Source organism: Trachypithecus francoisi, unplaced genomic scaffold (genome assembly GCF_009764315.1).
Source record: "Trachypithecus francoisi isolate TF-2019V2 unplaced genomic scaffold, Tfra_2.0 Lachesis_group9, whole genome shotgun sequence".
In the NCBI taxonomy this organism is placed as follows: domain Eukaryota; kingdom Metazoa; phylum Chordata; class Mammalia; order Primates; family Cercopithecidae; genus Trachypithecus; species Trachypithecus francoisi.
This window is the reverse complement of record NW_022681474.1, coordinates 78092486-78380843: the sequence shown is the minus strand read 5'-3', so window position 1 is coordinate 78380843 and position 288358 is coordinate 78092486.

Below are 288358 nucleotides of genomic sequence, written 5' to 3'. Positions count from 1 at the left end.
GAGATATTCAGATTAATGAAAATGCTAATTGTAAGAGATTCTCAGGTCCTAGCCCAAGGTTTTGTATATTAGGATCTCTTGAGATCTAGGTTATTTAAAGGTAATAGACAATCAGTATTAATGAATTTGTTTTCTTTTTCTACCTGGTGGTTCTTAACGTTTGTTCCATATCAAAATCAAGTGGTTTGCTTACTTGCTTCATTTTGTCCTTGCTTTTAATAGCACTGCCTCAATGATACCTTCAAAAATTCTAATTTGATAACCTGAACATCAGGATTTTTGGAGGGGGAGGGGACAGGGTCTCACTCTGTCACCTGGACTAGTGTACAGTGGCATGATCATAGTTCACTGCAGCCTCGAACTCCTGGACTTGAGGGATCCTTCTGCCTCAGCCACTCATGTAGCTTGAATTACAGGTGTGAGCCACCATGCCTGGTGACATTGGGATTTTAATGGGTCGCTGGATGAGTCTAATATAAAGCCAAGTTTAGGAATCACCGACAAGCTCCAGAAGCCTGGAAAAATGTGTACATGAAGATAGAGGTTACTGTTACTCTCTCCTTGGAAGAAAACACCTGAAAAGATTTATTTATTTATTTATTTATTTATTTGGAAACAACATTGGAAGCAGTTTCTGCTCTGCCTCTTTAATCCCTTGGCTAATACAATGTTGAGTTCTGTGCAGTCTCTCTATTAAGTCTTGTAGGGTGAATACATCTTTACTTCAATTTTCATCCACTTTATCTTCATCTCAGAGAATTATTATTTGAAAAAAGTTCTCAATATCAAACTAATTAAGTAAAACACATATAATACATTGTAATAATTCAGCAAATATTGTTTGTGGTGTCGTACTTACTTTACACTTGTGAGAAATTTAAGGAAAATTTTAAAATAGTTTTACATTATTTTCATAGAAGAATCACAGTAAAGTAAGAACTCTGCAAGTCCACATTTTACTACATTGCATTATTTGAAAAGAAAACTAATTTTGAAGTATCTGATTATTTCAAAAGACAGTTCACTATTATTTAGTGAAAGGAGTTGCATGCGAAGATTTGAAATAGAATTTTTAACATTGACTTAGATACTTTCCCTAAATGTATTAGACATAAAAGTAAATGGTATTTATATATTATTTTATAAGATGTTATAATTTTAAATTTAAAAGTCTATGTAGCTTTTTCTGAAGGAAGCTGTTCTACCATTGCAGAAGCAATTTGGGGGCATTTCTCTTACTCGATTGACTCTTTTCTTATCCAGATGCTATCCATTTCAAGATTGCACAAACTCCACTTCTATAAGGAAACTCAGCCCACAAGGCTCTCATGTACATCAGTAACATCTATATCTTTATTGTACCACATATGCCTTGCCCTATCAGATGAAATTGTATACCACAAAGTCAGGATCATATCTCAACTCTTCTGTAAACTCCACAATGCATAGCATAGTGTTACCCATGGAGAAAATCAAATACTTGTGATTGAAATGGGTTAACAATCTTCTCACATTAAGGAACATACTTCTTTTATTGTACCTGTTGTTATGCAGGGTGTAAGATGTATTCTTTTCTCCAGAGTTGATATCAATGGCTAAAAAAAAATGAAAATTGAAGATAAATTGGGAAACAATGTATGAAAGTCAGAACTATGAAGTAAATTTCATTTCATGGTTATTTGGTAGAAATACTAGGTTGGAGGGTATGGTTTACATTTGAGACCAAATTAAATATTATTTAATAGATTGCTTTCATATGTAGTTGAAGGGAAGCGTGCAATAAAAACCTAGCTTGACCAAAAATCTGACTTGCACTTGGCAAAAATTGTGATGGACAGAGAGAGAGAAAGAGAGAGAGAGAGAGAATGAAGAAAGAGAAAGAATAACCTGTACCCTGTGGGAAAGTCTTTCCATTCCAAATGACACAAGTAGAGAATCTGATGAATCTGAGCCTAGGAAAGTCAAAAAGGAAGCAGACTGGTATCCAGTCATTGAAGACAATAAACCTGAGCACTAAGAAGACATGACTAAATAAATGTCAGGTTCTGAACAATTAAACTGGTTACTTCTCTTACCCTGAAGTAAAGAGAGACTGAAAATTTCTTCCTCAACTCTCCCTATCAACTTAATACCTTGGAGTCTAACATAGTTTTCCAAATAAAAAGATAATGAGGCAGAAGATGACACCTTGTTTATTAAATTTTCTAGTTCATATTGAATAGTTCCATCTGAACTTGAAAGCCAAGGTCTCAGGGAACCATTTTTAATGTGCTTTTCAAAGAGCTCATATTAAAATAATTATTTTATATGTAGTTAGCAAATAATTAGATATGAGGCTCACAAATGAAATATTTATGTTCATACAATATGGCTAATGTATGGTAACAAGAGTATTAAATTTATAGATCTATGATGGGAGAATTACTAAAAAAAAAATAGTAGGTCTCCTAATCCATGAGCATTGAATGATTTTCCATTTGCTTAGATTATTAGTTTTCAGCACACCAATCTTACACACATTTTGCTAAATTTACTTCCAAGGGTTTATTTTTATAGTATTGTGAATATAATTATTTTATTAATTTTTTTTAAGAGAGAAAGTGTCTTGCTCTATCTACCAGGCTGGAGTGCAATCATGTCTTGCAATCATAGCTCACTGCAACCTTGAACTCCTGGGCTCAAGCAATTCTCCTGCCTCAATCTTCTGAGTACCTAGGACTGAGAGGTGAATGCCACCATGCCTGGCTAATTACAAAAATAAATAAATTTGTAAAGAAGAAGATCTCTCTTTGTTTCCCAAGCTAGTTCTGAACTCTCAGCCTCAAGTAATCCTCCTAACTTGACCTCCCAAGGCACAGGGATTACAGGCCTGAGCTATTAAGCCTGGCCACTTCCATTTCCTGATGGCTTTATCAATGTTTTCTTCATTGTGTTGACTATAACTTCCAGTGCAATATCGGATAGAATTAGTGAGAGTGAACATTATAGATATTTTTGGCATGTCACCAGTTTTGAGGGGATGACATGCAGTCTTTCACCATTAGATGTGCTGTAAAATATAGTGTTTTTGGTGGTTGTTGTTGTTGATGTCCTCTATCAGGTTGAAGAATTTCTATTATATTTTTAAAATTAATTCATGTTAGAGTCTATCAAATCCTTTTCCTGCATCATTGAGATAATCATTTCATTTCAGTTCCTTATTTTATAAGATAGCATATTACATTAGTTACTTTTTAAATACAAAAACAAACTTGCATTTCTGGGATTAATTTCACTTAGTCATGGAGTGTAATCATTTTTATATATGGTTGAATTAGTTTGATAATATTTTATTGGAGATTTTTGTGTCTATATTTGTGAGGTATATTGATCTGTAATTTTATTTTTATTTTTTTCTTAAAAAATTTTTTTTTTCCTTTCTTTCTTTTTTCATTTTTGCTTTTGAATATAGGCCTTATAACATGAATTGTGAAGTTTCTCTCTTTTTCTATTTTCCGAATTGTGGGTATCATTTTTTTCATTGAATGTGTGAAATAACTTACCAGTGAAGTCATGTAGTCCTATATATTCCCTTATGGAAGACTTTTAATTGCTAATTAAACATATTTATTCAGATTTTCAATTCATTTTTGTTTCAGCTGTGGTACTTTATATAGTTTTAAGACTTTGTATCTTAAATATAAGTTGTATACTTTGTGGTCACAAAGTGTTTTATAGTATTTCCCTTATAATTCATATATTTGGATGGGGTGGGGGAGGGTTGGTAGTAGTAATCTTTGTTCCTGATTTTGGTAATCAACGTGTTATCTCTTTTTTCTTTTCTTTCTTTCTCTCTTTTTTTTTTTTTCTTTTTTAAGACAAAGTTTCGCTGTTGTCACCCAGGCTGCAATGAAATGGCAGGATCTGGGTTCACTGTAACCTCCACCTCCCAAGTCCAAGTGATTCTCCTGCCTCAGCCTCCTGAGTAACTGGGATTACAGGCGCCCACCAACACGCCTGGCTAATTTTTGTATTTTTAGTAGAGATAGAGTTTCACCATGTTTGTCAGGCTAGTCACGAACTCCTGGCCTCGAGTGACCCACTCACCTCGGCCTCCCAAAATGCTAGGATTTTAGGCGTGAGCCACTGCGCCCAGCCTTTTTTATTATTTATCATGTAAATATTTCTCAATTTTGTTTATCTTTTCAAAGATTCAAACTTTGGATCATTAAACTTCTTTATTGTTTTTTATTTCATTTTCTATTTGATTGATTTCTGCTCTAATCTGTATTATTCTTCATTTTTCTTGCTTTGTGCTTACTTTAGTCTTCCTTTTCTAATTTCTAAAGTTGGGAGAATGAATTATTAATTCAAGAACTCTCTTTTTAAAATAACCTTTAAATTTTGATATAATTGTAGATTTACTTGCAGTTGTAAGAAATAATATAGAGAGATGTCTTGTAACCTTATCTCAGTTCTCCCAATGGTAACATCTTGCAAAACTATAGTACAATATCATAACCAATATATGGAGATCGATTTAGTCAACATACAGAATATTTCCATTACCATGGAAACCCTCATGTTGTTCTTTCCTAACCACATCCATTTTCCTCTTTTTCACCTCATCTTTAACCCTTGACAACCACTAATCTTTCCTCCATTCTCATAATTTTGTCACTTCAGTAATGTTATATAAGGTAAATTCCACATTGCATGATCTTTTGTGATTAGATTTATTTACTCAGCATAATTCTCTGAAGATTTATGGAGGTTGTTGCCTATACCAATAACTCATTTATTTTAGTTGCTAAGTAGTGCTTCATTGCATGAATATAATACATTTTGTTTAAACTTACTCACTCCTTCAAAAATGTCTGGGCTGTTTCCAGTTTGGGATTATTAAAAATAAAGCTGCTCTGAATATTTGTGTAAAGTTTTTGAATTAACATGGTTTTTAAAAATTACTCTGCTGTAAATGCCCAGGAGTGAAATTACTGAGTCATAATGTCATTGCCTGGTAAACTGTTTGTTTGCTTTTTAAAGGAAATATCAAATTGTTATAGAGAATGACTTTGTTATTTTACATTCCCATCAACCATGCAGCAGTTATGTAGTTTCTTTGCAGCCTTGCTAGCACTCAGGGTTGTCATTATTTTTTATTTTAACTATTCCCTTGGGTATATATTGAAATCCCACTGGGGTTTTAATTTTTCATTTCCCTAATGGCTAATGATGTTGATATCTTTTCATGCTCTGATTTTCCAAACATACGCTCTTTTCAGTGAAATGTATATTCATGTCTTTTGCCCACTTTCTAATTTAACTTTGTTCACTCTTAAGTTTTGGAGTTCTTTATATATTCTTGATACTAGTCTTTTTCAGACACATGGCAGCAAAAGGGGAAGGAAGGATCACCTTTTTATTGTCAAGTTGAGATGAAGATCAAGGTTCCCCATTTGGCCTCCTTTGCCACACAAAAGTACATACTCTGTGTTTTTAAGATAAAGTAATGAATGCCAAGAAAGAGTCAAATTTATTTATGTACTTATCATAAAAATGAACTATATTATTTAGATAATCAGAAAAAAATAGACAACTTAAAACAAGGCAGAGTGAAGGAGACTGCAACTGTGGTTCTGCTGTCTTCAACTCTCATTGCTAATTGTATTCCTGAAATAAAAATCATGACCAAGTAAACCAGGACAGTAATGTTTTACCCCATTTTAAATTACTGAATGGGAGTCGTATTGGTGGCAATCTTTGTTTTGGTTAAGTTGCTTTGTTACCTAAGGGGGTTTCATAAGAGATTTATTTCACAAAATATACATGTTTAAAAGACTGCCATTTGGGGCACAAGAATAACCAAAATAATCCCTTCCAAAATGTGTTTTCTTTTGAAACTCTTGATCTTGTGTATATCTAGGGTTGGGAAATGAAATGGATGGTACTTAAAGATAATGTATAGCTGGGACATAGTTGTCACATTTTTCTTATTTGTGCTTGACCCATATCGAGCTCTGTGTATGAATGGATCAATACTAGCCATTATTTGTTGTGCCAATAAGCAGTGGCAATTTTGTGGTGGTGATACTATCACAGTGGGCTAAAGAAGGATGTCAGGTTTGGGGTTTGTTTGTTTTCTCTCTTTTTTGCTTTATCTTATAGGTTTTGTGTTTTTTTTTTTTTTTTCTCTCTTACCAAAAGCTGGTCCTCCATTGAAAATGGCTTCTTTTACCTTTCACTTATATTCTCTGAAGTGATACTGGACCTAATTTTTTTCAAACTTATACTAACATTTATAACAATTATCTAGAGAAGCAATATGGTATGATGGTTATAAGATAGCTCTGATTTCAGAGAGCTTATCTTTGAATACCTACAATGGATCCATTTGAATCACACAATGGATCCATATAGTAACTGTTAAAATGTTCTCTGCCTGAGTTTCATCTTTCATAAAATAAAAATAATAGTGTCTTACTTGTAAGCTTCTCATGATAATTAAATTGCTAATAGATATATGTCACCAGAATACTATGCCTTCAATAAATGATAACAATTATTATTATTGTATTAGAAAAGTTCCTTCTTCTTGTCACTCACCTGCCATTAACCTATAGTGCCTTTTCTGTAGCTCACACACAGTTCTCTGTACAGCCATCATGAGCAGCTATATTATATTCATTTCATTAACTGTATTTGTTCAAATCATTGCAGGGCTCCTACTAACCTATGTAATCCTTAGAGCTCCAAACAATATTTTCGTATCATTATCTTTCTACCGTTTAAAATTCCCTTGACTTTAGCCTTAATTTTCTCTTTGTCTGCTCTAACCTGTACTGTTATTTTTATTAGATTATTTAAAACATTTTTTCTTCAAGAAAGCCTTCCCAATTTATCAGTATCTGACTCAGAACTGTTTTAACTCAGGCCCTCTTACCATTATTTGATATACATTTATTTATAATGAATGGTATATTTTAATACATTTTCTCTGTTTTTTTAACTAAATAAGAATGTTCTTGAGAAAAGATATTTATTCCTTCCATATTTTCCTATAAACTCAAAAGTCTATTAAACTGTTAACTACATAGAAAATACATAGTATATGCTGGAGACAAACTTATTTATAATAAAAATATCTTAGTATCTTTATATGTGGATGATATTAACAAAATTTTTCTCTTTAGTGATATTACAATTGCCTTTTAAAAGGTCTTGTTATTCATTAATGTCTCCAAGTGCTTTCCAATAATAACTGAGAAAAATATATGAGTGAACCTTGAGAGTTTCACAGGCTTATTCTACTTCTGAGGTGAGATGAGAAGCCATAGACTATCTCTCAACTGTGATTGTGATCATAATTGATCTCAGAATTAAAAGAGGAGTTCTGCTTTCCTAGGTCTTAAGCTTATTGTTCTTTATTACCCATTATTTCACACTTTGCAAATGACTGGGCATTTTGCCAGCAATCACAATGAATAAAATGTGGCTTCAGTGGCCTATTATTGTGCTGAATGTCTTTGCAAGTTGCTGGCAAACATGGTTTTATTTTACATACTGTTATATGAAGTACTTTTTTAAAATTTATAGTTTGCCAATTTATTCATACATTTCTTAATATCTCATTTTCATTATTAACACATTTATATACAGTGCTTCACACTTATCTGTAAAATAGTGAATTCTACATCAAAAATATTTACCAAGAGCACTAGTGGATAAAGTGACTATACTTCCAAAGCAAAAATCATCCCTCTTTAATTTATCAGTTTAGATGGAAAATATTTAATGTTACTTGTAAATAATGGACCAACAAAAATCCACCAACGCTACCTTTTGAATTTTTATATGCAAAATAGAGTTGTGTTAGACTGTCTGGAAACTGATGGATCTGCTCTATGTAAAGGCATGAGGTGATCAGGAATACTATATTCTAAGGATATGGGAGTTTTGAAAATTCTCCCATACGATATGAATGGGGAATGCATGTGTACTTGTTTTTATATATATTCTATGCATGTGTACACATTCATTAACTACTTTCTGTGTTAGCCTGCCACAGTGGCATGAATGCTGGGAGAAGATACTGGACCCCTGGTTCATAGACAAGGCCTTTATTTCTCAAGGCACAGCAATGGGCATGAGTTCCTCATTCTTATTGTTCCTTTTAACCCAAAAGTCTAACAAGACAAAGTAGAGGAACTTGGGTTTACATCAGAGCTGAGTTACTCTAGGCAGAAGGAGCCCAATCATTTTATCATGAGCTATAAACAAACCTGCCCAGGATTTGCCTTGGAGGGAGACATCTTTATTACCAATAGGTAAGAAAATCTATTCTTGCTTTAGGGGGAAATACTTAGTCTTTCAAAGTTGTTCTCTATGCAAAGATCCTTTAAAAGATAGCCTAGTGCAGAACAATATTGTGCAGAAATGCAAAAGACACTTGGAAGACTGTCTCCTAACACCTATCAAGTGCAGAGTACTGCACTAGGTATCAGGGAAAGAAAGATGAAATTATTTGGGCTTCATTGAAATTAGCAGCTCACTTAAAAGAAGCATGAGTGGAAAGTTAATTATGGTAACACAGGAGAGGAAATGTTACCATAATGTTTACAAGTCTAGGAGGTCAAGGAATACTTCTCAAAATTAATACCTGATAAGAGTTTTGTTGTAAACGTTCTCAAAACACTTCTATGTACATGTGTCTTTCTTACTCTCTTAGGGGTTCTGGGTTATACAAAAGTCAAGAATTTCAGGGCTTTGTATTAAAAATTGCTCAACATATATTTCTAAGATTTGTTTGCTGTCAGTATCCTCCTGTAGCCAAAATTTCTTAAGGTTTCAAGATTATATAAAGATAATGAAAACTAATCGGATTTAGACACTTTGCTTAACTAGTAGGATCTTGGAAATTATCTTGAAAAATATAAGAAGATTTTAATAATAATTTTATTTGCAAACTCTTGCCCATGGCAATAATGTTTTATAATTTTATCTCCTTCTATTCTCACTTGAATATACAATGTTCAACTAAAATCACTTATAAAAGAAGTAGGAATATAGGAATGAACTATTTGACCTTTGGGGAATCTTATTTCTTATCTTGTTGCCTATGGCCTCCAAAGAGGAATTTGTAGATTTCTATTTCCCTGCAAGATGATCTATTATGGTGAATTATAACTTCTATGTCTCATTTTATCTCATAATGGATAAAGAAAACGTAGAACATATACACCATGGAATATTATGCAGTCATAAAAAAGGATGAGTTCATGTCCTTTTCAGGGACATGGATGAAGCTGGAGTTCATCATTCTCAGCAAACTAATGCAGGAACAGAAAACCAAATACCACATGTTCTCACTCATAAATGGGACTTGAACAATGAGAACACATGGACACAGGGAGGGAAATGTCACATACTGTAGCCTATTTGGGGTTATGGGACTAGGGTACTAGGAGAAATATCTAATGTAGATGATGAGTTGATGGGTGCAGCAAACCCACATGGCTCATGTAAACATATGTAACAAACCTGCACGTTCTGTAAATGTATCCCTGAAATTAAAGTATAAAAAAATTCCGGCCGGGCGCGGTGGCTCAAGCCTGTAATCCCAGCACTTTGGGAGGCCGAGACGGGCGGATCACGAGGTCAGGAGATCGAGACCATCCTGGCTAACCCGGTGAAACCCCGTCTCTACTAAAAAATACAAAAAAACTAGCCGGGCGAGGTGGTGGGCGCCTGTAGTCCCAGCTTCTCGGGAGGCTGAGGCAGGAGAATGGCGTAAACCCGGGAGGCGGAGCTTGCAGTGAGCTGAGATCCGGCCACTGCACTCCAGCCTGGGCGACAGAGCGAGACTCCGTCTCAAAAAAAAAAAATTCCATATTTGTATATTTTGATGTACATATTATATCAGTATAGCTAGATATGTAAAAATTTTAAGAGTAAATATATATAAAACATATGTTAGTCTTTGATCAGAATTGTATTTCCAATATAAATAAAAATATCATTTAGAATATAAAATTCCTGACTCTTCAAATGATTTAATATTTATCAATATTAATGATAATTATTTAAATGCTCTCTGGCTGCCCATCACCATAGTAATAATAGGAATAATGGCAGCTAATTTTAGTTGATTACTTCCTAACTATGGCCCAGTTACAGTGAAATAAACACTATTAGATACACCCCATCAATTTATTACAGCAAGCCTGTAAAACATACTGTATTACTAAGTCAGTATGATATATGAAAAACTCACGGGAAGGATATGTATAAAACTTGCTCAAAGTTATCCAGCTAATAAAAGGCTAGGACAAGATTAAACACCTATGTAGTTTTCTTTCCTGAGCTGAAGTTCCTAAATCCTTGGCTGCATGGTCCCTCATTCAAGAGTCCTAAATTGGCTAAAATGTATATGACAGAAAATTCACAGAATCCTTTCCTTTTACTTTTCCACTACGAGGGCTGTTAATGGTCCCGAGCAAAAGGACAAATTTTTTTCTACTTGAGATAAGAAAAATATAGAGTGTGACAAAAGGTATTCTACTAATATAAAAACACTTTACCAGGAAAACTGAGAAGGGGGCTGTTAACCTTTGGGGAAATGTAGGTCTTCAGTGGATTCTTGTTAGAAACATCAAGACGTAGAGAGAAGGTTTTCATTTAAAAGCCTCCTCCATTCAGCAAAGTATATTCTGATTCCATTGTAGTATTAGGCTCCTATATAGTTATAAGTAACCCCATGTGGTTTTAGAATTCTTAAATATTCACACACATAATCATCTGAAGAATGAATAAATCCATGAATGACTAAACAAAGTTTGTTCCTATATCATTTTCAATATCCTTAAATTATGCTTACATCTGTAAATCTGTTGCCTCATTCTCAAAGCACATAGTCTGCAACTCATAAAAATAAACCCCTGTCAGCCAGGCACGGGTGGCTCACGCCTGCAATCCCAGCACTTCGGGAGGCCGAGGTGGGCGTATCACCTGAGGTCAGGAGATCAAGACCAACCTGACCAACATGGAGAAACCCGCATCTCTACTAAAAACACAAAATTAGCTGAGCGTGATGGCGCATGCCTATAATCCCAGCTACTCGGGAGGATGAGGCAGGAGAATAGCTTGAACCCGGGAGACGGAGGTTGCGGTGAGCCGAGATCACGCCTTTGCACTCCTCCTGAGCAACAAGAGCGAAATTCCGTCTCAATAAATAATTAAATAAATAAACCCGTCTTCCTAGTGCTTTATGTCTACAGTCCAGAAATGTTTTACCTACCTCATCATGTATCACTTGTTGTGACCTGTTCCTGTTCTTCATTGCGTCTAGCCTCCTAAATCATCTTCCTAGTTTTGGACTAACTTAATCCCGTAATCCCATAAAGTCGTTGCTAAAGTTTCAACTTTGAGTAAGTTCCTCTTTTCAGCACCATGTATTGAACCCTTCTATTAATTATGCTGTCTTTAATATATCTTCCTTGCTTTGAACAGACTTCTGTACCATTCTACCTATAGGTCGTTCTAGCCAAATTCCACCTAAAACGTTCTAAATAGGCCGGGCATGGTGGCTCACGCCTGTAATTCCAGCACTTTGGGAGGTCGAGGCGGGCGGATCACTTGAGGTTGGGAGTTCACTATCAGCCTGACCACCATGGAGAAACCCCATCCCTACCAAAAATACAAAACATTAGCCGAGCACAGTGGTGCATGCCTGCAATCCCAGCTGCTCGAGAGGCTGAGGTAGGAGAATCACTTGAAATCAGGAGACAGAGGTTGCGGTGAGCCGAGATCGCACCAACCTGGGTAACAAAAGCAAAACTCAGTCTCAAGAAAAAAAAAAAAAAAGTCCCAACTAATTAATTTAATATGGGAGAATGTGAGAAACAGAAAGTAAAAAAAAAAAAAAAAAAAAAAAAAAAAAAAAAAATTAGAAAGACCAGAAATAATCTCACTTTTTCGTGAATTTGTTAGCTTTTTCTGAGCTCCACTTACAGTGACTTTCCCATTCTTCCCTGCACACTGTCAACACATAAGGACTCAAATTAAAACGATGTATATGTTTACAGTCCAAAATTTTTAAAGAGAAAGGAGAGAGAGAGAAGAAAATGAAAGAAAAGAAAGCCAAAAAGGAAAATATAGCTAAGGTGAACTGGTGAGTTTCTACTCAGAATCCTTATTATTGAGCATGATGTATTTTGTTTTCTTAATTTATGTATAATGAAAATGGAAGGGAAGAATTAGAAAAGATTACTTTAGCTGATATCATTAGATGAGAAAGCTGGTACCTGTAATTGTGCATAAATCCCCAACCAGAAGCAGACACCCTGTAACTTATATCACAGTTGCTGCTGTCGTCCTTTGCAGCTTCCTCATAGTTGCAATAATGCCCCCCAATGAGGTTTATTGACTGCTGCATATGAAATCAATTCTGTTAAATGCAGATAATGAACACTTCTCTTACTAATTGCTTGCTCCAATTCATCATTTCTTAACAAGCATCAGGAGCCAAGATAAAGCACTGCTAGATGATGTTGAATGGCACCTAAACTACTGAGGGCAGGGCTCAGCCCCACCTCACACAGTTCTTTTGCCATGGATCCCAAATTAAACGCTTTCCTGATCAAAGAACACACATTACTCCCTTATCCATCCATCATCATTTAACTACAAATGCCACTGTACATGTCTCTGAGCTCTTTCCCTCATGGTGGAAGAAAAATGACATGAACAATTAGAAAATACCACCTGCTCAGTGCTTAATGCAGAGAAAAAAAACATGAACGTAGAGTTTGAAATTAAAAAATCCATTAGCCTGTGCTCTGTACATTGCTGATATAGTAAATTAATAAGCTTTCTGTACTATGGTGTAGCTCTTTAATTCTAAGAATAAAAAAGATTCCGTTATGTCACAGGACATCTATCGGGATGGTTAAAAAAGTCCAATCATGGCCGGGCGCGGTGGCTCAAGCCTGTAATCCCAGCACTTTGGGAGGCCGAGACGGGCGGATCACGAGGTCAGGAGATCGAGACCATCCTGGCGAACACGGTGAAACCCCGTCTCTACTAAAAAATACAAAAAACTAGCCGGGCGAGGTGGTGGGCGCCTGTAGTCCCAGCTACTCGGGAGGCTGAGGCAGGAGAATGGTGTAAACCCGGGAGGCGGAGCTTGCAGTGAGCTGAGATCCGGCCACTGCACTCCAGCCTGGGTGACAGAGCGAGACTCTGTCTCAAAAAAAAAAAAAAAAAAAAGTCCAATCATATATAACTGAAGAAAATATAGGTATTTTAGTGGAATAAGAATGTGATAAATGAAAACAGAAAAATAATTAAATATCTTCAATGTTACTTAAGTAAATAGAACTAACAAATATGTATCATGGAAGAGAAGGTAGTTCTGTAAAAACACATAAAATAACTTTCTAAGATGAAAATTTTACATACGTAAAAGCATTTGTCAAAGAAAGTAATAATAATTCCATTCATGCACTTGTTCACGTATAACCAGTAACTTACTTGTGATGTCACAAAAAAAATTCAATCATCAAATGGAAAAGCAAATTTTAATAGGTAAGAAACTAGTAGCCTTTAAGCTGACAATATGTTTGTTTGAATAAAAAATATTATTACTTTAAAATAATCAATTTAGCAAAATACAAAAAAGAAAAGAACATTTCACATGAACATCTTAATTTTTCGTATGTGTTTAAATATCAGGACATCTACTCATGTTCTTCATAAATGGAGTCATAAGTTTTAGTAGATGCTGCCATATTTAGGCAGGTTGTCTTCTCTAATTATCCTCAGTCCCCACCATTCCAAAATGTCCCCAGTAGAGATACTACTGACATTTGTCATTTATTGCCATATTTAGCTGTTTCACAGTCAGCTTGCCTTCTTTACTTTAATTTTTATATACCGTGTAGGTATCTCAGTGTTTCACCCTTGCTGTGAGACAGCCATAGATCCCTTTTCACCTAGTTTTTTATTCTCTTTCTTTTTCAAACTTATTTTCCCTAAAAGAAGAGAACCTATAAAACTCCAAATAGTGTATTTAAACTCAATCACATCTAGAAAACAATGCTAAACTATTCAGAAAGAATGAAGAGAATAAATGAATTCTTCAAACTGAGAGCTAATGAATGCCAGCTCTGAAAACAAAGTTCTTGATTCCTGACATCTGGCCTACTGTGCCTAGGAAGTATAATCAGTCACTCTGACTCAGTCATTTTAATAGCTGAAGTAAATTACTTAACAGTTAAACATTATATACTTAAAATACTTAAAGTAACTTAAATATAATCAAATAATTTCACTTTTCAATTCCAAATAATGAAGTGTTTTGTTGTAGGATATTAGATCTTTCATGAAAGAAAGTAGTCTCGTAAGTCTAAGTACAAATTTCGAATGTAAAATAAAACTGATCAAGTCAGGGACCAGGTTTGGCAAAAAGTATTACATGATATGACTTGTAAAATGTCAGTTATTGTGAGCAATTTTAATAAGACCTCATCAGAGCGTATTGCATGTACTCGTAACGGGGAAAAGAAGTACGTATATCAGCATGTATTGACTACTTTATACCCATTATACATCAGGCTTTTTAGATTCATTTTACCATTTAATTTTCATGGACTTGCTGGGGATAGGGTATTGTTATCATCCCTATTCTTTAGTGAGAACTGAGATTTACAAAAGAATAAGTAAATTTTCAAAAATTACTTACTAACAATGTATACACAGACCATTTCCAAATTCATGAGGTAACTGCTGTTTTAGTTACTTTGGGCTGTTAAAATGAATTACTGTAGACGGGTGACTTAATCAGAAAATGCTTGTTCTCACAGTTCTGGAGGCTGGAAAATTTAAGATAAAGGTGCTTCCACATCCAGTGACTGATGAGGGCCTGTTTCTTTGTTTGCACATGGCCATTTTCTCATTATATACCGTCATGGCAGAGACTGAGAGAAATAAATGATCTCTTTGGTGTCTCTTGTTATAAGAGTACTAATCTCATTCACCCACTAATTACCTCCCAAGGGTCCACCACTGAATATTATCACATCTGGGGACTAGGGTTTCACCATATGAATTTTGAAGGTATATAGACATTCAGTTTTAGCAATTGCTAACAATATTACACTTACACAACCATTTTTCTCACTTAAATATTTTCAATCAATTATTTAATAAATGGAAGCAGTGGGATTACTTCGTTATAACTGTAAGAATTTATCTGGGAGATAACTATGTGTGTGCGTGTGTGTGTGTGTATGTTTATCATGGGGGAGAATTTTGTGAAGTAGATGCAGTGGATTGAGAATCTGGATAATAATAAAATATTCTACTGATGCTGATGATTTTAATGTAACATAGGAATTGCCTGTCTGCTGATTCAATCAGTGAGTATTTCAGTATGAGGCATACTTGGTGACTAAGCTTTCACTTGGTAATCTGAGGTTAATATTGACATAGAATTAGAGTTGTAACTCACATAAATTCACACAGAAACATTTTTACATCGCGTACAGAATTTTATACATATATCCAAGAAATTAAGTATATGGTGTTCACCTTTCTCCAGGGATTTATAGGATAATTAGACAAACTCTTCTGACAATTATAAAAATAAAAAATGAAATAACAAGTGCATATTCTGAATTATAAAAATCACTCAAAGTAGCAAAAAGTTTATATCTTTGATCCAATAACCTATTTTAATTTTCTTTTTAAAATAAAAGCGTTAGAAGCAAAAAAATAAAAATAAAAATAAAATAAAAGCCATAACTAAACCAAGTATAGATAAAGGAAATAGGAATGAGAAAGAGTGTATGTGTGTATGTATGTGTGGGCATGCCTATAGGCACAGTTGTGTGTGAATTTAAGTGAACACATTTGCTAATTGAATAAAGCCATTAAGTGTTTCTATGTGTATATGCATGTTTGTGTTGTGTTTTGGAGTTGTTACTCGGCTTTTACAGAATATTCAAATAGAAAACCAAATATGATTGTCACCTATATTGCATAAATAACCAGAGAAAAGTCACTTAAATAGCCATAAAAGAAATGTTGAAAATAAATGCAGAGAATAATATTTAGAGTAAGAATGCCCAAATGTATTACAGTCCCCAAAAAGCAATTAAACAGAAGAAATTGTTTAAAGGTTGGAGGCCGGGTGCGGTGGCTCAAGCCTGTAATCCCAGCACTTTGGGAGGCCGAGGCGGGCGGATCACGAGGTCAGGAGATCGAGACCCTCCTGGCTAACACGGTGAAACCCCATCTCTACTAAAAATACAAAAAAACTAGCCGGGCACGGTGGCGGGCGCCTGTAGTCCCAGCTACTCGGAGGCTGAGGCGGGAGAATGGCGGGAACCCGGGAGGCGGAGCTTGCAGTGAGCCGAGATCGCGCCACTGCACTCCAGCCTGGGCGACACAGCGAGACTCCGTCTCAAAAAAATAAATAAATAAATAAATAAATAAAAATAAAAAAATAAAGATTGGAAAGATTTAAAGAGTTACCATTAAAATTTGAGTTGGATGTTACTCCATGAAGAGAATGTATACTTAAACACTGCTACCCTGTGCATCAGAACATACTCACTTTGTGGACAAAGATATAAAGGCTCCGATATTGGACCTGTTGCTGGTTAGAAATGCCTTGATAAATGGGATCTAATTAAACTAAAGAGCTTCTGCACAGCAAAATAAACTATAATCAGAGTGATAGGCAATCTACAGAATGGGAGAGAATTTTTGCAATCTGTCTGACAAAGGGCTAATATCCAGAATCTATAAATAACTTAAACAAATTTACAAGAAACAAACATTCCCATCAAAAATTGTGCAAAGGATAGGAACAGGCGCTTTTCAAAAAAAGACATTTATGTGGCCAAAAAAACTTGAAAAAAAACTCATCATCACTGCTCATTAGAGAAATGCAAATCAAAACCACAATGAGATGCCATCTCATGCCAATTTGAATGGCAATCAATAAAAAGTCAGAAAACAACAGATGCTGGAGAGGATGTGCAGAAATAGGAATGCTTTTACACTGTTGGTGGGAGTGTAAATTAGTTCAACCACTGTGGAAGACAATGTGGTGATTCCTCAAGGATCTAGAACTAGAAATATCATTTGACCCAGCAATCCCATTACTGGGTATATATCCAAAGTATTATAAATCATTCTACTATAAAGACAAATGCACACATATGTTTATTGTGGCACTATTCACAATAGCAAGGACTTTTGAACCAACCAAAATGTCCATCAATGATAGACTGTATAAAGAAAATGTGACACACATACAGCACGGAATACTATGCAGCCATAAAAACAAATGATTTCAGGTCCTTTGCAGGGACATGGATGAAGATGGAATCCATCATTCTCAGCAAACTAACACAGGAAGAGAAAACCAAACACTGCATGTTCTTACTGATAAATAGGACTTGAACAATGAGAACATATGGGCACAGGGAGGGAAACATAACACACTGGGACCTGTCGGGGGTGGGGGGCAAGAGGAGGGATAGCTTTAGGAGACATACTTAATGTACAGGACAGGTTGTTGGGTGCAGCAAACCACCGTGGCTGATGTATACCTATGTAACAAACCTGCATGTTCTACACATGTATCCCAGAAGTTAAGTATAATAATTTTTTAAAAACGAAATGTCTTTGTTAATATTTCCCCCTTTTTCTTGATATAAATTTAATTTTCAGCCTGGTGGGGCATGGTGGCTCACACCTGTAATCCCAGAACTTTGGGAGACCGAGGTGGGAGAATCACCTGAGGTCAGGAGCTCAAGACCAGCCTTTCCAACATGATGAAACCCTGTCTCTGCTAAAAATAAAAAAAATTACTACTCGGGAGACTGAGGTAGGACAATCTCTTGAACGCAGGAGGCAGTGGTTTCAGTGAGCCAAGATTGTGCCACTGCACTGCAACCTGAGCGATAGAGTGCGGCTCCGTTTAAAAAAAAAAAAGATAATAATAATAATAATTCACAGTTGTAAGCAGCCTAAATTTAAAATATTTCTTAAGAAAGATTGAGACTTTATGTTTTAAATAATTGTATTTTATGACAGAATACCTACACACACACACACACGCACACACACACACCCCAACAAACTAAAGAACATTTTCTGTTATATATCAAATTATAATTTTATTATTGTGGTTAATTTTATTTTGTCTTTCTCTATCTCATCAATTTATCTATTACCTATCTCTTAATCCATCCATTCATCCTTCCATTCAATCTTTTATTACTTTTAATATTTTTAAATAAACTGCCTTGTTGCTTTGATTTTTATTAATGTAGACTGGCAAAACATGAAATGACAGAAAGACTTTTATTTGCATGGAGTCTCCTGAAATCAGCTAATAATTCACTATGGACTCTATTTACTCAGATTAATAACTGTGCAGAAATGTCATTATCTGAAGAGCACAAATCTGAGGACAGACAGAATTTTAATCATGGGCTCTGTCATTGACTGACTGTGTGATTTCAGTTGCTTAAATAATCCAGACTCTAGTCTCCTCAATTATAAAACAGGAATAATAATGGACTTAACTTTATTATATGTTAAGCTACATAAATTGCTCTGGGTATTCAAAGAAGATAATTAATTGCCATGGATTAGGAATCTGAAATAGAAGTTGAATTCCCAGGAGTGAAACAAATTTAGTAATACTTGCATGACTGTTGGAGAACCAGGCCACTTAACAGGTATACATATGCCCCTCTGACTACCTCCTAGATGTTTTCTGCCATGTCAGCAGTAGGCAGAGGACAAGCTGGCTTAGTGTCTATATTGTTTACATGCAACAACTCAATGTGATGTGAACTATGGAGGGAGACACTTCACACTTAACATCTGTTCTTCAGTTTCCCCAACAGGATGCCTCCAAATGTGCAATGAAACTCATCAATAACAAGCTGAGGAATGAGTCTAAACGAATGACATTTTGGAATAACATCTTTGACATTTGTGAGTTCCACCAGTTGTGGCTTAATCAAGAAAGCCAGTAGATATCCATGGAATTCATCTCTTAGGCATACACATCTAAAAACACATCCATTTGTCTTATGTTAAATCCATGTTTTAATTTCCAAAGTATTATTTCAATGGGATATTTCGCCACACAATTATGCTACTTTTTACCATTTTCTTCCCTAGTGTGTAAAAGAACAAGAGAATACAAATTTCTTGGCCTGTCAGTTATTTAGTCATTTCAAATTTTGATATTCCCAGAAGTCATAAGAGGATTCTTCTCTCACAGATGTGATTATAAAACACATTTGATTTACCAACTTTTAGTCTTCTATTTTCTACAAACTAGCTCTCTTGTGCAAATGGAGAAATAGTATATGTATTTGGTACTAAATTTCCCGCATAATTGTCAGAACCTCACCATTTATTGTTTTGTAGGAACTGGGCTTTTAAAAAAATCAGACCACATGATAATTTTGATATTAACGCTCTTCTGAAAGACTCAGTGAATGAACTAGTCATCTATATTCACTGAATACAAACAAAATAAGACAAACTTATTCCATAGTATAGTACTTTTGGTTTGCTAATTTAAAAAATTAGTTTACAAATACTATTTCTGAGGGACAATAGCATTTCTCTAGGATACATCTACTTACTTACAACTGAAGAAAATAGCTTTTATATTTACTTTATCTCTTGTAGGAGTTGTATAGCTATGTAAGAGTATCGTAATGCAAGAGGTACATCATAAAAACTGTTTTGTTATATGTTGTGTACATGTGTATTTGTGTATTTACATATACAGTGTACTCACTGTTGTTTAGTAGCACATTTTATGATAAATGATGGAACCAGTACAAATTAAGTGTGAATTTGACTTATGAACTCTTCACATGCACTACCTCATAAACATTACAAGCTAGAGAATGTAGGGACTTGAATCCACAAACCACAGATGTCAAGATTAATACATTACATTTTGATTACTTGAAACTGCCTGTACAACTGAATTTGCAGTTGTTTTTTAAAAAAGAAAATAGAACTGAGAAGAAGTGCTACAGCAATCATACGCTGTGATTTAAAAGAAAATAAATACCACTAGTTCATGGCCAGAAAAAATAAAAAATAAAAATAAAAAACTATGGGAACTTTACTACCCTTATCTATACTCTCTCACCCGCAAGGAAAAAAAAAATTGTCTCTCCTCACAATGAATAACACTAGGTAGAGGAAATATCTCTGCTTAGTTTTAGAAGAAAGAGAAAAACATCATTGCAAAACATTCATATGCAAATAAGAATCAGAAGGAAAAGGCAATGTGGAGGATAGGGCATTCATCACTGGGAGGGAGATGTAGCCTGGCAGGTGCACAGCTACTTTTTCATAGTCAGAGTCATCTACTCAAAGGTAGAAACCAAAGCAAGTCTAAATCAGAAAAATGATTGTCAGTATATAACATTTAATGTCAAAACATACTTTGTAGAATATATCAACTGCAATCTCATTTTGAAAGCTAACCTAGAATTATGATTATATTTGGAAGCCTGATTCTGTTTGCCTCATTTGGTCCATTTGGTTGTACATTAAGGCTTGAACATAAGGTTTGTGATATAAAGCTGTCTTTAAATAGGCTCCATAACATTTAAAGTTATCTGCTGGGAAATAATCAACTTTTTCAAATTCATAATAGCCTTGCTTTGGGGAAATTAGTTTTGATTTGATGAGCAAATAGATCACTAAGGATCACTGAGGTGGGGAGTAGTGATGGGAAGCAGTCATAGAAACCACTGGTTAACATATGTCATGGGTAATAATATCAGGTGTTTTGATGCTAGTGTCAATGAGATCCTGCATGCCAGTTAATTTCAAACAAAATAAACAACAAACACTTTGATTGTGTTACACAACCTGCAGTCATTATTTTTATTAGCTGTTATCTACCTACCTGTCCGTTTATCCATTGATTATTTCATCAGTGTGTGTATGTGTGTGTGCATTTCAGAATGGACTGAGTGATGAAAATTATATTATTTCATGCATAGATATTTGTAGAGGGCCTGCTGTGTGCCAGATATTAAGCAACTGCAATTGATTAAAATAGTATTTAAACACTACTCACTGCCTTCAAGGAGCACAGTGCCTAACTAGGGAACTCAGACAAGTAAACAGGCAATTACAGTGTAGGATAGTTCTGGGGATCAGAAAACAAAACCCCCAAATGAAAGCCTCAGCAGCAGACTCAGAAACAAACGTTTTTCTCTGACCTTCTCCCGTCGTCTTGTCTCTCAGTTCTGTTCTCCAATAAGGCTAGCCATAGAAACTAGACTCTCTCTTCCACAATGGTGGGTCATAGTAAACAGAACCCCTTTTCTTCAAAGCCAGCCATAAAACCTAAATATGTTACTCTAATTTTTCCTCCACCTTATCTGTGTAAAAACTGGCCATAAAGAAATTATCTGACTTACTTTGTTTGACTGAACATCTTAAGACCCCCAGTCCAAAGATGGTGATGCCCCGTACCCAGAAGAAGAAAAAAATACATGAAATGACAAGAAAAATCTAGACTGACAGACCTTGCTGGGTTTCCCCATCCAGTCTGTTAGCATTATCAGATCACATACCTTTCTTCCAATAGTATTTCTACACAGCTGTCCATACTTTGTTAATTTCCCCTGTATCTTAGGGTCTGCATTTGGAATGCTGCTGTGTATATTCATTAAATGAATTTCTAAGCCTTTTTCTCCTAATCTGCCTTTTGCAACTAGATTTTTAGTAAAATCTCAGTGGGACAAGGGCCTTGGCATCCACAATAGCAAGTCTTATAATACAAGGTTAAGTACAGAATGAACCCACAATGAGGAACATAAAATTTGAGGAACTTCATATAAATTATGGAATTTGCCAATAATTTCCCAATGAAAACAATAACATACAGCACATATTTTTTCTGAAGCAGAGATAATACATTCTTACACATTAATTTTATCACTGATAAAATGATTAATTTTAAAGTGAAACACAATGGTCATTACTTGCCCAAGCTTAAGAAGCTAATTATTTTTATTTATTTATTTATTTATTCATTTATTTTGAGACGGAGTCTTGCTCTGTGGCCCAGACTGGGGTGCAGTGGCCGGATCTCAGCTCACTGCAAGCTCCGCCTCCTGGGTTTACGCCATTCTCTGGCCTCAGCCTCCCGAGTAGCTGGGACTACAGGTGCCCGCCACCTCACTCGGCTAGTTTTTTGTATTTTTTAGTAGAGACGGGGTTTCACCGTGTTCGCCAGGATGGTCTCGATCTCCTGACCTTGTGATCCGCCTGTCTCGGCCTCCCAAAGTGCTGGGATTACAGGCTTGAGCCACCGCGCCCGGCAAGAAGCTAATTATTAGGCCGGGTGCAGTGGCTCATGCCTGTAATCCTAGCACTTTGGGAGGCTGAGGCGAGCAAATCACGAGGTCAGGAGATCGAGACCATCTTGGCCAACATGGCGAAACTCCATCTCTACTAAAATACAAAAAAAAAAAAAATTAGCCAGGCATGGTGGCATGCACCTGTTGTCTGAGCTACTCGGGAGTCTGAGGCAGGGGAATCGCTTGAATCCAGGAGGAGGAGGATGCAGTGAGGGGAGATCATGCCATGGTTCTCCAGCCTGGCAACAGAGTGAGACTCTGTCAAAAAAAAAAAAAAAAAAGAAAGAAAAGAAAGAAAGAAGAAGAGGAAGAAACTAATTATTATCAGAGTTGTGAGTAAAATCCAGGACTCCAAATATGAATCCAATGCTTTTTGCATAAGTTATGCTGCTTCAATTTAAATTTCTTTTATAAAACAGCAGAAATTAGTGGAAATGAAACATTTGTAAAGCTAACTCTTCTTGCTTGTTTTTGCTTTATTTTTTTCTCCGTTTTGCAGCAAAATCAGTATAACAAATAAAAAATACAAATACATAAATAATCAAATTAATGGCTTACAACTGAAGAGTAACATCATATAAATGTTACTACTGATCTGAGAAGTCCCATCCATTTCAATGGAAGCTATATTTGGGAATTCTACATCTCAGTCTGCTCTTAGTAGGGATGAAGGAAATTGTTTCTGTATCTGGCCTAACTAATACGGAGTTTGGGATACATTCTGTTAAATTCTCTACTTTGATATGATGTAATACAATCCAAAATAATACAGTTATGCTACATACAATGTTTCATTAGAGATTTAATGAACAAACACTCTGATCCTCCTCTGTGATACTATTTTAAAAAGAGGCTCATTATTATGATTAAATATAACTGCAGGTGTAGGCTGTCTAGGTTAATAAAGACCAGAAAAATGAATTGGCCATTCTAGAATTTTGTTCTCAGCTGGAGGAAAAGCGATAACATCAATAACATTGTAGGCTCATTCTTGGCTCTAATTGACACTCTGTATAATAGGACTGAATACTAAAGCTCATCTCAACCAAATCGAATTGGCAATAATGCCTTTATATCCACAATTGATTTACAGGTTAACTGTAAGCCCAGTGCCTTTGTTATGGAGGCAGATCAATTTTATCCAAAATGTGTGTTTAAACTGATTAGCATTTTCGCTCTGGAATCAGTGAAGCCTGTGAATCTGTTCCAACATTCACTAGCTTGCTGAGACTGAACATTTCTGAGATGCTCTGAGTTCTAGTATTTTATAACCATAAACAGATGTAAAATTTCAGGAAAGAGATCAAGAATTTTTGGTATATACAAAGTGCTAAGTAATAAATGTAGATTCATTAAATGTGAAGGTAAAATATAAAAACAAAGTGGCTATAAAGGAAGCTATCTATTAGAAATTTGTGAAATCTGGACTTCACCAGTCTAGAGCAGAGGTCAGAAAATGTTTTTTCAATGGGCCAGATAATAAGTGCTTTAGTTTTTCGTAGGGTATATAATCTTGGTTGAACTCAACTCACTGTAGCAAAACAGCAGCTGCAGAGTATATGTAAATAAATTTAAATGGTTGTATTCTCATACACACACATGAAGTTTACTAAAACAGATGGGAGTGGGTGACATAAGCAAGATGGTGCATTTGGCAACTCCAAGCTTCTGTCCCTCTGTAGAAATACTGAAAAAATGAGCAGAAGCCATCAGAATCAACATTGTCAGAACACTGGAAAACAGACAGGTTTATACCAATCCAGTGAACACTAAAGCAATAAAAAGTCAATGTAAAAATAATTTAAAAATCATTGTGACAGTTTTACCTTCCCTTTCTGTAACCACTCCCCAGTTGAAGAGCAGTCTTGCAGACAGCAGCCCATGTTCCCAATGTGAGAGAAAAGTCCCTGTTTCCAGAGGTAGAAGAGACAACTTTATTTGCAAATTATTTTGGCCCATTTTAACCTATATGGGGGCTACCTGAGGGAATGATGTAAGGTACTTTCATCTGTTTTGTCTATTGCACAGCATATCCAAGAGGTAAAAGTGGTAGGAATTGCTTAAACATGTTATTGAACTCCTAAGAAATCTAAGCTTGAGGCAAAAAACATTTAAGATATATAAACGAACATCCAAGGCCTGGAAACACAATAAGAACAGAGATTTTCCTTGGAAAATTAGGGTAATAAAAAACACCCATGAGTTAGGAGAGATTTGAAAAGCCTCATACATGCCAATTATACAGTGCATGTTCAAAAAAGACCTAAGAAGTCCCTAAGTTTTATAGTGTTTTGTAGCTTTGTTTTGTCTGATACTGATCCCTAGCCTATTTTTTCAACCTTTATTTTAAGTTCTGGGGTACATGTGCAGATGTGCAGGTTTGTTACATAGGTAAATGTGTGCTGTGATAGTTTGTTGCACAGATCAAGTCATCATCTAGTTATTAACCCCAGCCTCTATTAGCTATTCTTCCTGAAGCTTTCACTCCTGCCACCCCCTATCACCTTCAACAGGCCTCAGCATGCGTTGTTTCCCCCCATGTGTTCATGTGTTCATGTGTTCTCATTGTTTGGCTCCCACCTGTAAGCGAGACCATGCAGTGTTTGGTTTTCTGTTCCTGCATTAGTTTGCTGAGAATAATGGCTTCCAGCTCCATCCATATCGCTGCAAATGACATAATCTTGTTGCTTTTTATGGCTACATAATATTCCGTGGTATATAGGTGCCACATATTCTTTATTTAGTCTGCAGATCCCTAACCTTAATTCATGTCTGGATAAGTGTTTAAAGAGGTACTCAGGACAGAGCCAAACAGTAAAGGCAGAGAGAAGTTGGTTGGTTGGTTGTTGTTTTTTTAGTTCCTGGTGTTCAAGAAAACTCTGTCAAACACTAGCTGAACAAAAGCTAAAAAACAGAAACTTTATTCACAATATATGCAACAAATATATTTGCTGAAAAACAGTAGAGAAAAGTCACTATACCAACAGTTTACTACAGCTTTCAATAATTAAAAACCTTGAGAAGCAGGAACATTTGATTTCCAGAATCACATTGTACCATTCGTGTCCATTTCTTAACAAAAAAATCACAAGGCATACAAAGAAACAGGAAATAAGACCTATTTAATGGAACAAAATAAGTTAACAAATACCATCCCTAAAAATTTCTGGATATTGTAATTAACAGAAAAATATTATTTTAAAAAATTATCTTAAACATATTCAAATAATAGAAGGAAAAAAAGAACAACCAAATAAGAAAAATCAGAAAAATAATAAGTGAACAAAACAAAAATATCAACGAAGAAAAATTATCAAAGGAACCAAAAATTTTGGAATTTTAAAGTATAAAAACTGAAATAAAAAAATTAAATAGAGAAACTCAACACAAATTTTACCATCCAAAAGGCAAAATCAGGAAATTGATAATAAAGTGATAGATATTATCTATTCTAGCTATCAAGTCTGAGAAGTAGGAAAAAAATGATAAAGAAAAGTAAATGGCATATAAGGGGCTTGTGAGATGCCATCAAGAGGACCAACATATGAAGGAGAATCCCAGAGAAAGCAGAGAGAAATTGCAGGACAGATATTTGAAGAAATAATGGTTGAAAACTTTCCATATTTGATGAAAGATATAAAAATACAAATTCAAGAAACATGAATAAACATCAAGTAAGACAAAGAGATCCACACTGAGACATACAGTTGTCAAATTATTGAAAGCTAAAGACAGACGATTTTGCAAGGAGCTAGGGAAAATCAATTTATTACGCACAAGGGATTTTCAATAAGATTAAGAGCTGATTTCTCATGATAGAGATCAGAAGATAGTGCAATAACATGCTTTAGTCCTGAAAGAAAGACAAAAAAAAAAAAAAAACCAAAAAAAAAACTGCTTACTGAGAATTCTATATCTAGCAAAACATTCTATCATAAACGAGTAAAAAATTAAGAGATTTACAGACAAAGAAAAGATGAGGGAGTTTATAACTTGCAGACCTGTCCTATGAAAAATGCCAAAGAGATTCCTTCAAGTCAAAATGAAAACACACTGGACAATAACTTAAAGGTGAATGAAGAAATAAAGGTTTCCTGGAAAAAGTAAGTCCATGGGCAATTATAAAACTTAGAATTATTTCATTTTTAGTTTATAACTCCATTTTTATTTTCTATATGTGTTGAAAAATTCATAAAAAATAATTATATATTTATGTTATATGGCACAGAATATATATGAATATAATTTGTGAAACAGTATGAAATGGGTAAGGGGACTGCACAGACACAGAGTGCTTTATGATATTGAAGTTATGTTGGAATTAATTAAAACATAGATGATTATAAATTTAAGATGATAAACACAATCCTTATGGCAGTTAGAGATAATATTTCTAAAATACACACATAAGAAAATGACAAAGTTTTTAAGACATTTCACTATAAAAAACTAATCACAAAAATGTATTAAGGGAAGAAATGAACAAAAAATTATAAGTCAGGTAGAAAGCAAAATGCAAAATGGCAGAAGTAATCCTCATCAATAATTTCTACAAATGTCAATGAAGTAAAATTTCCAATCGAAAGGCAAAAGTTAGTGCAATGGATTTTAAAAATCATACAACTACATATTTTTTATAAGTGACTCATTTTAGATCCAAGCCACAAATAAATTGAAAGTGAAAAACAGAAAAATATATTCTACACAAATGGTAACCAAAAGAGAGGTTGTGTGGCTCTACTAATATGACATGAATTGACTTTAATTTAAACACTGTTACGCTTGAAAAAGGGGCATTAAACACTAATAAAAGGATAAATTTTTCAAGAAGATATAACAATTATAAATATGCATGCACCAAACAACAGAGCTCCCCAAAATGTACAAAGCAAACATTGGCAAAATTAAGTGGAAGAATAGGTAGTTCTGCAATAATAGTTGGAGACACCAATAGACCACTTCACATTCTTGATAGAAAATCTGCAACAAGGAAATAGAGGAATTAAACAAATAGTATTTATATAAATCAACTATACCTAACAGACACACATAGAACATTCCACCCAACAACAGCAGAATACATTTTCCCTCTAACAGACCATATGTTAGGCAACAAAAAAGTCTTCAATAAATTTTAAAAACATTAAACTTATACAAAGCATCTTCGCAGAACACAATGGAATGGAACTTTAAATCAACAACCAGAGAAAACTGGAAAATACACTAATATATGACAATTAAACCATGGGCACCTTTTCAAGCAATGAGTCAAAGAAGGAAAATTACAAATACCTTAAGATAAGTAATAACAACACAACATACTAAACTTATGAGATGAAGCAAAAGCAGTGCTTAGATGAAAATGTATAGTTGTAAGAGTCTACATTAAAAAATGTACAAAAGATCTCAAATCAATAACATAACTTCAGACTTTTATGAGCCAGAGAAGAGAGGAAATAATAATAATTAAAATGGAAATAAATAAAATACAGGACAAGAATTATAGATAAAGAAATAATAAAACCAAAAGCTGATTCTATTTAAAAAATTGACAAAATTGACAAATTAAGCTATACTGATAAAGAATAAAAGTGATAATAAATAACTGAAATCAGAAATAAAATTAGGGTTATTACTACTGACCTTATAGAAATAAAAATGATTATAAAAATATGACCAAATTAGGCCACAAACTAGATAATCCCGATGAAATTGATGAATTTTCTGGAAGCACACAAATTGCCTAAGCTCACTCAACAAGAAATAAAAAATGTATGTCAACAGACCAATAACATGTAAAGAAACTGAATTTGTAGTAACAAACCTCCCAATCAAGAACATTCTAATACCAGATGGTTTACTAGTGACTTCTAGGATACATTTAGAGAAGAACTGGCAACAACTGTTTGACACACTTTCCAAAATCAGAAATGGAGATATTACTTATTAATTCATTCTATGAGGCAAGTATTTCCCTTTGTGTGAATTCAGATGAAGAGATCACAAGTAAAGAAAATTACAGGAGATTATTCTTTACACATATAGATGCAAAAACCTTTACCAAATACTAGCAAACCAAATTGCTAAACAGAATTATGCCCTATGACCAAGAAGAATTTATCTCATAAGTGTAAGTGTAGTTCAACATAAAATCAATCAATGTAAAGCAGCACATTGACATTACCGATGTAATACAGTGAAGAAGAAAAAAAGAGATCAACTCATTTGACACAGAAATAGCATTTGACGGCCGGGCGCGGTGGCTCAAGCCTGTAATCCCAGCACTTTGGGAGGCCGAGACGGGCGGATCATGAGGTCAGGAGATCGAGACCATCCTGGCTAACACGGTGAAACCCCGTCTCTACTAAAAATACAAAAAAACTAGCCGGGCGAGGTGGCGGGCGCCTGTAGTCCCAGCTACTCGGGAGGCTGAGGCAGGAGAATGGCGTAAACCCGGGAGGCGGAGCTTGCAGTGAGCTGAGATCCGGCCACTGCACTCCAGTCTGGGCGACAGAGCGAGACTCCGCCTCAAAAAAAAAAAAAAAAAAAAAAAAAAGAAATAGCATTTGACAAAATTCTATATATCTGCAAGATAAAAGTCACTGAGTATATGGAAGGAAATTTCCTTAACCTAATAAAGGACATTTATAAAATACCCTCAGCTAACAATGTATTCAGTGGCGAAAGACTGAACACTTTCCTTTAACATTATGAAGAAGACAAGGATGTCTGCTGAAATCACTAGTGAACATTGCAACTTCTAGCAGAGCAATTAGCAAGAAAGACAAATAAGAGGCATCCAAACTGTAAAGAAAGGAATAAACTGTTTCTCTTTTCAGATTATGTGATTCTATATATAGAAAATATGAAAATTCTATCAGACATCTACTAGATCTAATAAAAAACTCAACAAATTATATGGTCAAAACACAAGATTCATTTGTGTCTCTATATGCTAAAAGCAAATAATCCAAAAACAAAATTAGGAAACAAATTCCATTTCTGATAGTATCTAAAAGAACAAAATACCTAAGAATAAATTTAATAAAGAATGTGAAAACTTGTACACTGAAAACAGCAAAGTATCACTGAAAGAAATCAAAGAAGTTCTAAACAAATTGAAAGCAACCCGATGTTTATGGATTTGAAGAAAAATTAATTGTGCTAAAACAGCAGAACTACCAAAGCTATCTGAAGAGTCAATACAATATTTAGCAAAATTCCAACAGACATTTTACTGAAACAGAAATGAGAGTTCTCAAATTCCTGGAATTGTACATGGAAATCCTAAAAAACAAAAAAGACAAAGTTGGTGGATTCACACTCTGCTATTTCAAAACTTACCAAAAAGCTACAGTAATTAAAACAGTGTGGAATTGGCATAGGGATAGACATACAGATAAGTGGAATAGAATTGAATCCATAAATAAACCCATATGTTTACGGCAAATTTATTTTCAACAAACCTGCCAAGTCTATTCAACAGACAATGAAATATCTTCAACAAATCATGTTAGAACAACTGGATTTCCACATGCAAATTAAGGTTAGACTTCATCCCATGTACAAAAATTAACTCCCACCACATATAAAATATTTACTCATATTATATACAAAAATTCATTCAAAATGAATCAACGACTCAGATATGAGAGCCAAAACCATGATACTCTTAGAGATAAATCTTTATGAACTGGGATTTGGCAATAGATTATTAAATATGACACCAAAAATACTACAACAACAACAAAAAATAAGTTGAACTTTATCAAAATTAAAAACATTGGTTCATCAAAGGACATTATGAAGAAACTGAAAGATCGCCTATGGAATGGAAGAAAATATTTGTGAATCATATATCTCATAAGGATTTAATATACAAAATATATAAAGCATGTTCATAACTCAACAACAGAAGACAAAGAGATTATTTTTTAATTTCCAAAGTTTATTGGGGAACAGGTGGTATTTGGTTAGACGAGTAAGTTCTTTAGTGGTGATTTGTGAAATTTTGGTGCACTCATCACCCGGACAGTATACACAACATGTTACTTATAGTCTTTTATTCCTCACCCACCCCCAACTCTTTTCCTGAATCCCCAAAGTCCAGTGTGTCATTCTTATGCCTTTGTATCCTCATAGCTTAGCTTCTACTTATGAGTGAAAACATACGATCTTTGGTTTTCCATTCCTGAGTTACTTCACTCAGAATAATAGTCTTCACTCTCATCCAGGTTGCTGTGAATGCCACGAATTCATTCCTTTTTATGGCTGCAAAGTATTCCATTGTGTGTGTGTGTGTGTGTGTATACACACATATACAATAAATATATATCACAGTTTCTTAATCCATTCATTGATTGATGGGCACTTGGGTTGGTTCCACGTTTTTGCAATTGCAAAATTGTGCTGCTATAAACATGCGTGTGCAAGTATTTTTTTGTATAACGACTTCTTTTCCTCTGGGTAGATACTCAGTAGTGAGATTGCTGGATCAAATAGTAGTCCTACTTTTAGTTCTTTAAGAAATCTCCACACTGTTATCCATAGTGATTGTACTAGTTTACATTCCCACCAGCAGTGTAGAAGTGTTCCCTTTTCACCACAGCCATGCCAATATCTGCTTTTATTTTTTTTTTGCAGGAGTAAGGTGGTATGGCATTGTGGTTTTGATTTGTATTTCCCTGATCATTAGTGATGTTGAGCATTTTTTATATGTTTGTTGGCCATTTGTATATCTTCTTTTGAGAATTGTCTGTTCATGCCTTTAGTCCACCTTTTGATGGGATTGTTTTTTCTTGTTGATTTGTTTGAGTTCATTGTAGATTCTGGATATTAATCCTTTGTCAGATGTATACACTGTGAATATTTTTTCTCACTCTGTGGACTGTCTGTTCACTCTGCTGACTGTTCCTTTTGCCTTGCAAAAGCTCTGGTATAAAAATAGGCATTTAAACCAATGGAACAGAATAGAGAACCAAGAAATAAACCAAAATACAATACCAACTATTCTTCAACAAAGTACACAAAAACATAAAGTGGGGAAAGGACACCCTCTTCAATAAATAGTGCTGGGATAATTGGCTAGCCACATGTAGGAGAATGAAATTGGATCTCCCTCTCTCAACTTATAGAAAAATCAACTCAAGATGGATTAAACACTTAAATCTAAGACCTGAAACTGTAAAAATTCTAGGAGACACCATTGGAAAAACCCTTCTAGACACTGGCTTAGGCAAGGATTTCATGACCAAGAACCTAAAAGCAAATGCAATATAAAGATAAATTGCTAGGAATTAATTAAACTAAAACACCTATTTTTAAAATGGGCAAACAACTGGTATAGACATTTTCAAAGAAAATGTACAAATAGCCAACAAGTGCATAAAAAGTTAGTTAACATCATTAGTCTTCAAGAAATACAAATCAAAACCATAGTGAGATACTGTTTCACTACTTTACAATATATTTTTTTTTTTTTTTTTTTTTTTAGATAGGGTCTCACTCTGTCACTCAGGCTGGAATGCAGTGGCATGATATCGGCTTACTGCAGCCGCCTCCTCCTGGATTCAAACAATTCTCCTGCCTCAGCCTCCCAAGTAACTAGGACTACAGGCACACACTACTGCAACTGGGCGTTTTTTTGTTTTGTTTTGTTTTGTTTTTGTTTTTGTATTTTTGGTAGAGATGGGATTTCACCATGTTGGCCAGGCTGGTCTCAAACTTCTGATCTCAGGTGATCCGCCCACCCCAGCCTCCCAAAGTGCTGGTAGTACAGGTATGAGCCACCATGCCCAGCCTTCTTTGCAACTATTAGGATGACTATAATGAAAAAAAAAGAGAAAGAGAGAGAGAAAGAGGGCAGGGGGAGGAGCAAGGGTTGGCCAAGATGTGGATAAAGTTAGACACTTACATTCGTGATGGGACTATCAAATTGCACACTTACTGTGGAAATCAATTTGGAGGTTTCTCAAAAAGCTAAAATAGAATAATTCCACTTCTTGGTACATACCCAAAATAATTCAAGAGTGACTCAAACAGATCCTCGTACACCAGTGTTTACCGCAGCATTGTTTTACGATAGTCATAACATAGAAAAACCCTAACAGATGAATCCTTAATCGATTAATAGATGAACAAAATGTTGTACATAAATACAAAGGATTATTTTTCAGCCATACAACAGAATGAGTTTTGATACATGCTACAGCAGTGTGAACCTTGAAAACATTTTCTAAGTGAAATAAGCCAGACTCAAAAGGACAAATATTGTATGATTTCAAATATATGAAATATTTAGAATGGACAGATTCATAGAGACAGAAAGTTATTAGTGATTAGTAGGATGTGAGGGGAGTGTTAAATAGGTGTTATTGTTTTATGAGTATAGTTTTGTTTGGAGTGATGAACTAATTTTAGAAACAGATAGTTCTGATGGTTATACATTTTGCATGTAATTACTACTACAGACTTACCCAGTTAAAATTTTTTAAATGATGTATGTATATCATATTAAAATTTAAAAAGCAAACGAATAGGAGGTGCCTAAACTTGACTCATGTTCACTAATTTGCTGACCCCTTGATTGTGGCAGTGGTTAATATATTTTAGAATTTAAAATTCCCTTAAAAGACATGTTAAAACACAGATTGCTGTTTCCTTAGTAACCAAGAATTTGCATTTCTAATACGTTTGTGTATAATGTGGATGCTGTTGGTCTGTTGATCACACTTAAAAAACTGCTAGACTACATTATGCCTAAAACAGCTCCTTTCTCTCATCAATGCAGTTGTTTAATTGATTTGTTTTGTTTTTCATCAAGTAAAGTGATTAAGTTATTCTAATCTAATAATGTGCTAGTATAATTTGGCTCAGTCAGGCAAAATCAATCATACAAATGAAATCATGATCAGCTGAAAAGAAATAGAGACAAAATTGGGATGAGATTAAATGTGAGAGCTGATGTCAGATCTCCTAGATCAAATAAAATCCGTTTCATCACCTTTCTCCTCTGTAACATTGGAACAGGTAATGAACTTCCCTGAGATTTATATTCTCTTGCCTATAAAAGAGAATAAATAACAAAAAGTCCTCATAGAGTATTTTGAGGATTATGTGGAACACTGCTTATAAAGTTATTAGCAAAATATCTGGCACATAACAAGTCCTAATAACAATTACAAATGAAAAAAAGGAGAGAGAATGACATTCATGATAAATCAATCTGAAAAATGTTGATGTAAAAAATTCTAGAACTCTCAGGGTATCTTCATAAAGTCAGTGTATTAAAATAAATATGGCATAAACCCTCCAATCTGAGCCTTATAAAAAGAGGAGATTTGCTTATCACAAAAATGGGAAAGAGTGGAGGGTGTATGAAGTAATTATTAATAACATTAATTTTATGAAATATGAGCACATTTTATTAAGTGTGTATCAGCAACCTCAAGCTGGCATTGTTAACTGAACTTGGGAGAACATTTGAACTCATGAACTATTTACATTATTCTAAATCTGAGCTAAGTAAAAAATGTGATAAAGGAGTAAGTGCAGAAGCTAGTTAAAATGTGTTTTCCTTTCTGCTCTTCCTTTATATATACATTTTTTTAAAGCCAAATATAGGGTGAATTAAATATACATCTTCCTGTTTGCAGTGATGGTTCTGGCTTACCATTACAGATGTCTTGATTTCTCCTATAGAAGTAACATGTTTTCCTACTTTTGAAGACAGATTGTTATGTTGATTCTATTGTTGTTAAGGGAAAAATTTCAACTGAATTAAATTTAAAGTAGTTTGAGTAATGAATGATTGGAAAATCATAATCAAACACAGTTTGATTATGTTTCATTTAGCACAAGTGACTCCATTTTTGTTTGGTTTGGTCTGTTGGGGCCTAGTGCATGAGCTCAGTCCAACACAATGGCCTCCCATCATTTTGTTTAAAAGAATCCCCCTTTTTTTGGTCAGGTTCTCACTTAGGTGAGGGTGTGACCAAAACTTAGGGCCTTAGCACCACTCCCAGTTACCATCATTTTGGGTTTCTGGTCTCATCGTGTCATTCATAAGTTATGGTGTCCTCATGGCTGCACATTTCTTTCAGCTCTTGTCATTCTAGTTGGAGAGATTATTTGACATTTTAGAGGTGGCTACATGCAAACATTTACAACTTTTGAGAGAACACAGCACACCAGGGGGACTATTATTATAACTATCGGGAGGATAATACCAAGAGTTTGGAGTATGCTCCTTACTGGGGTGCCCATGAACCAAATCACCTAAAATTAAAAAGGTCAAAGAATGAGCTACATAAAGAGTCTACTCACTTAACTAAGAAGTCTCTTCATTAATCCCCTACAACAGAATCTCTATAATACGTGACATTTTCTCCATAGGACATAAGTGCCAGCAGCTGTACAGATACTTCTGTTTAGCCAGTAACTAATCCAGAGAAATTCTATTATTTAGCATTACTTTCACAAGAGAATTTACAGTCTGTTGTGTAACCAAAGCCTTTACAATAGAATCTGCCTTAGAGCCTATCATGAGGGAGACATTTTTAATCATTGCCTCTTTTATTCCAAACCACAGAAAAAGGACCTAACAAATGATGCCCTTTTAGAAGAATGAAAGCCTCTCAGCAATGTTCTCCTTAATCCATGATGTGAGTTAAGAGGAGTAAATCAATGTTTTGTTTCTGACTGATTATGAGGCCACATATGTACCATTAATGTTTCTTATCTACATTGGACCTTCATTTTTGTCTATTAAGGTATGAGGTTATCTATGTATAAGGCTGGCTGTAAAATTATTCACAAATAAAATTATACCCCATAAGCACACACAAGAGGACCCCTTTCACTTATATTGTTTATAGAAGCATAAGCAAGGGAAAAATAATCAAAGATAAGAGTCTCATGATAGTAGAGAAGTCTTGATCCGTGATCTTGGGAAAACCTCTTCACATCAAGGGTGCCATCTTCTTCTGGGGAGAAACTCCCCTGGTTAGCTTTACCCTAAGGATTCCAATGGGTGTACAGTTCTAAGAGTGTAAAGGGAGCCTTCTCAGTTATGAGATTATGAACCCAAGGTTCAAGGTCCTGAAGTTTTGCTGTAATGTAAATGAGAATGACAGTCTTCCTTTGATGTTCTGAGAAAATCCATCTTCAGGTTGTAGTTTGTGAAGGGGTTGATTATTCTCAGTGAACCATAAAAACCTTACTTTACCTGGTAAAAATACAGTGTAGTATAATAATCTACTGTTATAATGATGGCAGCAGTCCCCCTTCTGGAGCAGCCACTGCCATCACATCAGCTACAGCAGAGAAACATGGCCAGGAGCTGGAGACAAGTGGGAACCATGCCCCTTCTGAGTTGGTGGAGTTGGAGTTTCCTGGGAACAGCTGCAGCAGCCCAAGTAGTGGCTATTGAACTGGGCCTCCCACTCCATGGAGCAGGCAGGAGACCTGTCCTTCAAGGTGCAGCTACAGATGCCCAAGCCATGGCTTCAGAGCCAGGCATCTCTACAATCTTGGGGCCACAGTAAAAACCCCCAGGAACTTGAAAGCTTGGAGGTATCTTCTGCTCCCACTGCCTGGCTCCTGCCCACTCTTGACACCTGCTCTGACCTTGGAGCAAGGTTGGGGGTAGGCCCAGGTGCTATTGCAGGTGCTGTTGCAGCCTGGTGGGTGTGCACATGCTTGGGGCAGCGCTGACACACTAGTATCGTGCTGCCTCTGGCCCCTGCCCAGACTTTGGGCACTGATGAGCATGGGAGGGAAGCCGAGGAGTTGCTGAGTGCAGCTTGGCACTGGCCTTCAGGCTTTCCTTGGTACATATATCCTGGGTGCCATGCAGTAGGAGATAGGCTCCCACACAGAAGCAGGTGGGTCCTTGGTGAGGCCCTACCTTCAGGCCAGAGAGGGCATGAAGGCTGGGGTCTGGGCTGCTAGTCCCATGGACCAGAGTGTAAACTTGTGATGCCTTTTCTGGGGCCACCCATGGCCTCTCATGGACCAATCACTGTGCAATTTCCCTCCTTCTGAGACCCATAAAATCCCCAGACTCAGCCAGAACTGAGCAGACATTGGGACAAGCAACTACCCACTCCAGGGCCTCGTCACTTCTGAGAGATGCAGATGTCGGGATGCCCAGCTGCAGAATGGAGGTACTCACTCCAGGACATCCTCTGAGTTGTTCTGTCACTCAGTATTGCTCCTCTTTACTCACCCTCCAGTTGTCTGTATACCTCATTCTTCCTGGAGGCCAAGAACTTCTTGGAGGACCAAGAACTTGGGACCTGCCAAATAGCAGGGCTAAAAATGCTGTAACACAAACAGGGCTGAAACACACCCCTTGCTCACCATGTTGTGGGTGACAACAAGAGAGAAGAAAAACAAGAGCTGTGACTCTATGGGAACCCAGACCTGGGAGCTCCCCAGGCCAGAGCTGTGACTCCTGCTATGGGACCCTGTGGTTCCTGGAGTCTGCAAGCTTCCAGGCACAACTTTATTCCCTTGTACCAGCCGTGGAAGCTGCTTGTGATGTGTCTGGTCCAGCCAAAGCCTTAGAGTGAGCTAACATGCATGCTGGCATCTGGAGCTGCCTGTCCCAGCTGCAGCAGCTGGTGTGCCTAACTGTGTGCAGTGGCCAGACCCCACACTCACTGGCTTACACACCCCGCACTACTCCACTCCGGTCTCTTTGGAAGCATGGAATCCAGGCTAGTGGTGGGAGCTGAGCAGACCCAGTGGGCCTAGGCAAACTGGGGCAAAGGCACCACCAGCCACAGAGGTTTCCAGCCAGAAAAGCAATATCCCCCAGGATCCCATAACAATAACGTTAGCTCTCTTGCATGGGAAAGCTTTTATACAACCAGAAAAAAATGCACTGGAAGTGACAATTGAATGAAATTCCTCTATAAATGTTTTAATGGTGCATCAGGTAGCAAAATATACCTGAAGCTTTAATTATTTTCTCAAAAATATGAGTTTGATAAAGCAAATGTTGGTCATTAAATATTTTAGCAACTTATAAGTTACCACCCAACATATATTTAATTTGGATTATTTTATCTTTTCTATGATGAGTCATGGGATGCAGAACCTTTCATAACAAAAGCTTTAAGAACTCAAGAAGGACAAGGCAGTATCCCAGTTCTCCATAAGTCCATGCTTAGCACTGGACTTATGCCCTCCCGAATACCAGACGTTTTTCTAACTTAGGTACATAGCACTCATAACTGATGGGTTATCATAAGTAATTTGACTTAGACCATAGAGTTTATTCAAATGGTATATCAAAACAAATATTCTAGGATTTTATGTGTGTGTGAAGTTTTCAGGAACTGCATCACCATTAAGCAATTAACTGTAGAAATGACTTTAAAATTGTGTAGTTAAGGACATAATTGGCAAGGAAATTTGGTTATTTCTTTGGTCAATAATAACTACATTGTAGCCATAATTATAATTAATGGCATATACTTAGACATATTAGAATTTTAGAAATTCCATACAATTTTGGAACATCAATTAGTATTATTCACTAAAATATAACCTGCAGAAGGTTAAGCATTATCTTTTATTTTGACAATGCTTCCCATGTAACAAAATGTGCCAAATAATCCTGTTTACCTCTCTTTTGGATGCTTCAGGGTTCTCTGTAGCATCCCAAAATTAAAGGTCAGAAAATATGATTTTGAAGTGAAATTTGATTTTTGGAAGCTTATCAAATATGATAAGGGTGAAAAACACTTAATATTATTATGAAATAGAATTCCAGGTCATCATAAGGTATTCACTTAGCCAAAAAGTTGACTCAAAAATATTTAAAAAGGGAGAAACCTTTACGCATTGATAGAGGGAAGACTTAGCTTTCCAAACAATTACCTCTTGTATTTCTCCCTTTTCTTCTGTAGTTTATTCAAAAAGCAAACAAAAATCTTTTATTATTCTTTAATATTACATGAAAATCTTGTTTGAGACTGAAAGCCAATCTTCACCTTTGCATTAGTGTATTATTTATGTCAACCCCAGTTCTAATAAAACTTTATAAACAACTTGATTAAATCTTAATCAGTTTTACCATAAAGTGAGATTCTCATAACCCTTTTATAACCCTTTACAAATTTTTCTTAGGAAGCAAATCAGTGCTCGAAGAAAATCCTGTTGTGCTTTTATTTCAATGTTCAATTCATGGAAAATCTGAGTAATGTACCTTAAAATTTGGTCAATATCTTCACTTGCAAAATTTCTTTTACAGGATTAATATTTTACAAACCTTCCACAATTTGTTTAAACATTTAGCTTTATCTTATCTAATTTAAAACAGTCCTTTAACGCTCTAAACTAGGCAAATGCCTCGTTTATAATATTTTAAAATGCCTTCTTATAATATTTAACTAAAATCATATTTTATTTTCCTTACACACCTTCCATGTAAGACTGTTCTTTTTTTCAATAGTCTCAATTACATGTGATGATGGTAACTTTTAGCAATTTTAAATTTTGGTGAAAGATTTAATAAGTTATTTTAATTATGTAGTAGTTGTGGACCCTAGGGCACCCAACAGAAGTTCAGATAGATAGATAGATAAGGTCCAACTCTATCCAACATAGTTAGGAGTGTGGCTAACTCCACATATCCCCAGTCCTTACCTAGCTGTAAACCAGGCAAGTTTAACAATTTTCAAAAGCCAAAGTAACAGTTTATATCCTTAAAGCATTTAGCAAATGTAACATCTGACCTGCTTAATTTAGACCAATGTCTTTATTTTGCCAATAATCTTAAAATTTTATTTCCCAAAGATTATTGACATCACGTGAACTAAAAGGCATTATAGCTTTTTTTCAAAATACTCTAAGTGCTTATTTTTTAAAGCCAACTAATTAGAGTTATTCATGTAAACATCATACACTAGTACATATATAACTACACAGATGGACGGAAGAAGATCCAGAAGTTGTAGGATTTTTCATTTGCCAGTTTTTAAGTTTCTTAATTGGACTACTGGTTTTAGGGTGGAGTCCTTGGAGGAACAGGAGCAGGAAAACATGTAGTTTCTAGGGACTAACAAGCAGGCACAGCTAGAAGGCAAAAACAGGTCTCCAAAATTATGAGTCCCATTTTAATATCTGATCTTAGATTTAAAAAAAAAACAGGGAAATGATAAGGGAGAAGACAGTACAATGCTTTTACTGTGCTTTTGCTGCAAGGAAACCCAAAGCCAATCAGCCTATTCTGTAACTCTCCTGTGGGAATCTCATCTCTCAGTGCAGGGTGGTGACATTGTCATACCTTACAAATGACTAAGAGCATCCGTAAGTTTTTTAGTCCAAACATGCAAAGAGCTGAGTATCCCTCAATAACTGCCATTTGCCATCCCTAAAAGTATATTTAGCTTTGGATTTTGAGAGGGATCTATCCACCTCCCAGTTCTAGGGTTTCTTGAGGGAAACAGATGTTTTTCTCAAAACAGGGTCTGTGGTGCCTCCTCTGTTTTTCTGAAAGAATCCCAAGCTGTTAGAGCTTGAATACCTGCTTTCAGTTAAGCTGACATTTAACCATAGTGCACTTTTTAAAAAATTATTTTAAATCTCTTACTACCTGACTATTGTCATACCAAGTGGCCAATATTTCTGGCCTTTAAACTTTACCAAAAGTAACCTCACAGGTGAAACCAACAAGTCGCAACGGCTTACCACCTCTTTGAAATACCTTGCACATTCTTGGAAAGTAGAAAGAGGGGAAACAAGCTTTCTTTTGCCTCTTACAATCCCACTCATGAGTACTCTAACCTCAGGACCTAATCATCTCCCAAAGGACCCACCTCCTAAAATGATCATAGGGAGATTAAGATTTCAACATGTTAGTTTGAGGGGGATGCAGAGATTCAGTCCATAACAAAAGACTATTTTGTCTGATGATAGTATTATATATACATTTCAGCCTTCTTATGTAATCACATAATATAACCTTTTTATTCCTTTATTCTCAATCTATTTGCATTTTTAAATCTAAAGTTTCTCCTGCCAGCAGAATATAGTTCGACCTGTTTTTTATTTTTGTTTTGCATTCAGTCCAATAATTTTTTAATGATAGGATTATTTGATCCATTCATATTTAGATTTTATTTATATAATTGAATTATGTCTGCCATTCTAACTTGTTTTCTGTCTTATAGTATTCTTCTCTCTAAAGCTTCTTGCTGCTTTTTTTGTGTGTAATTACTTTTTTCTAATATGACATCTTATAGTCTATTTTCACTATATTTTTAGTTATTTTATAAATTATTGTTTATTATAATTATATTTATATAATTATAAATATATAAATTATATTATATTTATATATATAATCATATATAAATATAAAATTATATTATATTTATATATAATTATATATAAATATAAAATTATATTATATTTATATAATTATAATATTATAAATATAATATAATTATAAATTATTGCTTATATATCCATCTTAAATACTACATGTGTGTGCACAAGTACACAAACACATATACACACAGTATTTGTTATGTCAAACTTTTTATTTCTTATTTCTCTGCATTGTTCTTGTGGATAGGAATTAGCACTCCAAGTTATTTCCTCAGCCCATATAGCTTTGCTTTCATCTATGTACATTGTGCTGGCATTGCTAAGTGTATTGCATTTCTTGATGTTATATAACCTGGAATATAGTTTGCTTTTTTTTTTTTTTTTTTAATGATGCTTTCTTGTCCCAGTTTACAAGTCTGTCAGTTCACCCTTTTGAGCATCTGGTAAAATCCATACCCTAGCAGTGTCCCTTATTGGTATCTCATATTCAAGGGTCACTAGGCACCCATCATCATTGCCCCAGTGCCAGGGACTAGACAATACGGGATAGTCCCTATGCCTCAGAGTCCACCAAAATTATTTCAATTAGCCAATCTACAAGAAGCCTGTGAAACCTAGCTAATCCCACCCAATTTGCCACACACAAGCTACCTGTTAAATCTACAGCTTGCTGTTATCCTGTCCCTGTATGGTTCTGCCTAACAGCTTTCTCACTTGGCATCACAAGCAACCGTGAATTTTGCCTTTCATCTTCCTGAGTGTCAGTGTGTTGTGTTCCCCCATCAAAAAAATCTTCATATCACATAAAACAATTGGTGCTGAGAGTGGGAGGGCTGTGTCATCCCTATTGACTACTGAATAACTTCTTCGGGGAATTGCTCATGCCTTATTAATTGGCTTCAAACATCTTCTGGTGCAGCACAGGACAGAAACACTGCTTGTTGGCAAAATTATACTTAGCACATTATGCTTGCTGTTGTGTTTGCTGTTATTTCCTTATCTTAACCTTACCCAAATGCTTTGGTGACATAAATCCCACAGTAATAACAATACATATGGCATAGTTTTATTGAATGATTTTCTGAGAGTAGAAGGTCCCAGGTGTGAGCACCCTCTTAAGAAACAGAAGCCAAAGCCTGAGCCATATCCCCTAGGATGAAGACTTCTGTGTTTCTGCGTCTGCCATATGGTTTTGTCCTATTTTAAACTGTAAATGTTTATCTCCAGTTTGTCTCTGGTGGTTATGCATCAAGGGGACACAAGTATGACTCTAAAATTGAGAGAGATAATCACTTCCTGATATATGATTTTGCGTTGCTCATATAAAGGCTGTGTCATTACCCATCTTCTCTGAGGGCAAATCTTACAACCATCACTAGAAAACTTCATACTCCTTACACATTCAAAGATATCTTGGGTTGCACTCTTGGAAGCCAGTAGCTCAAAGTTTAATCCAATAGAACTTCTGCACAAAGATGAATGTCTCATCTGATCCTGCAAAGCACCTATGCCCTACACCGCCCCCACCCCACCACCAACAACTTATTAAGTTAAGCAGATGCTTAGGTAATTCAAGATCTCTAGCCAGTGTGCTTGAGCGTTAGTGAGTACCACCACATATCGTTGATATAGCTCTGATGAGTGGAGGAACACCAGGGTCCTTAGCCTCGTGCCAAATTGGATAAAATAACATGGACACACGTGTAGTGGTTTTAAGTAACAGAGAGTTTAACAGGCAAGAAAGAAGGAAGGGAAAAGAAAACAGCTCCCTCATACAGAGACGGGGGCAGGGGAGGGGGAGTGTTGGGATTAGAACAAAAAGAAAACCCTGTGTGTGGCGGAAAAGTGGCTTCTTGTTAAAGGAGATGAGGGGGCTGGAGGAGTTGGCGTCTGATTTGCATAGTGCTCAGGGTATTTGACCAGGCATGTCATTCATGTAGCCCACCAAAAACTGGCCCTCCCACCCTAGCCTTTTAATATGCAAATACAAGGCACGATGTTGTTCTATAAACGTGGGGATATGTGGGGGCAGCCATGTACAGGAACATGTAGGGGCAAGGGCAAGAAGAAGAAGGCAGGAATCACCATGTTTAAGTGGACCCAGTTTCTAATGGCTTGTATTTGCATATCAAAGCTTGCCCTCCCCACTCTAAGAGCCAGAGTTTTCCTGCTAGAGAAGAAACATTTCTGGATCGCCTTTAAATAAAAAACAAAAACTTTCCAAGGACCCCTTTTCCTCTCTATCTGCCTATGTCTACAGATTACAGACATTGTATAGAAATGCACTGTGAAAATACCTATCCTGTTTTGTTCCAATCTAAGTACTGGTGCATGCAGTCCCTAGTTACGTACCCCCTGCTTGCTCAATCAATCACGACCCCCTCATATGCACTCCCTTAGAGTTGTGAGCCCTTAAAAGGGACAGGAATTGCTCACTCAGGGGGTTCGGTTCTTGAGACAGGAGTCTTGCCAATGCCCCTGGCCAAATAAACCCCCAATCCTTCTTCAACTCGGTGTCTGAGGAGTTGTGTCTGCGGCTTGTCCTGCTATACTATAACTTAGGGGAATAACTAAATATTAGATAGAAAAAAGGAGCTATGCCTCGCATTACCTGTAGTTCTTCCTAAATTTACCATAATCATATTACCTTTTGCCCCCAAAATACCACATAATAGGCATACGCTGATACAACAAGTAATAAATTAAAATTAAATTGCCTTTGGTACTTAGAAATTGGCTTGATAAAATGGGACTCCATGAGCTCCCAATTAAAAATAGTTAAAATGGCAAAATATAAGTTAAAACAGGGACTTCCTTCAAGGATTAAAACGTGTTATTTTAGACATAATAAACAGGTGATTATTCTCACTACTACTTCATTTGACAGCCCAATTTTGCCTCTTGGGAAACCCGAAATGAAGAAATTGCATCTCATCGTGGATTAATGCAACCTAAAGCCATGGTGCCATCTATTAAACCCTCATGTCCAATGCCCAACATCATTAAAATCATTAATTTCATTCTATCAGCAACTGGTAAAGATTTGACGTTTTAGATTTAGCTAATGTGTTCTATTAAGTGCCTTTTTCAGCAGCCTCTCAGCCACAGTTTTCCTTCATCTCCAAAGAGACATGACACACTTTGCTGGATTATCCAGGAGGGACCTCAACTGCTTTGCCATCACACACCATCTTTGCAGACAGTATCTTAATTATATCCCCTTTCTCTAGGAACATAGGTATGAGATTACACTGAAGACGTCCTCCTCTGAGGAGATTCGTTTGACACGCTTATTAAGGACCTACAAAGATAACATCTTTTGGCCCTATTTGAGTACTGGAGGCAACGTAGTACTCATAGAAATTTTACTTAATCTCACTGATACTACTAAGTTCCTAATCAGTACACCTTAACTAGAGCCCCTTCCAAAAACAGGTCTAGAGTCTGTCCAAATTAAAATCAATAGGTACTTTTGTTAGTGCCCTTAGAGACTCCTTCACCGTACAGGTTCTAATGACTTCCTCTCATGCTGTAACTGAGTACCACCATTTTTCTAAGAAATAGTGTTTTGTTTGTTTGTTTGTTTTTTAATAATTTCTCTCCTTTTTTACATTCTTTTCCTCTGGTTTCCCACTTCGTACTTAGTCTTTAGAAATGCAAATATAGCCTTTGACCTCCCTTCCAGCAGACTATCCCTACAGGGCAAATTCAACTAACTATGTGCTCCAAGAACAGAGGTAACAGTTGATTTACAAGCCAAAGCATGCTGCTACATAAATTTCACCCTCCAGGGAGTTGTCTCCAGAGATAACAGCTTGCCCAGGAAGGCACCAGAAGTCTGCAGCTGGATCAGATAGTAGATACAGCATCAGAGCTAGCATGCACCCTCTGCTCCCTTCCCCTGCCCCCTGTATTGCTCATTTCCTCCATTGCCTTGTTTTTTTGTTTTGCTTTGTTTTTGAGATGGAGTCTCTGTCACCCAGGCTTGAGTGCAGTGCTGCAACTTGTGCCTCCTGGGTTCAAGAGATTATCCTGCTTCAACCACCTGAGTAGTTGGGACTACCGGCATGTGCCACCACGCCCAGCTAATTTTTGTATTTTTAGTAGAGACGGGGTTTCCATGTTGGCCAGGCTGGTCTTGAACTCCTGACCTTAGGTGATCCACCTACCTTGGCCTCCCAAAGTGCTCCCTTGCCTGCATCTGCTCCAAAAGTGAAGCTGTAAGGTAAGATATTTATGCCTCTTCCCCTAAGCTAGCTCCAGAATCAATCAATTTTTTTTATGTCAGACCTAGTTCTAGTTAATCAGACTCTGCATGTGGTGAGCAATTAAACTTTTGTTTGGTTACAGTGCCTCCTGGAGGCTCTGGACCAACTATGATGGTCAAGAGTTGCCCATGAGGTTCTCTGTCAGGCCTTTGAGCCTAAGCTAAGCCATCATATCCCCTGTGACCTGCACGTATATACGTCCAGATGGCCCGAAGCAAGTGAAGAATCACGAAAGAAGTGAAAATGGCCTGTTTCTGCCTTAACTGATGACATTACCTTGTGGAATTCCTTCTCCTGGCTCATCCTGGCTCAAAGGCTCCTCCACTGAGCACCTTGTGACCCCCACCCCTTCCCACCAGAGAACAACCCCCTTTGACTGTAATTTTCCTTTACCTACCCATATCCTACAAAACGGCCCCACCCCATCTCCCTTCGCTGACTCTTTTCAGAATCAGTCTGCCTACACCCAGGTGAAATAAACAGCCTTGTTGCTGACACAAAGCCTGTTTGGTGGTCTCTTCACATGGACACATGTGACATTCTGTTATAAAAATGTCCTTCTCAGTCCCATATTATACACCATTAGAATAAAGTTTCTGGACACATTACGTTATCCTGGTTATAAAGCCCCTAACAGCCCCTTAGCTTGTGAACCCCCATACTTAGCTTCCTGTTATGCTCAGGTGATGAAAGCAGCTCCCCACAAGTTCCACACAGCTACTGAGGCTCCCTGCATACAGGTTTGACCCAAATCTGGGCCCTCTGGCATATTCAACATGCGAGGGTGGGTGACCCCTTTTCTCACTTCCTTTACAGATGCCACAATATTAGAGGATAGAGGAGATTATCAGGCCTCTGAGCCCAAGTCTGGATGTATATATACATCCAGATGACCTGAAGAAACTGAAAAATCACAAAAGACATGAAAATGGCCAGTTCCTTCCTTAACAGATGACATTCCACCATTGTGATTGGTTCCTGCCCCACCTTAGCTGATCCATTAACTTTGTGAAATTCCTTCTCCTGGACAATAAGTTTCCGAAGCTCCCCCACTTAGCACCTTGTAACCTCCGCCCCCTGCCCACGAGAGAAAAACCCCTTTTGACTGTAATTTTTTACTACTCACCCAAATCCTATAAAACTGCCACACCCCTATCTCCCTTCGCTGACTCTCTTTTCGGACTCAGCCCACTTGCACCTGGGTGATTAAAAAGCTTTATTGCTGACACAAAGCCTGTTTGGTGGTCTCTTCACACGGACATGTGTGACAGAGATGACCCCTTTTCTAGATCCCTTGGCTACCTGAGGAGCACCTTCTGAATAAATTAGTGAATAACAATGAAAGTTCATAGACTGTATAGATGACATTGCTGCCATTATAACTGGTAGTGGTCAGTAGAATGTTTCTTCTTTCTCTATTCCTTAACTAGGATTTCACTGATAAAGGACAGGCCAAAGGGTCAGCACAATTAGCTTTCTTATCACTGGATGCCCTAGCTGATAAATGGCCCAATTTGAACTTTTTTTTTTTTTTTTTTAACAAAATCTTGGTCTGCTGTCTAAGGCTTATTCCTTTTATCCTTGTCTTTCCAGAATAAAGAATTCTATAGATCTCTTGCCTCATAGATACCTAAAATACAAATTAAAGTCCCATTTTTTTCTACATATACTAAGGTCACAATACAGAGCTTCAGCAAGAGATGCCTTACCCTCTTTATCCCTAGTGTAACCACGGTACACATTTCAAGTCTCAAAATACACAGTGCTGGGCTTTTGAAAAAGACATTCAATACAACTTTTAGGCAGATGGTTTAATTAAAACTGTAGTAGTCTTAAACAATTCCCTTTTAACGTTAGTCCAGCAGATAGACCCATCAATAGGTCTCTATCTTGTCTATCAGGCTTTAATTTCTCTTAATTCAAGGTTCCTTGACTATTCACACCTCACACCAATTTAAAAAACAAAAGCAAAAACTAAACACTTAACCATCTTCCTTTTCTATGTTTAAAGTTGGATATGTCTCACCTCTAGGTATATGAAAACTCATTATGTATGAGACCCTTTAATAATGTCTCCTTATTTATTATTAATAGATTTTTCAATCATGCCTCTGTTCTTTAGGGCTGAAGGCCAGAGCAACTGTGAATATTCTCTTGAGACCTGCTAACCATAGATTGTCCAATGGGCCAGGAACCTGTCCATTTAAAATGGGACCCGTTTGAACTTCAACTTCTACCACTCAAAATCCTTTGATGTTTAGATCATAAGGGTTGGATCATTCATCTAGCTCTCCTTCAGGAAATTAAAATTAGTTCTCTAGAACCATTCCTACGAGTCATATAGACTACCCAGAAGAGAGAAAAATACAAACAAACAAAAAACAATACTTAGTAAATGAATATCACATTCAGAGATAATAATGGAATCAGTATTGTATGCCATAATAAAACCTGAAAATTCCTCCTGGTAATAATACATGCTGGATAAAATTAATATCAGACAACAAAAGCCAGTCAAGTCCATCTGCACACAAGTGTGTTGACTGTTGGCTTTATTATTATTATGGGTGTTTTTACTGGTTTGCAATCTAGATGTCCAAACTCTCCATGGAAGATGTTGTTTTAACCAAACATAGCAAATACTGAAGCCTATGTGCCATCAACTTTAGCTAACACAAACCCTGAAACCCAAATACGCTGCTGGCTTGCCTGTCATCAACTGAACCAACAAGTGAGGTAAAAGACCCATAATAACTGGCCAAAGTAGAGGCCCTGCCTAGTGGCTAATTCTGGACTTCCAATTTCTAGCCTCAGATATTTTTATTGGCAACAACCTGACACCTATGGACAACATTCACCAAAATTAGGCCATGTAACTTAAATCTTATTCCCAGAAGAGTCTCTCATCACTCATCTGGATAAATCCTTTCACCATTGAACAATTTTAGATTTGTGTATCCTTAATTGGGCTTTAATTGTGCCAGTCAGGTTCTGGCACTTTGGCCCATTATAAGAGTATCATGGATGCCATCATCACCTTTGCCAGTTGTGCCCATGGAAGTTCTTGACTTAAAATATTTTGTCAGTTGAGCTCCCAGGGCTTACTTTCAAATTCTACAATCAGTTAATCTTCATTTCAATATCATGGAGCCAAAAAAACATACAACCCATATCAACCCTGCTGGATATCTGCATGAGAAGGGTATTTCAGTCCTTCATATTAGATGACATCATCCTGGCCCAAGAGCTTTTCAGAGATCACATTTCCCTGGCATAATACCTTGATATTGGAAATAACTTTGATCCTACACAGGACATAACTTCAACCAGGATACTAGACTACAGTCTCAGAAATGCCCATAGGCTGCCTCCCCTAATGCACTTACAAATGGGACACTGAATAAAGCATTTATTGCGTTCTATCTTTAGTATTAGAGATTATGTTTCCTGAATTAGGTCTATAATCTTGGTGTATGCTGCTTTCTGCCAAGTGTACATCCTTGCATTACCATGCCTAAAGGGCAATCTTGTAGAGGTTACTAATATCTGTGCCATTCTACAAAATAAGGCAAATTGCTTTTCCAAGGAGGCAAGTGTTGATTCTACTACCTACTTAGGCATCATGTGATCTTGAAGAATTTACTGATGTTTGCATGACACAGTTTTCTCATCTATAAAATGGAAATGTGAATGATTTCTACTGTAAAGGTATGAGGATAAGAGGAGTTAATATATTTAAAGTGATTATAACAAGTGACTAGAATTCATGAGTACTCAATAAATGTGAGCTATTATCATTGAGAACTACAAAGATAAGAACATAAAGAGCAAAATATATGTAAAGGCAACTGCTTAAGTTATTTAAAATAAGATACAAGAAAAAAATCAAGTCATAAAACAATAAGTTATCATTTATCAACTGTCACATAAAATGTTTTTAACACCTACCTAAAGTTACATAGGTAGGAGTTCACGTAGACAAACCCAAATGTTTGCTCATACATAATGTTATTAAAAGGGAAGAGCAACAGCCGTTTTTACTCATTTCTAGTGGGGGTAAGAGCAACTTAGTTTCTGTGGAAAACAAATTGGTAATTTGTCAGCATTAAAGTGCACACATCCTTCCACTTAGCAATCCTTCTACTATGAATTAACCTTGTAAATGCAGAAACAAAAGTGTCTCAAATGGAAACACCCTCATATACACACTTTTCCCTTTAGGCAATCATACAAAAATATTTAGTGAATAGCTGTGGGTTAAGAAATTAGGAAGAGACACCTCCACCTTTTATTTTGTAATATTAGACACAGTAATAATATATACATTGTGAATATATACACACATAGGCATACACACATGTGTCTAATGTGTAATAATAATTATTATTATTTAGATTGGCGAATGTTATCTGGGCAGGAAAATTATGTTTACTTTATTACAGTTCACTTCATTTGAAAATTAAAATGTAAAACTTTTTATTTTTAAAATATTGAAATGTTGAAGTTGGAATCATCATGACAGAAATTTAAAGTAGTCAAAATTGGGTAAGAAATGTTGATACATTGTAAAATAGTGAAAAGGAATATATTTACATTGTATAAAAAGTGCACACACACACACATATCCTAACCAAAAATAAAGCTGGGATCAATGATAAACATACAGTTATTTCATATATTTCCTGGTATATAGTCAGTGCTCTCTATTACTCTCTTAGTTGTTGCTAATACAATTGAGTGTTTGTATTGATTTTGGAATATGAGGTAAATAAGGCAGAAAACTGGATGTGTTTTCAGAAAATAAACTTAGTTTTAACACAGACAAAATTTTCAATAATGATGAGGTCTTTAAAATATCTTTGATTGAAAGTCTGAGATTATGAAAATCTAAAAGATGATTATGCCAGTCAGAAGCCTTTACAAATAAGATTTCTCTTGCTTTGACAGAGACAATGAGTTTGCCTGTGGGTTCTTCAGAAAAAAAAAAAAAATCTGTGACCCATAAGGAATATTTTGAGAAAATACAGAATTATAAAGTCCACAGGGTCAGTTAATTTTTATAATAAATCCATGTCCTCCCTGTGAGAGAGAGATATATACACACACACACACACATATATATATCACATATAATACACACATACACACATGCACACATAGGATTTAAAGTCAACATAGACAAATCCAAAGCAGAAGTTCAAAGTGGACATTTCCCAAGGAAGTGAGGTGGAGAGATATCCTTTTTCAGGAATTAAGTTATTTTAGAAAGAAATGAACCATATGAGCAGCAGGTGTGTATGCTAATAGAATGACTCCACATTTTAATTAAGCAGCGTTTCCCCACAGAATAATTACATATGTTGTTTATTCAACTATTTTTTAAAGGTCATTAACACTTCTGTAATGTGCTAATGTACTTTCTTTCCAGGCTAGAAGTTAGAAGCTTTAGGAACATTTGCTTTCATTATACAGAATAGGAACTCTGTTTATTGCAAATAATTGTTCCCTATAAAATAGTGCATCCAGAAATTAAAACAAACATATTACTAGTCTTCCTTTCATAGTTTAAATTTATAAAATCTTTCATAGCTTTATTGTAAGAAATTATGCCTTGAAATATATAGAAGAGTAAAATTTTTTGAGATATCTTCAAATAAATATTACTCCATCAAATGGGAAATTCTACAGCTGCCATTAACTCTCATAGTTGCTGTGGGGAAGTTCATTGGGGGACTGTCACTGCATGCCAGCCAGAAAATCACCCTGTTTTATCTTTTGAACTACATAGTTGTCAAATGAATTTAAATCTTCCACACTGAAACACCCAGAATAGAAGCCATTGCTTCTTTGAAAGAGTCTCTGGAGAAATCACCATAGAATTATCTTATAAACAGAAGAAATCTTATACATGTTAAAGGCTTATAGAGGACTTGACAGTTGGTAAAGTATAATTTTCTTACTTGGAATATCATAAATCTACAGAAATTTTGAAAAAGAGATTCAATGGTGCTGAGCTTCTCAACAGAGAAAATTAGCTAATTGAATTCTCTGAAAGATGAGCTCATAAAAAGTGACATGAAAGATGCCTATAATATTATCTCTCAAAATTTTGAATTTAGCTTCTAAGGTGTCCATATTCTAGCTTCAGATTTTGATTCTTTATGCTGGGATAGCGAAATCGTTTGAAGTAGGCTCAATATATTCATTGTCAGCAAAGGAATCCTAAGAAGAAAAAATGCTTTATTAAATTTAATTAGGGGTTTGAAAAGAGAGATAGTCTTCTTTTTTATCTCTATGTGTCAATTTTATAAATTATTGTCAAAATACTTGTAGACATGGGTGGAATAAAATGCTTGACAATGAGCATTTTTGATAGAAATAATTCTGAACAAATTGTACTGATACAAATAATTCTGAACAAATTGTACTGTTTTTCTCAGAAAGCAATAAATGTGAATGACTGTTGAATGGAAATATCATGGTTGGCTAAATTCAGGTATCTTTCTTGAAATAAAAAAGCCCCTGAGGCTACTGAAGTAAGATAACCAAAGAACATAGCTTTACACCATACAAATAGATATTAATTCAAGATGCATTTTAAATGCTTGTGTCAACCATAGCAATATGCATTATACACACTTTATTTTGTTTACACCAACCACGTTCTGAAGGATATATGCCTGGTTCCTTAGAAGTGAATTAAAAGTACAGTTTAAAAGAAAGAAGTTCTCGAACACAGACAAAACAATAGGGTAGATTTTTCGATACATAGGTGTGAGCGTTCTCAAATAACTGTCTGATATTGTAGAGCCACACCTTCTTTCATGATGAATAATACATTTCTTTCTTAAGGTGTAAATTCAGTTGTCATTTTATAAAGCAAAGACATACAACTGAAATTTGGGCAGACCTTTAAAAATTCTTTTCTTATAACTTCATAAAATAAAGTATGGGAAAATTAGATTAAAGCATATTTTTTCTGCTAGCTAAACTTCTTTTTCAGATGGGGTCTTGCTCTGTTGCCCAGACTGGTCTTGAACTCCTGGCCTCAAGTGATCCTTCCACCTTGGCCTCCAAAAGTTTTGGGATTATAGGTGTGAGCCACAGTGCTGAGCCTAGGTAAATACTTAAAGCAGATGGGGCACGGTGACTCATTCCTGTAATCTCAGCACTTTGGGAGGCCATGGTGTGCAAGAAAGCAAGAAAGCAAGAAAGCAAGCGAGCAAGCAAACAAGCAAGCAAGAAAGAAAACAAAAGCATGATTTCTAGGAATTTTGTATGTCACAGTCTAGAAAAAGAGAATGACACTATTACTCACCATGTCATGTCTTTTCAATATGTCTGCTTATATTTGAGCCATATAGATTTTCTTGTCCCTAATGTTCCCAACACTATTTAATGCTGGTTACATTGTTACATGAGATGCTGCTTCATTCATTGTGCCACTTATGAATGCTGCCTGCCAATGATTTTTTCTCATGATTTGTTACTCTGCTATGTTGTTGATGACCACAAAGGCAAATATAACCCAAAGCATGCAGGGACATATAAAATATCATTTTAAAAATAAAAGATCATGTTAAATATTCCCTTTGGGTTGTATTGTATAAACATAGAAAGGAACTTCCAACTGTGTTTTTTTCTTTAACATTTTCGTCATTACTTTATCTCTGCATTCTTAAATGTGATCTCTTTGAATGCTGGCCATACCCTTGCTTTTCAGGTACCGATGACCAGCAAAGAGGATAGGTGAGAAATTCATTGCATTAGTAAGTAGTGTGGTCCCATTTCTGCAAGGAATGTCTATTCTATCTCCAGCATAGCTTAAGACCAATCTGTGAGGATTTGATTCCACCTCTACATTAATCAGGGACAAGAGAGGACATCAATTGCAAGAACCCATGGTTTTGAAAAGCCCTCAGAAAAGACAGAACAGCTACTCCATCAGGGCTATTCTGGGTTACTGCCTGACAACATGGTTCAGAGTATAGGGGTATGGGGTGATGACTACCCTGGGTGTCAGGAAAGGGAAACACACAGGTGAAGGAAACCTGCTGCCCCCCATCCATACTGCCTAGGAAGCTGCACAATAGTGGGGACAGGGACAAGTGGAAGCCCTAACACAGGCCCATGAATGTTGCTCAAGCTTAAGAAAGGGATTGTGATGGACCAAAACAAAAGGCCTGAGTCTAATCCGTGTCTACTGTGGCATTCAAAATCAGGGAGAATGAGAGAATTTGAAGGGCAAATGCAGGAATGGATTTTCAAAAAAGGAATTGTAGGAAAATTTATAGTGGGAGTTCTGTTGCAGTTCATCACCTGACAGATCATCAGAGGATCTCGTATACACTAAGACTTTTCAAAGCATTTACATTTGGATATGAGTTTAATTTCTATTCCATAATATACTCTATTTGCCCTGTTTTTAGACATGCAAGTTCAACTTTACTAGGGTCGCTTTTAAGCCATATTTATATTTTTGACACTTGCATTCTCATTTATACCTTTAAGAAAGTATTTATAAAATATAGACAAGTTTCAGGGTTCAAACTTATCCTTGATACTATTTTGTAATTTACTGATTTTCATATTTTGAACCTTATTGCTCTTTTGACTGACAAGGAATCATCTCAGAGCAAGAGTCTCCTAGTTGAATCATGACTTTTCAGCACTTTTGGGATTATGTTTTCTATGGAGGAATGATTATTTAGTCTATTAGTCTATTCTTTTGAGGAATAACTTGGAATATGGCAGATATATTATGCATTTTCTTTAGGCTATTATATTCAATGTCTAATGATTAATAAAGAATACATTCTTAACTTTATGACAGTTTAATAACACCAATATTTACCTTTTAGAATTTATCCTATTGACTGCTTGAATATGAATTTTGTTAAGCAAGTCCAATGTCATAAAGTATAATAGTTTTTTTCACTAAAATGAACATATTTGAATTCTTTCATTTATTATAATCATCAAAAGTACATAACTAGAGTTCAAAAGCGAACACATTTCTAATGATCTATTAGCTATTAAAGAAATTATTTTTGAAATAAGAAAATGGATGTATAATTTTATAATTCAGTTTGCTCTTAGTATTATATTGAAAATAATCTGTTTTCATTATGACGTCTATGAATTATACATATATATATAAATCACTTTTTATATTTAAACCCAACGTATCTAATAATTTCAACATATGGCATTCCAAGGTTGTGCATAACCAAATGATGGAAATGGGCTCTGAATTATCATTTAGTAATAACTAAAAAGGTGAATACATAAAGTTGGAATAAGCATGATGTAAATGCTGGATCAAAAAGTTGGAGAATGGGCCTGGCACGGTGGCTCACGCCTGTAATCCCAGCACTTTGAAAGGCCGAGGAGGGCAGCACAAGGTCAGGAGTTTAAGACCAGCCTGGCCAATATGGTGAAACCCCATCTCTATTAAAAATACAAAAATTAGCTGGGTGTGGTGACACACACCTGTACTCCTAGCTACTCAGGAGGCTGAGGTGGAAGAATCGCTTGATCCCAGGAGGTGAAGGTTGCAGTGAGCCGAGATCGTGCCACTGCACAACAACCTGGGTGACAGACTGAGATTCTGTCTAAAAAAAAAAAAAAGGTTGGAGAACGAATATATGTACATATACACTTATATACATGTTTCATATTTGTGTATATGTGTTCATACCCATATATTCATAGTGACTTATATTAGAGCCATTATAATGTAGTACAAGAAAAACCTAAGTTTCAGATCTAAGGTATACTAGTTGAGCAAGATATTTAATATGACAAGATCTTATTTTTGTACTTCGTAATTTTTCATATACTTAAAAGATATTCAGGTTTCAAGAAAAACATTTTAAAAATTCAATTTCTCTTTCTCTTCCAGTCCAATTCATTTTCAGACTTCTCCTTTCTCATTGCTTTTGTTTTTCCATCTCCCTACTCACATTTGAAGCTAGATCTGCCCCACTCACCCTCTACTGGATGAGATTCCATCATGTACCTCTTTTCTCATCTGTGACTTCAAACTCCATCTACTAATCACATCCATCAGCATAGACTCCTGCCACAGAATGGGAGAAAATATTTGCAAAATACACATCTGATAAAGTACTTTTACCCAAAACATACAAAGAAATCTTGAATTTTAACAATAAAAAACTAGCAACCTTATTAAATGTAGGCAAAAGACCTGAACAGACACCTCACTGAAGAAGATGTACAGGTGGCAAAAAAGCATGTGAAAAGACACTCAACATCATATGCCACTAGGGAACTGTAACTTAAAACAGTAATGAAATACACACACATATACACTCTTGTGCATACACATAGAACCTGAGAGACTTTTAGGTGTTTATAATTTAGGAATGCTGAGTTGGGCAAGTTCAAAAGTTTATAGAAAATATTATGAGCTTTGCAGTATGATAAATAGAAACTCTTCCCCTTTAACTAATTGGAGGACTTTTTGGTCAAAGTATTCAATGTCTTTGAGACTGAGTCTTCTTCTAACAAATAAGTATAGTAGTTCATATCCCACAAATTGTCAAAATAATAAAAACTTTATGTATATTTTGTAGTGAAAGGAGTTAGTCAGCTTGCTTTAGGCAGACAGTAAGGGAAGGGTCCCTGGAGAACCTCAGACTAACCCAACAAGTGCTTTACAACACATGTTTTGTGCAAACAATGGAACTCGTGCAAGGGACTTGCCTAAATCTGCCCGCAGTGGACTAAGGACCGGTAGGCATACTGGGGGAATAGGGTGAAGCCACCAGGAAATTGTGCCTTATATGAATAGGGAACTTAGCCCATCAGTTTATATATAAAAGCCCTTGTATTGAACTGTGAAAGGGGCAAGCAGAAACCTGCTTTCAGGACTCCTCTCTTTGCTGAGAGCAAAGAAATCTTAAATTTTAACAATAAAAAACTAGCAACCTTATTAAATATAGGCAAAAGACCTGAACAGGTCTTTCTACACATGCACACACACACATATATACCTACTTTCATATTTATGCCTTTATCTATTCCTATATCTCTTTGGATATATACAGTCAATCCTCATCATTCATGAAGTCTTTGTATCTGTGCTTTAAAAATGTAAGGAATGGTACCTACTGGCCACCACGCTAGAATCTGTTCTCATATTTGAAACATACTGGCCGGGCGTGGTGGCTCAAGCCTGTAATCCCAGCACTTTGGGAGGCCGAGACGGGCGGATCACAAGGTCAGGAGATCGAGACCATCCTGGCTAACACGGTGAAACCCCGTCTCTACTAAAAATACAAAAAACTAGCCGGGCGAGGTGGCGGCGCCTGTAGTCCCAGCTACTCGGGAGGCTGAGGCAGGAGAATGGCGTGAACCCGGGAGGCGGAGCTTGCAGTGAGCTGAGATCTGGCCACTGCACTCCAGCCTGGGTGACAGAGCGAGACTACGTCTCAAAAAAAAAAAAAAAGAAACATACAAAAATGTTCACACTAAGAAAAAAAATTTTTAAAGTCAGATTAAAGTTAAAATAGTTTTTAGTGTTTGACTTTCTGTCAGATTTTATTATTTTGTCACTTCTCAATAGCATAGAACATGTAGTTGATTGTTCAGTTTATAATGGATGAAGCTAAAATATTTGTTTAAGCCCTTGTCACTAAGAAGTGGATGAACTAGAGTACTTTTAAAGGCAAATTTAAGCCTCTTCACTTATTATCCCCTAACTTTCCTCATTTAGCTAAAAAATTGGGTCAGCTTCAAGGGTAAGGTGATTTACAACTAGAAATGAGTGAAGCTCTACAAATTTGAGGACCCAGATAAGGTCAAATTTGTTAAGGATAAGAGTTTCAAAGGGGTTGAAAAAATCAACACATATAGATCCAGTGTGGTTGTTTTTCTCTACCAGCTGAATCAAGAAAATACAAAGCAATGTTTAATCTCCACATCTCTAATATATCATGAAAATGCTAACAAACAAAATGAAAGAAAAGAAAATAGCATCCTAAGTACATAAATATTTGCATCTGAGACTCATTTCTGACTTAAGAAGTCCATGGATCTGTTTTCTTGAAACAGCAGCCTCTGGGAATTAAGAAAGAAATACTTTTACTTACTTTCTCTTTCTTGTATTTTGTTGACAACTTGCTCATCTTTGATTATGTATTTTCTAGAACTACAGTGGGAAGATTCATGATGCTAGGTGGTGGACATTTGTGGTTGGAGTAAACAGCTTGCAGTCATAGAAGCTTGCAACACATTCCCCATGGAAGGAAGTGATGAGTAAAGGATTCTAGTCCAGCCTACCTCACTAGAATGCTCTATTAACATTTGTGGCCAAAGCCTAGAGTAATTACAGAGGAGTGTCTTCTCTCCCGCACCACTTCTGTTATTGATATGCATATATATTTTCCTCAGGATATGGGAGGGAATGTTTGATCAAATATATCATTTGGTTATTCCAGGATCCACTGACCAACATGCAATTTCAAGGTGCCGTTTATATGTATATTCATATTAAAATCAGATCCTAGCATTCACAATGAGCCTGTGCTTACTTGATTCCTAATCCTATGATCTTTTTGTCTATGATTTTCTTTCCTCAGCGTTATCAGTAATCTTCTGATATCTTACCTTAGCAGTCCTCCACTCTCTTCTCAGGATATTAATTTAAAGCTTTTATATTCTAATTACCTTCTTTTCTGTAGTCAAAATGCGTTCTGGGATAAGGGGCTCTCAGCCTAATGTTAATAGAATTCTTTAGCTATGGCATAAGATATTCACAGATCTAAATACTATCTAAATTTTTGTCAAATTTGTGTTTTGGTGTATGTATACGCATGTAATATTACTTTGTAATAGAATCCACAAATTTTATTATATTATTAACAATTACCATGAACCCTTCTAAGAATTAATGCTTTAGAAAAAGTAGAGCAATGAAAAATCACTAATAAAACTGTAGTATAACAAAAACAATAATAATCTCTACCATTTATTGAGTTCTTAACATATTTTAAGTAGTATGCTGGGGGCATTATATACATTATCTAATTAATTTTTGTAATAAACTAGTGAAGGTTTTAAAGAAAGATTAAGAAACTGATTCTTAGAAAGATTAAGTATCTTCCTTAAAGCCTCGTGCTAATTAGTGTCAGTGACAGGATTACACCAAGTTCTACCTGCCTAGTGCCTATTTCCTAAGCACATCATACTAATAACCTCATTCATGCATTGGCTAAATGACTTGTACAATTTGATATATTCTCTCTTCTAGGACAGGTGACGGTTATGTATATTAAGCCTAGAACAGAAGTTTCATTTAGCTAATTAGTGAGTGGGCAGTGATTGTCATCTTCAGTTTTACCACTCTCTTCCAAGTTGACCCATGCTAAGTAGCAGTATTTAGATAAAATTTTGGCCAAATGTAAACACGATTCCAAATTAAATTTTTATGATCTTTTTATAATTAGAAAATTAAGTATATTATTTTTAAGAGTAGCTTTCATTAGGAAGTCGTATGAATGTATGTCCAATAGTTGAGACTGTTAAAAATTCATGCAAGGAATTATCTTGGTCATCTTTTCCATGTTGGTTACTTGAAGGGTCATTGGATTATTTCAGAAGGACCAAAACCTATTCCAGGTGAGCCACTTGCTGCATTACTCTGTAATATTTGATGATATTCACCTTTTTCAACGACAAAGAATAAAATTATTGAATCAGGTAATCATTTTTTTCTTTCCTTTCCAATGAAAATGAATCGTCTTGACTTCTGCAATCTCTCTCTCTCTCTTGCTCGCTCTCTCTGTGATCAAATTACTTATTGAAGGAACAATATTATAAAAATTACCTTTTATTCTTTTAACTTCTGAATAGAAGCTTACACTGAATGTGTATCATCTTTCTCTTAAATTGTGTCTGAATATATATGCCAACTAAAATAAGCACTAAACACTTTGAAAACACGTTTTGCCTATTTAGTCTGATAAATGACCTCCATAGTAAGTGCTTGCTGCCCTACACAATTTTCTCCTCTAACATAAGACCTATAAAAAAATAGACTACTTAAATAATTTGAAGTTCTAGTTTGATTTCCTAGATAAAGTGTGAGATATTGTATATAGTCTATCTACTTACATTAGAAAAATTTCAAGCAAAATAATCTCTTAGAACTCTAATGAGGTGACAAAATGCAATGTATAATTTGGGTCACTTTATTCAGAAATCTTTCAAGGATGAATTAAAATGCTATACAATTTTAACCTAAGGTCCTAAATTTGGAAAGTCTTCAACAATTAGTAATAAAATTAACTCACAATTGAAAATTATTAATGTATATGCAAATATCCTAAATTATCTGAGAGATTTCCTTAAATGTAATGTTAGGTTCAGCAATTATTTAGATGTATGAAACAAATTTAAAGAAAAACAAGTGGCTTTTGAAATTCACATATTCTGGTGTATATGTACATACACATAAGAATATGCTTATGTGTACCACATTATTTCTTGAATTTTTCTGTTTGCTATAAAATTTCACATCATTTTGCGTAGTGCCATGCAAAATATTGTAGGATTCATTCAGGGCTGGGCTACATTCTGAAGAAAGACAATAATCATTGTATTGATTAAAGAGCTAATGACAGTTAATATGATCGAGACGTAGAAAAAAAAGATAAAGAAGTGTTGATTATTTGGTAAAATATAAAACAAACACACCGGCAAATAACAGTACATTTTCTTCCCAGTGAATATTTATTGAGGACCGCTTGTCAGATCTTGTGAAGGCAGAAATCATTTGACTATGGAGACAACAGTGGAAGCACTATTTATCTGCCGCAGTGGCAGAGGAATGTCAATTTCTGTAATTATTCTGGAAAATTCAAAAAGCATTGGTTCTATCTGTCTATGCTAAGATGTAATTTATGATATCCATTACATGTAATACTTTGCATCAGCAGTACAAAGAGCGAGATTACTCAGTCAGGGCTGTAAATAGTGAAGACAATGACATCAAGTGCATTGGGGAATAGAGTTTGTCATTGAAAGTGAGGGTCAGAAGAGGATCTGGCAAGGGCAAATAGATTAGAAAAGAAAGTATGATCATCAAGATAAATGAAGTGTCTTTTGTAAGAAACTCTAATCTACTAGAGACTCCACAGTTAATGTATCGCTTATCTCAAACACAAGGAAGAGAAAATTAGCAAGGGAAAATGATACTGAAATATTCATAGCCAAATTTCTAGCAGTGCTTTATCACCCGCATTTGTGGATGAGAGTTAATTTTATGCATTTTTATTAATAAATTACCTCATGATAATCATAAATATATGACTATATCTAAAACAGTTAATATGTTATCTGAGTTTTATGGAGGTCGTATTTAGATCCATTTAACTTAGTGTGGAGGCTTTCCTGAGATAATTTATTCTTTTATATGTGGGTAAATTAATGATCTTCTTGATTTATATTTTCTTAAAATAGATGTACCCCTACACAGAAGTATAGGTTGTAAACTTGTAATCTTCATTTAGTAATTTAGCTAGAGTTACATTTTGTTTTCAAAAAACAAGAGTTAAGCCTTGGCTATGCTTGATAGAAAATTTCTATCATCTGTGCAAATAAATAAAAATAAAGTTACTTAATTTTATCTGGTATTTAAAAAATATTTAAGTTGCATAAATATACCTCATATGCAAAATGTATCAATGTATTTTTAAAGGATTTATGGCCAAAGCTAATATTTGAGCAAGTAATGTCTTCCATAAAGATGTTATTTATTTTTTCATTGTCTAATTTTTCAGAATTTGCTAGGTGGTTGCATGGATATAGATATTCAGATGGAACACTGAAATTAATTTTTGATTCTATAATTCTGCCTGAAATCACATTGTCCTATTAAATCACTGTTAAATAATTAAAACATGTTATATGGTTTTATTCTTTGCATGTGTTTAACCTAATAATCATGTAATTATGTTATGAACAGATTTTATCCCCCACAGTTGTTGCAGTCTATCAAAGAAATTTTCACATTATACAGCGGAAATAATAGCACACTGGGACACTTAGGTTATCTTGGTGTTTTCTAATTGTTAAGTTGTTGGAGTTGTCAGTTTCACACTTTGTGAACTTTCAAATAATTATTAATCCTTGGAGCTCAGACACCATTTCCCAGGCATGGAATTCACTGATAGCTTTAATGTAGTCTAACATGGTCCCATGGGTTAGAGATGTATAACTTATAAGTCAATGTACCCCAGCAGGTTGTGCAAAGATCACTCTGTAGGTAAAAGTTAAAATAAGTATTTGATCACGTTCATACATGGAACAAATTAATATGAACCTGAAGGCAATTCTCTTGAGTCTAATTCTTAGTGTTTGGAGAAAAATAATTTAAACATTGTGAAATTCAATAATACAATTTTCCTGAGTTTCACAGGGCAGTAGAACTTGGTAAAAATAAAACAGTTTAAGTTGTATTTACATGTATGCCTTCAGTATAAGAGTGTGCAGCTCTTATAAAAATCTACAGAGTGTAGCAGAAAGTATACTTTTACAATAAAAAAATACAGGATATAGACTTAATAGTGCAGGATAGAGGGTCTGATTGCTGAATTTAATTCCTGACTCAACCGATGTATAACTATGTAAATTTAGTCAATACTTGTAAACTCCCTATAAGCCTGCTCACTTAAAAAAAAAAATCTGTGCTATGGATTAATATTCTCCCTTCTGGAACACTGACCCTAAAGTAAGTAAAAATTTGCCCAGATATCATTATTTCTTCTATAAGATGGCATGTCATCAGTATTTTAGTGCTGTGATGAGAATAAAGTAAATTATTATAAATAGAAGGGTTTTGAATTGTGCGATCTCTTTGCAATTTTTTTATTCCAGCCAATAAGTGGAAATTCAAATTGACTGGCCCCAGGAGTGACATTAATAGCCGTGAGTCAAGGAAAGTTAATTGACCCAATTGGGAATTTAAACCCATTTTCTGGCTTCATTAGCACAATTCTCTTGACAGCTGGGTTAACTGGTCATAGACCCAAGCTGCGAAAAACAGAGCTGCTATGTACTGTAGAAATAAACTGGCATATTGAAAACCATTTCTGTAAGAAATAGTTTAAAGTATTTTACTTCCATATTACCTTTCTCATAAGCTGAAATCTATAGTGATTATTGTCCAAGTCACCAAGTGAACAAGAGAGTTTTGTAGCCTTGACTATTCTTGTGTATAGTTTTAAATAGTTATTAATGATATACTTTTATAAAACATCAACAAACTCATCAAAGCACAAAGCACACGTCTTGTCAAGGAAAGAATAAAAAAAAAAACTGATTGAAAAATTTCCAAGCTAAAAGAAATAAGTTTTTTTGCTTACCCTCTCAAAATTTAAAATTGTATGAACAGAAATAAATTTAATTTTCCAACATTTAACTCCATTGTTGGAGATCCATCATACAGAATTTAGCATAAAGAAGATATTTTACATCTCATAAATATTTTATAAAAGAAAAAATAAAATTTCTGAATTATTGAAAGAAATAAAATTAGTGGTAGCTACAGTATATAATTTGAAAAATGGAAGAATTTTTTTTATTGAGACTTTGGTGTCATTTTTCACATTTAGATTTGCTTGTAAAGCCGGTGTTGAAGAGGACAATCAACCCTGGGTTTTATTTCTTACATCAAAAATTCTGAATGAAAACAAAAGATGATGAGATTAAATAGATAAATGGTAACAACATCAATTTAAACTGTGTATACTAATTTCTATCCTAGTAAAGATACATATATTCTATTTTCTAAGTTGTTTTAAGAGTGTTTACATTTCCAATTAATTGTTTATTTCTGGTCCTGATGGTATAATGAACAGGTTAAACTTTTATGGGGTATGTATGAGGGAAAATCTAAGGCCGTTACTGTGGAAGGGTGAAGCAAAGACCTAAACAAATCTGGGTTTCCTAAAAGAAAATGCCTTAAGTGGACAAACTAAGCATGAAAAGAAGAAACGTTTTATAGAGGGAGAGAAATAAAATCTGTTTCCTAACGGTTCTTAACCACAAGCTGAGTTTCACACAGTATTACAACCAATATTTACAACACTTGCGTCCACCTAAAAATACACAGGTAAAAATTAATATAAAGTTTGTCCTAAATTTGTAAGACTATGAGGAACCTGTCAGAAGCAAATACAAATAATTTCTTAGGAAATGAGGATTAAAATTTTAACAAATTCCTACAGATAATGTGCAAGTATTATGGACTCATCATTAAAGATCACAAAATTATATGAAAAAGTCATCCATTGTGAATGAGAGCTGTAAGAAACAGGAAACTGCAAAATGATACTGTAGACACTGGAATTACCATAACCAGGATAAAAATATATTAACATAAATTGAGACATGAAATAAGGTATATAAATATTAAAAATGAAATAGAGTGTCAACATGTCCAATAAAGGTTTATAAAAGATAATAGTGTTTTCTATAAATTTATATATGTATAAATGCATATAAATGTATGTGTATATATACATTTATATGTGTGCATACATATACACATATATACATTTATATGTGTGTAGACATATATACACATATAATGTATATATAGATATATACACACATACATTTCTATATGTGTATACATGTATGTATATACATAATATCTGAAAGTAAAATTAAATCCAGAATTAAAGAATAGATTACGTTCTACAAAATATAGAATCGGCATCCTTTCCAATAGACAAACTATGCGGAATGTACCATAGAGAGACAAGAGGATAGTAAACATGGATGTGTTGAGACATGTTTGATGGAGTAAGACCTATCAGATTAAAAACTGAAGTTAGAATGAGTGATAATAGTGAGAATGGAGAAAGGGAAATATTCAGAAATACAATGGTACCATTTCCTTTTTGCAACTTTCTCTTGTACCTTGTCCCTTCTTCAACCTTCTCGTTAACTTATGAAATACCAAACTATTAAAGTACTAACACTAAAGTACAAATAAGGTAGGCATCAAGCTGATTGGAACATAAAGAATATCCACATTGGGAGTGTGGGGAGGGAATAAACCAAACTTTTGGAGTCTGAGTGATGTGAGGACAGCAACCACATGAGGGGATGGTAATACAGAGAAATATTTATTAAATAGATGCATGCGTGCATGAATTATAATTAGAGCATTCCTGGCTCTTAAGAAAATTGTTAGAAACAGGGAAAGGAAGAAAGCCAGAATGAGTCTTATGGTGCTAGATTACATTTGGCTATATCTATGCGCATTTGTAATTTTAACGACAGATAGATGATAGATGGATTAGATAAACTGACAGATAATCATATATGCAGAAAAAAATGCTATCAAATATAAATTTCCTAAACTTTTCACTGAGAGAGCTAGGAGAAGCACCACCCCAGTAGCCAGAAGCCTACCAAATATTTTAATTTTGGCTTCCAATTACCATCCTCTTATAAAAGGAACCAAGGCTTCTTGGATAAATGGCTGACACAGAAACTGCCAGATAAAAGTGCACAATGATCCAGGAACAACTTCTTGTGCCAGATATAAATTGCCGAAAGAAAAATATAAGCATGTCAAAAGCACACAGAAGATGAAGATATTCCTCTCAGCCAAATCTGGGTATATTTGAGAATCAAAATAATAAGGTACACTATTCGGTTATAATACATCAAATAAAATAGAAAAATATGAATCTAAACTTATATAAATAAACAAATATGAAGTTTCATAAAGAACAAGATATTTACATAGTTTCAAAGCAGCTCCTCAAAAAACATTTATTATTTACAAAGGGAAAACTTTTACGACTTTTGAGTCGTCATTAGGCAGAAAACATCTTAATATAGTGATTAAAGTGATCATAACAATGAATGGAACAAATCTAAAATGTAAACCGCCAAATAAGATGCAATGAGAAGAACATAGCGTCAGTTCTGTAATATTCCTGCTAAAGAGGCATAATCTACATCACATCATGAAAAAAATATTGGACAAATCTAAGTTGAGAAACATCCCATAAAATAACTGTCCTGTCATATTCCACTTGCGAAGGTCATAAAAGATAAAGAATAAAAAAAGGATTATTTGAAGTTAGAGGTGATTAAAGAGACTTGAACACTAAATTAAACTCATGATTCTAAACTAAATTATTTAGCTAAAAATGACATTATTGAAAAACTGGAATGGAGTTTGAATCTCAGGTAGCCTCAGGTTTATTTTTGAAATATCAAGGTTTATTTTTGAACTTGATGGTGATATTAAAGTAAACTAGAAGAATATGACCTTTGTATAAAATACATACCAAATTATTTTTGGTGAGAGAGTGTCAGGTCAAAAACATACTCTAAAATGACTCAGAAGATAAACATTGTTCTGTATTTGCAACTATTTTGTAAGTCTGAGCATTTTTTTTAAAAAACCCTAATGATTATTTCATTATATATATCTTTAAAAATTTATCTTCTAACAGTGGTTTCTATGAATTTTATTCTTTAAAAAACTCTCAATTATGTATATATTTCAAATTTTCATCTATATATTACTTATCTATATTATTTATATATACCATATATAAAATATCAACATCATATACATATGTATGCCAGGATAATTCCACAATATATGATAAACAACAATCTCTAATAACTGTGTTTAGATCCAAAGAGAAATACGAAAATTTATTTAACAATGATGGGATTGATATCCAGAAATATCATAGTGAATATCAAGTCACTTAAGACAAAAGCATATGTTTTAGAAAGAAGTCAGAGAGAGTTTCTTAAAATTGAGATACAGCAGTTTTCTCAGCAAGACAAACGGAAATAGTTTTTAAAATTATAAAAAAAATATTTAAAATGATGAAAGAAAATAATGCCCAACCTAGAAATATAATAATATTATTATATATGGTTTCATTATACTCAGTGATATGAGAATTTGCCAATAAAGCAATTATAGGAACGGTAAGCAAACTGATTGGTAAATATGTACATAAATCTGAAAAATAACTTACTGAATGGTGAAATATTCTGCTTGTTTGGTGATAGAATTGATATAGGAAGAATATAGTGGCAAAACTGCAAAAGTGCTGGAAGATCAAGGTTAGATTAAATCTTTCTAATAACCTTAAATTATTTTTCTGAAACATAGTGAATTCATATAAATTATGCTTTTAAATTTTATCACCAAATAGTATTTTCTGTTCTTATTTGTTAACTTTTAGAATCTGTTGTGTGCCTGGTACTGCTAAATACCTTGTTTTACTTCGCTAAAAAAAAAGTTAATAAATATTGTCCCTCATTTTAACTATGTATATTCTGAAACAGTGAAAAATAATATACTTCATTAGTTAAATTTTTCCTTCCACTAATAATTTTACTCTACACATATTTTCTTAATTATCTTTCCTTATAACGTTGGTTTCTAAGCCTTTCCTTCTTAAAAAGATTAACATAATTTATTTGATTTTTATTACATTATTAACTTTCCAAAAATATCATAAAATTATACTTATTACTTAAGGTAAAATAAATAAAAATATTATTAAGAAGTTTTTTCTAGAGGCTTTATATCATTGTAGGTACTATATTGTACAAATCATAAAATTCTTATAATACTTTAGTGGTGAAATTCATACTTTAATAATAAGGCAAACTCCATTGACAAATTATTTTTGGTTATAGAAAATTATGCTAAATTAAACATATCAGTTTCATAGACTGCGTATTCTTTTCTATTAAAAATATTATTTGGTGAGGTGAGGGAGGTGAGAGCACGATGCGTCAAGAGGTGGACTGCAAAGAAAGTTTGCTCTTTTTTTTTTTTTTTTTTTTTTTGAGACGGAGTCTTGCTCTGTCGCCCAGGCTGGAGTACAGTGGCACGATCTCCACTCACTGCAAGCTCCGCCTCCCAGGTTCACGCCATTCTCCTGCCTCAGCCTCCAGAGTAGCTGGGACTACAGGCGGCCACCACCGCGCCGGGCTAATTTTGGTATTTTTAGTAGACACGGAGTTTCACCGTGTCAGCCAGGATGGTCTGGATCTCCCGACCTCGTGATCCACCCGTCTCGGCCTCCCAAAGTGCCGGGATTACAGGTGTGAGCCACTGCGCCTGGCCTGCTCTTTTTTAAATTAGTTAAGAAACTTTGAAATTCTGTGCCATCATAAGAGTTTTACATACAACTCCAAATACAATAAGAGCTAATTGAGTGGTTAAACTGCATAGTGGTTAAAAATTAAGCAACTTGAAAATCATGCTTAATTCTCCAGGATATCATGTAGAGAAACTAGAGCACGTATACACTGTTCAAATAGTCTCCTAGTGACCCAAAATGTTTAATGTGGATCTTTTTAAGGAAGAAGATTGTGTACTCACTTCCAGTCCAGTAATTAATACTTAATTTTAATTTTATTAAAAATGTTTCATGTACACAGAAGTGTGTATTTAAACTGCATTATGTAAATACCAACAACTAGGAAACAATTACGGTAAGTAAATGCCTTTTAAACACTATAGACATAAAGTAAAACTATGGAACAACTATTTTTTTCTATGTACAAAAAAACTTAACAATTCAGGATGACCTCAAAAGGAATATATTCAAAACAGCCCACAAAATTCTGAATTAATTGTTAGGGCAGAAATTATAAAATATTTTAACCAAAAATACACATTAAAATGCTAACTTGATATTGATGAACAGTGAGTTATGAGCAGTAAGTGGCTCTAGTGCTTTTTCTCTTAATCACAGGACAAGAAGTTTGAAAGAGCAAGCCCCAAAGACAAAACCATCACAAACCATATTAGCTTGAAAACATAAAGCACTTTCTAACAATTCAAGTCTCATGATACCAGGTAAATAAACTTTCTTATATGAGTGTCAGCTCCATCTCCTAGAAGGTAAATAAAGAACAGGTCATCACCCTTCAGAGAAACTGAAAAGAAGAGAGTTATACATGCTAGTGCTCACGTTTTGTTGTTCAAGGAAGGCAAGGCAGTGAATGAGTTGACTGATAGGTATATTTTCTCTCATAGGTAATGGAATAATACAAAAATACAAAATTTATTTTTCAATAGCCCTTTTTTCCTATTTTTTCATAGATTCAGAAATAATTAGTTTGGTTACCACTGAGGTATGTCAGGTTGATGTTTCAAGGACATGCATTTTAAAAACATCTGCCTGAGGGAGTAATTATCAGTGTTACAGTCTGCTAATTATCTCTCAATCCATTTTACCATTACACTTTTTTGGTAAAGAGCTCGGTTTAAGAAGAGTAACCGGCCAAATAGTGAGAAGCCACCTTTCCTAGCCTCCGTGCAGTTAGCTGTGGCTTCTGACTAAGGTCTGTTCCATAACTGTGAGTGCAGGGGTGTGAACAACTTCTGGATCACATCCTAATGAACATCAGATTTATCTCTGCTTTCTCTATCCTACCCCAAAGTCCAGATAGCAGAAATTGTGGGTAGGTATCCACTACAGCATTGCAGGCAAGGATCAGTAGGGGACAGCAGACAAGAAGGCAGGAGTTCTGAGTTTTACAATTCACTGCATTTTGAGTTCTTTCTGTTAAAACAGCTTTTTCCGTGATTTAACTCAGTGGCTTTGTATATTTGGGTATTGATGAATACTTGAAGATTGTGCAAGCGTGGCTGAATTTAAGGAAAACAATTTTCAGCCCTTTAAACCTCCACATATATTCTTTAAAAACATGATTTGCCTGAGAACACGTCTGAGTTACCAACAGCTCTTCAGTTTTGCAAAAGAAAGGCACACTTTGTCAGCATCCCTGCTCTTAGGATAGTGTGATACTCTGGCTATGGAAACCCTTATGACATACAAAATAGGAAATTTTCTTTAACGATTGATCAAGAATTCGTAAATGCACATGACTTTATCTAATCCCTTGTTATAACCATAATTAAGTAGTGTGAGTAAAGAGAGGAAACACACTCAGGCAATTGGCTCTAGTGTTTATTTTCTTAATCACGAGACAAGAACTCCAAAAAAGCAAGTCCTAAAGACAAAACCATCACAAACAAAACTCTGCTCACTGAATCTCTGTTTCTGAGCCACATCCACAATCTTCTCACACACTTCTCAATGTGTGAAGCCTGATTTCGGTGAGGGGGGTGGATTATTGTTTGAATTTCTCTGAAGTTCCAGTTTTAAAATAAAAATAACCCAAAATAAAAATGTTGGGAACATTTACTATATGCCAGGTCCCCTACTAAGCCATTTATAAAGATTTACAATTATTCTATGAGAAAAATATTATCATCCTCATTTTACAGCTGACTGAGTCACAAAAAGTGAAGCAATTATTTAAACAATAGCATAAGAAGTAGGTGTCTTAGTAAGTGTTCAAATCAACTCAGCATGAGAGTTGTTTTGCCTTGTGTGGAACCCAAGAACTCAATGATGGTAGCATCTCTGATAAATAAATATCAGTAAGAATGAGCATGGATTATGCTTAGGAGCCTTTTAAAACTTTATAGTCTATGAAAGGCCATATATTTTCTTAAGTAAATAGCCTTTTATGATTACCAGGACATCACAAAAAAACCATACATGTCAAAATGTTAATGCTTTATATATTGACAATGAAAGCTATTTTATTTATACCTATATAATCATTTAGTAGTCATGGTAGATGCCTGTCTACTTAAATCATGGTTTTTAAAAATGGAAATCTATTTTGTTATGAATCTTCATGTAGAATCATGTATCACTTAACAATGGGAATACCTTCTGAGAAATGAGTCAGGCAATTTCCTGATTGTGAACATCAGAATGTATTTACACCAACCTAGTGGGTATAGCCTCCTTACATACCTGGGATATACAGGAGAGCTTATTTCTCTCAGGCTACAAACCTGTACAGCATGTTACTGTACTCAACACTATAAGCAATTGTTACACAATGGTATTTGCATATCTAAATATATCTGAACATAGAAAAGGCACAGTAAACATATAATTTAAAATATTAAAAAATGGTAGACTTCTATAGGCACTTACCATAAATGGAACTTGCAGGACTGGAAGTTGCTCCATGTGAGTTAGTGAGTGAGTGGTGAGTGAATGTGAAGCCTAGGACATTACTGCATACTACTAAAGACTTTATGAACACTGTACACTTAGACTACACTAAATTTATTTTAAAATTTTTCTTTTTCCATTAATAAATTAATCTTAGTTTACTGTAAGTTTTTACTTTATAAACTTTTTAAACTTTTTGACTCTTTCATAATAATACTTATTTAAAACACAAACACATTGGTCATAGCTGCACAAAACATATTTTCTTTCTTTATATCCTTATTGTATAAGATCTTTTCTATTGCAAAATTATTAATGTTTTACATTTAAATTTTTTTTGTTAAAAACTATGACACAAACAGTCACATTAGCCTAGACCTGTGTAGCTTCAGGATCATCAATATCACTGTCTTTTGACTCCACATTTTGTTACTGGAAGGTTGGCAATAATGAATGAAAAAGTCAGCTCCTACGATAACAGTGCCTTCTTCTGGAATACCACCTCAAGGGTCTACCTGGGACTGTTCTAGAGTTAATTTAGACGTGCATACACACACACATGCACATACACACACACACATATATACACATATATGTAGAAGTAATACACTCAGAGATAATGACAAAAAGTGTAGTAAATACTTCAACCAGTAACATAGTTGGTTATTATCATTACTAAGTATTATATACTGTATATAATTGTGTGCGTCTATACTTTTATAATACTGGCAGTACACTAGATTTGTTTGTGCCAATATCACCACAAACAGGTGACTAATGCTTGGCACTATAATTTCAGTAGCCACTGGACAGTAGGAATTTGTAATTTCCGTTGTAATCTCATGGAGACACTGTGGTATATGCAGTTAGTCATTGACCGAAATCTTATTACACAGTACTTGACAATATACGTATTTGGGTAGGCATACATTTTTATTTGTCATGGGTAAATACGTAGAATTGAAAGCTCTAGGTTTTATAGGTAGCTATTTGCACAACTTTATAAGTAATGTAAATTATTTCAAACGTTTTCTGAAATAATTGCGCCATCTTAAACTCCCTCTCCTACCAAAGCTGCATGAGTGTTCTGGTTATCCAAATCCACACCACTGCTTGGTTATCTCAATGGTTTTAATCTTAGATATCATAGTGTATATATAGCTAAGTGTTATGCTAATTTTAATTTGTATTTTTCAGAAGAATAATTTTTGAGCATATTTTACATGCTCATTGGAAATTTATTTAATTATGTAAATTGTTCAAAATTTTTGACCATTTTATTTGGTTGTTGTCCTATTACTATTAAGTTATAAGAATTTTAATTTATTTTTATACAAATCAGAAACATCTGTTTTCAATATGTTATCCAAAGTCTGAAGAGCCTTTTCCCCCTTGTTTCTCTTTAAGAACAAAAGTTTTCAATTTGGCAAAATGAATATTCTTATTGTTCGTGCTTCTTCTGATCTTTCTCTTCCTTCAATGTTATGTAGATATTCTCATAGTCCTTTAACAAATCTTAGTTTCACTTTTATGTTTGAATATGCCATGATCCATTTCCCCAGTTAAGTTTTCATTTGGCAGGTTATGCTCAAGGTCCATTTCCCTCCCACATAAAAATATAGAAGTTTTAGCATCATTTGTGAGAAACACTGTCCTCTAATACACTTAATATTCTTGAAGTCTTTGCCAAAAATAATTTGAACATTGATATGGTTAGGCTTCGTGTCTCTAAGCAGATCTCATCTTGAATTATAATCAACATAATCTCCATAATCCCCACTTGTCAAGGGAGAGACCAGGTGGAGGTAATTGAATCATAGGGGTGGTTCCTCCATGCTGTTCTCTGGTTGGTGAGTGAGTTCTCACAAGATCTGACAGTTTTATAATGGGCTCTTCTCACCTTGCTCATCACTTCTCCTTCCTACCACTTTGTGAAGAAGTTGTCTTGCTTCCCCCTCACTTTATGCCATGATTGTAAGTTTCCGGAAGCCTCCTCCGCCATGCAGAAAGGTGAGTAAATTAAACCTCTTTGCTTTATAAATTACCCAGTCCCAGGCAGTTCTTTATAGTAGTGTGAAAACAGACTAATACAGTAAATTGGTACCAGAAGTGAGGTGCTGATATAAAGATATCCAAAAATGTGGAAGCAACTTTGGAACTAGGTAACAGGCAGAGGCTGGAACAGTTTGGAGGACTCAGAAGAAGATGGGAAGATATGGGAAAGTTTGGAACTTCCTAGAGACTTGCTGAATGGCTTTGGCCAAAATGCTGATAGTGACATGGACAATGTAATCCAGGCTAAGGTGGTTTCAGATGAAGATAAAGAACTTGTAGGGAACTGGAATAAAGGTGACTCTTGCTTTGCTTCTGAAAAGAGACTGTGGCATTTTGTCCCTGCCCTAGAGATCTATGGAACTTTGAAGTTGAGAGAGATGATGTAGAATATCTGGCAGAAGAAATTTCTAAGCCACAAAGTGTGCAAGAGTGACTTGACATTCTTAAAAACATTCGGTTTTATGCATTCACACAGAAATGGTTTCGAATTGAAACTTAAGTTTAAAGGGTAAGCAGAGCATAAAAGTTTGGAAAATTTGCAGCCTGACAATGTGATAGAAAAGAAAAACCCATTTTCTGAGGAGAAATGCAAGCTGGATGCAGAAATTTGCATACATATCAAGTAGTCAAATGTTAATTGCAAAGATAATGGGGAAAATATCTCCAAGACATGTCGGAGGTCTTCATGGCAGCCCCTCCCATTACAGGCCCAGAGGCCTAGAAGGAAAAAATAGTTTCCTGGTCCAGGCCCAGGGCCTTGCTATTTGTGTAGTCTTGGGACTTGGTGCCCTGCATTCTAGTTGTGGGTAAAAGGGGTCAACATACAGCTCAAGCCATTGCTTCAGAAAATGCAAGCCCCAAGCCTTGACAGCTTACACATGGTATTGGGTCTACAGGTGCACAGAAGTCAAGAATGAGGTTTGGGAATCTCCGTCTAGATTTCAGAGGATATATGGAAATGCTTGGATGTACAGGCAGAAGTTTGAGGCAGGGTGGAGTCCTTATGGAGAACCTCTGCTAGGGAAGTGCAGAAAGGAAATGTGGCGTCAGAGGCCCCACACATAGTCCCCACTGGTGCACTGCCTAGTGAAGTGGTGAGAAGAGGATCATCATCCTCCAGATCCAGAATGGTAGATGCACTGGCAGTTTGCACCATGCTCCTGGAAATGTGGCAGACACTCAATGCCAGCCCATGAAAGCAGCCAAGAAGGGGAACGTACCCTGCAAAGCCACAGGGGCCGAGATTCCCAAGGCCATGAGAAGCCATTTCTTGCATCAGCCTGACCTGAATGTGAAACATTGAGTCAAAGGCGATTACTTCAGGGTTTTAAGATTTGATGTTCCCACTGGATTTTGGATTTGCATAAGGCCTGTAGCCCCTTTGTTCTGGCAAATTTCTCCCATTTGAAATGGGTATATTTACCCAATGCCTGTACCCCCACTGTATCTAGGAAGTAACTAACTTGCTTTTGATTTTACAGGCTCATAGGCAGAATGGACTTGCCTTGTCTCAGATGAAACTTGGGACTTGGACTTTTTGGTCAATGCTGGAGTAATTTAAGACTTTGGTAGACTGTTGGGAAGGCATGATTGGTTTTGAAATGTGAAAGGAATATGAGATTCTGGACAGACTGGGGCAGAATGATGGATTATAATCCCCATAATCCTCATAATCCCCACCTGTCGGGGAGAGACCAGGTGGAGGTAATTAAACCATGGAGGTAATTGAATCATCCCATGCTGTTCTTGTGATAAACAGTGAGTTCTCATAAGATCTGATAGTTTCATAAGGAACTCTTTGCTTTTTGCTTGGAACTTTTCCTTCATGTTGCCTTGTGAAAAAGGTGCCTTGTTTCTCCTTTGCCTTCTACCATGATTGTAAGTTTCCTGAGGCTTCCCCATCCATGCTGAACTGTGAGTCAATTACATCTATTTTCTTTATAAATTACCCAGTCTCAGGAAGTTCTTTATAGCAGAGTGAAAACACACAATACAAACATATATGTGAGATGTACTTTTAGACTTAAAAAAATTATTTTGCTTTTATATGCATTCATTCTTACTCTAGTAATGCATTGTCTTGATTATACTATTTTAAAATCAGTTCATATTTATTTTGCTATAGTTCTTTGTCTAGATTGTTTTAGAAATTAAGGCGTCCTTGCATTTCTGTACAAATTCTAGAATAAATTGTACAATTTCTGCCTAACACATGCTGCATTCTAATTTGAATTGTATTAAATTTATAAACTAGTTTTGGATAAGTTGATATCTAAACCATATTGAATGTAAATATGACATAAAAAAATCTATGCATTCATATTTTAAAGGAAGAAAATGAAAATAAATGCAATTTCAGTTGTAATTACTAGTACATTTTAATTTTGTAAAAGTAGAAATATAATAGATAAAAATTGAATTAGATATTTAGTTTACATATCTTTGATATATGTAAAATGTATGTATCAAAAATCAATCATGCTGTATTGTTTTTAAATGAGTTTTTTGTATGAGTGCTATAAACATCCAAATATGACCATATTAGAAAATATAGATCTATCTTTTCTATGTTTGTGCCTGCACATTTTTTTATTATACTTATACACCATCATTGATTCATTTCAGAACATTCAGGATGCTTCTATTTTTTCTTTTTTGCCATATAAAAAACCCTATAATAAACATTATTATTTGGAAACATGATTTAAAAAAGAAATTTGATATATCAACCTACTTACATTAATAGGATAAATTCTTAAAAGTGTATTTTCTAGATTAGTATATTTTAATTTTTCATTTGCACATTAAAAAAATACCAAACACACTTCATAAATACTGGCACAAGTTAGATTTTCACAGCAATATATAAGAGGGACCATTTCCATAAACACCTGCAAACTTTAAGTATCATCAGAGTTTTCCAGCTTTTTGCATTACTTTTCAAATTACTTTAATTATGATCTATTGATAAAGTTATGAAGCACTTATTCCAATGTACTAAGACCTATCAGATATATAGTGATTCATTTAAGGTTTTTAATGTTTATGTGAGGCCTGAAAAGTATAAATTCTGAAAGTAGACTTTAAAAATAATTATGCGATTCATTTGTCTTCCAGGGCAAATGAATCACATAATTAAATATATCTGAGTACTTTTATGTTTGCCAAGTACTGTTTGAACACTACAGTGAATTTTGTGAAGAATGAAGGGAAAAACAACATTTTTCATAGAACTAATCCTTAGCTTAAGAGTGTTGGGCATGTAATAACCTAATAAAAAGTATTATAAGAAAATTATCAACTATTTTATTCACATTCAATAAATATTTACTTAGCACTTATTTTGCTTAGGATATATCATTGAATAAAGCTGAGAAAATTTCCATCATTGTGGACCTCATATTCTATAAATAACTACATAACAAATAAGTACAACTTATTATATGTTATTTACTTGAAAGTTTATGACACAGTAGTCCAGAATTTGGGGCATTAGATGTCATTGATAGGTATCACACAGAGACTTGTGACAGAGGAATATGGCAGAATGAAGAGCAATTACAAAATAAGTGACATATAAGCTCAAATTTAAATGACAAAAAAGAAATCATTAATCTGAAGATTTGCGGTCAGGAAGAATAAATAGTGCAAAGACACTGCAGCAGGAATAAAGTGGACATATTTGAAGTAAAAATAAATAGAAGGCCCATATGCTAGGAGCTTAGAGGCAATAAACGAATCACAGAAGCTGATGTGTCTGAGAAGTAGATATGGGCTATAAACATCAATAAGAGAGATATATAAAGAATAGCTAATTCTTTCTAATCATGTAATATGTCAACTGAAAAAACTAAATTTCCTTATATCTTCATAAATATCTATATAATTTTATTTCTGTGTATGTCTGTGTGTGTGTGTGTGCATGTGTGTGTTTCTGGAAACAATCACACAGTGACATGAATAATAGTTCTGAGTTCATGTTATTATTTTATTCCACTGACATTTCAATAAGATTGGCTAAATTTTCAGAATGGTTCCAAATGAGATGTCATGAGCACGTCCATTTGATTTGTTATATCCAGTGGTGGCCAGAAAGAATTAAGATATATGTCAAGGAAGTTGTAACATTGGATGAGAGAAGCAGGTCACACAATGTGTCTGAGAAGGAGATGACATAAAAAGAGGATGGCATGTTACTGAAATGCCAAGAGCAATGCTGTGGCAAAATGTGAATTGAGGTAAGACTCAGTCCACATATTTGGATGTGCATAGACATAACTTCTTTTATACTTATTTAACTCAATTTAATTTCTGTTATGTCTTTATTTCACCAAAGAAAACTAAATTAAATGTATTTGTGATCCCTTTCTATTATATCCTATTTTATTTATGTTGCATGAATTGGAAGAAAGATTATTTTGGCTTCTTTATCATCTGTGTATGCTGCCAATTCTCATTCCCATTAGCTGGTGTTGTCCTCAACTCTCACTGCCACACAAGTTGCCAGTGAGTTTCCCTCTGCAATCTATTTTAGATCTGCATTCTTTCTCCCCTACGTTCATATCAATAATAGGAGTATCATATTCATTCCACTCTTAAGCAGGTCTGTCATTTTTGGAGATATAGTCTTCCACTTCTTTTTTCTCTTTCCTATTTCTTGCAGTTGGATCTAGAAAGCATGAAATAACACTGCTCTGCCCTGAAATTTCTTAATGTACATGGCTATTTCTTGATGTTGCTCTCTTCTTTCTAGGGTTTAACAACTTCAAACACCTTTCTTAGGGTTTAGAGAAGGTTTATTCATTTATTTTTTTAAGCCCCTGTTTCCAGGAAGCCATCAATACATGTTAATTTGTTTTCCCTCTTATTTTTCTATCTCCAACTACATTCACCCCAGAAAAATAGCTTCTATTTTTTTTATTTTTCAAATCTCAAGAATAAGACATTGCTCATCTATTAATCTTCTTTTTTCAAAATTATTTTTACTGTTATGAATCCTCATGAAAACTTTAAGCTGTTTTTTTGGGGGTTTTTCTGCCTACTGCTTTTACATCCCTCCCATAAGTGAAAGAACACAGCAGAAATGTCATCTGATTTGGTGATGGCAGTACGTGTGTGTGTGTGTGTGTGTTAGAGGAGGTGTTTAAGTCCAGGATAGATCAAAGGGCCCAAAATACAGAATCCAAGGCAAGAAAATATGTTTATCTTTCAAATCACTATGCTGCTACCAATTAACAACTTGGCAAGTTGAGATCCTAGGCTGGAACACAAGAAGGAAGAATTTTGTCTCAGAGACAAGTTGAATTAGCAAAACATTTAAGTACTCTCCCATATATGCCTTTCAAATACTTGCTACACTTAGCCCACAAAACACAATGATTTTAAACATTTTGCTTTCATGTAAATTCATTCATTTGAGAAGTCCTTTGAGACTTTAGAATAAAGTCTAAGGAAAAAGGCAAAAAACAAAAAGCACAGCTAAACTTTTAAAAATCCAGTTAAGAGTTTTATTAATTATATGTTCTTTAACATAAGAGCCCCGTTTTTGCTCACCACTCATGTAATACATTATAGTAATTTGTAAGACATAGTTTTGTGAATAATGATAATTTTAAGAACTTCCAAGAAGAAACCAACATAGTGAGATGAAAGCCCAGGGAAAAGAAGTTTCCTTTTATGTCTGGATTTGTGTTTACCTTTTAATTAACTTGTCTATATAAGAACTTTTCATAACAATGAAATCAAGTATGGAAAGAATTTTTAGCTTATCCTTCACCTCTCATTGAATACATCATGGAAAAGTCTTTGGGTGCCATTTGCTATTATATACATCTTTAATATTATAAAACACAAAAATGAGTATTAGAGCTAATTTAAACAATTTACAAGGGAAGGATAAAAATTTCCTTCTTAAGTATAATTGATAGAACAAATCTAATCTGAAAGGTTAACAAGCACTGCAAAACTACTGAATCAAGTAAAGAGTGATACACCTAATATAATTGAATGTAGTTAGAAGGCATATACTTTTTATATATTAAAATCCAGATTTCATTATAGCAGACAAAATCTGAATTGAAGACATTGAAGATTATATTATGTAATATCTGAAAAAAGGTTTTTAATTGATTCACAATTTAAATGCATTTTGTAGTTAAATAGTATTTTTATGAAGTATTTGTTTTGAAAAATCACTATACATTTTACTTGTCTTACTAAATATTATTTGGGTACCTAATATGTGAAAACGTTTTGCTTTAGTTCAATACTATTCAATTCTAATGACAATTTTTTAAGCAAAGTAGAGCTTTCATTCCAAATTTGTTGTTCTCAATATATGTTTAATATTACTTACACATTTGCTCCTCTTGATCGAATTCAATTGATATCCAACTTCCTCTTTACAAAAATGTTATTATCTGTTTCCCATTCGTTGCCTATTTTCAGTATAGCCAATTCAATTGCTTTTTAGTTTATTTGCAGATCAGACAACAGATAGGTTTAGATATGAATATGTGATCAAGGCTTTCCTGGGATTAAGTTCCAGTCATGTCTCCCTCCCTGTTTTATTTTGATTTTTTTTTGTTCTATTTGCTTGTATCACTGTGATGAGGGAAAAAGTCTTATAAAATATGCTCTCATATCTGAATATCCAAAATACCTTAAGCATACAAAGAAACAAATATATTTATCAACCAATGAAGAAATTTATTTCCTCTCTCATGAATAAGGCAGTCAATTCAGGAGGCTATTAGGATCCAAAGAATGTATTAATATTTACAATACTTGTGTCTTACTTCAAGCCTGGTTCTGAGTGTACTCTGGAGTGACTGGAGGCATTAAATATCCTGCTCTGTGCTTTGAAATATAATGATTCTGATGATGCTGATCTTTAAGGTCAAAAAATGTGTGCTTTAAAGTGTGATAAACATAATCTCTGTTAGGTTTTATTGATCTGAATATATCATTGTGGAGCTCGACCTTATTGCATTGCATCAAAGTTTACATGGCCTTAAACTCTGATATCCCACGAGGACGAGCACACAATGTTTTATGCACTAAGGAATATGAGATAGAATGAAAAAAGAAAAAAAAAAAAAAGGAAAAACAGGAATTACATTGAGACACCTTGCAGTATCTCATTTTGCTCACATCTTCATGGCTTTGTCATTTTTCCTGTTTTAGGGTACTGGATTGTGTGTTTATTGCTAAACATTTTTAGAGCAACAAATATTTCCAAATAGATTAAATATACATCTCTAGTTTAGTCATCTTTAAATTCCCTCAAGCAACTTTCAAACAAAGCACAAACTTATTTTTGTATTTTGATACAGTAAAACTTTAAGCTGTTGGTCTCTGCCTGTGTTTTCAGTATTGTTTCTTTCTTTATTTTTTTTTTGAGATACTAAGTTAAAAAATATTATTCTTTGGCTCTTTTATATTGATAGGTAAGAATTGTACATACTTATGGGGTACATGTGATATTTTGCTATCTGCATACAGTGTATAATCTTCCTACTATGCTCTCATGTCCATTTTATTTTTTATGTTTTTGAGACAGCTGTTACCAGGGCTGCGGTGCAGTGGTGGGATCTCTGCTCACTTCAGCCACTTCCTCCCGGGCTCAAGTGACTCTTGTACCTCAGCCTCCTGAGTAGCTGGGATTACAGGTGTGCACCACAACGCTCAGCTAACGTTTTTGTATTTTTAGTAGAGTTGGGCTTTCGCAGAATTGGCCAGACTGATCTCGAACTCCTGGTCTAAAGTGATCCACCAAATTTCTGGAATTGCAGGCATGAGCCACCACATCCGGCCTCTCATGTCCATTTTAAAATGTGGTTATTCCAACACCTAAGGTTAAACAAAGGTGTTAGATATTCCTCTTTTATTGTCTGCAGATTTCTCTTAGCTTCAAACCATGTTCCCCTTATTTCTGACCCAGATAATGCCTAATCATTTAGTCTACTTCACTTAGAAACACTTCTCGAATTCTCCCTCTCATCTCAAGCTGAGTGAGTTAGGTGTCTACCCTCTGAACCCCATTATGATGTTCTAATATTCTCTACATTAATACATTCCTTTTTTGTAATACACATTCCCTGGGTCACACAAGCTTTTGAGACTAGAGTTGGTGTCTTTGTTATTTGTGTCAAGAGTCAAAGATGTATCTCATGAGCCTGTGCTGAAAGAGAAAATTAAGCAACTAGGTTCTGATAGGTAATGAAATATCTCAGGGATCAGAATCTTCTCTGAAGTCTGAGTAGTTCAGTCTAACAAATTTATTACAGAGAGGTTCAATCTCAGAAAAGAATCACAAGCTGGAGAAGCCAAGCTGGTGTACAGTAGACCAAATTACATCTTTGTCCATTAAAATCCTTTCTGAATTGTGTTGATTATTCAAAATTGAATCTATTTTCCAAGATAACAAAACACCTAGATGGAAAATGGGGCTAAATGTGATATTCAAATCTAGATTTTAAAATTTTTACAAAAAATTTTGGTAGTTTTCAGGGAGTTTCTCATTCTTTATTGCTTTTTAAAAATTCTCTATTACCACTACTATTACACATATGTGTTCAAAACATTTGGAGGATTGTTCAGATATAGCAGAATTAAAATATTTGCATATAGTCATGCTTTGCAGCTGGCTTGTAATTAAAGCAGAGAAATACTTGATGACATTTACACAAGAGAAATAATGAATTAAATCCCTAGGTCCTCTTAGAAACAAAACAATGCAAAATTTAAATAAAGGCATGAAGAAGGAAATGACACAGAATTTTAGAGATTTAACTAACTAGAGATTCCTTATAAGCTGAAACCACAACTATTTTATCTTCTAATGAACTGCAGTGGCATTTTGTATGACATTATTTGTTATGTGCACAATCATTGGTTCATTCATTGCATATTCATGAGCATCTACTAAGTAGTAGAGACCTTGTTAGCTACTAGGTCTACAGAATAGTTGTGGAAACTCCCCAATAAGATACAGAAAAATAATGGAACAATTGCAAGAGTCTCTAAACACTTCAGAAGGGAAAGAACAATGTATATATGGGTTACATGTGAGTGTTGGTTGGGGGTGGTCACAAAGATTATGGAGAAAAATAAAGTTTATGCTGAGACTTGAAATATTTGTAAAAATAGTTAGTAAATAGGAGGTAAGGTAATTAGAGAATAATATTTTCAGAGAGGGAACAACCATGCATCCAGCAAGAGAGTCTTGTTCTAGGAAGTAAAAATCAAAAGGACAGTATAGCTCTAATACAGAATGCAGGGAAGGGAAAATAAGGAGGAATGATGGTACAGGGATGAACAATTCAGACTTGCAAAAGAATGCTCTAACCACAGTATGGAAATGGATGATATGGTAGGCAGATAAATTGAAATGTTTTATCAATAATACTGGCCAGAGATGCCAACCTAAAGTACAATAGTGATGATTATATAAAAATTAGTATTCTAATTTAAAAAGAAAAAAAAAACTATCTAGAACCTAGGTGCTACCAGTTTTCCTAATTAAATAAATGAAATTCTTAGGGATCATTGTAAAAATAGTTTAACTGGAGTGATAGGGCAGAAAATATATAATAAAAGTTTGAGTAATGACTTTAATATGGGTAATTCAACATGAAATACATACAAAATGTTTGGGTAGAAAGGGAAGATAAATATGATAATTTTGCAACAAGGGATAGAAAGGAAATTTGAGCATGGTTCCATGCTTAGACAGAAAGGCAGTACAGAGAGAAAGAAGCTGAAGATAGAGCAGGAGATAGGATTGGCATTGAAGTTCTCTTCTTAATGAGGCCAATGTGGTTGGCTTCAGAGCAAAAGTAGAAGCATTAAATGTGTATAGGAATGGGGATTTTTAATTTCACAGTAAGAGAAAGAAAATTTTCTTGAAATTTGTGGCATGAATCTGAAGGAGAGTTAAAGTTTAAGGCTGACATTTAAATTAACCAAAATTTATGGAAATACAATGTAACTAGGGAGCTGAGGATATTTATAAGAGAGTAGCTGAAGCTATAAACTATCAAAAATAACCTGAAATAAAAATCTTTTTTCTTTTTTTTTTTTTTTCTGCTGGCCATTAACTTAACTTTAAGCTTTTGGCTTTATATGCTAATCTGAGCTTCCAAAAAGATACATACGTGTTTCACTTTTCATTAGATGAATGAGGATATTTTAGGAAATTGAAAGATAATTTATTTTAAAGTTGTGAGTAAATTCTTTTTAAAAATTCACCTGATTATTAAATAACTTAAAGTTTATTTTTAAAAGCTTATAACATTTTATGAATCTTCGAGTAGACAGTTCCTAAAACTTCAACTCAGATATTAACGGGACTAGTATTAAATGGTTTTATTTTCAGTTTTGCAGCACAGAACACTGCTGAAATATCCGTATCAACCTGATTGTTTTTTAACCTAACTCAGGTGTCCTTTGACATCTCCTAAATGTTTGGGGCTGGTGGTCAGGGCCAGTTATCTGGCTTCTATTTTGTTGATTGCTCAGATTTGTTCCTCTTGTCAAAACTGTCACCCCCAAAATTGGTGTGACATATGCTCATGCATAAGATGTTAAAATGAGTACATCCTTGTATTTGTATTTGTTTTCAACATCGCCAAGGTGCTATGGGAAATTAAAGCAACAAAATTAGAAAAAAATAAAATTATTCAAAAGCAAAAAAATAGAAGTGGAACAATATGCAAAAAAACAGTCACTAAAGGACTCAGTAACTTCTTGACTTTGAAGAAAAAATTGATGATGTAACAAATTAAGAACAAATTAAGCAGTAGAGAGAACAAATTTTCCCACCTAAGGGAAAGCAAACCCAAGGATTTTTGCCAGTAGAAGAGATAGCTAAAATGGATCGAAGGAGAAATTTACAGACTACAGAGAATATAGAGGTTAGGGAATTGGAGGCCAATGTTCTGTTTGATGGGCTACCTAAACCATTAAATCATGGAAGAAAATTCTAAAGGGAATAAATTGGTGGCAACAGATTCAATGAGAGAGATAAATACGCAGAATTGCTACAGTGACAGAAACCTAGTGGTATAGAGGTAGGACATCCAAGGTCTTTGTCTCAAAATAGCATTAGGGTTACTCAAAGATAAGGGAAGAATGATATTAGATTGGCTTTGGTAGAACAGAGAAAACTCTTCTCTTTTATCATCCTGAGATGTGTGTAAAAAAATTGAAATAATGAGTTGCCTCAAAATCAAGTAATTATTTAATCTGGTGTATTAAAAAGAATTCCTCCAAAAATAAGACTATTTTTCTTATTGCTACATCTCTTCTCTTCCCTCTCCCCAGTTTTTATCTCCCCATTCATGTTAAGCATGATAATTATTTTATTTCTACATCACAAAAATATATCCACTTTTATGTAAGTGATTGTGGCATACCATACCAGTTAAAGCATTACCAGCAACCTGGCAACTAAATATTCTTCTACATAATTTTTTAGTGTTTTTTACGGAGCACTTTACTACATTCTAAGAGGCTTACAAATTAACTAATATTTTGAGCTAATAATTTTACCAACGTTTAAGAATAAAATATATTTTGGTTAGAACTTTTATTCTAAAACCCTACACACCCCCAAAACACAAACACACAAACAGATAGACACACACACACACACACACACACACACAGAACAAAAATCCTTCAAGCAAAGCTGACTTCATCATGGATCCAGTGTCTATCTGTGCCAATGTAAATTGATTTATTGATTCTTATAATATTTTCTATTGAAAAAGACCTATGCTGAGTTAAATTAGGAAAGACTCGTTTACAACTGGCTGTTAGATGTCAGAGAATATCTCTAAAATGTTCTCATGACTAGAAGATTTAATTCTTCCAATTTAAATCTATTAATACTCATGGAATCATTTTAAACTCCAAACAAATCTTTATAAAGCAAGGAAACATGTTGGTTATAACGCTTAGTTGAGAAAGCTCTGTTGCATAATTCTATTACAGGTTTTTTCATAACACCCACTTCTGATTGCAGGACTTTTAGACACAAGATTACATTCTTACCCTTGTAAATAAAGCAGATTAGAATGGTATGGTTTCCCCTTACTCCAGAGAGTGGCAAAGTACTGGATTTATTTTGTGCTACTTCGGGTTTGTTATAGGCTTTGTCACAGGAATTAGGTTTTAGCATTGTATGGCTTCATTCATTTCTTGATAGTTAATATTAAACTGTGGAATTTTTATCTTTCTTACATTGTGTAATTTCTCTGTATGGTCATCCAGAATTTTCTCTTTATGTGCTCAGAAGCCAATGACAAGACAGAAGAAACAAAAGATAATATTTGGAACTGATAATTTGCCAAAGGCAGGCAACCTAGGCCTGTAATTTCCAGGGCATTCTGTGCTTTCTGACTTTGGTTTATTTCCCTTGAAACTCAAATAAGTATCAGAAGGAAAACAGAGAGTCATCAATCAGTTAATGGAAAAATAATGTTTTCTATTGATGGTTTATTTTCCCACTTTATGTACAAAATATTTTGTCAGTGACATGATTTTAAGTTACTACACAAAAAATAAGAGTAAATCTTTACCAGGCAGTAAATATCTGTGAAATAATCAGCAATGTTTGTTTAATTTTTATTTTTTAATTGACACATAATTGTATATATTTATGGGGTACATCATGATGTTTCAATACATGCAGTGTATAGTGATCAGATCAGGGTAATTAGCATATCTATCATCTCAAACATTTATCATTTCTTTCTTATGGGAATGTTTATTCTCTTCTCTTCTAGCTGTTTGAAAATATATAACACATTATTATTCACCGTAGTAATCTTACAGTGCTTTACATTTAGATAGAAATAAGTTCTAGAGTTCTATAGCAATATTTTTAATAAACAGGAAGATTTTATAACCTCTATCAAATATTATCTAGTAATTAGGAAATACCATTTTTAAGAAATAATTAACAGGCATGGCCCCAGCAGTTACAATCCCTTTAATATCATGTATCTGGCAAAGATGTAGTCTGTATATGGTATGATATGAACAAAATTACTACTAACTGTCTATTCAGCCTTAGGATTCTTGATAAAGATGAATAATCTCCAAAAATATAAAGTCTTTGGAGGACAGGATTTTATTAATACATGCTATCCCTAGACACCTGCTGTAGTCACTTTAAATTTGCACCTACCCAGTGTCATGAGACTAATCCAGATGACAGCCTCAGGAGCCTTTCAGTTCCCTGATATTTTGTCTTAGTGCTGCCAGTGATGCATCTCCAACTCTGAGCACTGTTCTCCCTTTATCGAAGTACTATAGCTGTAAAGTGAAGATAGTTAAATCACCCACTTGCCTTGCAGGTACATGTTAGTGAGAGGCAAACTTACATTGCACTATATTCATTAAGTACTTCATTGTTAAAGATCTCATCATTTGACACAGTGTTTTCATTCACAGTACCTTATCACTTTGTCTAAAAGACTTTAAGCCAAGGAAAAAGCTATTTGAAAGTAAACAGCTTGCTTTGAAAAATGTACTGAGAGGCCGAATAAATAGTTTAATGTTGCACATAAATGTCTGGATACATTTTTGGGGAATCTGGGTCCCGATAACATAATGTTTTACTTAAGTCAATTTGATTTGTTTTCTTCTGATTGGTTGACCTTTTTATAATTACAAAAAGTTTTCCTTTATCTCTACTAACAATTTTCTTTTTAAAGTCTTTTTTATAGTAGTAAGACATATCACATACAATTTCCTATTTTAACCATTTTTATGTACAAAGTCAGTGACATTAATTTTATTTACTATGTTATGTGGTCATCACAACTATTAGTTTCCAAAAATTTTTCATCACACTAAACAAACTCTACAGCCATTGTGTAATAACTCAGTTTTTCTCTTGCCCAAGTCACTGGCAAACTTTAATATTTCTGAATTTCACTGTTCTAGGTATTTCATATAAGTTGAATCAAAATATTTCTCCTTTTATTATTTCATGCTTGGTTTCACGTAGCACAATGGTGTCAAGTTTCATTTATGTTTTCAGCATGTATAAAGGCTTCATTCCTTCTTATGAGTGACTGACATGCCATTGCATGTATATGTCACATTTATTTGTCCATTTATCTATTGATGGACACTTGGACTCTTCTACTTTTTGGCTACTGTGAATACCCAATGAACATTGTTATTCAACTATTTGTTGGAGTCACTTTTCAATCATTTTATGTAAAGTATATGCCTGGGAATAGAATTGTTGGGTCATATGGTAATTCTATATTTAGATTTTGAGGAACTTCTAACTTATATTAATATTTCACAGTGGCTGCACAAATTAACATTTGCAGCAGAAATCTATGAGGGTTCTGATTTTTCCACATCTATGCTAACTCTTGCTATTTTCTGTTTTGTTTCTTTGTTTTTAATATAGCCATTCTAGTAAGTATGAAGTAGTAACTAAATGGTTTGACTTCAGTTTCCTTAAAGGATTAATAATGTTGAACATTTTATATTCTTATTGGCCATTTCAGCATGTTATTTGGAGACATATCTATTTGAAGTTCTTTGCCCCTTTTATAAATAAGGTTGTTCATTTTCTTGATAATGTCATTTGACATACAAAAGTATTCGATTTCAATGGAGAAAATTTACCTATTTTTCTTTCTCTTATTACTTACGCTTTTAATGTCATATGTAAAAATTAATTGCCAATACCAAGGTCACGAAGAATCACCTCGATATTGCCTTCTAAGAGAAGATTTATATTGTTATTGTTATCATTTTAACCCATTCTTTCAATATCTGTCTCTCGATTAAAGTTTCATCCACACACATTTAAAGTAATTATGGATAGAAAGCATTAACTTCTGTTATTTATTTGCTTCATGTATGTTTTATAACTTTTTTGTCCTCATTTTCTTCATTACTTCTTCCTTTTGTGTTTAGCTAATTTTTTTGTTGTAAACTGTTTGAGTCCCTGCTCATTTCTTTAGACTATTCTTCAGATATCTTCTTTGTGAACCATATGGATTAAATTTAACGTCCTTAGTTTACCACAAAAAAAAAAAAAAAAAAAAGAAAGAAACTCTCTCTTATTTTAGAATGGCAGTTTTGCCTGACTTATCTTTTTTTTTTTTTAAACGGGGTCTCGCTCTGTCGCCAGGCTGGAGTGCAGTGGCACAATCTCAGCTCACTGCAACCTTCACCTCCCGGATTTAAGCAATTCTACTGCCTCAGCCTCCTGAGTAGCTGAGATTACAGGTGCATGCCACCATGCCCAGGTAATGTCTTTTGTAGTTTAGTAGAGATGGGGTTTCATCGTGTTGCCCAGGCTGGTCTCAAACTCCTGAGCTCAGGCAATCCGTCCACTTCAGCCTCCCAAAATGCTAGGATTACAGGTGTGATCTACTGCACCCGTCCTGCCTGATACATAATTCTTGGTTGACTTTTCTTTTAGTACTTTAAATATGTTACTGCCTTCTGGCTCCCATGGTTTCTAATAGAAAAAAATAGCTTTAAATCTTATTGAGGATCCCTTGTGCAAATAAATCAGTTTGCTCTTGCTGCTTTTAAGATTCTCTCTTTTCTTTGTCTCTCAACAGTAAGATTATAATGTAAATCATTGTGAAACTCTGATTTTATTCTACTTGATGTTTATTGAACTTCTTAGATCATAAGATTCACGTCTTTCATCAAGTTGAGTAAGTTTTTGATCATTATTTCTGTAAATATTCCTTCTACTTCTTTGTCTTTCTCTTCTCATTCTGTAACTTTCAAAATGAAAATGTTTGCTCACTTGATATTGCTCCACAAGTCCTTGAGGCTATAATCACTTTTATTCTTGTATTTCTTGCTCCTGAGACACAATAATTTCAATTGTCTTACCTTCAAATTCAGTAATTCTTCTGCCTGCCCTAATCTACAATTGAACCCTAATGGTCAATTTTTAATTTTAGTTCATAGCCAATTTTTTAGTTCAGTTTATCTTTTCTTTTCAGGACAATAATATCTATTTAGTTTCTTTTTATAATTTCTCTCTTTTTTTTACATGGTCATTTTGTTATATATTTAAAACTTTTCTTTCATTCTTTATTCTTGTTTTCCTTTAGCCCTTTGAGAATATTTAATAATTAAAAAAAAATTTTGCTGATTAAATATAATGTCCAGGTCTCCTCAGGGATGGCTTCTGCCCATTTACTTTATTATTTTGAATGTAACACACTTTCGATTTCTTTGTATGCCTTATGGGGTTTTTGTTGTTGTTTGAAAACTGTACATGCAAATATGGTGATGTGTAACAATGGGAATCAAATTTGTCCTCTTCCCCAGGGTTTACTATTTTTTATTTTTATTTTTAAGTCTATAGTAACCTATTTGTTTTCCAAAGTATTTTTGCAAAGACTGAATTTTGTGTGTGTGTGATCACTCAAGTATCTCTTTCCTTAGCTCTTGTTTAGCTAATGTTTGACGGAGATATACTTGAACACCAAGAGCAAAACAAACAAACAAAAAGAAGCAAAATAGCCAGGCATGGTGGCTCATGCCTGTAATTCCAGCAGTTTGGGAGGCCGAGGTGGGGGATCACCTGAGGTCAAGAGTTCGCGACCAGCCTGGGCAACAGGGTGAAACCATATCACTATTAAAAATACAAAAATTAGCTGGACATGGTAGTGAGTGTCTGTATTCTCAGATATTCAGGAGGTTGAAGCAGGAGAAGCGCTTGAACCCAGAAGGTGGAGGTTGCTGTGAGCCAAGATAACACCACTGCACTCCAACCTGGGCGACAGAGCGAGACTCTATATCAAATAAATAAATAAATAAAAGCAAAATAACTGAATAAAATGAAAACAAGAAACACAAAAAACACATAAAAACAATTTAAAAAAGAAACAAAAACAAAACAAAAATAGTCAAACACTCTTTGAGTCTTCGCAGATTGGCTCTTTGATGGGACATGCCAACACTTTGCTGGCTTTGCAATTAATCCTGATAAGCTCAAAGTGCAAGTTTGGGGTTTTCAGGGCTTTTCTGAGAATATGTCTTGCTCTAAGCATATGTGTGAGTTTCTCAAATTCCCCATATAAAAGGGTGCTGTGAATATTCTATTTTCCTCAGATCTCTCCCAGTAGTTCCTCTCAGGTTTTAGGCAATTTTTGTATGTTGAGATGATAATACTTTGCTCCAAGAATCTTTGGGTTGTTTGTCTTGCTGAATTTTTAAGCAATGCCTACATTTTTTTTTCAACCTGTGTTGTGAGTTAAGCAAAACAGAGTCTAGCAACTTTCAATAACCTGTAGGTGTCCACAATCGCAATAAACAGACAAACACAATTACTGACTAATAAAATCTACTTATCTCCCTCCCAAACCAGGCACCAGGGTCTCAGATTGGGAATGTGAGCGTCTCCCTTCAAGTTTGCTGCTGTGATGGGAAGAAGGTTGAGCAAGGGTAAATAAAAATGCCACTAAACTTTCCTTCCATTTAAAGCTGCTGTTTTCTTGTTCCAGTATTCACTTGGTTGCTGGGAACCTTCGACCATGTCTAAGAGTTATGACAAAGTTGGTTCTGATGCTTGCTTTCTCAATATTTCTGTCGGAGGGCAAGAGTTTGGGTCTGTCTACTCTACCATTATTGTGGTGTTACTCTTTAAGTTATTTTCTTTCTGATATTAGAAGAGCCACTTCAGAATTCCTATGGTTTCTGATTGCATAATGTATTTATATCAATCCAATGAAGCTAGTGTGCTAAGGAGGGCTCCCTTATTGACTTACTCCTTGTTAGACATGGAATAGATGGCTATCCTGAACCATTCCTCTTTTTGGCTATGCATAAGCAAAATGTCAATTTGATTTTAATGATTTCTATTGATAAACAGTTAACAGAGTATAGGCAATATTATTCTTGGGTTCGTTAACCAAAATTATATAGGTGAAAGAAAATCAGGGTAATAAGATTCAGATTATGAGCTGGTGTAAAAGAAAAAAAACATGTAAATATATATCTTTTTTTAGTTTTTGTATTGCCTAATAAACAAGGGAAAAGAAAAAAATCCAATAATCAAAATGCTTAGTACAATTATTATGTGAAGACTCTAAATGACATGTGCTATCTTTTTTCCTGTTATTTGTTGAATCAAGGTAGCATATTTTCTTCAATTGTTCATAGATTGCCTTTTCTTGGAAATTAATTTATAAAATGTGTTTATTCCAAAACATTCGTTTGATATTTTAATTTCTTCTTGTTTAAAATTAATAGACAAAGAAAAAACAAAACATAATCTTACCTCAAAATTAGAAAAAAGATAAAGAACAAACATTAAAAAAATTCAAATAGTCTTTATAAACCACATATATTCTCTTCTCCCTCAGTCTCATCATCTTACAGTTTCCTTATCACCTAGTAGAAAACAGACTCCTTTAGATTCACACTAATGCACACTCAAGCTCACAGGACTTGTTCTTTCAATGTGCTCCAATATTTCTTATACAATTTATTTCTTATAAACCTTACTTTCCTCTCTCAAGTTAGAATCAAAATCAGTAGTCATAAATTTTATAAATCTTTTAAGGTTTGATAATCTCTGGTAATCAAATTGCTATCATTTTAAGTAGCATTATTTAACTGCTTCCTAAATCCACATGCAGTTCTTATCTCAAAATTACCTAAAGTTATTAAATGTATTTCATAATATACTTCATAACATTTCAAAAGTAATTTCTTTTTTATTTTATTGAAAGAAACACAAAGATAGGGCCAGGCACGGTGGCTCAAACCTGTAATCCCAGCACTTTGGGAGCCCGAGGCTGGTGTGCCACTTGAGGTCAGGAGTATGAGATTAGCCTGGCTAACATGGTGAAACCCTGTCTCTACCAAAAATACAAAATTAGCTGGGCATGGTGGCATGTGCCTGTAATCCCAACTACTCATGAGACTGAGGCAGGAGAATCACTTGAACCCAGGAGGCAGAGGTTTCAGTGAGTCAGAATTGCAACACTGCACTCTAGCCTGTGCAACAGAGTGAGACTCTGTCTCAAAAACAAACAAACAAACAAACAAAACACAGAGTGGCAGATTGAATAAAAAATCAAGACCTAACTGTATGCTGTCTTCAAGAGATCCATCTCACATGAAATTATACCCATAGGCTCAAAGTAAAGGATGGGGAAAGATCTAAGATCTATCACACAAACGGAAAGCAATAAAGAACAGGAGCTGCTATTGCTATTTTAGTCAAAATCAACCAATAACAAACAAAAGGGACAAAGGAGGACATTACATAATGATAAAGGGTTCAATTCAATGAGAAGATGTATACACACACACATACACACACACACATGACATTGGAGAACTTAAATTCATAAAACAAGTTCTTACAGATTTACAAAGAGACTTAAATAACCACACAATAATAGCGGGAAACTTCAACATCCCACTGACAGTGTTAGACAGATCATTGAAGCGGAGCAGTAACAAAGATATTCAGGACCTAAACTTGACACTTGACCAAATAGACCTAACAATCACCTAAAGAATACTCCACTCAATAATAGACCGTACATTCTTCTCATCTATACATGGTACATATTAATGCAATTTTCAAACAAATTCAAAAAACCTCAAATCATACTAACCCCACTCTTGTACCACAGCACAATAAAAATAGAAATTAATGTTAAGATTTCTCAAAACCATACATTTACATGGAAATTACGGTTTCTCAAAACCATACAATTATATGTGCCTAGGGGAGCCGTTATGGGTTCTTTCTTTCACTTGACCCACCCTTTCTTTGCCAAGGGCAGAGAAGGTAAAGGGGGTAAATTCAGTGTCCACAGGGCCCTGCAAAGGTAATCTTTCTTTCCATCTGTCTGCTGAGGGAGCCCTCTTCTCTAGCTTCTTGCCTCTGTTCATGCCCATTGTTTTGGAAAAGGATGATCTCTTTTTCTTAAGGCTTTGTGATATAGTCATCTCCAGTTAGAACTGACACCTGTTTCTTTCTTAATAGTGCTTGGGTTAATTATAGGTAGTCGGGAGCCCTCTCATGTGTGGAATGTCTGGTAGATTTACCTGCCAGGCTGGGTGGTTACACTGCTTTATAAATTTCTAAGAACCTCCTTATTTCTCTTTCCTAAAGAATTCTGCAGAATTATTTGACAATATATGTACAGACCATGTTTTCTTGTGGAGTACACTCTGTTTTGGTTTCTCTTTTTAAATCTAGTGTCTGTTTGGGAGGAGATGAACATATGTTGTCTATTAGATTTGCTCTGCTGGATTTTTTTGTTTGTTTTTTTGAGACAGAGTCTTGCTCTGTCGCTCAGGCTGGAGTGCAGTGGCGCAATCTCATCTTACTGCAAGCTCTGCCTCCCGGGTTCATGCCATTCTCCTGCCTCAGCCTCCTGAGTAGCTGGGACTGCAGGCACCCGCCACCAGACCCGGCTAATATTTTTTGTATTTTTAGTAGAGACAGGGTTTTACCATGTCAGCCAGGATGGTCTCGATCTCCTGACCTCACAATCCACCTGCCTTGGCCTCTCAAAGTGCTGGGATTACCAGTGTGAGCCACTGTGCCTGGCCCTGCTTGATTATTTAAGTGTAATTTGATTAGCTGTCTTATTGGTTATTTAATAAGATTAGTCTATTAATTAAAGTTTGATAATTAAAACAAAACACAACAGCCTGCTCCTGAATGACTTTTATGGGAATAATAAAATTTAGGAAGAAATAAAAAAAAAAATTTGAAATGAATAAAAATAAAAATACAACACATCATAATCTCTGGGACATAGCTAAAGCAGCATGAAGGAGAAAGTTTATAGTGCTAATTGCCTATATCAAGAAGTTAAAAAGATATCAAATTAAATACCTAACATCACACATAAAGGAACGAAAAAAACAAGAGCAAACCAGCCCCAAAACAAGCAGAATAAAATAGGTAACCAAAATCAGAGATGAACTGAATGAAATTCAGATGTTAAAAATTCATACAAAATGTCAAAGAAAACAAAAGTTGTTTATTTGAAAGAAAGCATAAGATTGACAGATCACTAGTTAGATTAACAAAAAAAAAAAGAGAGAGAGAAGATACAAGTAAACACAATTGGACATGAAAAGTTGGTCTTACTACAGATCCATTGAAATACAGAACACCCTGAGATACTCTTTTGAACACCTCTATGAACACAGACTAGAAAATCTAGAAGAAGTGAATCAATTTCTGTAAACTTTCAACCTCTCAAGATTGAACCAGGACAAAATTAAAATCCTGAAGAGGCCAATAATGCATTTCAAAATTGAATCAGTAATAACAAACCTATCAGTCAGAAAAAGCCCTGGACCAGATAAATTCACACCACAGTTCTAGTAGATATATAAAGAAATCCTGTTAACAATCGTACTGAAATTATTCCAAAAAATCAAGGAAGAGGGAAACCTCCCTAACTCATTCTCTGAGGCCAGCATTATCCTGATACCAAAATCTGGCAGAGATACAACAAAAAAGAAAACTTTAGGCTAATATCCTTGATGAACGTTGATGTAAAAATCCTCAACAAAATACTAACAAACTGAATCCAGCAGTACATCAAAAAGCTTATCCATCATGATCATTTAGACTTCATCTCCAGGATGCAAAGTTGGTTCAACTTAGGCAAATACATAAAGTGATGTATCACATGACAGAACTAAAGGCAAAACCCACATGATTATCTCAATAGATGCAGAAAAGACTTTTGATAAAATTGAACGCCACTTCATATTAAAAACTCTCAATAAACTAGGTATTGAAGGAAATGCCTCAAAATAATAAGAGCTATCTATGACAAACCCACAGCCAATATCATACTGAATGGGCAAAACCTGGAAGCATTCCCTCGGAGAATGGAAACAAGACAAGGATGCTCACTCTCACCACTCTTATTCAACATAGTAAAGGAAGTCCTAGCTGGAGAAATAAATAAGATACATCCAATTAGGAAGAGAAGAAATCAAACTATCTCTGTTCATGGATAACATAATTTCATGCCTAGGAAAATCCTTTAGTCTCTGCCCAAAGGCTCCTAGAACTAATAAACAGTTTCAGTAAAGTTTCAGGATATGAAATCAATATACAAAAATCATTAGCATTTCTTTACCTCAATAATATATAAGCTGAGTACCAAATCAATAATGCAATCACATTCACAATAGCCAAAATAAAAAGATTAAAATATTTAAGAGTACAGCTAGCCAGGGAGATGAATAATCTCTACAACAAGAATTACAAAACACTGTTGAAAGAAACCAGACACAACACAACAAATGCTTATGGATAGAAAAAAATCAGTATTGTTAAAATGGCCATACTGACCAAAGCAATTTACAGATTAAATGTTATTCTTGTTAAACTACCAATGTCATTTTTCACAGAATTAGAAAAATATTCTAAAATTCATATAGAACTAAAATACAGCAGAAGTCATCAAAGCAATCCTAAGCAAAATGAACAAAGCTGTAAGTTATCTACATATTCTATTGATAGTTTCTTTTGCTGTGCAGAAGCTCTTTAGTTTAGTTATGTCCTGTTTGCTTTTTTGTTTTTGTTGCAATTGTTTTTAGAGAATTCATCACAAAATCTTTGCTAAGTCCTATATGCAGGACCTAGAGGCATCACAATACCCTACTTGAAACTATACTGCAAGGTTACAGTAACTTAAAAAGTACTGTACCAATACAAAGACAGACACATAGACCAATGGAACAGGTAAAGAAGCCAGAGATAAATCCACACATTTATAACCATCTGATCTGCTACAAAATTCACAATAACAGGTAATGGGGAAAGGAATTCCTACGTGACAAATTGTGCTTGGATAACTGGCTAGTCATATGCAGAAGATTGAAATTGGACCTCTTCCTTATATCATACACAAAAATCAACTCAAGATATATTAAATAATTGAATCTTTAAAGATGTGAGTAAGACATCAAACTATAAAAATTCTAAAAGAAAACCTATAAATTACCATTCCGCATATAAGACCTAGCAAAGATTTTGTGACGAATTCTCTAAAAACAATTGCAGCAAAAACAGAAACAAAAAAGCAAACAGGATGTAATTAAACTAAAGAGCTTCTGCACAGCAAAGGAAACTATCAACAGATTATATAGACAACTTAGAGAATGGGAGAAAATATTTGCAATCTGTGCATCTGACGACAGACTAATATCCAGAATCTATAAGGAACTTAAGAAGCAAAAATCAATCAAGCCTATTAAAAAAAATGGGCAAAGGATATGAATGGATGCTTCTCCAAAGAAGACTTACCAGCAGCCAACAAGCATATGGAAAAATGCTCAACATCACTAATTATTAGAGAAATGCAAATCAAAACCACAATGAAATACTATCTCACACAAGTCAGAATGGCTGATATTTAAAAAGTCAGAAAATAATAAATATTGTGGAGATTGCAGAGAAAAGGGAGGACTTATACACTACAGGTGGAAATAAAAACTAGTTCAGCCACTGTAAAAAGCAGTGTGAAGATTTCTTAAAGAACTTAAAACAGAACTACCATTTAACCCAGCAATCCCATTACTGGGTATATACTGAAAAGAAAAGAAATTATTCTACCAAAAGACATATGAACTCTTACGTTCCTCACAGCACTACTCACGATAGCAAAGACATGGACTCAACCTAGATGCCCATCAATGGTGAACTGAATAAAGAGAATGTGGTATATTTATTCCATGGACTACTGAGCAGGCATAAACAAAAAAAAGCAAAATCATGCCCCTTGAAGCAACGTGGATGGAGCTGGAGGCCATAATCGATGCTGGAACAGAAAACCAAATATCGCATGTTCTTACTTATAAGGAGGAGCTAAACATCGAGCACACATGGACACAAAGACAGGAACATCAGAAACTGAGGCCTTCTTCAGTTTGGAGGGTGGATGAGGGCGAGGGTCAAAAAATTACCTGTCAGGTACTATGCTTACTTGCGGGTGATGAAATCATTTGTACACCAAACCTCAATGATTCACACATTTACCGATACAAGAAATCTGCATATGTACCCCATGATCATAAAACACAGGTGGAAATAGGAAAAAAAAGAAAAAAATTGTCACATAAATAAATGTTATGTTGAAAACATTGTTATTTTCCCTTCCTAAAACATTCTTTCCCTTCACCTTAATTTGACTGACAGTCATCAAGTCTCAGCATGAATATAATTTTCTTCACGATATTTTATTTTTCTTTTATGAGACCGGAGTCTCACTCTGTTGCCCAGGCTGGAGTGCCTGGCCAGATCTCAGCTCACTGCAAGCTCCGCCTCCCGGGTTCACGCCATTCTCCTGCCTCAGCCTCCCGAGTAGCTGGGACTACAGGCGCCCGCCACCTCACCCGACTAGTTTTTTGTATTTTTTTAGTAGAGACAGGGTTTCACCGTGTTATTAGCCAGGATGGTCTCGATCTCCTGACCTCGTGATCTGCCCATCTCGGCCTCCCAAAGTGCTGGGATTACAGGCTTGAGCCACCGCTCCCGGCACGATATTTCCTGAGTTGTTATTTATCATTAGTTGTATATGCAACATTCTCCCATAGTACTCTCAACATCTCTTTTTTTTTTTTTATCGTAGTATAATATCGTTGCTTGCTATTGAACAATCTCCATTTAGCAAAAGTCTGAGAAACAGAATTGGGACTGCTGTCTTTGTCATCATTGTATATCAGCACATTAAATTGCTCAGTAAACACTTTCAAGGATAAAAACAGTATCCAACTTAACCAAATAATATGCTGTCTTTTTTTTTTATTAGTAAACAACGTCTGGGTTAAAGTTAGTAGGGTGGTAGTAAAAGTTTATTAACTGGCTATTGAAAAAATATGTTTATTATAAATTTGGAAAAGACTATCATATTCATTATGAGATTATTATAAAGTGTTATATTTTGTTATAAAATGGAAAGTATATCAATATATGTGCATTCATTATAAATTTTACTGAATAAAAAGCATAATATGATTTAACAAAAATAACATCTATAATACTCTTTACTGTAAATTCCATAGAGCTAACTGATACTTACAATTGGCTTTTATTGTTTCTGAGAGATAATTTTATTCATAGAAAAACTGTTATAATTAATTAACATATGTAGTTTTGGTAAGAATACTGGTTGATATTCCCCTGTACATTAATTAGTAAGACAAGGGAGAAGTAAAATTAAAAAGAAGTATGCCAGAATGTCTCTTGTCCACTAATAACGTGAATGACTTATTTATGAATCAGAGAGTAGTTCTAGAATATTGAAATAAAACTTTTTGAGTTTTTTATTCAAAATGTGATTGCTGCAGACACAACATACTTTTGTTTTTAATCTGTTTTATAAATAATTTTTCCTCATGATAGGCTTAATTCTGAATAAATAACAAAATAGAAAATTAAGCCCCTAATTATAGAGTTTGCCAGTTTGTGTACTGTAAGTACTCCCACTGTTGCCAATTTCAAGCTTATGATGTTACGTCTCTGCATAAAGTTGGGAGAAGTATCATACCATTATATAGCATTTTCACTGCTCAGGTATGATAAGCATAAATAACCTCAGAAGCATTAATAATTACAAAACATAAAATAACTAAAACAATGAATTTTAAGTATATATTTTATTTTTAAAATTTATTAAAATATGTTTATATAATATAATTTTAATAATGGTTACATTTTAAAATCAGCTCAGAAAATTCCTAAAACTTTAACAATTTGCTCTTGTTAGGGTGGTATATGCCAGTTCCAGCACACCGATGGAAATCATTATATATATGTAATTTTAATACAGTGAATTCAATTATCATTGAAGTATTTATTAATTGTAGTATGCTATAGTTAATCGGATTAGTCCCCCTAAATACTGTTCTTTTTATTTCTAAAAATGTATCATTCCTATGTATTTACCAATTCAGAAAATCTAAATTCTAAAACTCAGGGATTTTTGAAAGCATAGTCTTAAAAAAAATCTTCCTTTATTCTCTTTCTTTGTCTCTCTTCTGTTCTCTTTTCCTTCCTTTCTTCTTTCATTGATTCACAGATCTCTTTGAAAATAGGTTCTTGGTTTCCATGACAATACAAGAACACACAATAGTACTCATACTGTTTAAAAGCTTTAATGCTCCCACCCAACCTCTTCTGTGTTATCACTATAGACCTGTTAACCTGGAAAATCAAAGGCTGCACCTGTAATCACAGCACTTTGGGAATCTATACAGAATGATTGCTTGAGCCCAAGAATTTGAGACAAGCCTGGGCAACACAGGAAGACCCTATGTTTACAAAAATTTATTACTATTATTATTATTATTTGAGACAGAATCTCATTCTGTCACCCAGGCTGGAGTGCAGTGGTGCAATCTTGGCTCACTGAAACCTCCGCCTCCTGGGTTCAAGCGACTCTTCTGCCTCAGCCTCCCTAGTAGCTGGGACTACAGGCGCACGCAACCATGCCTGGCTAATTTTTGTAATTTTAGTAGAGAGGCGGTTTCACTATATTGGCCAGATTGGTCTCAAACTCCTGACCTTGTAATCCGCCCACCTCGGCCTCCCAAAGTGTTGGTATTACAGGCGTGAGCCACCGAACCCAGCCCCAAAATTATTTTTTAAAATTAAGTTACTCACTTATCATCAGAGTTCTTTAAAACATTAATTATATAATTAGATAACCAAAAATCTTACCTCTTAAACTGTTTGGAGCCTCAGTTGAGGTTTCCAAAGCACTGGTCATTTCCCTCAGTTTTGTTGGCTGTCAGTGTTGTAATAAAAACACCTCCTGTATTGTGTGTGTATGGCAATTTTAATGAAATTTTAAAAAATTAAGATAGAGACCAGTTGAGGTGACTCACACCTGTAATCCCAGCACTTTGGGTGGCCAAGGCAGGAGGATCATGAGGTCAGGAGTTCGAGACCAGCCTGGCAAACATGGTGAAACCCCATCTCTACTAAAAATAGAAAAAATTAGCTGGGTGTGTTGGCGCATGCCTGTAATCCCAGCTACTTAGGAGGCTGAGGCAGGAGAATTGCCTGAACCTAGGAGGTGGAGTTTGCAGTTAGCCAAGATCGCATCACTGCACTCTAGCCTGGGTGACAGAGCAAGACTCTGTCTCGAATTAAAAAAAAAAAAATGAGATAGAGATTTAAGATGTTTTCTAATGATTCAAAGTGGTTCTTTGAATGCAGGGATCTTGAAAAGTTAACCATTGTTTGATAAGCAAGTTGTTCAGGTGAACAAGCTATTATTCAAATAAATTAATTTTCAGAAATTTCATGAAGCAAAAAGTGAAGTTATTTGTTGATTAAAAGTCACATCTTAAGAATAATTTATTTGATAAAATAGTGAAGTCATGTTGACAAAGGTGACCTTCATTATCTATCCTGATAGTTAATCTGTATAGGTACAGATGGTCTCCATTTTCATCCGCAAACCCAATTAACTGGTTCCAGACAAGTCAAATAATTTAAAAATTTGCTTACAGTTGAAATTAGAAGTAGTGACCAGATCAGTGTAAAACAATGTATGTTTACATGAATTCTTTCTAATCCCTAGAATGAGATTTCAATTTCCTTTACTCTAGGATTCCACATATGACTGAATACTATTTTTAAGAGGGACTATGTCTACATTTTAACAAACACTTAAAAGTTAGAGATCAGTGATAATTTTAATATATCATGGGTTGCCTATTCATGAGTAACATTGTAAAGCTGAATATATATGTGGAGATTGTGGCTCTAATTGAGCAATGAATTCTGTATGTATAATGTTACTATTTTTAATCTTTACTTTTTTGTCAACAGATTTCCCCTTCAGCATGTCAGGCTTCTGTGAATTAGTTTCATACAAAAGCAATTATAAAATAATGAAACAGGAAGGAGATTTATCACTGCTCTGCAAATTTCTTCCTAAGTAAAATTTCTTTTTATATTCATTCTGCATGTCAAAATTGTTTGTATTTTTGCATAGAGCCCTAGAAATATCAAGGATCTAAGACTAGAATAGATCGATACATTGTAAAAATTCAGATTAAAAACAAAACATATCACTGAAGGCAGACTAATAATTTTATACTCATTCAAGTAAATGTTTATTTTAAACTATTTAGTATGTATCTAGAGGAGAAACTGAGTTATTCTGAGAGAAAGAGTAGAATGAGAAGCCTAGAATAGCAGTTGTAGTCAGAGTAGCATCACTTTTCCCAAAGAAATTCACTTCTGGATTCAAAATTGAACTCCAATTCAGCAAAATAACACAGTAATAGTCAACATAACCAGACTGATTTTACTAGAAGATTGCTTAGATATACTCTGTTTCTATATAAGTTCCTGTGTTCTTATCCCTCATTCATGCAGATTATTTGAGAATACCATAAAACACGAAAAAAAGTTCTTCTCAAATAAATTTTTATTATCCCATCATATACTGCAATATTTAGCATGGTTATGAACTGGCACACAGGAACCTACACTAACAGCCTCACTGTTGAGTCTGTTCCAAGAAGAGATTCCATAGTTACCTTATTTTTTGGACACTAGCACATTGCCTTATAGCCTGTGGACGGTTAAGGAACACAGTGCAAACTCAAACTACTTATTTTAGAGAGAATGAAAGTGAGTCAATAAACATAGACTTCGCTTTCGCACAAATGAACCACAGTAACCAGACAGCATAGTGCATGACACCGTTTAGTAACTTGCCTAGGGTTTAAGGAAGAGAGTCTTAGGAACAATTATTTAAACTACATGGATATTAAAAAATTAAAAGTAACAAAAGAACTATACACTCCATCGGCTAAATTGTTTACCAGACCTTTGCCAGTAGATGCCAGCTATTACCACTCTTCCAGATAACATGATTTATATCTAAAAGAAGACCTGTTCAGTTATTTCATGATTTTTATCATTTGGTCATTGCTTTATTATAAAATTCACAATTTTGTTCTTAACCATTTGATTTGTGTTCAGTGATAATAGTATAAATTTTAGAAATATAGCCTAGTAATCATTTTAAAGTGCTATTTTTAGTATTTATACTTCATCTTATTTTGTTCAAAAAAAAATTTCCTAGATTAGTCATTTAAAGATTTCAGAAACCTGAAAGTACTGAGCAAGCACGTTTCCAGTGCTTCCTAAAGAGCCTTTTCTTAGACATGTTCTTCTTAACTATTGAGCATGTTTATAAGTATCTAGCTATATCATGTCTGTTGTATATTAGTACATTATATTTAAGTTTTATTTATGTAACTATGATAAATTAATATGTCTTAAGTTCAACTAATAATTGAATGTGTAAAAACACTTAGCTATTAAGTCACAGTATCTAGATATTAGCTGTCTATTATTTCATCAAAGGACTAAAATATGGTTTTCCTTCCATAGTGAAGTCTCCTACCATACTTAATAACCTGTTAAATTTGCTAAAAGTGGGAGCGTGACTCACACATAAAGTTTTAGGAAAACATCTGTATTACAAAATTAAGCTTGTTTGTTTTGCTAGATCTTGGAGTAAAATATAAAATCCATAAAAAGCAATCTATCAAAACATCTGGTATTTAAATAAATAAATAAACGAGCAAACAAACAAGAAAAGCAAACAGCTAAATAAGACACACGTGAATCTTAGTGAAAACAGAGACATTCAATAATTTTTAAAAAACAATGTATAAATTAACAGATGGCAAATGTCACGGCAGAAATACTTTGGCTTTACTATTTACACATATATAGTATTTAGTAGTTAATAGATAATTTGGTGAAATTCAACAATTTTTTTTTTCAGTAGTATCAGGGAAAACAATCACTAAAACACTGTAACATGGCATAGAAACACACCACGAACTGAACTTTGTCCGATTCCCTGGCCGAATGTTGAACAAATGTTTTCTTTTTAACTAGATGTATGTTAAGGACATGAAAACATTCCTATATCTTTAGCATAATATCATTTTGTATGGAAACTTTTACCAGCCTTCTTTGAACTGCACTTATGCATGAATCCTGATTCTCAGAATAAACATCCTTGAAGGCAAAGTGTCAGTCTCCCTCAAGGACCTAAGCTCAGTTCCCAGGGCAATATTTGGCAAAAGGTGGATACTCCATATCAAGACTTGAATGAATGTGTGAAACTTCTGTTCAATAGATCATTTTCTGGCTTTTGCTGATTGCTTAGTATATTGTTTAAGATGTAAGTGTTTGGCTGTGAAAAACTTCAACCCTAACAAGTTCTGGCTCCACCAAATAAGCAGTTTATTTTCCTCACTTTAGGTTTCAGCAGTCCAATTCAGAACAGAGATCCCCCAATCCTTCCAGAGAGTCAGGTTCCTTCAACTTCATAATCCACCATCTTTAGCGTGTAGGACTTTCCCTCAAGCTTACAAGAGTGCTCTGGCACCATTAGGCATCAAGCTTTTAATTAAGATGGGAGAAGGCTAAAGGCTGATGGAAAAAAAAAATGATAACAGGAGCAAGTCAACAGGACCAATTCCTTACTTTATTTAGCTTGGAACCCCACCTTGTAGCTCCTTACATTTCCTTGACCAGAACTGTGTCTCATGACCTGTTGCATACGCAAGCCAGTCTAGGGTGGTGAATTTTTACCACCAGGGAAAAAATGAAACTGATTGATATGATTTGGCTGTGTCCCAACCCAAATCTCAACTTGAATTGTATCTCCCAGAATTCCCACGTGTTTTGCGAGGGACCCAGGGGGACATAATTGAATCATGGGGGCCTGTCTTTCCCCTGCTATTCTTGTGATAATGAATAAGTCTCACGAGATTTGATGGGTTTATCAGGGGTTTCTGCTTTTGCTTCTTGCTCATTCTGGCAGAGGAGTCAAGTTCTTGGGTGGTTCTGTCTCTGGTTCTCATCTATGGGATGATTTATTTTTATTTTTATTTTTTGTCCCCATCTCCTTTACAGCTTCTGGATCTCTCCTCTGGGACAAACCTCATTTTGTATTTTTCTCTATGGTCACATTTGAGATGGACCATAAGGAAATGCCTTTCATGGATGCAGAGCAGTTTTCTCTATTCCCTGTTGCATTGAGTTCAGTGTTCCAGCAAATGACCTGGGAATTGAAGCCTTACAAACAATTTTCTTCCTAGCAATTTTCAGTATTTCTTTAGCAATGCACTTTCATCAGAAACATAGTAAATGTTTATTTACTCATTTACTTCTAGTAACCATAGGTAGAAATGTTGTCTAGGTAATGTCTATTTTTCTTCTCCCTCCACCCCACTAACCTTTGAAGTAAATAATCATTCCGTGGAGGGAATTGAAAATGACAGCATCAAATTGGAGAAGTACTATTTTTTATTTCATTATGGCTGAAATATACCATTTAAGCAGATAAATCTTGATAGAAAGTGCTAGAGAGAGGCTTTAGATCATAAACCTTTTTTTTTTTTTCCCCGTGAAGGGTGTCTCATCACAGCTGCTTATAACAACTTTTGTTTGGTATGCAGAGGCAATATTTTTGAACCATGAAAGTTTACAAACAGATCACACTGAATTTGTATTGTATGCCACTGCATGAGTGTTCCTCCACAACTTGAGTGTTCAACAAAGTGGTTTTCCTTTCCTTCTCTGCTGGCAAAGTGACTGTTCCTCATATGATGTTGTTTTTTTTTTCTTTCACACAACACTTGGATGAAATAAATAAAATAAATAAGAAGGCAATTCTGATTTACTTCTTTGTTTTACTCCTAATACTGCAACTCAGTTAGCACGTAGTCTGTGGCTCAATGATCATTGTATGAAAGTTTTTCTGAAATGTTTGAAGAGTTTACATGTGTATCAAAAAGTTCACCAGCACTTGAGATTTTAATAGCAAAGTTAACAAATGCCTAGAGCCTAATCTCTTATTGACCACACATTCCGTATTTTAAAATCTGTTACTGGGCACAACACAATATAGTTAATTAGTGTAATTAATCTGGATAATTCATTCTGTGGCTGTTAGTAATATATTCAATGCAAAAATATACAATAAAAAGAGTAGCTTCATCATTTAGCTATTTATTTTCTTTTCTTTGTTTGTTTGTTTATGACCTAATTAAAAGGCAAGGGTTAGCTGTGGAGAGTGGCATTGTGACTCCATTGTTACTTCACGGACCCCAGATTCTACTTTCAGCTCCATTAATATTAGCATGTGACTCTCTCCCACTGTGCTTTAAAAATATCTGTGACTATAGTTCATAATACTGTATTGTATATTTGAAATTTGCTGAGAGAGTAAATCTGAACTGTTCTCACCACACACACCCACATAATTGTGACGATGTGCGAAGATGAATTAGTTAATGACCTTGACTATTGATATCATTTTACAATGTACATGTGTATCAAAATTTTACACTGTGTACCTTAACTATATACATTTTTATAACAAAAATATTCACAAGGTCAACTTTATGGGTTAAACCCCTTATATAATCAGAGAAGTCCCTATACTCAGAAGAAAATTTGTTCTCAGTTTAATGTCTGCATTAGTCCATTTTCACACTGCTAAGACATACCTGAGACTGGGAAGAAAAAGAGGTTTAATTGCACTTACAGTTCCATATGGCTGGGGAGGGCTCAGAATCATGATGTGAGGCAAAAGGCAATTCTTACATGGCAGCAGCAAGAAAGAATGAGGAGAAGCAGAAGAAGAAATCCCTGATAAACCCATCAGATCTCCTGAGGCTTATTCATTATCACGAGCATAGTACAGGAAAGACCAGGCCCCATGATTCAATAACCTCCCCTGGGTCCCTCCCATAACATGTTGGAATTCTGGGAGATACAACTCAAATTGAGATTTGGTTGCGGATACAGCCAAACCATGTCATTCTGTCCCTGGGCCCTCCAAATCTCATGTCCTCACATTTCAAAACCAATCATGCTTTCCCAACAGTCCCCCAAAGTCTTAACTCATTTCTACATTAACTCAAAATCCCACAGTCCAAAGTCTTATCTGAGATAAGGCAAGTCCCTTCTGCTTATGAGCCTGTAAAATCAAAAGCAAGCTAGTTACTTTCTGTATAAAATAGGGGTACGGGTATTGGATAAATATAGACAATATTTCTAAATGGGAGAAATTGGCCAAAACAAAGGGATTATAGGGTCCATGCAAGTCTGAAATCCAGCACAGCAGTCAAAATGTTAAAGCTCCAAAATGATCTCCTAGCTCCTAAATGATCTCCTTTGACCTCAGGTCTCACATTCAGGTCACACTAATGCAAGAGGTAGGTTTCCATGGTCTTCGGCAGCTCCGCCCCTGTGATTTTGCAGGGTACAGTCTTCCTCCTGGCTGCTTTCACGGGGCTGGCGTTTAGTGTCTGTGGCTTTTCCAGGTCCACAGTGTAAGCCGTCTGTGTATCTACCATTATGGGGTGCAGAGAATGGTGGCCCTCTTCTCACAGCTCCACTAGGCAGTGCCCCAGTAAGAACTCTGTGTGGGGGCTCCCACCCCACATTTCCCTTCTGCACTGCCCTAGCAGTGGTTCTACAGGAGGGCCCCGCCCCTGCAGCAAACTTTTGCATCCAGGCATTTCCATACCTCTTCTAAAATCTAGGCGGAAGTTCCCAAGCCTCAATTCTTGACTTCTGTGAACCTGCAGGCTCGACAGTACGTGGAAGCTGCCAAGGCATGGGGTTTCCACCCTGAAGCCACAGCGTGAGCTGTATGTTGACCCCTTTCAGGTATGGCTGGAGCAGTTGGGACACAGGGCACCAATTCCCTAGGCTGCACACAGCATGGGGACCCTGGGTCTGGCCCATGAAATGACATTTTCCCCCTGGACTTCCGGGCCTGTGATGGGAGGGGCTGCTGTGAAGGCCTCTGATGTGGCCTGGAGATATTTTCCACATGGTCTTGGATATTAACTTTACATTCCTTGCTACTTATGCAAAGTTTTGCAGCCAGCTTGAATTTCTCCCCTGCAAATGGGTTTTCTTTTCTCTCACATTATCAGGTTGTACATTTTCCAAACTGTTATGCTTTGTTTCCCTTTTAAAACTGAATGTTTTTAACAGCACCCAAATCACCTCTTGAATGCTTTGCTGCTTAGAAATGTTTACCGCCAGATACCCTAAATCATCTCTCTCAAGTTCAAAGTTCCACAAATCTCTAGGACATGGGCAAGATGCCACCAGACTCTGCTAAAACATAACAAGAGTCACCTTTGCTCCAGTTCCCAACAAGCTCCTCATCTCCATTTGAGACCACCTCAGCATGGTCCTTATTGTTCATATCACTATCAGCATTTTTGTCAAAGACATTCAACATGTCTCTATGAAGTTCCAAACTTTCTCACATTTTCCTATTTTGTTCTGAGCCCTCAAAACTGTTCCAACCTCTGCCTGCTACCCAGTACCAAAGTTGCTTTCACATTTTCAGGTATCTTTTTAGCAGTGCCCCACTCCTGGTACCAATTTACTGTGTTATTCCATGTTCACACTGATGATAAAGACATACCTGAGACTGTGAAGAAAAAGAGATTTAATTGAACTTATCGTTCCACATAGCTGGGGAGGTCTTAGAATCATGGTGGGAGGTGAAAGGCACTTCTTACATGGAGGTGGCAAGAGAGAATGAGGAGAAGCAAAAGGGGAAACCCCTGACAAACCCATCAGATCTCATGAGATTTATTCACTATCATGAGAATAGCACAGGAAAGACTAGCTCCCGTGATTCAATTCCCTCCTGCCAGGTCCCTCCCACAACATGTGGGAATTCTGGGGGATATAATTCAAGTTGAGATTTGTGCCAAACCATATCAATTGCCTTTTGAAATTTATAACAATGTTTTCTTTGAACCTGTGTTGTGTAAGTGAATTCCGTGAGAAAATAAAGCATGTGCATGAGTAGAGGGGATTTGATGTGTGGCTGTGTGCACAGAGGCTCAGACCCTAGGCACAGAGGGCAATGAGCAACTTGTAAGCTAAACAGTTGTACAAGCTAGAAAGTTACAGAAAGTATCAAAGAAAACAGTAAAATGCCATTTTATAAACTAACATTTAAAATTAAATTTACACTTACCCCAAAATAATTTCTTTAAAGAGTTTTAGAAAAAAAAGTTATATTAGTGTCATCATCTCTAGGTATGCTAAAATATGTATTTTAAGCTAATTTACCACAACCTTATTCACAAATTTTTACATCCTATAAAATACAGTTAAGAGTTTCAGTACCAATTGCATTAGCATAAAAATTCTTTCCAAAATTAGAAATTATAAAAATTATCTGGGATCTTCCATTTGTCCAAAGAAACTGGCATCACTATCAACTATACTGCTTAAAAATGAAATTGCTAAAAGTATACAATTTTGAAGACAAAATAAATTGATTTGCAGAAATTTAGTCCAAAGAATCATATAGTCAATCAAATATCACATTAACAGAGCATTATTATTATATTGTTACATACAGTTATGAATAATATTTTTTGTCCTTTGTAATATTATTTTCTGTCATTATATTGTTACTTACATATTATTTTACCCCCATATACAAATTTTAAAGTAACAAAGTATTTTCAGGAAATATTTTATATTTATCTAAACATTTTCCCCTGATTTTTAAACAAGAGTCCCATATTTTTATTTGTATTGGGTAATGCGAATTTTGTAACTGGTTCTAGATATTTGATAAAACTTCTGGCATCATGTCTACATTGCAGCCAGGAAATAGTAAAAATAAAATAGTAAGAAAAAAAAAGCCATATGTGATAAATATTTCTGTCTTAAAAAATACCTTCTTGCCCAGATACCTCACCTGGTAGTTCTTACATCTTCTAGGCTGCAATTGCATCACATGCTCTCACAATTTCAATGAAATCTGTAAAGCAGAGCATTTTAAATTGGGTACATTGCTGCTCTGAAAAAAATCCTTTTTAGATTTCAGTTTAGATGAAAAAGGATGAATAAATATTGAGGTATCCATAGGGTATTTTTCATTTTGCTGATGTTGAGATCATACTTCTAGCTTTGTACTTTATCACAGTCAATATTCCCTTTTCTTAATACTTATTTTTTAACACCTCTTCTATTATCCTGAAATAAAGTTCTGAAAGAATTTTATATGTTACACATATAACATAAAAATAAATTGGTATAATGGACAAAATCAACTCTAACCATAATCCTAAGGAGAAATAAGAGTAACTTTTATCAAATGATGTGCATTTCTATATGTTTATATTAGAAGTCATAACATATTGGTAAATGATTACCTCTACATAAGGAATTGTACCAAAGCAAAAGTTACACTACCAATTAAAGTTGGTTACCCTCCATAGGCAATTGTATTAGTCCATTTTTACACTGCTATAAAAAAATAACTGAGATTGGGTAATTTATAAAGAAAAGAGGTTTCATTGGCTTGCAGTTCCACATGGCTGGGAGGGCCTCAGGAAACTTATAATCATGGCAGGAGTGGAAGGGGAAATAACACAAATGTTGCATGGTGGCAGGAGAGACAGTGATGGGGGAACTGCCAAACACATTTAAAGCATCAGATCTGATGAGAACTCACTCACTATCATGAGAACAGCGTGTGAGAAAATGCCCCTATGAAGCAATTACCTCTCCCAAGTCTCTCCATCAACACATGGGGATTACAATTTGAGATGAGATTTCGATTGGGACACAGAACCAAATTATGTCATTCTGACTCCTGTCCCTCTGAAATCTCATGTTCTTCTCACATTTCAAAAGGCAATTATGCCTTCCCAACAGTCCCCCCCAAATCTTAACTCATTCCAGCATTAACTCAAAAGTCCAAGTCCAAAGTCTCATCTGAGACAAGGTATGTCCTTATCACCTATGAGTCTGTAAAATAAAAAAAAATAAAACATATTAGTTATTTCTAACATACAATGGAGGTACAGACATTGGGTAAATGTTCTTGTTCCATATATGAGAAATTGACCAAAACAAAGAGGTCACAGGCCCCATGGAAATCTAAAAATTGGCAGGGCATTCATTCAATCTTAAAGCTCCAAACAATCTCCTTTGACTCCATATCTCACATCTAGGGTATGCAGATGCAAGGGGTGAGCTCCCACGGCCTTGTGCAGCTCTACTCTTGTGGCTCTGTGGGGTACAGCCCCAGAGTTACTTTCATGAGCTGGTTTTTTAGATGCACAGTGCAAGCTGTCAGTGGATTTACCATTCTGAGGTATGGAGGATGGTGACCCTCTTCTCACAGTTCCACTGGGTGGTGCCCCAGTGAGGTTTCTGTGGTGGGGCTCCAATACCACATTTCCGCTCTGCATTGCCATTATAGAGGTTCTTCATGAGGGCTCTGCCCCTGCAGCAGACTTCTGCCTGGACCTCCAGATGTTTCTATGTATCTCCTGAAATTTAGGCAGAGGTTCCCAAAGCTCAACCCACAGGCCCACCACCACATGGAATCCACCAAGGCTTGGGACTTGCATTCTCTGAAACAACAGTCTGAACTGTACCTTGGCTCCTTTTAACCACAGGTGGAGCTGGAGCAGCTGGGATATAAGAAGCCATGTCCCAAGGCTGCACAGAGCAACAAAACCCTGGGCCCAGACCACAAAACCATTTTTCCCTCCTAGACCACCAGACCTGTGATGGGAGGGGATACCTTGAAGATCTCTAAAATGCCCTGGTGATATTTTCCCCATTGTGTTGGTGATAAACATTGGACTCCTTGTTACTTATGCAAATTTCTGAGTAGGCTTGAATTTTTCCCCAGAAAATGTATTTTACTTTTCTACCACATGGTCAGGCAGCAAAATCTTCAAACTTTTATGCTCTTCTTCCCTTGTAAACTTAACTCCCAAATTCAGATAATCCCTTTGTGAATACATATAACCATATACTTTTAGAAAAAGCCAGGTCACATCTTGAAGGCTTTGCTGCATAGAAATTTCTTCTGCCAGATACTCTAAACCATCTCTCTCAAGTTCATAGTTCCATAGACCTCCATGGCAGAGTGTCTTTGCTAAAGCATAGAATGAGTGACCTTTGCTCCAGTTCCCAATAAATTCCTCATCTCCATCTGAGACCACCTCAACCTGGATTTCACTGTCCATATCACTATCAGCATTTTGATCAAAATCATTCAACAAGTCTTTAGGAAGTTCCACACTTTCCCACATCTTCTTGTCTTCTTCTGAGCCTTCCAAACTGTTTGAATCTCTGCCTGTTACCCAGTTCTAAAGTTGCTTTGATATTTTCAGGTTATTTTTAGAGCAGTGCTGCACTCCTGGTACCAATTTTCTTATCAGTACATTTTTATACTGCTCTAAAGAATATCCAAGACTGAGTAACTTATAAAGAAAAGAGGTTTCATTGACTCATAGTTTCTCATGACTGGGATGGCCTCAGAAAACTTACAATTATGGCAGAAGGTGAAGGGGAAATAAGGCACATCTTATACAGTGGCCAGAGAGAGAGAGAGAGAGAAAGAGAGTGAAGGGTGAACTGCCAAACACTTTTAACCTATCAGATCTCCTTAGAAGTCACTCATTATCATGAGGACAGCATTGGGGGAACCATCCCCATGATCCAATTATCTCCTACCAAGTCCCTCCTTTGACACATGGGGATTACAATTTAAGATGAGATTTGACTGGAGGCACAGAGACAAACCATGTCAGCCACTAAATATGATAAGAGGCATGACTCTTAGTGTGATTTTCTGAAATTAGAAAATAAAATTTAGTAAAAACTGCAAGAAAATAAATGGTGATTTTTCTCTTGATTTATACTGAGGTCATATTCTTGTGGGGGAAAATTACACATTAAAGATATGCTATTAAAAAGTTTGATTCTAGATTCCTATGAAAACAAATATTTTTTACGATATAGGTATTCTATAAGAATATTAAAATGTCTGCAGTTCTTGAACATGTTCTTCCTTGTGCAGAATATTGAACAATTTTCAAGACGCCTAACATCCCTAGTACCTATTCTCTAAATATCAGTAATGCTTCACAAACTATCTGAGAGCCACAACATCCTGAGAAATGCCCCATAGAACGGTTAAATCTTTTCCCAAATAACCATTGATTGGAATTTGTTTTTCATTTGGAAAACTAACTTTATTTGAAACTGGATTATTCTGTTTTATTATATCTCACTTCCAAAGACTTGCCAGTGCCTACTTCTTCCCAGGTAAAATTTTTGCATAGTGCTACCAAAATATACAGTTCTTCAAGTGTACTATGGCATTTCCTTTCTCTGTACTGTCACTCACATGGCATGCTTTGCATTGAAAGTCTTGATTCTATTCCATACATACCTATTCAGTTGTGAAATTAACATCAAAGAATATTTTCCTCCATCTCTTAACTTCTGAGCAGTTTCTTATGTTAGTAACCACTGTATGTTTCTATCTAAACTCTTCAATGATATGACATTGGCAAAGTTACGTATTCTCTTTGAGTATCAATTCCCCAAATTGTAAATTAAGGATATACTAGTATATGCATTCTATGATAACCACATTCCATTCTATGTTTATCATAGTTATTATTATTCAATAAGACAATGCATAATATGTGTTAAGCATTGTACTTGCCTCATAATAATTTTTCAGTAAATGTTTATTATAATTATTATTGGACACAAAATTATTATTTGATCACACTATGTGATCTGTACTGGATTGCAGAGATTCTCAACCTAAGTGTCTTTCTATAATAATTATAAGATACTTAAAGAGCTTAACATTTACTACCAGCATTTTCTTCATTATATAGAAACTTGTAGGATCTCTGTAGTTATTTCTTCAAGGAATTAAATAAATGTGTGTATTAATCCTTCACAACATGGCGTGGAGAAAGGTTTGAATGTGAAATTTTGGAGATGCTATGTTCTCTTGAATTAGTTTGTCTGCGATACTATTTTGATGCCCAGAGTTAAAGTTAAAACCTAAATTTATATGTCTACTACTACACTGCCAGCCCAAATATTGAAATTAAGGTATTGTAGATAGCCCTTATACAGAAAACTAATTAGGAGTGGAAAATCCTCAGTTTATTGCCTCAGGAAAACGACATTATTCTGTAGGATGTCAGAGGTAGATTTAAAAAAGGAATAATGAAAATAGCTCAGGAAATACAAGTTAAATCAAGTTAAATGGAGTAATGTAACTTTCTTTATTGCAAACATTTTCAGAACTTTAATAAGATACAAGACATTAAAAGTCTCCAAGAGGAAGATATTTTAAATTGGGCATCCTAATAGTTTATCTACTATATTACTAAAAATGCCTTTTCTTTCTTCTTATAAATACTAGAACAGCAACTTTAGGAAGGAATAATAAAAAGTACCTCAACTGTTGGCACATGTTACTAGAAAGAACACATTGACAGCTGTAAAGGAAATATGTGCAATTTTAAAAGCAAGTTAAAACTGTTGCTACCTAAGTATTGGCTGCAGTCACAAGATAATAGCCACAGTTGTCTGAGGTCACAAGATAATAGCCACCAACAATGCCCACAATCCAAAGGGAAGTGTGATATCATCACACCAGAATGTTCCAAAGCTCATCTAAGAGTTGGTTTGCTAACCTTTAATTACCTCAGGCCTATGAAAGACCATGGAAAGACTTAGTTAACTAGAAATTACAAGACAAATTTTGGAAAGTCATGTCTTTATGCGGTGAATCCCATCCATCCCTGGAGAGATTAGAGTATATTTTCCCCGCTGCTCAAGCCTTGGGGAAAGACCTTTGTTTATCTTGGAATGTTGATAACAATGTGCATGGATGTCTGACTCATTTCAACAAAACCAAAGCATGAAAGGCTGTAACTGACTGGCTGCTCTGACAGCATAGTAAAAGCATATCACTGCTTGGTGAAGGCTGCCACTCAACATTCATCAGAGCAAATAATGTTTATGTTGAATCTGACCCACAGTCTTCTCAGCAGGGCCAAATGAGAGAGTAAACACAAAGGAAAGATGCTGGGAGTACTACATTGTATGTGTAAGTTTTGCAGGAGTTTTAGGTGTTTGGGCATTGGATCTGCATTCAGCATCATTAAGGTAATGATGGTTTTCAACTAGATTATCAGCAATGATGGGAAGATCTTATGAGACCTACACATCACATAACAAACTATTACAGAGAAACTTTCAGATTTAACTCATAACCAGAAAGAAGCAATAGATTACTACATTTTAAATACTGGAGCAACAGGAGAAACTCTAACCAGGAAAACAGAACAGAAGCTGCCCAATAGACTTTAGCACTTTTCCCAGTGCAGAAACCAGCCTGAAGTATACCTAGCAAAGGAGCAAGAAGAAAGTATAACTTAGGTTCTATATTGTATTATTGGAATAAAATAATTTGAGGAGCATAAAATAAATTTAAAAAATTTTATTCCATAAGAATTATCAGAAAAGTTGATGAGGATAGATTCAGATTTCAACCAAGATAGAAGAAAAAAATGTATCACACACAGTAGTTTACACTGGGCAAAGGAAATAAAATAATGAAGTTAATTTCTGTTAATATCCAATGAGTCCCTCTTGTTCAATATACAAATTATATAATCTTTAAAATTTGATAATATTTTACATTCCCACTACTCCACTGTCATCATTTTGCTAATGAAAACACTAAGATGCAATAGGGTTAAGCACTTCCCCAAAGCTTTGTGGCTTTCAGTGATGAGTTAAGTTTAGAAAACAAGTCTCACAGTGCATGGTCCATTGTGACAGTAAAAAGAATTCGCCTTATAAAAGCTTTATGATATGGCAATGTTCCAATGATTATCTTTTATTGGCTCCCATAACATCAGTTCCCAACTACAACCCTGTCAGCTGAAGTCTCACTGCTATTTTCTCTTATTTTTGTTCTCTGCCCCACCTCATATGTTCCTGTAAAAAAATAAGTTATCCTAAAATTTTTTTTTTTTTTTTTGAGACGGAGTCTTGCTCTGTCGCCCGGGCTGGAGTGCAGTGGCCTGATCTCAGCTCACTGCAAGCTCCGCCTCCCAGGTTTACGCCATTCTCCTGCCTCAGCCTCCGGAGTAGCTGGGACTACAGGCGCCCGCCACCTCGCCCGGCTAGTTTTTTCTATTTTTAGGAGAGACGGGGTTTCACCGTGTTAGCCAGGATGGTCTCGATCTCCTGACCTCGTGATCCGCCCATCTCGGCCTCCCAAAGTGCTGGGATTACAGGCTTGAGCCACCGCGCCCGGCCTTATCCTAAAATTATCTAACACATGGATACCACAACTCTGTTAATGGCAGTTCCCTCTCTTATTCTTTAACTACTTTTAATCAAAAATTTAAACATTTGCAGCACACCAACATGGCACAAGTATACATATGTAACAAACCTGCACGTTATGCACATGTACCCTAGAACTTAAAGTATAATAATAATAATAAAAAAACTGGAAAAAAAAAGAGAAAATCAATGTATGTACAAGATTTGAAATCCACCTAAGTATCTATCAACAAATGAAAGGATTAATAAAATGTGCTACATATACAGAAATAAAAAAAAAAATTTAAACATTGAGAAACAAAGCATTAGTCCAAAGAATAGTTTTGTAATTTAATGGACCATTGTAGACATTGAGTGAATCTACCAAGATTGTCTCCATTTATTCACAATTTCATGTTTCAATTAAGCAAAAGACCAGTTGTGATTTTAAAAAAAGATAAAGAGAATTGCATTGAAAACCTCATAGTTAATAAACTATTTAATTTTGAAGGATACATATATTAATGTCTATCCTTAGCCCATGTTGAATATCATTTATGTATTCCACATGGCTTGAGCTACTATTGACTAGTTGAAAAAAAATGCTACTATTGACTAGTTGAAAAAAAATGCCATGATCTAGTATTAATTTTACCTAATTAAATATTCAATAATTCTGTCTTTAGAATTTTTCCCTTTATACTTGAAGCACATTTCTGTCATTGTTATTGTTTTGCAGTTTTTCTTTTCCTCACCTTTTTTAAACTCATGCATTTTTACATGTTCTTATTAAACCTTACAAGGCCTACGCATATAATGTCATATCACTGCAGGTTTTAGTTGTAAGTTCTGAAACGGACATGTCTTATTCTGGAATTCATTTATTGATATTGAACATTAGCTAATCCACAGAATTTCCAAGTTATCTGGGGAGTCAGTGTTTTGAAAAAAAGCAAAAAACAGATAAACTATTCCTTAAGAGTAATTTTCAAATAATATCACAGCATAATTGTGGTGAGGCTGCTTCTGCCTCTACTCTTGAACACTAAACAATGTAATTCATACTATCAACACTTCTACCCCTCATATTAGCTGCACCTGCTGGCACTGTGGCCACTGCTATCCTTGATTCACAGCAAATGACTAATGGATGCAGTGACTCTTCTTATAAAGACAAGAACTCTAGAGGTTAACACAAGTTCTAGATTTCCTCTATCACAACTATCTGTATTCTTATGGGTAAGTTATTTTACTTTTTTAGGTTTAAGTTTTTATATTTTTGAAGTCAAGATCACTTTCATTACCAAGAAAAACTATAAAAGACAAAATATTAACTATGTGTGTGTACAAGCATGTGCGCACACACACACACATCTGCTTGAAGATATAGGAATGTGAAATACCAGGTTGTATAGAAATTTTTTTTTTTTTTTTTTTTTTTTTGAGACGGGGTCTCGCTCTGTCACCCAGGCTGGAGTGCAGTGGCGCGATCTCGGCTCACTGCAAGCTCAGTCTCCCGGGTTTACGCCATTCTCCTGCCTCAGCCTCCCGAGTAGCTGGGACTACAGGCGCCCGCCATCTCTCCCGGCTAATTTTTTGTATTTTTTTTAGTAGAGACGGGGTTTCACCGTGTTAGCCAGGATGGTCTCGATCTCCTAACCTCGTGATCCACCCGTCTCGGCCTCCCAAAGTGCTGGGATTACAGGCTTGAGCCACCGCGCCCGGCCGGTTGTATAGAAATTCTTGTCCAAGGTACAAAAGATGGAAAGTTAGAGAGGTGAATACAATAATCAAAGTTGGATTCCTCGAGGAATAATTTCACTATTTTCAGAGATAGAGCAAAACTATTGACAACTTCACATGGTTAGAGAGGCAAATGTAAAAGTTCATGGCTCACTAAATGTGAGGCATTGGTAAATCTTTTGTACGTTTAGTTGGGATTAAGTAATAAACTGAAAGCAATTCATTATTTGAGTATTCTAGAGAAATTCAAATTCTGCAATTAAATTCACATGAGTCCAGATTGTTGATGTATTGTCTGCAAGTAACAGATTAAAATCCCTTTAAATTTTAAAGATGTCAATAAAGTATATTTTAAAATAAAAAAACTATCTCACGCAAAAATACACAAACACAAATCCGTTCTCCCCACCCCACTCCACACCAAACAACAATAAAACAGGTAAGATATGGAGAGATAGGCCAGGCATGGTGGCTCACTCTTGTAATCCCAGCGCTTTGAGAGGTTGAGGTGGGTGAATCACAAGGTCAGAAGATCGAGACCATCCTGGCTAACATGATGAAACCCCATCTCTACTAAAAATCAAAAAAAAAAAAAAAATTAGCCAGGCGTGGTGGCAGGAGCCTGTAGTCCCAGCAACTTGGGAGGCTGAGGCAGGAGAAAGGCATGAACCCGGGAGGCAGGGCTTCCAGTGAGCCGAGATTGCGCCACTGCACTCCAGCCTGAACAACTGAGCGAGACTAGCGAGACTCCGTCTCAGAAAAAAGAAAGAAAGAAAGAAAAAAAGATATGGAAAGATAAAACACGTGAATGACAGCCAGAAAAAATATGTATCAATGAAGACTCCATATATCAGAATACTACATGTTCCACATACTTAAAATAAATATATGTGTTATGATAAAGGAGATAAAAGTTATGTTTGAAAATTCCACTGGGGAAAAATCTAAGTTCTGGGGAAAAAATACCAATAAATATTTTAAAAAGAAAGCCCATGACTCCTCTATGAACACTTGTGCTTCAGAAAGAGCTGTTTCTGGAGAGAAAGATGTAAGCTGAAAATCTAAGCAAATATTAACAAAAATACACAAAGATATATAATTGTTTCAAAAGCCAGAGAATATGAAAATGGCTACTAGCAAATTTGTGTGTAAAATCCAGAGCGAGGGCCTATTTTGAAGAGCTCTCTTTTGACCCACTAACCAAAAATGGCAATATTATATGACTCACCATTGATGTGTGAACAAGCCATTATTTTATTCTATTGTCTTGATGAAAGTCATGGGTCTGTGCTTGCAGATGGATTGCCACATTGCCCTTGGGAACTATCCATGGTACCAGGTAGTGTATTTCCTTAGGAGATGGGTCTTGAAGCAGTTCTACCTGTGAACTCAAGAAGTCCATTTCTTTCTACTATGCGATATGACAAGACTTACGTCAGCTCCAAAGACTCAATGTATTTGCTTCAAATGACTTTCAGGATATCACAATCAGGATGATGCCTACGTCAACCTGAATCATGACTATTTATTCTTAACTAATTAATAATAGTCTAATGACCCTGCTTTCTTTAATCACAGAGTGCTGCTTGGCATATTCTTTAAGAGAAACTGGCTTGGTCATTAACTTTGACTATGAGATTAATCTTCTAGAACTTGATACATGCACATAGAAACTTACTTTGAAGCTTCAATTCTGAGTTTCAAAGTTATGTATGCATATGCACATATGCATACACACATTCATGATACATAACAATAACTTAAAGCTGATGCTTCTGTCAGCCTACCTTCCTGCTTTAGTTCATATAAATGGCAGTTAATTATTTAAGTGTGTTATTTTAAATAAATGATCCTATTCTTTCATTATAAAAAGCTATATTGCATAGCATGAATGAGTGTACTCAAAAACTCAACTTATTTTAATTTTAAGTACACTTAAAATAGTCTATTATTTCTGGTGAAAATAGGACCTTTTAAATTAACAAGTAGTTTTTAGACTTGCTATACAAAACCTCAGGTTATGTGTCTGTTTCCAAGTAAGAAATAAATTATCTTAAAGATAAAATGTCCTTATATAGACACACAAAATCAGTGGTTGCCAGAAATCTGAATTAAAAGCCATAAATAGCAAAGAGCCAAAAACAGCATATGATCCTTTAATCACCTCATTGTTAGTGTTTACAAGAAAGAACATTGCAAACCTATTATTTAAGTTTGTATTTCCCTTACCACAACTTACTACCAAATAATCACTAAATGCTTTGCTCAGAATAGTTTCCCGCATATGTTCTTATTATTCTGCTACTTCCTAGTTTGATGGAAATTTACATTCTGCCATCTGTGCAAAGACACAATCCCTGCATTACCACAGCTCTATGACCAAGTTGTCAAATAATTAGTTTGCCACCTGCTAAGTCATATAAGGGAACAAAAATCTAAGAGCTTTATTCAATAAAAGAAAATAATAAGGATTATAAGAAGTTCCAAAGCTATTATATGTAGGTAATGAAAATAATTTTTGTTAGGTGTGTGCTTTACACCTGCACAATTATTGGACAAAAGATTTTATAAGAAAATGACATTGTAGGTATTAAATCATTAAGATACATAAAAAGATGTGGGTCCTAGAGCATTATTCAATAAGGCAATAAAAAGAAGGACTGTAAAATCATTCCAAATATTTGATATGTTTAAGCTTAGAATATAATGTCTTAGGTGTTTTATATCAACATTCCTGTTAACATTCCCCAATTAGCAACTTAACCATCCAAAAGAACATTCAAAGTATTAATGTTTAACTTATTTATCAGTCAAAGTTAACATATTATATTTTGCTTGAGAATATTTTCAAGCCCAATATGATATGATTATATTTTTTCTACCTTACTGGACATGTGCTATCTTATTAAAAGTTTAGTTGAAATGACAGATAAAATTAAAATCTATGGATATAATATATTAAAGCCATTAACTTTCTAACCATATTCTATGAATAAAAACATATTTACTAAAATTAATGTTTCCTTTTTATCTTTAGGCAAAAAAGTATTTTGAGGGAAAAATACCCAAATATAAGCAAATTCAAGAGTTTGATTTTGCCTTAAAAAGTGATGATTTTGCTATTGTGACCACAATGACAGAATCACCCTTAACCAAAATTTCAGCACTACTCAGTATTCCCATGTGACAAACCTGCACATATACCCCCTGAATTCAAAATAAAAGATAAAGTTTTTAAAAGATAGTGATTGGATTACTATTTTAATGTTAAGTAATGGAGCTTTTCAGTTACTTGTACCAACCACCTAAATGACATCTATTAAGTATTATTCCTCTGTTGAATATACAAATGTATTTACCATTTTCTTATGGGTTTAAGGATGATCCTGATGTTGTAAATTTTCTAGAGAAAAAATAAATATGATTAGGCCTATCTATGACCTGCAGGTTTCTGAATTCTATATTCACTGAGTACAAGGTATTTTTTATATTCTATCAGTGTCAGGGTTGAAACGCTATCAGAAAAACTGAAACCCTAAAAGGACCAAAGTAGAAATAAATTAATATAAGGCATAAGGTGTTTATAATCTTAGAGACATCAAGGTGACCCCCAGTATGCCTCTTCATCTAACAGCTTCTTCAATCCCTTCAACTTATGTGTGGGCCAAACCTGTGATTTACTTCTCACAAAGAGAATATTCCAAAGGTAATGGGATGTCACACTCATCGTTATGTTACATTATATAGTACTATATTTTAGCAGACTGGGTCAGGGGAGAGAAGGAGGGTGAGAAAAGGGGTAGTGAAGCAGAGAGAGAGAAAAAAAATGACAGAAAGTGAGAAAGATCATTTTCTTTCGGACTTCATAAATTAAGAAGTGATGTTGGAAAAGTCTAAATAATAAGAACCTTCAGGTGGCCTCTAGGAACTATGAGTTCTCTGGGACCTGAGGGTGGCCTCTAACTAACTAAGAGAAAATAGTTGGAGCCATCATGCAACCAAAAGGAAATAAATAATGCCATCCACCTGTTGGTGTTGAAATTCTTACCCATTAGAATCTTCACTTATGGTTCCAGATGAGAATCCAGTCCAGCCAATACATTGATGGAGCTCAGGACATAGCTAAGTGGTACACAAACGCCTGACCCCAAAAATCTATGAGATCACAAATATGTTTTGTTTGTAGCTAAATATGTGGTAAATTGCTACACAGAAACAGGCAATGAATATATTATCAAAATATAAATAATCCAACTCAGAAAAACTACTGTTAGCTCTCTCTGGTTCACCCCGGAGGTCTTCAGAATAGAAACTACTAATGGTTAGAGATTCCTATTCTCCCAAGATAAATGATTTGCACACATCACAACAACTGAGTTCAATGCAAAATCTTGCATCAAAATGTTCCACCAACTGTCCACTGGGATATCGAAGCAAAAGAAAAAAGCTTAGGTTTTTCTTTTGCCTTTCAAATATCTTGAGTACCTCTCTTACCTGAATGGAAACAAGAATCCTTCTGGCAAGAGACTCAAAGAAATAGATTCCTCTAACCTGAAACATCTATTTAGCACCTAGTAATAGATGAAAAATGGCATTTTCATGGTTAGATGTACTGCCTCTCTATGAATCTAATTCCTATGGGAGGCAATATGTCATTATATTTTGATTTCATTTTCCTTATAATTTATGATGTTGAACAGTTTTTGGTCATGTGATGTTGAGCATACTCCTTTTGGCCATTTGTATGCCTTGTGAAATGTCTGTTTAGACCTTTTGCTGATTTAAATTTTTTAAATTTAAAAAAATTTTTATTTTAGTTATTGAATTGTTTGGGTTTCTTATATATGCTAGATATAATCCTTTATCAGATGCATAGTTTGCAAATATTTTCTCCCATTCTCCTGGCCATCTATTCACTCTATTGATTGTTTCCTTTGCTGTGCAGAAGCTTTTTAGTTTAACATAATTCTATTTGTCTGTTTTTGTTTTAGTTGCCTGTGCTTTTGATGTCTTATCCAAAAAAATCCTTGTCCAGCCAATGTCATGAAACAGTTCCTCTATATTTTTTCCTAGTAGTTTCCTAGTTTCAGGTCTTACATTTAAGCCTACAATCCATTTTTAATTGATTTCAGTATATGGAAGAGATAGGCATCTAGTTTCATTCTTCTGCATGTGGATATCCAGTTTTCCTAGCACCATTTATTGAAGACACTGTACTTTCCCCAATGTATGTTTTTGGTGTCTGTTGAAGACACACAAAAATGTGTAGATTTATTTTGGAGTTCTCTATTTTGTTGTGTTGTGTGTATGTGTCCATTTTTATAGCAGTACCATGTTGTTTTGGATTCACTTTAACTTTATGGACATGCACAGACTGAAAGTGAAGGGATGAACAAGTATATTCCATGCAAATGGAGACCAAAGAAAAACTGGAGTTTCTATATTTATATCAGATAAACAGACTTTAAGCCAAAGACTGTAAAAAGAGACAGAGCCATTCCATAATGATAACAGTCAATACAGCAGGAGGATATACAATTCTGAATAAATATATATATATATATATATATATACCTGTTGGAGCACCTAAATATATAGAGCAAATATTAAGTGACCTAAAGGAAGAGATAGACTGCAATACAATAATAGTAGGGGACTTCAACACCCCACATTTAGCAGTGAATATGTTACTCAGACAGAAATCAACAAAGAAACATCAGAGTTAAACCATTTTCTAGATTAAATGGACATAACAGACATTTACAGAACATTCCAACCAACAGACCCACAATATACACTCTTCTCAATATGGAACATTCTTCAATATTGCTTTTTTTTAAGGTGGCTGGAATTTTTGTTGCTTCTATGATTTTTTCAGAAAAATATTAATGAGAAACCAACTGCTCCCGGGTACTAAATTGTGGATATACACAGAATAAAACATAGTGTCTAGATCTGCAAGGGGCTTAGAGACTACTGAGGCAATGACTTACATCAATTTTAGTATAGAGTAATATTTTTAAAAATCTAGTCAGGGCATGGGAAGTAAATGACTATTTTTTTAATAATTAAAACTTTTATTTTAGATTTGAGGGTACATGTGCAGGTTTGTTACATGGATATGTTATTATATGCTGAGGTTTGGGCAACAACTGAACCTGTCACCTGGGAAGTGACCATAGTACTTAACAGTTTTTCAGCCCTTATCCCTATCCTTTCCTCTCCCCTCTAGAAGTCCCCAGTGCCTATTGTTGCTCTCTTTAGGACTGTGAGTACCTAGTGTTTAGCTCTCACTTCTAAATGAGAATAACAGCATTTGGTTTTCTGTTCCTGTGTTAATTTGCTTAGGATAATGGCCTCCAGCTGCATCCATGTTGCTGCAAAGGACTTGATTTCATTCTTTTTTATGGCTGCGTAGTATTCCATGGTGTGTATGTATCACATTTTCTTCATCCCAGTCCATTGTTAACGGGCACCTAGACTGATTCCATGTCTTTGCTATTGTGAATAGTGCTGTGATGAACATATGAGTGCAGGTGTATTTTTGGTAGAATGATTTATTTTCTTTTGGATATAAACCCAGTAATAGGATTGCTGGGCTGAATGGTAGTTCCATTTTGAGTTATTTGAGAACTCTTAAAACTGCTTTCCACAGTGGCTGAGCTAATTTACATTCCCACCAACAGTGTATATGTGTTCTCTTTTCTCCATAGCCTTGCCAGCATCTGTTGCTTTTTGACTTTTTTACATACTCAGGGTGGGTATGTTTGGTTCCCAATCTATCCAAGTTAAAATGTTTTACCATTTTAAGTTTTACTTGATACCAGTATTCATAGTCAAGTAATTTTAGATTTTTTCCTAGAGTTTGCAGTATAAAAAGTCAGGAATAAGATGAGGAAGCTAAAGGAAGGATTTGACTTTCAAAAATTCTGAAATACTAGACAAAGGCTTTAAATCGTTTTATACAATTATTGATTAGTTGATATCTAATTACAGAGAATGATTTATAATCCTTTGTGTATATAACCAGTAATGGAATTGCTGGGTCAAATGGTATTTCTGGTTCTAGATCCTTGAGGAATTGCCATTCTGTCTTCTGCAATGGCTAAAATAATTTACACACTCCTAGCAACAGTGTAAAAACTTTCTTATTTCTGCACATCCTCTCCAGCATCTGTTTCCTGACTTTTTAATGCTCACCATTCTAACTGGTGAGACTGTATCTCATTGTGGTTTTGATTTGCAATTCTCTAATGACCAGTGATTATGCCAATTATGTGATTAATTTTAGAACAAGTGTGATGTAGTGCTGAGAAGATTGTATATTCTTTTGATTTGGGGTGGAGAGTTCTGTAGATGTCTATTAGGTCTGCTTCAAGTCCTAAATATCCTTATTAATTTTCTGTCTCATTGATCTGTCTAATATCGACAGTGGGGTGTTAAAGTCTCCCACTATTATTGTGTGGGAGTCTAAGTCTCTTTGTAGGTCTCTAAGAACTTGCTTTATGAATCTGGGTGCTCCTGTGTTGGGTGCATATATATTTAGGATAGTTAGTTCTTCTTGTTACATTTTCTTACCATTATGTAATGCCATTCTTTGTCTTTTTGATCTTTGTTGCTCTGAAGTCTGTTTTATTAGAGACTAGGATTGCAACTCATGCTTTTATTATTATTATTATTATTATTATTTTTGCTTTCCATTTGCTTGGTAAATATTCATCCATCCCTTTAGTTTGAGCCTATATGTGTCTTTGCATGTGATATGGGTCTTCTGAATACAGTGCACTGATGGGTCTTGACTCTTTATCCAACTTACCAATCTGTGTCTTTTAATTGGGGCATTGAGCCCATTTACATTTAAGGATAATACTGTTACATGTGACTTTGATCCTGTCATTATGATGCTAGCTGTTAATTTTGCCCATTCGTTGATGCAGTTTCTTCCTAGCATTGATGGTGTTTACAATTTGGTATGTTTTTTCAGTGGCTGATACTGTTTTTTCCTTTCCATATTTAGTGCTTCCTTCAGGAGTTCTTGTAAGGCAGGCCTGGTGGTGACAAAATCCCTCAGCATATGCTTGTCTATAAAGGATTTTATTTCTCCTTCACTTATGAAGCTTAGTTTGTCCGGATAGGAAATTCCAGGTTGAATTTTTTTTTTTTTTTAAGATTGTTGAATACTGGCCCCCACTCTCTTCTGACTTGTAGAGTTTCTGCAGAGAGATACACTGTTAGTCTGATGGGCTTCCCTTTGTGGGTAACCTGACCTTTCTCTCTGGTTTTCCTTAATGTTTTTTCCTTCATTTCAACTTTGGTGAATTTCACAATTATTTGTCTTGAGATTGCTCTTCTCGAGGAGTATTTTTGTGGTGTTCTCTGTATTTCTTGAATTTGAACGTTGGCCTGTCTTGCTAGGTTGGGGAAGTTCTCCTGGATAATATCCTGAAGAGTATTTTCTAACTTGGTTCCATTCTCCCTATCACTTTCAGGTACATCAATCAAACATAGGTTTGGTCTTTTCACATAGTCCCATATTTCTTGGAGGTCTTGTTCGTTACTTTTCATTATTTTTTTCTCTAATCTTGTCTTCATGCGTTATTTCATTAAATTGATCTTTAATCTCTGATATCCTCTCTTCTGCTTGATCGATTAGGCTATTGATACTTGTGTACGCTTCACGAAATTCTCGTGCTGTGTTTTTCAGCTTCATCAGTTCATTTATGTTATTCCGTAAACAGGTTTTTCTAGTTAACAATTCCTCTAACCTTTTCTTCAAGGTCCTTAGCTTCCTTGCATTGGGTTAGAATGTGCTCCTTTAGCTCGGAGGAGTTTGTTACTACCCACCTTCTGAAGCCTACTTTTGTCAATTCCTGAAACTCACGCTTAGTCCAGTTTTGTTCCCTCGCTAGTGAGGAGCCGTGATCCTTCGGAGGAAAAGTGGCGTTCTGGCTTTTGGAATTTTCAGCTTTTTTGCACTGATTTTTCCTCATCTTCATGGATTTATCTACCTTTAGTCTTTGACATTGGTGACCACCTTTGTATGGGGTTTTTCTGTGGAAGTCCTTTCTGTTGATGTTGATGCTAATGCTTTCTGTTTGTTGTTTTCCTTCTAACAGTCAGGCCCCTTTGCTGCAGGTTTGCTGGAGTTTGCTGGAGGTCCACTCCCGACCTGGTTTGCTTGGGTATCACCAGCAGAGGTGCAGAACAGCAAAGATTGCTTCCTATTCCTTCCTTTGGAAACTTCGTCAGAGAGGGGCACCCACCAGATGCCAGCCAGAGCTCTCCTGTATGAGGTGTTTGTCAATCCCTGCTGGGAGGTGTCTCCCAGTCAGGAGGCACAAGGGTCAGGGACCCACTTGAGGAGGCAGTCTGTCCCTTAGCAGAACTTGAGCACTGTGCTTGGATATCCACTGCTCTCTTCAGAGCCAGCAGGCAGGAACGTTTGAGTCTGCTGAAGCTGCACCCATAGCTGCCCCTTGCCCCAGGTGCTCTGTCTCAGGGAGATAGGAGTTTTATCTATAAGCCTGTAACTGGGGTGCTGCCTTTCTTTCAGAGATGCCCCACCCAGAGAGGAGGAGAAATCTAAAGAGGCAGTCTGGCTACAATGACTTTGCTGAGTTGTGGTGGGCTCCACCCCGTTCAAACTTCCCAGAGGCTTTGTTTACATTGTGAGGCGAAAACTGCCTACTCAAGCCTCAGTAATGGGGGACACTGCTCCCCGCACCAAGCTCTAGAGTCCCAGGTTGACTTCAGACTACTGTGCTGGCAGTGAGAATTTTAAGCCAGTGGATCTTAGCTTGCTGGGTTCTTTGGGCGTGGAATCCGCTGAACTAGACCACTTGGTTCCCTAGCTTCAGCCCCCTTTCCAGGGGAATGAATAGTTCTATCTCACTCGCATTTCAGGTGCCACTGGGGTATGAAAAAAAACTCCTGCAGCTAGCTCAGTGTCACCCAAATGGCCACACAGTTTTGTGCTTGAAACTCAGGGCCCTGGTGGTATAGGCATCTGAGGGAATCTCCTGGTCTGCAGGTTCCAAAAACCATGGGAAAAGCGTAGTATCTGGGCTGGAATGCACCATTTGCCATGACACAGTCCCTCAAGGCTTCCCTTGGCTAGGGGAGGGAGTTTCCTGACCCCTTCAGCTTCCTGGGTGAGGCAACTGAACCCTGTTTCTGCTCACGCTGCTTCTGCTCACCCTCCATGGCCTGCACCCACTGTCTAACCAGTCACAGTGAGATGAACTAGGTACCTTAGTTGGAAATGCAAAAATCATCTGCATTCTGCATTGATCTCTCTGGGAGCTACAGACGGGAGCTGTTCCTATTCGGCCATCTTGCCAGCCAATTCCATAAATGTCTATTATTAAGAAGTCCCCTATTATTATTTAAGAGAGAGTTACCCTTAATCTATAGCATGAAATATAGAGAGAAAAGAAAAGGGAGGAGGTAGTGAGACAGTGGTGATCCATGGAAGCAGTGATCCTATTTTAGCTTCTATCTTTCCCTTTTCTTTCAGTGTTGTGACTATTTCAATCTCTTTCATTTTCTCTTTCTGACTTCATTTATAAACTCTGCTGATGTGAGCCAAATCTGAATTACATCTGGATCACAAATCTAAAAATGCATTCTTTATTCTTGCTCAATCCCTTTTACTTTTGTGTTGGAGATAAATGAAGGAAAAATATGAAAAAAAATTGCTTGCTTGAATTACAATGCTTGCTTGCATATATGCTCATTAACAATAATTTTGGCCAAGGCACTTTTAAAATTATTGTTATTACTCCCACATTGATAAAGCCTTTAACTGCAGCACTATATCTTGGCTTTTTCTGTTGCCACCCTCACTACCTCTTCACTGTCAACATGAAACACAATGTATATATATGTTAAGTCCTCAAGAGATACTTTTTGAAATGAATTTCAACCTCATGGTGTGGTCTTTTTATAACACTGCAGAGTAATTTAGCTCAAGGCATCTCAAACTTATGATTCAAGTGTCTCTAAACACATAGGCAAACAGATACGGATTGTAATAATCTCTTCAAGCTCAATATTACTTCATCAATAATCAGGTATATCAGGATGAGATGATTTCTGGTGTGTCCTTAATGTGCTCTAGAAGAAATTATTTTATTGTTCCCTCTCACTTTATAGTAAGCATTTTCATTGCCATAGTCAGTATGAAGTAAGTCAGTTCACAGGTACTATTCATGTTCTCCAGATAAATAAAGATACTTTTCCTTTTACTTATAAATGTCTTGCCTTTGGCAATTTCCTGGTCTCCTAGATTAGTATAAAAAATCAAGTTGGATGTAGAGAATTTTAAAAACAGAAATAGAAGTTTGCGTGGCACACATTTCTAGTTTTTACCCACTATTACTTTTAGTTACACATTTTCTAGTATTTTTTTTAATTTTAGTACGAATAAAATAAATTTTGAAAGTAAAACCAAGAAGACACATATTTTGTATATGTCTTTATGACAAGTTGTCTACTACAGCAGAGAAAATATTCTGCAGACTTGTCATCAAGATTCATTACAATCGTTATTGTTTCACATAAAGAAGAATTTAGCCTACAAAATAAAGCAGAAGGACTTTGGGAACTGCTACATAAAATGAGATGAGAGTATGAATTGTGCTAATGCAGATAAAGCAGTCTTGATACGAATATCTTTAGACTGAATGCACCAATCATTGGTATTCTCTGGAAAGTAAGTGACTGCATTTTAAATTATCAACTCAAAACACCACTATTTGGGGGTAAATTAAAAAGTTTATAACTAAATGCAGAACTTGAATCCAACTTATACATAGACATGAGGCAAGGCAAAGAAAACAAAATTGCCAGTGGTAAGCTTTAATTGTGGCAAATTGTGTGGTAAATTTTAATGTAGTCGTGATGTGAAGAAAAAGAAATGCTGTAGAAAACAAATAGTATTTTACTATTTTAATTTATCAAATTTGAAAGCACCCTATGAAGATTACATATTTATTAGTTCAAAAAATGTAGAAATATTTATCATTTGCTGTGAGATTGTTGTGCAGCTGTGAGTCAGCCCTCGATAGCTGAGTTTCCCTATCAAGTGATTGCTTCATCAGAATTATATGGTTTATATAATCATTATTCATATTCCTTGGCCCCACCTCAGTCATACTCAATCAAATTACCAATATTAGACATAGAAATTTAAATATTTCCTTCAGGTTATTTTTAATATATACTGACATTTGAGAATCATGGCTCAGAAGCATAGACGTTTCTATACTCAATTAGCTCATCATCATCAAACTCATTTGTAAATAAATTAAGAGGGTTCATATTAAAAGCCATCAGAACAGAAACTTCAAAGAAGAAAATATTCTCAGAAAATTCACAGAATTGATACCTGTTGTATAATTTTGAGTTTAAAAACATTATAATAAATAGGGAAGAGAAACAAAAATTTCAATTGATTAATTCACTTATCCAAAAAAGTTTATGGAGGTCTTACCAAAGAGTAATGTCCTAAACACTGAGGGTATAGTGATGAATACAAAGAAACTAACAACAATTTCTGTTCTTCAAGAGGCATCAACATTTTTTTGGCCCGGCGCGGTGGCTCATGCCTGTAATCCCAGCACTTTGAGAGGCCGAGGTGGGCAGATCACAAGATCACAAGGTCAGGAGATCGAAACTATCCTGTCTAACACGGTGAAACCCCATCTCTACTAAAAATACAACAAAAAATAGCCAGGAGAGGTGGTGGGTGCCTGTAGTCCTAACTACTCGAGAGGCTGTGGCAGGAGAATGGCATGAACCCGGGAGGTGGAGCTTGCAGTGAGCCAAGATCACGCCACTGCACTCCAGCCTGGGCGACAGAGCGAGACTCCATCTCAAGAAAAATAAATAAATAAAAATAAAAATAAACATTTTTTTCCACAACAATCTAGTGGATGAAGCAGAAAATAATAACATAATAAGTAAACTATACAGTAATACTACCACTGTTGTAAGTTTTTCTTTGTCCTTGGGTTTCCAACAGTTGTACTATGATTCTTAGGTATGTGGTATATCTGTCTCTCTCTCTCTCTCTCTCTCTCTCTGTGAGTGTGTGTGTGTGTGTGTGTGTGTAGTGTTTATAAAGCAAGTTGATTATTTGATTTGATGTCTTTTGTCATTTTTAATTTTGTTTTCAGGTAGTAATTTATCAAATGATGTTTACCATTTGCTGTGGGATTGTTGTGCAGCTATAAGCCAGCCCTTGATAGCTTAGTTTCTCTATCAAGTGACTACTCCATCAGAATTATATGGTTTATATATTCATTATTCATATTTGTTGGCCCCACCTCAGTCATATTCAATCAAAATTATCAGTATTATTAATAGCCATCTTTACACCAATCCTCTGAGTCACAAATTATGTTTTTTAGAACTATAAATTATTTCCTATGTTACGTTTAGGCTCTCTTGTATAGTTTCTAGCCAAACTTCTCTCTGTGCTTTATTTTTTTTATTTTTTATTTTTTATTTTTTGAGACAGAGTCTCGCTCTGTCACCCAGGCTGGAGTGCAGTGGCCGGATCTCAGCTCACTGCAAGCTCCGCCTCCTGGGTTTACGCCATTCTCCTGCCTCAGCCTCCTGAGCAGCTGGGACTACAGGCGCCTGCCACCTCACCCGGCTAGTTTTTTGTATTTTTTAGTAGAGACGGGGTTTCACTGTGTTAGCCAGGATGGTCTTGATCTCCTGACCTCGTGATCCGCCCGTCTCGGCCTCCCAAAGTGCTGGGATTACAGGCTTGAGCCACTGCACCCGGCCACTCTCTGTGCTTTAATGGAAGTATTTTCTACTCTCTATTTTTCAGTTTACCTATCTTCTCTTATATTGTACCTGCTTTTGATCATACCATTTCATACTACATTTTTAAATAAATTCAAGCTCTAAGATGAAATATTTTATCTTTGAATGTACTTCTATAACATGAGTTTCAGAGTAATTTGTAAATACCTGTTCTGTAACTCCTACATTCAGATCAATTTGAATGCATTTCAACGTGTTTTTATTATTTGTTTCTCTGTCTCTCTCTGTCTCGCTGTCTCTCTGTGTGTGTATGTGTGTGTGTGTGTTTGGGGAGAGGCTGTGTGTACATTTGTATATGTAATATTGCATCAGAGAGGAATTACTTTTTTATCAGGAAATGCTATATTCAGAGACCTGCTTAACTCATTTGAATCCGATACATTTATCATAAGCTCATTCTTGTAAGGAATATCCTTTGTGGATCCACAAGTGGAAGTCTGGATAGTGTCCATATTGTCTCCATCCTGGTAAGCTCTGAATCCTGTTTCGTTTTTCCAACACAGTGAGAAACAAGGTTTTGGTTTCTTAACAGGTATTTTCTACCTGGTTTCTCTGATTTCTTACTCCATGCATACAAAACTGATGTGTTGACAAATGCTTTGTTAGTTTTATATTGCTTTGTAAAAAAAAATTACTAACTGGAGGCTTAAAATAACACACATGTATTTCCTAGCAGTATTTCTGGATCAGGAATCTAGGCGTCCTTAGTTGTTTCTTCTGCTCAAAGTCTTACAAGCTACATGAAGATGTTGGACAGACATCCCAATTGGAGGCTTAAGAAGAGAATAATTCACTTTCAAGCTCATTCAAGTTGTCAGAAGAATTTATTTTCTTGTGTCTGACCAAAGCTTTTTGTTGACTGTCAGCTAGAGACTGCCCTCTCTGGTCCTAAAAATGCTCACCATTCCTGTAGCCATTCAGCAGTTATCTTTTATGTGGTATTTTCCAACATGGCTTCAGATATCAGTAAATCAATAAGAGATAAACCTCAGACCACACACACACACACACACACACACACACACACACATATAATTGTTTTTTTTTTTGAGACAGGGTTTTATTCTGTTGTTCCAGCTGGAGTGCAGTGGCACGATCTTGGCTCTGCCTCCTGGGTTCACGCCATTCTCTTGTCCTCAGCCTCCTGAGTAGCTGGGACTACAGGCGCCCGCAACCATGCCCAGCTAACATTTTTTGTATTTTTAGTAAAGGCGGGGTTTCACCATGTTAGCCAGGATGGCCTCAATCTCCTGACTTCGTGATCTGCCCGTCTCTGCCTCCCAAAGTGCTGGGATTACAGGCGTGAGCCACCGCACCTGTCTCGTTATTGTTTCTTAGCTATTGTTCTATTGTGTTTTATTTTGACATGTTATAAACACCATAGTGCCTTTTACACACATTTTCTAAGTTGAACATGTCAGGCCTCTGAGCCCAAGTCTGCATAAAAACATCCAGATGGCCTGAAGCAACTGAAGAATCACAAAAGAATTGAAAATGGCTGATTCCTGCCTTAACTGATGACATTACCTTGTGAAATTCCGTCTCCTGGCTCAGAAGCTCCCCCACTGAACACCTTGTGACCCCCGCCCCTGACCGCCAGAGAACAAAACCCCCTTTTGACTGTAATTTTCCACTGCCCACCCAAATCCTATAAAACTTCCCCACCCCATCTCCCTTTGCTGACTTTCTTTTCGGACTCAGCCCACCTGCACCCAGGTTACTGAAAAGCTTTATTGCTCACACAAAGCCTGTTGGTAGTCTCTTCACATGGACGTGCATGACAAAATCACTTCTCAGTGTTCCATCTGCTATTCTACTACTCCTCAAGGCTTTCTCAGGCTCCCTCCCTTCCCTACACATCGAACTCAAAGATTAGCCCCTGCCCAAAACTGGCAAATTAACTTTACTCACATGCCCAAAATCAAACTAAAATCCCTCTTAGTCTAAAAAATCACTTTCACTAAATAAATAAAGGCCTTTCCCACAGGGTCTGAAAAGGCCACTGCGGTCATTTCTTTCCTTCTGTCAGACATAATTCACTTTCTTACTTGGCCCCAGACACCAGCCCTCCAGGCGACTATCTCCCAGTGCTCCAGCAGGCTAAACAAAAAATTCACCAGGCTGCTAATCTTCTCTTGATTACTCCAGATTCCCAGCCATCTAAAAACATCCTAGCTAAACTAAGGGAGGAGACCACCCCTCATATTGTCTTATGCCTAATTTCTGCCTCCAAAGAAAGAAAAAGTAAAAACTAAGGGGTAGAAATGAAATCCACAGGTAGACAGCCCAGTGCCACACCCTGGGCCTGGTAGTTAAAGATCGACCCCTGACCTAATCAGGTATGTTATCTATAGATTACAGGCATTGTATAGAAATGCACTGTGAAAATCCCTATCCTGTTTTGTTCGGATCTAATTACTGGTGCATACAGCCTCCAGTCATGTCCCCCTTGCTTGCTCAATCAATCCTGACCCTCTCACACACACACCCTTAGAGTTGTGAGCCCTTAAAAGGGACACGAATTGCTCACTTAGGGAGCTTGACTCTTGATACAGGAATCTTGCGGATGCTCCCGGCCGGCAGAGTAAACCCCTTCCTTCTTTAACTCAGTGTCTGAGGAGTTTAGTCTGCGGCTGGTCCTGCTACATTTCTTGGTTCCCTGACCAGGAAGCGATGTGATTGGCGGATGGTCGAGGCAGCTCCTTAGGCGGCTTAAGGCTGCCCTGTGGAACATCCCTGCTGGGAACTCTGATCAGCCCGAGTGATGCGGATCCTAAGAGTGCTCCCAGGTAGGCATTTGCCCTGGTGGGATGCCTTGCCAGAGCCATGTGTGGCAGGCCCCCATGGAGGATCAACACAGTGGCTGAACACTGGTAGGAAACAGTCACTTGGAATCTGTACATCTAAAACTTGGTAAGACTAGTCTTTGAAACTTGACCACTCCATTTGAGTAGAAGCGTGACCTGATCACCTGTGGCATGCCTTTATTAGCTCTTTTGTTTTGGTTTTGGTTTTGACTTGGTTTGAATTGCTTGACAGGACTGTTCTTGGGAACTTGCCCACTCCATGAGTGGAAGCGTGGCCTGATTACCCAGTGTCCCTTTATCGGCACTTTTGTTTTGGTCTTGATTTGGTTTGAATTACTTGACAGGATTGGTCTTGGGAACTTACTCCATTTGAGTGGAAGCGTGGCCTGATCACTCATGGTGTACCTGTACCGGCACTTTGGTTTTTGTTTTTGACTTGACTTGGATTCTTTGATACTTTGGTTTGGGTTTTGACTTGGCTTGGATTTCTGGATACTCTGATTTTAGTTTTGATTTTGGTTTGGTGCAAACTGCAAAAGTGTGTGTGTGCCCTTTTTACCCATTCCTTATTTTGTGGTGTGCGTGTGGTGTGAGCGTGGTGTTTTGTCTTGAAGAAGCATAGATCAGGCACAAATAAGCCCACCCTACTAGGAACTATGTTGAAAAATTAAAAAAAAAAAAAATTAAAGGAGTCTATGGTGTCCTATGACAATAGGAAAACTTAAAACTTTGTGTAAGATAGACTGGCCAGCATTAGAGGTAGGTTGGCCATTAGAAGGAAGCCTGGACAGGTCCCTTGTTTCAAAGGTATGGCACAAGGTAACCTGTAAGCCAGGGAACCCAGACCAGTTTCTGTAGATAGACACTTGGTTACAGCTGGTTTTAGACTCCCTGCCCCCAACACACAGTGGTTGAGAGAACAGCAGCATAAGCGGTTGGCAGAGGCAGGGAAAGACCAGCAGAGAGAGAGAAAGGAAAGAGACAGTGAGGAAAAGAGGCAAAGAGAGAGAGGAAGAGACAGTTAAAGAGGGAGTCAAGGAGAGACAGAGAGAGAAAGAGAGAGGCAGAGAGAGAGAAGAGACAGAAGCAAAAGGAAAGTCAAAGAGAGAGAGATATACAAATAGTGAAGAAAAAAAAAGTACCCTATTCCTTTAAAAGCCAGGGTAAATTAAAAACCTGTAATTGATAATTGAAGGTATTCTCCGTAACCCTATAACACTCCAATACCACTTTGTTGTCAGTGTAATCAAGGGCGTATCCCAAAAGCACTGAGGCCTTCCTATCAAAAATCGTTAACCCAGTAACCCATGGATGGCCCAAATGCGTTCAAACTGTAGCGGTAACTGCTTCGCTAACAACAACAACAACAAAAGTAAAAAAAAAAAAAATAACTTGGCCAGGTGCGGTGGCTCAAGCCTGTAATCCCAGCACTTTGGGAGGCCAAGACGGGCGGATCACGAGGTCAGGAGATCGAGACCATCCTGGCTAACACGGTGAAACCCCGTCTCTACTAAAAAATACAAAAACTAGCCGGGCGAGGTGGCGGGCGTCTGTAGTCCCAGCTACTCGGGAGGCTGAGGCAGGAGAATGGCGTAAACCTGGGAGGCGGAGCTTGCAGTGAGCTGAGATCCGGCCACTACACTCCAGCCCGGGCGACAGAGCGAGACTCCATCTCAAAAAAATAATAATAATAATAACTTTTAGAGGAAACCTCATTGTGAGCACACCTCACCAATTCAGAAGTATCCTAAAGAAAAAAAAAAAAAAGGAAAAAAAAGGGCAGGCAGAATTTATACAAAAAGAGTATTATATGGTAAATTCTTGTCCTGACATAAATTAACTGGCTGTTTAAAGAAAGAAATATTTGTAGTAAGTCAGAAAGTTGAGGCATGTCGAAGAATTGCCTGCAAAAGTCATGAAAAAGAAAAATGTTATCAAAAAAGAATTTATGCAAAAAATGTTGTATAATTTAAAAGTAACTAAGCCTCCTGAATGTAAAACTATTTAAAAAATAAATTTAAAAAACCAGTTTATTTGCAAGGTGTATAAGAAAAGTAAAATATACCTTTGGTAAAAGGATTATAAGGAGGTGCAAGAATGTACATTTTTATCTATATTAAAAATTTTTTTAAATTATTGTTTTAAAGGTTTAAGCAAGTTTTAAAATGTTAATTGTAAAGAAAATTACGTGTGTAAACATATTAGCTAAAGTTAAAGGAGCATCAACTATTTTTTCTGTGAATTGGACATTAAAGTAAAAGCATAATAGGTTTTTCTTAAAGCACCAACCTGCTCTTTACCAAAAATTATAGAAGGTTAAAAAGAGTCTATAAAATCTTACCTTATTGTTTGGACGAACGGAGGCAAGATGGTGAACTTCCGGGTTCTTCTTCACCAACTTTTCCCGCGCGCGCGAAAATGCAGCCGGCGCCCGGGAAGGTGCAGACCAACTGGGCATGCGCCAGGTGACGTCAATCCGAAGAGACCAACATTTACCTGGTCGCACCTGCAGAACGCCCTCCCACACGCCCGTGCCCCGCCTATTGCCCTCCCACTCCTAGAAAAGCCGCTCCAGAGGGACGCCACGCGCCACCTTCTCACAGCCCTACTCCTGTCGGGATGTCGGGACTGTGGGAACTCCCTCCGAGAGCCCCACTGGGGGACTCTGTCGGCCTTTGCCGAGGCCGACAGACCTCTTCCCCACACCTTAGGTGACCAAAATAAACTTGCAGTTTTGCTCCTACACTTGCCTACTCGCTGGTTCTTTTGTGCCCACTCTGGTGGTCTTAGAAAAACAAATCACTTATGGTCAAACATTAAAAATTAAATAAATATGTCTACAAGGTTTCATTAAAATTAGGTTTAACATTAATACACACTAATATAAACATAAAATTTGGCTTATCTGGAATAAAAATCATATGAGAAGCACTGCTAAATGTAAAATGGTATTTGGCTTTCTTTGGTTTAAAAACTAATAAAAATAGGTACTAAAGGAAATTTCTCAGTAAAAAGGCATTAAGGACTATAATGTCCACTGCCAAGGTCCCCACTTTTAAAACAAATGTCAATTTCTTAAAAATTATATACTTGATTTATCTTCCACTTTCCCTTGTCGCAAAAAAAACAAACAAAAAACCTAAAAGTCTTTTAGCACATGTCACACCCCCAGAATTTCTGGTAAACCAGCTCTAGCCAGAAGATCACGTCCTCATCAAAGGGTGGAAAGAAGAAAAATTCGAGCCAGCCTGGGAAGGCCCCTACCTTGTGCTGCTAGCCACTAAGACTGCTATTAGTACAGCAAAAACAACAACAACAACAACAACAACAAAGAAAAAAAACAAAACCAAACCAAAACAAACAAACAAAAAACAACAAAAAAAACCCCAAAACAAACAACAAATGGATGGACTCAGCACACCCAAGTCAAGAAAGCGCCATCCCCTCCAGAGTCTTAGGCCATAGTCCCAGAGGAAAACCCTACCAAACTAAAGCTAAGAAAATTTAACTCTTTTCATCTATTCTATTACTCTTCTTTCCTTGTTCAGTTGCTGACCATTTAGTTATTAACATAATCAAGTCAATTTTGCCTCAAACTATTGCATTTATTGATTACCTTGTTATATCCTGTGAGGACTTGCCAAGTCAAAGAAAGCTTTCTACCTCAGAAAAGTACTTCTGTCCCTCCTGACTCTCCTCAGACTGGGTATTAGTAAACTAGGACTATTTAATCTGGGGAGATTTTGATAAAGACCCCAGTGCCGACCAGGAGTCTTGCCACCCGATATAGAGCTTTCATGCCATAGTTGGTTCAACATTCTGTGGACCACTAAAAAGAGAAAGGAGGGACTGCCCCAACTGGTTGTTGTAATTTCCTAAAACCATACGCTCCTTTTACTGGAGGATCGTAGAAGTTAAAGACTTAAAACAAACTTTAGCAGTTAAGACAGGATACCAATATGCAAATGCCTGGTTAAAATGGATCAAATATTCCATCTGTACGTTAAACAAAAGCAATTGTTATGCTTGTGCACATGGCAAGCCAGAGGCCCAGATTGTCCCCTTTCCACTAAGGTGGTCCTCCAGTCGACTAGGTGTAGGCTGCATGGTATCTCTTTTCCAGGATTATACAGTCTGCAGTAATAAGTCGTGCCAAGCTCTCTCTGCTATATCCCAGAGTCCGGCACCCTGCGGGTCAGCCCCTGAGGTCATCCAGCCTCCGTCTCCCAACACCAAGTTCACTTCGTGTCTGTCACGACAGGTAGGAAACTTAGCATTCCTTGGAGACCTGAAAGGATTCAATGAGCTTAAGAATTTTCAAGAGCTTATCAATCAGTCAGCCCTTGTTCGTCCCCGAGTGGTTGTGTGGTGGTATTGTGGTGGACCTTCACTGGGCACTCTGCAAATAACTGGAGTGGCACTTGTGCTTTAGTTCAATTGGCTATCCCTTTCACCCTGGTATTTCATCAACCAGAAGGAAAAAAAATAAGACATCATAAAGGGAGAGAAGCCCCTTATAGGTCTTTTGACTCTTATGTCTATTTAGACGCAGTTGGAATCCCATGAGGAATACCAGATCAATTTAAAGCTTGAAATCAAATAGCTGCAGGATTTGAATCAATATTTTAGCAGGTGACAGTTAATAAAAATGTAGATTAGATAAACTACATGTATTACAACCAACAGCAATGTGCTTTTCATGAGTCAAAAGAAAAACTCATGTTGGCCCCAGCCTTGAGGCTACCTTACCTCACAAAACTCTTTACACTCTGTGTATAAGAAAGAGAAAAAATGGCGGTTGGAGTTTTAACCCAGACTGTAGGGCCCTGGCCAAGGCCAGTGGTCTATCTCTCAAAACAACTAGACAAGATTTCCAAAGGCTGGCCCCAAGGTCTAAGGGCTCTAGCAGCAATGGCCCTGTTAGCACAAGAAGCAGATAAAGTAACCCTTAGGCAAAACCTGAACATAAAGGACCCCCATGCTGTGGTAACTTTAATAAATACCAAAGGACATCATTGGTTAACAAATGCAAGATTAGCCAAGTACCAAAGCTTTCTATATGAAAATCCCCACATAGCCATTGAAGTTTGCAGCATCCTAAACCCCACCACCTTGTTCCTGGTATCAGAGAACCCAGTTGAACATAAATGTGTAGAGGTGTTGGACTCAGTTTATTCTAGCAAGCCCAATCTCTGAGACCATCCTTAAACATCAGTAGACTGTGAGTGGTACGTGGACGGGAGCAGCTTCGCCGACCCCTGCAAGGTGACTCTGAAGAAGATGACAAGCCTTCCTCCAGTCACACCCGGAAACTGACTAGTCCACGCACGGCCGAAGCACGAGGTAACTCATCGCAGGACTCATTTTCCTTAAAATCTGGACTTTTACAGTAAGGACTTCAAGTGACCTTCCTCAGACTGAGGACTATTCCCAGTGTATACATCAAGTCACTGAGGTAATACAAAAGGTTGCTACCGTCCTGTTATTTTATGGTTATTATAAGTGTACTGGAACTCTAAAAAGAACTTGTTTGTGTAATGTTATTTTATACAAGGTATGTAGCCCAGGAAATGACCAACCTGATGTGTGTTATGTCCCATCTGAGCCTCCCATGACCACAGTTTTTAAAATAAGATTATGGACTGAGGACTCATAAACGATATGAGTAAAGCATTAGCCAAAACAGAAGAAAAAGGGGTGCCCAAACAAGTCACCTTAAAAATGGATGCCTGTGCTGTCATTAATAGCAATAAGTTAGGAATAAGGTGTGGTTCTCTTAATTAGAAAAGAGGCTATATGGCAGAAAATAAGTACATCTGTCAAAAATTAAGACTGTGTAGAAATAAATACAAATACTGGTCTTGTGTCATCTAGGCCACTTGGATTAAAAAAAAAAAAATGGAAAGGATCCAGTCCACCTTCAGAAAAGAAAAAATGGCCCTTCCTGTACTAAGGGACAATGTAACCCCTTGGAGCTAGTAATAACCAATCCCCTTGATCCTCGCTAGACAAAAAGGGAGCATGTGACCCTAGGAATTGATGGGGCCGGACTGGATCCTCAAGTAAATATCTTGGTTCAAGGATAAGTTTACAAACACTCTCCTAAGCCAGTGTTTCAGCCTTTCTATGATGAACTAGATGTACCAGTAACAAAAATTCCAGGAAAAACAAGAAATTTGTTTTTGCAATTAGTCAAGCATGTAGCCCAGTTTCTCAATGTCACTCACTTCATGTTATGTATGTAGAGGAAATGTTCTAAGAGATCAAAGACCATAGGAAGCCAGAGGATTAGTACCTACAGACTCAGTTCCTGACGAATTTCTGGCTCAAAAGAATCACCCGGATAATTTCTAAGTCCTAAAAGCCTAAATTATTGGACGATATTGCATAGCTAGAGAAGGAAAAGAATTCACTCACCCCGTAGGATGACTTAGTTGTCTGGGACAGAAACTGTATAATGGTACCACAAAAAACTGTCACTTGGTGGAGTTCAAATCAAACAGAGTGGAATCCATTTAGCAAATTCCCAAAGTTGCAAACTGTATGAACCCACCTGGAGTCCCACTGGGACTGGACAGCCCCCAGTGGATTATGTTAGATATGTAGGCATAGAACTTATGCCAATTACCTGACCAGTGGGCAGGTAGTTGTGTTATTGGCACTATTAAACCATCTTTCTTCCTACTGCCCATAAAAACTGGCTAACTCCTGGGTTTCCCTGTCCATGCTTCCCGTGAAAAGAGAAGCATAGCCATAGGAAATTAGAAAGATGATGAATGGCCCCCTAAGAGAATCATACAATATTATAGGCCTGCTACTTAGGCACAAGATGGCTACTGAGGATACCAGACCCGACCCCCATTTACATGATTAACTGAATCATACGGTTACAAGCTGTCTTAGATATAATCACTAATAAAACCAGCAGACCCTTGACTATTCTAGCCCAGCAAGAAACTTAGATGAGAAATGCTGTCTATCAAAATAGGTTGGCTCTTTACTACTTGCTAGCAGCTGAAGGAGAGGTCTGTAGGAAATTTAACCTTACTAATTGCTGTCTACGTGTAGATAATCAAGGGCAAGTAGTTGAAGACATAGTTAGACATATGACAAAACTGGAACATATGCCCATGCATGTGTGGCATGGATTTAATCCTGGGATCATGTTTAGAAAATGGTTCCCAGCGCTAGGAGGATTTAAAACTCTTAAAATAGGAGTTATAACAATTATAGGAACCTGCTTACTGCTCCCTTGTTTGCTACCTGTACTTCTTCAAATGATAAAAAGCTTCATCACTACCTTAGTTCACCAAAATGCTTCAGCACAAGTGTACTATATGAATCACTATTGATCTGTCTTGCAAGAACACATAGGTAGTAAAAATGAAAGGGAGAACTCCCACTAATAAAATACGTGAGAAAGGGGGAATAAAGGAGGAGACCACTCCTCATATCATCTTATGCCCAATTTCTGCCTCCAAAGAAAGAAGTAAAAACTAAAAAGCCGAAATGAAATACACAGACAGACAGCCCGGTGCCACACCCTGGACCTGGTAGTTAAAGATCGACCCCTGACCTAATTGTTTATGTTATCTATAGATTACAGACATTGTATAGAAATGCACTGTGAAAATCCCTATACTGTTTTGTTCCGATCTGGTACCAGTGCATGCAGCCCCCAGTCACGTACCACCCTCTTGCTCAATCAATCACGACCCTCTCACAAGCACCCCCTTAGAGTTGTGAGCCCTTAAGAGGGACAGGAATTGCCTACTCAGGGAGCTCGGCTCTTGAGACAGCAGTCTCGCCGATGCCCCCGGCCGAATAAACCCCTTCCTTTTTTAACTCAGTGTCTGAGGAGTTTTGTCTGCAGCTCATCCTGCTACAAAGCAATCAGTTCTTGTTAAAAATCTAACCTCTCAAACTCTTCAACCTCAATAGACCAGACCCTACTTAGTCATCTATAATACCGCAACTGCCGTCAGACTGCAGGACCCTCTCCATTAGATTCATGGTTCCAACACAAAACTGTGTCTGTTGGACAGCCAGCCTGTTCTCTCCTCTTTCTCCTAAAAGTCACAAGTACTTGGCCAGGCACGGTGGCTCACACCTGTAATCCCAGCACTTTGGGAGGCAGAGGCAGGGGATCACAAAGTCAGGAGATCAAGACCATCCTGGCTAACACAGTGAAACCCCAACTCTACCAAAAATACAAAAACTTAGCCCAGTACAGTGGCAGGCACCTGTAGTCCCAGCTACTCGGGAGGCTGAGGCAGGAGAATGGCCTGAATCCAGGAGGCAGAGCTTGCAGCTAGCCGAAATCGCACCACTGCACTCCAGCCTGGGTGACAGAGCCAGACTCTATCTCAAAAAAAAAAAAAAAAAAAGTCACAGGTACTCTTCCCTACTTCCCTTAAACTCACTCACATTTCTAAAAAGCAATAATAACACTTATAAGCCTAATACATCCCTTCATTCTATTAGGTCTATTCATCCTTACCCTACTTTTTGCAACAGGGCTTTACGCAGTCACCCCCGCTACTTAGACTGTGTCCCAAAATCTTGTCATCCCTACTATCTTCTGTCTAGTCATACTCCTATTCACCATTCTCAACTATTCATAAATGCCCTGCCCTTGTTTACACTGCCAGTTTGCTCTTTTCTTCCAAACCATCATAACTAATATCTCCTGGTTTTATCTCAAACTGCCACACTCAAGTCTCTCATAAAATAAATAAAAAATCTTCACTAACAAAACACACTCCAATACTTTCACCCTAATGAAGTCCTATTCTTTTATACTCACTCTTATTCTCATTCTTATGCCACCCTCTACCTCTCGCCAGCCATCTCCACCACACTATCAATCTCACTCACTCTCTCCTAGCCATTTCTAATCCTTCTTTAACAAACAATTACTGGCTTTACATTTCTCTTTCCTCCAAAATCACCAAAGCCTCAACTAACTCACTACTACTACCAAAAAAAAAAAAAAAAAGAAAACCAAAAAACAAACAACAACAAAAAAACCCCAAAAAACTCTATGTTTTTAAATGAAAAATGTTAATTTTCCCTAAATCAATCTAACCTAATATATGACAACATAATAAAACTCAAAACTAAAGCCCCCAAATTTGCCAACCAAACAAATAATCACATTAAACCCCCTTAAATATTCTCTAATTTAATATCCTGGGTCCTCCCAATTCTTAGTCCTTTGATACTTGTTTTTCTCCTTGTCTTATTCAAACCTGATGAATTCCATTTCTCAATCCTTACAAAACTGCATCCAGGCCATCACCAATCATTCTATACAACAAATGCTTCCTCTAACAACCCCATAATATCACCCCGTACTCCAAAATCTTTCTTCTCCCACTCTAGGTTCCCACGCCGCCCCAATCCCCCTCAAAACAGCCCTAAAAAACATTGCCCATATCTCTCCCATACCACCCCTCAAAATTTTCGCCACCCCAACACTTCACCACTATTTTGTTTTGTTTTTCTTATTAATATAAAAAGACAGAACAGTTAATTTTCATATTAAGAAAAAAACTTAAGGAAGTTATACTTTGTGCTTAAATATTTGTCTTTTTTGGTCCTCTTTGATTCTTTAGTAGATCTAAGTTTCCAATGGATCAGATTTTCTTTCTGTAAAATAATGCTATTTATTAATTTTGGCAGTGCATTATTGCTAGTGAACAATTTACTCAGCTTTTGTTTGTTTCAAAAAGTTTTTTCTGGCCGGGCGCGGTGGCTCAAGCCTGTAATCCCAGCACTTTGGGAGGCCGAAGCGGGCGGATCACAAGGTCAGGAGATCGAGACCATCCTGGCTAACACTGTGAAACCCCGTCTCTACTAAAAAATACAAAAAACTAGCCGGGCGAGGTGGCGGGCGCCTGTAGACCCAGCTACTAGGGAGGCTGAGGCAGGAGAATGGCGTGAACCCGGGAGGCGGAGCTTGCAGTGAGCTGAGATCTGGCCACTGCACTCCAGCCCCGCGACAGAGTGAGACTCTGTCTCAAAAAAAAAAAAAAGTTTTTTCTATGGTGTTCAGATGACTAGTTAATCTGTGGTTACGAAAACCCAGCCTCCTTGACACAATTTTAGAAAACATTTAATTGCTGTTTCTCCTCCAGATATCCCTTGGGCTTATGGGTATAGAAAGATCTGCCTTCTGCCTATGTCACATTTACCTCTTCTCCCCCCTTATGCTATTTCCGTTGCTCTTGTACAGTTTTTCAATCCCACGGATATGGTGCAATAACTTTCTGCACTCAAATCTCTAACTCAGCTTCTGTTGCCTAAGGAATCCAACTTAAAACAATGAGTTTAAAAGATTGCAAATGCATATGTAGATTTAATGTTCAAATATAGTACTTTCACAGATTCATACGACAATCATCAACAGCCACAAAGACCCACAAGTATTTATATTTGTATATTTATATGTGTATGTATGTGTACTTCTGTCTGCCAAAGATTTTTAAATTATCATACATTTTTGATTGGCATCATGCTTAATTCCAATCGACCTTATCAGAGTAAAGGGGTGTAATCTGAAATGCCAACATAAACACTCCTTTATCAACTAAGACAGAACCAAAGGTTAAGGAAACAAAGCTACTTACAGGTCCAGGGTTCAGAGCCTGGCTGACCTGGCAAATCTCTAAATTCTTGCGGCTAAACTCCCTAACAAGAGGAGCTATCAGCTCTGATTACAACACAGTCACTACAACTCTGATGGGACAAAGGACAAGCCTTAGAAAAATTCTCTTCAGATAAGCTACTGCACACCTTAAGTCAGTTTCAGCCAGCTTATATGGGCTACACAGTCTTTGTATCCTATAGTTCACCTTTTGTCCTAGAGTCAAATTCCACTTCATTTTAATGCTGAGACTCTGCCCTGAAATGAACATGAAATGTATGTTACATACATGTCTACCCACTATGCCTGGACTCAGCTCCCATCATAAATATGCATAGCTTTTGTCCCAAACCTGCTGAATGTGTGTGATACCAACTTTGTGAGGCATAAAACCTAACCTGTCTTTTCCTTCTTCAAAGAGAGAGGTGGAGACTTTTCTTTCCAGCCTGCAAACCAGTTTCAGCAATAAAGCTCTCCTTTCTACTATTTAGCCATTCTGGTGGTCCCTTGGGTGACAGGGGTATTAGGCTTTATGTATAGTTTTATTAACTATCTCTGATAAATCTCACTATTATGAACACTTCAAATTTTGAGGACCATGTTCTTTCCCTAAATCAAATCTCAACTTATCTTTCATTCACAGCTTCCTTTAATTTCTATATTGGTTTTGATGCTCCGACATCTTATAGTCTTAAATTATAAATATCACATTCTGCTAGAATTTCAAGTGTGATAATAGTGAACTCTGTGGCTCCATGATAGTTTTTACAGGAGAGTGGATACACATCCTTAGGAAGCCCAGAGGGAATTTTCAATTGTTATTATGTTAAAGTGTTGAGATGACCACAAACCTATCTCATTTAATTGTCTCTAACAAAGTTTACAAATTTAACTTATATGGCCATAAAACTATTTTATTTATTTATACCTAATTTTTTATAGGCATGCTTAAATTCCATTGATGCACAAAACTTTCACAATTCCATATATATTCATTATGTGTGTGTTCATATTTATATATATATAAAATTTTAAATTTAATATAATGAACACAATCAGAATGTCAATGAATCTATGACTAAATTGCCATTACATTAATTGTGTTCATTAACGATATTATCTTTTGCTCATTTCTAATCTGAATGTCTTATTTATGATATGATTATACTAATACTGCTAAATTATAACTTTCATATTAGTTGTAATAAATTTATAATTCACTTGGAGTACTTAAAGTATTTCTCAGAGAATAAAGAAACTGAAGTCAGAGAAATTAATTAGGAGACGGCTTAATTAATCAAGAGGTTAGGGTAAAAATAAACAGCAAGGAATTGATAAGTTTAAGATACCTGTGCGTGCCCTACTTTCTAACATATTTATAGATTTCACAGACTTTTTAAATATAAAATTATACACAGGCTATTGAATTGGCCATTGCATACTTAAGCATTAAAATAATGATATGCTACCTGGATGTAAAAACTTCCCTTAGTAAGTTTTACTGACAACACTGACCTCACAATGAGTGGACCAGGGAAATACAATTAATTATCCACATGGAATCTAGGAAGATATTTCTAAAATGATTAAGATGTTGTGATTTAATAAAGAGAACAAGCAAGTTCTTACAGTACCCCACCTTTGCTTAACATTTTTCCTGTTTTATGTGCTGAATCCTTATATATGAATAATTTGTAGGTAAAATCCTGAAAATGACATTTTAATTTTATTATTTTTTATTTATTTTGGAAACAAAGTCTGACCCTGTCGCCCAGGCTGGAGTGCAGTGGGGCAATCTTCAGCTCAGTGCAAGCTCCCCCTTCTGGGTTCACCCCATTCTCTTGCCTCAGCCTCCCGAGTAGCCGGGACTATAGGCACACACCACAACGCCTGGCTAATTTTTATATTTTTAGTAGAGATGGGGTTTCACCATATTGGCCAGTCTTGTCTCGAATTCCTGACCTCAAGTGATTTGCCTACTGCAGGCTCCCAAAGTGCTGGGATTACTGGCATGAGACGTAGTGCCCAGCTTTGGAATTTTGATTTTAAAAACTAGTATCTTATTCAAGTGGATCAGCATTAAATAACACCCCCTTCCAGCATATTGCTAATGTCTTTTTAGATTTCTGTTTTATTCAATAGGTATTTGCTTGCCAAGATTTTTCAAAGAATTAAAGAAAACATATTCTGTCCAAAACATCTTACGTATTTGTAATTGTGCTAGGCAAGAAACCTAGGTAGAGAACTTTATATTTATAAGAAAGTATGTCAGTGGAAAAGCACTAAAACCATGCTTTATAGGCAATCTCAATAAAGATTACTAAATCATGACATATGGAAAAACTTTTGTGATATAAAAACACCTAAGCTTTTGGATTACTTATTTAACACATTTTATAAACTAAGATAAAAAGAATGATTAGAAAACTTCAGAGGCCGCAAGTGTCAGGAAAGATGTCGCCCACATGGGTACAAGACACATAGCTGGTGAAATCCCAGTGTACACCCTGGTGGCCTAGAGCTTCTGTTTTAATGGGCTGTGTAAATGTAATGCCCACATGAAATAATGATGCTCAATCATATTCTCCCTTAAAAACAGAAAAAATCTTGCCCACAAGGAAAGAAAAGAATGTCTGAATCTTTTCTCTGGATGTAAAAGGAAAATACAGAAATAAACAAAAATCTGTACCTTGAACATCTGAAATCTGAAGGGACCCCAGCTGAGAATTTAATTTCATAAAGTATTGGGTTAAGCATTGGGACAAAATGGATGCTCCAACAGAAAGTCCCAAAATGTCAGGGAGAGGAAATAAGTCTGCAGAGTATCACACAAGAAAAGAAGATGATTTGAATTTTTACTATTCTATATGGCTACATTTTACTGCATTGCAAAAATATTTGAAAGAACACAAATATTTTAAGTAAATGTTTTCTTCTTGTGATTTTTTAATGTTAAAACAGACCCTGATAAATTGTATCATTTATAGATCTGCACCTTGAATTGTTGCATAGTTTAACTAATATATCAATCACATAAGAAACAAAATCTGAACAAATATTTTTCATTACACTTGAAGCTATTGACATAAACAGTGAGATTTTCATGTCATTGATCATTTAATACACTGCTGAAAACCAGAATGAGAAAGGAAATACTGGAGTTTTGATTTATATACTTTATAAGGAACAAACAATAAGAGATGTAGCTTATACCCAAGTAAATGTAACTGAAGAAAAAGACAAACATTGCAGTAGATTTGTATTATTATAGTTACTAGTTCAGTGATGAAAATCTATAAAATCTTATTTCAAAAATCTTTTCATTTATTCATAAATGATATTAATAAACAAATACTGAATACCCAATATTTGCAAATTATAGTCTCAGAGGTAAAATGGCAAAAATCCTTACCTCCAGGATATTTCTCTTATTGAAGAAATAAAATTATATATGCTTACATTGTAGAGCAGAAAGTATTAAGTCACTCTAGAGATGACAAAGTAAAACACCATAGGAAGTAGAGACCAACACTACTTCCTACTAGGAAGTGATTGATGAAAAATATTGTCTTGGGTTTCATAAAATGAAGAGAATTATAATACAAATTATTATAAGAGTTTTTTTTTTGCCTAGAAATAGCAAAAAGTACCAAAGTAATTTTAATAATACTCTGCATTTTATAGTGTTTATGGTTTAACCAAGCAAGAGATTAAATGCATAAAAAAATCTGTCCTGTGCTATAACAGCAACCTCAGATGGTTGCTAAATCTAAAGGCGAATGAATTTTGTATATTTTATTTCACAGAGAGATAAAAAGTATTTATACAAATTTCTATTTTGTATACTGCACACAATGTGATCTTACCATAAAAAATACACAAATTAGAATATAAATCATATCATGAATACAATGGCACTTTTTTCTGCATTCAAGAATTCAGCCGGGCGCGGTGGCTCAAGCCTGTAATCCCAGCACTTTGGGAGGCCAAGACGGGCGGATCACGAGGTCAGGAGATCGAGACCATCCTGGCTAATACGGTGAAACCCCGTCTCTACTAAAAAATACAAAAAACTAGCCGGGCGACGAGGCGGGCGCCTGTAGTCCCAGCTACTCGGGAGGCTGAGACAGGAGAATGGCGTGAACCCGGAGGCGGAGCTTGCAGTGAGCTGAGAGCTGGCCACTGCACTCCAGCCTGGGCGGCAGAGCCAGACTCCGTCTCAAAAAAAAAAAAAAAAAAAAAAAGAATTCAAACAGTGCAGAACTGTCTGTAACATTTTGTCTTCTTTTCAACATGCACCAAGTCTTTATTATTCTAACTAGTAAACTTTCAAAATTTATTTTCTGGTTATAAACATGTCATTGGGTATAGTCAGATGATCACATTGTTTAAATAGCTAATGAGCCCCCCACTACAAGGAACAGTAAAGATCATTCATATGGTTACTAATCAAGCAGAGGATGCCAAGAATATTTGAAATAAATGCCACTCTTAATCAATAGCTATCATTACAGTGTTTCACAGTGAGATAAAAATAAAGACAAAAATTAATTTTGATAAGACATGACTGCTGTAGGTGCTGTTTACAAAGTGATACTGTATTTGTTTTTCTTTGGGTAAAATATCAATGCTAGTAAAACAAATGAATGAAATAAAACAAAAATGTAAAATACACTGCTGCTAGGTAGGTAAAGTATTGATTATAGTACCTGAGATCAGGATAGTAACATAGTTAATTCCTTTTTCATTTTAGGGTGGAAGTGTCTCAACCATTATGAAATGAAATTAAAGTCTCACAGCACCCACTCTCAAACTTTGAGGTAGAAACATTTTCAATATATATGTCAAATATATTTTAAAGAAACGAATTATCATTTATATAGCTAAAACCAAGTCTATGAAGATCACCATCTTGAGTTTACTGAGTTTCCACACAAACAAATAGTACTGTATTTTTTTAATTTTTGAAGTGTATATAAATGTTGTTACCTGCTATTCTCATTAAAATTCTGTTTTCATGATTTTTCACATAAATTCTCCTTTAATTAATTCTAATAGTTTTATTATTTTTATGAATAAATAAATAAGAATCATTAAGAATCATTCGTATAATTTCTATGTTATGATTCTAGTGTCTCTTAATTTATAATATATACATACAAAGGGATGTCTGTATGTATCTTAATTGAATTATAGATGAGGAAAATATAAAACTCTATAAGATTTTAATAGAATAATTGAAAAATTCAATGTGCACTGATATTTTTTAAAAGAATACTGCATCAGTGTTAAATATTTTGAGTGTGAGCATTGTATTGGACTTATGTAGGAATATATTATTATCCACAGGAGAAACCTGTCAAATAGTTCAGAAAAATAATACATAGAGAATTTTAAAAAATTTCACAAAACATTCACAGAGAACATATTCTTTGTCTTTTTGACTTCTGTATAGGTATGGAATTTTGCAAAGTAAGTAGAAAATTGGTGTGCACTGGTTTAACTACCAAGGAGAAAAAATCTATTTGAGTATAGATGTTTGCATATATAAAAGAGAGGCGAGCTGGAAGAAAGAAGTTATCCTTATCTACAAGAAAAGGACACTCTTTCCAAGAAAGAAAGAATAAGAAGAAATGTAGGTTTGGTCTGAAGCTTTGTATCATTTCTTTGAAGACGATTCAATATTATGGCTTCAGTTTACTCTGTGGAATAGGATAGAGGCCTACCAACTACCCAAATTGACAATGGAATTAACATTGACGATTTCAGGAAATAGAGTAAAAGCACACGTTGACCAGAGAAACATAGTTGATTCAAAATGATAGTCAAAATTTTAACTTTTTTCATTAATAATTTATAGTAATATAATTCTGACTTATCTATCTAGCTACCTAGTTGCTCAGGTATGGAAAAGCAGGTAAATTTCATCTAGGCTTGAGTTTTGCCAGAGAGATAAAATGAAAAGACAAAAGGGAAATACGTTTTTGTAATACAATATTATACAAGACTGGAACGCCTACATTGGAAGAACTGTTTTATTTTATTTATGTATGTATGTATGTATTTATTTATTTATTGAGACGGAGTCTGGCTCTGTCGCCCAGGCCGGAGTGCAGTGGCCGGATCTCAGCTCACTGCAAGCTCCGCCTCCCGGGTTCACGCCATTCTCCTGCCTCAGCCTCCCAAGTAGCTGGGACTACAGGCGCCCGCCACCTCGCCCAGCTAGTTTTTTGTATTTTTTAGTAGAGACGGGGTTTCACCGTGTTAGCCAGGATGGTCTCAATCTCCTGACCTCGTGATCCACCCGTCTCGGCCTCCCAAAGTGCTGGGATTACAGGCTTGAGCCACCGTGCCCAGCCGGAAGAACTGTTTTAATAAGAATAATTAAGCAGTTAGCTAAAAAAGATAGGATGTTATTTCAGAATACAAAGCTGGAAACATTCTTATGTAGGAACATAAAAGATCCAAGAAGGCAATATGAACAACCACTGTTTAATCTTATGTAAGCAACCAGTCTCTTTGTTCTAAGAGCTCTATTAATACTGCAAATTAGTCATAGCCTATTAGACATTATATCAGTTTTAGATTTAGTTATCTTTTTCTAAGTTTTCTTCTTGTTAAATCCACCAATGTGTAACATATTTTCTATTCATAATAATGGAACATTTTTGGACTCATACTTTTAAAATATGATCTTTGAGTGATATCTAATATCTTTAATATAGTTTAATATTAAATATTCTGGTTATATATATTTCTTTAAGAAAATAAATCTGCTCTTTCTGTAATATTTTACTCTTATCTGATATCTCCCCAAAGACCAACCAAAGAGACCAACTTTATAAGAAGTTTGATCGTTTGTCTGTATTAATATCAGGAGTAAGACTGATGAAATTAGCAAAAGCATCTTAAAGAGGAGATATTTATAGCGCAGTTTTTTTGATATGCACAGCAGTCATGTTAGCATATGAAACAACAGGGGAGATGAGTAGAGTATATTAGAAATGAGTTATATTGAAAATTTTTCATTGCATATCAAAATCAGTGAATTTCTTTCTCATCTACTGACCATTCAATGTTGATGTAACTACATGAATTTCTTATGAAAATATTAATTTAATATAGTCTTGCCATTTCAAATTTTAATAGCATTAAACTTTATGCACTCTAAAAAATTTGTTCTTCTTGACATAAGGATATCAAAAGATAAATTATATAAATATATAAAATATATAAAATAATCAGATTTTTTAAAAAAGCATAAAGGCTGTTTATTTTCCGTGTAGAAAGCCATTTTTGATTACCTGGTTGCCCAGATATGTATTTGGTATTCTGTGTTTGAAAGAATAATTGCATGAGGTAGTTGATGTTTTGAAAAGCAAAAAGTGCTCATTTAGAACACATAATCCCCCATTTTGTGATTCATAGCCTGGAGTCTGAGAAGAATTAAGCCATGAATTGCTTTCTAAGAACCTATGAATACTTTATACAAAGTTTTGTCGGTATGTGCATTTTTTTTCCTAAAAAGAAGGTACAAAAATAAATCATTCTGAAAAGGTTTCTAGGTCTCTAAATATTTAAAAGTCTGCTGTTTTTAGCATTCTTGATAAATGTAGCTGGGTTCACTTTCAGTGTTCATTTCAGACAGAGGAATTTTGACCTTTTGCTTATGTCAAATTTATCTCATCATTTATTTTTAAATGACTTAAAATAAAGCTTCTATTTGATTTTAGTGAATTTTATTTTTATACAATAAAGTGCCATTATCAAAGAAGCTGGTTACAGATAATGACTTAGCTTCATGTCCTATAAGTCATCACACTTATTTTTTTTTTTTCTTAAAACTCTTTGGCTTTTAAGACAACATGCAATAAAAAATGACTCAATTATGCCTAGCATTTGTGCAATGACTTTTTTTTAAGTTTCATTTTTAGGTTCAGGGGTACATGTACAGTTTTGTTATATAGGTCAATTTGTTTCATGGGTTCGTTGTAGCGATTATTTTGCCACCCAGATATGAAGTCTAGTACCCATGTGTTATTTTTCCTGATCCTCCCCTTCCTCCTACACTCCACTCTCCAATGGGCTCAAGTATCTATTGTTCCCCTGTGTTTTGTTCTCAGCATTTAGCTTCCACTTATAAATAAGAACATGCTATATTTGGTTTTGTGTTCCTGCTTTAATTTGCTAAGGATAAATGGCCTCCAGCTCCATCCATGTTCCTTCAAAGGACATGATTTCCTTCCATATTTTATGGATGCATAGTATTCCATGGTGTGTGTGTACGATCTCTATGCATATAGACTACAAAATCTAAAAGAAATGGATGAAATACTGGACACATACACCCTCCTAAGATTACACTAGGAAGAAATTGAATCCCTGAAAAGACCAATAATGAGCTCTGAAATTGGGTCAGTAATAAATAGCCTACCAACAACAACAAAAAGCCCAGGACCCGATGGAGTCACAGCTGAAACTGACTAAATATATGAAAAAGAACTGGTGCCATTCCTGCTGAAACTATTCCAAAAGACTGAGGAGAGACTCCTCCCTAACTCGTTCTGCAAGGCCACTGTTTTCTGGTTACCAAAACCTGGCAGAGTTACAACAACAAAAAATAAAATTTTGGGCTCATATCCTTGATGAACATCAATGCAAATATCCTCAACAAAATTCTAACAAACTGAATCGAGCAGCAATCAAAAAGCTTATCCGCCACCTCATCAGGTAGGCTTCATCTTCGGGATGCAAGTTTGGTTCAATAAATGCAAATCAATAAATGTGATTCATCACATAAAAGAACTAAAGCAAAAACCACGTGATTATCTTAATAGATGCAGAAAGGGCTTTCAATAACGTTCAACACTCTTTATGTTAAAAACTCTCAATAAACTAGGTATTGAAGGAACATACCTCAAAATAATAAGAGCCATTTATGCAAACCCACATCCAACATCACACTGAAGAGGCAAAAGCTGGAAACATTTCCTTTGAAAACTGGTACAAAATAAGGATGCCCTCTCTCACTACTCATATTCAATGTAGTATTGGAAGTCCTGGCCAGGGCTATCAGTCAAGATAATGAAATAAAGTTCATCCAAATAGGAAGAGACGAAGTCAAATTTCCTGTTTGCAGATGTCATCATCCTATATCTAGAAAACCTCCTATTCTGAGCCCCAAAACTCCTTAAGCTGATAACCAACTTCAGCAAAGTCTCAGGATACAAAATCAATGTGCAAAAATTACTAATGTTTCTATACACCAACAACAGTCAAGCCAAGAGCCAAATCAGGAACGCAATCTAACTCACAACTGCCACAAAAAGAATAAAATGCCTAGTAATACAGATGACCAGGGAGGTGAAAGATCTTTACAAGGAGAATTATAAACCACTGCTCAAAGAAATCAGAGCTGACACAAACAAATGAAAAAATATTCCATGCTCATAGATAGGAAAAATCAATATCATAAAAATGGCCATACTGCTCATTTATTTTTATTGTGTGTATTTGTGTGTATACACATGCCTGTGGTATTTCAGGCAACAAACACATGTTCATGAAAGTGTTCCTTGTGTTAAACACTCAGGAACTAAGTAAGGAATATGCAAGAAACAACTGATTTTCTACCAATTATATGAAACATTTCTCTTCCACTTTGTTCTTCATTCAATTATAGAAATTTGTACTACAACCTGGAACTTGGTTATATAAGGTCATTTACAGGCATTAATCATTGGGGCAGTGAAAATACTACAGATATTTACAGGCTGGGAATGGGTGAGCATCAAACAATCAGAACAAATGCCTATCAGAGTGAGCTTACATTCTTACAGTGAAATGGAGCTACCAGCTGTGTATCAGTCACACTGGGGTAGCTTTTGGAGAGGGGTAGCTTTAGGAGATTGAAGTTAGAATCTTTTGCTAAATCCAAATGATGACATTGCTGAAACTGTTTTGAAGTAAGTTACATTACAGTAAATAAAATATTTGAGTATCCAGGTAACTTAGTAAGAGTTTTAATGTTCACATTTGGTTGTGTTTTCATTTTTCTTTAGATAGTTCAGCTATTTGCTACATAGAAATTAAACCTACCTAAAAACATCATATCATCAACAAATATGAGAGAGAATGAGAGAGAAAGGGTAAATATGACATAAATTTTTTAAAGAGAAAGAGTATTAGAAAGACACAGAAAAGTACACTGAAGAAAATCCTAGTATAAAAACAATAGTTGTATTTAAAACTGGTATTTAAAAAGCATATAAGCCCTAGGCATAAATTGAACACACAAATCCAAGCTGATGCCAAGTTTCTAGTCATTTGTGCATTATTAGAAATACCCTTACATGCATTTTATTTACATACTTGAAAGATATTGTCAAATTTAATGATGAAAAGGATAGATTATATTGGTGAAGGGTTTATCTGAAAACAAAAGACATTGTCTCCTTTATGGCAGATTCCATTGGTCTCTGCAGCATTGCTGCCGACAGCTCCATTAACCTTTGTTCTTTGCACATTTGTGGACTTTGAATTTACTTGAATTCACATCAATCATAGTTAAAAAATAAAACAAACAAAAACCTACAGTTATTTATAAAAAGGTATCCTTTTGAAGAAAACTACGTTGAGAAGAAATCTTGAAATGCATTAACCTTTCCACTAGAGGGACAGGTGTTATCAGAAAATACCTTCATTTTTATATACCATATTTTCTTTAATAGATACTATTCGGATGAAAAGCTGAATAGTGTTTACCAAACTACATCTAAAGTCTTGAGTATGTCTGAGCATTTTTACTCACCTTTATTAACACTCAGTTTTTGAAGCCACCTCTTACATTATAGCTTTTGATTACTCTTCAAAAATCACTCATCTGCTTGAGTTGAGGAGTCAATAAAGAAGGATAACTTGGAGAAGCTTACAAGACAATTCAGATAACAAAGAAAACTGAAGGGAAAAATAAATGCAAAGATACATTTGGTAGGCATTTTTATATAGAAGAAAATGAATAAAGGATGGGAGAATGGTATTATTTAAATAGCTGAGACAATTGGGGTAGGGAGGCTTTGAAAAATAAGTGAGTTTATTTACGTATAACAAGCCAAATACTTACAGCAGGCTGCTACAGCTAAAGATTGGACAAGTTATTCAGTATTTTTCTAAGTGGCATCACTAAATACTAATTTTTGGCATTTAATAACAGATGCTTAACGCTAAATTATACGTATGATATGTTCATATAATAATGTAATATGCAAATGTGCATATCCATACACTTGAATATTTCAGATTAATTTCATATAAAATTACCTTTTGATTTGTAATTAAAGACAAAGCAATTAATTAAGGTACATTTTTAATACATTGTTTCATTTCTTTGTTTCTCTTCCAAACTCTACCTTGCCTCACTTTATGCTTCTACTTCTTAAAAAAATTTGCAACTGTGTGAACATATTTTCTCAAGATATTTTGATCTTTCACTATTAAAATTTCTCAGTTTTGAAGGAAAGGAAAACAAACTGCTTATTTAGGAAAATACATTTTATAAGTATATATTCCTATAAGTATAAAAAATATATATATATATTCCTCCCAAACTCATTGTGTCTTTCTCCATTGAGAGGTTTCTGTATCTCATACTTGTGATATTAATTTTATGCAGACTAACTTTTTACTAATTATCTTCTTAATTTTAATTGTATTTCTTCTCACCTCCTCTCTGTGACTGCATTTCTAAATCACCATCACCGCCACCATCACCTACACCATCATCATTGTCATCAACAATAATAGTTAACATTTATAATGTTTAAACATGTCTAGGCAGTTTAGTAAGTGGTCTAACATGTGATAGCTTATTTAATAATTCCCACAAAATAAGTAGTAGTCAATATATTTATCAGTAGTATATAGATTAGTGTAATGAGTTTACTAAAATTTTGTTCATCTCTTCAGTTAATAGATATTTAGATTGTTTCCTATTTGGGAATGTTCTATATGACGCTATCATAAATATTTACATACAGGTCCTGAGTGTTCATTTTCTGGGGTAAACACTAGAGAAAGGGATAGCTAGATTGTTTGGGGTTTATCTAATTATATAGAAAACCACCAGGGTGTTTTCCAAATGATCTGTTTTACATTCCCTCAAGAAATTTATTAGGATGCTATAAGTTCAAAATTCTTGTTTGTAATTGATATCATAATTGATATTGCCAACCTTCTCAAGTTAGCCATTCCAGTGAGCATAAAGTGGCATGTCATAGGTTTTAAATTTTAACTCAGCGAATGACTAATAGTGTTGAGTGTGTTTTAATGCATGTTTTTTTGACATCTGTCTCTTTGCTTCGGAGAAGTGTTTATTTAAATATTTTCATTGGTTTTACTTATTTTTTATTGTTGATTTATAAAAGTCGTTTATATAATTATGTTACAAAGTCTTCATTAAATATGTGTTTTACAAATATTTCTCCCAGACTCTCTTCACTTTTTAACGCTGTCTTAGGAAAAATAAGTGTCTTTCATTTTGCTGAAGCTATACGATGAGTGCTTTATGTATCCTAAAAAATCTATGCATCTCAAGGTCAAAATTATTTTCTCCCATGTTTCTGCAATCAGACCTTATAGTTTTATCTCTTATATTTAAGTTTGTGATCTATTTTGAATTAAGTTATTCATATGGAATGTATTTCTTCTTTTTTTGCATTACCTTTGAAGGTAATTCCTTTGAATTACCTTCACATCTTTGTGAAAGTCAATTGTCTATATGAAAACTCTGTATCTATCTATCTATCATCTATCTATCTATCATTTATCAACTCTTTACCTATCTATAATTATACCAATTCCACATAATCTTGGTTACTGTTGCCATATAATAGGTCTTTAAGTCAATTAGTTTGATTCCTGTATTTTTTTCTTTTTAAAAAATTGTCTTGGCTGTTTTATGCCATCTATGTTTTCATATGCACTTTAGAATCGTTTTAATTTCTACGAAATAACCCGCTGGACTGGACTTTTTTTGGGGGGGGTGCAGGGGAGGATTGTGTTGAATCTATGTCAGTTTGGGGAAAATTGATATCTTAATATTGAGTCTTCTTATTAATAACCTATACGCCTCTGTTTCTTTAGGTCTTCTTTTCTTTTTTCTTTTTTTTGGAGACGGAGTCTGACTCTGTGGAGTGCAGTGGCGCGATCTCGGCTCACTGTAGGCTCCACCTCCCGGGTTCACTCCATTCTCCTGCCTCAGCCTCCTGAGTAGCTGAGACTACAGGCGCCCGCCACCTCGCCCAGCTAATTTTTTGTATTTTTTTAGTAGAGACGGGGTTTCACCGTGTTAGCTAGGATGGTCTCGATCTCCTGACCTCGTGATCCACCCGCCTCAGCTACCCAAAGTGCTGGGATTACAGGCGTGAGCCACCGCGCCCGGCCTTTTATTTCTTTTAAAAATTGTTTTTGTACATTGTAATGAAGTGAACTTGGGTATATTTGTTTCTAGCTATCCCTAAATGTTTTGCCTTTGAAAATTATATTGTTTTAAATATATTGAAACAAAATTATTTTTTATGTATTAATATTGTATCCTGAGATCTTATTAAATTCAAACCTTAGTGTTAGTAGTTTATGTAGATTTTTGTATGATCTCTTTAGACAGCTATGCATTTTAGAATAAAGAACATTTTGTTTTTTCTTTTCCCATCTGTTTACATTTTTTTCATTGTTTATTCTATTTCTATTCTTATTTCTATGTATATATATATATTTCTTTTCCTTGCCTGATCACGCTAAGGGCCTCCAGTACAATGTTGAGTATAAGTGATGAGAACAGTTACTTTTACCTTGTCCTCAAATTTACTGGGAGCACATTTGTTCTTTCACCAATACATATGAGGTTAGTTGAAGATGTTTCACATGTGGCCTTTATCAGATTATGTGTGAATTTCTGATTTTTTAAAAAATCATGATGAATATTACATTCTGTCAAAAAATTTTCTCAGTCCATTTTAATGATTATATAATTTTCCTTTTTGTCTGATTGATATTGTGAATTAAATTGAACTTTATAACAACCTTTTATTCTAAGATAAACTTCACATGTTCATGATGCATTATTGTCCTTACATATTGTTACATACAGCTTTCTAATAGTGTCATCAAACTTTTTCAGGAAGTTTTTGGGGTTTTGTGTGGTTTGCTTTCTTGTAATGTCTGTCTAATTTTGGAATCAGGATAGGTTTGATTGGCTAAAATGACCTGGATATTGTTCCCATGTATCTTATATTCTGGAAGATTTGGGGTAAAAATTATTAAATGTTGGAAGAATTCACTAGTGAAGACATTTGGGCATAGGGATTTTTTAACCATAGATTGAATTAATTTAACAAATACATATTTAGTTTATTTCTTTTTCATTAAGTTGTTATTTTGTGGTTCTCGTGAAACTGTCAGCTTATATAAACTATCAAAGTATGAGAAAGCTAGTCTTAGTATTTTCATATTTTGCTCTTAGAGTCTGCGAATGCTCTAATATCTGATTTTTATTCCCAGTATTTGTCATTTCTGTCCTTTTTGTTCCTGTAAATCTATCTGAAAGTCTATCATTTTCATGATTTTTTTCAAATAATATTATGTTTCTTTAAGAATCTCAATTACTTTCTATTTACTATCATTAATTTCTGCTCATATCTTTATTATTTCTTTGCTCATTCTTACTTTGTTTTTCTCATATAAGCCTTTAATGTTACAGAGTTTTCTAATATTTGCTTTAGCTCTATCTCACAAATTTTGACATACTGTCTTTCCATTTTTATTCAATTCAAAATATTTTCTAATTCATCTTGTTACTTCTTTGATTCATTGTTGATTAGAGGTATGTTCATTATTTCTCCAATATTTGGATATTTTACAGATATCTTTCTGTTATAGATTTCTTGTATAATTTTTCTGTGTTCTGAGAACATAGTATTATTTCAATGCTTTAAAAATGAGTTATATTTTTTATAGCTCAGAATATAGTCTATCCTGTCTTTAAACATTCCATATAAAAATTTAAAAACTGTGCATTGTGCTGTGGTTTCATAGATAATTCTAAAATAACAATTATATTAATTTGGTTGGCTACATTGTCTAGATCTTCTATATCTTTCTCTAACCTCATTTAATTTTTACTTCTTTGTCTAGCAATTACTAAGAGAAAAGTACTAATTTATCCAACTATAATTGTGGGTAGTATTTTGCTTTAAGCATACGGAAGCTTTGCATTAGGTGTATGTACATTTAGAATGTTCATTTCTTCTTTTGGGATTGACCTCTTAAACATTATAGTATACACCTCTTTACTTTTCTAATAATATTTCTTGTTTTGAAATAACTTTGGTTAGTTTGCATAGCATACAATTTTCCTATTTTGTAATTTATTTATTTATTTACTTTCAGAGGTGGGATCTAACTATGTTGCCCAGTCTGACCTCAAACTCCTAGGATCAAGCGATCTTTCCACTTCAGTCTCCCAAGTAGCTGAGACTACAGGCCTGTTCCAGCACACCTTTCTAAATTTTTATTTTTAGACCTATGTCCTTCTATATTTAGTCAATTCTTAGAGATAAGTACAGTTAGATATAAAGTATTGTTTTCTTATCCAGTTTCACAAAGTCTTCTTTTTAATGGACTTGTTTAAACTATTAAGATATGATGCAGTGGTTAATCTTATGTGTTAACTTGATCAGGACAGAGGTGCCTTGATATTTGCCCAATTGTCCTTTCCATGTAGGTGGACCTCAACCAATTCATTAGATAATTGGATAGAACAAAATGGGATAAAAGATCATTTGTTCTCTCTGCCTGTTTGTGTGTGTGTGTATCTCATTGTTTCAATTTTTCTGGAGAACCCTGATGAATACATATAATACAGTTATTTATATGGTAGGATTTGAAACTCTCTTGCTAATTGTATTCTATTTTTTCGCTCTGTTCTTTTACTTCATTTTCTACTTTCATTGAATAGATCAAATTTCTTATTAATTGCATTTTACTTCCACTATTGTTATATTAGATACAGTTTTTTTTTTTGGTGATTTATACTGTAGAATTACAATATAAAACTCAAATGTACTACAGCCTCTATTCCAAAAAATGTTATACCACTTTATGAATAATTTTAGATACATCATCTTTCTTGCTAATGTATTGTTATTTTTGTTAAATATTTTATTTTTACTTATGTTACAAACTCAATACATTGTTGATTTTTTTTTTTTTTTTTTGAGATGGAGTCTTGCTCTGTTGCCCAGGCTAGAGTACAGTGCCATGACCTCCACTCACTGCAAATTCCACCTCCTGGGTTCAAGCAATTCTCCTGCCTCAACCTCCTGAGTAGCTGGGAGTACAGGTGTGCACCACCATCCCTTGCTAATTTTTGTATTTTTAGTAGAGATAGGGTTTCTCCATCTTGGCCAGGCTGGTCTCAAACTCCTGACCTTGTGACCCACCCGCCTCGGCCTCCCAAAGTGCTGGGCTTACAGACATAAGCCACTGTGCCTGGCCAATGCTTTTATTTTAGTCAATCAATTATTTATTTGAGAGTTTAAGCGTAAGAAAAAAAATTTTTATAAATAAATTTATTTTTACTAATTTAGATTCTGTTCATCTCTTTGTGTAGATCAAATTGCCATCGGGAATTAAACGTCTTCTAAGTGAAAAACTTTCTTTTGATATTTCATATAGCATGGTGCATTGTCAATAAACCCTCTCATTCTATCTGTCCATAAAACTTTTTTATCCTCATTTTGGAAAGTCCTTTTTAATCTTAATAAATTCTAAGTTGATATATATATTTTTTCTATTAGTACTTTGGATGTTTCCTCTACTTTTTATCTCCTTTTTTTTTAATAAAAATGTGTTTCTTATATAGTTTTTTCTTAATATAAGGGTTTTTTTTCCCTTCTATCTCATTTAAAGATATTTTCCTTCTTGTGTTAGCATTTTGGCTATGATAAGTCTAAGTCTGTATATGTGTACAGGATAAAGAGAGAAAGAGGGAGTGAGAAAGAGAAAGGGGAGACAGATGTGTTTCCTTTTTGTGTGTGTCTCCTTCTTAGAGTTCTCTGAGATTCTTGAACCTGTGGTTTGTTAGTTTTGTTATTGTCAGTAATTTCCCGGTCATTATAACTATATCTATATATCTATATCTATATATCTATATAGCTATATAGCTATATCTTTATATCTGTCTATATCTATATATCTATATATATGTTTGTTTTTTTTCTGAGATGGAGTCTTGCTCTTCCGCCCAGGCTGGAGTGCAGTGGCGTGATCTCGGCTCACTGCAAGCTCCGCCTCCCGGGTTCACTTGGACTTCTCAGCTTCCCGAGTAGCTGGGACTACAGGCGCCTTCACCACGCCTCGCTAATTTTTTTGTATTTTTAGTGGAGACGGGGTTTCACCATGTTAGTCAGGATGGTACGTTTTAAAAATAACTACAAAAGTATAATCAGAATGTTTGTAACACAAAGAAATGATAAATTCTGGAGGTGATGGGAAAATAATAGGAAGATATAGATTATTTTAAATATCATAAAAATAATATATATCATGACTGCTTAAATACTGACTTCCTATTTCCATCTCTTGTGCCATTAGAGAAGCACTATGACATTGTTGCTTGTTTCTTACTTTGTTCATGGTGGTATTCTTCTGTTCACATCAATGGCATCAAGTATTTTTTAATAAAATAAATGTTACCAAAAGGTAGCTGTAGTTTTGCCCATTTTATTGTCTGTCATTTACTTAACAAGCTATACTTTTTCATTCTTTAATGCACATTTAAAAAATATTTTAAAAGTTCATTGTAGAATTTGTTTTGTGTTTTTTGTTTGTTTTGTCATTATTGTTGTTGTTGTTTTTGATAGTGTTGCTGTGTTGGCCAGGCTGGAGTGTAGTGGCAAGATCATAGCTCAAGAATGATGTATTCTATCTCCAGTGTTTCCATTGTTTCGTTTACGGAAGCTTTAAAATGGAATATGGCACTTATACATATAGTATGTTTTCTAATTAATTGACAACAAAGTAGGAAGGTCCTTGAGAACAATCACTTTACGCAATGATTAAAAACAAAATTTTGTTTTTTTAAAATGAATAATATTGCATATCAGAATATTTATTAAATACGATTTTGGTTTAATTGTTTCAGTGCTTTACTTCTAGGAAATAGAGAAAATCAAAAATCCTTAGCCAAAATTAAGTGAAGAACTTCCTTAACCAAAGCCTAAACAAATAACTTTCTTTAACAAAAATTAGAGAATAAGATTCTAGTAAATATATTTCAGTCAATATATATTTGTTCCATTTCCTATATCTCAAACATATTCAATCCTGTGTGAAACATCTCAAATTAATGTTTAGGTTGGTTCTGAACCGGGATGTGGAAAACATCAAGCCTGTTTAATTTGTGCAATTTAATGAGGAGGGACAGAGAACAAAGAATTTTAAATTGTTAAACATTAATATATAATAGGTCAGTACAAAAGTCATTGTGGTTTTTGCAATTACCTTCAACGGCAAAAACCACAATGACTTTTGCACCAACCTAATATGTACATATATAATATAAACACATATATGTGTGTATATTTACATATATATACTTCCATCCCCGTGTCCAAATACATAGATGTGCATATACGTCTATGTATATCATTGTACATGTGTATGTGAAGATATACATTTGAATCAGTTTATTTAATTCATAATTAACTAAGTTTTAATCTCCTAGAGTGAGACTCTTTTGACTTTATGAAGGTGAAATATGAAATGAAGGTACCTATCTATATTCTCATTAAATTATTATTTTTCTCTGAAAATATGAAAAAGGAAATCGGGATTCTAAAGTATTTATTTTTCATTTGTTTGTTTGTTTCATTTGCTTGTTGAAAGACATGTGAGTTGAAGAGGTTTATATGTTTTACCATAAGATGAAAATGAATAGATTTTCAAATACGGCATTTTAACAAGAAGTGTTAAGCTCCATTGATCTTATATGATTCCCTTTATTTAGACTTTAACTTTTGAAAACAAAATCCTAAGATGTTGGAGTAGTACTACTAATATGAGTAATATTTGATTGTATAAATATGAAGTATTGCATGACATTTCAGTTAGCTGTTGTGTAAAAAAACAACAGAAAATTTTACTGAGACTCAGCAATAATTATTTATTTAGCTCAAGTGTGTCTCTGCATCATCTCCAGAACAGCAAATCTAACATTGGTCCAGCTGGCATGGCTCTGTTGGGATACCTTGACTCCACATGTAATTCAGCCTCCAGTTGGGTCTAGCAGGCAGCATAGATATGTTGTACCCATGATGATAGCAACAGAATAAGTGCAACAGCAGGTGCACAGTGTTGTACCCACTAATATACGAACATATCTTTAGCTTTGATCATTTCAGCAATTTGATTCAAAGCTTGCTTCTTCAACCAATTATTTGTTATATTGATTTCCATTTGTGTAATGTTTATTACTTTTCTTACCTTGAATATTTATTACTATTCTATGGCCTTATGTAAGTCATTTTATATTTTGTTAATGTCTAATGGCATTTAAATTTTATGAAGTATTAAACAAGATTCTTTTTTTTGAGACAGAGTTTTGCCTTGTCACCCAGGCTAGAGTGCAGTGGCATGATCTCGGCTCACTGCAACTTCTGCCTCCTGGGTTCAAGAGATTCTCCTGCCTCACACTCCCTAGTAGCTGGGATTGCAGGTGCCCTCCACCATGCCCAGCTAATTTTTTAATTTTTAGTAAAGACAGGGTTTCATCACGTTGGCCAGGCTGATCTCAAATTCTTGACTTTAGGTGAGCCGCCCACCTCGGCCTCCCAAAGTGCTGGGATTACAGGTGTGAGCCACTGTGCCGGGTCTAAACCAGATTCTTTAAAAATAACCAATAATCTTTAGTTTAGAAACTGATCATTTCCTGTTTGATTAAAACAACTTTACTTTAGAATATGAAAGCTTAGTCAAGGGAGAAGAATACACTTAATTCAACGTGAACAAACATTAGCTGGGGATTTCATGAGGCATTACCGGAAAAATAAAATTATCAAATTTCTCAGTTGTTCATTTTAATGTTCATCAATTCCAATGAAAGGAGCTATATTTTTACGTCTAAGTTACATTTCTCATGTCACAATAACTGAAATAGTAATTAACAATTATTGAATAATATCGAACATTCCAAATACTATGTTAAGCAATCAGTATGCAATGTCTTATTAATTCTTTATAACAAGTCTACTCAGTAGGTATTATTTTTATCTTTAGATACATAGAAAGGTTGCCAAAGTGACAAAGCTGATAGGTGATAGAAGTAGGCTATAAATCAAGGCAGCAGATTCTTTTGAGAACTTGTGCTATAAACAATATGCCTAAATCTATTTTTAGAATTTTAGGAAAATGATTTTATTTTTATATAATTATTTGATTTTAATTCATGACTGAAGAAAATCTGAACATTACAAAAGTATGTAGATTAAAAAGGGAAAATGTCTTTCATCTTACCCCAGTTATGATCTACATTAAGAAATAACTACTTTCAATGTGATTTTATTTTACATTATTTTCTATATTTTCACCTACAAACAAGTATTTGTATATATTCATATAGAAATTGATTCATTTCCAGTTTTTTATTCAAAATAAAAATGATTTAATAAACATCTTATACATTCTCCTTCATAAATAAATAACTCATGTGTGTGTGTTGGGGTGGGGGATACATACATACAGGATACATATCCCGAAGTGAGAAGTGAATTTATTAGTTGATAGGATGCAGAGATGACTACCTACTTAACATTCATTCTCCTCTTGTTTCTTGCTTCCAGAATTCCAGTTGTTTTGGGAGTGATAATGTAGCCATCTTAAAAAATAAATACATTTCTAATTCAACATGTAAGTAGATTGGAAGTTGTAACTCCATCATCCCAACAAGAAGAAAAGCAAAATAAACTAAAAATCAACAAATCTTCTTAATCCATCAAAGAACTGAGTTCATAGGGCAAATTGTCACCCTGAAAACCAGAGAGAAATGTGAATACAAACAAACAGATTTCTGGAAACAGAATCATCCACTGGAGTCTGGTAGAAATCCATAAAGGATAACAAACATGGAGTAGCTTTAGAAATCAAAGCTCCTGAGGGCCCAGCCTTAGTGGAACCTTCACACTTGCATGGGTTTCACCTCAGGGAGTCCTACCAGTTCTTAAAATGAAGAACAGGAAAAAATCATCTTGTGCTTCATGTAGGGTAAAGGGGAAAGAAATTTTGAAAGAAGTAAAAAATAATCTACAAAATCCTGCCCCTAGAAAACTATTTCATCAGAGTCTAACCACTTGGGTTTTAACAGATTCTAACCAACCCAGGGGAAGAGTAATTATCCAGCAGAAAAACACTAAGGATATAGTTGAACAGCACAGTCGATCAACTAGATTTAATTGGCATGGATAGAATATTGCCTCTAAAAACACCAAAATACATATTTTTCTCATGCTCATATGTGATACTCACCAAGATTGTTAACGTTCTGTAACATAGAGCACACTTTAACTTTTTAAAGGAATAGAAATCATAGAAAGTAGAATTAAACCACATAGAACTAAACAAGAAATCAATAACAGAAAGAAAGATGGGAAATCTTAAGAAAATTTTGAAGTTAAGCAACACATTTCTAAATAACACATTGATCAAATAGTTTCAAAACAAACTGATTCTAAAGTTTATACTAAAGGCAAAAGACTAGAAAAGTCAACACAATATTGAAGAAGATAGAAGTATGAGAACTGACACTACGTGAACTCAAGACATCATATAAAGCTTCATTAATCAAGACAGTGTGATGTGGATGAAAGACAAATAGATATATGAAACAAAATAGAGACCAAAGAACTAGACTCCTACAAATACAATTATACATTGCTTATTGACAAGGATACATATGTACTGAGAAATGCATCATTAGGCGATTTTGCTGTTGTGCAAACATCATAGTATATACCCACACAAACCTAGATTCTATAGTTGAATACACACCCAGATTATATGGTATCCTCTATTGTTCCTAAGCTACAAATCTGTACATATTATCCTACTGAATACTGCTGGCAATTGTAAAACAGTGGTAGGTATTTGTGTATCTAAACACATTGAAGAGATACAAGAAAAATATGATACAAAAGGTAAAACATGAAGCATCTTTATAGGGCACTTACCATGAATGGAGCTTGCAGAACCAGAAGTTTGTCTGGATGAGTCAGTGTTCAGTGGTGAGTAAATGTGAAGCCCTAGACATTACTGCACATTATTTTAGAATATATAAACACTGTGCACTTAGGCTGCACTAAATTTATTAACAGTTTTTCTGTCTTCAATAATAAATTAAGTGTAGCTTACTCTGTCTTTTTACTTTATAAACTTCCATGCATTTTTTAAAAATTTTTTGGCTCTTTTGACATAATGCAATTTAAAACACGAACATATTGTACAGACACACAAAAATATTTTCTCCATGTATATCCTTATTATATAAGCCTTCTTCCATTTTTAAATTTTTTAAAATATTTTTCACTTTTTAAACTTTTTTTGTTAAAAACGAAACACAAATATATACATTAGCTTAGGCTTACACAGGGTGAAGACTGTCAATATCGTTGGCTTTCGCCTTCAGTCTTGTCCTACTGGAAGGAGGTCAGGGACAATAAAATGTATGGAGCTGTCATGTCCTGTGATAACAATGCCTTCTTCTGGAATACTACCTGAAGGATGTGCCTGAGGCCACTTTATAGTCAATATGTTTTTATGAGTAGAAGGGGCAAACTCCAAAATAGCAATAAAGTATATATTATAGTATTTTAAATTATATACCATAGTAGGATATATTTATTATTATTATCAAGTATTATGTACTGTATACAATTATATGTGCTATGCTTTTATATGCCTGGCAACACAGTAGATTTGTTCATATAATTATCATCACAAACAGGTGAGTAATGCCTTCTGTTAAGACATTGTAATGGTTACAACATCATCAACAATAGGAATTTGTCACTCCATTATAATCTTAGGGGGCCATCATTGTATATTCCATGTGTTATTCACCAAAACGTTATGTAGCACATGACTGTATAGAGTGATCTTGGTAGAAGAGCAAAGGTGATTCAATGGAAAAGGATAGTATTTTCTTTTCTTTTTTTTTTTTTTTTTTTGAGGCGGAGTCTCGCTCTGTCGCCCGGGCTGGAGTGCAGTGGCCGGATCTCAGCTCACTGCAAGCTCCGCCTCCTGGGTTTACGCCATTCTCCTGCCTCAGCCTCCCGAGTAGCTGGGACTACAGGCGCCCGCCACCTCGCCCAGCTAGTTTTTGTATTTTTAGTAGAGCCGGGGTTTCACCGTGTTAGCCAGGATGGTCTCGATCTCCTGACCTCGTGATCCGCCCGTCTCGGCCTCCCAAAGTGCTGGGATTACAGGCTTGAGCCACCGCGCCCGGCCAGGGATAGTATTTTCAACAAATGGTGCTGGAACAACTGGACATCCACATGCAATAATTTGCTGTATATTTTCAAAAAGCTAGAAGAGAAGATTTTGAATGTTCCCAACATAAAAAAAGTGCTAAATGTTTAGGGTGATTGATATGTTAATTATCTTGATTAGATCATTACACATATATAGTATCAAAATATTCTGTGTCCTATAAATATGTGCAGTTATTATGCTGGCTAAAAATAATATATATTACACAATCATCTTACATTTTTCACAAAAAATTCAAATCACAGACCTAATATAAAATGTAAACCTATAAATTTCCTTGCAGATAGGAGTTCTAGATGACCTTGAATTTGGTAATGACTTTTAGATACAATACCATAAGTATAAGAAAAAAAAACAAATTAGACTTCTTTCCATTGAAAAACAATCTATTAAAGACATTCTTCAGAGAATGATATGACAAACTGCAGACTTGAAAAAATAGTTGCAAAACACATATCTGTTAAAGTACTGACACCTAAAACTCATAACTCCAAACCTTATTGCGTCAGTCTAATTATGAGAAAAACATCAAAGAAATCCCAATATAGGGACATTATACAAAACACCTGTTCACTATCCTGAAAACTGTCAAGGTCATAAAATAAGAAAAGTCTGAGAAACTGTCAAAACAAAAAGAGTGTAAAAAAGACCAGATGATTAAATGTAATGTTATATTCTAGATCGAATCTTACAGAAAAAAAAAATGCATTAGGTTAAAACTAAAAAAAATTAAGTTAATAAAATTATAAAATTAATAAAATGTTACTAATTAATAAAGTTAATAGTATGTAATGCAACAATATTAAGAAAGTTAATAATAGTCAATAACTATTGATCCTTATTTTCTCTTTAATCATAACATATATCATACTAATGTAAGATGTTAATAATTGAGGAAACTGGGTATGGAGTATGTGGGAACTCTCTTTACTACCTTCATAACTTTTCTGTAAGACCAAAATTTTTTTAAATTTAGAAGTTTATTGAAAAACTCAACTATATAAAATATGCATAGATATTTAGCTATATATGTTGATTTTATTTAAAAGTTATTGATTGAAAGATGTTTAATAAATAGTGCTGGGAATACTGGCTAGTCATATGTAGAAAGCTGAAAATGGATTCCTTCCTTACACCTTATACAAAAATTAATTCAAGATGGATTAGAGACTTAAATGTTAGACTTAAAACCATAAAAACCCTAGAAGAAAACCTAGGCAATACCATTCAGGTCATAGGCATGGGCAAGGACTTCATGTATAAAACACCAAAAGCAATGGCAACAAAAGCCAAAATTGACAAATGGGATCTGATTAAACTAAAGAGCTTCTGCACAGCAGAAGAAACTACCATCAGAGTGAACAGGTAACCTACAGAACGGGGGAAAATTTTTGCAATCTACTCATCTGACAAAATATCCAGAATCTACAAAGAACTCAAACAAATTTACAAGAGAAAAACAACCCCATCAAAAAGTGGGCAAAGGATATGAACAGACACTTCTCAAAAGGAGACATTTAGGTAGCCAACAGACAAATGAAAAAATGCTCATCATCAGAGAAATGCAAATCAAAACCACAATGAGATACCATCTCACACCAGTTAGAATAGTGTTCATTAAAAAGTCAGGAAACAACAGGTGCTGGAGAGGATGTGGAGAAATAGGAAAACTTTTACACTGTTGGTGGGACCGTAAACTAGTTCAACCATTGTGGAAGACAGTGTGGTGATTCCTCAAGGATCTAGAACTAGAAATATCATTTGACCCAGCCATCCCATTACTGGGGATTATAAATCCCAAAGGATTACAAATCATGCTGCTATAAAGACACATGCACACGTATGTTTATTGCAGCACTATTCACAATAGCAAAGACTTGGAATCAACCCAAATGTCCATCAATGACATACTGGATTAAGAAAATGTGGCACATATACACCATGGAATACTATGCAGCCATATAAAAGGATGAGTTCATGTCCTTTGTAGGGACATGTATGCAGCTGGAAACCATCATTCTCAGCAAACTATCGCAAGAACAGAAAACCAAACACTACATGTTTTCACTCATAGGTGGGAATTGAACAAAGAGAACACTTGGACACAGGAAGGGGAACATCACACAACATGGCCTGTTGTGGAGTCGGTGTAGGGGGGAGGGATAGCATTAGGAGATATACCTAATGTAAATGATGAGTTAATGGGTGCAACACACCAACATGACACTTGTATACATATGTAACAAACCCGCATGTTGTGCACATGGACCCTAGAACTTAAAGTATAATAAAAAATAAAACGAAAGATGCTATCACTTGTAAAGTGTATCCTATTTTTGAAATATGAGAAAAGTTTTCCATTACTTCTTGACTCATTTTCAATTACTTCTTGACTCTTCCGTTGTCCTTACAATAAACTCTGGTACCTTCAATTTAGATTAGAAGGCCTTATGTCTATGAGCATCCAACATTATCTGTCAACAAGACCCTTATTGATTTCCTCCCCCAGGCCAACCTTTATATTTCACACTTGTCCCCCTAATTCCTCTTATTTTCTGCTCTACTTTCGTCTGTTCCACAACCTGTTATATTTTACATTCTTTCAGAGAACAAGGCATTCATACTAAATGTTTTTTTTTTCCCTTTGAAAATGTTTGCAGCAACTTCACTTAGCACACATCCATACAGAACTTAATTAAAATGTCATTTAATCAGAATGTTCTTTTCTTACATTTGTCTGCCAGGCAAGATAAGATCACCTCATCAATTGCCCCCATAGCACTCTCTGCCTCTCCTTTCTTCATATAGTGCAAATTGTAATTTCTTGATAACATTCTGGTTACACTGGGACCAACATACTCCATAAGGCAGAAGCAACCTTTATGTCTCTTTCTCTCTCTCTCTCCCTCTTTTAGCGACCCTGTTCCTAGAGTCTAGAGCAGATCTAACATAGAGTAAGTGATGAATAAAGATTTTTCTTGAACCAATAAATTAACAAATACAGTAATCCACTGGAAGAATGTGTCATATGAAAAAGACTGACAATATTCACTTCCAGGTGTTAACTTGGAAGATGTCACCAATGAAGATAGGAGTTAACTAGAGTGAGCATATATATCCCAAACTGAGTTATTCATTCAAATCTATGAAGAACTGCTCTGGTAAGAACTCATTTGTAATGATAAGTAAAAGTAGTCCTCTCACATATGTGTTGACATTTTAATTTTTTTAAATTTTCACATGTTATTGGGGAATAGGTGGTGTTTGCTTACATGAGTAAGTTCTTTAATGGTGATTTGTTAGATTTTGGTGCATCCATCACCCAAGCAGTATACACTGCATTCAATTGGTAGTTTTTTATCCCTCACCCAGTTCCCATCCTTTCCCCCTGAGTCCCCAAAGTCCACTGGGTCATTCTTATGCTGTTGCATCCTCACATTTATGAAATCTGTTAAAAGCTTTCAATTATTCTTTAATTGTGTCATGAAGCTATGAATTTCCTTTAAATGAAGCTATAAATACTGCAGTGATACATCTTATGAATTAACAAAAATTATGTCAAGTAAATACTTTACTTGGAAATATTAGAGGGAATAACATAAACTTATTATGAATATTACATCAATTCAGACAATGTAACTGATTTTATATTACTCAAATCTAGAGTACATGAAGTAATCTAAAAGAGTTACATATCACCATCGAAAAAACTCTTCAAAATTAAAAAATGTTTTAAAATATTTTGAACAAAACAACCTAAATAAATCTCAGCATCTTCAAACACCTTTCTCATATATAAAAACAGAAACTGAAGGTATGTTATTGTTCTTCCCATCCTGGAATTTCACCATTAAGACTATTTCATAATTTAACTACCTTGGAGAGGCAATCTTCTTCATTCCCCCCCCTAATATTTAGTGAGTACCTCTCAAAACAAGTTAAATAATATAGAATATGTGAAAATGTATCTGACAATCTCTTGCCCAGTAAACTTAGAGACTGTTAGGACTTCTAAGACATTTTATGAATGAATACACTTTACCTAATCAAAATTACAATAGGAAAAGTAAAAAGTTTCTCTAGCAAATTAGAGAGGAATTATTTATATTTGTGGACAAGAGACAGGTTATAGAAAACACTGGAAGCAAGAATAATGGTTAGTTTATGCTAAATCCTATGCAGATATAATGACATTACATGGATGAAAATGGAGTAGTTAACAAAGTTTGTAAAAGAGAATGGAGTCAAGGAAGAGAAGAGTATGAGCAACAAGACAAATATATTAGCTATCCATGTAGACATAACCATACATAGAAAGAGATGTGGAGATACATACATACATTATTTTTTGATGTTTTAGGTCACTTACTATATCCAGATATTGTACATATTTAAATCTTTAACAATAACATGAACCAAATGTGATAATTTATATGCTAAGTTTCTGTGCTATTTCTTCCTCATACACAGTGAATGTTCATCCATCTGTGTAGTCTTTACCAGGCTTCCCTTAGGAAATACATTGTTGATGGTATTATATGAGATAAAAACTTCAGCAGACCAGTTAAAACTCATGAATTAATGTCTAAAACGTTATGACTTGCCTCTAAATCACTCTGCTGATGTTTTGCATCAGACTTTAAATTTTCATCCTATAAAAGTGATCATAAAATGTACATTAAATGGAATTTTGACCTGTGTCTAAAATATTTTATTTCATGGTGTACTGGAAATGGAATGAAATCAACACTGGTAAGATGTCAAAGGAATTTTGGGATGTAGGATTATTTAGCCAGGGATGTAGCTTTTGGGAAGCTAAAAGCCCTGGAGCAACTTCCTGGATAAACTATGTAAGGTTTATTCTGAGGCAATGTAAGAAATCAGGACATAGTTCCCTTAATCTCTAGGAATGCAGTAAAGTGGTCTCTCTGTCTTGTGGATTCTACTTATCCCTTTAAAATCAATGTTTTCATCTCAATCACTACAAGCTCTTCCTACTCTACACATCCACATCCATATTAGGGTTTATTAAAATCATTTTCATTATTTCAGGCACTTGACAACAAAAAGTAAGGCGACAGATTTATTCTCACCTCTTTATTCATTAATATATGAAATCCTATTGTAGACAGCAAAAAGGAAAGACTGAACTCTGCACATTTCTTGAGATTTAGAAGATAACAGAGAAAATCTCAAAAACATTCCATCCTGTAATCCTAATCTATAGGAATTTACCATTGTATGAAAACAGGTTTTAATATTCACTAAATTCTCATAATTTTATGAATAAAAATGATTGTATTACTAGAGTTTCTGATAACTTTTCAAAAATATCTTTTAAAATATGTGTCACTTAATACTTGGAAAAGTTGCACTTTTTCTTTTTAGATACACAAACATGTAGTTAAAATTTAGTTATTGTTTAGAAAAAATGCAATGTTACCAGTGCTTATTAAAGTTCTTATGTTATTTATGGTCAGTAAGTACTGGATTTCTTAATTTTTGTCATAAATTTTTGTAATGCATTACAGATATTTTAGCTTCACCATATTGGTTAAACCTATATAATAATGGGTGGTAGGTTTACAATAAAACTGTGTTATTTCTTTTTCTAATATTTCAGACATGTATGCATTGAAATTCAAGTGAATCATCTTGCTAAACAAGCTGTAAACATTATTCCTAATTTCTTTTTGTCAATGTGAATTTAATAATATATTGATATGTTTTATATTAATTAGATACTGTGAAGGCTGTTAGATACTGCTGAACATATATGATGGCAAAAGGGATTTTTAAAAATGTTGTAATTATTCAGTATCTTGACTGTGGAGCTATGTACAAGAACCTAAACAAAAATAAAATTTATGAAGCTTAAATCACACACACACACACACACACACATACCAACATAAGTAAAACTGAGGAAATCTGAATACTGAATTTACCTACTGATAGGTAATCTGATCATAGTATTTATATCATATATGAAAGAGTATTATGACACAAACACATTATTTCCCACACACAAACACATATTTACATACACAAATATACTAACATACACACAAATGAAGACACTAAAGAAAGAAATCTTAGAAAGGATTGATATTTATAATTATAATCATTTTGATTTCAAATGTGTTGGCAAATATATGTACAAGTGTTTTTAAAGAACTCTTAATAAAATGAGTCCAATACATAAAACCAAATTTCAGAGATCAGTAGGAAATAATCCAACTGTGAGAATTCAACTCATACCTATTTTCCAACTAAGTTTCTAAGCCTCTTCAGCATTGCTCTCAAATCCCCCTTATTTTCTTTAAAGGTTATTGTAAATCCCACCGTATTAAGCTGGTAACATATAGTTCAATCAATTGCTTTAGCCAACTATTCAATTAAATGTACAAAACATATTGAACACATAAAAACCAAAACCATTATGTTTTCTAACGTGAAGAATTCAGGAAATTCAAAAAGAGATTAATATGTGTTAGAGGATACTGTAGATTACATTGATTTATAATTGATTAAATGTCCAAAGAGTCTTGCCCAATGTATTAAAATTTGTACTGAATCTTTGGCTCGTGAACACCCTGTTTTTAATTCAGGCCTATCATAATTTTTTAAAACTAACTTTAGGACAACTTTTATGTTATGTTGATCAACTTTAGAAATAACCCAGAAATAGGGTGATTCTAAATATGTTGAATGATTAGAAAATATGTAGTTAAACTTAACATGTGAACAAAATCACATCCAGAGAACATTAACAGTAATATAAAGTCTTGAATTTAGGTTAATCATGAAATTGTATAAATAGAAGACGGAGAAACACGGTTAAAGAAATGTTTGCATTTAAGAATTTGGATAAATTTACTGCCATCAAATCTCAACGAAGGTTGGTCTAGATGAGGAAAACAGTTTCTATAGCCAGGGTATTCACTGATAATCTTGCTGTATTTTATTTCTGCTGAACTTTCTGATGCTTGGACACTAACTGAAGGAATGTATTCAATTTTAGATCCCGAGAATTAAAAGAGGTATTCACAATATTATTATTATTATTATTATTTTTTGAGACGGAGCCTCGTTCTGTCGCCCAGGCTGGAGTGCAGTGGCCAGATCTCAGCTCACTGCAAGCTCCGCCTCCCGGGTTCACGCCATTCTCCTGCCTCAGCCTCCGGTGTAGCTGGGACTACAGGCGCCGCCACCAGGCCCGGCTAATTTTTTATATATTTTTAGTAGAGATGGGGTTTCACCGTGTTAGTCAGGACGGTCTCGATCTCATGACCTCGTGATCCGCCCGTCTCGGCCTCCCAAAGTGCTGGGATTACAGGCTTGAGCCACCGCGCCCGGCCGGTATTCACAAATTATAACATGTAAACAACGATGTGGTCAGAATGATGACTATGTCAGTCAAATACATCTTATTTGAAGACCAGTGGAAAGGACTGGAGTTGGTGAGTCCAACTGGAAGGGCCCAGGGGAAACTAGAATAGATTGTTTAAAATGTATGGCATGCTTCTCGCAAAAAGATAAATTAGACATAATTGAAAGCAGGGTTGTACAGTATATTCTAGTGATTATGGAAAAGTTCTATATCTGTACTATCCAATATGAGAGGCACAAGTCACATGTGGTTATTTAGGGCTTCCAATTTGGCTGCTGTGACCAAGAAACCTGTATCTTTGTATTCCCAAAAGATCTACTATAGTTGAGGTTTAAATTAAATAAGAAAAGCAAAACCAATTTATTAAACAATAAAATTATATACACATGTAGATTTTTACCATTAAAGTTTATATAAAATATTATTGATATTTTAGCTTTGATGAACTTGACTAGTATACAGTGTGCATACATTGTCTTATTTAATTATTTCAAATAGAGATACATTGCAAATTGTAATTATTTCTTTAGACTCTCAATATTAAATAATTTTTAAAATATCATTTAGAGTAACATCCAAAAAATAAAATAAAATATCAAGAAATAAATTTATCCAGTGAGTCGAAAGATCTATATACTAAAAATTTCAGAAAATTGATGCAAGAAATTGAAAAAGATAAAAATAAATGAAATAATACCTCATGTTCTTAGATTGGAAGAATTAATATTATTAAAATGTCCATACTACCCAAAGCAATGTACAGATTTAATTCAATCTCTAGCAAAATATCAATGGCATTTCTCACAGAAATTGAAAAAAAATCCTACAATTTTTGTGAAATCTTAAAGACCTCAAAGAACGAAAACAATTGTGGGAAAGAGAAACAAATTTGGTGGCATAGAACTTCCAGATTTAAAATTGTATTTTAAAGTTACATTCATCAAAACAGTATGGTACTCACATAAAAACAGAAACATAGACCAGTGGAATAGAATAGAGAGCCTAGAAAGAAATTAAAATGTATACAGTCAACTAATTTTTGACACTTTAAGATAGTACAATGGGAACATGATTGTCTCTTTAATAAATGGCACCTGTAAAACTGAATTTCCACAGGCAGAAGAATGAAATTGGACCCTTTATTATACTAGTCACAAACATCAATTTAAAACAGATAAAAGGCCTAAATATAAGACCAGAAATTATAACACTTCTGAAAGAAAACACAGAGGAAAACTCCTGGACAATGGCCTTGGCAATGATTTTTTGGATATTACAACAAAACAAAAGGGCCGGAACAGCAAAAGTACATGAATGGTACAACATCAAGCTAAAAAGCTTCTGCGTAGCAAAGAAAATAATTAGCAAAATGAAATGGCAGCATAAGGTTGGAAACATATTTGCAAACCATATACCTGATAAGGAATTTATATCCAAAATGTACACAGAACTCATGGAACTCAATACTAGAAATACAAACAACATGATTATAAAATGAATAAAAGACCTGAATAGATATTTCTTCAAAGAAGACGTTAAAATGGGTAACAGGTATATGAAAAGCCATTCAACGTCATTCATCATCTAGGAAATGCAAAGCAAAACCACTATGAGATAGCAACCTCACATCTGTTAGGATGCCTATTATCAAAAAGTCAAAAGATAAATGATGGCAAGGGTGTGAAGAAGAGAGAATGAGAGAACTCTTGTGTACTGTTGGCAAGAAGTAGATTGGTACAACTATTATGGAAAATAGTGTGGAGGTTTCCAAAGTAATTAAAAGTAGATCTACCATAGACACAGTAATCCCTTTTCTGAAAATACACCCTAAATAAATGAAATCACCACCTAGTAAACATCTATACTTCCATATTGATTGTGTCATTATTTACAATAGTCAAAGTAGAGATACAACACAAATGTTCAATCAAAAACAAACTGATAAACTGTGGTGCTGGTATATTTGCATTCTATTTATCAATGTAGTCACAAAGTCCTGCCTAGTTTCAAGGAGGAGGAAAATATTCTCTACTACTTGACGATGAGTGGCAAGGTTGTGAAAGAGCATTTGAGACTGGAAACATTGCTGTACCCTTTTTTAGAAAACATGATCTGTCACAACCATAAAATGAGACATAACTATAGATAAAATAGAGATGTATTAGGTTGGTGCAACCTACCTAATATAGTAGGTTTTTACTTTTAATAATGAAAATCACAATTACTTTTGCATCAACCTAATAGGAAACCAAAGAAAATGCTAAAATACAATGTCATTAAGTTTGAAAACTAAGATGAAGTAGATAATTTTCTATAATTTTACCAAAATTGATTTAACATATAAAACACAGAGTAAACCAGTAACCATTAAATAAATTAAATCTGAAATGATAACTTTAGGTAATAAAATTGTACTGTGTAAGGGACTTATGCTAAAAGAATAGGTTTTAGCTGCTCTATCCACAAAAGCAAAAACAAAATGAGTAACTCTGAGGGGAGGGATATGTTAATTAGCTTCACTCTATTAACCTTCTCACTGACCATATGTATCCCATAACATCATGTTGTATACCTTAAATATACACAATAAAATTTATTGAAAAAAAACCTTATGATTTTTCTCAAACAGCCAAGAAAGAGTAATTTATACACACTCGATTATAATACTGTTTATTAGTATTATTGGTTTTAAATTTGGTAACTGAGCTGTGATAATTATGGACTAATCAAAGGATCTTCTTTAGTGATCAGGCCTAGTACCAAAGAGTTTACATATTTTAATGGTTACTGATTAAGACATACACTTGTGTGTATGGTGAAAATTCAAAATTATGACTTTAGATTTTTTTGGCCACTGTGCCTTTTTGGTCTTGTATGAATACACAGTATAGCTATTGGTATATAATCTAATAAATCCATCTCATACCTCAATATCAATGTCACACACACACAAACACACATCATGCCAATAGCAGAGATTTATTTATTGAACATTTCAGGTGTTCTCACATTGGAATAAATTAGCATCTTTAGGAGGAAATATGGGTTTCAATGGTATTTTATAATATTTAAACACTGTCAAAAGAGTCAAGTCTCTCTATTTTTAAAAGACTCAGATCTCACTTAAATTTTGAACTGATGAGAATCAAGAATATGTACTCTTATTCCTCCATATACGTACCCTACACTGCCTCTGCACAAAACTCCCAATTCAGACGTTGCAAACAACCAGTTGTTGAACTTAATACAATGAGGAAATGTGCACAAATTTACATTAAATGCTATGCTATATGTGAGTAGAGGAGTGTCAAGAAGGATATGAAGAAGAAATCAGTAGCCATTCGCCAGAAAGTAGACCTTAAGTCAATGCACCTAAAACCTTTAGTCTGGTTTCCATGCAACTGATATGTAATGAAGAGGGAATAGGAAGAGAGCACAATGTTTCTACTCAAACTGTGGGCTCACCAATATTACAGATTAAGTCCAACTTCTCTTTTCTCCTCAGAGACAGACTTAACAGAGAGTCAGCAGAGGTATTCAAAAGGGCTGAAGTTTCTATTTCGGCCCCGCAAAATCTGCAAAATCTATACAATGAACTGCTTCTTTTGTGTTGTATTTGAATGCCACCTCAAAAATTCCTTTGTGATTTTGATCCCATTAGAATCCGTGTTTATTTTCTTGAAATAAAGTAATTAAAATTTACATCAAATGGAATATCAGAATATTATTAATTTCACTGAATCAATCAACAAATTGATAATTTAATTTATTCCAATGTTACATGTCCTAGAGAAATTTTTAAAGGTCAAACTTACCACATTATAGATGATATCTATGATACCTAGTAAGAATAAGAGACATGTTTAAAGATCACTAGAGCTCAGGTTTTTAGATGTTTACTCTTGCAATATTTCTTTTTTTTAATTATTATTATACTTTAAGTTCTGGGGTGCATGTGCACAACTTGCAGGTTTGTTACATAGGTTTATGTGTGCAGCAAATCAATATTCTTGCAATATTTCGAATGCACTATACTTTCTTACAGAATGAATGTTTAATTTCATAGCTGGTTTATTTCACATCATGATTCAACCAAATCATGTAAGACAAAGAAAAAACATTTAGATTTGTCAAAAGGGATCTCCAGCAAAGCCAAGAATGAATTTACTCTACTGCTACAACATTACTTAGTAATAAAACTGAGCATTTTTCACTTATTTTAGGGTTTTCCAGTATCTTGTTATGGAACACACGTGGGGCTCTTCTGTTATGCCAAAATGTTAAAGATAATTATTTTTTCTCAGCATCTTAAAATTAATTGCCAGTAAACTTTATTTATTACCTCCTTCTAACCCTCACTGAATGTTTGGCCACGGAGAAAAATGCAACACAGCTGACAGATTGACACTGTAGTTGTAGAAGCATATGAAGATTTACATCTGGGAACTTTATGATTGTCAATAATTTCTTCCTCTAATCAACGTATATTTGACTTTCCACTAATGACATAATTACTGACTAAGTCTATTTGGGATATACAATAATTTAAGTCAGGCTGCTAGACTTCTAGAAGCCTTCATTTTAGAAAATGACGTCGAGCCATGTTTTTGAATTAGCACAAAAAAAGACAATTGAAGTTGTATGTTATCTGGCTGATAATGAGGTATTTCAGAAATTTAGGGCTATTTTGGGGGTATCTTTTTCACTTCAGAAGAATAAAAGAGACATTGAAAATGCAGGGATGAAAGTTTTTCTACATATGTATGATTGTATTAAGTAAAGGTGAATAGAGAAGACATTTTAGAAACATAATAAGATAACTGCTAGGTGCAATATCAGCAGGGTATGTTAGGGTACTCCAAACAGTACACTAGGGCCAGATGAGAGTATAAGTTTTGAAGAATAGGAAAAAAATAGAGTAAATACAGATTGCTTTCTTAGGTAGCATTAAGGAATGATTATGAAATGCCTTTGAGCAGGGAAATAGTAAAGTCACTGATGCTCTACTAAGTAAAGTACCAGCAAAATGACATGAAGTAGAGACATGTCTTGAGAGTAAAAATGATCATTATTAGGAAAAATAAATGTCATGTTTGATTTAGTATTTACCTTGCCCTTAATTATTTATTAAAGGAAAATTATGATGAAATACAAATATAAAGCTTCTATGAACTTTTTTTAAATTTGAAATTGAGTCATGCACATGAATTAATTGAAAGCCCTTAAGTTTATCTCCCAGTGGTTATTACCCAGATTTTCTTGTTTATGGGTGTACATAGTGATATAATTTTCTTCCTTGCTGAAAATAGATGGCCACTACCTTCCAAACATGTGCCCTTTATTATTTTGACTTAAGAAGTTATAATACATTATACCTTGTTTTGTAATCATTTCATTATACATCAGATGTATAAATTCTCTTTCAAAATCTAATATCTAAAGATGGTAAAAAAATAACAAAAAATGAGTTATTTGCTTGTTATATATTTTTAACCACTGAAAACATGATTTTTCAAACATTAATCATACTCTAAGATCATACTTTCAAAACATGTTATTCCAGAATAAAATCCAAAGTTAATTACAAATAAACGTATTGTGATCAAATGCATTCTATTACTTTATTACTTCCAAGACATAGATGAGGAAATACAAAATATGTTGTATGTGATTTCTTATCTAAGTTTTATAGACATTTGAAGCTAAAAAATCATGTTTGAGAATAAACATGGAGACGTTTTCAATAACTCCAAAGATGAGCAGCAGTTCAAATTTAAAAAGGACCTGGGGCTTTTAATTGTCTAGGAGTTTTAGACAATAGAAAACCTAGTCCATATAATTTGGATTATAACAGGTTTGTGGCAAAACAAAACAAAAGTCAAGAGCGATGTTTTCAAGATAGAATTTATCCTTTAGGCTTTTGTTGTACGTGACTTCCCAGCATAACTTTTTGTGCCTCATTGAAGTTTTAATTTGCCTAAAGTAATATCAAAAAGTGTATTACTTTTATTACTACCTTCCTTTTTATGGTGATCAAGATGTTTTTGATGACTCCTTGATTTAGTAATTGGAAGCATAATTTCATGTGAAATGTAAATTGCTACTCTGCCATAAATATACATATATCAGATTTATCCAGGATTCATATCACTTCAGAGAAGAAAGAGACAGCACAGGGTAAACGAATGAGGAGAAATGGTAATTTACCAATCAATTAATTTGGCCACATTTTTTTCATACTTATGTGAGCCCCATTTTATTCCATAAATAGATTATCAGTAATGTATTTTCTTAATTCATTTTTGCAATGCAATATAATATAATTCCATTGTGGAAAATCTGGAAATTAAAAATAAGCTCAAGGAAAAAAATAAAAATAATCCACAATGTTAACATTTAGATATATCCACTATTAAAATTGGTTTCTTGCCAACTCACATATGTATGTATATTTTGAAAATAACTCCATCAGTATAAGGAGAAGAAAATAAAATCCCAAGATCTTTGGTGTCATGTGGTGGCACACACATCAGAACAGGAAGAAGCTCTGCTTCACAAGAGAGGAAAAGTATTGGGAACTTTACATGCCATGTGGAGGAAGGATTGGTAAGTAAGTTCAGAGAGGGAAAGAAGAAAGAGAATTTCTTGGTGATATTTTAATGTTAATCTTATTGAAAATGAAAAGCAGGCTGACATTCAAAATAATGTCAACATGAAGCCAAACAACAGCAGGGGAAGGGAATCCTAGAGTCTGAGGTGGCCCTAAAAATGCATGCCCTTTGATAATGACTGACATTGTAGAGGGGGTACTTTCCACGTGCCCATAGGTACATATTTAGTACTTCAGGTATATCCATCAATTATGTTTTCCCAGTCTACCAAATTACTGACCTGAGATTATAAATATTGCAAAATTTTCTTTATTATGGTTTTACATCATTAGTTGTGGAGAATTTTGTCTTTGCTTTACCACACCCCCATCTAATATTGAGTATTCTCCAATGTAGTATTTCAGGTACATTCTGGAGCAAGTCTACTTTAGCCTGTCTTGTTGCTCAAGTCTTTGCTCTTCTGTCGATAACTTCTGTCCTACAACTTCTCAGATGGCTACTTTGAGACAGGGTTTTTTCCCAGTAAAGACCCTACTCCAGCCTCAGGTAGGGCGCTCTCCTGTCAGAATTACAGAGAGCACGACAAAAAATGATAGGCGCTCTCCTGTCAGAATTACAGAGAGCACGACAAAAAATGATAGTGATTGTTAACAAGATTGAGAGTGTAGTACTAAGAGAAAGAAAATGCTCAAAGGAATTCAAAACAGTTACCTACACTGAGAGGCCTTGAAACCTACTAGGACTTCAGGGTACTTCTGTAATTAGGGTACTTCACCATTCTGAGTGTTTATCGCAACCCTCACAGATTGAATTCACTTGGCAGTATAATAATACCTCAGAATCTAGGCCCAATCAAAATGTTCTGGAAAGAAATCCATACACTTACGTGTTCCAGAGTACTAGCCAATACAAATACACGTTCCCCTCAGGGGCAACACCCAACAGCATTGTTTTATCTCCCTGGATTAGAAGAAATATTTTTTTCTTAATAGTCTGAAACAGATTGATGTACAAGACATGGTCAATTTAGTTAGTCCAGACAACACTGCATATGCCAATCTAGTGCCTCACTATATTTACTCCAATGTGACAAGTAGAAAAATGCCAGCCCCATATATCCCTCTTATTCTAGGACAATCTCAGCTTCAGAACTTCTGGAAAGACACACTTTGATGAGAATATTAACACAATAACACACACATAAGTTCACTTCACACACACATAGTCTTCTAAGAATGAAGGAGAATTTATAGGCAAAATGTATGGAATGGAAGCACAGAATGGGTGATAAAAATTCTAAGTTTGCAAAGTCACAATTCTGCATATATATACTTATATAATGTGTTTTATTAAAGACATGATACAAAACATACATTTTACATTTGTAGTTTTCCCCACACAATTGAATTCACACAAATGTGTGTGGAAGATTTGACATTATATTTTCATGATCAAAGAGGTTCATTTTCAAGGTGGGCCATCTCTAAGCATAGAAAAAGTGATGCGACTTCTCATAAATTATTTTTTTCCACTGTCGTGCATCACAATGCAAAAATTTCTTCATCATTAAGTATTTTACCTTCAAAAATATTTTATTATCATGTATTTAATGAATGTAGAGCACATGGGTCCTTTTATTCAGCATTTTCTTTGCTTTTTCCATCCAGTTTAAACATTGCGAACAACTTCTTAATTTGTCCCAGTGATGCAAAAATCAATTCTAAGTTAAGTCCCTAGCTTTAAATTTGTTCTTTGTCAAATGATCAAGAAGGAATTAAGTGCTTTGGCTGAAGCTATCTTGCTGGTAGTGGAGCTTTATGTGTTGCAGTGGGAGCTTTACAATGCCTGAGCCTTCATTTTTCTCCTGAATTGATAATTTCCTTTGGAGGGTAAGTCAACATCCAAGGTAAATGTCAATGGATGAACTGAATACAAATGATGCCATTGAGATAAAAATTACCCACTCAAATCTGGGCAAGCATAAGACCTAGTAATCAGAATTTGACTCTTGATAGTCATGCCCTGAAGCAATATGCTGGTATATTGTAAGTTTTTGTCCTATGAGGCTGCCCTATGAGGCTGTCCTATGTCCTATGTCCTATGAGGCTGGCATATAAACAACTAAAGAGGGATAATTAAGAAATTATCACTGAGTAGAAGCGTAGGAGGAAAGGTGGGGTCTGCTAACAACTTAATGATAGAAAAGGAGAGCTATGAACTGTTATCCTTGCTATTTCTCCCCTTGCAGCTCAAGCTAATGATTGTAAAGGAAGCAGTGTAGAATGTTGGTTAAGTCAGTACAGTCAATTTGCTGAGTTACAAAAACTGGCTTCACTTTTTGTCATACGAATGACCTTGAGACCTTTCCTTAATTTCTATTAGTCTAATTCTATGTCTTCCACTTTAAAAATGGAGATTAAAAAGTTATTTACTCCTGGCCGGGAGCGGTGGCTCAAGCCTGTAATCCCAGCACTTTGGGAGGCCGAGACGGGCAGATTGTGAGGTCAGGAGATCGAGACCATCCTGGCTAACACGGTGAAACCCCGTCTCTAATAAAAAATACAAAAAACTAGCTGGGCGAAGTGGCGGGCGCCTGTAGTCCCAGCTACGCCGGAGGCTGAGGCAGGAGAATGGCGTGAACTCGGGAGACGGAGCTTGCAGTGAGCTGAGATCCCGGCCACTGCACTCCAAGAAAAAAAAAAAAAAGTTATTTACTCCTAGGACGACTAAGATGACTATACAAATGCCTATATTATATGTAAATAGCGCAGCAACAGATGACAAAGCAGAAATTCCACTGGTCAAAATAAATAGGGTAGTAAGATTGTGTTAAAATCTATTACAATAGGGGAGAAAGGGTGGAATGGAGTCCGAACCTAACTCCACTGAAACAAATAGTGGAGTATATTTAAAAGCCTGAATCAGAAGGATCATAGGCCATCTGTGTTTGCTAATTGGCTTTACCCATAGAAAAAGTAAACTTTCTTTTATCATTGTAACTGGATGTAGTTTGTACATCTTGAAGGTAGGAATCCACTGAAGTTTGGCACTTATCCTCCCACCAAGACAGGGACACAGGAGTACTAGCTTTCTTAATGATTACATTTCAAAAGGATCATTCACAGGTCCTTGAGAAAGACAGGTCTGAGTTGTAACATTAGCAAGAGACATTTAAAAATTTATATCTCAGAGGAGCGGAGAAACAATTTACAAGTTTTCTACAGTAAATGCTCTAAGGAAAGTGAGGGGAGGGACCTCATTGGTTAGATCAGCTATAAAAACAGAGGTGAAAGAGAGGTCAGGGCAGGAGAAGCCTGTCTAAATCTTTAACGTTTTTCTTAGCTGAGAGAATTGTTACAGCTCTCTTGTTCACAAGTAATTAGTAGGCACCTGATAATTGTAGATTGTTATTATTGTTACTGTTGTTAATACTAGGTGTTGCTGATATTAATACTGGTATCAATAATAAGAAAACGAGGCCTTTATGTGGCTTTTTTTTCTGGAATATAAATTGATTTATCAAATTTGTTTCCATCTACACACCTGGATCTTTAAGTTCTAAATTGTATTAGCCCTTGAAAATGAAGCTTAACTACTACTATGTAGTGGACTGCATTCCTTCAAAATTCACATGTTGAACCTGAGGCTCCCAGTGTAATGTATTTAGTGATGGGCCACTTTGGGAGGTAATCGGGTGTAAATGAAAACACGGGATTGGAAATCTTTTCACATGGGATTACTACTCTCAGGAGAAGAGAAAGCAAACACATTGCTCACTTCATCTCTCTATGCCATATGAGTACATAGCAAGGAGGTGACAGTCTCCAGGCCAGGAAGAGGAAACATATCAAAAAGAGATCATGCTGGCATCCTGATCTCTAATTTCCAGGTTTCAAAACAGTAATACAATAAATTTATGCTGTTTATGCCATACAGTCTGGTGTATTTTGTTATGGCCGCTGAAGCAAACTAATACAACTACCAATTCTTGCAAAGCCTTTGCCAATCTTCTCAAATATAAACCAAATACTATTAATGCTGTTAATGGTATTGTTATAAGAATCAGTAAAAACAATGGTAAAGACTAGCACTTACTAAGTACTTACTATGTCCATTCCAGGCACTGTTTTAAGCACTTTGTAGGCACTCCTTATTTAATCCTTACAATAACTCCCAGCTCTATGTGATGAGTATTCTTATTATGTCCAAGCTGCAATTCAGAAGCAGAGGTACAAAGTAGTTTAGCAATATACTATGTGGAATATTTTTATTCCTATGAATTTCCAGATGTTGATTGCCTTATATTATTACTGCTATGGACATACATTTGCTACCCAGACTTCAAGCTACTAGAGGCTTATTTCCAGATATAATTTATTTTGAATATTTTCAATAGTTGCCAATAGTATGACAAGAAAACATAAATATGCATATCAAAATATTTGGAGATGACTCAGAGAATCTTAATGGAGGAGATTTAGGATTCAGTGAACTGTCACCAAAGGACATACAGAGTAATGAAAAAACATCACCTGGTCAGTGTTGTTGTTCTTGATAAGGTTGTCAAATTTTCCATGTTATATTTCCAGTTATTTGAAATTTTCTTGAGGCCATTAGAATAACAGAGAGAACTATAGTCCCATTCAAAGCAGTGCAAAATATACAAATTATTTAAAGGCATTTTGTAACTAGTTTATTTTCAGATATGGTATTAAAGTGTAAAGGCTCAAACAATAAAATGAAAATAGCACATTATTCAGTCAATACATAATAAAAATATGAAAAAATGAAATTTAAAATATCCCTGAGAAAGACAAGAGAGGTGAATCTATTTACACAATAAATAGGCAGAATTTCTCAAATATTATTAAAAGAAGGTAAAATATTGATAATTGTTCATTTAAGAAGAAAGTGAACAATGGTGCTTAAATATCAGTGTGACTGAAAGGCACACAGAAAACAATTTAACTGTATAATACAATATGCATTACCCAGAAGAATGACTAAAATGAAACAAATAGGCAATACTTGTCAAAGAAAAACATTGATGTGGAGAAACTGGGTCTTTCATATTGCTAGTGGATATGTAAATTTGAACGAACACTATGGAAAGCATTTAGTATAATCTACTGAAGCTGAGTTAAAACATATTCTATAAGGGATATATACATACATTTACTTAAAATATGTATGATGTTATTATCAAATATTTATACTGGCCCCTAGTAAGAAACAATGTAAAAGCTTATTCTTAGTAAAATAGATCTTCTAACACATTCATACAAATGAAATTTGACAAGCCTGTTTTCAAATATTGTAGTCATTACTTACGTGTAGATATTTAAATTTAAAATATTTAAAATTAAAGAGAATTAAAACCTAAGCCAGCCAGTAGAACTAGCCACATTTCCAGGGCTCAATAGATATGAGAGGCTAGTGGCTAATATATTGGACAGTGCCACATTAAAAAATGTGTATTATTGCAAAACAGTTTATTGAATGACGATGCTATACAGCACAGAAAATGAAAGCATTAATATGTTCTTTCAAGAAATCTCACAAAAATAATGAGCTAAAACATTCAAACTTAAAAAATGTATACTGTGTGATTATATTTATATTTAGAATTTGTAAAATAGGATTCCATTATAAAAAAACAGAATAAACTAGGTTTGCTGGTACATTCCTGCAGTACCAGCATCTTGGGAAGCTGAGATTAGATGATTGCTTGAGGCCGGGCGCGGTGGCTCAAGCCTGTAATCCCAGTACTTTGGGAGGCCGAGATGGGCGGATCACGAGGTCAGGAGATCGAGACCATCCTGGCTAACATGGTGAAACCCCATCTCTACTAAAAATACAAAAAAAAAACTAGCCGGGCGAGGTGGCGGGCGCCTGTAGTCCCAGCTACTCGGGAGGCTGAGGCAGGAGAATGGCGTGAACCCGGGAGGCGGAGCTTGCAGTGAGCAGAGATTGCGCCACTGCACTCCAGTCTGGGTGACAGAGCGAGACTCCGCCTAAAAAAAAAAAAAAAAAAAAAGATGATTGCTTGAGCCCAGGAGTTTCAGTCCAGCCTGGGCAATATAGCAAGTCTTCATCTTTAAAGAGAAAAAACAAAGAAGTCAAAATTCTTATAAGTGAGGACAGGACTTATTTACATTTTAGATTAGATTTTTGTCCAGAAGGGATATGAAAATACTATGATTATTTCACATGTAACAATCACTACCTCTTTACAAAAAGAAGAAAATAAAATTATTTTGGTAAAAAATACAAAAATGTGGTTCATAAACTTTTAAAAAATGTTTGGAAATGTCCTGGGGAGATTACATTAAAAGTATATATATTGACCACGTATTCAAATGAACATATATTAATATTGATTAAATATATAAAACTTTTATGTCCCAACTATGTTATACAGATGTAAGTGTTGACTAATATTTATGTAAGCTATTTTTCTGAGAAGCAGGGACAATTACTTATGTATCAGGTTTTTGTAGTAAGACACAATTTTAAAGCATTTTGGTTATTATTTGTGTTCATATAAGATATATTAAATCTACATTCAAGATTTTTTCAAGCATCAACACTGAAAATAGGCTATGGCTATTAAATGAATTATACTCTCACAAGAGCAGAAAAGACAGTTTAAAATTTGTTTTACAAACACAGCTGGGTTGTCTTTTCTTTTACCAAAGTTAAGTTATAGATCATACCAGAGTTAAAAATAGTTTCCTAGTTCCCTATAGATTTTCAAAGACCTTAAATAATGCCCTGAATCTTACTGACCTCCAAATTTGGCATACCTGCGTAAACAGAGAACAAACTATGTTTTCCTTTTTGATGATGTCTTTCTATGTAAAGGTAACATCCATGTGATATGTTGGTATTAACATTTTAAGAAAAAATAAAACTTGTGTCATTTTATTGTTACATCAGAGAACAGTGATGATATATTTTGGCTCTGTGTCCCCACCCAAATCTCATTTTGAATATTCCCATAATTCCCATGTGTTGTGACATTGACCCAATGGGAGATAAGTTGAATCATGAGGGCAGTTTTCCCCATACTATTCTCATAGTAGTGAATAAGTCTCACGAGATCTCATGGGTTCATCAGGGTTTTCCACTTTTGCCTCCTCATTTTTCTCTTGCTGCTGCCATCTAAAAAGTGCCTTTCACCACCAGTCATGACTCTGAGGCCTCCCCAGCCATGTGGAACCATAAGTCCAATTAAAGCTTTTTTTCTTCCCAGTCTTGGGTATGTCTTTATCAGCAGAATGAAAACAGACAAATGCAAGTCATATTTCCATTATCTATATTTTAAAAAACCTACCAGCCAAACATCACAAATCTCACTTCTTTCATGTTTCCCATGCTATGTGTTGAAGAACAACAGGAAGTTATAGGAAAACCTAAATTGAATCATGACAAAAATACTAAGGAAATATAAAATGCAAATACTTAGGTAATTTATCTGTTAATTATAATTTATTAGGATTTATCTGGTACTCTGAATATATCTAAAAACTCTATGGAATAGTCAAATGTTTATGATGATATTGTCATTGTTACAGCTTGTCAATTTTGTGTACAATTATTTTGGCAAATTTAGCATTCAACCACTTTTGTTAGCTTAGTACCAGGGTTGTCATGCGCATTCAATAAATTATCATTCTGTTCAGGAAAAATATCAAAAAGACAAATTTATTAGAGATATGAATGAGTGTAACAATTGGAGAAATAGTTTCTCTGAAGTCAGATAATGTTCTGTATCTTTATCTTAGATATTTAAAATATAGCTTTGTCCAACGGCAAATTTGTGTTTTAAAGAACGCAATGAATACGAACTTGACAACAATAATTATACTCTATGCAAGAAATGAGAGAAAAAGTACTAAAAATGCTGAGTACAACCACAGTAATTATAGCTAGAATATATTTTGTACTGGTGTCTTTCATATTCTAGATTAAGTTTAAGGCATTCTTGTATTTTCAAAGATTATACTTTAAGTTCTGATAATTAAATCTAAGAATAAAAAATTGGAAGTTAATGTTTTCAACAATAATTTAGTTTAGAGAACAAATTTAGAGACTATGTAGTTCAAACGTGTTTTTTAAAAGCCTTTTGTAACAGTGGTACCAATACATAATTAAACTCACAAAAGCACTCTCACAGTGTATTAAAATGTATTAAAAATTTTAAGTCATGGTGTGTCCAGAATTGGTGGGTTATTGATCTCACTGACTTCACAAAGCTGTGGACCCTTGCAGCCGTGGACCTTTGCAGCGTTACAGCTCCTAAATATAGTGTCTCCAAAGTTTGTGCCTGCAGATGTTCACGTGAGTTCAGTGTTTCTTCCTTCTGATAGGTTCATGGTCTCATTTGCTTCCAGAGTGAAGCTGTACACCCTCGCAGTGACTGTTACAACTCATAAACGCAGCACTTCCAAAATTGTTCTTTTCTCCTGCTGGGTGCATGGTCTCACTCACTTCAAGACTGAAGCTGCAGATCTTTAGCATGAGCATTACAGCTCATGAAGTTGGCGCTTACCCAAAGAGCCTGCAACACAAGAGTAAGTTTCCCCAGTCTGGAAAGCGATCACAACACATTGCCAGCTCCGCTGCTTTTATTCCCTTATCTGGCCCCACCCACATCCTGCTGATTGGTCCACTTTACAGAGAGCTGATTGGTCCACTTTACAGAGAGCTGATTGGTCCGTCTTACAGAGAGCTGATTGGCTCGTTTTACAGAGAGCTGATTGGTCCGTTTTACAGAGAGCTGATTGGTCCATTTTGACAGGGTACTAATTGGTGCATTTTCAATCCCGCAACTAGACACAGAGTGCTGATTGGTGCATTTACAATCCTCCAGCTAGACATAAAAATTTTCCAAGTCCCCACCAGATTAGCTAGACACAGAGCACTGATTGGTGTGCTTACAATCCTTGAGCTAGACACAAAGCTCTGATTGGACATAAAAGTTCTCAAAGTCCCCAGGGGATCCAGGAGCCCTGCTGGCTTCCCCTAGCGGATGCCACTGGTGGGCGGATCTGTCCATTAGTCCCGTGCTGCATGCCCACATTCCTTAGCCCTTGGGCCTTAGATGGGACCGGGCACAGCAGAGCAGGGGGCAGCGCCCATCAGGGAGGCTCTGGCTGCCGGGGAGCCCAAGGGGTGGGGGTGCTCGGGCATGGGAGGCGGCTGAGGCCCTGCAAGAATTCGAGTGTGGTGCGGGCAGACTGGCAGTGCTGGGGGACCTGGTGCACCTTCAACAGCTGCTGGCCTGGGTGCTAAGCCCCTCACTGCCCAGGCCGGCAGTGCCTGCGGCTTGGGGTCTGGCGTGGGGTCTGCCTAGTGTGCCCAGTATGGGGCCGAGGGAGCCCATGCACACCCGAAACTCGCACTGGCCCGTGAGCACCGCACATAGCCCCGATTCCCGCTGGTGCCTCTTCTTCCACACCTCCCGGCAAGCAGAGGGAGTTGGCTCCTGCCCGGCCAGCCCAGAGAGGGACTCCCACAGTGCAGTGGCATGCTGAAGGGTTCCTCAAGTGCGGCCAGAGTGGACACTGAAGCCGAGGAGGTCCAGAGAGCGAGGGCTGCTAGCATGTTGTCGTCTCTCAATGGTATAGAAATACTCTGACGTTTGACTGAATCAAAATGTCCCCATGGTCTTGATGTCCTTGCTTTTGGAGGAATAGTGTGTAATATATGTAACTTCATTTCCTAAAATGCTGTGATTTTTTTCAATTAACAGATTTTATTTTTTGAGGTTTAGATTCACAGCAAATTTGAACTGAAAATACAGAGAGTTCCCATGTGACCCCTTTCTGTCACACACACACAGCCCAATCCACTATCAACATTCTGAATCACAGTGGAACACTGGTTATAATCTGTGAAGTTGTAGAGAAACATCATAATTATTGAAAATTCAGTTTACATAAGAGTTGACTCTTGTTGTTTTACAGTTCATGAGTTTTGACAAGTGTATAATGCCAGGTATGCCCCATTAGAGTATCATATAATTGTTTCGTTGCCTTAAAAATCCTGTGTATTCTTCCTATGTATTACTCCCTGACCTCAGCCCCTGGCAATCACTGATCTTTTTACTTTCTCCACTGTTTTACCTTGCCCATAATGCCATATAGACAAAATCATACAGCACGTAGCCATTTCAAATTAGCTTTTTAAATGCATTTCTGGTTTCTGGGTGTCTTTACATGGCTTAGTAATGATGCAGGAGTTTTGCTCCTGAGCTCAGTTAAGTCCAGGTCCTTGTCTCACAGCCAGAAAGAAATAGGCACGTGGATATTAAAGAGTGAGTAGAGTAGAATGTATTGGTTTATTTTATTTTGTTTTTTGTTTTGTTTTGTTTTTTTGAGACAGCGTCTCGCTCTGTTACCCAGGCTGGAGTGCAGTGGCACGATCTCGGCTCACTGCAAGCTCCACCTCCCGGGTTCACACCATTCTCCTGCCAGCCTCCCAAGTAGCTGAGACTACAGGCGCCCGCCACCGTGCCCAGCTAATTTTTTTTTCTTTTTTTGTATTGTTTAGTAGACACGGGGTTTCACCATGTTAGCCAGGATGGTCTTGATCTCCTGACCTCATGATCCACCTGCCTCGGCCTCCCAAAGTGCTGGGATTATAGGCATGAGCCACCGCACCCGGCCTAAGTAGAGTAGAATTTATTAAGCAAAAGGAAAGTTCTCAGCAAAAAGAGGGGTCCTGAAAGCAGGTTTCCAGTTGCCCCTTTCACAGTTGAATACCAGGGCTTCTATGTAAAAGGCAATGAGGCTGGGTTTCTTATTTGTATATGGTGTGAATTCCTGGCAGCTCCACCCCCGTCCTTCCGGTGTGCATGTGGACCCTTAGTCTGAACTCCATATTGATTTATTTCACTTACTGCACATGTGTTAAGGAATGGAATTTCCCACGGTGGTCACGTTTAGCCCGCGTGCAAGTTCCTTTATCTGCCCAAAACATCTGGAGTACGCACGTTATGGGGTAGGTTGGAGGTTCTCTGGGGACATTTCTTGGTCTGCTGAAAGCAAGTTGGCGAAGTCCTTTCAGTAACTCATTTCAAGTTCTGCATGATATCCCATTATATGCATATATACCACAGTTTATTCACCTGCTGAACATGTTGGTTATTTCTAAGTTTTGGCAATTATAAATAAAATATTGCTATAATCATTCATGTACAGATTTTTCTATGAGCCTATTTATAACTCACTTCAATAAATACGAAAAAGCACAGCTGCTATATCAGATAAAGTAAGTTTAGTTTTGTAAAAAGCTTCCAAACTGTGTTACAAAGTGGTTATATAATTTTGCATTCCTACCAGAAATGAAAGATAGGTTTTTTATTCCACATCCTTAATGCTTGCAGTATTTTGGATTTTGGGCATTCGAATAGGTATTGTGTGACTTCCTTTTCAAATACATTATAGATAAATTTATATAATTGAGTAGAGAAGCAAATAATGCTGAGTATCTTGGATGGCATCTGAATTATTTGTGCCTATAATATAGCATAGAAACACTTCAGCAAATTTTTCCTATCTCTCTCTTTTTAATTTCTGTGTAATCTAAGAAGTGGGTATTTATTATTGTTTTTTAGAACTGATTACCTGAAAAATGCAGATTCTAAGGTTCCAGATCCACAATAATTTGCTTTGGTAGTTGTAGACCTTGACTTCTAATAAACATCCCCAATGACCCAGAATAGGTGACCTATCTGTAGCTTACATATATCTACATCATTCACTCTGTAGATATGACCTACAAATCTGGGAGGAAGTACAGTGAAAAGAGCTCCTGGACAGTGAGGAAGTTTTAGGATTAGATTAGTAAACTTATAAATACTTTCTACTTCAGACATTTCGATTTGGAAAGAAAAAAACAAATCTTTCTGGCTTCTTCTAAACTGCCCAATTCCAAGCAAACAGATTGCATTTAAGATAGGCACTCAACATTAATGTTCTTTGTAGTAATAATTATTGTATAACTGTCAACAAAAAAAGTCAAACTCTGTAAAATATTTGGAGATTTATTATAAGCCAAATATGAGGCCCCTGACACAGCCTTCAGGTGATCCCTGAGAACATGTGCCCAATGAAGTCAGGCTAAAACTTGGTTTTATACATTTTAGGAAGATATAAGACATCAATCAATACATGTAGGATGTACATTGGTTTGAGCCAGAAAGCTGAGACACTGAAAGTAGGGGCTTCCAGGTCATAGGTAGATTAAAACATTTTCTGATTGGCAGTTGACTGAAAGAGTTAATTTTGGAACACTCAGAATCAATAGAAAGGAATGTCTGGGTTAAGATAAGAGGTTGTGAAGACCAACGATTTATCATGCAGATGAAGCCTCTAGGTAGCAAGCTTCAGAGAATAGATTGTAAAGGTTTCTTATCAAACTTAAAGAGTTTGCTATATCCACTTTAAGTGTGTGTTCATGTTCATGCTAACCAGGTGGGCTTGAATTCCAAAAGGAGAGTATAATAGAAAGAGGCATGTCTAACTCAATATTCCAATCATGGTCTGAACTAGTTTTTCAGGTTAAGTTTGGAATGCCCCTGGTAGACAGGAGGGGTCCATTCAGATGGTCAAGGGGCTTAAAATTTTATTTTTGGTTAATGTAACTCCTAAAAAGCAAGCATAATTAATCACAAGAGTAAAAGCATGGGCAGGTAAAACAAGTATGTCAAATACTATGGTATTAGAAATGTAAATGAAAACAGAAAAAAAAGTTTTATTGTTTTGTTTCTAGACTGGATTTTAATAATGTATATTTTTGACTATTAATTTATGTTAACATGAAAACTTCTGGAAAAAAAACAGGGAAAATGTAATGCAATTTCAGCATTCTAAGGTAAGAACTATCTGTATTTTGTAGCAGTTCCTTAAAGTATGTGTGTAACCAAACAGCAAGTTAGCTGCTCACTGCTTTTAGAGTCCAATTAACAAAAGCAAGATCTGGTATAAAAAATCAAGTATTTCCAAAACTAGCTTAGGGAAAGAAATACAGATGTCCTGCCTTACTGCTTCATTTTTGGAGCAGAAAGCAGGCACTTTTAAAAGGCAGGGGAGGAAGTGAGTAAGGACAGGGGTCCATGCTGGTTCTGGTGCCTTGTCTGTGGGTTGATCCAGCTGACAACTGCTGGTACCTTTGTGGGCACGTTGTTATCTCTTAAGGCAACACCACAATAAAGTTGTAACTTGGAGCACATATGTATATGAACTTGCCCTCTAGGGAGAGTTGGGTGGAGAGGAGGTAAAAGACTTTATTTGCATTTTTAAAGGACTAAGTAAGAATGAGGGGAACAAGAAAAGAGGAGACAGAGAAAAAATGAGGGTATTGACTACATGTAAATAGAAATATTACATTATTTTATTAATGTAATGTATATTTATAATGTAACATTATACATTATTACATATAAATATATACATTAGTGTGTGTAGAAAGAGAAGGATGTAATTTTATCATATCACATAATATGGAAATGTCTTAGGAAGAAACCACCACTATTCTCTGATAAATTCACATAAGAGTGGAAATACAACTCTAGGTTTCCTCAAGGCAGGCTGTGATCAGAAGAAATAGCTGCCCTTCATAATAAAGGGAAGAAAACAAGGGAGCTCTAGGCCCTCAGGAAGAACGTGAGGGTGGTAGAAAGAGAACATAAAAACAGAACTGTTTGCTAAGAGGACATTTTTTACTAGTGTTGATTAGGGAGTTTTTCAAGAGAAATTGTGTGTTTTGTAATTAGGTGAACACTGTTGACACCACAAATTTTGAATAATAAAATTTTATAAACCAGCTATAACTATGATATGATGAGTAAATTTTATGCTAGTAAATGGCATATGAAGACACTAAGTTTTGTTTCCAACTAAGGCATTTTCTACTTTGGAGAGTGTTTACTCTGTCCCTGGTTTTAAAAGACACACAAAGCAAGTCTTCTGATGTTATTGAATCTTTAATTGAAATTCCTCCAACACTGATTCATGTAAACGTAATCTCTTTGAAAGTCACCTATTGGCCAATTTATCAAGCACAGTGTCCACATACTAAATTATTATCAGGCAAGAAGTCCATCATTAAAGTAATTTTGGAAACTATTATGCTTCTTCTTCTCCTTCTTCTTCATTTTAGCTTTAACAAAGAGAAAGCTGAATGAAAGTAAAACTGTATGTCGAAGGGAATTCATGTGAGGGAAAACTGCAAAATAAAACAAAAATTTTTTGGATGTGGAATATATCACAAGCAAGGAAGAAACCATTTTAAAAGTTTGAAAAGTATTTAAAGTCAGGAAGACCTGTAAATTGATGCACTCCTTTTTCTACAATCTTTTTATGTTTAGAAGCAATAATTTTCATAAGTTCAAAGAAATAGCATACAATTACGAATGCTTTCTTTGTAATCCAAACAGAGCTTTTGAAAGACAATGAAAACTAGAACATTTAATTTAACAATGAAAACTTTCTGGTTTTTATTTTATTTATTTAACAATGAAATTTCAATTAAAGTTTGATAACATAAGAATAATTGCTTTGTGTGTCTTTTGACACCAGAGATACAGTAGGCGTCTCTCCACAGCAGAATATAGATTAGTTGGAAACAAAAAATGATGTCTTCATATACAATTGACATGTATTTAAATACATTGATTTTCAATGTATTTATATGCATTGAGTTTCTTGAACAGAAATCTATTTAACATATCAACAGATGTCAGACATACATAGACACTAGATGTAGCTACAAGGGAATTATGGCTTTTTATTCAATGCTGATTTAATGTACTGGTGTCCTGAATTGTATCATGAGGTAGCTGAAAAATGTGTTCCTGGTGTAATTAAATTTAGATATGCAATGACAAAACCATTTCCTGAGAATTTCCCAATACTTTCCCAGATTATCCTGTATGTTTAACTTACAAAAGTTGCTGTTTTTATTGAAGGGGAAAATGAATCCATATTTTCAAATTTGTAAAAGCAGTTTAGCAAATACATTTTTGTCATTACTTTTCTCAGCTTTTATTTATTTAACACTAAAAAATCTCTAGTTTTGAAGAGAAATTTTGTATTTTGTAATTAGATCCACTCTGTTGACATCACAAATTTTGAATAATAAAATTTTATAAGCCAGTAATAACTTTGATGTGGTGAGTAAATTTTATGCTAGTAAATTGTATATGAAGACATCATTTTTTATTTCTAACTAATGCATTTTCTGCTTTGGAGAGATGCCTAGTCTGTCTCTGGTTACAAAAGACACACAAAGACATTATTTTTATGTTATCAAACCTTTAATTGAAATTTTATTATTAAATAAATCATATAAAAACTAGAAAGTTTTCATTGTTAAACTTTCTAATTTGCATTGTTTTTAAAAGTTCTCTTTGGATTACAAAGAAAACATTCTTAATTGTATGCTATTTCTTTGAACTTATGAAACTCATTGCTTCTAAATAAGGAAAATTTATAGAAAAAGGAGAGCATAAAGTTTGAAAATCCTAGGTATTGTAGCATTACCACTTATCAGGTCTGTGATGCACGGCAATCCAATTTTGTGAGCAAAAACTATCTCACATGTAACTATGAAGGTTTTAGTTTCTGCCTTGCTAGCATCAACATTTTGCTGTTGGTATTGACAGAGATGAAGCATATTGTGAAACTTTAAGTGCAATCCACATATCCACTAATAAAGAGTGATGATTATGATGAACATGAAAATTGGTCAATTTGAATTGTACTGTCCAGCTGAAATGTTCAGGTAGTTTTATACCAGAAACACCATCTTGTTACCAAACAGATAAATCATATTAGAGTATTTTATGCAGCCAAGTTTTTAAAGGTTAAATTGTAGGCTAGCATTTATATCTCACTATGTTTATTATTAAACAGTCTCAGGATATAAATATACATGAATTTTGAGCTCTGCCAGTAGCTAAGGTTTGGATGTTAGTTATGTCAAAATCAGGATTATTTCTTAAACTGTTTTTATTAGTTCAGAATGGATTCACTTGGATTTATGTGAGCAAGTCGCAATTATGTATCTTTTGAAATTAATCCAAAGGGTTATGTTTAAGTAAAAACATTTACATAAAAACTGGATTTGTATTGTTACAATGAAATGAAATCAAATACATTTAGCTCTGAGTACTTCAAATGCTTTTTCCATTACAATTTTATTTCATGTTAATGTCAATTATATCAGTAGTTTTCCTTATCCCTGGTTATTTTCATCCCACCATTGTATCATCACAAAAGCCTTTGTAATGTACTTTTCAGTTGAATCTACTACCTTGGACAGATTGAATTTTTTACATCTAGCTTTATTAAAATGTCAACATTCCACAGGATTGTGATTAATGTTATTCATGTGTATCTTTCGAGAATATTTTACTAGAACTCTTATACATTGATAGCTTGTTATTTATTTTTATAGGTTAGTATAGATGGAGCTGCCAGTCTAATTTAATTATTGGGTCAATTGGTATTAAATTAGTTTAAGAGAAAAGTTTTTCAGTTGTAATATGTCTCTCTAGGATTTCTCTGAAGTATATTATATTATAATAAAATATTTACTACGTAATTCAAGATGTATTTATAGATTATGTGTAGTATTGATTGTTAAAGAATAACGAATGTTGCTAGGTATTACCTTGCCACAGTATGCTTTGTTAAAGTTTCAAATTAATAACCAGTGAAAAATTAGATGGAAAAATAATGAGAGATTTTTGATGATTATGCGTTATGTAATTGGTCAATGACAATTATGCTTGGAAAAATTCACATTAGTTATTTGGAACATATAAAGCATATTAACTTGCATTTAAAAGTAATAGTTAAAAAATAATAATATTAAATAAATATTTAGTGAAGTAGCTGTCAATGTGTCTGCCATTAACTTTTAGTGTGGTGGATTTTATCATTTTTTTGTGGGGGGGAGCCATAACTCAAAGGAACAAATATATTTTATTTCTGTCTAGATGTATTCATGATACCAAACTGAAAACCTTTCACTATACTATATCTAGCTGTCTCGTGTGCTGTATGCCATGTTTTATTTTGATTTTTTAATTTTATTATAGTTCATGATTTTTAAAAATACTATTTGGACTCACAGTCTTAGTTCATTTATGCTATTGTAATAGAATACAACAGACTGGGTAATTTATAAAATACAGAAATGTATTTCTCACAGCTCTGAGGGCTGAGAAGTCCAAGATTAAGATGCCAGCAGTTTCAGTTGTCTGTTAAGGGCTGCATCTTCTGGAGGGAAGGAATGCCTTGTCCTCATAGGGCAGAAGAACAGAAGGCAGCAAATTCACATCTGCAAGCCTTTTTAATATCATCATCAATCCACTTATGAGGTCTGTGCCTCTCCTCCCAACACTGTTGCACTGGAGATTAAATTTCCAACACAGAAATTTTGAGGGATGCATTCAGACTATAGCACTCACTCAATTAATTAATTAATTAATGTATTTATTTATTTTTGAGACAAAGTTTCCCTCTGTCACCCATGCTGGCGCTATCTCCACTCACTGCAACCTCCATGTACCTGCCTCAAGTGATTGTCATGCCTCAGCCTCCCGAGTAGCTAGGATTACAGGCATGCACCACCATGACCTGTTAATATTTGTATTTTTAGTACAGAATGGTTTTTGCAATGTTGGCCATGCTGGTTTGAAACTCCTGGCTTCAAGTGATCCACTGTCCTTGGCCTCCCAAAGTACTAGGATTACAGATGTGAGTCACCATGTCTGGCCCAGACTATAGCATACACTAAATTTAATTTTCAGCTCACAAAAGGTCTTATGACATGCAATTCAAAATGCATTAAATTGGTAGCTTTTGGAATAAGTGTGAGGAGTATTTTTTTTTTTAATGAAAGGATGCACTAGAATGAAATCGAGATAAAAATAAAACAGTTATAAGAATGGATTATGCATAATTAGGATAAATATTGTTTTGTGAATTTTTGTTTTGGGGTGTGTATGTGTGTGTGTGTGTGTGTATGTTAGCATAAGCAGGGTTACATTTGGTTGTGGTTAGAAATGTGATTAAAGTTGTAACTGAAGAAAATAAAAGAATCTTTAAGGAAGTACCCCATCGTCTTTCAAATGGCAATTTCCAGAAGTTTTTCAGTTCTGCCTCTGGTTATGTAAGTAACAGTGGGCAAGTAACGTTACTGTTCTGGACCTAGGTGTATCCACAAGCATAAAATTTAAAGGGATGAATAGCCAAAATATTTCCTGATATAATTTATAAATATTTACATGGCAATCCCCTTTACAGGATTCAGGGGATTTATATAATTATAAATTATATAATTGAGTGTGTGTGTGTATGTGTGTGTGTGTGTTTGTATGATTGCATAAATGTACTCAATCATGTATGTAAGTTAAGGGTTATGTAGTAAAAGATATCCTATTATTTTAATCATTGAACTTCAGTGACTGCAGTTGAATAAAACTGTAAATGATAGAGTTTAATTGGCAAGTTACTCATACAATACTACTTATACTTTAAGAGTAGTTAAAAAAATAAATTTATATAGTGATACACAATAATGTTGACATCTACAAGTACAGTTTAAAATACTTTGTAGTGAAAGAGGTATCTTACTCTGAATTAGGTAGTATGGTCACAAAAGTATTAGAAAAGAGTCAGGAAATGGTTAGCCCTTAGTCCAAGCCAAAAAGTCCTTAAAATTCAAATTTTTTGTTATGAAATGTTTTATTATTATAGTTAAAGTTTATAGGGTAATTTATAATACCTCTAAAATTTGTTCTACTCTATAATATTGTGATTCCAAGTAATTAAAGTTTAGTTTAATTTTAACTATAAATGATATAGTAAAATTATTTGATTATTTATAAACATATGTCCAAATTAAGCATTAATTAAATAAGTACATTGTATAAAAATATTTTTAATCTGAAATATGTACATGGATTTAATTTACATCATATGTATTTTATTCCTAACAAAACTAATTCCTTTTAAATATCTTTTATAATATTTACATAGTGGTCAAATATTTTATTTAAAAATCCAGAATATAATATGAAGAAGTTAATTTTGAGATGAAACAAAATGGTAGCACAACAACTGTTTTAAAGTTATCATCCCTTCATACAGGTTATCAGGAGAGTTAACTGAAATGATGGTTTTGTTTCTCACCTCCTTCTATGTGTAGGGGGAAAACATAAATCTCACAGCAGCCATCCAGGTTTCTGTCTAACCTTCATACAGACAACTCTGGTAATAAATATCTGACAACCTAAAAGGAGAGAGATGTTGCAGGACCCTGCCCTACCTGGAACAGAAGCACGGCTTTATCAGAATACCTTTTCTTAAGTCTCAGGTTTTTTTTGTTTTTTGTTTGTTTGTTTGTTTTTGAAATGGAGTCTTGCTGTGTCCCCCAGGCTGGAGTGCAGTGGCACAATCTCAGGTCTCAGCTCACTGCAAGCTCCGCCTCCCGGGTTGTTTCAGACAGTTTTAGTTTAACTTTACTGAAACATTCTATAAAAGTTGACGTGCAAGAGCAAATTGATTTGCTATGTCTGCTAACTGCTTCACTAATATCAGCAACAAAGCCCCAATATTTATTCAATTTTGCCTTCCATATTTCTTGTCACACTTTAATGATTTATTGTCACATTAGCCTGTACTTAATAGTGCCATTTACATGCTCCCAATAAAATATTTTCTAAATTTGTCTGTTCCACACAAAAATGTAGTTGAAAGGCATAGACTGAAAGTCTTATAACTTAAGTTTGAACTCTTGCTTCCTAAATTTCTTGTAACCCTCCTTAATGAAGGGAAGCTATAATGAAGTTATAGCTTCATGTGTCCATTTATTTAACTAATACCTAGTCAGTGTCTCTTATGCCACAATGATGTTTTTGGGGGATACAACGATGAACAAAGTTCTAGACCTCATGAACTTACAGCTGACCCTTAAAGCGGATTTGAAGGGAGTGGGTCCACTTATTCCTCTTACACAGATTTTCTTTTGCTTCTTCGAGTCCTGAGACACTAAAACCAAAACCTTCTTTTCCCTGTCCTCCTCAGACTCAATGTGAAGATGAGGGGGATAAAGACCACTATCATGACCCATTTCCACTTAATAAAGAGTAAATACATTTTCTCTTCCTCATGATTTTCTTAATACCATTTTCTTTTTAAATTCATTATTAACTTTTTTTTTCAACTTTTATTTTAGAATCAGTGCATACATGTGCAGGTTTGCTGCAAAGGTATATTGTGTGATGCTGAAGTTTGGAATACAAATGAATCCATCACCCAGATAGTAAGCATAACAGTAGGTAGTTTATTCAACCCTTACTCCCATCTCCCACTTCTTGTATTCCCTAGTGTCTACTGTTCCCATTTTTATGACCATGTGTACTCAATATTTAGCTTGCACTTATAAGTGAGAACATGCAGTATTTGGTTTTCTGTTTCTGCATTGGTTTGCTTAGGCTGTTTCCAGCTATATACATGTTACTACAGAGAACATGATTTTATTTTTTTTATGGTTGTGTAGTGTTTCATGCTGTATGTATACTATACTTTCTTTATCCAGTTCACTGCTGATGAGCACCTGTGTTGATTCCATGCCTCTGCCATTGTGAATAGTGCTGCAAAATAAATCTAAGAAAATCAGTAGCATTTATATACACCAATAATGTTCAATTTAGGAACCATCAAGAGTGCAACCCCATTTACAGTAGTCACAAAAAGAACAAATACCTAAGAATATAGATAACCAAAAAGGTTAAAGATGTCTACAATGAGAATTACAAAATACTACTGAAAGGAATGAGAAGATGCAAATGAATGGAAAGATACCCATGCTCATGGATTGGAAGAATTAACTTCAGTCAAATAGCCATACTTCCCAAAGCAATTTAGAGATTCAATGCTATTCCTATCAAACTGCGAATGTCATTGTCCACAATATTACAAAAACAATTTCTAAAATTCAGTGGAACCAAAAAAAGAGCCTAAATGGCCAAAGCAACCCCTAAACAAAAAGCAATCTTAAACAAAGTTATGTAACTTCACAAAATACTGCACAACTACTGCATCCAAAACAGCATGGTACTGGTACAAAAGCAGACACATAGACCAATGAAACAGAATACAGAAGGCAGAAATTCATAATATTTTCTTTTTTTTTTTTTTTTAAGATGGAATCTCACACTGTCGAGCGGGCTGGAGTGCAGTGGTGCGATCTCAGCTCACTGCAACCTCTGCCTCCCTGGTTTAAGCGATTCTAGCTGGGATTACAGGTGCCTGCCACCACTCCCAGCTAGTTTTTGTATTTTTAGTAGAGACGGGGTTTCACCATATTAGCCAGGCTGCTCTCGAAATCCTGACCTCGTGATTAGCTCACCTCGGCCTCCCAAAGTGCTGGGATTACAGGCGTGAGCCACCGTGCCCTGCCAATATTTTATTTTCTCTAGCTTCCTTTATTATAAGACTATAATGTATAATATATATAACATACAAAATATGTGGTAATTGATTTTTTGTTATTAGTGAGGATTCTGGTCTCTTGCAGGTTATTATTAGTTAAACTTTTAGGGAGTCAAAAGTCACATGCATATTTTTGACTATGTGTGGGGTGGGAGCCCCTAACCCTCATGTTGTTCAAGGGTCAACTACGTATTTTAGAAAATGAAAAGACAATCAACAAGCAATTAATTGATACCATAACAGCTGGTGGTATTTCTTCCCTTTGAAAAAAAGTATAGTAAAATGATGGAGAAGAAGAATCTGAGGTTGTTGTAAATTGTATAAACCCTTCTAACATAGAATCAAAGTCAAATATTTTTACATCTCTCTTTTTCTTATGTTTCCTAACTCATATAGAAAGGGATTTTATTCATTTGATCTGTTAGGGTGTAGATTTCTGTACTGTGCTCTGTCTGTATTTATTCCAGCTTAGGTGAGCTCTGATACTTACTGCTCTAAGCTTTAGAGTTTGTTGAAAGGAAAAGTTTACCTGGAATTAGTGATCTTTAAAAATTATGTACTATCTATCAATTGCTGAAAGATTCTGTTTTTTCTAGCATTCTTTTCTAAATGGCTTCTCACGTGTGAAAGGGTGTAACTAAACTGATGTTGATTCTTAGCATACAGATTATTTTCCCATTTGAAAGTGAAGAAAAACCAAGATGCAAAAAGGAATAACAGTTAATAAGTGCAGGAACTCAAATTTGATTCACAATTTGTGTAAATCCAAAGCTCACTACAAATACACCACTTCACTACATAATCCTGCAGAATCATTCTTCTTAGAGTCCACAGAATAGGTTTTTTTAAAAATTGCTTATATGTATTGTCTTGTAAATAATCACAGTTCATATTTCTAATATGTTTGTGTGAAGGTTGTTGTAAAATAAATAATATCCAGGCACAGGTGACCTTTCAAAAGCAGTATTTTGAACTCTGTTTTTATATAGGTGTGCTTCAATGGTTTTTATATAAACCACTTGAGTGTAGTGGTTTATATAATACCACTATTTTTATATTTTTCCAAATATTTGAAAAACATCTGAAACTCCAGTTCAACCAGTACTTCAGTAAACTATCATACGTACCATTCACTAAGTCAGCAAGTCTCAGTTACGGATCTCACTTTGACATTACCTGTCCTTCTACCTTATTCCTTAAAACATGTTTTCCTTTACATTTATCTTTTTCATGAGAGTAAAGTGATTAAAATTTTAAAAGTGTGTGTGCATATACACATTTAACACAAAAATGCTTGGTTGTCAATACATCTTTTAAAAATGATTTTATTCTCTCAACTAGGTTTTATTGAAGAGAAATGTAGAGGGGAGGAATATTTATTTGTCTGCTAAAAGAACAGAGAGCACTGTCATAGGACCCGTTGACATAATCTGGTTATTCAACTTGGGTAAAAACACTGAATTCAATCATTCAACATTCTCTATGACCTCCATTATCCGGTTTACTAGAGCACTGTAACTATCTCCATTCAGCAATATATTGTAAAAAGTCTGGGAGGAATGAGTTAAAGAAAAATTCATACAAATAAATGGAAACTTTTTTTATGTTATAAACTGAGTTTAGAAAAAGGGATTATTTTACATTTTCAAATTAAATTGACACAAATCAGACATAAATTCTTAAGAATTATTTCAAGGATTAAGACAACTTTCTGCTCATATGAAGCAGAGAGAGAGCTGAACCATTGAGAGGACTCTCTAGTTCCTTTTTCCCCTGCATTTGACATGTGCTTGCTGGCCAAGAATAAAAGATAAATCTGTAAGTGAAGCTGTAAGGTTATTACCTCACAGGCCAAGTGATACATTTAAGCTCTGAGGCATCTCAATTTTTTCAGCCCCAGAGACGTGTAGAGCTTACTTGACATTCTTCAGGGAGGAATGCCTCATAGATCCATGGATTCTTAGTTTATTTACTGTAAGTAATCCTTAGCCAGGGATATAGTGATAGGGGGATTTTATAGATAAATGTTCTTCCTGCTAAGAAATATCATTAGTATGTTTACCTAGAGGACCATTTGGCAAGAGGATTGGAAGAGTTCCTATCTCATTTTCTTTCCCCCAAGACATCCTCCCAGTAGAGACAGTGAATAAGTAACAAGTCAGTCACTTTAATTCTCCACATTCCATGTATAATGAAGGAGAAAGATGTATAAGATTATTGACCCACATTTTTAAAAACAATATTCAAAGTTTTCTTTATTTAGTATTTGTTTATTGACTGAACAGCTAGGATCCTGCGAAAATACATAAAACAATTATCATAAAACATTTGACTGTAGGAAGCATAGGACTAGGGTTTTTTAAGCAAAGAGAAACACATGGTATGAGTTTTATGACCGTCCCAGGTAGCTTCCTGGAGGCACAGCAGGATAATAACAAAAGGAGAGGAATACCAAGAAGAGCACAGTGGTCTGTTTGGGTTAAGAAGAAAAATTAAATTCCATGAGACTTATGGTTAACTCTTTATCGATCTGGAGTTGTTTAGTATGTAGTGTGAGATAAGGTCCAGTGTTATTCTTCTGAATGGGAATATCCATTTTTAGCAACATGATTTATTGAAGAGACTGCCCTTTCCCCATGTAAAGAAAAAGTTCTGAGATTTCTATTCTCTTCTATTTCTGTTTCTATCTATTCTATCTCTATTCTATTCTGTTCTATCTGGGATTCTGTTCTATTAGCCTGCATGTCTGGTTGCATACCAATACCATGTTGTTTTGACTGCAATAACTTTGTCGTATACTCTTAAACCGGGTAGTGTGATGTCTTCAACTTTGTCCCTTTTGCTTCAGATTGCTATGATTATTCAAATCTTTTTGTGATTCTATATAAATTTTAGAAATATTTTTACCAATTTCTGTTAAAATTGTTAGTGGAACATGATAGAGGTTATATATGATCTAACATGGTAAAACTGCTAAAAGAAAACTAGGAGAAAAGCTTCATGATATTGGTTTGGGCAATTGATATTTTGAATTTGACCTTGTGAGGGTCAAGGTTCTTGGACCCCTAAAGGTTTATTGAAAAATATTGATATGAGGGAAATTGATTAATAGGAGAAAGGAATATAAATTTAGTTAATGTGTACATACAGGAACCATCTTTTTAATGAGTTATAGAAATTTATATGTCATTTTGAGGTTACAGAAAGAATGGGGGCTTGTATCCTAAAAACCATGTTATGGGAGGAGGTAGAAGAGGAATTTTATTGAGGGGCAATAAATGGTTACTATGGAGAATGAATGGATGCATGGACCTGAAAACAGACATTAACTTGTTAATAGTTTCTTTGGAGTTTAAATTATCCTTGGAGAGATTCATTGTATTTGTAAAAAGTCTGTTTTGGTGTGAGGGTCACATCTTTGTCTTCTTCCCCTCCCCACCAAGAAGATAAAACAATTTTTCTTTTTGGTACATATGGATCTTAGAGAGATAAAGGAATTTTAACTTCTACGGGAGAAAAGATGGGGGATGTCAGAAATACTTTGAAGTATTTTTAGTTCAGTATGTCAAAGTGCCATATTTGGTAGTGTTGAATTCTGAACCCTAACAACCTCAAAATACAAGCAACAAAGAGAAGGTAGGCAAATAGGTTTACATCAAACCAAAAATCTTGCACAGTTAAGGAAACAATTCTGTTGGTATGTAGGTCTGCAGAAAAGAACAACCTGTGGAAAAAGAAAATATTTGCAAACCTTAATCTGATAAGAAATTAAAATCGAAAATATATAAGGAACTTAGGCAACTCAACAGCAAGAAAACAAACAATTAAAAAATTGACCAAGAATTTGAATAAGCATTTCTCAAAATAAGACATACAAATGTCCTGGAAGTGTATTAAAAACTGCTGAATTTCACTTATCATCAGGAAAATGCAAACGAAAACCATATATCACATCCCACTTGTTAGAATGGTTATTATCAAATGGATGAATGATAACAAAGGTTGCAAGGATGTGTAGAAAAGGGATCACTTATACATTCTTGATAAGAATATAAATTATTGCAGCCATTATAGGAAACAGTGGATTCCTCAAAATATCAAAAATAGAGCAACTATATGATACAAGAATCACACTTCTGTCTATATAATCAAAGGAAATGAAATTAGTATGTCAAAGAAATATTTGTAATCCTATTGCTGACCACAGGTTCTTAGGCTCTCAATGTAATAGACATTGACATGAGACCAAAAGAGTTTTCCTAGACAAGGCTTTATTGGACCTTATACCTGGGCCTGAGGGCAGGTAGCACAAGGGAGAATTTTCTGGCTGGCTCTGAGAGATAGGAGAGTAATTTTTAAGGGACTAAAGAGGAAAGGGAGTGACTTTTAAGCATGCAGAGGTGGGGAACTTCTGGTAACTGCACAATTTGGTTCCATGGGTTTAAATATGTCACATTTCTGGTCAGCATGTTAAATCTCCACCCTCAAATAAATGAAGTTCAAGTGAAGGATTGATCATTCTTCTGATCTTGTATGCATGTGGGAGATAAGGTTGTCTCCCTTGAGTAAGATTTATAGTGAGAATTGTTTATTTTAGCTTCCTCGAGGTCTTGCAGTCAGTGGGTATGATGGCTTGAGCAAGATTTGCAGTGCAAGATCTAGATGGTCTGGTTGAGGACCCCCACAGGGCTCTCCTCTCCACGAGCTTGCAGTAGAGGCGAGGGAATGTGAGTCCTATCCCTACTTTGTCTCACTCCCATATTTTTTGAAGCATTATTCACAGTAACCAAGATATGGAATTAACTTAGGTGTCCATTGAAAAATGAATAGATAGAGAAAATATGATGTATATATGCAATGCAATACCATTTAGACATAAAAAATAAAATCATGTTATTTACGACACCATGGATGAACCTGGAGGACATTATGTTAAGGAAATATAAACCAGACACATAAATACAAATACCACATGATTTCACTTATATGTAGAATCTAAAGGACTTGAACTAAGAGAAGCAGGGCATAGTATGGTGAATACCAGGAGCTGGCAGCAGGTAGAGATTGGGGAGATGTTGGTCAAAGAATGCAAAGTTTCAGTTAGACAGGAAAAATAAGTTCAAGAGATCCATTGTACAATACAGTGACCACAATCACTAACTATTTTTTGTATCGAGGACTAAATTCTGATTTTTTATCTTGCCCAAATTCTTATCTAAGTGGTCTGAGGAGTCATGCCCTACAAACCATAAATTTTCATCAGATGGGTTTTATTTAATGCTCTATACCATGACTTAAATTTCCAACCTGACTCTGGCATAGCATTATGAGACAAGGTAGCAAATCTAAATATTTTATCCCAATAGCATCACATTTTGAAATGTCCCTGCAAACTGACCTTTGTAGGGGGAAATTCACATCTGTAAAGGATCCCTATTAACATAGCTAGACCTTTTCCTTTCAGGCCCCTTCAATTCTGAATAAATTAACTGAGAGTCTAGCACCTTATAAAGGGTCTGAATAGGAAACATTTGTCATCTATTGTTTCTAAGAGCAGCCACTATGAGGTTTCAAAAGAACCTTGGTCTCTACAGTCTTTTATCTTAACCTGAACATTTCCTTTCTATTGATCCCAGGTCCTTAGTCAAAACTCAACCATGAACCAGAAAATGTTTAAATTTACCTATAGCCTGGAAGCCCCTGCTTCAAGTTGTTCTGCCTTTCAGGAACAAACTAATGTATGGTAAATGTATTTGACTGATATCTCATGTCTCCCTAAAATGTATAAAACTGAGCTGCACCCAAACCACCTTGGGCATATGTTTTCAGGACCTCCTGAGGGATGTGTCACAGGTCATGGTCACTGCTAATTGGTTCAGAATAAATTTCTTTAATATTGTACAGAGTTTGAGTCTTTTCATCAACAGTGTACTTGAAAATTGCTGAGAGTAGATTTTAAGTGTTCTCACTCCAAAACATAAGTATGTGAAATAATGAATATGTTACTGAGTTGATTTAGCCATTCCACAATATATGCATATTTCAAAACAACATGTGGTACACAATAAGTATGTATAAATGTTGTTTTCTGTTGAAAAATTTTAAAAATAAAAGTAAATAAATGAATTAATGATAGTAAGAACTGTAAGAGTTACAGAAAGAGGAAAGAAACACAAAAAGTGACTTAATAGTCAAAGACAGGCTTACTTTGGAGAATAAACCTGAGAGGGGCTTCTGGCTGATTTCGGTCAGGAGCACTCCTTACAGATTAAGATTATTTAAGGATTCAGGAAGAGAGAGCTTATCACAGACTTGGAATGTTTCTGTGTGGAGGAGAAGTTTATTGTGGGGTTGGGATGTTTCTGGTAGTAAGGAAGGTTATCTTGGGGCTGACACCTCTCTGGCCAGAGTGGAGGTTATCTTGGAGTTGGCATGTTTATGGTCAGGGAGACGTTTATCTTAGGGTTGGAATGTTTCTGTTCAGAGACGTCATTTATGGTTTATGGTCATGTTGACATTAGCCATTAGGCTGATGCCCTTTGGTTTGGATTTAGGCAGCTTTTGATCAAAGGAAATTTTAAAATTGTGGTACTTGTCCAAGATGGCAATGCTCCTGCTCTTTCAAGAACAAAAATCAATGAAATGAAAAGCAAAAAAATGAAAAATACACACTTTTGTATATATAACACACACACATATAAATTCAGTGAGGCTGATGGGGCTGGAATTGTAGGTCACACCTGGAGATAAGGTAATATGCACTAAGATATTCTAAATGTCGGCATAGGAGTCACCTTGAATTTTTTCTGAATTTCTAATAGTAAGCTGTGTGTGCATAGGTTGTAACTCCATGATGCCAGGCAAAAAAGCAACTGGGGAGTTCAAAGTATTTGTGTGGATATATATTCTCATTTATCCTAGGTAAACAGTTGGAGTACAATTACAGCAATATAGGGAAAGTGCTTGTTTACCCATCTCATAGAGGCTGATACCATTTAGAATGTCTCCAACAACCAGTATCTCACATTCCATCAACATTTGTATTTCTTTTTAACTTTAGACATTTGAATGGATGCTAAGTGCTTTTACATTGTGGTTTTAATTTACTATTTCCCTGTACTGATGAATAATGTTGAGCATCTTCTCATATATTTAATGGTCATTCACATATCTTCTTTGGGAAATATCTTTGAAACCGTTGTCAATTTTCTGCTATCAATGTGTTTTATGTCTTTTTATTAAGTGAATTGTAAGAGCTCTTATATGCTGAATGTAAATACACACAAATAAGAGAGAGATAGAAAGTATTTTCTCTATATACATTGCCTTAATTTTTTTGTATCTGTGTCTTTCATAAAGCAATAGTGTTTTTTAATTTTTGAAGATATCAATTTATTAGTTTTCATTTTACATTTTGTGTTTTCTTTTCTTCTTATCTATAATAGTTCACAGTCCAAAAGAATCCTTCTTTTACTTTTCTATAGCATTTTACTGTTTTATGTTATAGATTTAGGCCTATAATTCATTTCAAGTTAATCCATAACACTGAATGAGGTAATTGTTGAACATTAGTTCATCCATATGGATATACACAAATGTTCCAGCATAATTCAATGTGAAGATTATCATCTTTCCACTAAATTACTTTAGCATATTTGTTGAAAACCAATTGACAAAATTCACAGAAATTCAATATTTGGAAAGGTAGAGTAGTATGAATACTAGTTTCAGTTCCAGACTTAAATAGATTTGTGCCATTGCAAGTTATATTTTAAATTATTTGTTCTATTTGTGTGTTTTTTTATTGAAAATTTTTATGATACATATCATTGTTACAGAATGAAGCAGGTACTTCATGTGAAAACATCTCACTTATTAAACTTGATGTAGTTTAGCTTCCCAACAAATATTTCAAACATCGTCCAATTTTGTACATGAAAGCACAAACTTAAGATATTGACAGAGGCTTTTTATCAGCAATTGTATTCATGTTAAATCCACTCTTTTTCTGGAGACTGAATACATATGCTTTATTTTTCATCTGTCAACTCCTGAATCTTTCTGAAGCTCATTTCAGATTTCAAGATCCTCTCAATATAGTTTCTCCCACAATTTGCTCTTACCCCAAACCTATATAGAATTTTTATTGGAAAATAATAAAGTCTTATTTATCTTGAGGCTACCCTAACAAAGTACCATAGACTGGGTGGCTTGTAAAGAACAAAAACTTATTTCTGACAGATATCAGGGTGCCAGTATGGTTGTGTTCTGGTAAGATCTCTCTTCCAGGTTGCAGACTGCTGTTTTCTTCTATATTCTCATATGATGGAAAAAGAATAAGAGAGCTCTCTTCATAAGGACACTAATCTCATTCATGAGGGCTTCATCTTCAAGATCTACTTACCTCCCCAAAGCTTCCTCTACTATAACATTGAAAGTTAGGAGTTTAACATACACATTTTGGTGGGACACAAAAATCCAGTTCATTACAATTAGAACCCCAAACTACTATACATCTCCCCACCTTTCATTATTCTTTATTTGTGTTACACTACCTAAAGTGCTTCTCTGCATTGCCAAATCCAGTACATTTTGTACCTTTCATTTTTCAAGAAGAAGCTCCAGTAACTTGTTCCCAATTGCAGTAACTCAGTGACTTTTCCTTCTTCTGAATACCTGTCATATTTTCTACCACACACTTCATTAACCCAGGTCGGAACTGAGCTTTAGATGAAACATTGCTTTTCCTCAATTATTACAACTTTTTGTTTCCATTCTAACTCTGTAAGCTTGTTTAAGTTAAGCCTTCAACTTATGGATACTAGAAAGTGGATGCCAATTTATTGGGGTGCAGTGATTCATATAGGAATCAGTTTAGTCATTTTTTTCCTTCCCTATTTTACTCATTGCTACTGCAAATGGTGTCCAACCACTAAATAAGCCCCTTAATTTTTTTTTTTTTTTAAATCTGGTCCCATTACAGATTCTAATACTGAAATCCACTTATGGAACTAACTAGGTCTTATTAAGTAAATAATTTACTTTGCTTTTCTGAGCATCATCTCCTTCAGCTATACAATGAGAAAGCATTACCTATTTCTAGTAGTGTTTCTTTCATCAAAGTAAAAGCTGAATCATTTTAAACTTCTAAAATATTGAGTATATTCAATATATAAATCAATATGGGCCAGGAATCACTGAAAATATTGTATATATTATATATATAAAAGATATATATATATATATATATATATCTTTTTTATTGCTATAAGTTCTGGGACACATGTGCAGAACGTGCAGGTTTGTTACGAAAGTATACATGTGCCATGGTGGTTTGCTGCACCCATCATCCCATCATCTGCATTACTTATTTCTCCTAATGCGGTCCCTCCCTAGCCCTCCATCCCCTGACAGGCCTCAGTGTGTGATGTTCCCCTCCCTGTGTCCATGTGTTCTCACTGGTAAACTCCCACTTACGATTGAGAACATGTGGTGTTTGGTTTTCTGTTCCTGTGTTAGTTTGTTGAGAATGATGGGATCCAGCTTCATCCATGTCCCTGCAAAGGACATGAACTCATCCTTTTTTATGGCTCCATAGTATTCCATGGTGTATATGTGCCACATTTTCTTTATCTAGTCTATCATTGATGGGCATTTGGGTTGGCTCCAAGTCTTTGCTCTTGTGAATAGTGCTGGAATAAACATACGTGTGTATGTGTCTTTATAGTGGAATGTTTTATAATCCTGTGGGTATATACCCAGGAGTTCTTTAAAGTAAAAAAGGTATCCTATTTTTAAAAATGGACTAATTTAAGTCGCTACAATTGCATACCTCTCCTGAAGGCAATAATCAGACTTCAGAGTGCTACAGAAATGCTTTCTGCATAATACCTCCAATTTTGTCATAAGAATATTAAAACTACTTGTGTTTGAGGGTTGTCATTTAATAAAAGTAAAATGCTTTATCACTTGACTAATGGCTTTCTTAAGTAAAACTGAAGAGTCTGTCAAGTATATTTAGTGAACATTTACTGCTAGTACAGATTGATGTGACTGTCCTGATTTTTGCTAAGGCTGTGGTGGTTTATCTAATGCTGTTTTACACCATAAGTGAAAATGTCAACAAAAAAGGTGATAAGCAACTTCATATTATTTTAAAAATAGTTTTAATCGTTAAGACACCAAGAAAGGGTCTCAGGGATCCTCAAGTGTTGATATAGCCCACTTTGAAAACTGCAACAGTAAATTATGAGGGATATCCGAAAGGATTATTACATGCCCCTCAAATTAGAACTTCTGTTGTCTCCCTGGTGTATAGACATTGTGTGGTATTATCTGTTTGAAATAGAGAAAAAAATGCCAAAATTATAGCTGAAAACCAAGTTGTGATTAGCTCACATAAATGAAACACATCTTGAAATGCATCTGCAATTAATGTCACCACTCTTAGTCATTTTTCAAGTCTCGCCTAACTTCTGCCTAAATTAAACAAGTGAAATGGTATGCATTAAGACTCCTTTAATCTACATTTTCCAAATCTTTGGTAGTAGACCTAATCTCACTGATTCCACAGGGATGGTATATCTTTTGGTTTATATTTTTAATATTTAGGAAACAATCTAAGGCCCACCTTTGACTTTTTCTTCAATTTTAGTCCTGAATGCACAGATTTTTTTTTGCCAATGTTAGGATTCTGCTCCAAGTGTGCATTCAAAATCAGGAGAAACAGTAGCAGGCTGAAAGTCCTTTTCAGTTAATAATATTAAATGAGATGTTGGCATGCTCCCCATCTACTTAAGTCCTAAACAATGTCATGAACAACTAGATGCCTCTAAAGATTTTTGTGGATACAATTATAGCATTATTTATCTGACACTGTTAGCTACTATGGTGATAACACTCACCTTGTCTCTTGGGGCTAAGTGTTGCTACCACTCCAGAATCCAGTCATCTCCATGACACCCAGAAACCTATTTCGGTAGCAGAATCTCCTGACTTCATTCACAATGGACATAGGACATCTATTACTGTGTTTTCTTCAAGGGTGCCAGAATCCCCTTCATTGATATCTTTCCCAGTAGCTTGGTGGAGGGATACTAGCCATAGTTAAAAGACAGGTATAATAAACTAGTTCCAAACTCCAGATATTCAATCCAAGGAATATGTTCTACAGCCAGGGTAGAGCTGTCATAATTTCTGACCATATGCAGTTGAGGACTAGCCTCTCAGAGAAAGGGGCTTAGACAGAAGAAATCTCTGAAAGACCTCATGATGTGGAAATGTTTAGGAGCCTTCTCTCCTCATCTCCTCATTACACGAGAAAGAAAGAAACTAACTTGTTTGATCTTTTGTATTTTTATGTATTTGAGGGTATAAAGTTTAAGACTCAGACCTGACTTAGTATAATGAAAGGATACTGATAAAGTTTGATGACTCTTTGGCCTCAATAAATATTTATAGTTTCTATGATTCATGCTTATTTTCAAAGTTCATGTGGTTAGGTGTTTGAACATTGTAAACTATGTTTCTCATAGAACAAAGCTCTACTCGATGGGTTCTAGTTATTTAGCCCTATTTTGAAAAGACCAATATTCTTGCCATTCCACTGCTCTAAATAATTGAAATAAATCGTGGCACAATTGATTTCCCCTTAGCAAAAGGTTTCAAAGACTACAATTGATCACTAAGACAGCCAGATCATCTGTGCAGTTATGCTGCAACATGTTTGGTGGTTGCATGAAGATAATGGTCATCAATTTCAAGTACAGACATAAAAATTATTGGCACTTTGAAAATTGATGCCATATTGAAATTTCTTTTGCATCCTCTCCTAAAAGTTCTAAATGTTTTCTAAATAGAATATGTTTTGTGTAACATGGTACATACAGCTTAAGATCAGTAACCTGTTGTTCTATTGAAATATATATATATATAACATTTTCTTTTTACTCCCATATTCATAATTCTGCTTACATTACCCATTCATTTATTCACTTAGAAAATATGTATTATATTACTACAGTCAGTCTGTCATTTCATGATACTCTTGGAGACATTATATTTAGTAAGATACATACTAGAAATGCTATATTCAAACTTGTATTACTAGATAAAACCATCTCTGATGATAGAAGTCCTAATTTTCTCTCCACCAATTCCTTAAAGTTCACTTTATGGTATAATAAGAAGCAATAAGCTACAGTGATAACAACATAGGAGGAAAAAACAAAACAAAAACAAAGAAAGAAACAAACAAAAAACCTTGGGTTAATATGATACCTACTATGTAAAAGCATTGACTGGAACTAGAATTATTATTTAAACCTTGTGATATTTGGTTTCCTATTGGTCAAATAAGGATGATGATTCTTAGATTATACGGTTGTTGCACGGATTTAAATACAACACTTCTGATTCCTATAACCATCTAACTACTGCTCTGTTGTAAATTATCACCACATATTTTAGCAGGTTTATTATCTTCTACTTACCCAGAGAGAGGCACACACAAATTTGGGTAACTAAAGTAACAAAGTATATGTCACCTTTACCTACTTTTATTCTTACTGTTTTTTTTTTTTAATTTTTTACCATAGGTGGGCATTAAGCAGGTTAATACACATTGCTATGGTGTAATACCTTCTCTGTCTTCAAGTCTATACAAATGTACCCTGTACACTATACATAGCTGATTATTTACTTATTTATGATTTTCTCTTCTTTTTCTTATTCAGTTTTGCTATCTTTTTAACAAACTCCAAGCAATTCCAAATAAAATAACATATTTTTTACTTTTGTAGTATTCCCTTGATATGGTTTGGCTCTTTGTCCCCACCCAAATCTTATCTGGAATTGTAATCCCCACATATGGAGCGAAGAACCTGTAATCTCCACATGTCCAGGGAGGGAGGTGATTGGATCGTGAGGGTGGTTTCCCCCATGTTGTTCTCATGATAGTGAGTGCATTCTTACAAGATCTGTTGGTTTTATAAGTGGTAGTTTTTCCTGCAATGACACACAGACTCTCCCTCACCTGCCACCATGTAAGACATGCCTGCTTCTGCTTCTGCCATGATTGTAAGTTGTCTGAGGCTTTCCCAGCCATTTGGTATTGTGAGTCAATTAAACTTCTTTCTTTTATAAATTACCTAGTCTCAGGTATTTCTTTATAGCAGTGTGAAAACAGACTAATATGCTATATATGAAAAGCAAAGTGATTTTATCTATATAGTATTAGCTCAATAATTATCTTGAATATATTCTGGCAGGCATAATCTCTTGAAAGTAATTGAGTTGCAAGAAAAATAATACCCCTGTATTTTTCCATGTTCTTTTTGTTATGATGTATTGAGGGCTGTGTTTAATTCTTCTTTATAAATAATACAAATCTTTTGAGAAAACCAAATAAAGTTATGCTTTTAAGTAATGGTAGTTACTCTTATTTATTAAAAGGCACACTGTCTGTAACTTTTGATAATTTACTGTAAATCATACATTCATTTTGACATTTCAAAAATAATCTAGATAATTTAATGTCTTAAGGTATCAAAATACTGAAATTGAAAATCCCTGCAACATATAAAACAGTTTTGGTAATTTTATTCTTTTTCTTAATTTGAAAGTTCCATTTAAATAATATATTTTAGTGCAAAATATGAACACATATAATTTTTTTCACATATACTTTTTATTCAGAGCTCCACTGTATTGACTGACATATAATTAACTTAACTGACATATAATTAGCAGGGCTCTTTTCTATAAGAGAAGCTCCTATTGACAGTAAGGTTAATATGAGAGATGAAAAATCAAACCAAAAAAAGTGTTTTCACAACCCATTTAATTAGCAAGAGGTCAAGTAGATCCATTGTCTTGTAAACATTTAAAAATTTATTTACTTTTATCATCTAAATTTAAATGTGTAGTTTATAATATTTAGGATATTGATGATTAAAAGTCCTTGTGGATTTTAATTTTCAAAATCTCTGTAATCCTTCTGATAGTAAGAACTTTATTGGACATAATTAGTATTCTGCTTAGAATACAGAAAACCTGCTAATCTCTTTAAGCCAGGTATGATAGAACAATGTACAATTATATTTGAAGTTATCTCTGAGTAAAGACTCTAAATAATTTTCAACCAAATAGATGGTGAGTAATATGAATCAGTAGCTCATAATAAATGGTCAACTTTCAAGGTAAATGTATATTTCTTGAGTGCCTGCTTTGTGCAAAGTTGCATTTTAGATTACAAAGCTGTTTCTACTAAAATGAAATAGAGTATATCTGTAATGCTAAATCAAAAGGGGGATCCAAGCAAAAATGAACCAATGTGGTTATGCAAATATATGTGTTATGTTCAAAGACTGAACTAATTGTTGAGGAAGCAGTATTTGTGTCTATGTTTTACTGTGAGAGTCAGAGTAACTTGTACAAATAAGATACTTTTAACTTGGGATTCCAAAAATAAAAAAGGCATTCACAGGTAGAAAAGATAAAGTGTATGTTTTCTAACAGTAAAAATAGCAAGTGGAAAGTTGTAGAACTAGAACAATGAGTGGTGTGTTGAAAGAGCAGAATCATGTGACTGTGTCATAGGCTATGGAATAGGAAAATTATGGGAATGGAAGATGACTATAGCAAAATTATGAAAGACTGTGGATGTGAAGATAAGAGATACAAATTTTATTTGAGAAGGTTTAGTGGGGTTTTTTTTTTTTTTTTTGAGACGGAGTCTCGCTCTGTCGCCCAGGGTGGAGTGCAGTGGCGCGATCTCGGCTCACTGCAAGCTCCGCCTCCCGGGTTTACGTCATTCTCCTGCCTCAGCCTCCCGAGTAGCTGGGACTACAGGCGCCCGCCATCTCGCCCGGCTAGTTTTTTGTATTTTTTAGTAGAGACGGGGTTTCACCGTGTTCGCCAGGATGGTCTCGATCTCCTGACCTCGTGATCCACCCGTCTCGGCCTCCCAAAGTGCTGGGATTACAGGCTTGAGCCACCGCGCCCGGCCTAGCGGGTTTTTTTTTAAAGGTGATTATATAATCTTAATTGAATTGTAGGAATTTTGCATTACTGCTTGCAACGATGATACCCTGAAGGCAAGGTGTGAGAAGTCACGAAACTAAACCAGAAAAAGTGATGTGGAATTGAACATAATTTTTCTTTGGAAAGTAAGTCAAAAGTGAACTGTGTAGTGGAATATGTAATGAAAGACATTTTTTGTTCCACTTTATTGGTTTTCAAGTTTATTTTAGGTTCAGGAGTATATATGCAGGTTTGTTACATAGATAAATTGCATGTCACTGAGGTTTGGTGTATGAATGATTCCATCACCCACGTGTAGTGAGCATAGTGCTTAATAGGTGGCTTTTCAATCCTCACCCCCTTTCCATCCTCTCCCGTCTAGTAGTCCCCAGTATCTATTGTTCCCATTGTTAAGTCCATCTGAACTCAGTGTTTAGCGCCCAGTTACAAGTGGGAACATGTGGTATGGGACTTTATCCTTGTGTTAATTCAATTGGGATAATAGCTTCCAGCTGCATCCATTTTGCTGCAAAGAATATGATTTTGTATGGCTGCATAGTATTCCATCGTGTATGTATACCACAGTTTCTTCATCCACTTCACTATTGGTAGGGATCTAGGTTGATTCCACATCTTTGCTATAACAAGTAGTGCTGCAATGAACATTTGAATGCATGCATAGTTTTTTACAATCATTTATTTTCTTTTCGCTATATAAACAGTAGTGGGATTGCGGGGTCAAATGGTAATTCTGTTTTAAGTTATTTGAGAAATATCCAAATTGCTTTCCACAGTGGCCAATTAGTTTACATTCCCAACGGCAGTGTATAAGCATTCCCTTTTCTCTGCAATCTTGCCAACATCTGTTATTCTTTGCCTTTTTAAAAATAGCCATTCTGACTGTTGTGAGATGTTATTGCATTGCGGTTATAATTTTCATTTCTCTAATGATCAGTGGTGTTGACCATTTTTTTTCATATATTTGGTGGCTGCATGTATATTTTCTTTCGAGCAGTGTTTGTTCATGTCCTTTATCCATTTTCATATGGGATTGTTTTTTGTTTGTCGAATTGTTTAACTTAAAGATTCTGGATAGTAAACCTTTGTCAGTGTAGAGTTCACAGATACTTTCTCTCATTCCCAAGGTTGTCTACTTACTTCATTGATAGCTTCTTTTGCTGTGCAGAAGCTCTTTAGTTCCACTTATCAATTTTTGATTTTGTTGCAATTATTTTGGGGGATTTAGTCACAAATTATTTGCCAAGACTGATGTCCAGAATGATATTTTCTAGGTTTTCTTTTAAGTTTAGGTCTGAAATTTACATCTTTAACCCATCTTGAGTAAATTTTTGTATATCCTGTAATGTAGGAGTCTACCTTCAATATCTGCATATGGCAAGCTAGTTATCTCAGCACTATTTATTGAATACAGAGTCATTTGCCAATTGCTTATTTTTGTTTTATTTGTTGAAGGTCAAGTGGTCATAGCTGTGCAGCTTTACTTCTGGATTCTGTGTTTTATTCCATTGGTATGTGTCTGTTTTTGTACCAATACCATGCTGTTTAGGTACTGTACCCTTGGAGTATACTTTGAGGTCAGACAATGAGACACCTCTAGCTTTGTTCTTTTGCTTAGAATTGCTTTGGCTATTTAAACTCATTTTTTATTGGCTTATGCATTTTAGAATTACTTTTTTTCTAATTCAGTGAAAAATGACATTGATAGTTTGAAAGAAATAGCATTAAATTTGTAGATTGCTTTGGGCTATATGGCCATTTTAGTGATATTTATTCTTCCAGTCAATGACCATGGAATAATTTTCCATTCATATGTATCATATATGATTTCTTTCAGCAGTGTTTTGTAATTCTTTGCATAGAGATATTTCACCTCCTTGATTAGCTGTATTACAAGGTATTTGTGTGTCTGTGTGTGTGGCTATTGTATAAGGTTAGTGCAAAATTGCAGTTATTGTATTAGGTTAGTTCAAAAATTACTTTAAATGGCAAAAACTGCAATTACTTTTGCACCAACCTAATAAATGTGATTGCATTCTTGACGTGACTCTCAGCTCGAATGTTATTGGTATACAATAATTCTACTGATTTTTGACATTGATTTTGTAACCTGAAACTTCACTGTAGTCCTTTATCAGCTCTAGGAACCTTTTCACAGAGACTTTAAGCTTTTCTAGGAATAGAATCATACCTAGAAAATCAGTGAAGAGATATAATTTAACTTCTTTTCCTATTTAAGTGCCTTTTATTTATTTATCTTGCCTGCGCTCTCTGACTAGGACTTCCAGTACAGTGTTGAATAAGAATGGTGAGAGTAGGCATCCTTGTCTTGCTCTGGTTCTTAAGGGCAAAGATTCCAGTTGATGCCCATTTTGTATAACATTGACTATGGGTTTGAAATAGATGGCTTTTTTGTTATTTTGAGGTATGTTCCTTTGATGCCTACTTTGCTAAAGCTTTTTATCTTGAAGGAATGCTGGATTTTATCAAGAGCCTTTTCTTCATCTATTGAGATAATTATATGGATTTTTTTTTTTTACTTTAAGTTCTAGGGTACATGCACATAACGTGCAGGTTTGTTACATATGTATACTTGTGCCATGTTGGTGTGCTGCACCCATCAACTCGTCAGCACCCATCAATTTGTCATTTATATCAGGTATAACTCCCAATGCAATCCCTCCCCCCTCCCCCCTCCCCCCTCCCCCCTCCCCATGATAGGCCCCGATGTGTGATGTTCCCCTTTCCGAGTCCAAGTGATGTCATTGTTCATTTCCCACCTATGAGTGAGAACGTGCGGTGTTTGGTTTTCTGTTCTTGTGATAGTTTGCTAAGAATGATGGTTTCGAGCTGCATCCATGTCCCTACAAAGGATGCAAACTGGGAGAAAATTTTTGAAATTTACTCATCTGACAAAGGGCTAATATCCAGAACCTACAAAGAACTCAAACAAATTTACAAGAAAAAAACAAACAACCCCATCAAAAAGTGGGCAAAGGATATGAACAGACATTTCTCAAAAGAAGACATTCATACAGCCAACAGACACATGAAAAAATGCTCATCATCACTCGCCATCAGAGAAATGCAAATCAAAACCATAATGAGATACCATCTCACACCAGTTAGAATGGCAATCATTAAAAAGTCAGGAAACAACAGGTGCTGGAGAGGATGTGGAGAAATAGGAACACTATTACACTGTTGGTGGGATGGTAAACTAGTTCAACCATTATGGAAAACAGTATGGCGATTCCTCAAGGATCTAGAACTAGATGTACCATATGACCCAGCCATCCCACTACTGGGTATATACCCAAAGGATTATAAATCATGCTGCTATAAAGACACATGCACACGTATGTTTATTGCGGCACTATTCACAATAGCAAAGACTTGGAATCAACCCAAATGTCCATCAGTGACAGACTGGATTAAGAAAATGTGGCACATATACACCATGGAATATTATGCAGCCATTAAAAAAAATGGATTTTGTTTTCAGTACTGTTTATGTGGTGAAACCTTTGCCAAATTTTGGTATCGGAGTGATGCTTGCTTTGTACAATGAGTTAGGGAGGGATTCTTCCACCTCTGCGTTTTGGAATAGTTTCAGTAGGGTTGGTACCAGATCTTCTTTATACATCTGGTAACATTCAGCTGTGAATCATTCTGGTCCCAGACTCTTTTTTTGGTAGGCTTTTTTTTAATTTAATTTTTTGGATTTAATTTCAGAACTCAATATTGGTCTATTCAGGGTTTTGAATTTTTCCTGACTCAGTCTTTGGAGGTGGTGTGTTTCCAGGAATTTGCCAATTTTCTCTAGATTTTCTAGTTTGTGTGCATAGAGATGTTCATAGTAGTCTCTGAGAATCTTTTGTATTTCCTTTAGATCAGTTGTAAGATCACCTTTGTCATTTCTGATTGTGCTCATTTGGATCTTCTCTCTTTTTTTTTATTTGTTAATCTAGATGTGGCCTATCAATCACCTTGTTTCCTTCAAAGAATCAGCTTTTGATCCTTTGTATGGATTTTTGGGTCTTAATATCATTCAGTTCTTCTCTGATTTTGGTTATTTCTTTGCTTCTGGTAGTGATATGGTTTGGCTGTGTCCCCAACCAAATCTTGTCTTGAATTCCCATGTGTTGTGGGAGGGACCTGGTGGGAAGTAATTGAATCATGGGGCAGGTCTTTCCCATGCTGTTCTCGTAATAGTGAATAACTTGCACAAGACCTGGTAACCACTTATAAGAAGGGGTTTCCCTATACAAGCTTCTTTTTGCCTGCTGCCATCCATTTAAAATGTGAATTGCTCCTCCTTGCCTTCTTCCATGATTGTGAGGCCTCCCCAGCCATGTGAAATTGTGAGTCCTTTAAATCTCTTTTTCTTCCCAGTCTCAGGTACATCTTTATCAGCAGGATGAAAACAGACTAATACAGCTAGCTTTGGGGTTAGTTTGTTCTTGTTTTTTGTTTTTTTTCCTAATTCTTCTGGGTGCAATATTATATTGTTAAATTAAGGTCTTTATAATGTCTTAATTTAGATATTTAGCATTATAAACTTTCCTCTTAACAGTGATTCAGCTGTATCCCCGATATTTTAGTATGTTGTGTCTCTATTTTCATTTATTTCAAAGATCTTTTAAAATTTCTGCCTTAATTTTATTGTTTACCCCAGAATCATTCAGGAGTAAGTTTGTTAATTTCTATGTAATTGCGTGGTTTTCAGAGAGCTTCTTAGTATTTATTTCTATTTTTCTTCCACTCTGTACTGAGACTATGGTTAGTGTGATTTTAACTGTTTTAAATTTATTTGGACTTGTTTTATGGCCAAACATGTGGTTGAACTTACATACGTTTCATTTGCAGATGAGAAAAACATATATTCTGTGGTCGATGGATGGATAGTCCTGTAAGAATCTATTAGGTCCAATTGGTAAAGTGACAAATTTAAGTTCAGGACTTCTTTGTTAGTTTTCTGCCTCAATAATGTGGCTAGCATTGCCAGTGGAGTGCTGAAGTCCCTCACTCTTATTGTATGTCTATCTAAGTCTTTTTGTAGATCTAGAAGTACATGCTTTATGAATCTTGGTGCTTCCATATTAAGCACATACATAATTAGGATAGTTAAGTCATTTTGTTAGATTGAACCATTTACCATTATGTAGTGCTGTTCTTGTCCTTTTCTACTGTTGTTGATTTGAAGTCTATTTTATCTGATATAAGAACAGTGATCCCTGCTTTTTTTTTTTTTCCTGTTTGTATGACATATCTCTCTCTAATCCTTTACTGTGAATCTGTGGTTGTTATTACGTGAGAGATGGGTCTCTTGAAGACAACAGACAAATAGCTATTTTTTTTTATCCAATTTGCCACTCTGTACCTGTTAAGTGGGGTGTTAAGATCATTTACATTCAATGTTAATATTGATGTGTGAGGTTCTGTTCTATCATGAAGTCGTTAGCTGGTTGTTTTGTAGTTCCCGTTGTGTAGTTGCTTTAAAGGGTCTGTGGGTGATGTACTTGGGCACGGTTTTGTGGTATTCTTGTTTCATCTCCATGTTTATAATTCCCTTAAGGATCTCTTGTATGCTTCGTCTAGTGGTAATAAATTTCCTTCACAATTCTTTGTGTGAAAAAGTTTTTATTTTTCCTTTCCTTGTGAAACTTAGTTTGGTGGGGTGTAAAATTCTTGGTTGGAGCTTATTATCTGAGAATGTGAAACATAGGCCCACAATCTCTTCTGGATGAAGGGTTTCTTCTGATAAGTATACTGTTAGATCACTTTGTAAGTGATCTGAGCTTTTAAGATTTTTTCTTTAGGCTTGACCTTAAACAGTCTAGTGACTATATGACTTGGTGATGTTCATTTTGTGTTGTATTTGCAGGTGTTTCTAGATTTCTTATATCTGAATGTCTACCTCTCTAGGAAGGTTAGGAAAATTTTCTTGAACTATTCCTACAAATATGTTTTCCAGATTGTTTATATTTTTCCTTCTGCCTCAAGAATGCTAGTAATTCATAGGTTTGATTACATAATCCCATATTTCTAGCAGATTTGTTCATTTTTGTAATTCTCTTTTAAAATTTTGTCTGAATGGCTTAGTTCAACTGACTGATCACCTAGTTCTGAAATTTGTTTTCTGCTTGGTCTAGTCTATTGACAAAGCTTTTAATTGCATTTTGAAATTCTGTGAGTTTTTGAGTTCCAGTAGCTCTAACTGATTTCTTTTTAAAATGTTTACCTTTTCATTTATTTCTTGAATTGCTTTACAGGTTTCTTTGTCTTAATTTTCTTTTTTTTTTGAGACGGAGTCTCACTCTGTCGCCCAGGCTGGAGTGCAGTGGCGGGATCTCAGCTCACTGCAAGCTCCGCCTCCTGGGTTTACACCATTCTCCTGCCTCAGCCTCCTGAGTAGTTGGGACTACAGGCGCTGGCCACCTCGCCCGGCTAGTTTTTTGTATTTTTTTAGTAGAGACGGGGTTTCACCATGTTAGCCAGGATGGTCTCGATCTCCTGACCTCCATTGCCCCAGAGAATGCCCAGGCTGCAGACTGTGACCGCCAACCCCCCGACAGCCCTACTGCTCTCAGCCAGTCAAGGTTCCATGGCTTGCGTTTCAAGCACAATGACCCCACCCCACCTGAACACCGCAGTGGGTAATGTGTCTGTGTTTCCACGGAACAAAACTCTCAGAGGTAGCATAATGCTTGGCATTTTTGCATGGCCTCAACAGTAAAGCTGGGCATCATTTGGGTGAAAGACAAGTGTGAGTGTGCCAGGCACCCCACAGCCAACAGTCTCCACTTCCCCAACTCAGGGATACCACCTTCTCCAGTGAAAGGCTCACAGCACAACCATCCTGCCCTCACCTGGACATTTCACCTGCAGCCCAGGGCCCTTCTGAAAACCCAACCCCCACAGGACTATGATAATTGGGATCCTACTGCCTAAGTGTTCTACCAGCCCCTGCCTGAGAGGTTGACTGGTGACCCAGAGAACATTCCACCCCTCCTAACTTCACCACAGCCAACACCTGAAGTCTGCACTAACCCGACCCAGGTTCAGCACCCTCAGGACTCATACACACTGTCCAGCAGGCCATTTAGAAGCCTGGGAACAGGAGAACAACCTACTCCATTCCAACTCTGTTAGTACCTGTCCTGTTCCCTCAGGGTCTGTGGTTTGGCTAACCCACTCAGCTGACATCATGACAACCAGTACTCACTGGCAAGCTCACATGAGTGCAAAGGTGGAGCCATCCTTCCCTTTTCAAGAAGCGGTGATCCTTCCACATCGAAGAACAGGCAAGCTTTAAAGGTGTCTATATCAGGTTGAGTGATGAGGTTATGCCATGAAACCACTCCCATAGAGAGTCACAAAACAGGCATTCCCTGTTGGTTTCAACCATATTATAGCCCAGAGATAGACTCTGGTATGCATCTGAACTAGGAGTCAAAGGATCTGGAACAGGGGTAGGCGGCTACTGTTGACAGTAGCAAAGTAGCTAATATGACAGTAGCTAACCCAACCCAGGTCCAGCCCCCTCAGAACTCATATACACTGTCCAGTGAATTGGGATTCACATTGGGTGAATCCCAAGGTGCTCTCTTAGACAAAACACTTGAAGAATTACTATTTACTCTCCGCTCTGTTTTCTCTCTGAGAGAGTATTGCACACTAGCTGCTTCTAGTCAGCCATCTTGAACTTTGTTCCCCCTTATATCAAAGCAAGATCAAAAAGAAATGCCCTACTTATCTTCTGTCCTTTCCTACTCTGTCACCTGAAAAACACATATTTTCTCTTCTTTATCAAACATGTGTATACTGACAGTATAATTAGCTCCAGATGTTCTTTCCCATTGATCCACCTGCCTGATTTCCATCAGGTAGCTTAGTATCAAGGAACACAATGTATGTCACCTTTAACCTGGGTGAGTCATTCTCAGTGTGATTCAGCATAGGTGACTAATCTTAAGTCTGGACCACTGGAAATGTTCTGAAATAATAAACATTGACATAGCATCTGTCTATGTCAAATCCAACTGGGTATTTCTGCTTCTGCTATTTTGTGAGTTAGCACGTATTAGTAACACATATTAATTTCAATTAAATCTTATTAATATCTAGCATATGTACAACTACAAGTAATGATAATTTTATTTTCAAATAAAATTTGGAGAAAGGAGATAATCTAATGACCAGTAGAATGTAGTTCTATTACTGTTTAATCCTGGGGACAAATGCCATTCTTGGAAATCTTTTTTACTATTACAGTTTGATTACATTATTACCTTATTTGATCGTTATCAAGAAAAGATAATTAGAGTAAATATTATTATTCAGGAATAATTATGTAACAACACTGAGTTAATAAACTATAATCATACTCATTTTGCAGTTAAATAACTTGAAATGTGTAGAGATGTAATTATTACAAGAAATCACATTTCAGGAAAGTGGGAGAGTCATTCAGGAACCCTGTCCTTTCTCATACTGAATTCCAGACTTAGAGGCATTCTTTGATAGTGCATTTTAAATATTTTATTATTTCCATACTAATTTCTAAACCTCACAACGCTTTTATTTGCACTGTTCAGGCTGGTTTTACTAGCTGCCTTTCCATAAAAATAATGTTAAATATTATCTCTATCTTGTGTTATCTCATTGTCAAAGGAATTCTGAAATCTTAGTATTAGTCTGCTTAAAAATACACCCAGTTTTAGTAATAAAGATACTGACGATGTTAAAAGTAAAAGTTAACTTTTACTGGTCAGTTAACACATGCTGGGGTCTATCTTAAATTGATTCCAATACAATTCAGAGCAGTTAAAATATATAGAGGCAGAAAGATGAATGGCTGTGTAAGAATATGAAGAATTTCTCTCTGCCTGGAACAAATTCTTTCACAACACCTGCAATGTGATTACAACTCATTCTTCAAGTTTCAACTTAGAATTTACTGCCCCAAGTAGACTTTCAGGTTCCCACATCAATTCCTGACAACGCATGGCTATGTATCCCTACCTATGTGTTCCCTTTTATCCTTTATCATAACACTATGAACTATGCAAGTATAGGAAATTGTTCATCATTGTATCCTATTTTTAGCAATAATGCTGCTTAAATTGAATAATAAATGAACTAATTATTGGAATTGAATTTCTCCCACATCCACATTCTTTTGCGTTTGAACTAGAAGGTATCTCTAGTTTAATCTTGGCAGGTGCTTTTGGTGACTGAAAAAACATTCTCTGAGTCTGTCTATGATTTTCAGGCCAAAAGTGGCAGACAGTTCTTACTTCCATTGACAAAGTCCTACCTAATCATAATGTGTTTGCACTTCTACTTTTTGGACCCTACACTTTCTCTAAAGTCTTAAAAATGATCAGTTCATGTAAAAGGACATCATGGAAATAAGGGAGAGTTAATTCCCATCAGAGCAACTATCAATTTAAACAGTAAGAATCTTCAGTTAATATCTCGGCTTCCAACCTGTTCCACAGACAAGTTCTGGCAGGCTGTCTGTAAGCTTCTCTGAAGTCCTGGGATAATATTGCTTAATTCTAAATCAGCGCCTTTTATAAAATACCCTGATATTGGCTTTCTCTCCATTGTATCTCACATCCCATGCTTCTTCATTCTTATTCTTTAGAAACAAATCCAAATTACCTACAGTCAATTCCTTGCTTCAAACTGAGACCCTCAGAAACTATAAAAATCTATTGATCACTAGATTTCTAGACTCATTAAGGTTTTTTCTCCAAAGACAACTTTTCCTCACTCCTCTCTGAACTTGAATCATGACACTGCTTTCTACTTTTAGATTGCTATGACATATAGCATGACAAGATGTAATACTAATATAGCAAGGATAGATTCCATTTCTGTGTCTATTCTTCCCAGTCTTTCTGCAGTTTCTCTAATTTTAAGTTTACACAATGACTACCTCTTCATATCCAATCTCTTTGTAATGCTGTAGGTCTCAACTTACTCATTATACCACAGCCCTTATTCTAGATACTGAGATGAAATACCTAGAGACCAAGGAAAGGTTGAGGTGGAATAGCTTTGAATTGCAATGAATCTTAATTCAGAAGTATATTACTATTGTTATTTAAAAAATCTCTTACCTATTAACTTATCTGTTCTTTTTCTTCTAATGCATCAAATATGTGTGTATATATATATTCTGATATATATGTATATGTACATATATTCACATTCTGTATGTGTATATATGTTCATATTGTATATGGGGATAAATATATATCCTCATTTTTTATCCTATTTTCAATTACTTATATCCCTATTATTATATGTAATACCTCCCTTCATCTCAAGGGTATGGAATCTTTGGCTTTAAATTAGGAGAGTTTGGAAAAATACTATCTTCTTATTTGGGATAGTAAAAAGATGGAGAAAAAATAAGCTTAGAAAAATACATGATAAACATAAGAAAGGTAGAACAACTCATCTCTAAAGAACTGGGGGGATAGAAAATGAATAACTATGAATTCATCCAAGATGATTATTGCATTCAGGGGCTTCCTCTATGAGAAAGTATCAATTCCAGTAGCTTCTTATGTCCTGGGATGTTGTATTTTATTAACTATTTTTCAGCTTGTGTAAAAAATATTGTTTTTTTTTCTGTTTATGTACTGAATTGCAGTGACTGAGTTTCAAAGAATAAATCATTTGCTAAACTGGAATCAACCAATTTGATCATAATGCATTATGTTTTAAAAAATATCTTTATATTTGAGTTGCTAAAATTTTTGTTTTGATATTTCCTTCTATAGTCTAGACAATTAGTCTTCTTCCCTTTTTACTCTTAATATTTTAGTCAAATTACACTGACTTAATAAACTCATTTGAAAAGTGTTGGTGTTTTTTTAATAATATGGAAGATTTATGGTAAAATTGGTATTGATTTCACCTTAAATGGTGGAAGAATTTATGAGAAAAGATTAAAGTGGTAAAACATTTCTTTGTGGGAACTTTTAAAAATTCCCATTCTCTTTATAATAACTTTGCATGAGTAGTATTAAAAAGTTTTGTTTTGTTTTTTAAATATAGTAATTAGTCCTGATCCTATGCAAAGTTACATAATAGTATATATTTAATAATATAGGCATATATACAAGATAATCTATATCTCCAGCACACATCTGATCAGTGTATCCTTTGTCAAAGTCTGGTGATACATTTATACACAGATTCTGTTCTTACAATTTTTTCTAAGCTTATTTAGCTTTTTATTTGTTGTCCTCTTTTGGACATACAAATCTCTCCTCAAGTAAGAAGTCATTCTGAAACTTTTTCTTTCTGTTTATCCATAACAAATACATCCACAAATTAACTGTCATTATGCCTACCACAAACAGGGTATCAATATTATCTGTCCACAATTTATCGTAGTAAAGCTAAAGTGATACACTTTCTTGAGAGCATTCATGAATTATCCTCAGTATTACACAAGAATATTTACCCATTCTCACATTAATCTGTGACAGAATTCAATAGGAGAGAATTCTTGGAAAAAAGAGTTTCAGAGAAGTAATTAACTTGTCATTGTAACTATGCCAGAAGGCACAAGAGATAATCATATCATTTGGTCAGCAACTATAAAAGTGTGTGCGTGTGTGTGTGTGTGTGTGTGTGTGTATGTATATATTTCATTTTTATAGCAACTCATACGAGTAAAGTGTATACACCTAATTATAAAGAGACATGATACATTTTTGTTATTTTTTAACTGAGGCCGGTTAAGAGCATTTAGAGTAAAGCAATTACTGGCATGGATTTGTTTGCAACACAAAAAATACGTTTTTTTTTTTTAAAAAAGGGAGAATTTCTCAAGGCTATTTGCAGTAACGTGGAAAAAGTACATATTCACTCATGAATCAATGGATTTAAATCAGCTTTAGTAAAAAAGACTTTCAGAATATATGAAATCTCAATTACAATATAAAAAATAAATGTTTTCTTCAAAAATTGAATTAATTTTAGTTAACTATCATACTTATATTATTACATACTTTAAGGTCATATAATTTAGAATTCAAAATTTCAGACAGATCTATTTCAAAATGGTGAGAGAAGTCACTACCTTCAGTGAAAACTAGAGGAGGACAACTTTCTCTGAGTGCTGTGCTTTCTCTTCCTTCCCCCTTAATAACCAGAATCAGTTTAATAATATTTAAACTGAGTAAATCTTCCAGGAATGCTTTTCTTATTTATACATCTCTCCTATCAATTAGCTGACAAAAAACAATACTGCTTCTGGAAGTTCACAAGGATAATACTATAAAACAAAATAACCAGCCTGAGGGAAACATTGACTATTTTCTTTTCCCTTTTAATTTTACTTTTTCATTTATAATGTTTCCCATTTGATAACTTATGGAGTCTGTAAAATGGACTTGTATGTAAGTCTCAGTATTTCCTATTTGCCACAAGCTTTCTTCTTGAATGTAGTGTTTGTCTCTGTTTAAAAGCATTTTAAATCATTTTTTTCTGGCAAAATAAACCTCACATGTAGGGAAACAGATATAATTTTCATATTACCAGTTAGTGAACTGGGGAAATTGGTGCAGCTCAAGGTCATACTAATTTCAATAAAAGCACACACATAAAACAAGAATCTCCTACAAGTTGATTTTGAGAGACTAATAAAGCATATATATAATATTTTGTAAACTGTAAGACATGTTAAAAATTTAAATATTCTTATTATAATACTCATATTAAGAAACATTCTCAAATATAAATCATATATAAATTGTTTGAAATAAAATGTAAGTTTATGCCTCTATTTTATTTTAGTGTTATTTTATTTGTGCAAATAAAGAATTATGTTTACATTCCTTTTGCTTATGTACTTAAACAATTATAAGTTAGAGACAAATTTACAAATTAATCACAAACAAAATAACCAAAGCAGTAAAATTATATATAATTAACAATCTTAATTGAGTGTAATGGATTGCTTATATTACTGAGCTGGAAATAAATCACTGATTTTGTTTTTAAATTAGAAATATAATATGCGAGGTTTTGTTCTATAATTAATGTTTTTTCTTCTTTTACTTCAATACTACTTATGTAAAGTTCACTGATTTACAAACTATGTTATACAATATGTACCTGAAAATATTAAGGCTTTGTTTTCCTATTGTAGATAATCAGACCTCATATTTATCTAACACTCAACTAATGAGAATTGTCACTTTAAAGGTGTGCCATTTATTATAATGCCATCTTATTCCCTTAAATATAAGATTAACCTTGCAGTTTAATGAATTCTGAATTGAATAAATATGTAATCCAATAATTGTTAGAACTGAAAAAATACTCCTGGCATATTTATTAAAACTTGTGAAGAGAATATTTCAGGTAGTAATGTGCAAGTAGGTGATTCAAATACATGGAGCTATCTGTTGAAAATGTGGCTATAATACTATCTCTTGCTTTGAATTCTGCTGCCTACACTAGAGTGTACTGTGTGAAAACCTAGTTCCCCTGATTTTTTGTACTATTTAAATTACTGTAAGTCTTAGTTTGCAAAAAGCACTAGGTCATTTGGCTTTAACTTTATAAACATATGATTGTTAATATAGAAATATTAGTCATAAAAAATAGCAATCTTCAGTTGCACAACATGGTACAGAACATGTTTTTTGGTGTTTATTAAATTACGAAATTGAACACCACAAATTCAACAATCTTAGAGCGAATCAAGAGGCACAGGAGCATTTTCAAATATGCTGATGGTCCTCGAGTTGAAAAATTTTGCCATTCTGTCTCATAGCAGAAGAAATGGTTTATGAAACAATTTTGAGGAAAATAATCAATAGCCCTTTCTTGTTTTCATCACCATCATCATTGTCATCATTATTATGCTCACAATTATTTTGAAATGTACTAACTTGATCTCTGGGTATGTATATTGTTCTTGAGAATTCTAATTTTCTAATTTCAGATGATGAAACTTTCTTTTCTTTGAATAATCAATTTTCCCTACTTGAATAAGTTAACTCAAATTATTTACTCCTGAATGTATATATTCTCCACAAATATTTTTATCATAATGATAATGATTATACTCACTTGAAAAGGGGCAACCAAAATATTACAAACTACTTTCAGAGTGGAAGATTAAAATACCGTAGTTTCTACCTTTTCTTCACAAGGTAGGTGCTTATAGAGGATTGCTTATTTTGATGAATTGGTTCCTGAAATACAATTATTTGGAAATAAATAAATATATATATTTTATACAGAAAGTGTATCATGCAAATATAATGAAATGAAATGAGTTTTCTAAGGAAAAAAACACTGGCCATTGCTTTTTAAATCTAGTAAATATTTGTGTCCATTTTTAAAGAAAAAGAAGAATAGCTGTAATTGAATATGAAGTTTACAAGTATTTATAAAGAATAACTGTGAATAGACAACTGATCATACATGTCTACTTGTGCTGTACTTTAAAAATAGTTATTACAGGAAAGTGTTTGTTAAGACGGTTGAACAGAGACATTGTATGCCAGTTCACCTGAAAAAGGACATCATTTACCAGTGAATAATTGTAATTTAAATGGGATATTGAAGGGAGAATGCTTGAGCATGTCAGAGAACTCACAGAAAGAAGCTGAGGCACAAAAAAAGGAGCAAGAGTTAAGCAGAGATTGAACCCCGGTGAAACTGAAGTCCCACGAAAGGGGTAGGTGGGGGTGTTTTTGGCTCCCCCCATTCCTGTGGCAGACTGCTGGTTTCTGAAATGTTGGATAGCTGCTTTGCCCTTGTGAGTCCAAGTACTGGTGGAGGTGGTAATTTGGTAATGTCTTTAGGGTACACCAGGCTGCCTGGTCACACAGTGTCCCTCTTCCTCCTTCTACACACAAGTTGATGGCGTAGGCATGATACTTGATTTGCACTCGTTTTAAACCTCTCTCCTGCCCAGGGAATCTCAGTCCTGTGTCTCCTCATCACTGGATCTTCTGTGAATATTCTCCGGCACATGATTCAACTGCAGTAGTCACAATGGGCCAGCAGGATCCTGGGGAGCTGTGGGATTCCTTGTGGTCTGACTCTTGAAACAGGCTATTCCTAGTCGTAGGAAGAGTGCAGTCACCAAAGCAGCACCTTGAGACAAAGAAAATCAGAGTGTGTGCTCTCCTGTGCCTCAGAGGCCCCTGCCTGTGTACAGAAGGTGACTATGCCCCTTCCAGTGGAGATACAGGTGTTGTACTGGGCTCTGTGGAGGAGTGTGGTTTGTCCCTAGCAGCAGGTGGCATAGGTCCCTGCACACAGACATGGAGAGGGGGATTTCTCCTCTACACCCACCCACCTCTGTGATGCAGCCATGGCTGTATCCATGTGGGAGTGATAGAAATGTGCCTATGGATGTCCATTCCATGGCTAATGGGGACCTGCATCCCCACTGGCAGTGTGTTCACTGGGCTTGGGTTTGCACAAAGGGTGGAGTCCCTCCCTGTTTCTCCATGGAGCAGCAGCATTTCTACAGCAGAGATCAGGTGAGACATAAGTTTGTCTGTTTAGGCTGAGAGAAGAGATTCTGCCCCAAGGCCATTTCAGAAGAGAGCTGAGAAACAGGTGTTTTCTGTGACCATCAGCTGCAATGAAGTCTGGAGACAAATGACAGTATCTGTCTAAACTAAAAATCTGAATCATGGGACAGGGTTGTGATAGGAAGGCAAATCACATTCCTGCTTGCCAAGGATGTGGAGCTGGTACAACTCCCTCCCCTGTCTGCAAAAACCTTGACACAATGCACACTGAGCTCTCATTGCCACTCCCAGTAGGGCTGGTGCTTGTGCTCATCATTGAGGTATCTGAGAGTGAGCTTGAGGGTTCAGTTCCTCCCAGTTTTGCCCCAGCTTCAGGGTTGAGCATTATACACGGGTCATCACCGGACATACTACAGACCAGCCCATCGCCTGAGACAATGGAGAGCTCCTCACTGTAAACAATAATCAAGCACATACTTATCTGCTTCTGCCTCAGCTGGCTCTTACATATAAACCTCACCTGCTGATGTGGAGGTTGAGCTGCAAAACGTACTACAAAATCTGCTGACAGAACTGCAGAGCACCCTCAAATGAGATGAGACTCCTGATATCTCCATAACCCCAGTCCTACAGAAAATGGTAAGCCTCCTAATATGCCCAGTACATCACTCCTACAAGCAACATTTTAGAAAGACACCAAACAAAGGCTATCTAACATCAAGGAACTCAGACAGAGCCTTTGGCTTCCTGCAAGCACCAAGAATTAAAGTTGCACGACCATCAAAAAAATGCATGGCACTCATAGCTTAAATGAAGGGAAAAAGAAATCCCATCCAAATGAAAGTAAATTTAAAAAGAAGTGACAGCTTCTACAGATGAGGAGAAACCAGGGTAACATTTTTGGCAGCCTGATAAAACAGGGTGTTCACAACACCTGTAAAGGATCTTACTAGCCTCTAGCAATGGAGCCTTATCAAAATGAAAATTCTTAAATGCCACATAAATAACTCAAAATATGGATTGTAAGGAGGCTCAATGAGATTCAAGTAGAAGTTGAAAACTAACACAAAGAAATCAGAAAAAAAGTCAGGCTATGAACAAAAAAAATTACTAAAGAGGTATATTTTTTAAAATGAATTTCTGAAAATGAAAAATCATTGAAGAAATTACAAAATATTGCTGATAGCTCTAAAAATAGGCTTAACCAAGCAGAAGAAAGAATTTCAGAGCTTGAAAATCAGTCTATTGATTTAACCCAGTGAGAAAAAATAAAGAAAATGACTTTTTAAAAATGATCAAAGTCTTTGGGAAACATAGGGTTATGTAAAGCATCAAAATGTATGAGTAAATAGTATTTCTGCGGGAGAAGAAGAAAAAGTAGAAAGTCTGGAAAACCTGTGTGAGGGAATAATTGAGGAAAACTTCCCAGGTCTTCCTAGAGATTTAGGCACCCAGACAGAAGCTCAGTTTATAAGCCCTAAGTACAAGATATAAATTGGCAGAATGGATTGAAAAAACTAATCATATGTTGCTTGCAAACAATGCACCTAACTAGTAATTATAGACTCAAGGTAAAGGGGTGAAAAAACACATTTCATGAAAACAGAAACCAAAAGCGAGCAGAAATATCTATGCTGATTTAAAAACAAAAAAACAGACTTTAAATCAACAACAGTAAAAAAGACAAAGAATGCCATTATATAATGATAAAAGGGTCAATTCAATAAATATATATAAAAACCCAAGAAATACATATGTACCTAATACCAAAACACCCTAATTCATGCAACAAATACTACTAGATCTAAGAATGAAGATAGATATATTTTCATTGTGGGGGATGTCGACACCCACCTTACAGCATGAAATAGATTACTGAGGCAGAAATTCAACAAAGTAACACCAGACTTTATTGGACTCTAGACCAAATAGAACTAAGAGACTTTTACAAAACATTATATCAAACAACTGGAGAATATACATTGTTCTCATCAGTGTACAGAACATTCTTCAAAATAAGCCATATGTTAGGCCACAAGAAAGTCTTAATACATTTTAAAAAATTGAAGTCATGTCAAGTATCTTCTTGGACCACAGTAGAAAAAAACATCTAGAAGTCAACATCAAGAAAAACACTCAAAATTATACAAATACATAGAAATTAAACAGCCTGCTCTTAAATGATCTTTGGATCAACAAGAAAATTAATATGAAAATCAAAAACTTTTCTGAAGTGTATCAAAATACAGAAACAGCATACAAAAATCACTGGAGTACAGCAAAAGCAGTGCTAAGAGAAAAGTTTAGAGTGATACATGTCTAAATGAAAAAGAAAGAAAGATCACAAATTAACAAACACCACACCTCAAAGAATTAGAAAAAAGGACAAATTAAGCTCAAAGCTACCAGAAGAAAAATAATAAAGATCAGAGCAGAATTAAATTAAATGGAGACAAAAAAGGATCAATGAAACAGAAAGTTGATTTTTTAAAGGATAAACAAAAAATTGAAGACCACTAGCTAGATTAACCAAGGAAAAAAGAGAGAGGATTTAAATAAGCCTGATAGGAAATGAAAAAGGAGACATTAAAACTAATACCATACAAACAGAAAAGATCATCAAAGACTCCTATGAGCATCTCTACACACACCAACTAGAAAACTTAGAGGACATTGTTAAACTCCTGGAAGCATACAATCTCTCAGAATAGGACCAGAAAGAAATAGAAATCTTGAAAAGACCAATAATGAGCAATGAAAGTGAATTGGTAACATAAAATCTCCCAGCCAAAAAAAGCCCAGGACCAGGCAGATTCATGGTGAAATCTATTGATACCAACTGTACAAGGAACAGGTACCAATTCTACTGAAACTGTTCCAAGATATCAAGGAGAAAAGAATACTCGTAACTCATTATATAAAGGCAGCATTATCCTGATACTAAAGTCAGGTGCGCACACACACACTCTCACACACACACACGCACCCCTACAGGCCAATATCCTTAGCGAACCTAGATGCAACTACCCTCAACAAAATACTAGTGAACAACAGCATATTAAAAAGTTAATACACCATGATCAAGTGAGTTTTATTCCATGGACGCAAGGATAGTCCAACATATGCAAATCAATGAATGTAATTTTCCACGTAAGCATAATTAAAAACCAAACTATGTAATCATCTCAATAGATGCAGAAAAAATATCTGATGAAATTCAGCATCGTTTCACAAAAAAACAAAACTCAAAAAACTAGGCATAGAAAGAATTTACCTCAAAATAATAAAAGTTATATGTGACAAACCTATAGGCAATGTAATATTGAAAGGGAAAAAGTTGAAAATGTTCCCCTAAGATCTGGAGCAAGATAAGGATGGCCACTTTCACCATTCCTAGTCATCAAAGTACTGGGAGTCTTTGCTACAGCAATCAGGCAAGAAAACAAACAAACAAACAAAAAAAATCCAAGCTGGAAAAGATGAAGTCAAAGGATCTCTGTTAGCTGATGATGTAATCTTGTACCTAGAAAGCCCTAAAGACTCCTCCAAAAGTCTCATAGACTTGATAAGTGATTTCAGTAAAATTTAAAGGCACAAAATCAACCTAGGAAAATCAGCGTTTCTATACTCCAATAACCATCAAGCTGAGAACCAAATCAAGACCTTAATCCCATTTCCAATAGCTACCAAAAGAAACCAAACCTAGAAATACATTTAAGGAGTTGAATGATTTCTACAAGGGAAGCTACAAAACACTGGTGAAATAAACTGTAGATGACACAAACAAATAGAATAGCATTCTGTGTTCATAGATGGGAAGAATCAACACTATTAAAATTACCTTATTGCCCAAAACAATCTACAGATTTGATGCAATTCCCAGTGAGTCACTAATGCCATTGTACACAGAGTTTGAGAAACAATCCTAAATTTGTATTGAACTATAAAAATGCCCAAATAGCTTTGCAGTGCCATGGGGTATTACTCAGCCATAAAAAATGAATAAAATCGTGTATTTTTCAACAACATGGGTGGAACTGGTGACAATTATCCTGAGTGAAATAACTCAGAAACAGAAAGTTGAATACTGTGTGTTCTTACTTATACGTGGAAACCAAACAATATGTACACATGGACATACAGAGTGGAATAATAGACACTGGAGACTCCAAAATATGGGAGAGTGAGAGTAAGGTAAGGGAGGAAAAATTACCCATTGAGTACGATCTACACTATTCCTGTGATAAGTATGCTAAAAGCCAAGACTTCACCACTACGAGGTATATCTATGTAACTAAACTGCACTTGCATCACCTAAATCTATAAAAATAAAAAATATATATATTACAAGATTAACATATGAACTGAATTATGATATACCAATGTTACTAAGGTAGAATAATACTGAGAAATGAAATAAAATGACAATTCAAAAAATCTATGCAAATAGTTGAGTTTTTATATTCTTTAGGGTAGTTGTAATATTACGAATATTTACAGAGGACGGACTTCTTTACATATTTATTTCGTCCATTATATAGAGGAAGAAATTGAGAGTCAAAAGTACCACACCAAGGTAGGCGATGACTAACATGGGACACAATTTTAGTTTTCTGTAGTATTTTTTAGTTGTTTCTTCCTTCATTTGGACAAAATTTTCAACCAGTAGCTAGAAATTCCCAATTTCTTAATTTTAAAATCGGAATACAAAAGTAACTCAGATAGCTGTAAAGATTAAAGGAGATAATATACATAATACATTTATTGGAGAGTTTATCATGCAGTTAAAATTTATGAAAGGTAACAATAATAGTAATGCTATTTTTATTTCAATTTTCATTCAATGACAAGCCTGCTTGTACTTCTTGTGCTTAATGTTTATGGTTTTAATTTATATTTTAAGAAAGTCCTAGGCAACTATATTATATTAGTTCTAATGCAGAAATATTTTATTTGATTCTAGTTTTGCTTCATTTGGTTTCCTGTTGTAGATATATCTTACTAAATTTTAGACACATTGGGAAATTAGTCTAAAAACGTGGTTCTCAGTAAATAAGATGATGAAGTTTTTTTTGAAGGATGGGAAGGGTTCATAGATGGGAAGAATCAACACTATTAAATTTACCTTATTGCCCAAAACAACGTATAGATTCAAAGCAATTCCCAGCCAGTCACTAATGCCATTGTACACAGAATACATTAGGAGCGAATATGAAACATTGAAAAAATACAGGATTATTGATAATGGGAAGAAGATTAAGAGCAACATGAAGAATGCATGCTACAAATGATATTTTCTGACTTGAAACCAATTAAGTTTTTGTTCTGAAACTCCGAGGTTGGGAACTTTGGCTACTCTGGGGTAACTGTCCTGGGCGGCCTCGGGTTCGATGGTTTTCCATGGTGAACATTATTTCCTAGACATAGATGGGTAGTTCTACTGAATGTGGTTTTTCAAACCTTGATGTCCTTAAATTACACCATACACTGTCTCGGATGTAATCAGGCAAAGTGCCTAATTGCTGACTTGCATTGTCAGGTGACACTTTCTTAATGTTTTTGACAAGTTTGTGTTTTTCAGGAATTTGAAGATGACCCAAAGATATTTCTTCTTGCAATTTATGGCTCTAAGAAATACATAAGTCATGTGCTAACGTGTCCATAATTGGTTCCTTCTGCTGGGTTCTTGGTCTCACTGACTTCAAGAATGAAGCCGCAGACCCTCGCGGTGAGTGTTACAGTTCTTAAAGATGGTGTGTGTGTCTGGAGTTTCTTCCTTCACACGTTCAGATGTGTCCAGAGTTTCTTGCTTCCAGTGGGTTCGTGGTCTCCCTGACTTCAGGAGTGAAGCCGCAGACTTTTGCAGTGAGTGTTACAGCTCTGGTGCGCCCAGAGTTGTTTGTTCTTCCCAGTGGGTTTGTGTTCTGGCTGACTTCAGGAACGAGGCCACAAACCCTCACGGTGACTGTTACTGCTCATAAAGGTAGTGCGGACCCAAAGAGTGAGCAGCAGCAACATTTATTGTGAAGAGGAAAAGAACAAAGCTTTCCCAGAATGGAAAGTGACGAGAGCAGGTTGCTGCTGCTGGTTCGGGTACCCAGCTTTTATTCCCTTATTTGGTCCCACCTACGACCTGCTGATTGGTCCATTTTATAAAATGTTGATTGGTCCATTTTACAGAGTGCTTATTGGTTTGTTTTTACAGAGTTCTGATTGGTGTGTTTACAAACCTTTAGCTAGACACAGTGCTGATTGGCGCATTTTTACAGAGTGCTGATTGGTGCGTTTACAAACCTTTAGCTAGACACAGAGCACTGATTGGTGCATTTTTACAGAGCGCTGATTGGTGCATTTACAAACCTTTAGCTAGACACAGAGCACTGATTGGTGCATTTTTACAGAGTGCTGATTGGTGCATTTACAAACCTTTAACTAGACAGAAAAGTCCTCCAAGTCCCCAGTCCACCCAGGAAATCCAGCTGACTTCACCTCTGACTAAGTTTATGTGCAGTCTCTTGAATAGACTGAATTTCATGGGAGTGGACAAGCAGAGTGTTTTTTCTTCTCATAAATGTCAACATTAGGCCATTTTACATCACTATAAAGGAATATCTGAGGCTGGGTAATTTATAAAGAAAATAGGTTTATTTAGTTAACATTTGTACAGGCTGCACAAGAAGCACAGTTCCATCTGCTGCTGTTGGTGAGGGCTTAGGAGGCTTCCAATCACGGCAGAAGGCAAAGGAGGAGCAGGCATGTTTCATGGCGAAAGAGGAAAGAAGAGAGAGAAATTATGGGGAGGTCCCACACTCCCTTAAACAAACGAATATTGTGTGAACTCTAGTGAGAACTCACTTATTTTTGCAACGAGCGCACCAAGCCATTCATGAAGGATCCTCCCCCACCACCTAAACTCTTCTAGGCCCCACCTCTCATATTGGCGATTACATTTCAAGATTTGGAGGAGACACAGATCCAAACCATGTCGCTGTTTTTAAACCTTTAACATTGCCCAATTATATTTCTCTCTTTCTCTCTCTCTCTCTCTCTCTCTCACACACACACACACACACAGAGACACACAGATTGGTTTATTTCTAGCACCCTTTTTCTCCCAGGTTATTTTTTTTTCTAATTCATCACTGATCACATTTCATTTATCAATACCATCTGGCCAAAGATCACTAAGAACAAACTTGCAGCTGAGCAAGTTGGATTTCAAATCTGTTATACCCAGGTATATTCTAGGAAACCGTGGGGTATCTTAGTAAGATGGTGTTAGAAAGACTTAGCACAGAGTTTCAGCTTCTGTTAGGTGATTTTGGGGAGATTTAAAGAAAAGGGGCATTGTTTTTGATTGAATATTGTCAGAAAGTAGAGTGCTTGTATGACTGGGTTGGGAATCTAAATAAATATCTATAAAGAGGGCTGACTAGAGAAAAATTATAGTTGTAAATGGTAAAAAAAAATGGAGTCACTTATTTTAGTCATAAGAGAAGTACGCTTGGTATTTTGTAACTTGGACAATGATCATGTTTGTCTATGTTCAGACATAATTATGGAAGAGTCTTATTTTTATTTTGGTTATTCTTTATCAGAGGATGACTTTGTTTGATATTCATATTCTGTGACATTATTTATGTTCAATAGAAGAACGCCAAGTCCTGGCTGTGAATATCATTCTGGTTCACAGTGACACCAAGGCCTGGGCGATAGTGTCAGCCCAGTTCTGAATGTCAAGGGCTGCTTATCTTATAGTATGCTTTACATTGGTTTATGCATTTTCTCTCTAAGGTAATACACCTCGTGGATTAAAGGATTATGTATTATCATACCCCAGGAACTCTCTATAGCACCAGGCATGTAATAGGCTCAATGAATATTAGTGGAATTACTGTCTTAATTAACAAAATGTGACTAGTTTTCTAAAAATATACATTTGAAAGGAATACTCTTCTTTACTCAATGTTCATCTATTCCATCATCATTAACTGGTATATGGATATAACCAGTAAACAGTGCACTCCTTATTAGAAAAATATAGGTACAGACTCTAAAATATATTTTTCTTTAAAGAAGAATCATGGTTTAAAATGAATTGCATCACAAAGGATATAAAATTAGTTACAGTTTGAGATTAAAGCTTTTAGGCAGCAGCTTTGTAAAGGAAATTTAAATTATTATCTCTATTTGATCATTGACATCTTTGTCAAGTTTTGATTTCACAATACAATTATAACATTTTCTCTTAGAAAAGTATTGTAATGAGCCTAGGCTTATTCACCTTGGATTCTTGGATACTACTTATGAAAATAAGAGTATGGCATCTCATATCTGGGTTCATGTTCCTGAGCACAAACTGGTGACACCGTGATGATACACTGCAATAGTAAATAATTAAACTGACTTCTCTCCTCTCCCTAGTGCTCCACTGACAGATGAGACTGGGTAGTATACTATCACAGCACCATTGTACTAGTAATGCATTGGAACAGAGTGCCACCAGAGAGTCTTTCTCCAAAGTGAAATATGGATCTGTCACAGGGTTTTAGAGATCTAAGTATGCATTTTCAAATCCACTCCATGGGCTTATTTGAGAAATAAAATCTAAGTTTTTTTTTATTTTTTTAATCATAATATATCAAATATTGCAACGCAAGTGTGTGATAGCTGGGAGCTCAATCAATTCAGACTCATAAATAATGTATTTTCCTTATATTGTATATATGTGAAAAGGTTACCTTATCTTCTATGGAAAAAAGCTTACGGTATAAAGGTCAGATACACTAAACAACTGTCCACAAGAGTGAGTGTTATTATGAACTTTACGATGTATAGAGGCCATTTATATGAGCTGTAAGGAAAAGGTTCTCAGAGCTGCCTTGCAAGGAAAAACTGATAGGGTGAAAATATATATATATATTTTTACTTTTAAATAAGTTTTGAAACCTTTTCTCCCAAAGTGTAAAGGCTATAGTTTCAACCCTTCATATTTAAGTGATTCCAACTGAACAGAATAAATGAGGGCATGAAGATTCACTCTGCACGCTGAAAAATAAAAGAGAAATGAAAAGGATATGAAATCCATTCCAGCTACTTTATGGGAACTTACGTGTATCCTTTTCAGAAAAGCTAGATTAGTCTGACCCAGAATAACCATCCAATGTATCAACTCAGCCAAAGAACCTTCAAGCTATGTTAGCATATGGGGAAGTGTGCTAGTACTACCCTGCCCAGAGTGCCTTAATAAAAGCTGTACATGGCAAAGGAGACACAAATAGGACTTGAAATCCATTCCATACTCTGTTCACCAAGCCAGCGGTTCTAATGTGGAGGGATCAACTCAGAAGATGGGAGATTTGAGAAGGTGACATTTATGAATGGTTTGCCCACAGGAACATATTTTTTATAACTAGTACAGAAGGGCCATATGTGCTAACAGAGTACCTGAAAAGGAGGAAAAATGGTCAGACTTTTCTAAGAAGTTACAATAAATCTAGTCTAGCCTTCATTTGGCCAGATGCTATAAGGAATAGTAACCATATCAGGACTCAGATTCCTTTAGCAACTGCAAACAAATTGACTGGGTATAGGAAATGACCCCTTTCATACCCTTCATTCCTAGCTTTTTGTGAAACCTGGCTCATTTTCTTGATTTTCAGCACTTGACTTTTATTCTGTACATTCTCTGTTGAGCTGGTTAAAGCTTTCAGTATACAGACCCATATTTCTTCCTGAATTATTGCTTCCTGCATTGATGAAACCATGGATAATATTCACAATCTATAAAAATTGTATGGCATTGTCCTGTCAGAATGATACAGACCTTACAGCTGAAGCTGAGTCTTAGAGTCTCCCAGGTTTGGCCAGAAATTAGTCTTTATTATCTGAATGCTGGACATTTTGTGTTTCTTGGGGGAAATCAAGCACTTCGGTTAGCAAGGAGGCAAATCGACAATCATTAATTTATTCATTTATCAGCCAGTGTGGGTGTATTCAATACTTTAGCAATTGGTGCAGTTGTTTCAAATGTGTGGGATGAATGTAAGTCGTGGGTGGAACTGACCTTGTGCTTCTACCCAAGGCCCTCTTCCCATTTGTATTTTGTAACCAAATCTTGTTGTCATTTTATTAACTGCCATTTGTGCTTCCCTGTCAGGTTAGACCTTGCATCTTTAACCAATAAATCCCCAGTACTTCATTATTAGAAATCACAATTTTCTTTTCTGATTTAGTGTAGTTTAATTTGAAATTTCTTACTTTGCCACTGAAGTAAACTAGTGCATCTAAGTATATCTTCAGTACATTATTTCTTCATATATAATATATATCTTATAATTTATATCTTTAATCTCTGTATATTCATTGATTTCTTCTTTTATACTCACAAAAAGAATCAAGTTTTCCCATCCTAAAGTGGCATTTCTTCTAGCCTGCCTCTCTTGATCAAAAAGGTATTTTAAACACCAAATTTTTTGAAAGTAGAATCCTTACTTTCTACTTTCTTACTTTCTACTTACATGGAGTGGTTTGCTTATATTATTTCAAGCACAAATCCACTATAATCTGAATTTCAATATACCAGAATTTAAATAGGTCTCTGCTAAAACAATTATTGATCTACAAAGAACCCTTTCAATGGTTTGTTTTCTTCCCTTAAAAATTTGATGCTTTATGTATCAAAATACACTTAGCAATTATTAAACTCTTCTACTTGTAACAATGTCCTATCCTAACTTTTGTTACAAAACAGATTTTGATTATATTCTATGTCCCTTAGAATTTTTTTTAAAGTTCTACTGATAACATTCTTTTTCTCCCCCTGCCCTTCATCATTTGGTGGCCTTTCATATTTGCCTTTTAATTTTTTTTGTTATCTCATTCTATATTCTCTTTCTGAGTAATCTTATCTGTGATATTTGTTCTCTGTATTATTATGGTCCTTTCATTAATTACCTAGATTTTTAAGATTAATTTTTTTGTAGAATTATTTCCACAGTTTCAACTTCTTGCTAAACACTCTTCCCAGATGCCTAGAGGCATCACATATGTAACAGCCTTCAAACATTTTTTTTTTTCATCTTTGAGACAGGATCTTACTCTGTTGCTCAGGCTGGAGTGCAGTGGTGTGACCACAGCTCACTGAAGCCTTTACACTGCAGGCTTAAGTGATCCTCCCATCTCAGCATCCCAAGAAACTGGGCCTACAGATGTGGGCCACCATGCCTGGCTAAGTTTTTATTTTTATTTTCAAAGATGGGGGTCTCATCATGTTGCCCATGCTGGTCTTGAACTCTTTGGTGCAAGCGATTCTCCCACCTTGGCCTACCAAAGTGCTGGGATTACAGACATTAGCCACTGTGCCTGGACAAACCTAAAGTTTAATCACCCTTCAAAGCAACTGTTCTACTTCTACCCTCCAAAACTGGTTTTAGGTAACTTCTATCTACTCGGACTAACCTTCTGTCCATCCATGTATTATCCTCATTTTGCAAAACATGACTTTGCTTCATAAATCCTTTGGCTTAACATATTATCCCTACAGCTCCTGCTGACATTGTACAGTGTATTTTTAAATGTGCAAAGACTTTCCACTCCAGAGTTTGCTACCTTTAACTGATTATACATCATTTATACTATAAATTGCATCACATCAATTTCCTCCCTAAACATTTTTTTAATTCTTGTTCAAATGTGATCATCTTAAAGATATTTTTATTTTTATATCCTTTTAAAAATAATCGCTTATAAGTGTTTTATATTGTTTTATCTCTACCCCAATTTCTTGAGACTCAAAACAACCTTTTATACTATTGTCTTATCACCTAATCTAGGTTTTCGCAGAGTAGGGCACTGTGTTAGTCTGTTTTCATTGATTTAAACACATACTTGAGACTGGGTAATTAATAAAGAAAAGAGATTTATTTGGCTCATGGTTCTGCAGGCTGTACATCAAGCAGAGGGCTGGCATCTGCTGCTGTGGGGGGCCTATGGAAGCTTTCACTCATGGCAGAAGGTGAGGGGGAGCCAGTGTGTCATATGACAAGAAAGGGAACAAGAGAGCAAGGGAGGAGTTGCAAGGCTCTTTTAAACATCCAAATCTTGAATGAACTCACAGAGTGAAAACTCACTCATTACTGCAAGGACAGCAAAAAGCAATTCATGAGACATCCACCCCATGACCCAAATATGTCCTCCTAGGCCCCACCTCCAACATTGAGGATCACCTTTCAACATGAGATTTGGAGTGAACAAAACATACAAACTATATCACTCTACCCTTGGCACCTCTAAAACTTCATATTCTCCTCATATTGCAAAATACAATCACTCCTTCCCAATTGTCCCCCCAAAAGTCTTAACTCATTCCAGCATCATTCAAAAGTCAAATGTCCAAAATCTCATCAGAGACTCAAGGCAAGCTCTTTCCAATTATGAACCTGTAAAATCAAAACCAGGTGATTTACTTCCCAGATACAATGATGGAATAGGCATTGGGTAAACACACCCATTCCTGAAGGGAGGAATCTACCAAAAGAAAGGTCAACAGGCTCCAGGCAAGCCTGAAACCCATAAGGGCAGACATTGAACCTTAAAGCTCTAAAATAATCCTTGACCCCATGTCCCACATCCAGGGCACACTGGTGAAACGGGTAGGCTCTCAAGCCCTTGGGTAGTTCTGCCCTTGTGGCTTTGCAGGGAGCAGCCCAAATGGTTGCTCTTATGGGTTGGAGTTAAGTGCCTACCGTTTTTTTTTTTTTTCCCCACTGAGAGTGCAAACTGCTGGTGACTATTCTGTTCTGGAGTCTGGAGGGCATTGGCCTCCTTCCAACAGCTCCACTAGGCAGTGCCCTGGTGGGGACTAGTCTCACATTTCCCCTCAGCACTATCCTGTTAGAGTATCTCTTCACCACAGCAGCAAGCTTTACTTGAGCACTGAGGCTTTCCCATACATCCTCTGCAATCTAGGTAGAACCTGCCAAACCTCCTCCACTCATGCATTCTGTGTGCCTGCAGAGTAAACATCACATAGAAATTGTCAAGTCTAACAGTGTGTGCTTTCTGAAGTAGCAGTCTGAGCTGCACTCAGGACTTTGAACCATGGTTGAAGCTGGAGCAGCAGGGATACAGGAAGCAGTGTGCCAAGGCTGTGCACGGCACTGGGACACTGTATCTGGCCCTTGAACCCATTGTTTACTCCTAGGCCTCTGGGCCTGTGATAAGAAGGGCTGCCTTGGCGATTTCTGAAATGTCTTCTACAACGTTTTCCCCATTATCTTGGCTCCCTTTTAGTCACGCAAATCTCTCTGGCAAGTGGCTTCTCTGCAACCCACTTGTATCTCTCTCCTGGAAATGTTTTATCCCTGTTTACCACAGGCCCACATTGTGAAATTTCTAAATTTTTACACTCTGCTTCCCTTTTAATTATAAAGTCCAACTTTAAGTCATTGCTTTGCTCCTATATTTGATCACAGTCTGTTAGAAACTGCCATGAAACTTCTTGAATGTATTTCTGCTTAGAAATTTCTTCCACCTGGTACTGTAAGTCATCAATCTTAAGTTTAGACTTCCACAGATCCCTAGGACATTAACAAAAAGAAGCCAAATTTGTTGTTAAGTCATAACAAGAATGACCTTTGCTGCAGTTCCAATAAATTTTTTGTTTCTCTCTGAGACCTCATCAACCTGGCCTTCACTGTCCACATCACTATCAGGATTTTGGTCACAACCACTTAACAAGTCTCAAAAGAAATTGCAAACTTTTCTTCTCTTCCTGTCTTCTTCTGAGCCCTCCAAACTCTTCCAACTTCTGTTTGTTATCCAGGTCCAAAGTTGCTTCCAAATTTTCAGGTATTTTTTTTTTTAATTAACCTGTCATTTTTATTTATTTATTTTTAAATTTTACTTTAAATTCCAGGATACATGTGCAAAATGTGCAGGTTTGTTACATAGGTATGTATGTGCCATGGTGGTTTGCTGTAACTACCAACCAGTCATCTAGGTTTTAAGCACTGCATGCATTTGCTATTTGTCCTAACTCCATCCTGCTCCTTGTCCCCCAACCCAGGACAGGCTCTGGTGTGTGCTGTTCCTCTCCTTGGGTCCATGTGTTCTCATTGTTCAACTCCTACTTATGAGTGAGAACATGTGGGGTTTGGTTTTTGGTTCCTGTGTTTGCTGAGGATGATAGTTTCCAGCTTCATCCATTTCTTTGCAAAGGCGTGATCTCATTCTTTTTTAAGGCTGCATAGTATTCCATGATATATATGTGCCACATTTTCTTTATCCAGTCTATCAATTATGGGCTTTTGGGTGAGTTCCAAGTCTTTGCTAATGTAAATAGTGCTGCAACAAACATACATATGCATGTGTCTTTATTGTAGAATGATTTGTAATCTTTGGGCCAGTGATGGGATTGCTGAGTCTAATGGTATTTCTGGTTCTAGATCCTTGAGGAACAGCCACAGTCTTCCACAATGGTTGAACTAAGTTACACTCCCACCAACAGTATAAAAGCATTCCTACTTCTCCACAGCCTCACCAGCATCTATTGTTTTCTGACATTTTAATAATTGCCATTCTGAGTGGCATGAGACGATACCTCATTGCAGTTTTGATTTGCGTTTCTATAATGATCAGTAATGATGAGCTTTTTTTCAAATGTTTGTTGGTCATATGAATGCCTTCTTTTGAGAAGTATCTGTTCATATCCTTTGCCCACTTTTTGATGGGGTTGTCTGTTTTTGTTTTGTTTTGTTTTTTTCTTGTAAATTTGAGTTCCTATGGATTCTGGATACTAGACAGTTGTCAGATGAATATATTGTAAAAATTTTCTGTCGTTCTGTAGGTTGCCTGTTTACTCTGATGCTAGTTTCCTTTGCTGTGCAGAAGCTTTTCAGTTTAATTAGATCCCATTTGTCAATTTTGGCTTTTGTTGCAATTGCTTTTGGTGTTTTTGTCATGAAATCTTTGCCATGCTTATGTCCTAAATGGTATTGCCTAGGATTTCTTCTAGAGTTTTTATGGGTTGGGGTTTTACATTTAAGTCTTTAATCCATCTTGAGTTATTTTTTATATAAGGTGTAAGGACAGGGCCCAGTTTCAGTTTTCTACATAGGGCTACCCAGTTTTCCCAGTACCATTTATTAAATAGGGAATCCCTTCCCCATTGCTTATTTTCATCAAGTTTGTTGAAGATCAGATGGCTAGATGGCTATAAATGTGTGGTGTTACTTTTGAGGACTCAGTTCTGTTCCATTCATCTATATATCTGTTTTGGTACCAGTACCATGCTGTTTTGGTTACTGTAGACTTGTAGTATTGCTTAAAGTCAGGTAGAGCAATTTCTCCAGTTTTGTTCTTTTTGCTTAGGATTATCTTAACTATAAGGCTTTTTTTTTTTTTTTTTGGTTCCATATGAAATTTCAAGTAGTTTTTTTTCTAATTCTGAGAAGAATGTCAGTGGTAGCTTGATGGGAATAACATTGAATCTATAAATTACTTTAGGCAGTATGGCCATTTTCATGATATTAGTTCTTCCTATCCACAAGCATGGAAATTTTTTTTCCATTTGTTTGTGTCCTCTCTTATTACCATGAGCAGTTGCTTGTAATTCTCCTTGAAGAGGTCCTTCACATTGCCTGTAAGTTGTATTCCCAGGTGTTTTATTCTCTTTGTAGCAATTGTGAATGGGAGTTCATTTGTGATTAGGCTCTCTCCTCATCTATTGTTGATGTATAGTAACAGTTGTGATTTTTGCACAATGGTTTTGTATTCTGAAAGTTTGCTGAAGTTGCCTATCAGCATAAGGAGTTTTTGAGTTGAGATGATGGAGTTTTCTAAATATAGAGTCATGTCATTTGCAAACAAGGATGATTTGACATCTTCTCTTCCTATTTGAATACACTTTATTTCTTTCTCTTGCCTGATTGCCCTGGCCAGAACTTCTAATACTACGTTGAATAGGAGTGGTGAGAGTGGGCATCGTTGTCTTGTGCTGGTTTTCAAAGGGAATGCTTTCAGATTTTGTCCATTCAGCATGATATTGGCTCTGGGTTGTCATAAATAGCTCTTATTATCTTGAGATATGTTCCATTAATATCTACTTTATTGAGAGTTTTTAAAGTGAAGGGATGTTGAATTTTATCAAGGACCTTTTCTGCATCTATTGAGATAATCATTTGGTTCTTGTCATTGGTTGTTTTTATGTGATGGATTACATTTATTGATTTCCTATGTTGAGACAGTCTTGCATCCCAGGGATGATGCTGACTTGATTGTGGTGGATAAGCTTTTTGATGTGTTCCTGGATTCAGTTTGCCAGTATTTTACTGAGGATTTTCACATCGAAGTTCATCAGAATTTCATTGGCCTGAAATTTTGTGTGTATGTGTGTGTGTGTCTGCCAGGTTTTGGTATCAGGATGATGTTGACCTCATAAAATGAGTTAGGAAGGAGTCCCTTTTGGTTGTTTGTAGTAGTTTCAGAAGGAATGCTACCAGCTGCTCTTTGTACCCCTGGTAGAATTCAGCTGTGAATCTGTCTGATCCTGGGCTTTTACAGGTTGGTAGGCTATTAATTACTGCCTCAATTTCAGAACTTGTTATTGGTCTATTCAGGGATTCACCTTCTTCCTGGTTTAGTCTTGGGAGGGTGTATGTGTCCAGGAATTTATACATTTCTTCTAGATTGTCTAGTTTATTTGCATAGAGGTGTTAATGTATTCTCTGATGGTAGTTTGTATTTCTGTGGGGTCAGTGGTGATATCTCCTTTATCATTTTTATTGTGTCTATTTGATTCTTCTTTCTTTTCTTCTTTGTTAGTCTAGCTAGTGGTCTATTTTCTTGATGTTTTCAAAAAACCAGCTCCTGGATTCACTGCATTTTTGAAGGATTTTTCGGTGTCTCTATCTCCTTCAGGTCTGCTCTGATCTTAGTTTATTTTTTGTCTTTCGCTGTCTTTTGAATTTGTTTACTTTTCTTCTCTAGTTCTTTTAATTGTGATGTTAGAGTGTCGATTTCATTCTTTTGCATTACTGAAGAGTGTTTTACTTTCAATTATGTGGTAGATTTTAGAATAAGTGCCATCTGGCGCTGAGAAGAATGTATATTCTGTTGATTTGGGGTGAAGAGTCCTATAGATGTCTATTAGGTCCACTTGATCTAGAGCTGAGTTCAAGTCCTGAATGTCCTTGTTAATTTTCTGCCTCCTTGATCTGTCTAAATATTGAGAGTGGGATGTTAAAGTCTCCTGCTATTATTGTTTGGGAGTCTAAATCTCTTTGTAGGTCTCTAAGAACTTGTTTTATAAATCTGGTGTTCCTGTATTGGGTGCATATATATTTAGGATAGTTAGCTCTTCTTGTTGCATTGATCTCTTTAGCATTATGTAATGCCCTTCTTTGTCTTTTTCGATCTTTGTTGGTTTAAAGTCTGTTTTTTCAGAGACTAAGATTACAACCCCTGCTTTTTTCTTGCTTTCCATTTGATTGGTAAATATTCCTCCATCCTTTTATTTTGAGCCTATGTGTGTCTTTGCACATGAGATGGATCTCCTGAATACAGCACACGGATGGGTCTTGACTGTTTACTCAATTTGCCAGTATATGTCTTTTAATTGGGGCATTTAGCCCATTTATATTTAAGGTTAATATTGTTCTGTGTGAATTTGATCCTGTCATTATGATGCTAGCTGGTTATTTTGCACAGTAGTTTATGCAATTTCTTCATATTGTCATTGGTCTTTATATTTTGGTGTGATTTTGAAATGGGTGGCACAGGTTTTTCCTTTCCATACTTAGTGCTTCCTTTGGGACCTCTTGTAAGGAAGGCCTGGTGGTAACGAAATCCCTCAGGCTTTGCTTGCCTAGAAAGGATTTTATTTCTCCTTTGCTTATTAATCTTACTTTGGCTGGATATGAAATTCCGGGTTGAAAAATTTTTTCCTTAAGAATGTTGAATATTAGCCCCCAATCTTTTCTGGCTTGTACAGTTTCTGCAGAGAGAACTGCTGTTATTCTGATGGGCTTCCCTTTGTAGGTGACCTGACCTTTCTCTCTGGCTGCCCTTAACATTTTTTTCTTCATTTCAACATTGCAGAATCTGATGTTTATGTGTCTCGGTGTTGATCTTCTTGTGGAGTGTCTTAGTGGTGTTCTCTGTATTTCCTGAATTTGAATGTTGGTCTGTCTTGCTGGGTTGGGGAAGTTTTCCTGGATAATATCCTGAAGTGTGTTTTCCAATTTGGATTCATTCTCCCCATCACTTTATGGTACGCCAGTCTATCATAGGTTTGGTCTTTTCACATAGTCCCATATTTCTTGGAGGTGTTGTTAGTTCCTTTTTATTCTTTTTTCTCTAATCTTGTCTGCATCCCTTATGTCAGCAAGGTGGTCTCCAATCTCTGTTATCTTTTCTACCACTTGATCAATTCAGCTATTGATATTTGTGTATGCTTCATGAATTTCTCATGCTGTGTTTCTTAACTCCATCAGATAATTAATGTTCCTCTCTACACTGGTTATTCTATCTAGTTAGCAGTTCCTGTAACCTTTTATCAAGGTTCTTAGCTTGCTTGCATTGGGTTAGAACATGGTACTTTAGCTCAAAGGAATTTTATTAGCCACCTTCTGAAGCCTACTTGTGTTAATTCGTCAATCTGATTCTCAGTCCAGTTTTGCCCCCCTTGCTGGAGAGGTGTTGCCAACATTTGGAGGAGAAAAGGCATTCTGGCTTTTGGAATTTTCAGTATTTTTGTGCTTGTTTTTCCCCTTCTTCGTGGATTTATCTACCTTTGATCTTTGAGACTGATGACTTTTGGATGGGTTTTTTGTGGGGGTTCTTTTGTTGTTGTTGTTGCTTTCTGTTTGTTAGTTTTTCTTCTAACAGTCAGGCTCCTCTTCTGCAGGTCTGCAGTTTGCTGGAGGTTCACTCCAGACCCTGTTCACCCTGGTATCACCAGTGGAGGCTACAGAACAGCAAACATTGCTGCCTGCTCCTTCCTCTGGAAGCTTCATCCCAGAGGGGCACCTGCCTGATGCCGGTTGGAGCTCTCATGTATGAGGTGTCTGTTGACTCCTGTTGGGATGTCTCTCCCAGTCAGGAGGCATGGGATTCAGAGACCCACTTGAGGAGGCAATTTGTTCCTTAGCAGAGCTTGTTCGCTGTGCTGGGAGAATCCCCATTGTCAGGATCAGCTGCTCTCTTCAGAGCCAGCAGGCAGGAAAGATTAAATCCCCTGAAGCTGTTCAGGCAGCCGCCCCTTCCCACAGGTGCTCTGTCCAAGGGAGATGAGACTTTTATTTTTAAGCCCCTGACTGGGGCTGCTGCATTTCCTTCAGAGATGCCCTGCCCAGTGAGGAGTAATCTAGAGAAGCAGTCTGGCTGCAACCACTTTGCCATGCTGTAGTGATTTCTGCCCAGTCCACGCCTCCCAGTCTCCTTAGCACTGTGAGGGGAAAATCGTCTACTAAAGCCTCATTAATGGTGGATGCCCCTCCCCTACCAAGGCCGATTGTCCCAGGTCGACTCCAGACTGCTACGCTGGCAGTGAGAATTTAAGCCTGTGGTTCTTAGCTTGCTGTGCTCTGTGGGAGTGGGACTCGCTGGGCGAGACCACTGTTTCCCTGGCTTCAGTCCCCTTTGCAAGGGAGTGGATAGTTCTCCTCTCTTACTGGGGTTCTAGGCACCACTGGGGTATGAAAAGAGCTCCTGCAGGTAGCTCAGTGCTTGCCCAAACAGCCGCCCAGTTTTGTGCTTGAAACCCAGGGTGCTGGTGGTGTAGGCTCACGAGGGAATCTCCTGATTCACAGATGGCAAAAGTCCATGGAAAAGTGTAGTACCCAGGGTGGGTAGCACAGTCCCTCACCACTTCCTTTGGCTGGGAGAGGTAGGTCCCCCTGGTGGTCCTTGGACTTCCCAGGTGAAGCCACACCCTACCCTCCTTCTGCTTGCTCTCCATGGGTTGCACTCACTGTCTAACCAGTTCCAATTAAATGAACTGTATACCTCAGTTGGAAATGGAGAAATCACCTGACTTCTGCATTGATCTCACTAGCAGCTGCAGACAGGAACTCTTTCTATTAGGCCATCTTAGTTCCCCCTACTTTCAGGTATCCTTATGGCATCATCCCACTCCTAGGTACCAATCTTCCATGTTAGTCCATTTGCGTGGCTATAAGGGAATGCTTTAGACTGGGTAATTTATAAAGAAAAAAATGTTTACTTGACTCATAATTCTGTAGGTTGTGCATGAAGCATAGTGCCAGCATGTGCTTCTGCTGAGGGCCTAAGACAGCTTACAATCATGGTGGAAGGTGCAGGGGAGCCAGTGTGTCACATTCCAAGAGAGGCAGCAAGAGAGTGAGGGAGGAGGTGCAAGGCTTTCTTAAAGAAGCAGATCACAAGTAAACTCACAGAGTGAGAACTCACTCGTCCCTTGAGTACAGCACTAAGACATTCATGAGGGATTTGACCCTATGACCAAACACCTCCCACTAGGCCCCAAATCCAATACTGCAGAACACATTTCAACATGAGATTTGGAGGCAACAAAATATCCAAACCATGCCAGGCAAACCTAATCAATTGAGTGGGATAACATGCTCATCATTGTCTACTACCCTTGCAAGCAATATAGAATATCTTCTCAGCCACTTGTTTAAAAAATCTCAGAACCTCCGTATATTTTCTGCTTGAGATTTAACCTTTATCCTCTGCTATCTTTCATCCTTTCTTTGAAATGGTCAAAAATGTATCAGAAAGTGGGAAAATCATATATGGTATACTTAAAATTGATAGGAAATATTTTTTGAAAATACTAAAGTTATTTTCAAAACACAAAAATAAAATGATGGCAGATGTATGGTTGTTATTTCAGAAAAGGCACATTAGAGGGAAATAATAACATAAGATCTCATATCAGACTTACATTTAAAATTTTCTTTTCAAATAAGTAAATTGACCCAGAATAAACAGAATTCAACTTACAAGGTTCTTGTTGTTTGAAACTGTATTGCATCATTTCACAGGAAAACAAGCTGCTAAAAATTTATCACGTAATTTATTATTCCCACTTACATTTATATTTGGAATCTTGGCCACCTGTTAGTATCTAATGATCTCTAAGAGTCAGAACATATGATATTATTCATCTTTGTTTATGTATTAATTGAAATGAGGGCAAAAAATTCATAAAAAGTCCTTCATGCTCTGACTTGATGCCAACTTAAGGAGTCACTCGGAGTTCAGGAAAAAATAAATCACCACTTGTCAGATAAATATTTTGGTAGTACACACAAAAGAATTCCCAAATTATGGAAGACTTAGTAGATGTTTTAATAGATCCTATTTGTGTTTTCAATGGTCCCATCAGTTCACAGACTGCTTCCAATAACTCTTCTCTCTAATGAAGCAAAGTGGTGTTTCTGAACAAAATTTATTTGATGAATCGAACACAACTGACAGGTGACTGGTTGGTATCCAGTCAGTTTGAGTTGTAATGTACTTCAGGAAACAAAAAAGATCACCAAGCTGTCACCCAATCGTTACCTGCCTATAAAATGCAAACGTCTTACCTACCTTAAAAGTAACTGCTAAAAGTCGATGTATTGACAAAGATTTAACTCCTTGATATTATTAAAAGAAATAACCATATGGATTTTTTTCCCACATCATTCAAAAATCTCCTAGCTGTGTATTTGTTCTTTTTTTTGAGACAAAGTCAAAGTCTCACTCTGTCAGTCCAGGCTGGAGTGCAGTGGTGCAATCATAGCTCACTGCCTCACACTTTTGGATTCAAGCAATCCTCCTTCCTCAGCCTTCTGAGCAGCTAGAACTACAAGCACACACTCTGCCCCTGGGAAATAATAATAATAATAATAATTATTATTATTATTATTATTTGTAGAGATGGGACCTTATTGTGTTGCCCAGGCTGTTCTCAAACTCCTGGCCTCAGGCAATCCTCTAGCCTCTGCCTCTAAAAGTGTTGTGATTATAGGCATGAGCCACTGTGCCTGGCCACCAGCTGTGTAATTTTATAAAGTTCAAGTCACTGGGCAGTTGCTTAATATTTAGCTTCCTTGAAGAACATGGAAGTTTCTGGACATAAGCTTTAAATTGGAAGTCAATACATCTTGTATGTCCATGTGTTAATTAGCCTACTTGCACATTGTCATTGTTGTTTGTTTTTAAATATTATTTATTCCTTCTCTAAATATACCTTCAATGCTTGCTATATACCAGGCAATACCCTTAGGTACTAGTAAAAGAACAAAGAATAAATGATCAAAATGGCCTGCCTTAATGTTCTCCTCACCTTAGACAGATTTTTTCCTGAATATGGGTTCTTGTTCTTACTTACTTTAGAAAACTTGCAAATATAGAGTCTTTCTATGGCCCTTTGAAATATAAATACTTTTAAAAGTCTCTTGCCAATTTTACAACTGAGGAATCATTAAAATTGGGCCTCTATCTCCCATTTATGTGGGCAGGTGAGCCTAACTTCAGAAAGTGCCAATTTGCTAACAGATGGCCTAATCACATTGATCAACATCCCCTCGATTGTCCTCCTATACTTCTTCACTAGCTCCATCCAATGTTTAAAACATTTCCTGCCTTTTTTCCCCAGGAGCATTTATCAATCTCTTTCCCTTATTGCAACAGTCTTGAATAATATCTTCTTTACCTGCTTAACTCCACAGTGTATGATTTTTCTTTAACAAAAGGTAGAAAAAGTCCCTGTTTTTGTGGGCAGAGACCCAGCAAAAAGTAAACCAATAAATATGATAACTTTATATTTTCATTACGTTGTGAAGAACATAAAGTGTGACATTAGAAGTCTGGTATCAAACCCAAAATTGTGTAGCTCACTCATATGATAAATTGAAGCAAATGCAATTTATAAAAAAAATTTCAAAGTTTTGTAGAAGGGAACCGCGATTGCGCATGCAGAACCTGGAGCTACTAGCAGCTGTGGCAGTAGCAACCTCTAGCCCCAAAATGATAAAAGTGGAAGTAGTAATTAGAATCCAAGAGAGAGCAAAGGAGAAATTTCTGTAGCATTGGTGATCTTTGTAGAGTAGAAATCCATTGAAGGACGTAGTCAGCCTTCTTGCAAAGAGACAACTAGAAAGTAAATATCCAGACTTCACCCTCCTACTTGTCTCCCATCTCCTACAGATGATTTTTGTGGGCCAAACTAAACAGAAAGCCAGAGGTCCTTAAAGTCTTGATGAAGATATACTTCATGCAGTTAAGCTTCCAAAGTTTCTTTTGTATAATTTGTATCGCTCAATTTACACCATTAACATCTTTGTATTCCTTTCAAGAATACATTTAATTTGCTCTCATATTCCTGGAGCTATGTACTTGATATGAAAAGTAAATGCTGAGACATCCATTTACTTATTAAATGGAAGGCAATGTCTTAACATAGAAAATAAACATTAATTACCAGAAACACATAAACATGGATAAAGTTCCCACATCATCTAGGAAAGTTATCATGTGAATATCAGATTAGGCTCTTGAAAACCTGATCCATGGAAGAAAACCTTTGTGATTTGGAGAGACTGTGAAATTCCTGAAAGAAAAGATCGTATTTTATGTCCTCTTTCCTTGCATAAAAGAGGAATTGGATTATTACATGAGGAAAATTAATGCTTTGAAAATACCCACAGTGAAGAAGCACTGAATTACTTCTGCCAAAGGCGGAGGCCTTTGGGTTACTAGGCTACAAACTTCAAGTTGATTCCATAGATGGAAGGGAGTTAGCAAAATATTCTGAAAAACAGAATAGATCGTGTATGTGTGTGTGTGTTTTCACATGTATTTACACATCTAGAAGCAGCACCCAGGGTAAACTTGAAAATAGATAAACGAGGAAGGAGACTATAATTATAGTCCACGTGAGAATCAATGGCATTTTGTTACTATGAACTGTTAGTGAACAATTAAATCAGCCTTGCATTTTCTGTGTTCTGTACCAGTTCGTAGAGTAAAATTTTGCCTATGACTTTATGTATCACCTGCAACTTACATATGTGTGTGTGTATATGAGTTCTAAATTCTCATAGCTGCTAACTTAAACACAAAACTGCTTACTTTAAGTCTTCTTAGCCCTTTTGTAAGCATTTCCAACTTAATATGTGCAAATGATTCTCTTAATCCCTATGATTGCCCCCATTCCCACATCAAATCTTCCCATACCATATTATTTTATATCTCCCCCAACCAAAAAAAAAAAAAAAAAGAAAAACAGTGAAGATAACATTCTTTGCTTGGAATGTGTTCTCACTTCTCTATTGAATCAATATTTTGAAGACTTGGGTCAAATATCACCTCCTCCATGAGTTTACTCAAAGATTCTGCAACGGCATTAAGTACTTTATTCTTTGTATTATACATTTTATACTTGCTTAATTATTATTATTTGTTTCAAGGGACATCATAATCAGATAGCTTAAAGACAGAGATGAGGGAAAATCTTAAAAGCAGGCAGAGAAAATAATATTTTACACAGAGGGGCAAAGAATAACAGATCTCATCAGAAACCATGTAAGCTAAAAAATGTGTAAAATATATTATTTCGTTCCATTTTTCTTTATTTTATTTTCAATCGATGCCCATGAAGTTTCCTCATCTTATGTCTGATTAGTATGAAATTCACCTCAATTCAACGTGTCAGCAACATTCAATAGGCCAAGCTCCCTAATTTATGTGAAAAAAGCTTCATCAACTAGAGGAAGAGATTCATTCATCAGGCTCCCTTCTTCTGATAGGGACCTAGAAGTAACCCATAGAGATAATTCCCACGATTCCTCAAGGAATTCAACCAACTCTACACAAAAGAGAATTGGAAAGCATCCCAAATGGCAGAAATGGGATTGAATCTCATGCAGTTCCCTGGCCAGGTCCTGGTGCTCTTCAACAGAGGGCTCTACCGGCCCGCACTGGGTTCAGTTGCTAAAGATGGCCTTGGAAAATGTTCAGTAAGGAATATAAATGATAAGGGTACATGCTATAATAAAATAATCTTCCTGTTTACTTTTATTTGAGGTGGTAAGACTGTGTAACATGACTATTATCAAACCAATTTGTATCATTGACTTATCTGTGTGTTTACATGTTTGTAACCATGCTATAATGTATTAAAATTGTATTTGAATCAATTCAAATGTAATTTCAAAATATTTGAATATAATCATTTCACCTACTTTAAATGAAATACTGATCTACTGTATTCATATTTTACATTCCTTGGTGGGCCATTACAGCCTATATACATATATATATACAGACACATATATATATAACACATATATACATGTAAAGATAAAAACAGTGAGTAATAGAGTTGATGTTTTAAAATTTAAAAATAAAAAATATTTTCCATACATTACTACTAGCAACTCCTCTTTTCATACTTACAACTAGATTATTGTTGACATATTATGGAGTTTTACAGTATTTTAAAAACATTTTGTGAAGGTAAAAAAAAAATGTCAAACCCACAATTTTAACATGATATAGGAAAAAAGCAGCAAAGCTGCGAAAATAAATGTTAACTCTGAATATTCATTTACTTTAATAATTAAGCTATTTACTTTTTTACACAGAGAATAATTTTTCTCAAGTTATTTGAGACAGTTAATCAAGAAAACATGTTTAAAATTATCTACCTTGCTAACCTCCTTAGGACATTGAAAAGCTTAGATTTTAAGATGATTCATAGAATAAATATCTAAGACCTAAAGAAACAAGTATATATGACAGAGAACCAATTCAGCTCAGCAGCAATTTTCATCAAAAAGCTTGTCACACATTCAAGACTTCTGTTCAGCTGTATTGAAATGATGGTTCAATTCCCAAAGTCCTGATTATGATTCAGGTCATTATATTCAGCCAAGCCTACTTTTTGTATACAAACACTCTCTACCCTGGTCAAAAAGAAGAAAAGAATAAGCAATGACATGTTTGTTGTCTTAGAAAACATCGGCTTAAAAGCTGAAACAAGTATCGATCTCTTTCTTTCAGACTACCCAGAATAATCACTGCTTCTGCTAATCACTGTTTTCTAACAGTATGTACTACCGATTGTATGAATATTTTGATACATGTCTTGTGTTATTAGTTGATCATTTGGGGGTATGTGCTGGAGGATTCTATTGTCTTTTTCAAAATGTTATGTGTTCTCTGGAGAAACGTTTTGATCCCTCTCTCTGCCAAAAATACATAGACATAATTCTGTACATGACTTACAAATATATTTTTTCCTTATAGATATATACTCCTACATGACTTTGAAGTTAGGCAGAATGAAAATGGGGAAAAATGGGAAAATTAATTGCAGTGAGTTCCTCTGTTTAGTAGCTCTTGTATCAATGTCCTAAATTCAAAACTACTTATCATATTTTACAGTAGCATAAATTTCAATTTGAAAAAGATAAATTCAACACTATTTATGTTTCCTCTCAATACAATAAAGTTCCTATTTGTATTTATTTGATGGTAGTAAAACAAATTAATGATGACAGGAGCAAAACATACAAACTATATTTTTCATGCAAGGAAGTTATTAGAAACTTGAATCAAGTAAAATAAAATGGAGGTGTTTACTCAGTTTTGTGGCAACAAAATAATTTGGCTTATTATAAATAGGATACTTTTTAACTCACATAAAAATTTAAAGATGGTTTTAGTTCAAGAAGCACAAACTTCTATACAATGGTGCTCACAATAATAAATTTTGAGAGAAGTATTAGTGTGTGTATTCCATAATTTTCTCATTGTAAGATTTTATGGGTTAGGGGAAATATGGTTTGTAGAAGAGACTAAAAACTACAAAAATCAATGATGTGAGTTTACTTTACAACCAGTGGCACTACTTGATTTTTATATCAGCTCTTCCTTTCTCTTTCAGCGTAAAAGTGAATCATCAATCTGTGCTATATAGTTCTCTCCCACACTAACATTTATAAAGTATATGAAAGACAAACATCTGTCTTCTTTAAAAACACATTTACATAGTGGCACATTCCCTTCTTCACTTAATAGAGCTGTTTAGGCAAATATAGAAAAATTCTAGTGGCATAGATCACTTGAGAAAAATATTTAAGCACATAAATTTATATGGATACACAGATTTGTGTGTGTATATATATATATACATATATATATAACCTAATACATTATCCTAATTTTGTTCTTTGTAACTGTTAATTTGATGCCAGTATATTTACTTATAATATTTATCATTTAAAGCAAAGATTTAAAATAGGATTAATTCAGAATTTATCTGATTTTTAAGAGCTTTTCTCATATAGAAAACCTAGAATCCCCTTAATTATCTCCCATCTGACTTTCTTTGTTTGTCTCTATAGCTTTCCCACTGCAAAGTTCTATTTTGTGGTGATCTTTTTATTAATTTCCTCATGACTAAAACCACCATGAAAAACTCATATGAGGAGCAAACTTCACTAAAAACATTAATGTTTCCTGGGAAGGGGAGAAAAACTTAAAATTCAACACTATTTGTGCTCACAATCCCAATACGATGAAGTTTCTAATTGTATTTATTAGATATTAATAAAAAATTATGATAACAAGAGCAAAATATAAGTAATAGATTTGTTACTCAGAGAAGTTATTAATTTCTACTGGCTAGGGAAATAACTGTCAATGAAACTGTAGCAGATTTTTTTTTTTTTTGAGCCGGAGTCTCGCTCTGTCACCCAGGCTGGGGTGCAGTGGCCAGATCTCAGCTCACTGCAAGCTCCGCCTCCCGGGTTCACGCCATTCTCCCGCCTCAGCCTCCCAAGTAGCTGGGACTATAGGCGCCCGCCACCTCGCCCGGCTAGTTTTTTGTATTTTTTAGTAGAGATGGGGTTTCACCGTGTTAGCCAGGATAGTCTCGATCTCCTGACCTCGTGATCCGCCCGTCTCAGCCTCCCAAAGTGCTGGGATTACAGGCTTGAGCCACCGCGCCCGGCGTAGTAGATATTTTTAAATAACCAGTGATCAAGATTTTTTATGTCTGGTATTCTATCGAGTATTGTCCACGTTATTACAGATTGTGTAAATCTGTGGAGACATAGAAAATGTTTAATTTCTAAACAACTAACACATACCAGAATCATAACAAATTTTACAATATTTGGGAAGCAATGTAAGTTTTCATTAATTATCTTGTAAAGAACTTTTTGCCAGTGAGGTTGATGCCTTATAATGACAGTCCACCTTGTCTTTAGAAAATTGTCACTGGTATGTGAAATGATGAAAGCTTAGTAAACCTAGCATATAGTTTAGTTTTTGAACTGACTATAGTCATATATAAAATAATTTGCCATTCATAAATTTGTTCACATACTTCCAGCATAAGTATAGAAAATACATTATTCCACTTTATGTTGAGAATCCAATGTTATAGCCACCTGGGAAGACAAAATAACAATTTATGTTAAAAGAGGTGTTTTTCGCCCATAATAGGAGATGGTTGCTATCTAAAATAAACTGTTCCTAGTAATTGTCATATTTTTATCCTATTCTCAGCTACCTTTACATGATTAAAAAAACCTCTTTCATCCTGTGAGGTTCTCTACTGTTTATTAAAAGCACCTCTTCTATGGAAGCTTGCTGCAGAGAACGCTTTCTCCTCAACGCCATTTTTTACATGTGAATGTAGAATCTGGAAAAAATATTAAAGCCATCACAGTAAAGTTAATGTTCTTACAAATGCACATACTTTTTATCTGTGTTGTATGAATTTTAGGTTGCTTTTTTTATTTTTATTTATTTATTTATTTATTTTTTGAGACAGAGCCTCACTTTGTCACCCAGGCTGGAGTGCCGTGGCGTGATCTCGGCTCACTGAAACCTATGCCTCCATGTTAAAATGATTCTCCTGCCTTAGCCTCCCAAGTAGCTGGGATTACAGTTGTGCGCCACCACGCCTGGCTAATTTTTGTATTTTTAGTAGAGATGGGGTTTTGCCATGTTGGCCAGACTGGTCTCAAACTCCCGACTTGAAGTGATCTGCCCTCTTTGGCCTCCCAAACTGCTGAGGTTATAGGCATGAGTCACTGCACCTGGCCTGATTTTTTAAATTCAAGATATTGTCATCAAAACCAAGCAAACTTACGCACACAAAGCTACTTACATGATAGATGATTGTTAAACATAGAAAAAAGAAGAAAATACCAGACACATGAGCTTATCAGCATGTGATTTCCCCAATCTCACTATCAGATACTGATACAGAGTTTGAATATGTGCTTGAGGTAGCTTCTTTTTCACTATATTGGCTTTTTTTTTTGTATAATTTTCACCATTGCAATTAGCTGAGTTCAGTCCATGACATTATTTTAGGTAATACAAAATGAGTTGTGATCCCCTGTCACCATAACCATACAGAAATCCCTGGTTGTATATTTTAATGAGACACTTGAAATATTTCCTTGGGGACTTTAATTGACATAACCATACTGCCATATATTCATATTTGAGGCAGCTGACTTTATGGCCAAGTAGGCATTTCAATTGCAAATCATTATTTTATTGGTAGATCAGATGATTATGACCTTATTTCATAGGGAAGATCCACTACATAAAATAAGGCTGTTAAGGTGCAATAAAATTACTATTTTTATTGTTCCAATTACCATCTTCTCACTTCTTTTAATTGTCTCATTCGTTGTAGATCAGAAATGGAAGTAGCCTGTTTTCCCTGAAATCAGTATGTTCCTGAATTCTCTAAGTATTTTTCCACTTAATGTAAAAAGTTAATTTTTATAGGAGGTGGAATTTGACAAATTAAGAAAGTTAATCTTTATCATAACAAAGAATAAGTTCTGGATGAGTACATTGCCTTACATTAAATAATTATGCTCTTTTAGTATTTTCTTTTTGTAAATCATGGCTGACATATTAAATAGCTTAAATTTTGTTGTAATCCCCAGATCTGTAGTTATATGACATCCTTAATTTTAAATATTTTAAAGGATGGCTTTCTGATTGTCTCATTGCTTTCTACATAATGTATCAAGTAATTTACTCTCTGGTAAATTAAACCAAGTTAAATGAGTTCTAGAAAACATTTAAAATATACCATATGCTGCCGACTTAGGGTACACTAATTAAAGTAAATCATTATATATTTCATCTATATATGAATTGTTATCTTCTGCCTTTGTATAACACACAATAGGGGCATAATATATATCTGAATAATCCATCATGAATGAAAATGACATTTATACCCCACAATGTGTATTGAGTAATGTTTATTTCATATACATGTTACTGTTGAAATTACTAGTCACATCTCTTCACCTACTCCCTCCTAACAATGATGGTAATTCTTTTCTTTATTTTATTTTATTTAATTTATTTTTTTGGCCATAGTCTTCTTTGTCAGCCAGGCTGGAGTGCAGTTGGTGCAAGGTTCACATCAACCTAGACTTCCCTGGCTCAGGAGATCCGCCCATCTCACCCTCCTAAGCAGCTGCGACTATAGGTGCACGCATTCGCACTACCATCTCTGGGTAATTTTTGCATTTTTGTAACATGGGGTTTTGCTATGTTGAGCAGGTGGGTCTCCAATTCCTGGGCTCAAGCGAGCCTCCTGCCTCGGCCTCCCAAAGTGCTGGGATTATAGGCCTCAGCCACAGCACTCGACCAATGATGGCAATATTTTAATAATAGTCTCGTGTTTTCAAATGTATCTAAGAATATGCGGTTAAAGGAAAAATGTATAACCATGTCTAAAGAGATATTTTAAAGTATAAAACATTTTGGGAAGACTTTGGAAGAAAGAAAAATAACTGAATTTTAGATCTCATTTTATATTGATAGTTGTTTAATATTACCATCACTAAAGTTTGATTTTGCTTTAGATCATCTAATATTAAGAGTTCTTGGGCTGGGGCAGTGGCTCGTGCCTATAATCCCAGTCCTTTGGGAGGCCGAGGCAGGCGGATTACGAGGTCAGCAGATCGAGACCATCCTGGTCAACATGGTGAAACTCTGTCTATACTAAAAATACAAAAATTAGCCGGGTGTGGTGGCACATGCCTGTAGTCCCAGCTACTCAGGAGGCTGAGGCAGGAGAATTGCTTGAACCCGGGAGACAGAGGTTGCAGTGAGCCGAGACCGCGCCACTGCACTCCAGCATGGCGACAGAGAAAGACTCCAACTCAAAAAAAAAAAAAAAGAAAAGAAAAAAAAAGAGTTATTTCCTCCTTTATTTCTGATGTCAGATTCTCCCCTTTCCTCCCATCCAAGCTTTCTACCTGTTGTGTTGTCCTCTTTGTTCCAAGGCTTATCTTCACCTTAAGCATTGGGTTATTCCCATATTTAATGATTCCCATGCTAGTTAACTAGTTTTCCCTCCTTCTCTCTTTATTCCAATAAAATCTCTAAACATTTATTATTAGGGTGATTGCCTTTCCTCCTTGATCTGAGGACGGAAGTTAGGAGTCTCAGCACCTAATAAAAATGCCTTGTGAAGCTTTTGCACCACATGTAACTTCATCCTTAAGAATATTTCCATTGTAGCATAATTGAAAAGTGTGTTGTAGACATGGAAATCAAGGTCAGAGAAAAAGAAGCAGAGAATTATTTGTAGTAGATATGGACATATCTACTACATGGAAATGGATAAGTAGATGGATACTATGTTTATCCATATCTACTACAAATAATACAACAAATATAAAATATATAATTTCTAGGCTTTTGTTTTTGTTTTTGTTTTTTTTTTTTGAGACGGAGTCTTGCTCTGTCGCCCAGGCTGGAGTGCAGTGGCCGGATCTCCGCTCACTGCAAGCTCCGCCTCCCGGGTTTACGCCATTCTCCTGCTTCAGCCTCCCGAGTAGCTGGGACTACAGGTGCCCGCCACCTCGCCCGGCTAGTTTTTTGTATCTTTTAGTAGAGATGGGGTTTCACCGTGTTAGCCAGGATGGTCTCAAACTCCTGACCTTGTGATCCGCCCATCTCGGCCTCCCAAAGTGCTGGGATTACAGGCTTGAGCCACCGTGCCCAGCCAATTTCTAGGCTTTTAATCTATTGATAAAGTAAAATTTGAAAGTAATTTTTTGAAAGTAAAATTTTTTGAAGGTAAAATTTGAAAGTAATTTTTTGGGTATATTCTCGATTACATCTGATATGACATTGAAAATTGTATACCTTAAAATAAATTTTTTGAACTTTTATTTTAAGTTCAGGGATACCTGAGTAGGCTTGTTACATAGATAAATTGTGTGTGAAGGGGGTTTGGTGTACAGATTATTTCATCACCAGATAGGGAGTTTGATGATCCTCACCCTTCTCCCAGCCACCACCCTCAAGGAGACCCCGGTGTCTATTGTTTCCTTCTTTGTGTCCTTATGTACTCAATGTTTAGCTCTGATATGGTTTGTATTTGTGTCCCCACCCAAATCTCATGTCAAATTGTAATCCCCAATGTTGGAGCTTGGTCTTTGTTGGGGGTGATTGGATTATGGTGGCTGATTTCTGACTTTGGTATTATCTTGGGATAGCGTTCTCAGGAGATCTGGTTGTTTAGAAGTGTGTGGTACCTCCCCACCACTTTCTTCCTCCTGCTCCAGCCATAAAGACATGCCTGCTTTCCCTTTGCCTTCTGCTATGATTGCAAGTTTCCTGAGGCCTCCCCAGCCATGCTTCCTGAGCAGATTACAGAATGGCGAGCCAGTTGAACCTCTTTTCTTTCTAAATTATCCAGTTTTGGGTATTTCTTTATAGCAATGTGAGAATTAATACATCTCCCACTTACAAGCGAGAACATGTCATATTTGGTTTTCTATTCCTGTGTTAGTTCCCTTAGGATAATGGCCTCCAGATCCATACATATTGCTCATTCTTTTTTAAGGCTGCATAGTATTCCATGGTGTGTATTACCACATTTTCTTTACTCACTCTACTGTTGATGGGCATTTAGATTGATTCCTTGCCTTTACTATTGTGAATAGTGCTGCAATGAACATACACGTGCATGTGTTCTTGTTGTACAACCGTTTGTATTCCTTTGGGTGTATACTCGATGATGGGATTGCTGGGTCTAATGGTAGCTCTATTTTAAGTTCTTTGAGAAATCATCACATTGCTTTTCACATGACTGAACTAATTTACATTCTCACCAGCAATGTGTGTTTCCTGTTCTCTGTAACGTGGCCAGCATGTTATTTTTTGACTTTTTAATGATAGCTATTCTCACTGGTGTGAGATAGTATCTCATTGTGGTTTTAATTTGCTTTCTTTACGATGATTAGTGATGTTGAGTATTTTTTAACTTTTTTTGGCCGTGTGTATGTCTTCTTTTGAAAAGTTTTTGTTCATTTACTTTGCCCACTTTGTAATGGAGTTGTTTGTTTTTCTTCTTGTTAATTTAAGTTCCTTATAGGGTCTGAATATTAGACCTTTGTTAGATGCGTAGTTTGCAAATATATTCTCTCGTTCTGTAGGTTGTCTGTTTACTCTGTTCATATGTTTGAATAATTAAGTGAATGTTCGTTTTAGCCATCTTTTCACCTGTGACAACTTGGCATTAAAAATCTGCCAAAAATCAATTTATCATCACCAGCATGCTTCTGCAAGCTGTGCTGTGGTCAAGGTGAAATGAGAACTTAACAATTTCACAGTCAGTTCGATTCAACAAACATTTTATGAAACATCTGCTATGTGTTAGGAATTTTTCTAGCTGTGGAGTGAAACTCAGTAAGAAGTCACACATAGCCTCTGCTCTAAGAGATTTTGCTATCTAATAATGGTAACATAAAAGTTCATGTAATTACCTGCAACATATAAGAGTACTTAATAGATCTTAACAGATGTAAAGACAAGAGCAATTGCATCAGACTCAGAGGAGTAAGGAATAGCCATGGAAGAGATGCTTGAGCTAGATCTTGTAAGTTAGATAATATTTCAATGGCAGAGATAGAGAATTCAAATCTAGGGAAATAGTAAGTAGACCCTAAAGGCAGTAAATTGCATTTGTCTATCTAAAAGGACTGACTGCAAGTAATGAGTAGATGGACCAATAAAGCTAATACAGGCTCAGATCAAGAAAATCTAGAATATTTGTTTAATAACTGGGGAGTTTGCAGTTTAAATCATTTGTGAGTAATACATTTATCCTTTATGTGTTTGTTAATTTGTATAAATCTTGCTTTTGTACATTGACCTTTTCCTGTATGAGAACCAGTTTACTAAAAAGCAAATAAAATATCTACAGGTATACTTTTTCCACTCAAGAATTTTTAAAAACTAAACAGCCTTTCTAAAAAGTACATTACATTTTTTCCAATTTTATTAAATGTATAAAAAATAAAATTACATTGTTTCTTAACCCTAATCAGGGTATTGTCACATTTTTGCCATCCTTTTGTTTGTTTAAAAACTAGACAATTTGCTATTCAAAGTGATCTTCAGATTCAATGCAATACCCACCAGAATAAAAATGGCATTCTTCACAAAAATATGAAAAACAATCATAACATTTATTAAAAAAACAAAAAGGACCCTGTAAAGCCTAAACAATCCTGAGCAAAAACAAACAAAATGAAACAACAACAAAAATGCTAGAGACTCCGTATACCTCACTTTAAAATATACTACAAAGCTATCCAAAATAGCAAGGTGCTGTGATAAAATAGATACGTATACCAATGGAAGGTAATGGAGAATTCAGAAGTAAATCTATGTATTCACAACTAACTCACTTTCAACAAAGGCACCAAAAACATACATTGGAGAAAGTAAAGTATCTTGAATAAATGGAGCTGAAAAACTGGATATTCACATGCAACAGAATGAAACTAGATTCCTATCTTTTACCATATAAAAATCAACTCAAAATAGATTAAAAATTTAAATGTAAGACCCAAAACTATAAAACTACTAGAATAAAACCTAGGGGAAATGCTTCAGGCTATTAGTCCAGGCAAAGATTATTTGGGTAAGACCTCGAAAGCACAGGCACCAAAAGCAAAAACAGGCAGATTAAACTCTGTCAAACTAAAACGTATCTCCACAGCAATGGCCACAACCAACAGAGTGAAGATGCAACCTATAGAATTGGAGAATATAATTGCAATGTTTCCATCCAACAAGGAATGAACATTCAGGATATATAAAGAGCTAAAAGAATTCAATCGTTTTTAAAAATTTCATTAGAAAGTGTGCAAAGGACGTGAAGAGGAATTTCTTCAAAGAAGACATACAAATGGCCAACAGGTATATTAAAAAATGCTAAACATCACTAACCATCAGGGAAATGCAAATCAAAACCACAATAAGATATCACCTCACATCTCTTAGAATGGCTATTACCTAAAGAACAAAAGGTAAGTATAAGCAAGCATGCAGAAAAAGTAAACACTTATACACTGTTGGTGAAAATGTAAATTATTATAGTCATTATGCAAAAACATATGACTGTTCTTCAACAAACTAAAAACAGAAATGTCATGTGATCCAGTAATCTCATTATCAAACATATTTTCTGAAAGAAAGGAAATGAATATGTTGAAGTGATAATTGGATGAAATCTTGCCATTTGTGGAGGACATTGTATTTAATATAAGCCAGGTATAGAAAGACAAATACTGCATGTTCTCACTCATATGCGGCAGCTAAAAAGTTGATGTCATAAAAATATATATTAGAATAGTGGTTACCAGAGGAAAGGAAAGATAGGTGGGAAGGGGAGATAGGGAGAGGTTGTTTAACGGGTAGAAAATTACAGTTAGATAACAAAATAACTTTCTAGTGTTCTATAGCGTAGTACAGTTGACTAATAACAATTTATTATATATTTCAAAATAGCTAGCAGAGAGGAATTTGAATGTTCCCAGCATAAAGACAGTATGAACATTTAAGAGGTGATGCATATACCAATAAGCTAAATTTGATCACTATATATTGTATACATGTAATGAAGTATGTGTTTCATAAAAGTGTAAAATTATGTATCAATTAGCATTTTAAAAATTGTATTAAGAAAAGTTTAAATCCACCCACCACCATTCATTTAAAAAATATATCAGTGATTTTATCTATCAGCAAAAATATTGACAACTATTAAATAAAGAAATACATTTTCAATGTGAATTATTCAAGTGACATACAAAGGTATGGAGTAAACTATGGCAATATTTTTTCAAATTCACCTCACTCCTTTCATGCACTGAAGTAAAACCTTGATATCCATATAATGTGTTCATTATATGAACTAGTCATTGTAACTATATATATATACACACACACACATGAATATATATACTTATCTTATTTTTGTAAATGGGGTCCTCATATATGCATTGTTATGACTACTGCTTATTTCTTATTAACAATGACTCCCAGATGTTTGTCACTCTTTATTCTATTTCTCCAGAAAAAATGCAGCTATGAAACGTTTGCTCATTTATTTTTCTCTACATATGTAAACATTTGCTTTATAAATTAAAGCACTTTAAAATACAAAAACTTGAAAGACTTTAATCAAGAATATCAAACTTTAAATAATCTAATGATTAGAGTTTTAACAAATGATCATTGTTTATGTTGTAAAATCATACATGCCACTAGCTCTTTTTGATGTACACTATTTTCTTTTCTTCATTTCTGGTTGTATTTCTTCTCCTCTCACACTTCTCCAAGTAACTCATGTTTAAAACCTCCTAATAAAACTCCATATGTTCATTCATGTATGTATAAAAAAAGCTATATTTTATATGTAAATACATACAGAAATATATGTGTGTATGGGTATTTATTTGTTCCTATATAGTTGTTTCTCACTATTCATAGATTCCATATTTCAGAATTCTCCTATATATTAAATGTATTTCTACCTTCAAAGTCAATACTACTTATAGCCTTATTGCAGTCAGTATTGACATATGCAGAGCAGTGAAAAATTTGAATCACCCAGCTCACATTTTCTGAGCTGAAGTAGAATAAAGTGGTGTTCTTTCTTCTTGTTTCAGTTCTAATACTATAAACATGTACTCTTTTTGTAGTCTATTAAGTCCCATGTTTTTTGCATTTTTGTGCTATTTTTGTTGACTTTGTTGCTTAAAATTCCCTCTAAACATACGACTGAGTACTGTCTGTTGTTCACACATACAAGAAGGCAGAGAAAATATGTATATTAAATAAGCTTTGTTTAGGCACGAGTTATAGTACTGCTGGCTAGGAGTTCAATGTTATAGAATTAACAATGTATATTAAATAATGTATTTTAAAATAGAAACACACATAAAACCAGTTATGTGTTGACTGGTTGACAAAAATGTTTTGGGTTGATGCTCACTGGAACTTAATCCTATTTCTTCAAAGTGAAATTGTCCAGTATTGCTAATTCAATGTTTGCAGCAACTATATATAACATTTATTACAAGTAATAAGACTATCTATCTATCTATCTATCTATCTATCATCTATGTATGTATGTTTTGAGGCCAACACTACCTAAAGTAATAAACAGATTCAGGGCAATTGCCATCAAAATTCCAACAGCTGTTTTTGCAGATATATAAAAAACTATCTTCAAATTCATAATGGAACTACAAGGGACCCAGAATAACCCTAACAGTATTGAAAAATAACTGAGTTGGGGGAGTCACACTCCCTAATTCTATTTTATTATTTATTTATTTATTTATTTATGACAGAGTCTCACTCTGTCACCCAGGCTTGAGTGCAGTGGCGCTATGTTGACTCACTACAACCTCTTCCTCCCGGGTTCAAGCAATTCTTGTACCTCAGCCTCCTGAGTAGCCAGCAGCTGGGACAACAGGCGTAGGCCACCACGCCTGGCCACTCCCTAATTTTAAACCTTACTACAAAGCTACAGTAATCAAAATAATGTGGTGCTGATAATATGGGAGAGGGGCAGGGAAGTGCTGGGTAGAGAAAGGCGGGTCCCTGGCTAGGGCTCCACCCCCATGGACCTAGGTAAGGACTGGCACACCTGCTTTCCCGTCTTTTCCAAGACCACCCTGACCTGCCACGCTCCCATCCAGGGCCTGTAGAAACCCAAGATCCTAGCAAGACAGAGACAGAAGCGGCTGGACACAAGAGGAGCGGACTGGCAGAAGAAGATGCAAGCAGCTGGAAGGCAAGAGGGCGTCAAGGGGAGCACGCCAGCAGAAGAGCACACTGACAGATGCCGGCACGCCAGCAGGCCATCCATCGGAGGCTAGAGGTGGAGTTTGGGTGCAGTTGTAGGAGAGCCGGGGCTGTTGAGTGGCCCAACTCTAGGGGAAGACCATCTCCCTTCTGGCTCCCTCATGGGCTGAGAGCTACTTCCACTCAATAAAACTATACATTCATTCTCCAAGTCCATGTGTAACCCGATTCTTCCAGTACACCAAGGCAAGAAGGCAGGATACAGAAAGTCCTCTCCTTGCCACAAAGTAGAGGGTCTAGTTTATGGGCTACATATATCAGAGTCGCATGAGGTGCTTATTAACTACGAAATTGCCAAGCGGCAAAACAGACCTACTGAATCAGAAACGTGGCATTGGTAAACCAGAAAAATACACTTGTCTTCAAGTGATTCCCTTGCTTGCTAAAGTATGAGAAACAAAAGACACAATGTTATTTCTTAAGTTACAGACACAATTTGTTTCCTTTTTTCTTTGTGGGTTTTTTTTTTTTTTTTTTTTTTGTCTTCTTTGAAAGGGATTCTTGCTCTGTTGCCTGGGCTGGAGTGCAGCGAGATCTAGGCCCACTGCAACCTCCGCCTCCCGGGTTCAAGTGATTCTCCAGCCTCAGCTTGCCAAGTAGCTGGGATTACAAGCACACACCACCACGCCCGGTTAATTTTTGTAGTTTTAGTAGAGGTGGGGTTTCATCATGTTGGCCAGGCTGGTCTCGAACTCCTGACCGCAGGTGATCTGTCTGCCTCGGCCTCCCAAAATACTGCGATTATAGGCATGAGCTACTACGCTTGGCCCTCTTTGTTTCCTTTTATCCTGAAAACACATATTATATCTCTGTTGTATATCAGAAATCAGTTTGGGATAGATCAAATAGCCTAAGAAGGTGTGCACTGGAAGAAGACATTATAATTATTCCAAATCCATGTTTGTATGGCTATATAAATAACTTAACCACACAATATATAGTTATAGGAATGTATATTTTGAATAAACAGATCTTTTCTATAATCAGTAGTTTAACTTTTCTGTGAAAAAGCAAATTACACATTCTCAATTCAGGTTTTGCCATCTCCAAATGAATGGGATTTTTAAAAATGGGTTAACAAATGATGATTTTTTAAAGTAACAAATCATGTATAATTATAACTGCTCAGACAAATCAATTTTAGGACAAGGAGCAATGGAATAAAGTCTAGCTTCTGAAAATAATTAATTTTCATACACATAAGGGTATATGTCATAAATTTAGAAGCTGTAAAGTCACCATGAGGTAACTCTTTAATATCTTATAAAACAGAAACTGAATAAAGTAACTATTTGGAGTTGTCATGGTGTGATATCAAGTTTCCTGAGATTTCTGCATATCTTGTATACAAAAAGAGCAAGAATATTTAGATAAATGTGATTGGCAAAAGACAATCTACATATGGTCAGTGCTGTGCTTACTTACTTCTACCTCAGGTTATATAACAAGATAAAAAGTTGCAACCTCAATGAACAAAATACATATCACAAATTCATTCACACTGATGGACACATGTGCTGCATATATTGGAGCCATTCTACTCCAAACTCATTAATAAAGATATTTCTAGTGATTGAATGTCAGAAAATAAATGTCATTCTGTAGAATATATTTGAATACAAATTCATAGTATTGTAAATTGAATCATACACAATACAAAATACTGACATTGAAAATGTTAAACATTTTAATGTATTATTGTTTAGGAAACAAAAGCATACATATGCATATAAAATTATTAAATGAGATGGAATTACGTTTTACTTAGACATCCCTCAAATTTTCTTAAATATTTATTTCTTTCATTTGGTAGAGATGGGGTCTCATTATGTTGCTCAGACTGGCCTCAAATTTCTGGCTTCAGGCAATCTTCCCACTTCAGTTTCTCAAAGTATTGGGACTACAGGCATGCAGGCATGACCCACCTTGCCCAGTCAAATTTTCTTAAATATTTATTTTCTTTCTTTCTTTTTTTTTTCTTTCTTTCTTCCTCTTTTTTTTTTTTTTTTTTTTTTTTTAAAGATGGGGCCTCCCTATTTTGGCCAGGCTGATCTAAAACTCCTAGACTCAAGCAACCTTCCTGCTTTAGCCTCTCAAATTGTCAGGATTACAGGTGTAAGCCACCATGCCTGGCCTCCAAATTTTCTTAAATATGTCTAATTTAACATAATGTTGTTTTCCAGAAATTTCTATCTTTGCAAATGATAAGTTTTTATTTCTGTTTTTTTTGTTGTTGTTGTTTTCTAATTCATTCAGATCAAATGTTAAATCAATTGACAATTAAACACCTGTGCTACATAACTTTGAGCTGATTCAATGTGAAAATTTCCAGATTGGCCACATATGCTCATTAAAACTAACAAGAGCTCCATTGTTAATTCCCTGTGTGCCTGAATGAATATTGCTCCCTAGCATTCAATAGCCCTTAATTTTTTCTCATTTTTTACCTGTTGTGCCAGCTGCTAATAACTGGATTATGCCATCTGCTTCTTTCACAGAAATATCTGAAGAGAAAAGAAAGGAAGTAGTTTCTCTTACATGAGATTTAACCATGATATAATTAAATTTTCTGTATAAGATACTCATATATACAGAACTGTGTTAATGTTCTTGTCTGGTGTTAATTTTTGAACTGTCATTAACATTAACAGTCAATTCTTTAAAAAATTCTATTCCAATTCCAAAAATCTATTAGACATAAAAATTCTTATGTCTCAAATTTTTCCTGAGAGAAAAATAAAATGTGTGTGATGGATGAAGCACAGTGAGGTTAACAAAATGACTAAATATACTCATACTAAAACTAGGAAAATGCTTTCCAGGGCAGACTATGCACTTTTATTTTCATGAAACATTTGTCTTGTAGTTGACTTGGTTACATCTTTGTCTTTCAAAGTAAGAAAGCTTCATTAAGGTCAAAATATAATCTCTTAAAATCGTTATCTCACCCTCATTGCAGGACTCACTGTTAGATACAGAATAAAGCACTTGGATTTTTTTCAGCTTTCCTATGAAACTTCTGATACAACAGTGTTTAAGAGGAAATAAATTTCCAAGAGGCAAGAAGCTTTCAGAGAAGGGCTGAGAATCTACATTTGACCTGGAACTCACAACCCCATTCTTGGCACTGGCTTAGTATCAAGGTTTTTCCTTCAGATCCTTTAAAGAATTATGAAAATTGAGTAATATTGAAAGTTAAAGAATTAAGCCAAAGCCGTAGAAAAACAAAGTGGTATGCTTCAAAGCCACTAGAATTGAGCATGGAAGAATACCAAATAAGATTCTAAAGCCCAAGAGGGAGGGTAAATTGAAACTTTTCTGTCTGGTCACTTACCAATCTGGACACAATAAGTATGAAGTTCTATATTATTGCAGTTTAATTTGCAATTCTATCATGAAAATGATGCTCATCTATTTTTCATGTGCTTTTGCATGTCAATTTTTATATAATTTTATTTGTTATAAGGTGTCAGCTCAAGTTTTTGCCTACTGATAATATAATTATTATGTTTGTGTTACAATTTTTAATTTATAAAATGAGATAGATTCAGTATAACAAAGTAAATACATGACAAAGATTGCAAAAGTTACAAATTACAACACAATATTTTTATGAATATAGATGAAATATCCTATCCTGCATGAAATGTAAAAAATTGATTCCGCTTACATATAAATATAACAAATCCTGATCAAGTAAGTTTTATTATACAGTTTGTTTAACATTGGAAAATTAAATTAAAATTAAAGAAGGATACCTGTCAATATTATTCTAGAAAAAAATAAACATTTAAAGATAATGTTATTTATATTAGCATTCAAACAATCACATATATTGAAATAAATTGAAGAAATCTCACAGTTCTGCATGGCTGGGGAGGCCTCAGGAAACTTACAATTATAGCAGAAGGGGAAGCAAACACATCCTTCTTCACATGGCGGCAGCAAGGAGAAGTGCTGATCAAAAGGGAGAAAAGTCCTTCATAAAACCATCAAACCTCATGAGAACTCACTATCACAAGAACAGTATGAGGGTAATCACCCCCATGATTAAATTACATCTCAATGAGTTTCTCCCATGACACAGGGGGATCATGGTAATTACAATTCAAGATGAGATTTGGGTGGGGACACAGCAAAACCATATGAGTGTGTGAATATCTATGTATGTAAATATACAAGTTATTTCTAAATTTTCATAAAAATTAATTTGTGAAAAAAATAATTTAAAGCTGTTTTAACATTGAACAATATATGATTGATGTAGGGATAGAAAAAAATAGACAATTTAAAAATGAACCCACATACGTTCAGTCACATGACTTATGGTAAAATTATCATTACAGTGAAAACTATGATCTTTGTAACAAATGATATTGGATTAACCAGATATCAACATAATATAAGTTCTCACATTCATTAATTAACAAGAATATGCAAAATTAAGCTACAATCCAATACAACTACCTGTAAAATAGAGTGTCTCAAGTAAAGAAAATACTAAATATCAAGTTTGGGCAACAATGTGCAGCACCTCAAAAAGCATTGATGTTGCAGATAAAATTTTTAATGGATAAAATTGCATCATTAAACTGCTAGTAACTTAAGAAGTGAACATATACAAATCCCATGACACACAATTTCACTCCTAGGTATATATCCCGCTATAATGCTTACATATATTTAAAATACATGGACAAACATTTATTGTAAATGTTTGTATTAGCATTGTTCATAACAATTCAAACTGTAAACTTGCCAAATGCCTATTAACAGGAAAATTTATTAAATGTGTTAGGTTTATTCACTAAGTGAGTAATGAAAACAAGTGAATATAGCAATGAAAACAAGTGAATAGTCACTCTCGTGACAGTATTAATGGTTATAACAGGCAAAAAATTTTAATTGAATCAGACACAGAAGAGTATGTACTGTAAGACGCTAATCTCAAGAAGTTTTAGCACAGACAAAACAGATTAAGGCTGTTAAATGTTAGAAAAATGTTTATTTTTGTGTAGATAGTGACTTGAAGGTGACCAGAGTGGAGCTTCTATGATTTCCTCAGTGTGGCATTACACAGTTTATATTGTTTTTTCTAAACATTCTTTCTCTCAGCATCATGTGCTCAGATTGCCTAATATATCAGTAGATTATATCTTTATATTGTCAATTAGTATCACGTTACATTGATGCACCAAAGTTCGCACATCCATTATCCTATTTAGAGTCATCTAAGCTATCTGTAGTTTGAAACTATTTTGCCATTTATTTGAATTGTTTACTGTATTAACATTTAATTGAAAGATTCATGTGGTTAGATTTAGGTTTACCATCTCTTATGTCTTTTCTATTTTACTCCTCAAATTTTTATTCTCCTCTTCCTTCTTTCCTGTCTTCTTTTGGTTGATATGCAAATTTTTGGAATTTAATTACTATTTGTTGTTTATGTTTACCAATAACATATTAAATTATTTTTAATAATAGCTACTCTATGGATTAAAAAGTGTCATTTTTCTTTTATATTAATGAAATAAACATTTAAAGATAATGTTATTTATATTAGCATTCAAACAATTTTAATAATAGCTACTCTATGGATTAAAAAGTGTCATTTTTCTTTTATATTAATGAATAAACATTTAAAGATAATGTTATTTATATTAGCATTCAAACAATCACATATATTGAAATAAATTGAAGAAATCTCACAGTTCTGCATGGCTGGGGAGGCCTCAGGAAACTTACAATTATAGCAGAAGGGGAAGCAAACACATCCTTCTTCACATGGCGGCAGCAAGGAGAAGTGCTGATCAAAAGGGAGAAAAGTCCTTCATAAAACCATCAAACCTCATGATGATTAATAAGTATATGATTAATATTTACCACTTTATGTAAAATATAAGTAATTTTAATGACCTATTCAGATATTGCATTGCCATATGTATAACATTTACATGCCATACACTTGATAGGAAACTATTGTGTCTATTTGTAGTCATGTGTATACTAAATAAATTAAGATGGCATGACATTTTTTTCAATTTGTACATATGAGTATCTTTTTGAATGCTCCCAATTCCTTCATAGGGTCATAAATTTTGTTTTTCCCAGTGTAATTTTCTCTCAACTGAAGGAGTTTCCATTAGATGGTGATACATTTTGTTTATTTTATATTAAAAAGGATTTCCCCTTCATTCTTGCAAGATATTTCCAGGATATTGAATATAATGTTTTTGGTTAGGAGTTTTTTGGATCACTACATTAAAGATACTGGTACACTGATTTCTTCCTTCTAATTTGTGATGGAAAGTAAACAGTTACTTGAATCATTATTTCCCTGTATGTAACATTACTTACTTTCTGATTGTTTTCAATTTTTTTTTTTAATTTGGATTTCGGAAGTTTGACTTTGATGCACTAGACATTGCTTTGTATTTATAATCTTTGACCTCAAGAACGTTCTGCTTCTGTAATATGTAAATTTACATCTGTTACCAATGTTAGGAAATTATTTTTAATTTCAACTTTTATTTTAGATACAAGGGTTACACGTGCAGGTTTGTTACATGGGAATATTATATGAATATTCCCATGTAATCCCATTACCCAGGTAGTGAGCATAGTACCTAGTAGGCATTTTTTTTACCCCCCACACTCTCTAATAGTCCATAGTGCCTGTTGTTCCCATGTTTATTACCATGTGTGCTCAATGTTTAGCTCTCACCTGTAAGTGAGAATGTACAGTGTGTGACTTTTTGTTCAATGGCACAGTTGTATATTGAGTTAGAGAGTAATCATATAAGCCAAAAATTTTTAGTTAAATATAGTCTGACAATCAGTAATATAACGATTATTTGTTTCAAAAATGAAATAAAAAGACCAAAGCAAAATATTTTTATTTAATATAAGTATTTTATGTAATGAAACAATATACTTTTGGTTCACATAATCAATTTAAAAGTTGACCATGTGTTAACATTTTTAAATTATTTCTAACTCCAAATAATGTGAAAATTGTCTTCTGCAGGTTCACATGCTTGTACAGTCCAAACTTTTTGCATTGAGGATGTTAATAAAATATTTTCAGTGCAGTCACATTTAAGCACATTAAATAGTATATTAATTTTAAAGTGTGGCTTACAATTATTTAAGTGAATCATCAGTAATCATAAATTGAATAAGAAATGAGAAAAATATATATGTGCAGTTTATCTGAGCATATAAATGTTGGTGTTAACTCATATTTCAATTTTTTTACAAAAAATACTTAATTAACCATTTTCTTTTAAAGGCATCTTTATTAGAGAACTTTATTATTACTTAAAATTAGGTTCCTCTTCATAGTTGATATTTTAGACTACAGTTTTAATATATTCCTAATGCTAATGCTGGTGATATAAAAACACAAAGTGATTATTTTTATTTTATTAAAGTAGCTAATATGTAGATGTCATTTTAAAAATAAATAAGTGAAGTCATTATTTCTTATTTTCTGCAGTATCACCATTTTAATTTCAAAATAGTTTCAAATATTTAAGTGATAAACCGATTATAAATGAATTATTTTAGTACAAAAAAACTAGAAAAAAGCACACAATCACAATATTAAACCTAAGGCTGGTATATCATTCTAACTTGGATGTGCAATATGCAAAATTTAACTACAGTGAACAAAACCCTTTGGGTTTTTCCACGTAAAATACTTGTGTCACCTACTAAGCTTCTGGCATTGATCTCCAGGAGGGAATTTCAACCAATCACCGTAGCTTTATCTTAGCAATGCTAGGGTTCAATACTTCCTTGCATATAGCTGAGGTTTCATTCAGTGCAACATAATGATGCCTCCTACTGGTCTGAAACACAAATAGATAATTGCCTACTGAACAATTTGTCTCTAAGACATAATGAAAGAAAACTAGCATTATTGAACACTAACTTTGAGAATGAAAGTTTCTTTTGAACTAAGACAATTTTTAAAATGAAATTGGGAAGGATATGTTGAATAATAAAGTATTTTGAGCTTGTTAAGATCTTAAGCAGAGGCAGGAAACATACAATTTGAAAACGGTGATACCATGTTTATGATTTTCAACAACCAGTTGTACCTGATTTTCTCAACCATTAATTTTTCTTTTTTTTTTTTTTTTTTTTTTGTTGAGACGGAGTTTCGCTCTGTCGCCCAGGCTGGAGTGCAGTGGCCGGATCTCAGCTCACTGCAAGCTCCGCCTCCCGGGTTCACGCCATTCTCCTGCCTCAGCCTCCCGAGTAGCTGGGACTACAGGCGCCCGCCACGTCGCCCGGCTAGTTTTTTGGTATTTTTAGTAGAGACGGGGTTTCACCATGTTAGCCAGGATGGTCTCGATCTTCTGACCTCGTGATCCGCCCGTCTCGGCCTCCCAAAGTGCTGGGATTACAGGCTTGAGCCACCGCGCCCGGCCTCAACCATTAATTTTTCTAAGTTGACAACCCCAAGAAATGTCTGCTTCATTAAAATAAAACACTGCAGATGCATGTCAAATGTTAGTATCCAAAAACTAAAAATTTTAATTCTAGCATAAAGGTCCTTTTCAGAATAACGTGTGTGTGTGTGTGTGTGTGTGTGTGTGTGTATTAGTGAAAAGAAATACAAGTTGCTTTCTTTTTTCTTGAGAAAGACACAAGCGTACTTCCATGTATTTTTGGACATGGGGATAGTTCTCTCACTGAGAGTAGTATTTGCTTAGCTTAGAAAAGGGGTAAAATTTGGATCTTACTCCAATAGCTAGAGACAGAATGGTAATTTAAACAAAGCTAGGGAGAAAAAAGTTTCAGATCTACAGAGTAACACAATTTATGATTTCTATTATAATTATTGATGAGAGGAAATTAGTAACCCTGGTAGCACTAACAGCAACAAGAGTACGACAGCATGGTATACGTGTTACACAGAGTTAGCAGAAGAAATGAAATTTGGCCATGTAGGGGTACGTCTTAGAAACCAAGTCCTGGACCTAGGGAATATTCAGGATTAAAAATGGCCTATCTAATGGGCTGTTTCATTTATAACCATGATTAAAATTTTAAAATAAAAATTAAATATGCAGAAATTGTAAAGTTTTTATACTAGCTAAGATTTATTGAATGCTAAATATATAGCCATCCATATTTTTAAAGTCTGTATATTTCCTCTTTATAACAGCTCAGTGAAATAGGTAATACAATTATCTCTATTTTAAAGTTAAGAATTCTTAGGAAAAAATGAAATAAGGGCTTATATAATGATCAAAATTTTCTGGGTGGCAGAATTAAATCTGAAACCATGATTACCATGACTATTTCAAAATGATTGTTCTTACAACCTGGCTATAAAGCACTTTCAGGAAGGCACATACTGTTCCCTATTTCTCTTAGTAAATATAACAAACAGTGCTGAACATTATTTACAAAACTTAAGAAGACTATGAAAGATGAGAGAAGTTGGACTTTCTGGGGACGTCAATACCCAAGCAAGGGCACAGTGGTGAGTTCCCTGGGTATTCTTTTTGATTCATATTTTACAGAACTGGAACTGAAGAAACAAGCAACCCAGAAATCCCAATGGGCACAGACAGAAAAGGCCCCATTGAAGGAGTAGGAAGGAAGCAGCATCACAATATCAAAACTTTGAGAAAATAATGGCTCCAATCCAGGCAAGCACCAGAGTAAAACCTGCTCCACCCTCACCTACACCAACAAAGGCTAAGTGGGGAGTCTATATTTCACACTCACTAGGGTGTAAGGACTTATCCATCACACAAACCTTGTTGCTATCAGAGATAGACAGGCAGAGAGTCAAGAAATTCCCCACAAGAAAAAAAAAAAACCACATTTTGAAGATGGCATGAATTCCATTAGTTCGTATCCCTAAATGAATGGATATTCTTGTAACACCGTAAATTGTAAGATGCACTATTTTTAAAGTACATTAACAAAGAAAAATAGCTGTCAATTTCAATGACAAACTATCACTTATATGATGCAACTCAATTTCAGATATATTAAATATATGAAAATTAAGGTGCCGCTTAGAATTTGTAAATTATAGTATACAGTAGGCAGTTTACAAAGCATTTTCATAAGCATTAAAATATTCATCATTAGTACTATCAATTGACTTATGGAAATATGATGTCCAAGAACTGAAACTATTCGCTAAAATTCTCAAAGCAATTGTGTGGCTAAGCCTGGACCACAGCCAAAGTTTTCTGATTTCAGCACTCTATGGATTTATATATTTTTGTGTAAATACTGTATGGTTCTACATTTATATAGTCCTTGATTAGGTGGTAATAATGGTTGTCAGATAAAACCATGTTAGAGGTTTAATACGGTTTCAGCTTGCAATTTCACTGCATCTGCATTTCTTGTCAGTCAGCGATGTGTGCTATTGCTAACTGTAAATATAACCCCTTTTTATGAGATTAACATAGTGATCTTTTATTATGGCCCATTTATAGCTTTATGTAGAATACATGTGAATATTCACAATTTTTCCCTATGGTGATTTCAATTCAACAAGGAATAAAGACTTGCTATTGGCACTAAATAATTTCATTACATATATGATTTAAGTTGTTCAGTACATTATTTGACTTCTTTAAATATTTATGGATTCAGGATTATTCTTTTTCTCTAGTGTGTCTTCTATTACTTACCACAATCTTAGGCACATCATGTGGTATTATCTACTCCTCATTATCATAGTTTTATTGAAATCTTACTGTAAGTTATCATCCCATATCCTGAAAGAGTTCATGTTTCAGAAGGAGATTTGCATTGGTGAGGATAGAAATAGAAAATTAAAACAAATTGAGGATGTAATCTTTATCTTAATAAATTCTATTTCCATCATCCTATTGCCACCTTTCAGGAGAGAAATTCTTCCTACCTCTTCTCTCTCCTTTTTTTCTAACACTTCTTAAGCTAGAAAATTAGAACTAAACATAAAAATAGATTTATATGTAAACTATGTGTGCATAAGAAGGCAGACATTTATTTCTCTTCAATTTTATATCTGAGTTCATCCACCACTTTCATTTCATCTTCCTCTGTTTTGTTTGTTTGTTTGTTTGTTTTTGAGACAGAGTCTTGCCTTGTTGCCTAGACTGGAGTGCAGTGGCATAATCTTGGTTCACTGCAACCTCCGCCTCCCAGGTTCAGGTGATTCTCCTGCCTCCGTGTCCCAAGTAGCTGGGATTACAGGTGTCTGCCATCACGCCGGCTAATTTTTTGTATTTTTAGTAGAGACAGGGTTTCACCATGTTGACCAGGCTGGTCTTGAACTCCTGACCTCAGGTGGTCCACCTGCCTTGGCCTCCCAAAATTCTGGGATTAGAAGCGTGAGCCACCATGCCTGGCCCATCTTCCTCTGCTTTATAATATGTATTAGAATCCTTGTTGCTCTTCCTTCAGGTGTTTTTAGGTGGTTTTAAGTGGTCTTTCTGATTTTTTGAGAACAGAGAGAAATGCTTTTTAGTTTTTTTTTTTTTTTCTGAAAACTATCACATTTTAAAATAATATCTTTTAGGATGTATGTTTTTCATGTAGTTATTTGCTTCTATTCCATTCTCTTTTTCCTAACATTTATGTTTAAGTCCCACTCACGTTTCTTTCTAACTGATACTCAATTTTAAATGGGATAACTTGTTTACATGTGTGTGTATGTGTGTACAGATATAAGATGGTGTGAGAGGAGTGATGTACTGAAGTTAATGGTTTGGATTATTTTGCTTAAAATCCTTATCCCAACAGTTTGTTATTTGCTTTATCTTGGGTTAATGTATTTGTTCAGTTTTATTTCTGAAAACATGAGTTCGGGATAAATTTTGTGGAACTGTTTTTCTGTGTAATAATGTAGTAACTATGGCTTTCCTTGTAATTCTTTAAAACGTATTGATTGGATTATGACAACTCCTAAACAATCTTCTTGTTAAGAAACATTTCAGTTAAGGTGGTTGTGAACATTTCACTCAATAATCTGAGGTGGCACTTATGTTATGTAATTGCTCAATTTTAATCAGTCGTATAAATATGGAAGAGTAAGCTGAAATTTTCAGTAGTAAATACTATAGATTTTGGTAGTAAGTGCCTCATCAAAAGGAGGTAAACAGTTTCTTTTTCTTTAGGCGTAAGATTCAGTGGATGTGTTTAAAAGAGAATAATATAATTTCAAGATGATATGATTTATGATATATTTGTATACCTGTGTTTGATATATTTATATACCTGTGTTTGAAAGAGAGATTTCTCCTTGGTCATTGTTTTAAAAGTCACATCTAGCCATTCAATTATATATATCTCCCACTGCCATCAGTGAAATGGCCACTTTATTTTCTGGCATCATTTGATAAAAATTAGATAATTGCAAAACCAAACTTCCAGGGAAGCTTCAAAAAGTGAGAAGGTGAAAAAAAAAACAACGCACATTTTGAACACAGTATTAATTTTAATGAGTCACTTGGGTAACAGGAGATTACTGCCTCAGTTAGCCTGAGCCACACACTTGTGATGAGAAACAGTTAATGCAATTTCCCTATTCAAATAAAATTAACACTGATAATTATTGTTCTTGAAGAATTTTTTGGCATATTTCTAGTTGTCGGTAACAATGTCGGACTCACATTTTCACATTTGTTTTAGCAAGTCATGCAATAGTAGTATCTTTAGATGCTGGTTATCTGCTACCCTCATTGTGACATAGTTTTGACCTTCAGCAAAGCTGGAAAATGCATGTTAGAGACCAAAGATTTTGCAGGCAAATATCGTATGGCTGAAAATACATCCCAAGACTTAAGTAAGGCAAGAACAGCATCCCCATTTTGCTCACCTGTCGCTGCATAGTTCCTGGTCATTCCTCTTCAGAAAGTTATTAGTAATCACTAAACATTAAACCAAATATGCCAAGTAAGGTTGGTCCATATGGGGACATAACTGTTTTCTACACACTATTGTATGCATTGCAAATTATTATATTGTCTTCTAGTGATGTAACAAGATTTTTGGCACCAGGAGCAGATAATTTTTATAAAACTCTTTCTTATTAAATAAAAGCATTTTTAATAATAATTATATAATAGTTCAGTAATAGTAGCTTCTTTATTCCTTTAGTTTTAAACAATTAATGACTTTAAAATGATAAATTTCAATTAAAACATATTATTCAGATTCTGTAAAACATTGTATGTATAATTCAAAATTTTCCCCTTAAGAAAATATTATATCTTGTGGTTTGTATTATGTTTTAATATTTAAAATTTGAAACACAAAATATCTAAATAGTTACAAAGAATGAGGGGATTGAAATAATTCAGATTCTATTTCTTCATCTTTACAACCATTGTAACCATTGTGCTGTCTTTATTGATTTTTGAACCTACTATTTAAATGATAAATGGGAGCTAGCACAGGAGTAGATACAACGCATATCTGGTATTAGCTCCCAATTACAAAATCACTCAATTCATTAAAGATTAGTGTCCCAAAGCCCACATTTTGAGTTATTTTGATTAACTGTCAGTTATTCTAAGTAATATCCATAAAAACCACAAAGTTTCTTAGTAGGTAACTAATAAAACATTCCTATGTTAAACATGTATATTTATTAATATAAAAACATAGATTAATAAAAGTCTTTTACAACCATGAGGTGTAAAATTTAGAACACACAAAGATTATATTTCAGGGAAGAATATTACATAATTGACCGTTTTTAGGCTTGCCTGCACATCAATATCAGAAAAAAAGCAGACTATTAGTCAAGTTTACTATTATTTTAAGGTTTCTAGGCAATTTACCTCCACTAGGACTTACAACTCCTTACATCCAGCCATTGGTATGGCTAATCTCAAGTACTTTATAATTGTGTTTTGACCCTGTGTGTGTTTCTATGTATGTGTGTGTGCATGTGAATGCTTGACCTTATCTTCCACATTAGAAGTTAAAATTCTTGCATGTAAGCTCAGAAATTGATAAAGCTCTGGAACAGATGTGAATAGCAATCAATACAATCGAACGTCTAATTTGAGTATCTTAAATTATCTTACTTTTGTATTAATATATATTTTGGATTAATTGATAAACACCAAGGCCACACCAGCAACAGTATTCACAACTTGAATCATTTGTGGAAATAACGATGTTTAACCTCCGTCTTAAATATTTAAAAACAGATGATATTTTGGTTACCAGTTACAGACGTCATCCCAAAAACTGAAACACAAAATATAAAACACTAATGCTAAATGTGTGCATGCACATAGACACACAAACACACACATAGATGCATGCACAATTCTGATGCTACAAATTTAACGCAAAACTGAATAAACATTTAAGAACAGGTTTTGTTAACTTTGACTTTAAGGTGATAATTTATCTTTAAAAGTGCAACTATTCCCAGGTAAAATGAAAAGTAGAGAACACACGTGTGTATGTAAATATCCCTTTTCTGTTTTACATAATTACTTGTGCTGTTTTATTAACTCTGTATTGTGATTTTTTTGTAATTGTATATTCATATGCAGTTTGATGACTACTTTTTTAAAAAAATATTTCCATCTAAACAATTAGTTGTCCCAATGCTTTCTATTGGTATATCCATGATTTTCTCACTCTTTAAAAAGTTATTTCAAGTGATCAATCCCATTATTATGCTGTACAATAAACTAAATTAAGGATTTTAATATATTTCTGGACTTTCTATTTATAGGCTAGTGCTATGTTTCTTTTCATTGGTGTAATTCTTTGATATCCAGCAGTGTCATGTCTCCTTTTATTAGTCTTCTTTTCCAAAATTTACCAGTTATTATATCCAAGAATTTTGAAATGATATATGTCATGTTTATCTATAGGTTTTCAATTAATAAATTTTGATGCCAATATTATTTTCTCCAAATAATTATACTAGTGTTTTTCTTCATTTCTCTATTCTATGGGTTAGCTTAAATAACATTCATATGACTTTTAGTACATTAGGAAAAATTTCTGTATAAAATTCCCTGGGATTGACGCTTTATATATGAGTAGAAATCTGATTTTTTTTTTTTGCATTCTATTGTGGTAATTAATCTACTTTCCATAATTTCCATTTCTCCTGGGATTTATTGTTAAGTTCCTGTTTAATAGAAATATTTATCTTTTATAGAAATAATCTTATAAATATTCAGCAATTACAGTTTTATTTAGTTTGTGAGTTAATAATTATAAATATTATTTTATTTGTTCATTTATTGTGTAATTTCCATGTTTGTGATGCTTTATTTTGTTATTTTAAAGGTTTGCCCTAATGTGCTTGATCAGAAGCTGGTTTTATAGTATATCTACTTGTTGGAAATTATTGATATTTTATTTGTGGCCTATCAATTGTTCATTTCTACAATAGGATTTCAGTGTTTCAGATCAGGATGGTCCTTCAGTGTCCCTTTGTGTCTATTGAACTTATATCCCATAGTTCACATGAAGTCATTTTTCAGTTCCAATAGATTAAGAGGTTTTAATAGGATTTTCTATGCACAACATGCTTTTTACAAATAACAATTGTTTTACCTTTTAATTTTTTTCCCCAATCTGGATACTTTTCATTTCTTTTCCTTGTTTATTTACTCTATCTAGAACTCCTAGTAAAATATTGAATAGAAGTGGTGTGAGCAGATACCTGTTTTGTTCATGATCCTAAGGAAGTTTTCATCATTATGATGTTAACTGTGGGGTTTCCACAGATACTCTTTATCTGATAGAAGAGAATTCCTTCTATCCCTAGTTTGTTGAGTGTTGTTATGAAAGTATGTTGCATTTCATCAAATGTTTCTGCTGAATCTACTTAAATGATCAGATGCTTCTTGTGTTTATTCCATTAAGACAGTGGTCATTGGTTAGAGTTCAATCAGATATGCAGAACTATGAAGAGATTTATACTATGAGATTTATTAGAAGAAATGTATTAAAAGAAGTAAGTATACACAATTTGTGAAGACTGGCTAAGCATGTCCGAAATTGGTAAGACAGGCTATAAGAAAGGACAGCCTGAAGCTCTAGAATAAGAGCTGAAGCTATGACCCATAAGCAGAATTTATTCTTCTTCAGGGAGGGCTTAACTCTGCTTCTAAAACCTTTCAAATGATTGAAACAGACCCTCCCAGATTATCAAGAAAAATCGCCCTTTCTTAAAGTCACCTGATTATGGACTTTAATCATATCTGCAAAATACTCTCACAACCCCTAAATATGTGTTTTATTGTCTAACTGCCTATTCAAGTTGACACATCAAAAGATTATCATATGCTGTAATACACTGATTGATTTTCACATGTTAAACCAATGTTACAAATTGGCAATAAATCTTGCTTGTTTGAGTCAAGAGTTAATATTTGCATTTCATAGATAAACAGACTCAGAGATAATCTTGTAAATATCATAGATCTTAGAAGTGATGGAGCTTAAATTGGAATTCAGATCCTGTGACTCTGCCATGTTGTCAGTCTAATTCTCAATTAAAATAAAGATTCTAAAGTTCTAAGATTTCAAAGCTTAAAATAATTTTTGTAAACTATGCCGTGATTTTCCAACTATTCAATTTCAGATACTCAATAAAATAAGGGGTCCAAAAATTGATACTAGTTTTTATTTTTTCCCAAAAAATATCAAACAAATAAACACTACAACAATATAAATATTATAAGCATCATCATATTTTCATAAAGCAGATTTTGACTCTAAGAAATTGGCAGGGTATAATCTAAAAGTTATACAAAATTTGTCCTAAGAAGGACAGATGTTCGCCTGCAATTGGCAAGTAAATATAGGCTACATTGGAATTATAATTTTTTTCCTCATGAGATTATAGAGAGATAAAAATTTCTGAAACTTTCATTTGGAAACTACTGATTTATAGGTAATAATACTGAAAGAGAAGAAAGAGGAAGAGGAGGAGCGTGTGTGTGTGTGTGTGTGTGTGCGCGCGTATGTGTGTGTGTAGAGTTAAGTTTCATAAGTGAAGGAGTAATAAAATCCTTTACAGACAAGCAAATGCTAAC